This window comes from Myodes glareolus, chromosome 10 (assembly GCF_982192425.1).
Source record: "Myodes glareolus chromosome 10, mMyoGla1.1, whole genome shotgun sequence".
Taxonomy (NCBI): Eukaryota; Metazoa; Chordata; class Mammalia; order Rodentia; family Cricetidae; genus Myodes; species Myodes glareolus.
Window position 1 is genome coordinate 38047054 of NC_142035.1, and position 288358 is coordinate 38335411.

The 288358-nt window shown below is 40.0% G+C and overlaps 3 protein-coding genes across 7 annotated transcripts; 2 read left to right on the top strand and 1 right to left on the bottom strand.

Annotated features, from left to right (window-relative positions):
* Positions 1-6281: 6281 nt before the first annotated feature.
* Sel1l2 (SEL1L2 adaptor subunit of SYVN1 ubiquitin ligase) lies at positions 6282-140007 on the top strand. Of its 2 annotated transcripts, XM_085696244.2 has the most exons (20): positions 6282-6417; positions 53314-53369; positions 74141-74309; positions 92292-92394; positions 98182-98344; positions 105504-105557; positions 105983-106042; positions 106129-106210; positions 108162-108316; positions 108986-109042; positions 116787-116855; positions 118505-118582; positions 124642-124704; positions 125230-125317; positions 127912-128060; positions 129111-129276; positions 129398-129472; positions 132321-132493; positions 138943-139071; positions 139811-140007. In XM_085696244.2, the coding sequence occupies exons 1-20, from the start codon at positions 6360-6362 to the stop codon at positions 139928-139930; spliced, it is 2067 nt and encodes a 688-aa protein (XP_085552370.2). In that variant the 5' UTR covers positions 6282-6359; the 3' UTR covers positions 139931-140007. The 2 variants fall into 2 exon arrangements, with proteins under 2 accessions (XP_085552370.2, XP_048311412.3); XM_048455455.3 differs by lacking the exon at positions 53314-53369 and having other exon boundaries at positions 6293-6417.
* Positions 140008-181371: 41364 nt separating this feature from the next.
* On the bottom strand, positions 181372-215320 carry Ndufaf5 (NADH:ubiquinone oxidoreductase complex assembly factor 5). 3 transcript variants are annotated; one of them, XM_048455449.3, is made up of 11 exons: positions 215057-215319; positions 212342-212382; positions 207672-207735; positions 201324-201371; positions 199451-199554; positions 197464-197503; positions 196100-196297; positions 191991-192051; positions 182075-182158; positions 181660-181742; positions 181372-181509 (listed from the first exon to the last, which is right to left on the bottom strand). In XM_048455449.3, the coding sequence occupies exons 1-11, from the start codon at positions 215273-215275 to the stop codon at positions 181420-181422; spliced, it is 1032 nt and encodes a 343-aa protein (XP_048311406.2). In that variant the 5' UTR covers positions 215276-215319; the 3' UTR covers positions 181372-181419. The 3 variants fall into 3 exon arrangements, with proteins under 3 accessions (XP_048311406.2, XP_048311408.2, XP_048311407.2); XM_048455451.3 differs by lacking the exon at positions 191991-192051 and having other exon boundaries at positions 215057-215320; XM_048455450.3 differs by lacking the exon at positions 201324-201371 and having other exon boundaries at positions 215057-215318.
* Positions 215321-215375: 55 nt separating this feature from the next.
* On the top strand, positions 215376-271393 carry Esf1 (ESF1 nucleolar pre-rRNA processing protein). Of its 2 annotated transcripts, none has more exons than XM_048455447.3 (14): positions 215376-215531; positions 216959-217638; positions 221028-221359; positions 224426-224539; positions 225399-225499; positions 226128-226280; positions 227442-227556; positions 229589-229736; positions 235057-235215; positions 248420-248541; positions 253908-253995; positions 264593-264669; positions 266215-266361; positions 268516-271393. In XM_048455447.3, exons 2-14 carry the CDS (start codon positions 216999-217001, stop codon positions 268807-268809), a joined length of 2490 nt encoding a protein of 829 aa, XP_048311404.3. In that variant the 5' UTR covers positions 215376-215531; positions 216959-216998; the 3' UTR covers positions 268810-271393. The 2 variants fall into 2 exon arrangements, with proteins under 2 accessions (XP_048311404.3, XP_048311405.3); XM_048455448.3 differs by lacking the exon at positions 215376-215531 and adding an exon at positions 215561-215851.
* Positions 271394-288358: the final 16965 nt, after the last annotated feature.

Consider the following 288358-nt stretch of genomic DNA (forward strand, 5'->3'; position numbering starts at 1 on the left):
TGACTTCAAAATAGCTTCTGATCCAAAGGTCTAGCTTGATCCTGGGTGGTTCTGTCATGATTCAGAAAATTCAATTGCAGGAAAATCTTCTACGGGAGTACAGTAACCTAGAACATAGAACTTTTGGACCCTCTTCTACCCCAAATTTATTTTGTCTTTGTCCACAAAGCTGGCTTAGTGGATTTGGGAAAGTCACATTTATTAAATTTAGGGTTTATGTTATATGTGTCGGCAAATAACTATATTTTTTTGAGATTGGTCTCTTCGTAGCTCAGACTTGTGTAGCAGACTTTCTTTCAGACCACCAACCAGCACCCAAATCATGAGACAGAGACTTGTTATTAGTTACGAATGCTCAGACTTAGCTTTTATTTTAATCTGTTTCTTTTTATCTGCGTTTTGCCTTGGAGCTTTTTATCATTCTTTCTGTATGTCCTACTCTCATTGCTTCTCCTATCTGCCTAGCTGGCTCCTGGCCCTGAGCATGTCCCTCTCTTTCTCCCGTATTCTCTTCTCTATCCTAGATTTCTCTTCCTATTTACACTGCCTTCGAACCTACCTTTCCCCTCCCCTGCCTAGCTATTGGCCGTTCAGCTTTGTAACAAATCAGTCAGGTGTCTTAGGCAGGCAAGGTGACACAAAAATTGAAAAGAAACATCTTTACCTTGCTAACAAAGGCAGTAGAAACAAATGTAACACATCTTCACATAGTTAAAATAATTTTCCACAACAGGCTTGCCCCAATCCCGGGATTTTTTTGCTTTGACCTTAAACAAACCTCCACCAAAGAGGACTAGAATGCATTCAAAATAATAATGATGATAAAGAAAGGAAAAGAAAGGTACACTGAGAGATGTAAAGAATAGAATTTTTTGAGTAATGAAAGTTAAAATGAATTCACAACATCTTAAAACAGTAATATTTGTTTTGATATTCTCTTTGGATTTTTTCTTTAAATGCTACCATATCCATAAAACATTATCATGTTGGGAGAAGCAGAAAAGGTGCAAGGGGGAAGTAGTGTTTGAAATAATTTTTGCAATGGAACTATAAGGGCTTTGATTCATGAAGAACCAAGAGCAAATTGACAATGGGATAAACTTTTGGATAGAGAGGAGTTTAAAAAGGTGATGTCACTCTCATGGATGGTCAAAGCAATGTTGCTATTAACCAGGAGATGTCATTTGAACGTGGAGAGTGTAATGATCTCTCCTGTCCCTTTAAGAGACAAGCCACACCACTCCTGATCTTCAGCTTCCAGACTGAGTCCCTCCTTTCCAGTCTCCCTCTTGAAGAGGCAGCTTCTGTCTCTTCCTTCTCCCCACTTCTCCCATACCCCCCCCCCGTCTTTCTCTCTCTGCTCTTCTCCCCTTTTCCCTTTTGCCCTCCATAACCCACTAAATATCCAACCTCACTCTGCATGGTGTGCCTATCCATGTCTCTGTCTCTTGCCCACCATGTGGCTCTCTGCCCAGGACCAGCACCTTCAGAGATCTAAAGCATGGTCTTGTGGTGTGCTCATCTGTCTGTTTCTCATCGTGGGACTGGCTGCCCCATCGAGGTCTCTCACCCACCATGCATCTCCCTGCCTGGGACTCATAGCCTGCTGCAGCCATTCAGGGAACTGCGCCACCCCTGCCTGGGACTGGCTGCTCTCTCGGGACGCGCTGCCCACTGCCAGTTGCCACTTCAGGGACCTGCAGCATGGTCTCATGGCCCTCCCGCTGCAGCCACTTGGGGATCTGCAGCATTTTTACTTAAACCATGAGAGAGTGTACTAAAGCTTTCTCCCCAAAGTGGTACTACTCCAGGGTGGTGTAATTGGGGAATGCTGTGAAAAGGAAACATGAAACTCACGTCTCTCTGCTGTCTAGCCTAAGATCTAAGTAGGTTGTTCCACCAAACACTCCATACATAATGTGGCATTGTCATGAGAGACTCAAACCAATGTGACCTTGCAGAATTGAACTTGAACCTCCAGAACCATAAAGCCAAAAGGGGAACTTTACTTCCTAAGTAGACTGCCTTTGGTATTTCATTGTGTTATTGCAAGTTAGTTCGACAATGAAAGATCATATTTTTGGGAGGAAATTAACTTAATTAAAAGTGCTAAATGTTAGGTGTTTGCCATAAAGTACCAAGCCACTTTCCTTCAAGATGGAGGCTGCACTCCAGCCTGGGACCAATCCTTTCACCTCTGCTTTTTGATAAATCTTGCACTATTAACTATCTGTTTTCTCATGGAAGCTCAAAGAACTAGTTCTTTTATTGTATTAAGACATGGGTACTTAGGCAGTATTTAAGCCTTTGTGTTTAATAATTACAAAAATTAATATCATTCAAAAGGGTTAATCTCTCAAACCTTTCCAAAATGTTCTAGATATCAAAGGAATGTCTGGGTCCTTCCCCCATGTGTAATCTCCTTTGAGTGTTCCCTGTCTAAATAGCTTTATCACACATTCAGTTAAGCAGTGTGAAAACCTAACCACCCTAGCAGGTGCTTCTTATGCCATCATGTTCATATCAAATGAAGAACTCTACCCACTCAGTTTTACCTCTTGGGTTAGTGTAGAATTCTCTATTTTCCACCTGACATGCTGTCTGAATGTAGTTAAGCCACTGAAAACACTTCCTCACCCGCCTTCACATTCACTTCTGCCCTTCTGCCCATTCTCTACACATCTTAGCTTATCTTGTCAAATGTGATCATGGCACCTCATTGGTAGAAATTAAATAGCTCTTGTTGGCCTTTTCTACGGACTGAATTGTGTCCCACCCACCTCAACATTTATGCTTTGGAGTCTTTCCATACAATGTGGTTATATCTGGAGTTATAATTATTGTTTAGGACATTAATTTTAATAGGAGTGAAGTCTTGGTTTCCCTCCCTCCCATATTCTTTCTCAGCCATATTAAAACACAGAGAAAGTTGGTATCTTCTAGACAAGAAGAGTACTATCAGATAGAATTCTACCATGCTGGCACACTATTAAGCTCTCGGCCTCCAGAGGAGTCAGAGATTTAACTTCCTGTTACTTAAGTCCTTACCTATGGTATTTTATTTTGGCTGCCCTAAGTTAACTAGTACAGTCATCAAGAATGGAATAACCATCTCTACCAATTCAGGCTTATACCATTCTGTACCATCTCTACCAATCCAGACTTATACCATTCTGTACCTGCCCCCCCCCCCAATCTGTGGTTCTAGCTATACAAACATTTATAATTTTTAATTTTCTTGACCATACCTTATCCTCACTTCATAACCTTTTCTCATGTTGACACTATATCTGAAGCATGGTTTATGTAACTGACTTATTCTCATCCTTTAGATACCACATTAGCATTATGTTTGTGGGTCTAGCATTGGTGGTATACAGCTGTAATCCCCACACTCAGGAGACTCAGACAAAAAGACTAAGTCTTATACCATCCTAGGCTACCTACTGAAACTATCTACAAACAAGAACAACAAAAATGATCCAAATAATTTCATTCTTCATTACTCCTTCCTTGATTCACAGTTGACCTCTACTCGCAGTTTCTTATCTCTACTTTCAATGTTCCTTTATATTCATATAAAGCACTTTTATAGTTTCTCATTTTTTATTTATGATTACAGAAGGGAGACAGATCCAGCTAGTCAGTCAGTATAGATGGAAGTTTCTGTCCTGCCTAGTCCCACAGCCATTCAGTCCCCCACTCCAAAACATACACAGGCTTATATTAATTGTAAGCTGTTTGGCCTATTAGCTCAGGTTTATTATTAACCCATAATTTTTGTCTATGTTTAGCCACATGGATTGGTACCTTTTCTCAGTGAGGCATTCTCATCTTGCTTCCCCTGTGTCTGGCTGGTAACCGACTCTCTGCCTTTCCTCTTCCCAGAATTCTCCCAGTCGTTTCCCTGCTTATACTTCCTGCCTTGTCACTGGTCAATCAGCATTTTATCAAACCAATATGAGTGACAAATCTTTACAGTGTACAAGAACATTATCCCATGACAAGTCAGTGAATAATATCTTCCAACAATGAGCAAAATAGATAATGGTATTATCATAAAATAATGGATCTATAAAATTCTAATTGTCTAGTGGCATCAGAGCCATTGTAACCTCATAACACAATGCACCACTCATCTGTCTATATTGAGGCTGAGATAAATAAACCCATTGTTGTATAAAAGGACAGCACGTACAATTGTATACAGTACATATAACCTGATTAAAATACTAAGTGACTGTTACTGGTTAATGTATTAACTGTTCTACAGTGTTTAATTATTTTTACCTTTCTATTTCTCTACTTACAAAACTGAAGTTGAGAGTATGCCATGTCATGCTTCCAGCAGCTGCATACATTTTGTTTACACTGTCTGTTGGCTACATCAGGAGGTGAGGATGAGTAATTGGTTCATACTATTTATGATTGCAAAGTGCATTCTATAATGTTTGTACAGTGACAAATTTCTCATAATGTATCTCCATCATTAAGGAGCATATGACTATAAAAACAAGAAAGTAAGTGACCACTGAACAGAGGTTGAAGGAATGTAGTCCCAAGTCTCTGAGTGGTAGCAGCCACTACAAACTGAAAATTGAAGATTAAAGAATTTATTCTGGGGGTTCGGTAATTAAGAATGCTTACTACACTGGGGAGAGTAAATGGGGGGGGGGGTAGAGGTGGAGCACGCCTGTGTTTAGACAGCAACAGCCATATCAGGCAGATCAAGTGGTATACAACCACCTCTGACTCCAGTACCCAGGAGCCAATAGCCTCTGACTTTCAAAGGCACACATGCAGTGCAGATAAATGCATGCAACTAAACACCCATACACATAAATAAAAAGAACAAATAAACCTCATTTTTTAAAAAATGAGTGCATTCTGGGGTAGTTCTAGCTTAGCAGTAGAGTCCTTGCCTGACATTCCAATGACCCTGAGTTCCATTACCAGACAAGAGCAAAAAAAAAGAACAAACAAAAGAGAGGGGAGAAGTTGATTCTTCCCTGGTGCCTCCCAATGAAACTATCCCTGGCCTTGACCTCAACACACTATTATTTCAGATTTCTGGCCCCACGAACTGAAAGAGAACAAATATCATTTTAACCCTCTACAATTATGATGGTGTGTTGCTATAGCAATGGAAACTAACAAAGGGAGTAATTTAAAAACCCATTACAATGGTCTTTCTGAAGTAATTACCTGGACGTGATGTAAAAATTGTGTATCCTCTAGGTATAATTTCTCAATCTGTTCTACTTTTTAGTTATTCTTAATAGTTCTGTTCTTTTTCCTGAACACTCATTTGGGAATAAAATGTATCTGGTCCATAGTCGTCTTCTCTGCCATAGCCTAGGGGTGCCTTAGCTTGGGGGTATAATATCTAATATCAGGTCAGCTCAAGTACTTAATGGTATTTTTCTGTGATTTGGATATGGCTTGTGTGTCCCTTGCAAGGTTTCATGTGCTAAGGTCTAAGACCCATTATGAGGTATTGAAGTGTTGACCCTACTATATAGCGCTTTGGAGATGGTAAGAATTAGATATGGTCAATAGGATGAAGGCTCTGTGATTGAATGTGGTGGCGTTCTAAGAAGGGGAAGAACGGGTCAGCAAGGTGACTTTGCAGGAAGTGGTCCTGCCACGAAGCCCAACAACCTGATCTCAATCTCCCAGGAGCCTTCATACTGGAGGGAGAAAACTGGCTCTCACAAGCTGTCCTCTGACCTCCACATTGGTATCATGGCATGTGTATGCCACCTTCTACAAATTAAGCAAATAAATAAATGTAACCTAAAAAGGAAGAGAATAGAAGAAATGCGCATATACAGATGGACTCCCTGTCTTTGCTGCCATGTGGTACCCTATACTATGTTTTGACTTCACTAACCAGATGTTTGCACATCCAAGGACTGGGAACTAAAATAAACAAAATTATCCAGCCTCACACATCTCCATATAGTACAAGAAATGGGTAATATATTTTTCTAGAGGTAACATAAAAGAAAGAATCACCAGCAACCTCGAACACAGTAGATCTTAGTACAGAAACTTACATACTAGGCTTATGGTAACCCCTTCTGTATTAGGAAGTCACCTCTACTTATTTCAAGCTTAGCCTTTATCTTCAGCCAAAGGGAGGGCAGATTAGATATAGTCCCTTCCCCTAGCCTGCTCTCTCCAAGCACCCAGCTTCATTCCAACTTCAAAGGAACTACCAAGAAGCCCATTGGCCTAAGAATAAGGAAATGGTTGCTTAGCAACTGAGTCCTGAATCCCACAGACCTGAGAAGAGGAAGCTTGTGGGCCAGCCACCTAGTTCTGCCTGTGTTACAGTGAAAAGGAGCTGCTTGAAGATGAAGCCCTTGGCTTTGTTAATAGAGATATTGATCATTATTGAGGTCACAACTAAATGTAAGTGTTTCTGTCCTTACGGTTCTCTGTAAATGTCTCTTCTCTTCACTCTAATGGTGCCAAGAACTTAAGTCAGGTAGAAAATCAGAAGGAACATCACCAACTTCCCAATTAACAATTTGGAATAATAATTTACTTGGGACAATGCTGTCTGAAGAAAGGTGAGCGGGCAGATAGGGAGAGAAAGGTGGGGAAAATCCAAGGAAAGCATTACGGCAATCTTTGTAAAGTAGAGCTATTAGGGTCAGATTTTTACATCAAAACTACAATTTAAAAACTATACAATCCAAAGAGTAGAAAAGTCCTATGAGCTTTTATTCCTTTAAATACATTATACAGTGGTGATTTTATTTCCAAAGCTTCAATATCATCTACATAGCCACTACCTAAAGGAAGTTATTTTTGTCTTGCTTCTTTGTCCACTTCCTTCTTTTGTCTTGTGAAATATTAAAATAATTTAGTCATAAAAGATTAAATACAAGGAATATTTATTTGGAATTGACCCAGAAATTTAAGGTTAATTTACTTGCTGAAAATTAGCTAATAAAATAAAATCAAAGACTACATGACCATCCCAATTAATGCAAAAAAAACACCTGACAAAATAGAACACATTTGCAATTAAAAATGCTCAATAAACGAAAGTAGATTTCCCTGAACCTAATGAAAAACCCATAATCTAAACAAAAAAAATTGTCCACAGCTTATATAGTAAATGATGAAAGGTTAAAGTGTTTTCCCTGAAGTCAAAAATAAGACAAAAATGTCACTCTTGCCACTGTATTAAAAGTACTTGCCATGGACATAAGAAGGAATTTGGACCCGTCCTAATACTGTATACACAGATTTATACTGATTGGATAAAAGACATAAATAGAAGCTGAAGCTTTAAAACTCTAAACAGGGAAGTCTTCCTGACCCCAGATAAGATAATAAAAGCATATTTTTGCCAACAAAGCATAAACAAAAAGGGGGAAAGTACACAGGACATCAATTAAAAACATTCTGTTTCAAAGGAAATCATCATAGAATCAGAGAAAAAAATTATGTCACACCAAGTAAGAGTTCAGTACTTGGACAGCAGCAAAACAACAAATATGGAGATTTTTACAAACAAGATATACAAGTGGTCACACACATGAAAGATATTTCAGATTAAGGTCATTAAGGAAATGAAAATTCAAACCTTCACTACATCCCAGTCATTTAAAAGGTTATAGTAGAAAATGGACTGTTTGCCTTGTTGGACACCTGGTGAGATATGTCACTAGCAGTTCTCCTGAAGACACCTATCAAATTTCAGCCAGTATTTACACCCTTGTTACATCAGCTCAAACCCATATGGTCTGATCCAGACATAGCACCTCAACATATGGGGCCAATGTTTCCATCAATGAGCAACAGTGATAGACTGCACTGGGAAACTAGGAGAGGGGTCTCGAAGGCATGACCCCATATAGAAAAGGCTCCAACTTCCAAACATGCAAACTTATTGTAAAAAAAAAAAGTCATGAACTGAGAATCCAGCTGAGAGAGTTTTCCAATCCTCAGAAGCAGCAGGCTGGGAGAATGTTTCCCCAGGGTCAGCACCCAGAATCTGGTACAACTGTGGTTCAAGGATGACAGATTCCCTCCTGAGCTACAGAAAGACTGGCAGTGTCATCCATGTGGTATTGATTTTGAAGATAGGAAACACTCAAGAATGAGAGAGTTACAGAGTCTTTCTCCAGAGCTTCAAATAGCAGCTAAGACTAGGCAATGTGTTTCAGGGTTGGAGTCCATACAAGGAGACCTTGAGAGGCTATTGAGTAAAGCTATGAATATGAAGCTTAAGTTGCAATAGACAGGGAGTTGGAGATACCATGTCCATGGAGTGAATGTCAAGAAAAGTTGCTGGGGCTGCATGGAACTAGAGAAAGGCTATGTGTGCTGCAGGCAGAGCTAGAACCTAGCTAATTTCGTCATGTTTTCCAGATGCTAGACATGGTGCTGCAGGATTTGCTATTGTCCCTGTTGAAATTTTGTCTTGCTTTGGTCTGAGCATTCCTTGCTATGTCTTGATTCTTATCTTTTAGAAAAGAAATGTTTACTCTGTGTCATTATATGTTGGAACTATATAACTTCTTTTTTTACTTTGTAGGAATTCACAACTAAGCAATTTTGGACTTTTAAAAAGTCGGGATTGTTAAAGATGATGGGGACTTTTGAAGTTGCACTGAATACATTTTATATTATAACTTAGTCATAAGCCTATAGGGACAGGAGGTGGAAGGTTGTTGCTTTCAAAAGCAATGCATCTGAGTGTCTATCCGATGACAGGAGTGGAACTGTAATTGTGTTAATTGTCACTTCACAGAATTTAGAATCATGTAGGAGGTAGCATGTCTGGGGGAAATTACCTTGACTACACTAATTGAGGAGAGAGCCATTGCCTGACTGGGATTCTGAGCTACATAAAAATGGAAAAGAGAACTGAACTCCAGCAGGTAACCATTCCTTTCGACTTCTGACTATGGGTATAGCGTATCCAGCTGCATCAAGCCTGCAACTTTGATCTCCCTGCCATTATCAACAGGAAAAGAAACTAAGACAAACCCAAATGTGTATCAACTGAAGATCATATAAATAAAATATGTTAGATCTATGCAATAAAATATTACTCAGCAAAATAGAGCACAACGTGGATAACTGTTAAAACCATTATGCTAAGAAAAATAAACTGGGCATGGAAAATTGTATGTTTTACAATTTTATGGACCTAAAGGCTTCAAAAGAGTCAAATTCTCAGAGCCTTACCGTACATTATGACTTACCATGCATTCTGAAATACAGAGAGATTAGGAAAATCCAGTTGGAGCAACATGGTTTTATTGGGGTTAATAAAAATGCATTAAAATTAATGTGAGAAGCATATGCTTATAATCCCACCTATGCAGGGGGCTGAGGTGGGAGATTCATAAGCTAAGCACCAATCTAGGCAACATAGTGAGATGCCGTTTCAGAAGAAAGACAGACGCACAGTGAGCGGTAGCTCAGAAGCAAAGCACTTCCCTAGCATGCACAAAGCCCGAGATTCAATTCCTAGTGCCGCATATAAGGATGAAATTAAATTTGACTGCATTAACAATTACACAAAGTTCTGAGGAGCCTGAAAACTACTGAATAATAGAAGACAAAGTATTTAATTCAAGTTATGTGCCAGAAGAATGAGGTTACAGAAATATCTAATACACAAACTTTATTCTTGTGCTGCTTAGAGTCTTAAAGGAGAAAGAAAAATAAATTAACAAGCAGCAAAGTGTTGTGGATCTTACAAGTATTTACAGGGTACTGTAGTGTACAAATGTGGGAAAGGTCCTTTATGTTGGTGCATGGAGTGGTCAGGAAGGTCATAAACCACATGGCAAAAACCTAGCCTTGAAAGGTTAGTGGGTGATCAGGAAAGACAGAGCAAGAACATTTCAGGGCAGGGATAAGGGATAAGGACACAGCGAATAAAAGAGCATGGTCTATGAAGTGCATCCATTTACTCTGGTATAGGACATAAAAAGGAACACAGCAGTGGATGATGCTCCAACGATAGACAGATAATGTGACAGGCTATAAAACTGGAGCAGGATGCTGTGACCAATGGGAAGGATTTTAAATGTTTGCTCATAGAATTATTTATTTAGAAAAGCAGCCCTGGCAGTCCAGGGGTAGATGTATAACTCTGGTGACAGCGAAGGCAGGAAGAGGTTGTAGACTGAGCCAAACAAGAAACAAAATGGACTCAGGGTACTGAAGCAGCATGGGCACCGAGAAGACATGATGGTTAACGAGGGTAAGAGAGAAGAGTGGCTCAAATGCTGAGGGGGAATGACCAGCAATGACAAGTATCAGCAAGAAAATGTGGCTAAGATAGGGGATGACAAGAGACCAGTGAAATCCTTATATTACCTGGGAAATTTTAGGCAGAAGCCAGGACAGAACCAAGATTTCAGTAAGACATCTGAAAGAGAAAGAAAGTAGAGATAGCAATGGTTACAGAGGTCTTTCTGAGCTGTGACACTTTGAAGGTCAGGTGTGATGATAGTTCAATAGATCATTTATTGATTATGGATTCATAGGGGCCCGGGGAAGGGGCTAGTCTGGGAGAAGGCAGATGTTTCTCAGGCTAGTGCTAACAGGCTTGTGGTTCATACATAAAATCATTCCTTGCTCTCATTGTTTTGGTTTGGCTTTCCTGCTTCTGGTCCTCTCCTCTAGTTTACAAGGCAAAACGAACCAGTCTGGCCTTTTTCACTCACACACACGTTGCCAGCTTGTCTTTGTACACTTTTTTCCAGTTGACATTCATTGCACTTTGCTTTCACTGTGTTAAGGTGGTAGCCTACAGATAGGGTCACAACTATATGATTATCTTTGATTTTACATTCACTGAGGAAGAATTCTAGAACCATTGGTGGGATTGTTTTCCCCTTCGATTAAGCCTCAGAATAAGCTACTTTATTGTCACGGGGGAAATGGATGGTGATGCTAAGAAAGATGGGTTAGAAAAGGAAAGTAAATGAATGTTTTTCTTAAGGTTCTCTGAGGTACTAAGAGGTACCGAGGCCAAGAAGACCAGTAGTTTAGCACAGGAGCATCCAGGACCCGAGTTCCTGTTTCTTTCTAGTGGCAACACCTCACTGTCATTCATTTTTATAGTTAGAACAATGAAAAACTAACAACAGCTACCCTTAATTTTCATTATCCTAATTGAAAAGGGCAGACGTCACAGGTCTCAGAGTCCTCGGAGCTCAGCAAACAAGCAGCCTTGCTACCCAGTCTAGAAAGGGGATGCACCAATATGTCTCACACAAAGGCTAAGCTTAAACAGCACAAGGAGGCAGCATCTGCTGCTTCTTACAATTATCAGTTGAACAACTGCACATGGGAAACATGTACGAAGTTTACAAAAATGTCCCCTGATTGCTCTGCTGTTTCTTCACCCTGATGTTTCCTTTGCTGTGCGTACGATTTTTGTTTATAGTTTGACTCTGTCTCCTTTACCTATTTCACTTTCTCGGGGTCATCGCCAAGGAATCACTGCCCAGTTCCATCACTCTTGTCCTCTACGTCTTATGGTTTCTGATCTATAATTGTCTATTTGTAAGTCTTTAAAGCATTTCACTTAACTTTTATGTTACTAGATAGATTCTCTCATTCTTTTGCTTGTTTATATACAGTTTTCCCGTGCCAGTTTTTAAGGACTGTCTGACATCTCCTCATTGCATGTTCTCGCCAGCTTTGTTGAAATCAGTTGGCTGTGCTGAACATAGCATTCAATAGCAAGTGCCCATAATCTCAATAGGAGAGTTGGTAATTTGAGACCAACTTGGGCTACATATATCAAATTCAAGGCCTGTCTGGAATATACATCTAGACCTTGTCTGAAGTGGAGGTGGGGTGTTTTGGGGGTTCAGTTAAAGACACCACAAATAGCAAAAAGAGGGCTATTATCTGAGGGTCAGAAATCTGAGGGGTAAAGAAGTCTCCTCACAATGGGAATCATCTGTCTCTTTTTATTCTTCTCTCTTCAGTCCACTGCTCCACCTGTTTCTTGTTCTCCTTAGTCTACATCGTTCTTAGTTCTACATCGTTCTGGCTTGTCCTACCCATTACAAATGTTCCCAGACATATATATATATATATATATATATATATATATATATATGTCCTTAAAACCAGTAATTCCCTAGTCCTAGCAGGTTCCAGGGCCGGAATGTTTTATATAAAATCAGATAAGAGTTTCCACACATACACACAGATCCATGGGAGTGGCTAGTACATGTCCGTGAACTCCTTAATGGAGAAAGTTAGTTAAGAAAAGATTAACTCATCAAGGAACTCTAGAGGAGAAGGTTAGTGCACTACACCACATTTTAGGTGTTTAGAAAGGCTTTTTTTTTTTTTAGTAAAATTATGAATAGGGTTCAGATTGTTTAAATTAGCACACCACTTTTTTTTTCTTCCAGTATGCATAGAAGATACCAGGTAACCAGGCAACCTATGTAAACAGTCGGAGAAGCTGATGGCCCTTGATCAGATAGCACATACACCAGATGCTGCAGTTTCTGTGGCCCTAGGTCTGGAGTTAGACTTACTGCTCTAAATGGAGACCCGGGCCTCCAAATGATCAGTTCCGGGCTATGCTGTTATTGGCCATTCTTATTGTGGATGTCATGGATCTTTCTCTGGGCTGCAGTGAATTATTCCTTCTGCTGTCCTTGAGAGCCCTGAACTAAAATTATCAGTAAACTAAGGTGAAAGTGAGCATAAGGAGTTAAGAAACTTTTGAGTGAGGTAAAAACAAGAGCGCAGCTTGGGCAGGTAGTAATTCTATGTCCTTGGAGATCTGTGAATATCTTAGATGGGATGCTCTTGTCTAAAGACTGACCAATGCCTGCTGATAAAGACAGTTGCAGGAAGGCCGATCTCTGACTTTACCTAGGTGAGAGGAAAAGAGAACTGGCAGTGGGAAACTGTTTTCACAAAACAATTCTGAACTGTGGGAATTAATTCCCAAATATGTACCAGGAAGGAAGTCAGCCAGCTACAGTGAAAAACCTACAGCAGAGGACAGCCCTTTATTTCCAAAGCAATAGCACCAAAAACCTTGCCTTTTGGTTTAACCTTTACCAGATCCCGTGGTTCTGATAAGTCACCCATGAAAAGATGGCTGAGATTTACTGTATAATGTTGTTGGCTTACAGCAGGGTGTGCTCTGGAGAGATGGCTCAACCTTTCATGAGCACTTGAGGCTTTTGTAAAATAGCCAAATTCAGTTCCCAATACACACACAGTGGCTCACAGTCATCTGTAACTGCTCCAGGAAGCAGCACACATGTCGTGCATACACACACACGCAGGCAAAAACGCTTACACACATTTTTTAAAAATTAAGGAAAAACAATAGCACATACTCAAAAGCTCTTGCAAAAGTAATTGTAACTCTGAGATTTGTAAAATGCATTCACAAAACCCAAAGGAGTAAGTCAAATCAATATTTTTATTTTTCTAACTTACAGGTATTTTAGAACCTTGAAGTGTGGTGTTTATACGCCCCGATATCTTTGGTAATGGAAAACTTTGACGGTGCATCACCTGTTGGCTACCACACCTCTACATTCTCCAGAGGACTGCTCTGGGTGTTTGCCTCATTATCAGACTCATCTTAGGTTGTTTCTATATCCTACCAAAAAGTCAGATGAAAGTAAAACATTTGGTCATCCAAATACTTTAGAATATAGTGTGCTTGTACTTGCCTTCATGCAGAGCACTCAACCAAGAGAATTGTTATTTTCTTTGCAATCGGTTATTTTGGAAATATGATGATAGCATAAACCTCAAAAGTAGCATTTCCCCTTTTTAAAATTTTTTTGTTGAGCTATATATTTTTCTCCGCTCCCCTCCCTTCCTCCTTTCTCCTGTTCTACCCTCTCCCATGATGGCCGCTCTCCCAATACACTTAGGAGATCTTGTCTTTTTCTCCTTCCCATGTAGTTTAGATTCATGTATGTCTCTCATAGGGTCTTCTTTGTTGTCTACCTTCTCTGAAACTGTGAATTGTAGGCTGTTTTTTCTTTGCTAAATTTATGTCTAAATCCACTTATGAATGAGTACATATTATATTTGTCTTTCTGGGTCTGGGTCACCACACTCAATATGATATTTTCTAGATCCATCCATTTGCCCACTAATTTCAAGATGTCATTATTTTTTTCTGCAGTGTAGTACTCCATTGTGTAAATGTACCACATATTCCTTATTCATTCTTCAATTGAGGGGCATTTAGTTATTTCCAGGCTCCAGATATGACAAATAATGCTATGAACATAGTTGAGCAAATGTCCTTGTGGTATGGTTGAGCATCTTTTGGGTATATACCCTAAAGCGGTACTGTTGGGTCTTGAAGTAGGTTGTTTCCTAATTTTCTGAGAAATCACCATACTGATATTCAAAACAGCTGTATCTGTCTGTATTCCCTCCAGTAATGGAGAAGTGTTCCCTTTACCCCACATCCTCTCCAGCATAATTGTAATCAGTGTTTTTGATCTTGGCCATTTTTACAGGTGTAAGATGGAATCTCAGGGTTGTTTTGATTTGCATTTCTCTGATGGTTAAGGATGTTTGAGCATTTTCTAAAGTCTCTTTAAGCCATGTTAGATTCCTCTGTTGAGAGTACTCTGTTTAGGTCTGTACTCCATTTTTTTAAAAAATGGATCATTTGTTCTTTTGATGGCAAATTTCTTGAGTTCCTTGTATATTTTGGAGATCAGCCCTCTGTCTGATGTGGGGTTGGTGAAGACTTTTTCCCATTCTGTATGCTGTCATTTTATCTTGTTGACCGTGTCCTTTGCTTTACAGAAGCTTCTCAGTTTCCCATTTTCATTTATTAATTGTTACTCTCAGTGTCTGTGCTACTGAAGTTATATTTAGTAAGGGGTCCTTCTGTGCCAATGCATTCAAGGTTACTTCTCACTTTTTCTTCTGTGAGGTTCAGTGTGGTTGGTTTTATGTTGAGGTCTTTAATCCATTTGGACTTGAGTTTTGTGCATGGTGATAGATATGAATCTATTTGTATTCGTCTACATGTCGCTATGCAGTTATGCCAGTAAAATTTGTTAAAGGTGTTTTATTTTTCCATTTTAAAAATTTAGCTTTTTTGTCAAAAATCAGGTGTTCATAGGTGTATGAACTGATATTTGGGCCTTCAATTCGGTTCCATTGGTTCTCCTGTCTGTTTTTATGCTAAAACCATACTCTTTTCATTACTGTAGCTCTGTAGTAGAGATTGAAGTCAGAGATTGTGAGGTCCCCAAAATTTCCTTTATTGTACAGGATTGTTTTGGCTATCCTGAGTTTTTTGCTTTTCCATATGAAGTTGAGTATCATTCTTTTGAGGTTTGTGAAGAATTTTTCTGAGATTTTGATGGGCATTGCATTGAATCTGTAGATTGCTTTTGGTAAGATTGCCATTTTTACTATGTTAATTCTACCTACCCAAGAGCATGGGAAATCTTTCCATTTTCTGGTGTCTCCTTTAATTTCTTTCTTCAAAGATTTAAAGTTCTTGTCATGCAGGTCTTTCAGTTGTTTGATTAGAGTTACTACAAGATAAGTAATATTTATTCTGAAAATTGTCCATTTCCTTTAAGTTTTCCAGTTTTGTGGAGTACAGGTTTTCAAGTATGACTTGATGATTCTCTGGATTTCCTCTATGTTTGTTGTTATGTTCCCCCTTTTCATTTCTCATTTTGCTAATTTGGATATTCTCTCTCTGCCTTTTGGTTAGTTTGGATAAAAGTTTCTCTATTTTACTGATTTTCTTGAAGAACCAACTCTTTGTCTCATTGATTCTTTGTATTTTTTTTATATTTTGTTGATTTTTAGCTCTCAATTTGATTATTTCCTGCAGTCTAGTGTGTTTGTTTCTTTTTGTTCTAGAGTTTTTGTGGATGTAGCTAACTTCCTTGGGTTGGAGTTTTCCTTCTAGTACTTTGTGTAGGTCTCAGCTTGTGGCTAGGTATTGGTTTATTCTAGTTCTGTCATGGAGTATCTTGTTTTGTTCATTTGTGGTGATTGAAAGTTTTGCTGGGTATAGTAGTCTGGGCTGGCATCCATGGTCTCTTAATGTCTGCATAACACTTGACTGAGACCTTCTGTCTTTCATTGTCTCCAATGTAATTCTGATAGGTCTACCTTTATATGTTACTTGGCCTTTTTCCTTTGCAGCTTTTAATGTTTTTTCTTTATTATATATGTTTGGTGTTTTGATTATTATGTGGTGAGGAAACTTTTTTTGATCAAGTCTATTTGGTATTTTGTAAACTTCTTGTATCTTCATATGCATATCTTTCTTTTGTTTGGGAAAGGTTTTTTCCTATGATTTTGTTGAATATATTTTCTGGGCTTTTGAGTAGGACTTCTTCTCCTTCTTCTATCCCTAATATTCAAACTCAAGTACTAACAATCCAATTAAAAAATGGGGTACAGACCTAAACAGAGAACTCTCAATAGAGAAATCTCAAATGGCCAAAAAATGCACTGCATTCTTAGCCATCAAAAAAATGCAAATGCAAAGAACTCTGAAATACCATCTTATATCTGTCAGAATGGCCAAGATCAAAATACTGATGACAACTTATGCTGGAGAGAATATGGAGTAAGGGGAACGCTCTCTCATTGCTGGTGGGAGTACAAACTTGTACAACCACTTTGGATATCAGTATGGTGATTTCTCAGAAAATTAGAAAACAATCTACCTCAAGACCTAGCAATACTACTTTTGGGTATATACCTAAAGGATGCTCAATCATACCACCAGGACAAGTGTTCAACTATGTTCATAGCAGCATTATTTGTCATAGCCAGAACTTGGAAGCAACCTAAATGCCCCTTGACCAAATAATGGATAAGGAAAATGTGATACATTCATATAATGGAGTACTACACAGCAGAAAAAATGGCATCTTGAAATTTGCAGGCAAATGGATGGATCTAGAAAATAACATATTGAGTGAGGTAACCCAGACCCAGAAAGACAAAGATAACCTGTATTCACTCATATGGCTTTTAGACATAAAACAAAGAAAAACCAACCTAAAATTTACAGTTTCAGAGAACCTAGACAACAAAGAAGGACCCTAAGAGAGACGTACATGGATCCACTTATGTAGGAGTAAAAGAAAAGTTCTTCTGAGTAAATTGGTAGCATGAGGGAGAGGAGATGGTGAAAGTGGAGAGGGGAGGAAGTAAAGGGAGTGTGTAAAATGTATAGCTCAATTAAAAACAATAAATAAAGCAAATTTTTTAAAAGTATCCCCCTTGTAATTGTTTATACAAACATTATGCTGTATCTCCACTGAACTGTATCCCTGGCCACTGACTAATTTCCTGACCTCTGTGGGTATTCAAAATGGAACTCCCATATCTGCAGATTCAAAGCTAATACCTTCAAATGAGAGAAAACTTGTGGTATTTGTCTTTCTGTGTCTGGATTAACTCACTCAGAATAGTTACTTCCACCTTCATCCTGTTTACCTGTGAATTTCATAATCAGGTAGAGAAAATGCACTTAGCAACAAACTTTAAAAACATAGAAGCTACTGCACACAATTTCTTTTTTTAAGATTTATTTATTTATTATGTATGCAACATTCTACCTCCATGTATGCCTGCAGGCCAGAAGAGAGTGACAGATCCCATTACAGATGGTTGTGAGCCATCATGTGGTTGCTGGGAATTGAACTCAGGACCTTTGGAAGAGTAGCCAGTGCTCTTATCCTCTGAGCCATCTCTCCAGCCCCCTATTGCACACAATTTCAAGGAACTATAGTATAAAAATTTAAGAAAAAGTCAGAGTCCAGGAAAGGAAGCACAGAGCACCCAAGCAGACCCAGGACATGCTTTTCCCGCCTCAGCCCTGCATGTGGCCATCAAAGGGCCTCTTTTCTGTGCCAGTGTCTACTTTGGTTTTAACGATCTTATAAAGAAAAGAGCATAAATATAATATTCAAAATCTGTCCAAGGGAAAGAAGCATAACGGGAGACCCTGTCAAAGTCAGCAAATTCCCTCTTCCCAAGGCTAGGGAGTTGTCAGACTTGATACAGTCAGAGCAGGAAAAAAAAAAGAAAAGGAAAAATAACTATATCTCTAGAAACTGTTATCACAGGCCTGCCTTTCTGGAGCCCCACAGCCTAGTGCCCTCCCCAGGCACTGAATCTGGGAAGGTTAGGTCTAAGACAGAGCCATATTGCTAGTGCCGAGAGCATCAACAGGAGTAGATTCACCTGCTTTCTGTGGAAAGACAGTTTCCGCTCCAGCAGCCGCTCGCAGGCAGTTTGTAGGACACAGTAAAAATAACTACTGTAGCCAGGCTTCCATATCCACAGAAGGCTTCTGTGGACCCAGCCAACCACTCGTGGAAAATATTGGGGGAGAGGTGTATCTTTACTGAATATGCATAAGTCTTTTTTTCTTGTCAAATATTCCCTAAGCATTATGGTGTAACTATTTACATATTATTTACATTGCATTAGATATCATAAGTAATCGCAAAATGATTTAAGGAAAATGAGAAAATTGCATACCTGCTGTTACTGCTGACACTTCATGTTTATGTAAAGAATTTAAGCATTCTCAGAGTTCACTATCCCAGGGAACTCCTGGCACCACGACCCTCAGAGTGAGACAACTGAGTATAGCCCTCCTCAGTTCATAGTCGGAGCAGAAGAGTGAGCACAGAGCCAAAGATTCAGGCAACTGCTGCAAACGGTTAGCAACATTCAGGTAGGTCCTATTCCTAAAAGATTAGCTCCTGGCACACTCAGACAATACCCACTGCAGGACCCACAGAGTCAGAGTTAGAAAACCTAAGTAGTTAGGAATGCCATTCTTGACAAGGTTAGGGAAATCCAAGTCTAGAAGCATTAAAGATTTGCCAAAAATTTTAGTGAAACCAACTTCATAAAAAGAAGCATCAACCTCCACAGACTCATGCATGCACAGATATACTAAACATATATATCCACACATACATCTCAATAATATTGGAGGAAACAAAAAAAGGCATACACATTTGAAAACTTTAAAATATAAAATGAGGACTAGGGGCATACATAACTCAGCATTGCAAAAAGACAAAGAAATCTATATAAACATAAAATAATGGCATACTCTGTATTTAAAGATATTTGTATCCACAACGCAAGAGCAGGATTTAATAAAACAAAAGATGATATATGTATTTCAAAATTGAAGTGTATGGTAATAAAAGTCGAAGACTCAGGACCAAATGTTAGCACAGGCACAGCTGAAGAACAATCCAGAGGCTCCAGGACTTTGGGCTCCTCGTGTCTGGGAAACGAGAGGAAGGTTAAGAAGCTCAGAGAATGAATACAAAAGCTACAATGCCCTCTGATAGATTTCCAAGCAGAATAAGTAGAACTGAGAGGGAAAAATAAAGAAATAAAATAAAACTTCAGTGATGTGACAGTTTTACAGAAAGTCTCATTGAGTGCCAAGATTAAGACTGAGAAAAATCAAATAGCCCACTGCTAGAACACAGTGGTAAATTTTAGTACTTCATTGTTAATCAGAGATCATGAAAGCTTCTAAAGAGGCTACACTCAGTGACTCACTGGGAGCCAATACTCAGGAGGCAGAGGCAGGAGATTTTGCCCGTCTACATAGTAAGACTCTGTGAGGGGGGAAAGAGGAAGTGAAATTGTATACAGATAAAAAAGTATCACGTTGGCTTAAAGTGTATTAAGCAACATAAATATAAGAGAAAGTGGAGAAATACTCTAAGTACTGAGGCGCAAACTGTTGTGCATTTAGGATCTATCATTTGACAGACTATCAGACAAGCATAGTGACAAAGCAAAACAGTTTCTAAACTAAATGGATTCATAAAATGGATTTCCCATAAACCCTAGTGGAAATAATTGCTGGAAACTGTGCTCCTGCAAAATAAAACATGAATCCGAGAGGTAAGCAAACAAATCAATAGTTACCAAAGAAACATTTAAAACATGACAAATCTAAATAAAAGCTGGTTTTAGTTTTTAAAACTGTAACAACCCGGGGCTGGAAAGATGGCTCAGCAGTTAGAACACTGACTGCTATTCCAAAGGGTCTGGGTTCTATTCTCAGCACCCACACAACCCTCTGCAACTCCAGCTCTTGTTACTTGGGAACCAGACACGCACATGATGCAGAGTACACACAAAATAAATACATTTTTGAAAATTTAACACCCACAGCTCATTTTAAAGTCCTTCCATACAAACTATATTTTAAAAATCTCAGAATAAACTTGATGAAGATATAACAATATATGAAGAAAAATGTTTCTTTTCTGAAGGAATTGAATAGAAACTGTGAATAAATTAACACACCTTGAATGAACATAAATATAAATATGCCAGAGCTTCTCAAACTAATGTATAAATACTATATATTAGTAAAGAAAGTATCAACAGGTTTATAACTAATTTAAAATGTTTTCTCTAAAATTCACTTAGGAAATGAAATTCTTAGAATTCCGAAAAAAAAAAAAAGAGGAACAGTAAGGATGAGCGTTCATGTGTGTGCATGCACATGTGTGCATACATCTGTACATAGAAATGTTGCTTCATAAACAGATATTAAAACATGCCATTACAAAGTTACAGTGATTAGAGGACTAGCAAAATAACAAACAAATAAATCAAGAAAAATGGGACAAAGTTTACAGCAGATCAATGCATGATTAAGAAAAACTGTCTAAAATGGGTTTTCCAATTCTACAGATAAGAGACAGACAGTAATGAACGCTAGGGACTAATTTTTCATTCACTTAAGAGAAATATTCCAATTCACACCAATCACAAGAAAAATTTCAGGTGGATTAAAAATAGAAAAAGTTAAAATATAAAAGACATACACATACAAGATTTGGGGGGATTTTTTATCTGATAGATATGCGAATGATCTGTCAGTTGTTTGGGGAAGGCAAACAAAGGCTCTCCAAGTATTTGACTCCCTAAGTGAGCGGCGAGTGAAAAAGCAGAGTGGGCCGCCAGCGTGTCCACACACGGGCAACAAAGTAGAAAGTGTCATTCGAAGTAAGGAACAATGAATGTTCAAAGATTCCACCATGGAAGTAGAAATCAGAGTAGCATTTGGGGAAGGCCAACTGGGCTTTAGCCATTAATACTTAAACACACTATCAAGTGACCATTTCTGGGGCAGGGAGTTGGTTCAATGGGTAAAGGCAACTGCCAATCAACTCTGGCCAACTAAGTTAAATTCATGACGGAAGGAGAGAACAGGCTCTTTCAAGATGTTTTCTGACCTTTTCAAGTCCTTGCAAGCGCGCGCGCGCGCACACACACACACACACACACACACCAAAATCAGCAAAATGTAATAAAAGTCCCTTTATATTTTTCTATCTTTTTTCTATTTTTGCAATAGTACTTGTAAAAGCAAAGGAACTGAAGATATCACAAATTTCTGTTCACATTGACTATTAAATGGCAGCACTGCGGAGACAACTTTCTTACAAGCCTGAAATTGTGTTGTTCATTTGTTCATTGTTTATCCTGGATTATTTTTTTAAATATAACACATCAGAAGTCTTCAAGAACAACTTGATTGGCCAAGCCTTTTTGTACATAAGCACAAACTAATTTGTCTTCATATTCTGTGTATGTTAAACATTACCTCAAGCATTTATAGTACAAAGGTCACTCTATTTGTAAGAGCACATTTAATTTTATATATGTATGTAAAATATGTTAAAATATTAAACACCAAAGCTCTCAGGATTTTCCACATAGTTATTCCCTGTATTAATTTGGGAGTACTGCATGAGAAATACCTACATTTAAATTGCTGCTCTTTTAATTAACACTGCATCATTACTATCCAAGCAACACTTTCAATTACTCTAAGGTATGTTATAGCAATACCAATCATACTACACAATGCTCCAGTCATTTAGAAAACTAGAGATGCCAAGACAGGCTAGGCCTACTGCCTCACTACAACCTTTTGCAAGGAGAACTAAAGCAAGGATTGAAAAGTTCTGAATCCGCAGTCTTACTGCTCCTCCACAAAGCTTCTTCAGCATCCGAGAGTGACTTCCTGATAGTGAAAGGACACGAGTTACAGATTCAGTGGCTTCTAAACCTGCTCTGAAGCTGGTCTGGATAGTGGGGGTGTAGCTCAATGGTAGAATACACAAGATTCTGGATTCAGTCCTCAATACTATGAAAATATGAAAGGAAATTAACGAAACAAATTCTTAAATACTCAGGGAAATTCACTGACATCACATTAGCAGAAATAATTATTTCTCCTAGTGCAGTCATTAGAAATTAATCAGACAGAGTAGCTCCGAGTTCACCAATGACTTCCAGCTCTTCAGTGGTTTCCAGCTCAGGCTCCCAGTTCCTCAACTGTTCCATGCTGTCCTCCTTCCAGATCATGGCTCCTTGGCCCGAGTTGGAAGATGCCCAACCCAATCCCAATAAATTCATGGAAGGGGCCTAAGGTCCACAGTCTAACACAGCAGTCAAGGACAAGAAGAGCAGAAAAATGACAGTGGGCTCCTGTAACCACTATTGAACTGCTACCCTCCTATCCTACCGAGGTCCTAATAGAGGAGCCCACTGAGGGGACTGATCCCTGGAACCTGCCTGAACTCCAGGACATTGGGATCAAGTAGTCATAGGGAAACACCAAGGGAAGCTTCTCTACATTTTCCAGGGAATTGGGAAGTTCATTCTTCTCCTGGGTTTCCTCTTCTTGTTCATTTGCTCCTTGGATGTACTCAACAGTGCCTTCCAACTGGTTGGAGGGAAAATGGCTGGATAGTTCTTCAGCAACAACATCTCTGGAATCTTACTGTGGTGCCCAATCCCTTTCACCCGACTGCCTATCCATCTGGCCAAAGGCCTGGGCAACATCTCTGGGCTAGTTCACAGTAGTCTTCTTCTTCTTCTTCTTCTTCTTCTTCTTCTTCTTCTTCTTCTTCTTCTTCTTCTTCTTCTTCTTCTTCTTCTTCTTCTTCTTCTTCTCCTCCTCCTCCGCCTCCTCCTCCTCCTCCTCCTCCTCCTCCTCCTCTTCTTCTTCTTCTTCTTCTTCTTCTTCTTCTTCTTCTTCTTCTTCTTCTTCTTCTTTTTCTCCTGCCTGCTAACAGTGTTTGGCCTGTCTCTGGCAAGCTGGCCAGTGTTGGTTGCCGTGGGTGTGCCTATCATTCTGCTGATGCTCCTAATAATGTACATCTGGATGCTGCAGTGCCACTGCCCTTGCATACTGCCTCTGAAACCCTGGAACAACATCATCTCCCTGGCCATCACTTGCTTCCAGAGACATTGTAGCTGCTGCCACGTTTGCTATCATGTGTGCTGCATGGTGTGTGGCTGCAAGTCCTGCCGCTGCAGCAAGTGCTGCAGGGACCTGGAGGAGGAGGAAGAGGAGCAGGATGTCCCAATCAAGGCCTCGGGGTCCTTTGACAATAAAGTTATGAACAAAAAGTACCAAGATGAGGGCAAGAGTCAAGTGGAGGCCATGGACATGAAGACCATGTCAATACTACAGTGTTCTAGGGGGACCTAGTCAGGGGAGTGGTGGACCTAAATCCCATGAGATCTACCCCTTCCACATCTCTTGCCTCCTCACCAGGATTCCTGAGGAGAAGCAGAGCTGGCATCAACTCTAGCTCTCCTACCAGAGTTTTAGCCTATAGGTGAATTGAACTTATCTTGTCTCCTGCTTTTCAAGTGCATCCCCCCCAGAAGACAGTCACAGAGACTGAGACTGTGAACATGGCTTCACGAATGACAACATCTTTATCTTGCCTAGAATTTACTTTCAAAGATCATCCTCACACAAAGGACAAGAGTTAAAGAAGGCATTAAGGAAGGTTCTGGAAAGGGCCTATGTAAGTGTATATGTAAATAGATGTACAAAGCTGACCTTTCTTGGTATAAAGCGTCATTCACAAAAAAGAAAAGAAAAGAAATCAATCAGACATACACGAATACATTTAAACTTAAAAGTGCCCTAAACTTAGTAAATCCATTCCCAAAATTATGACAATCTTGTGTTGGAGCAATGTGGATGAAAAGTCCAATAGTGAAACTGGGAAGGCAAAATAAGAAATATAATACTGTACTCATTATATGGTTGGGTATTGCCATGAGTGACATACAGCTTAAATCTGAGGCTGAGCCTGGGAAGGATAATTTAAGTCAATCAAGCCCAGGAGGGAGGACAATAAATGCATTTAGTTGCTTCACAACAATGTATTAAGAGCATACTATGGAAGGGGCCCCCAGCTCCAATGTTGAAAGAGGACAGTCATGTCCTGCAAGGGTGAATAGCGTTTGCACTTCAAAAAAAGAAAGGGAAAACATTCCAAACTTAAGGAAGTTCCCAGCATAAGTGTAAGAGTGCATTCACACACAACTTTGGTGAGCACAGAATACCGTGGGAAATAACATGATTTGGAAAAATAAGATCCGTCTATATTATTGACTGCCTATCCCATTTCAAGCTCTCTGACATCCATGATTTCATTTAGTTCTCAGAAGGACTCCCTCCTCTCTGTGCACAACTGTACAGTTCAGAGAAAATAATATTTTTCTTGGCTATAGGAACGTTGATATTGAATAAATAAGATTTTATCCAGGTTGGACCAGGTGGCTCACGTCTGCCACCCCAGCACTCGGGGGCTAAGTCTGCCACAAGTTCAGAGTCAACTTGAGATACACAGTTCCAGGCCAGCCAGGATAAGACCCTGTTAAAAATTAAAAAATAAAAATAAAAAGTTTACCGAAGATTTTAAAGTTGAGTATGTGGCAATTGCATAACTAGCAGAAAATTGAGAAGGAAAGATGACTTGGGGAAAAGAATATGAGAAGTAATGATTTAGTTCGGGATCATGGATCTTACAGGTATGTGGGGTCTCCCTCTGCCTCGTAGTCCATTGGTCCCCAGGCTACATGGACAAAGGGAGCATAGGCAGCGTGCAGAGCTTTGTACAGCCTGTGTGTAAGGTGGAAATAGCCTTCTGGGTGACTGCTTCAGCTTTATTCCAAAGTGAGGGGAATATATAGGACAGGGACAGAAGCTGGGGCATCACCTAATTTGCATTTGGCAACATGGTTTTACCATATTGCCGGAACACAACACCTAATTACCGCACAGGCAGAAAGAGGAAAGCATTTGCAGGAAACTGTGTTAAAAATTCCATTTAAGAAAAGTCAGGCAGGACTGGAGATTTGGCTCAGCAGTTAAGAGCACTGTCTGCTCTTCCAGAGGCCCTGAGTTCAATTTTCAGCAACCAGAGGGTGGCTCACAACCACCTATGTTGAGATCTGGTGCCCTCTCCTAATGTACAGGCATACATGTAGGAAGAATACTGTATATATAATAAAAATAAATAATTTAAAAGAAAAGTCAGGCATCCAGGCTGAGGGACAGCTTCCAAATAAGGTCAGGCAAAGAACAGGAAGCCCTGCTGAGGCAATGGAGTCCTCTATTTGGGCCGAGCTCAGAGAGCTGTCCAGACATGGTGGACTGTGACCCTAAGTGCAGGGTACTCCAACACAGGTACTAGGAGTATGACCACACTCTCTAACTCCCTTCTAATCATACCTCTGTCATTTCTCGTTGGTGACACAGACACACAGAGATTAGGGGTTTCCATTTTTCTTTAAAACTGAAACTGTACGTTATCAACTGCAAAGTTTCACCTTTTCAAGTAAACCACCAATGTCTCCACTTCAAAGCTCTCTTGCCCCAATCCTAGAGTATGTCACAGTTTACACTCGCTATTAACAAAACCACCAGAATTGTAGAGTACAATATACTAAATAATTAGGGTGACTATCCTAAATTCTACTTTACAAACTCATCTACAACACATACGACTATCTTAAGTTTTAATAATTGAATGTCTGTTTCACCTCAATATCAGGTTATTGTAGCAGAAACATCTCTCTGCCACTGCTCCGCCTCACTCAGCTCTCCTAATTGAGCAAGTCTTTTCCCATTCGGGGACTGGCTCCCAGAAAGACTTGTCACCTTGATGAAATGTATGATGTATCCTACATCCACATCTACATCTTTCTACCGCATCAGGTTTATTTTTTAAAGCAACGAACAACTCACAGGCTGAATAGAGAAAAAGATTCAAACAGAAAGAATTATCCGGAGGAAAGTATCAGTTAACGTCTCCACCATACTTTCCCACATGTAATTTAGATTCCTACCAAGTTACCTCTCATCTAAGCAAGAATTAATAAAACTAACATTCAGTAAGCACTTCCTATATCTAAGTATACAGGCACACTGTATACACTATCCAAATATTTTTACAGGTTGACTGTTACATTCTTTACTGGCACATACAGTGAGCAAACAATCTACTGGAAAGAAAGTCTTTAGCAGTGTAGAGGGAATTATTTAGCCTTTTCTATTAAATTAAAATACATATCAATCAAAATAAATAAAAAGCACTATTCACTTATTGTTAGCCTATTCACCCAAAAACTTTATTCTAAGGAAATTTTACCATTTTTGTACTTGAAGAAAGCAGTGGAGGAGAAAAGCTTTCTAAAATATCTTTCTCAGACGCCAACACTAAATTATAGACTGTTTTGAAACACTCAGCATATTACTGAACTAATTTACATAACTCCCATCAGTAGCCCATTATCAATTCTATAGTTACTATATTAAATGTATTTATCCTTCCACAAATTTATTATGGTACTAGCATTTTCATTATCACAGTCCTTTTATTACCAGTATCAATTTCTTTAAGATCTGTTCTCATACTCACTGATTACTCCAAAGTCTGGTCTAGTTATGTGGGTGTCGTTATTACAAATCGCTCCTGTCAAGAGAGGACAAAAAGAGCCACCTCTTGAGTGAGCAACATCTGTGGCGTAGAAGCTACAGCTAGGGCACGATTGTCATGAGTACCTAGAGAGTGTATCATGGTGAAGACTGGAAAGAAGCGTCACTTCATCCTGTAAGAGACCTGAGAAAGAGAAAGGGCGCTGACCTCGTGAGCAGCAAAGTCAGAGAACTAAGTGTTTAGGAGAACCTCACTCCAGGGATGGACGGAAGATGACACTTTCTCTCACAGAAAGAGGGCAAGGAGTCTTGGGAGATTCTGCCAGGGAAGGAGTGAGTCCAGGCCACAGAGAAGGCAGTCCACGGAGAAGGCAGGTCATTAACCAGACCTCTGTTAATGATATTTTTGTTGCTGTCATTCCTTATGATTAAATTTCTATGGAAAAGGCTTGCAACTGTAGATGTGGTAAATTACTGCAGCAAAAGGCTCGAAGGGGAAAGTGGAAGCCAATGTGATCAGGGAGAATAAAGGCTGAAGCAAAAGTGAAACCCCGGGCTGCAGCCACTTCCCCTGCTAACAAAGCAAAGCTTCTTCGTTTTAAGTTAAAGGGGGAAAATGCTGTCTGTGCAGATGCTAATGCCACATGCATGTCCAGACCAGTCGTCTGGAGACTGGGTGTGTTCCTCATGGGTAGAGCACTTGCCTAGTCGGCACAAGGTAGGCTTGGATTTGATCTCCAGTGCAGGATGTTTTTTAAAGGTAGGACACTGGAAAAGGAGCAGAGAATTGATAGTTATTGTTTCGCTGCCTTAAATTCAATACTTTCCCTCAGCAAACACTCACTTCCACACTTTGATTCTGCTCTATTCTGTGAGCGTACTATAAGGGGTGGGCATAGAATTTAAAGAAGAGGCAGGAGTTCCAGGCTTGGATAGTTTAATAACCTTATCCAGGTTTCTACAGTTAAGGAGATATGAAATGCCCTTCCTAGACCTCGTTCCTGACGATACCCAAAGTGACGTGGCTCACAAGTCAAATGCATAAAAGACATAGGCACGTGGCTCTTTAAGGGAAAAATCTCAATAATTTTAGTCCATTTTCAATAGAAAATGTTATTGTATAAATGGAAGAAGAAAACTTTCAGAGGGAGAACCAGTGACTAATGAAGTGGGGATTATTTGGATTTAGACGGAGCTGTGAATGTGGGGTTAAACTTGATAATGGAGGGAGCTGGAGGTCAACCAAGGGATTCCATTTTTCTGCATCAAGGACTTAATGGGTTTTTAAGAGAATGTGCATCTGTAGAAGGGAAATTATTCCGAGGGTCCGTGTAAATTAGATTAAAATTAGATCAATCATGAGTAAATCTGTAAGGCTGCTATCGTGAACGCAGGCACAAAATGAAAAGAGGTTGATTTATGCTCTACTTTCCTCAGAAGGCTAAATTCCCATCTCCACAAAATGTCCCCTCGGGGACGTTTTCTCTGGACTCTCCCGTGGTCCATCTTCACTGGTCTCACCGCGGTGTCTCGCCAGTTAGCAGTCTGTTTCTCGTAACTTAGATTTTTCTGAATGCCTCTATTCGTTTATTTTCAGCCTGATTTGCTCTCAGCACTTTCCCCCAGATTTTAGCACTGCCATTGTTCGGCGTGTCTCTCAGCAGCCTTCACACCTTTTTGTGTCTCGTCTCCTTCAACCTTAACACCTTTCTGCACAGAGTCTTCTATAACTTTTGTTTTTCTTTTCTCATAAAAGAAATCATTTAATTGGGGCCTTGCTTACTGTTTTTGAGAGTTAATCCATGGTGGTCATGGTGAAAGCAGACAGGCATGGTGCTGGAGAGGCAGCTGAGAGTCTTACATACCAACCTGCAGACAAACAGACACACACAGGACCTGGCATCAGCTTTTGAAACCTCAAAACCCTTTCAGTGACACATCTCCAACAAGGTAACATCTCTTCTAATTTCCAAAAACAGTTCGCCAACTGGGGACTAAGCATGAAAATACATGAGCCAATGGGACCTTCCTCCTTCAAACCACCTTTTTCCATTCCATGTCCCCCAAGGACTGTAGTCATATCATAACACATCCAAATGTGTTTGGTCCCACTTCACAAGCCACCATAGTCCTTCAAAACTGTTTAAACCCCCAAAGTCTCTTCTGAGACTCAAGGCAATCTCTTAACTGCAATCCCTTTAAAAATCAAAATCAATAGACAGATCACATACTTGCAGTATACAATGGCACAGAATGTACATTATCATTTCAAAAGGGATGAAACGAAGCACAGTGAGGAAATACTGGACCAAAGAAAGACCAAATTACAGCAGGGCAAATTCCAAACTCTGCATCTCCACGTCCAATGTCAAAGCACTCCTTAGATCTCCCACTCCTTCAAGCTCTACTGCAGCACGCTTGTCTCTCTTGGGCTGGTTCCACACCCAAGGATACCTGGCATCTTCAACATCTTGGGTTCACTAGGAAACCCAGGCTTCACCTTGACAGCTTTATGCAATGGCCTCTCAGGGCCTCCATGGAGGGACTGCCTTGCCCAACACCTGACCTCAGCAGCTTTCTTTAACCTCAGGGAAGATTTCATAACCCTCCTTTCCTGCATCCTTCTTGATCCTAAATTCAAAACCACACCACTAAAGCTGTCAGGTTCTTCTGCTTGCTGGAGATGGACCATGGGCCCCTTCTTGACTTGCACTTGCTTAAACTTTGTTATGGCTTCCTTTGAACCTTAAGTTTTCCATTGATTCCTTTTTACATAACTTGGGCTTTCTGCTTTTCAGGTATTAGAGTTTGATTCACATGACATATTTTTTTTCTAGTGAAAACAGATTTTTATTGCAGTGAGGAAATACATACAAACACACACACATACATGCACACAGACATATATGCGCGCGCACGCACACACACACACACACACACACACACACACACAAATAAATACCTCTGCAAAGAAGAGTGGGTAATTTGAGAGCCTAAAAAAAAATCCATTCTTTCCTGGAGTGCTCAGGTTTCTAGGTTTTTAAAGTGTCTTCCTCCCCTAACTTAGGGTTGGTCAATTTGAACAAAGACAGAATAGTTGATTGGCACACAACTGTTGTATAAATATGTGCTGATCTGACCTTGAACTCTTAGGCCTGGTCTACCAGCAACAGAGTCCTGCTGGTAGGAAAGGGGGAAAAGTTCTCCAAGTTTTTGTTTGTAGCTGGCAGGCTTTTGTCTCAGGTAAGGAAGGTGAAGAAGAAGCCACAAGGTTGCTGACCATCTCGGAGAGAAGAGCCCAGCATTTTTATGACCTAGTCATGGTCCCTCTTCCCATCTGTTTGTCTATCAAGGATCTGTCTAACTCCTAATCCTTCATCACCTCCCCTCATTTCTCAGAGATCTCCCTAAGTGATGCTGGGGTCTGGGGGTACCAACTGCTCTAACTTGTTCCAGATAATATAGGGGTCAATGAGAGAGGGGCAGCCGTCAAAGTGTCTCAGACGCAGATCAATCTAAGGGGTCATGATAAAACTTAATCAGTGGTAAAGATCCAAATCACAAAGCAGTCATTTGATGACTGTGTGTAACCTTGGGGCATAATAAGTGAGTAAGGGAGCATTTTGTCCTCAGAGGGGGTTTTTGAGAAGAGATCCAACAAATGTTACCATCTAGAGGTCTTGATCAGGTTTGTCTCCTCTGCCAATTAAACAGTTAAAAGGCAGGTGAAATCTACAGTGAGACAGGTATAGCAGTGTGGGAATCTCAAACGCAGCAGACAGAGCAATTCTTTGAAGAAAGGCTTTCGTTGGGGGTAAGAAAACACACAGAGACAACTAGCAGAGGGTCTTTCTCTTCCAGGCAGTTTTCCTAAGTGGCTTCTGGCCCCTGGAATCAGCAGATTACCCTCTCTCCGCTCATGTTCTCTTACTTTCCTCAACTGTCTACCCTAAACTCATTCTTGGCCAAGGTAAATGCTTAGATCACACCAAAGAATGAAAGCTCAGGCTTTGAGAAAGCACAATCGTTAGAAGACAGGAAAGAGAAGAGTGAGCCTAGACGAGTGGCAAGAAACGAGGGAGAGTTCTAGGTCAGTGTGGAGGCATAAAGTCTAGGAAGAGAGATTTTAAAGCACAACAGAGATGTTGTACCACTGAATAAGGTCAGTAAAGCAGTCATTACGGACCATTGAAAAAGCAATTCTGATGTGGAAAGAGAGCGTGTCATACATTAGAAGTGTTCCTTACAAGTGGACAAACGGGTTGCAGCTAGAGCCCTATGTGGGCTCTTCTCATACTGTCAAATTCTCTCTCACAACCAAGGATTGCAAAGATTTTATGCCTGAACCTTGTTCTTCCAGGTTTTTTTTTTTTTAACAAACATGCATTAACAAGCTATGGGAATAGCAAATATACTTATTTAATTAATTATTTTCATTAACATATGTAACTATTTGATGGCATTTAAATACATGAGCACCTCCATTCATATTCCTTAGCCTTTGAGGATGTTAGGGCTGAGGAATAACAATAGGATAAAGGTGAAGAGATGGGAACTTTCATGGATTTCTTATTTTTGTTTCTGTTCAAGACTATTTACATAGAGAAAACACAAATGTTTGAAGGAAGAGTAAAACCATACAGGAGAATTAGAAAACCAATATATCAGCTACCAAGGTATATGAAAAATAGGCCTTGGAAATGAAGTAAAGTAGAAAGGTTAGATTTAGACAGTACCAGAAGGGAAAGCGAGAATGCATTTATATTGGGCAAGTAAATGGTGGACCTAGGAGATGGTGTGTGTTGAGTTTTGTGTAAATTAACTCTGTAAAACACTATGCTAAATGCTTTCATATATTATGTTGCTCAAGTCCTTTTGTCAATGCCGTTAACATGTTCTATGTGACTTATTTTGGTATCACTTATTGGTCTACCTTAGCTTCTGTGAAATGGGAGTTCAAGAGTCTCCCAAGTTGAAGAAACAATTGTTTCAATTTGAAATTGCTGCACCAACAACCCAAATCATGGTGAATTGAAACACCATGGATTGGGTTTCTCCCTGTAATTCTGTAGACTGATGGAGTGGTTTGCTACTGCTTTCAACTGGTCTTGTTGGAGTTAGCTAGAGGACAAGCCCCAGCCCCAGAGAGTCCCAACAGACCAGGCTCAGCAGCACATCCAGGAAGATGGTGGCAGTGGTGTTGAAGACAGGAGAGAGTGTTGTCAATAACAGGTCCCATCAAGAAGGTTGAACTCTGTTTTCAAAGGCAAAGATTGGGTGTTTCCATTGTTGGAGCCAAAGATTATAGGGCTCTGGTTAATCTGACCTCTGACTACTATCTTCGGATCTACTGAGGGCAACTATGTTGGTGCCACAGTCTCCCGTGGGAGTTGTTTTAATTCTTTGTCTTAAGGTCTATATTAATAATGACTGTTGTCCTGTGATCCAAGGTTAATGTAGGAAAAAAAAATCTAGGTACTCAGAAGAAAATGATGCCAAGAAAATAAGAAACAGAGTGGAGTTAGCTGAATGACTGGACACTCCTTTAAATTTTTACTGTCAGCCATAATTCCATTCTGTGACTGTGAGGCTGAAGGTAGGACTGCTTTACAATGTCTCCCTAGTTAAAACCAATCTAGGATGGATCCCTTGATAGCCTGAAGCCACTGCAGCATAGAAAGAAGGAAACATCTGGAGTCACACTTGCGTGGGAATGTCGATTTTGGACAAGTTGGTCCTTCTCACTTAGTGTCATTTTCCTATCAGTAATATATGAACACAAGTTATTTCCTGTTTACTCCTTTACCGGCTTGCTACACATATTGAAGATAAAATATGTAAAGAATCTGCCATATAATAGATTGTAGTTAGATATTCTAGTCTGAAAGAGATGATGCTTTATTTCCCTTCCAAGGCTAACTTCACATCAAACTTTTGAAGGTATATACATATATGTATGGTAGATTGCTGTTGTAAAGTATTGTGTGTTGTATAAAATATGTCTTTAAAATGGAATTTTAATAATTAAAGCCTCATGTAAGTAAAATTTCTGGTATTTTCTTCCTGTACACGGCCAATTGCATTCTTCCCATAGTGTTGGAATCTGTGGCAATGCTGGAAATCATGCAGCAAGAAGTGATGACAGAGGGCCACCAGCATCTAGCAATTTCCGTGACTTCTCACTTGACACAAACAACCATTCAAAAAGTGTGCTGTGTTGTACTCTTTGTAATAGAACGTTTTCCCTAAATAGTCAATCAAAATAGCCAAGGAAAATTGCATCACATTTTAGTAAATATTAAGCGTCCTCGTTGTCCATCTTCTGCTGCAGATAATGCCTGATTGCTTCTATTTTCTTCAGTCACTGAAGAGTTAATGCCCTCCGCTCTACTCTCCTACCTCCACCCACTCCACTCATTCACATTCACTTATCCTTCCTATGATAACTGACGTTAGCCCTGTAATCTTCATGTTACTCTTGCTACTGACAGCTTGATTTTCTGCCCCAGCGTATAGCATAAACGTTATTCCATTTAATATCCATAATTTGGTTCTCTGTCTCAAGCACACCTGACACTTTGTGCTTTGTACTCTGTGTCTGTACAATCTGTCATGCTAGGTCTAATTATATTCCATGTACTTTGCAGAAAAGGACAATGGAAATCTAGCAAATCACATTGCTTTTCCTAGCATTTTTCTCTAGCTGTAATAATGGAGTTTAAAAATTATGAGGCATTTACTGTTACTATAATATCAAGTCACAGTGTATCATTTCTAATACACAACTATAATTAGACTAAGTAATTTGAAGAAAAAAGCAGTCATTGAGAGACTAGTAATAAGCAAAACAGTAATGTCTAAAACCATAAAGTCTCTAACAAAGCTTTATTTTCCATACTCTTTTAAAACTATTAACTTACATGTATTTTTAATTAGATTTATTTTATGTATATGAGTACTTTGCCTGCTTCTATGTTTGTGCACCACAAGCATGCCTAGTACCTGTGGATTTCCTGGAACTGGAACTACAGATATTTGTGAGCCACACATGAATGCAGGATACTGAACTCAGGTCCTCTGCAAAAGCAGCCAATGCACTGTCTCTCTCTCCAACCATCTTAAATTCATTAAAGAATTAGATACCCATCCAGACCATTGTTCTTAACAATTTTAATCCCCTTTAATCTTAGCACTAGGGATAGAGGCAGGCAGATCTTTGTGAGTTCCAGACCAGACTAGTCTACAGAGCTAGCTAATTCAAGGACAGTCAAGGCTACACAAAGAGACCTTGTCTCAAACAAACAAACAAATAAAAAAGAATTAGATATCATAAAGCTGAAATTTGTTATTCACCAAATATAAAATATTCTGAAAAATACATGAGTTATCTCATTTGATTATCATAGTTAACTAATGAAAAAGACAGGAAATGAGGACTTGTTAGATTTAAAGGCGCAGTGGGGGACAATGATACCACCTCGACTTGCTAACTATTTATGGCCTCCATTAGTCACAAACTTGAGACAGAGAAAAATTCATTCATAATATTTTTATTCTTGTTTGTTTTATATTACTCCCTGAATCTAAGGACCAATCCAAATATACATAATTTTATAAACTGTATAAAAACTTTAAAATAGCAAGTTCATTAATATATTTGTCATCATGTAAAGGATAAATTTTAGGAATTTGCCAGTTCCTTATGTAGCTTGACAAGGGGCTATATATCAAATAACCTATGTTCCTATATAGTCTATCTCACAAAATAAACAGAACATGTGATCATGTGTTTGCTACCAGGATCAAAACATAGCATCTTACCTCATAAATAGATAACTATATGCCAGTAAAAAATAATTAATTTTCTCTAACCCAAGGAAGTTAGCTACACCCACAAAAACACAGATGATAGATGATCCCACACGAGCAAATCCCAAAGAAGAGAAACACACATCCCAATACCAGCAACAACAACAAAAACAAAAATAATAGGAATTAGCAATCACTGGTCATTAATATCCCTTAATATCAATGTACTCAATTGGCCAATAAAAAGATACAGACTAACAGAATGGATAGGAAAACAGAATCAATCTTTCTGTTGCATACAGGAAACACACCTCAACTACAAAGACAAACATTACCTCAGAGTAAATTGTTGGGAAAAGATTTTCCAATCAAATATACCTAAGAAACAAGTGGGTGTACCTATTCTCATATCTAGCAAAATAGACTTCAAACAAAAATTAGTCAAAAGAGATGAAAAAGGTCATTTCAAATGAACAATACTCGACTTCATATGGAAAACCAAAAAGCCTGGTATATACAAAATAATTCTGTACAATAAAGGAACTTCTAGAGCCATCACCATCCCTGACTTCAAACTCTACTACAGAGTTACAGTAATGAAAACAGCTTGGTAATGGCATAAAAACAGACAGGAGGACCAATGGAACCAAATTGAAGACCAGAATATCAATCCACACATCTATGAACACCTGATTTTTAACAAAGAAACTAAAATTATAAAAGGAAAAAAGAAAGTATCTTCAACAAATGATGCTGGTATAACTGGATATTTTGACGTGTATTAGAGTACAAATAGGCATTGCTATGCACAAAACTTAAGTCCAGATGGATCAAGAACCTTAACATAAGACCAACCACACTGAACCTCATAGAAGAGAAAGTGAGAAGTAGCCTTGAATGCATTGGCACAGGAGATCACTTCCTAAATATAATTCAAGTAGTACAGACACTGAGAGCAACAGGTAATAAATGGGACCTTCTGAAACTGAGAAGCTTCTGTAAGGCAAAGAACACTGTTAACAATATAAAATGGCAGCCTACAGGATGGAAAAAGATCTTCACAAACCTCACAATTGACAGAGGACTGATCTCCAAAATATATAAAAAACTCAAGAAATTAGTCATCAAAAGAACAAATGAGCCAATAAAAAACGGGGGTACAGATCGAAACAGAAAACTCTCAATATAGGAATCTCAAATGACCAAAAGACACTTATGGAAAAGTCCAACAATCTTAACCATCAGAGAAATGCAAATCAAAACAACTCTGAGATTCCATCTTATACCTGTAAGAATGACCAAGATCAAAAATCACTGATGACAGCTTGGGCTGGAAAGGATGTGAAGTAAGGGGAACACTCTCCCATTGCTGGTGGGAGTGCAAACTTGTACAATGGCTTTGGATATCAGTATGGTGATTTCTCAGAAAATTAGGGATCAGTCTACCTCAAGACCCAGCAATTCCACTCTTGGACATATACCCAAAGGATGCTCAATTATGCCACAAGGACATTTGTTCAACTATATTTATAGCAGCATTATTTATAATAGCCAGAACTTGGAAGCAATGCAGATGTCTCTCAACCGAAAAATGGATGAGGAAAAATGTGATACATTTCCACAATGGAGTACTACTCAGTGGAAAAAAAAAACTGACATCTTGAAATTTGCAGGCACATGGATGAAACTAGAAAAAAATATACTGAGTGAGGTAACCAAGACTCAGAAAGATAAATATATGTACTCAAGCATAACTGGCTTTTAGACCTAAAGTAAAGAATAACTAGCCTACAGTCCACAACACCAGAGAACCCAGATAACAAAGAAGACCCTAAGAGAGACGTACATGGATCCAAATAGGAAGGAAAAAAAGACAAGATCTCCTGAATAAATTGGGAGCATGGGTAGCAAGGGGTAGTGTGAAAATGAAAAGGAGAGGAAGGAAGGGGAGTGGGGAAAATGTATAGCTCAATTAAAAACAATAAAACAAAATTTAAAAGAATAATTTTAATAGTTTTGCTTCTATTGGGGGAAAATAAGTAAAGTTTGCCATTGACAGAAAGGATAAAGTATATTAGGCCAATAAATGCAAACCTAAAGATAACATAAGAAAATGTATGACCTGCTTTTAAAGTAAAACTCTCATAACCTTTGTAAATATAGAAAAATTGACTACTTAGATTTGTTCTATATCAAACCCTTACATCTCTAGAATGTGACCATATCACATGCATGTGTGTTTTATTTCATAAAACTTGTAAATGATCAATAAGCAAGCACGACATTTGAATATAATCATTTAATAATGATATATTGGCCTTGTAGTGGCCTCTTGGTCTCTTTCAAAGTTTGTAGCTTAAATTTTTTGCTGGATAAACTTTTATTATCAAGCACTTTTGTGGAATTTGCACTTGCATCGTAGAGTACAGTTTGATTTTTTTCCACATGTATTCATTTATTCTGTTATTATATATGTAATTTATTTTTGTTAATGTTTTTGGTGAGCACACAAAGCAATGAGTTTCATCACTCATTGTCAGACATGTGTGTCATGCTTTGTCCTCGCCTGCTCCCCTTTTCACTGCCTTCCTCCCCTTCACTTGGTTTCCTTTCTTCCCCTTGTTAGTCCCCTTCTGATTTCTTACTGCCTGGATGTCATCAATCCCTTCTTTTCTTCTCATTTCTCATTCTAGTTTCATGACTTAGACACACACATACATGCACACGCAGAGAGAGACAGAGAGAGATTCTATTATCAGTATTTTTAAAGAATATCTGTACTGATTCTCTCTGTTTACATTTTACCAGCAATTAATGTGGATTCTGATTTCTCAACGTTTTTGCTTGAGTTTTTTGTCATTTGTTTTCTTGATGACAGCTGTAGTGGCTGAGACAAGACAGAACCTAAAAAACATTCATTAAATTAGTGCTTCCTCCGAATAAGAATGTTGAACACATTTTCAAGTAGTTATTGATATCTGTATTTTTTATTTTGAGAATTTTCTATTTAGATCACTGGCACATTTGATCATTACCTGGTATATATGTTTTTATTAGTTTAATTTTTGCAATAAATATTTATTGCAAAATAAATAAATAAAGATATTTCCTATGTGCTAAGTCCCTGTTTGATTCTTAGATTAGACAAAGAATTTTTTCTTTTTTTTTTGTTTGTTTTGTTTTGTTTTGTTTTTTAAGTAAGTTTTATTAAATTATAAAAGTTTCCATTTCCGCCCCTCTTCCCAACACCCTCCCACTCCCCCCACTCCCTCTCCTCCTCCCTCTTCATCCCTTAGGGCAGTCAGGGTTTCCTGCCCTGTGGGAAGTTCAAGTTCCTCCCCCCCCCCTCCAGGTCCAGGAGGTGAGTGTCCAAACTGACTTGATCCCCAAAATCCAGAATATGTAGAGGAAACAGGTCCCAGTGTCATAGTCAATGGCTTTTCAGAAAGACTCCGGGCCAGCCACATTCAGAGAATCCGGTCAAATTCCGAGAATCTGGTTATATCACTTCCTCGTTCAGTCCCAGTCCAACTGGCCTTGGTAAACTCTCATTAGATCCGTTCCATTGTATCAGTGGGTGATAGCATCCCTCGCAGTACTGATTTCGTTTTTCATGTTCTTCCTCCTTCTGTTCCTCATTTGGACCTCGGGGGGCTCAGTCCGGTGCTCCAATGTGGGTTTCCGACTTTATCGCCGTCCTTCGCCAGATGAAGGATCTATGGTGACAAGCAAAATATACATCAGTATGGTTATGGGCCACGGCCGATTCAGGCACCCTCTCCTCTGTCCAGAGAACAATCTGGGGGATCTCTCCTTGGACCTGGGATCCCATATATAATCAAGTCTCCTGTAAACCCTAAAATGACTCCCTTAGTTGAAAAATATTCTTCCCTGATCCCATATTCATCCTCCCTCCCTCCCCCCCATCCCAGGCCAACGAGCTTTCCCCATTCCTCCCCTACTCCCTTCTCTCTAACCCTCTCCCCTTCCATCAACCCTCCCACCCCCCCCATGCACCCGAGGTTACCTGGGACTCTTGTCTATTTCCTACCTCCTGGTGGATAGGTAAATAATCTTCATCAGGTTCATCTTCTTATTTAGCTTCTCTAGGATCACGAATAATAGGCTCAAAGACCTTTAATTATGGTTAGAATCCACTAATGAGTGAATACATACCGTGTTCCTCTTTTTGGGTCTGGCTCACCTCACTCAGTAAAGCGTTTTCTATTTCCATCCATTTGCATGCAAAATTCAAGATGTCATTGTTTTTTACCGCTGAGTAAAACTCTAATGTGTATATGTTCCACACCTTTTTTACCCATTCTTCTATTGAGGGGCACCTAGGCTGTTTCCAGGTTCTGGCTATTACAAATAGTGCTGCTATGAACATAGTAGAACAAATGCTTTTGTAGTATGTTAGGGAATCTTTAGGGTATATTCCCAAGAGTGGAATTGCTGGGTCCTGAGGGAGGTTGACTCCCAGTTTCCTGAGAAACCGCCACACTGATTTCCACAGTGGCTGCACGAGTTTGCATTCCCACCAACAATGGATGAGTGTTCCCCTCACCCCACATCCTCTCCAGCATAGGCTATTGTTGGTGTTTTTGACTTTAGCTATTCTGACAGGTGTAAGATGGTATCTCAAAGTGGTTTTGATTTGCATTTCCCTGATCGCTAAGGAGGTTGAGCATGACCTTAAGTGTCTTCTGGCCATTCGAAGTTCATCTGTTGTGAATTCTCTGTTAAGTTCAGTACCCCATTTTTAATTGGGTTAATTAGAGATTTAGTGCCTAGTTTCTTGAGTTCTTTGTATATTTTGGAGATCAGTCCTTTGTCTGATGAGGGGTTGGTGAAGATCTTCTCCCAGTCAGAAGGCAGCCTTTTTGTCCTACTGACAGTGTCCTTTGCTTTACAGAAGCTTCTCAGTTTCAGTAGATCCCATTTATTCATTGTTTCTCTTGTTGTCTGTGCTGCTGGGGTCCTACTTAGGAAGAGGGCTCCTGTGCCTATATCTTGTAGACTACTTCCCACTTTCTCTTCTATCAGGTTCAAAGTGGACGGATTAATGTTGATGTCTTCAATCCATTTGGACTTGATTTTTGTGCATGGTGATAGATATGGATCTACTTTCATTTTTTCACAGGTTGACATCCAGTTATGCCAGCACCATTTGTTAAAGATGCTTTCCTTCTTCCATTGTATACCTTTAGCTCCCTTGTCAAAAATTAGGTGCTCATAGGTTTGTGGGTTAATATCCGGGTCTTCTATTCGATTCCAAAGGTTGATTTCTCTGTTCTTATGCCAATACCAAGCTGTTTTCAATACTGTAGCTCTATAATAGAGTTTGAAGTCAGGGATGGTAATGCCTCCTGAAGTTCCTTTATTGTATAAGATTGTTTTGGCTATCCTGGGTTTTTGTTTTGCCATATAAACTTGATTATTGTTCTCTCAAGGTCTGTGAAGAAGTTTGATGGGATTTTGATGGGGATTGCATTGAATCTATAGATTGCTTTTGGTAGAATTGCCATTTTTACTATGTTGATTCTCCCAATCCAAGAGCAGGGAAGGTCTTTCCATTTTCTGGTATCCTCCTCAATTTCTTTCTTCAAGGACTTAAAGTTTTTGTCAAATAGGTCTTTCACTTCCTTGGTTAGAGTAACCCCAAGATATTTTATGCTATTTGTGGCTATCATGAAAGGTGATGTTTCTCTGATTTCCCTCTCTGCTTCTTTATCCTTTGTGTATAGGAAGGCCACTGATTTTTTGGAGTTGATCTTGTATCCTGCCACGTTACTAAAGGTGTTTATCAGCTGTAGGAGTTCTTTGGTAGAGTTTTTGGGGTCACTTATGTAAACTATCATATCGTCAGCAAATAACGAAAGTTTGACTTCATCCTTTCCAATACGAATCCCCTTGATCTCCTTATGTTGTCTTATTGCTATTGCTAGAACTTCAAGCACTATATTGAAGAGGTATGGAGAGAGTGGACAGCCTTGTCGCGTTCCTGATTTTAGTGGAAAGGCTTTGAGTTTCTCTCCATTCAGTTTGATGTTAGCTGTCGGCTTGCTGTATATTGCTTTTATTATATTTAGGTATGATCCTTGTATCCCCAGTCTCTCCAACACCTTTATCATAAATGGGTGTTGAATTTTGTCAAATGCTTTTTCAGCATCTAGTGAGATGATCATATGGTTTTTTTCTTTCAGTTTATTTATATGATGGATTACATTGATAGATTTGCATATGTTGAACCATCCCTGCATCTCTGGAATGAAGCCGACTTGATCATAATGGATAATTTTTCTAATGTGCTCTTGGATACGGTTTGCCAGTATTTTATTGAGAATTTTCGCGTCAATGTTCATGAGTGAGATTGGCCTGTAATTCTCTTTCTTGGTTGTGTCTTTGTGTGGTTTTGGTATTAGGGTAACTGTAGCTTCATAAAAGGAGTTAGGCAATGACTCTTCTGTTTCTATATTGTGGAATACGTTAAGGAGTATAGGTATTAGCTCTTCCTGGAAGTTCTGGTAGAATTCTGCATTGAAACCATCTGGTCCTGGGCTTTTTTTGGTAGGGAGATTTTTGATAACTGCTTCTAATTCTTCGCGACTAACAGGTCTATTTAGATTGTTCACCTGTTCTTGGTTCAACTTTGGTATATGGTACTTATCTAAAAAAATGTCCATTTCTTTTACATTTTCCAACTTTGTGGCATATAAACTTTCGTAGTAAGATCTAATGATTCTCTGAATTTCCTCTGTGTCTGTGGTTATGTCCCCCTTTTCATTTCTGATCCTATTAATTTGCACGTTCTCTCTCTGCCGTTTGATTAGTTTGGATAGGGGTTTGTCAATCTTGTTGATTTTCTCCAAGAACCAGCTTTTTGATTCATTGATTCTTTGGATTGTTTTCTCTGTTTCTATTTTGTTGATTTCAGCCCTCAGTTTGATTATTTCCAGTCTTCTACTCCTCCTGGGTGAATCAGCTTCTTTTTTTTCTAGAGCTTTCAAGTGTGCTGTTAGGTCTCCAATGTGTGCTTTCTTCGTTTTCTTTATTTGGGCACCTATTGCTATGAACTTTCCTCTTAGCACTGCTTTCATAGTGTCCCATAGGTTTGAGTATGTTGTGTCTTTGTTTTCATTAAATTCAAGGAAGTCTTTAATTTCTTTCTTAATTTCGTCCTTGACCCAGGGGTGATTTAGTAGTTGACTGTTCAACTTCCATGAGTTTGTTGACTTCCTGGGGTTAGCATTGTTGTTGAATTCTAATTTTAATCCATGGTGATCTGACAAGACACAGGTGGTTACTAATATTTTTTTGTATCTGTGGAAGTTTGCTTTGTTACCGAGTATGTGGTCAATCTTCGAGAAGGTTCCATGAACTGCAGAGAAGAAGGTATATTCTTTCCTATTTGGGTGGAGTGTTCTATAGATGTCTGTTAAGTCCATTTGATTCAATACCTCCAATAAATCTCTTAATTCTCTGTTTGGTTTCTGTCTGATTGACCTGTCCATTGGTGAGAGAGGAGTGTTGAAGTCTCCTACTATTAGCGTGTGTGGTTTGATGACTGCCTTGAGTTCTAGAAGAGTTTCTTTTACATAAGTGGGTGCCTTTATATTAGGGGCATAGATATTCAGGATTGAGACTTCTTCCTGATGAGTTGTTCCTGTTATGAGTATGAAATGTCCATCTCCATCTCTTCTGATTGATTTTAGTTTGAAGTCGATTTTGTTAGATATTAGAATGGCCACACCCGCTTGTTTCTTAGGTCCATTTGCTTGGAAAACCTTTTCCCAACCCTTTACTCTGAGTAGGTGTCTGTCTTTGTGGTTGAGGTGTGTTTCTTGTAAACAGCAGAATGTTGGATCCTGTTTTCGTATCTAATCTCTAAGTCTGTGCCTCTTTATAGGTGAATTGAGTCCATTGATATTAAGAGATATTAATGACCAGTGGTTGTTGACTCAAGTCATTTTTTTTTGGGGGGGTAGTAGAGTGTATGTGTTTTCCTTCTTTGAGTTGTGCTAGTGAAGGGTCGCTAGATGTCTGAGTTATTGTAGTCAGTGTTGGCAATGTTGGATTCCTTGGGATGTAATTTTCCTTCTAATATTCTCTGTAAGGCTGGATTAGTAGTTACGTATTGTTGAAATTTGTTTTTATCCTGGAATATTTTGTTTTCTCCGTTGATAGTGAATGAAAGCTTGGCTGGGTATATTAATCTGGGCTTGCATCCATGGTCCCTTAGTTTCTGCAGTACCTCTATCCAGGACCTTCTGGCTTTCATGGTTTCTATAGAGAAGTCTGGTGTAAGTCTGATAGGTTTACCTTTATAGGTTACTTGACCTTTTTCCTTTGCAGCTCTTAATATCCTTTCTTTAATCTGAATGCTTTGTGTTTTGATTATTATATGGCGAGGGGATGTTTTTTTCTGATCCAGTCTATTCGGTGTTCTGTATGCTTCTTGCACCTTCATAGGAATATCACTCTTTAGGATGGGAAAGTTTTCTTCTATAATTTTGTTGAATATATTTTCTGGACCTTTGGTCTGCAATTCTTCTCCTTCTTCTACTCCTATTATTCTTAGATTTGGTTTTTTTATTATGTCCCATATTTCCTGAATGTTTTGTGATGAGAATTTGTTGGATTTGCTGTTTTCTTTGGTCAGGGCATTTATTTTCTCTATGGTGTCTTCATAATCTGAGATTCGTTCTTCTATCTCTTGTATTCTATTGGTTATGCTTGTTCCTGAAGTCTCTGTTTGTTTACCTAGATTTTCCATATCCAGCCGGTCCTCGGTTTGTGTTTTCTTCACTGCCTCCATTTCAGTTTTCAATTCTTGAACTGATTCCATTACCTGTTTGATTGTTTTTTCTTGGTTTCCCAGGGTATCATTTACGAATTTACTTATTTCTTCAAACTTTTTGTTATATTTGTCTTCTATTTCTTTACTCATTTCTTCCATCTTTTTGTTATATTTCTCTTCTATTTATTTAAGTGATTTATTCATACCCTGTTTAAGAGACTCTATTGCTTTTATAATGACACTGTTTTCCACTTCTTCCGGTATAGGGTGTTCAAGTCCTTCTGTCATAAGATCGCTGGGATCTGGTGTTTTCGTGTTGTTTTTCAGATTGTTGGAGGAATTCTTGCCTTGGCGCCTGCCCATCTCTTCCTTCAGATGCTCTCCAATGGCTCTTCCCTCCGCTGGGTCTTTTGCTACTGGATTAATGCCCCTTGCTACTGCCTTAGGTTGCTGCAGGCAGACTATTAGAACAAAGGGATTTCCGTCCCTTTGCACTCACCGCCTGTACGTCCCGAGGTGCCCACCCCGGCTGAGATGGAGGAATTTAAGCCCCGAAAAAAGGAGAGGGGAGGGTATGAGTTCCAGGCAGAGAGCTGGGATGGCGTTGCAAGAGAGAGGGATTTGCTGGGGAAGCTGCCCCTTTGGAGTAGTCAGGGAGATAAGGGTGGCGGGAATATTGTGTGTTCCCTAACCGGCCTTGTGTGGCGGTCAGGAACAATACACTTACCCCTCCACAGGATCAGAGCCCCTCGCTGGTCAGAGGTGCCCCTGCCTGCAGTCTTGGCTTGCTGCAGGCCGGCTTTTGGAACAAAGGGACTCCAGTCCCTTTGCACTCACCGCCTAACCTGGCCCGCGGTGCCCACCCCGGCTGAGATGGAGGAATTTAAGCCCCGAAAAAAGGAGAGGGGAGGGTATGGGTTCCAGGCAGAAAGCTGGGATGGCTTTGCAGGAGAGAGGGATTAGCTGGGAAAGCTGCCCCTTTGGAGTAGTCAGGGAGATAAGGGTGGCGGGAGTATTGTGTGTTCCCTAACCGGCCTTGTGTGGCGGTCAGGAACAATACACTTACCCCTCCACAGGATCAGAGCCCCTCGCTGGTCAGAGGTGCCCCTGCCTGCAGTCTTGGCTTGCTGCAGGCCGGCTTTTGGAACAAAGGGACTCCAGTCCCTTTGCACTCACCGCCTAACCTGGCCCGCGGTGCCCACCCCGGCTGAGATGGAGGAATTTAAGCCCCGAAAAAAGGAGAGGGGAGGGTATGGGTTCCAGGCAGAAAGCTGGGATGGCTTTGCAGGAGAGAGGGATTAGCTGGGAAAGCTGCCCCTTTGGAGTAGTCAGGGAGATAAGGGTGGCGGGAGTATTGTGTGTTCCCTAACCGGCCTTGTGTGGCGGTCAGGAACAATACACTTACCCCTCCACAGGATCAGAGCCCCTCGCTGGTCAGAGGTGCCCCTGCCTGCAGTCTTGGCTTGCTGCAGGCCGGCTTTGGAACAAAGGGACTCCAGTCCCTTTGCACTCACCGCCTAACCTGGCCCGCGGTGCCCACCCCGGCTGAGATGGAGGAATTTAAGCCCCGAAAAAAGGAGAGGGGAGGGTATGGGTTCCAGGCAGAAAGCTGGGATGGCGTTGCAGGAGAGAGGGATTAGCTGGGAAAGCTGCCCCTTTGGAGTAGTCAGGGAGATAAGGGTGGCGGGAATATTGTGTGTTCCCTAACCGGCCTTGTGTGGCGGTCAGGAACAATACACTTACCCCTCCACAGGATCAGAGCCCCTCGCTGGTCAGAGGTGCCCTGCCTGCAGTCTTGGCTTGCTGCAGGCCGGCTTTTGGAACAAAGGGACTCCAGTCCCTTTGCACTCACCGCCTAACCTGGCCCGCGGTGCCCACCCCGGCTGAGATGGAGGAATTTAAGCCCCGAAAAAAGGAGAGGGGAGGGTATGGGTTCCAGGCAGAAAGCTGGGATGGCTTTGCAGGAGAGAGGGATTAGCTGGGAAAGCTGCCCCTTTGGAGTAGTCAGGGAGATAAGGGTGGCGGGAGTATTGTGTGTTCCCTAACCGGCCTTGTGTGGCGGTCAGGAACAATACACTTACCCCTCCACAGGATCGGAGCCCCTCGCTCAAAGAATTTTTTCTTATTCTTGTTTTTATATATATGCACAGAGTCTCTTTAAGTAGCCTTGACTGTCCTGGAACTCACTATGTAAATCAGAATTCTTGTGATATTTCATATAAGATTCCTATTCATGAAATGCTTTTCTAAGCCTAAAAGTTGAAGTGTCTTGGACAAGACACTTATAAGATATGCTTCCTCTAGAAAGTCCAAAGTTTTGGGTCTTATAGTATCCATTTTGAATTGATCCATTTTGAATTGATTTTGTGTAAGACAAAATATAGATCAAATTTCATTCATTTACAGACAGAAATCCAGTTTTTCAGAAGTATTTGTTGATGAAGCTATCTTTCTCTGATGTATGCCTTCTACACGTTTGTCAAACATGAGGTGATTGTAGCTGTATGAGTTTATTTGTAGGTTCTCTACTTCATTGGTCTGTATGTCTGTGTTTAAAATTATTACCAGGCATATTGCCATAGCGAAAACTCAAGTACTATATTACATAAGAATGGAGAGAATAGGCAGCCCAGTCTTGTTCCAGATTTTAGAGGAAATGCTGTCAATTCAGTATTTTGCTAACTGTGGATTTGTTATATACAGTCTTACTGGGTTGAGACATGTTTTATACATCTTCATGGCCTTTTTTATCATGAATGGATGTCGAACTTTGGCAGAAGACTTTTGTACATCAGCTGAGATACTAATGTGCTATCTGTTCTTACACTTATTTATGTGGAAATTACACTTATTGATTTGTATGTGCTTAACCAGCCATATAGCTCTGACATTAAATAAATATGGTCCTTTCATATTATTGTTAAAACATTAAATACAGTGAACAAATAAAGTATTTCAAAAGCTGAGGGTAACATCACATATAAAATATATCTCAATAGTGGTTTTCTCAGCAAAAACTTGAAAGTCCTGAAGTGTTTGGAATGGTGTGCCCACCCTGACTGCTACACTCAGAAAAATAATCTGTCAAAATTAAAGGACAAAGAAACAATCTCCTTAAGAAAGCAGACTAAAGGAATTCATGACCAAGCCACCTCTATAGAAAATTTTTGAGAAAACGTCTTTGGGCTGATCAGAAAGATAAATCCATCCATAAGGCTACAGGATAGAGCAAACTGTGCTGGAACAAGAGTTAAGGAAATGAGTAATAGGAAACCCCTAACCACTACAAAATTAATAAAGATATGAATTAATTTATACCTCTCAATAACAATTCTAAATACCTGTAACCTCGGTTCCCTAATCAAAAGAAACAGAACAGCATACTGGATTTTAAAACAAGATCTATTTATCTGTTGCCTCCAAAAAATACCCTTTGCCATCAGAAACAGGCACAACCTTAGGATGACAGGATGGAAAAGAGTATTCTAAACAAATAGAACAACAAACAGGTGTTGTGTGCTGCTGAAAAGGTGGACTTCAAACAAAATTTTTAAAACTAGATTCCTTCCTCCTGATTAAAGAACAATGTGTTAAAAAAAGAATTACAGTTCTAAATATATACCCACTAAATCTTGTGCACATAATTTCATGAACATTACCGTATTTAAAGACACAGATTTTGCTCAGTCAAATAATAATATATGATTTAAATACCTAATTCTCATTAATGAATATGTCTTGTTAATAACAAATAAGGATAATTTTTTGATTAGATTATAATCGATCAAATTAACCTAAGAGACATCCATAGAAGGAACTTTCTACATTAAGACACAAACTAAGGCCTAAGAAATAGAAGAAAATTGAAATAATCAATTGGACTCTCTCTGATCATAGTAGAATAAAACTAAAAATAAACAGCTTATAGAGATATCTGTATTTTCTATATACACAAAACAGTCTATAATTTCTATATACACAAATTTGTGAAGATTACACTTATAGTCATTATTACCATGATCAAAAAACAGATAAAGATGTACAAAAATATATAAATCTATTTCCCTAATGAACATCGATGCAAAAATTCTCACCAAAATACTTGCAAACAGAATTCAAACACACAACAAAAGGATCATTCACCGCCATCAACTTGGCTTTATTCCGTAGATGCACGTTGGATGGTTCAACATGTGCAAAACAGTAAATATAATACATCATATAAAAGGATTCAAAAATAAGAATCACATGATCATCTCAATAAATGTTGAAAAGGTTTTTGACAAAATTTTCAATATTTCTTCACAACAAAAGCATGGGAAAGACTGAGAATAGAGGGAACATATGTCAATATAACAAAGGTTATAAATGACAACCCTTCATCCAACATTATAGCAAATAGGGAATAACTGAGGTCCTTATGTCTTGCCTGCGTTAAAGTCTATTCCAAATATATGAAAGACGTTCATATAAGACCTGAAACTCTGAAAACATTATAGGGAAAACACTCTAGATCCAGGCATAGGTCTATGTTCATCTAAGCACAAACTAGGTCTAAGCCTGCTTAGCTTCCAAATAAAGTATATTCAGGGTGGTATGTTCATGGACATGAAGGACAGGCTTAATACACTCTAGTCACTCGGAGGAGAAGACCAACAAAAAGCACATAGAACCTGTGAAATAAAAGGCTATAAGGTAAATAATCAAGTGAAGACACGGTCTACAGAATGGGAGATAATTTTATCTGCCTATACTCTGACATAGCATATTTAGAATATACAAAGAACTCAAACACCTAAGAACAACCCAATCCATAAATAGGCTAATAAAATGTTCAGACAGTTTTCAGAAGATAAAATACAAATGGCCAATGATCACATAGGAAAAAAAGTTCAGTATCCTTAGCTTTCAGGAAAAAAGCATAGAAAACTACTCAAAGATTGTACCTCACTTCAATCAGAATGACAACAGATACAGGCAAAGATATGGGGAGGAATGGGGAACCCTTGTTTGTTGCAGGAGATTTGATTACATTGTAAACCCCGAGATTACATTGTTTACTGGAGGAACCTGCTTAGAGCTGAGGTGTGGCTCAGCCCTAGCACATCCCTTTAAACTAACAGCTTTCTGCTTGAATATTGTAGACAGGATTAAATAAAACTAACCATAGGTCAAGAAGCACAACAAGCAACCATTGACAAGAAAAACACCATAGAGTGTAAGAGGAAGTCAGGAGGATGAGGGGAGACGGGGGTGGGGGGAGAGAAGAGAGGTGCACAGGAAGTAGAAGGGAGGAACAACCCAGTTGGAGGAGTTTTGTTTCAGATGGCATAAGAGAAAGCTCTTTCTAGGACATCAGCAGAGGAGGACAGTCAGTTGGGTACTTTCTCAGCCTTTCACCCCAGCATCTAGCTTCTGTGTCTTTATTGGTAAAATCAAATGATTGGGAATTCGTTAAAACCAATATTTGGCACCCAATGTGGGGTTGAACCTATGACCCTGAGATCAAGAGTCTCATGTTCTACCTACTGAGTTTTCACCCCAGCATCTGGCTCCCAAACCTTTATTGCTAAAATTGAATGATTTAGATTTAGTTAAAAACAACACTTACTCACAATAAACTAGTGCTGCCATTACAGAATTCATTGGCGGGGTCTCAAAAACTAAAAACAGAACTACTATGTGACATAGCTCTACCTTTTCTAGGCATATACCCTAAGAACTCTGTATTCTGTTTCAGAGATACTTACACATCCATGTTTATTGTTACCCTACTTGCAGTACAAAAGAAATGGAACAGCTTAGATGTTCATCAAAGATGAATGCATATATATGCATTTTATGACTGAATAATATATATATATATAATTAATTATATAATAATATATATAATTTTATTCAGTCATAAAGTATAGTGAAATTTGCAGGACAGTTTATGAAAGTAGAAATAGTATACTGTTGTTCTGGCTGTTGTTGTTTTATTTACTCACTGACTCTTTTGACTTTTTGACTCTTTAATCTTTTGGCTTTTGGGAGGCGCAACCCAGCTCCCAAATAAATCACACACAGAGACTTATTCTTAATAATGTCTGGCCTTAACTTGGCTTGTTTCTTGCCAGCTTTTGTTAATTGAAAGAATCCCAACTACGTTTTTCCTCTAGGCTTTTTCCTTTTCTTACTTCTGTATATCTTACTTTTACTCCTACTCCATGGCTAGTTGGGTGACTGGCCCCTGACCCCCTCCTCCCTTGTTCTCTTGTTGTTCCTTCCACTAATACTCTCTGCCTACCAGCCCTGCCTATCCTTTCTCCTGCCTCGCTATTTGCCCTTCAGCTCTATTAGACCTTCAGGTATTTCAGACAGGCAAAGAATCAAAGTTTCACAGAGTTAAACAAATGCACCATAAATAAAAGCAACACATTAAACAAATGTTCCATGGCATAAACCAAAATAACACACTTTAAAATAATATTCTACAATAGTATAATAAGTGAAGACTGCGGTACAGAAAGATAAATACTGCATATTGCTCTCATATGCAGAGCCTGTCTTCAGATTTGTCTGTGCAAGTGTGAGCGTGTGTGCACACAATGAAGGTTTTTCCAGTAACAAAGAAGAGTGAATAGGGTTTGCAGGGAAATTGATGTGGTTGAAAAAAAATCATATTAAGTGAGTAACCCAGTCCTAGAAAGACAAACACTGTATGTTTTCTTTGGTCTGTGGTCCCTCGACTTTATATAAATGTGCAAAATCAAATATGAATATATATATGTATACATATATATATATATGACATTAGAGCAGGAGCAAAATTGTCTAAGGGAAAAAGGGACTAAGTGGAGGGAGCAAGGTTATTAAAGGGATGGTGGTTGTAGGGAAGTAATGCATTCAATATGTAAGGTAACACAGCACTGAGTACAATGAATAAGCATAAAGGAAAGGATGTTAAGACTGACAAGATTGTTCAGTGAGGAAAGGTGCCAATGGTCTGAGTTTGAGCATCCTGTAGCTCACATGGCAGAAAGAAAGAAATGTACACATTGTGGCACATGTGTACACACGCACCCGTGCACGCATACACACACACACACACACACACACACACACACACACTTAATAAAATTTATTTAAAACTTTTAAGCCAATATGGTTAAAATACTACTAAACATAGGCAAGAAGAGGAAATACAGAGAGCAAAATAGAAAATAAGGGAGAAAAAGAACATTTTCCACAAATGAAAAAATGCTTTAACAAAATTATCCAAATGTACGAAGCTTAGTGACAAACAAAAATATAAATAAAAATTAAATACAGCACAGTTAAGATCCTTCTAAATGTATGATGGATGATCATATGAAAAAAAAAACTTGAAGAAAGGGCAGGGAACGAGGAGGCACCTTCTTCCTGTGACCTGGACAAGCGAAGATCACATTTCATGCATGGAGTGGAGGGCCCTTCAGTCTGCGGGCTCCGTGCTCTCCTTTGCTCGATGTTCTGGCTGAGTCTGCACCAGTGTCTATGCCCCCCCCCTTCCCCAGATGTCTTCACAGAGACATTTTCCTTCTTTGCCTGTCAGGGGTCTCTGCTGGATTCACTTACCTTTGTCTTTTGTGGCTGAGGATCTCACTTTCCTGAGACACTCCAGACTACACTGCCGGGTAAATAGTGTTTTAGTGGGGGCTAAGTGTGCTGTGTGTGTTGGAGGCTGTCTCCAAAATGCTTTGGGTATGGGAAGTAGCTACAGCACTGGAGAAGTAGAGGCAGAGAATCTACATTCTTCCTTCCAAAGCCTCCTGGGTATCAATCACCTTGAGTAGGTAAGAACTCAGGCCCTATATTAGTGAAGCACAGACGAGTGGATCCAGAATTTGATTTATCCACTGGCCTCAGGCTCAGAGCTATCAAATTCTCAGTTCACTCTCACTTGAAGCAATCTAATCGCAGTCACTCAGGGAGGGCTCTTTCTCTCCGCAGTCTGCATCCTGAGTCTGTCTCTGGCCAACAGCACCTTTCAGTCCATTAGTTCAGCCTTTCTGTGTGTTCAAAGTATATTTTCCTGGATCTTCACTTTCTCTGTAGCTGTGGCAGGCCCCCACTAGGTGTTCCCTGGTCTCAGGTCTTCAGGGTACCTCAGTTTTTAAGAAGAATTTCTCTCTTAAGGTGGAACAGAGCATGAAATAGTCCTGCCTTGCTGTATTAGTCAAGGTTCTCTAGAGGAACAGAACGTATAGAATGATTATATATACATGTATATAGGATTTATTTGAATAGTTCTCAGGCTGTGGTCCAGCTAGTCCAACAATGGTTGTCAATCAATGGAGGGTCCAAGAATTCAGTAGTGTTCAGTCCATGAGGCTGGATTTCTCAGCTGCTCTTCAGTATATACCAGAATTCCAAGGAAGTAGGCTGTAATTGCAGTACAGGAATGGACTTGCCACTGAGGGCAAATCGAAAGAGAAAGCTTCCTTCTTCCATGTCTTCTATATAGACTGCCGGTGGAAGGTGTGGCTCAGAAGAAAGGTGGGTCTTCCCACCTCAGAAGATCTGCAGTAAAGGTGAATCTTTCCACCTCAAAGATCTGCATTAAAGGTGGCTCTTAACACCTCAAATGATTTAATTCAAAGAAATCCCTCACAAGAGTACTGGTTTTAGGTTAATTCCAGATAGAGTCGAGTAGGCAATCGAGACTAGCCATCACAGCTGAGCTCTCAGGAGCTGAGATTATCAGTGTAAGCCTTGCCCATCAGCATTCTGTCACAGAAGAGGGAGGGGATCGTGAGATGCCCTTCCTCCATAATGGTATCAATCCAGTTAATGAGAGAGCCATGTCTTCAGTGGCATAGCACAATTTTAACTCCTGTAAATAACTCCCTAATCGACCATGCTCCTGTAAACACCATGATTAAACTCAATGGATCATTAAAAAAAAATGGGGAAAGGAGGGAGGGAGAGAGGAGAAAAGAAGAGGGAGAGGGAACGAATGAGGGGAAAGATGGGTTGAGGGAGGAAAAGGGTTGAACAGTAGCACTAGGTAGGGGACAAGAAAGGGTTGAGAGATGTGCGTGAATGGGCTCAGAATAGGGTGTGTGTGTGTGTGTGTGTGTGTGTGTGTGTGTGTGTGTGTGTGCGTGCATGCATGAACATGTCACAATGAAACACACCATTATGTATAACTAATATATGCAAGTAAAAGAGGTGGAGAAAAGGCCATGACATACCTCAAATGGTATGTCATGACAAAATGGGACCTTCCTCTCCTGCTGGCTGATCCACCAGTGCGGTCCCTGTCTCCTCTGCACTGGTCACTGGAGCTGATGTGCCTGGGAGCCTGGATTGTCCTGAGAAGGCAGGCCTGGCCTTCCATCAGGCTTCCCTTTGGAAGCAGCTTCTGGGTCCTCACAGTGACCTGCAGAGCTGAAGCTGTATTCAGCTTCTTGCTTGTCTGCATTTTGTGTTTTACGTATTTCCCCCCGGTTCTTTCTCATATCTCTTTGCTGTCTCTGTGGGTTCCCAAGGCTTTTCTACTATTTCCTTTTGCAATGAGTCATTTTGTAATTCTTTTTGATTTGCTTCCTGTAACTTACAAACAAATTAAAACAAACAACAAACCCGCTCAGAGTGTCTTTACAACTGTAACTGGTGCTATCACGTAGACCTCTTACATCTTAGCTTGGGTTCCAAACCCTCGATTGAAGTAGATTACCTCTGATGTCAAGTTACAGCTTTGGAAAGTATCAACAAAAGGATCATTTCAACACCCCATTAGTAACCCCAGACTGTAGAGCAATTTCAAGTGTTACAATAGAAGCTCTAGCTTTCCCAAGAAGTTTTCAGACAAGAAACTGCATATTTGTGAATGTTTCCAATGTCTTCAAATTTTATAGAAATGCTTTGTATATTGCAGATACTGAAGCAGAAAGATATAATAAAAAACAAAAAGAAATGAATGTCACCACACAGGTAAATATATATATTTTCAATAGAAAATTGTGGTTATAAACACTGTTAATAGTGTGTATTCAAAATGCTCAAAATTTCTCAACCAGATAATTAGCTATTGTTTCATTTTTACTTTGGAAAATTCTCACTCTGAAGTATTCCTTCCTTTGGGGAAGACTGTTCGGTGGGCTGAGTCTTCCCCCATGCTCTGGCTGACCTGCAACCCTCAGTGTTTAGACAGAAAGGGAAGGGATTGGACATGGCATCTTAGAGGAAGGGGATTCAGTTCTTCATTCTACTCTCAACCCGGCTACTAGCATACAGTGATAACTACGTCATTTTCTGTTATGCTTTTGCTTGAAATCTATTAGGTATTTCACCATTTCATGGAGTATGCAGACACCAAAGTACTTGTACTTGGGGTTCTATCCCTACTGTTTTCTCTTATATAACCTACTTATAATGTCTCCCTATCAGATACTCTGGGCTCTGTGCCATTCCTCAGAAGCCTCGGTCTTTTGCACATATTTCTGTCCTTTCTCATTAAAAAAAAATTTAGTTTTAATTACATATATATGAGTAAGTCTGTGTGTATGTGTATTGGAGGCCAGAGGTGTCAGATCTTTCCAGGAGCCAGAGTTACAGGTGATTGGAAGCTGTCTGATGTGGATGGTGGGAACCAAACTCAGGTTCTTTGCAAGAGCAGTGAGCCAACTCTCCAGCCAGTTCTATCAGTTCTATTTTTTCTTTCTTTTTTAATTATTTTGTTTTATTTTATTTAAAAGAGTACCAATCCAAATTCCCACTCCCTCCCCTCCACCCACTCTGCTCCACTCCCCCCACACAGCCTCCCACCTCACTCCCTCCAATCCTAAGAGAAGGCAAGGCACCCTGCCCTGTGGAAATTCCAAGGCCCTCCCTACTACATCTAGGTTGAGCAAGGTATACATCCAAAGAGAACAGGATCTGAAAAAAGCCAGTACATGCAGTAGAGACAAATCCCAGTGCCACTGTCAGTGGTACCTCAGTCTGCCCCAACTGTCAATCACATTCAGAGGGACTAGTTTGATCCCATGCTCATTCACTCCCAGTCCAGTTGGAGTTGGTGAGCTCCCACTGGCTCAGGCAAACTGGCTCAGTGGGTGACCCCCTCATGGTCTTGACTTCCTTGCTCATACTCTCACTCCTTCCACTCTTCAACTGGACCTTGGGAGCTCAGTCCAGCGCTCCAATGTGGTTCTCTGCCTCTGTTCCCATCTGTTGTTGGACGAAGGTTCTATGGTACTATTTAAGATAATCATCAGTCTGACTAAAGGGCAAGACCAGTTCAGGCACCCTCTCCTCTATTGCTTAGGGTCTTAGATGGGGTCATCCTTGTGGATTCCTTAGAATTTTTCTAGAGCCAGATTTCTTGCTAACCCCATAATGGCTCCCTCAATCAAAATATCTCTTTATTTGCTCTCATATCTGTCCTTCCTCCATCTCAACTATCCCATTTCCTCAAGTTCTCCTCAACCTTCCCCTTTTCCCCTTCCTTTTACTTCCCACCCCCATGCTCCCAAATTTTGTCAGGCGATCTTGTCTGTTTCCAGTTTCCAGGTGGGTCTATATATGTTTTACTTTGAGTTCACATTATTACTTAGCTTCTCTAGGATCACAAACTATAAGCTCAATGTCCTTTTATGGCTAGTATCCACTTATGAGTGAGTACATACCATATTCATCTTGGGGGGTCTGAGTTACCTCACTCAGGATAGTGTTTTCTAATTCCATCCATTTACATGCAAAATTCAAGATGTCATTGTTTTTTAAGCTGAGTAGTACTCTAATGTGTAGATGTGCCACACTTTCTTTATCCATTCTTCAGTTGAGGGGCATCTGTATTGTTTCCAGGTTCTGGCTATTACAAATAATGCTGCTATGAACATAATTGAACAAATGCTTTTGTGGTATGATTGGGCATCTTTTGGGTATATTCCCAAGAGTGGTATTTTTGGATCTCCTGAGGTAGGTTGATTCCCAGTTTTCTGAGAAACCACCACACTGATTTCCAAAGTGGTTGCACAAGTTTACATTCCCACCAGCAATGGATGAGTGTTCCCCTTACTCCACATCCTCTCCAGCATAAGTGATCATAGTGTTTTGATCTTAGCCATTCTGACAGGTGTAAGATGGTATTTCAGAGTTGTTTTGATTTGCATTTCCCTGATTGCTAAGGAAGCTAAACATGTCCTTAAGTGTCTTTTGGCCATTTGAAATTTTTCTGTTGAGAATTCTCTGTTTACTTCACTACACCATTTTTTAATTGGGTTATTTAGAATTTTAATGTCTAATTTCTTGAGTTCTTTATATATTTTGGAGATCAGTCCTTTGTCTGTGTGGGGTTGGTGAAGATCTTTTCCCATTTAGTAGGCTGTCTTTTTGTCTTATTGACTGTGTTCTTTACTTTACAGAAGCTTCTCAGTTTCAGGAGGTCTCATTTATTTACTGTTGCTCTTATTGTCTGTGCTACTGGGGTTACATTTAGGAAGTGGTCTCCTGTGTCCATGCATTAAAGGCTACCTCCCACTTTCTCCTCTATCAGGTTTGGGCTATTTTTCCTTGATAATGACCACTAATGTTATAACAACAAAAAACAGCAAAATTACACTGTTCTTTCCCTAGTTTTCCTCTTTCTGACTTTTCTTTTTTTATTGATTTTTATTGAGCTTTACATTTTTCTCTGCTTCCCTCCCTGACTCTTCCCTCCCCTTCAACCCTCTCCCAAGGTCCCAAGCTCCCAATTTACTCAGATCTTGTCTTTTTCTACTTTCTACTTCCTATGTAGATTAGACCTATGTATGTCTCTCTTAGGGTCCTCGTTGTTGTCTAAGTTCTCTGTGATAGTGATTTGTGGGCTGGTTTTCTTTGCTTTATGTTTAAGAACCACTTATGAGTGAGTACATGTGATAATTGTCTTTCTGATTCTGGGTTACCTCACTCAAATTGATGTTTTCTAGCTCCATCCATTTGCCTGCAAAACCAAGATGTCGGGGGGTTTCTTTGGGGGGGGTTGTTTATTTATTTGTTTGTTTGTTTGGGGTTTTGCTGTTTTGTTTTGGGGGTGGAGCTTTTTGTTTGTTTGTTTTTCTGTGTTTACCCCATTGTGTAAATGTACTACATTTTCCTTAACCATTCTTTGGTCAAAGGGCATTTAGGTTGTTTCCAGGTTCTGGCTATGACAAACAATGCTGCTATGAACATAGTTGAGCACATGTCCTTGTGGCACGATTGAGCATCCTTTGGATATATACCCAAAAGTGGTATTACTGGGTCTTTAGGAAGGTTGTTTCCTAATTTTCTGAGAAATCACCACATTGATATCCAAAGGGACTGTCCCAGCTCACATTACCATCAGCAATGCAGGAGTGTTCCCTTTACCCCACAACCTCTCCAGCATAAGTTGTCATCAGTGTTTTTGATCTTGGCCATTCTTACAGGAGTAAGATGAAATCTCGGAGTTGTTTTGGGTTTGCATTTCTCTGATGACTAAGGATGTTGAACATCTCCTTAAGTATCCTTCAGCCATTTTAGATTCCTCTGTTGAATGTTCTCTGTTTAGGTCTGTACTCCATCTTTTATTGGATTATTTTTTCTTTTAATGACCAATTTCTTGAGTTCTTTGTATATTTTGGAGATTAGACATCTTTTCCCATTCTATAGGCTGCTCTTTCTGACTTTTCTAACTTTAATGTTACAGTTCACAAAAGTCATCTACTCTCCTTCAAAACATTCACATATTCTCTCTCTCTCTCTCTCTCTCTCTCTCTCTCTCTCTCTCTCTCTCTCCTTAAAGCAGTGATCCTCAACCTTCCTAATGTTGAAACCCTTTAATACAGCTCCTCATTTTGTAGTGACTCCCTAACCATAAAATTATTTTCATTGTCACTTCATAACTGCTGTTTACTACTGTTATGAATTGTAATATAAATACACAGTATGTAGATGGTATTAGGTGACCCCCGTGAAAGGATCCCTAGACCTTTGATGGGATCACGAGCCCCAGGTTGAGAGCCATTGGCCTGAAGTTAATGATTCCTGTGTTAATGATTCAGTACTTTCATGAACTCTGTATACTATTCTCTTCAATATTAAAAACTAACCAGCACAGGCATGATGGCACATGCCTATGATCCCAGCACTCAGTAGGTAGTAGCAGGAGCATTGTCACAAGTTCAAGACCAGCCTGATCTACGGAGCAAGTTCCAGGCCAGCTAGGGCTAAACAGTGTAAATTTGTCTCTAAGATACAAAAAAAAAGTAATAAAATCACTGTGATGACAGAGGTAGTAAACTCTCAGGCATTTGACAGAAGAGTAGCATGAAGGGATCACTAAGGCCGACTCAAGGAACAACTCAAGTGCACGATTGAGGGCCACTGTGACAACAGTGGCAACCAACCAAACTGCACAGAAGAGGGAGCAGCTGTAACACGAGGGGCCTGTTTGTTGGGGTTTTCTGTCCTGCCCAATTCCCACAGCTATTTGCCCCAAAGAAAATCACGCAGAGGTCTCCATAAGTTATAAACTGATTGGCCCATTAATAAGAAGTTCAGGCTTCTTATTAGCTCTTACGACTTATATTAACCCACTATTCTGATCTATTTTAGCAATATGGCTCAGTACCTTTTTCAGCTGGCAGGTCACAGCCTGTTTCCCCGGTGGTCTGTGCAGTACTGGGAGGAATCAGCTTCCTTCTTCCCAGAATTCTCCTGTTCTCATTGCATCACCTCTACTTCCTGTCTGGTTTTCCCACCTATACTTCCTGCTTGGCCAATCAGCATTTATTTAAAACATGATTGACAGAATACAGACAATTCTCCTGGACCTAGCAGCAGTGCTGCCCTCAGCATGGACTGGTTTCCTTCTCAGTTCACCTAATGTCATATGTTTTTATCGAGAGATTAGCATTGCAGTCCAACAATTAGTTTCACATTTTAGAAAGGCAAAATTCCAGTACCGTGATTTATGATGTGATCAGAGTGTGTATTTGGACCCGTGCCTTCATATGCATACAATATTTTAAACTTCATAAGATCCTTCACATGTGCTATTCACTCTTCTCAACACCTTTGTGCAGAATAATTTGGGTTTTTCGAATGCTCATCCACACTTGAAGGTGAGAATAGGCTAGCCCATTGAAAATGTAAGAGTCTTGGGATTATGAGACTTCAGTGTATGCATTCATTAGACACAATGTATTGTGTACCTCACAGTTGCTCTATTTCAGAATGGTCAAAAGGTTCTAAATGTTATTCTATGTTCCTGCAGTCCTCTATTTGATAAAGTTTCTTTGAGCTTGTGGTGTGTAACACAGTATCTTTTTCAGCTGCTCTCCTTCCCTGGGTCACAGTCTAGGATTCCAGTTTCTGATGACCGCCGGCATCATTTTGAGTTGTTCCACAAATGCTCCCGCCTCACCAGAACCTCAAGTCCTCTGTCCTTTAATTTACTCATCACTGCCTTGTGCCGTCAGTCCCTTCTGTCCTTGCCTTCTCATTGCTCCATCATCACAGTGCACTTTCCAAAACCTGTGATGGCAGCTGTATTTCAGGTGGCTTTTGGATTATAGTAATATATACCTCACATAGCACTTGTCAGTCACCAGCTTTAAGTGAACAATTCACTATAGATAGTTGCATTTTTTTCAGTACGGACCTAATTAAACAGAATCTCTAACAGCTGACTAATAACTCCCCATATTTTTCTCTCTTGCAGCCCCTGGCAACCAACCTTGTACTCACTGTTTCTAGGAAGTGAAGTAGGGTATTTCATGGAAGTGGAAACGTACAGCTCTTTTCATTCAGTGGCTGATTTATTTTGCTTATCATAATTTCTTCCAGTTCATACATGTGTCAGGATACTGAGCTAAATTGCATGTACTTGTCTACCACTTGTACTCTGGAGAAATGTGTTTTCAAGACTCTTGCTTAGCTTCCAGTCAGGCCATTTGTGAGGATTTTTGTTGTTGTTTTTGTTCTTGTAGTAGCTCTTTATATATTCCAGTCACTAACTTTTTATCTGATTTGGAAACACTGTTTCCCACCCCATGTGTGGCCTCCCCACTCTTCTAGTGTCCTGCTTCCATGCACGGCAGTTTGTAAGGTTCCTATTGTCTAATTAATCTCTATTTACATCTACTGACTCTAAGTTTGGGATCCTACCCAAGGCATTCTTACTAAACCAATGTCATGAAACTCTCCCCCTACTGTTTCCTCCAAGACTCTGGTGGTCCTAGATCTTACATTTAGCTCTTTGGACATTTCAGTTTTATTTATGGTGAAAACTAAGATCCTTTTGTACTGTTTATGCATGTGGAAATGATTTTGCCAACAAAGTTGTTGAAATGGCCATCTTCTCCCATGAAATGGCTTTGATTCCCTTGTCAAAAGACATTCAACCATAGAAGGGAAAGTTTGTTTCCAGCCTCTCATATTCTACTATTATATGTATCTGTCTCTATTGTCAGTTCCCCACAAGGCTTATTTGTTCATTTCTTGCAGTGTGTGTGTGTGTGTGTGCGTGTGTGTGTGTGTGTGTGTGTGTGTGTGTGTGTGCACATGCACCCATTTTCAGCAGTCTGGAGACTGAACCTAGGGCCTTATGCATGTTAGGCAACTATGACAATATTTTCCCTACTATAATTTGCTATAAATTTTAGTATGAGAAAATATGAGATCTCCAAGTTTTCAAGATCATTTTGACTATTCAGAATTCTTTGAGATTTGTATTTTAGGATGAATTTTCTATTTCTGCAAAAACTATTCTATTGGGATTTTTACAAAAGTGGCATTAGATATGTTGAGATAGTATGGATATCTCAACAATATTAAAATTTCTGTCCATAAACATAGTCTGTATCTCTATATATTTGTTTATTCTTTAATTTATTGCAGCAACATTCTGTAGTCTTTGTTGTCTGTGTCTTTGCCTTTTTGCCTCAGTTTTCTAAATTCTTTGTTCCTTTTGATAATACTTTCAATTAATTGCTTTCTTAACTTCCTTTTTGAGTTATTCCAACTGCCTTGTGTGTTGATTTTGTATTCTGCAAGTTGGCTGAATCTATTTTGCTGGGGGAAGTGTGGGTTGGTTGGATTGGCTGGTTGGCTGGTTAATTGGTTGATTGGTTGTTTTAAGAAAATGGGGTCTCTGGTAGCACAAATTTATTTCAAATTCAATGTTGTAGCCAAAATTGACCTTGAATTCCTGATCTTCCTATCTCCACCTTCCATGCACTGAGATTACAGGCATGATCCAGCATGACTAGTGTCTGGGGTGATTTTTTTTTAATGTAATAGCAGTTTTGTGAAGAATCTGTAAGGTTTTCTACACATATGATCAGGTTTTCTGTTGATAGATAACTCCATCTTCTCCAAGCTGAATGGATTTTTTCTTGTCTAATCCTCTGGGTGGAAATGTCAATGCCACATGAAATATAAGCAACAAAACTGGGTGTCCTTGCCTTGATCTTAATCTTAAAGGAGAACTTCCCAGTCTTATACAAATGAGTGTGGTGTCAGATAAGCAGTGTTAGCATATAGTCTTTATTATGTTGAGATAATTCTCTTTAATTTCTCATTTGTTGATTTTTATTCTCAAAAAGTATTGACTTTGTCAAATACTTTTTCTGCATATTGGACATCGTTGAGTACTCAATGTGATATATTACTTTTATTAATTTTCAAGGAAATTAAGCTATCCTTACATACCAAGAATGACTTCCATTTCTTTGCAGTATTTAATCAGTTTAATACAGTACTGAACTCAATTTTCTGGTATCTTGGTGAAAGTTTTTGTATCAGTTTCATCAGAGATATTGGTCTGTAGTTTTTTCCTTGTGCTATCCTTGTCTCAGTTTATTATCTGGGTAACACTGGCCTCAAAGACTGAGTTTGAAAGTTTTCCTCCTGTTAAAATATTTTAGGAGATTCTGAAAAGTTTGGGTTCTTTCTTATAATTTCAGAAAATATATATATTATTTATAATTTGAAACAAGATACACATACAAATAATATAAAATATGAAAGCTATAAGACAAAAAAATTAGAAAAGATACATACACATATATCTCATATATTATAGGATATCCCAGAAGAAACTAGAAAACTATGTTTTCAAACACATTTATAATTTGGAAATACATGGATATTCACATAAATTGGAATGAATAAAGTGTCTTGGTGACTTTTCTATCATTGACAAAACATCATGATCAAGAACACTTGTAAATGAAAGCATTTATTTGGACTTATGGTTCGAGATGGTTAGAGTCCACAATAGCAGAGCAAAGTCATGTCAGCAGGAACAGCTGAGAGCTCACATTTTAATCTGCAACCAGGAGACAAAAGAGAGAACATTGGGAATGGCATACATCTTTTGGGGCCTCAAAGCCTGCACCCCACACCGAAACACGCCTCTTCCAATGAAACTGCATCTTCTAAATCCTTTCCGACCAGTTTCACCAACTGGGGACTAAGTGTTCAACCATATGGGACTATTGGGACCATTATTCTATTCAGACTACCACATAAAGAAACGAATGACCTCACCAGAAGTTAGATAAAGTTTCCCCACCAAAAATTTTGGCCCCAAATTCACAGAAAAAGCTGGTGTCTCTTCTGAATGAGAGAACTGTAGTTAAAGTTCTGATTGAAAACACAGCTTCTTAAAATAGTAGGTTTCAAACACTACAGGTCCTGTACTGAATATAGAGACTGCAAAAAGTTGAGCAATAATGAAACATTTCTAAATGCACAATACCTAAAGGTTAATTCAGACTTAAACATGTAATGAATGTGGCATTTCTGCCAGCACTCATAGCACATTGCACAACCTCATGTAAACATAGCACAAGCACACTTCGCACTTCACATGACATCATGTCATGCATAGCCATAAATATCACTCTGAAACACCACAGTTCAGATCCAGACATATCGTAAATGATGAATTTCAGTGTTCGTACTTAGTATCCAAAATTGCTTTAATTGAAACATACAATTTAATTATGAAAACAAAAATGTTGACTATTTTCCAGCCATCATTATATAACACATTAGTATAAAGTTAGTATAAATTTGGGTTGTATTGTGTTAGAATACTTGATGCTAATAATTATTATTGTGGTTGTTGGTTGAGTTTTAATTTGAAAAAATTAATTTGATGAATGTTGGCTTAGAATTAGGACAGAATTCCAAAATTTATTTAACAACATAAGCAAACTCTTGCTATTTTAAACGTCATACTTAAACCAAGAGTCATTCTTGGCATTGATGATTCCACCATGTTCTACTTTAAAATCTCAGCCATATAAAACACTGTCCTCTGTGTACTCAATTCCCACATGTAAGTAGGTGAAATGATCAGAAATGAATAAGAAAACCAGGTTTGTTTTCATTTCAGGATCACCAGCCTCAAGTAGGTCATTGGTGTCCCCCAGTAAACCCTAACATCTTCCTAGTCAAATTTATTGTAGCTCTTTCTTCTCAGACTTCTAATACATTCACTTTTCATTTTTAACTGATGAGCATATTTTCCTTATTGAAAAAAACTTATAAAAACAACAATGTAAAATGCAATTGTGCAGCTATTTACCCACAACTCTCTCAACCTAGCATCATCTATTGTGTGTGTCAGACAATCCCAGACACAAACTACATAAGGCTCCCTATGAGAACATCTAAAAGGCATTGGAAACATGGTGTGCTTATTGTTGAACTCTTGACTTTCCTTAACCCTGAGCCTGTTCCTCCTCCAGTGTCTCCCATGTTAGTTATTGGCTCCTCTGTCTACCATATGCTTAGATGCAGGAGTTCCTAAAGTCATGTATACATCTTTCTCCCATACCCAGCACCCAGTTCTCTTAGTCCTTAAGATATATTTTGTGTCAAATCATTTCAACAGTTCCACTAAAACCATGAAGATCACCTGCTATCTTCCAGATATCCAGCCTTCATTTTTGTCTATTGTATTCTATTATCTTACAGTATGCATTCCATAAAACTTAAAGAAGAATCAAACTCTTCCCAAAGGACATACAATAACCTAGTATTTGAAGACAATATAAGGTACCATGAAAATATGCAATACAATAATCAACAAATGCTTTGCCAAAAGGAAAAGATTTTGTCTTTTTTATTAAAATTGTGTTAGGTACAAAACAATAGCTTTCATTACATAATTGCAATATTGCAGAATTACATAACTATAATTGTCATTACAGGTTTTTCTAACATGTCCTCATTGACCTCCCTATCTCTTATAGACCCTCCTTTATGGTTTCTTTCATTGCACACCAAATGTCCCCCACTTCTGCCGTCATCCCATAAGTATTCTATTAATACCCTGGAAGAAACTTTAAAAGTCTGACGTTTTCGAACACATTAATTTCAAACACATTAGTTCAACAATATATAAATATTCACATAAAGGAAGATAAATAAAGAATAGGAGTAACATCATAGGAAGTTCAATATGATTTTCCCATCTTTAGTTTTCCTCAACCCCTTCTTCCATCATGTAGATTCTTAGGTTTAGTCTCTGACCATATCTCAGACTTCTGGGATGCTATGATCTTGCTTTCTTTTCCTTTGTTGATCTTTGAATGTAGTTCTTCCTAAATCTTGTCTTTCAACCTCTGATAGTCTTCCAACCGACTGATCTAGTAGTGATGTTTTCCACTGTATTTTTGGTTGAATAATTGATTTAAAAAAAAAACACGAAGTGTTGAAACAGCTCCTTCTGGGAGCCGTCAGAACTGGGGGATGGTTAGTTTTACGCACAGGAGTGAGGACACAACATTCAAATTCATGACTCTTATGCTTCCCTTCTAAGATTCCTCAAACTGGACCACATGTGGTAGCTATTGTTGTAATTGGGGGGTGCATAGCACTGAAATCTGTACATTAGCATACATGTCTTCATAGTTCTATACCCTTCTATGTATGATTCATCTAACTAGAGGGATACAACTATGGATATTCAGAATTCAGCTTGATCTTCAAAGTCTGGGGCTCTGTATCAGGGAATGACAGATAGGTGGCTCCAGAGTTTGTTTGTTTGTTTGTTTGTTTGTTTTTGCCTGTTGTTCTCTAATTCAGGACTATCAAACTCCAGGATTAGTGGCAGTTGGTGGGATCTGCTCTTGGCCCCTGAGGTAAAGCTACCTATCCTTGTGTCAGTTGCTGTTAAAGATGAGCCTCTTTTGCTGCATCCTCTTCTCTGGACAGTGCTCCACCCTCCAGCTTCCCACAGCTGCCTCGAAAGGGACTCTCATCCTGGGACTGTGGTAGGCTCACTGCTTTGTGGTTGTTCCCTGTCCTCAGGCCTCCAGAGTGGCTCCATCTGAGATAGTACATTCCCACCCCAGATAGCATTCAGTCACTCCCTCTGAGTCATGCAGAGTGACAAAATGCTGACCCATTGGCTAGTGGAGTTACTGTCTCAGATACCTACAAGGTACACGGCATGATGGCACACACCTATTATCTGAGAACTTGGGAGACAGAGGCAGGAAAATCAAGGCCAGACTGGTCTACATAGGAAGTTCCAGGACAACTAGAACTGCCTGGCAAGATCTTCTCTTAAGCAAAAGAGACAAGAAAAATAAAACAAGCAAACAAAAACCCTCCTACTGGATCGCATTTGAGAGTCGTGAGACTGTCCAAAGGCTAGGACACCAGCCTCTTCTCAGTGGGGCTCCACGTTTTATCTTCTGAATGAGACTCCCCCTCCCACTTCCAGGGAACCACTGAATTGAAGCCGTTAGCTCACCTAACACTTGAGCATCACCCATCTTATTCTCTGTAGTTTTCAGGTAGCCTATCACTACCTTTGTGATTTTTCCAAAGTTCTCCTTTTCTTTCTCTCTTTGGAGCAGAGCCATCTTTTTCCTATTTTGCCTCTTCTCCTGGGTCACACAGAGGCGGCTTTCTGTCTGCCATCAGTCCCACAAGTCTAAGATGATGACATGTTTTAATGACAGGTTATTTCTTCTCTATTGGGAGCAGGCATGTTTTTAACATAGCAGTACTCTCTGTATTTAATATATTTGCCTTGCTAAAATAAAATCCTTAGTCATGTTAGGCATCATATCCTGAGACTATTTTCTAGTCCTAATTGAAAATAGTCTAGAGAAATGAAGAACACTAAGATGATTACTAAAAGCCCCTTTGCTTCAATTTAAGCAAGTCAAAGACAAAAATCTTAAAGAGAGAGGAGCTGCTAAAATAGAGTCTAATGTTCAGAATTGCCCATCTTCTCTTCCTGCCAAACACATGCTGTATACACTTATTTCAGACTTAGAGAAAGGGTGATCTGATACAGTGTAAATTCTTGATTGAAAGCCCTAACAGAAACAGCATCTGCTCCCTGCACATTCTGGCGCTGAGCTGTGTGTGTGCATATCTTCACTGTTTGGTGAGTGACACACATTTCCATGTGTCTTTATGCACTTGCTTTTATCCACTCTCATCCACTTTCAATCTTCCTCCACTGCTGCCCAGAGCAGAGGCTCTGAATCTTTAGCAGGCAATCGATTCCCACGGAAGATGTGTCAGACCACAGGAGAGTTTCTGCTTCTGGACACCTAAGGTGGAGCCAAGAAACTGCATCCCTTACTCCCAGGTGATGCTGAGGCAGCTGTTAGGACCACATTTTGAGAATCAGTGATTTAGAGAAATCAAGTGCTTTTATAGAAAATGCCACTTTCTTCTCCTTTATTTCTGACTCTTACATAAACTGGCCTTTTTTGAGGATGTCTGGACCATAAATGCTTTAGAAATACGATGGCTTACATACGCATATGCAATCTCCATCTACACATACTAGGAAGTAGAAATTCACTGTCGCGTTCTTATGAAACCAGGGGCAGCAGCTTGTGTTCTTTCTGCCATCTCATGCATCCACCTAAACCGGGGAGCACTTGGGAGGAAGATTGATCTAGTCTTGCTGTGTTACTCCAGGTGCTCTCATGAATGACTTCAGTAAACCCTTATTTAGCGTCCACTCTTTCCCGGGAAGTTTTTGTGAAGCGTAATGTAGTGTGTCAGAGTCAAGGAGTGGTGATTACTCTGAGGGTGAGAGCTGGAAACGCCGGGACATAGTGAAGGACATAGTGAAGGAAAGTCAATGCAGATCAAGAATCTTCACTGTGCAACTCTTTAACCTTTCACCTATCTCTCCCTTGCAAACAACCAGGCTCCTGTCCCATCTCATTGCTGGTATCATTCATCTTAGAGAAACAGTTTCTGTTCTCCGGTTCTCAACCTGTGTTCTCATGACCCGCTTTGGGTCTAATGACCCTTTCACGTAAAACCATCAGAAAACACAGATATTTACATTACGATACATAACAGTAGCAAAATTACAATTATGATAAAGCAACAAAAATAATTTTAGGGTTGGGGATCACTGCAACATGAACTGTGTTTAAGGGTCGCGGCATTAGACAGGTGGAAAACCGCTGCCTCGGGTGCACTACAAGCACGCAGAGGACGACGACAGGGAGAGTCTGTGTTCCCCAGGAATGCAGCCCCGCCTCCACTCTTCTCCATTCTCTATACCTTGATTCTTCATCCACTCAGCTGGCTAAACAAATTGCAAGAGATTATCTTTGACCCTGTGGTTCCTCGTCTGCATCCAGTCCCTCTCCGCGTCACTTCTGCAGCATCCTTCGTTTGCCCGTGCACCGTCTCTCCGCTGTTTCTGCACTCATCTGTGTCGTAGCGTTTCTCGCCAGCCTACCGCTCCCACATTCTTCTCCCTGCTCCCTCTTTTGATGCTCTGCAGCCTGTTGCTCACTCCCATCAGAATGCTCAAGTGTAAACAGTGAGTCACTGTTAACCCTGCAGAGGCAGCTACCTGCAGGAGTGAAACCTTACTCTCCCTGTAGAGAAGCCCCTGCTGCTCTGGGTGACCGTGCTCCATAATCCTCTCCTTAGCTCACACCTATTCAGAACCCTATTCCCAATCCTAACACAGAACTGATTGGTCCCACATGGGGTACTGTCATTTGCTTTTCCGTCTGCTGGGAAGGCTCTGCTCTGCGCCTGTTCAGTACTATGTGTTTATTAACTTGCTGGCTACAAAGTCACCTCTACCGCAGGGCACCCTGTCTAATCTAGCTGTGACCAATCCCTCCTTGCCTTTCTGTCTCATTTCGTTCCCTTCATAGCATGCATTGATCTCTGAAACTAACTTGATCATTTTTTTTTACTGATTATGCTATTGTTTGTCTTCTCACGGCTATTGGATAGTCTCATATAACAGCAAGTATCTCAGCTTTCCTTAACATTCTCTTCAATTCTTAGAGAACAGCAAATGTGAACTAAGGAATCGATCCTAGAGTACTGTGTTGCTTGATTGCCTCAAATTCATAGACTTGCAAAAGCTATACAGGGAGGCCCTTCGGTCATTAGTCATGTTTTTTCTTTATGAAATTCTATTTAAATATAAATGTGGGATTTGAGGACCAACTTACATTTTCAGCATCAAATAAACACAACCCAGACATCAACAGTAGCCTGGGAAATGCTAAAATTATCATTTAATGTTATCGGCTAAAATTAGTGCAATTACTACCAAAAAGAATTTTAGATGTTCTATTTAAGATATTAAGAAAAATGTGTGTGGAAGGTGGTAATGGGGTTTGGTTTTTTTGTTTTGTTTTGTTTTTTGTTGTTTTTGTTTTGTTTTGTTTTTGCTTTGGGGTTGTTTGGTTAGTTTTGATCTTTTGAGATAGGCTCCCTGGTACACAGTCCTGGCTGTCCTGGAACCCGCCACATAGATCAGGCCGACCTTGAACTCACAGAGATCTGTCTGCCTCTGCCTCCCAAGTGCTGGGATTAAAGGTAACACCATGCCCTGCTCTGTTTTGGGGAGACTTTCTGTTCTTGTTGTTGTTGTTTGTTTTGTTTTTTAATCAAATAACATACACTGATTTCTCTGGCTCAAGACATAGTTCACTGATGAACAGAATAAATTAAACAACTGTAAGACCTGCATTCTGGAAGTTTAGAAACATAGAAGCTTTTATTTAAAAAGAAATAAATGGTCAACAAAATATTGATAACAGTCGATACTGGGCTATTATCATATACAAAGTTCTTCCCAGACATTAACTTATTTGCCCCTTAAAACACCTACTGAAGTGGACAGTATTATTATACCCATTTTACAGAGTGGGTAAACTGAGATAATTAACATAAAATATTATATATAACATCTATTATGTATAGCATCTATGTGAAAAATCTATAGCACCTTTACCTTGAGGTAAGGACAGTTAGGATGCGTAATCTGCGTTAGTAAAATTTTGTGTGCTTTTCAGAGTAAAGTCAATTATCATCCAGATACAACATGAAAATATGTCAATTCTAGTGGCCAGATTCTCAAAATCGAAGCTTTTGGAGAATGTTAGGATTGTTTCTGTGTATTTTGTTTGCCTTTATTCAAGTATAGAAGACAGGATTCTGCTTTGGAAACAACCATAGGCACAAAACAACAACAACAATAACAAACAGATTTAGCTACAGATTAGAATTGAATGTGGAACAAGATAAATTCTTCCTCAGAGTCTATTAGTATTTTAGCCTCTCGCGTAAAAAGATGCTCTACTACGGCTGTGCTTTAAGGGAAGAGGGATTACTGTGAAATCTATAGATCCATGCATTTATTCGGCTCCCCTCTGCTCAATATAATATATTTTAAATAAAAAATACACAAAGACGGTTACAAAATGTGTATAGTGAACTCAGTAAATAAAGCACACAATGTATGGTATAAAATGATGTCGCTTTAGGGACAAGAACAGTGAATCAGGACTATCCAAGACGGAAGCAACTGCAAGTCAGAGTCAGGGCGCTGTGGACCACAGGGCCATGAGACTGGCCCTGGGGAGGAGCTAGGGCAGCGTCTTGGGACAGGATAATGGTACCAAGGAACAATGAAAGAACAAGGAGGTAGGGACAGACCTGTTATTTAGGGACTGCCCAGGATGTCTGCAGATGTGTGGGAGGAGGAGACAAAGAGGAAGACTTGGGAGACTATTAGCATTTACGCAAAGGAGCTTCATTTTATCCTGTTCTGGCTATGGGCTAAGGGCTTCTAAACTGGGTAGGATGTGTCCATGGGATATTTCAGAAGAACTTCCGCATCACGAATCTTCCAGATGCAGAAGAGTGAAGAGGGGGTGGAAAAGAAGAGAAGAAAGAAAACCTTTTGACACAACTTCCATCTCTGATTAAATCACCCCTTGGCAGTTTAAAAACAAACTTGCTAAAAACTTCCTCCCTTCAGTTTTGCTGTTTGCAAAGTACACATTACTAGCTCTTCAACAGAAAATCCTACATGCAAACACGTCTGCCTGCCCAGATGCCTGCCTCTGTCACTGCTCCCTGTATCATGTGCTGACAGCACATCCCCATCTTAGGTTCCCGCCTGGCTAGCCCCACTGACCTTCTCTTTATCCCAGACTCTCTCCAACACAGAATATTCTCCCCCACAGCAGTCAGGGACTCTTGGAAATTAAAGTCAATCAGTGATGATCACTCCCGGCTCACAACTCTCCCCAAGTCTCCTCTGGTCCTAGCTTCAGAGCTGCCTGCCCCTCTGCCTCATTGCCCACCACTCTTCACCCATCCTTCTCTCCACTACACCGTTAGCTTCACCATCTTCCTGGCACACCTGTGTGCGCCCGGCTTTGCTATATCGCTGCCGGAAGTCTCCTTCATGAGATGTTTGTATAACCAGCTCCCTCTCCTCCCACAGGGGGTGCACTCATTGGAAAATGTGTCCCTAGGCACCCTGGATCCAATAACACTAACTTTTAAATCCTCATTCTGTCAGTTGGCTGTTATCATCCCAACCAGAAAACAACGCTGTAAAGGTAGAGACGTTTTAAGCACAGCTGTAGCTCCAGCTTTGATGTCTTGGAGAATCGTAGACAGGCTTTCTAATGCTTGTCCCAGCTGACTGTTCTACTTGATGAGAGGGACTGAGAGAGGAAACCGCTCAGAAAACACGGTAGAAAAGTGAGATCGAGACATCAGGTCACTAGAGATGTTAACAGACTTTAGTCAAACTCACACTGTCTCCTCAACTACTTTTATTTATTTGTTTATTTATTTATTTATTTATTTATTTATTTATTTATTCATTCATTCATTCATTTTGGTTTGCCAAGACAGGGTTTTTCTGAGTCGGGCGATGGTGGCACACACCCTTAATCCTAGCACTTGGGAGGCAGAGGCAGGTGGATCTCTGTGAGTTTGAAGCCAGCCTGGTCTACAAGAACTAGTTCCAGAACAGCTCCAAAGCTACAGAGAAACCCTGTCTCAAAATAAACAAACAAACAACAAAAAAGACAGGGTTTTATGTATAGCTTTGGCTATCCTGAAATTTGCTCCATAGACCAGGCTGGCCTCAAACTCAGAAATCCTGCTACCTCTGTTCCCTCTTTTCCCCAGAGCTGGGAGTAAAGGAGCCACCACTGCCTAACACCAACTGTTTTGCATTGATGTTTTAAATACTATCTTTTAGTAGCAAGGCCTTTTGCCTGTCAGTGGCAGTTCTCCAGGTAGGGATCGCAGCCCCATGCAACATCCTGAAGACTTCTATTTAGAGACTTCCATTCAGGTAAAGTCAGTTCCTTAACTTCACCAGACTTCCATTCAGGTAAAGCCAGTTCCTTAACTTCACCATGGAAAGGAATTTCAGGATGAGCCAGCAGGAAGCAGAGTCACAGTTTATTAGAAGAGTTTTAAACATAGTTCTATGCACAGGAGTTAATACAAAGACACTCGGGGTGGGGCGGTGGGGAGATGCAACCTTAAGCTACTTATGGGTATGGGCTTTTAAAAGAAGAACCAACCTTCGCTGTCTTTACTATATATATATATATATATATATATATATATATATATATATATATATATATATAATTTTTGTGGGCTCTGAAATTACCTTTAGAGGTTGCTAAGAAAATCAATTTAGATTATGGGATGGTTCCTGGACACAATATAGAGGATTATAGCTTATAAAATAAACCCTAGAATATGGGGGTACAGAAAGTTAAGATATTTTCATTGTAAACACAGGTTAATAATTTTGTTTCCAAGTTTTCCAGGAAATAGCTGGGAGAGAAGTAAGGCCATATTCAAGGTTCTAAGCCTGGTTTATTGCTATTTTTAGCATTCCTAATTGAAAATAATTTTGTAATAAATGTAAAAATGTCTTATAGAAAGATTTTTTTCTCTGTGTCAAAACACTTTATAGAAAATGTTGATTATGTGCATATCTCGTGTGTGTGTACATGTGTTGTTGCATGTGTGTGTGTGTGTGTGTGTATTGCAGAGGTCAAAGGACAACCTGAGAGAATTGTTCTCTCTTTCCACCATGAGATATGGGTTCTAGGGACTGAATTCAGGTCATCAGGCTCAAAGGCAAGCAGCTCTCTATACTGACCAATGTTTCCAGCTAGAATACTGGAATACTTCATGGAATGTGCTGGAATACCTGACCCTCAGTTAGAAATCAAGTGATGCCATAGACTCTGGAATAAGAGACTCCTTCCCATGCCCCCCAAATTTTCCTGTTCTTCTTTTCTGCCTCAAGACGATAATCTCATGACACCAAAGCATGCAGGAAGCTCGTTAAAGTGCCAGTTTCCCAGTGCCAGGATACCACTTCCCAGCCTCTTATATTTTCATTGACTGGAAATTGGCTTAGGTCTGACCTACTAAGAAAGGAAGGAAAGGAGGGAAGGAGGGAGGGATGAAGGGAGGGAAAGAGGGAGGGAAAAAGGAAGGAAAAATTGAACACGGTTTCCTGCTTGTGATGGTTTGTGTTGACTGCAAATTTGACAGGATCTACAATCGTCCAGTGGACAAGCCTCTGAGCACATCTGGGAGGATGTGGTTAGCCTCTCAACAGGCTGGGGGTATTATCTTTATGAGATTAAATAGGAAGTGGGGAGCAGGGAGCATGGTGGTTTGAAAGAGAATACCCTCAATAGGCTCGAATTGGCTCCATCACCATGCTTGCTGCTTGATGCCAATCCGCCCCCACCGTGGCAGATTCTTATTCCTGTGGAACGGGACATCCAAATAAATCCATCCTTCTCTAGGCCGCCTTGGTCATGGTGTTTTGTCATGGCAATAGAGAAGCATCTACCATAAGTACTTACACTAAACATGGTAGCACCGTCCTGTGGGCTGGGACCCCAGACTGAACAGAAAGGAGGAAAGGAGCTGAATAAGAGCACTCATCTCCTTCCAATTCCTGACTAGGGAAAGCAGTTGTCTCCCCAAGGCGCCACCACCAGGAATTTCTCACCATGATGAACTGGCCCCTGGAACGATATGCCAAAATAAACCTTCCCAATCCTTTCTTCCCTAAGGTGCTTCCTTAAGTGGGAGTATTTTATCACACGGCAACAGAAAATTTAATATACCCATATGTGGTTTATTATTTGACTGTGAAAAGGAATGAAATGTTGATACAAGCTAGAATGAAGTTGAGCTTAGGAAAGAATCATCCTACAAGGAAACCAGCATACAAGAAAGAAAAATATCACTAAGTGATAAGGTGCATATGAAGAGTGAAAATATGGAGACTATGGGAACAGAAGGCAGATGAGTAGTTAGGAGAAACAGTGGGACAGATATGAAAATAAGATGGTGACCGCTAAAAACTGTGTAGTTCCCTCTTGAGGTGAGAAAATGTTCTAAAACTGACTGTTGTACATGCTTTGTGAATATTTTAAAAAATGAGTTCAACATGTTAAATGGTTAAATTATGGTAAGTTGATTGTATATCAACAAAGCTGAAGTTGTTGTTTTGATTGGGGACAAGGTCTCACATAGCCTAGCCTTGAACTCACTATGTAAAGGGAGGCAACCTTGAACTTCATATTCGCCTACTGGGTTTATAGGCATCCACCATTATGCCCCATTAAATGTGGAGCTAGGGTTCAAACCTAGGGCTTTGAACACGGAAGGCAAGCCCTCTACCAACTGAGCTACATCCACAGCCCAACAAAGCTGTCTTTTAAAAAGCTTCTGCCTGGCAACTTGCCTTTGCATACCCTGGGATTAAGCATTTCAGACAGCAGGAGTTTAAACTTCTTTTATAACAGAAAAATAAAAAACCTGACCCTTTGTAAAAGTACTAACTGACAAAAGATTCTCATATAATTTGTCCTGAAAAAGTATGGATGTAAATTTTCTCCATAAACCTTTTAAATTCTTTTTTAATCTTTATTTTTTATACAATTCAAAACAAACCGCACATACATATACCAAAAAACATGCAACTTCATTCAAGTAGGTTAATTAGATAATTTCTGGAAAATACAGATGTTTTTACATTTTTAAAAGCAACATTTCATTACATATTTGTTGTAACATGTGAGACAGGATCATCTCCATCTATTTAGCTCACATAATTGATATCACCATGACAACTTACCAGGGGAAGAGTAGACTGGTTACATTCTCCCTCTATTTTATTTATAACATTTAGCTTTTAGTATTTGGCTCCATGGTTCAGATAATAAAATAGATTTGAAAGGATTTATTTTATACAACATGATTCTTTAAGTGTAGCAAGCCATATGTCATTTTGATGTTAAGAAAGCAAGAATTAGAATAACTGCACTAAACTCGTATTTATTTTAGAAATGGGAAATTTTCAACTTTCTTTCCCCATTTAAAAAGTCCCACAGGAGTGATGTGAACCAAAATCCTTTTCTTTGTAGGTATCAGTGAGCAAAATCAAGCAGTTTCTAAGGCATCTACTGGAACAAGGAAAATCAAGTAAAATAACCAATAAAAGAGAAAACCCCTTAGAAAAAAAGAAGACTCAACATAAATTAAAAATAAAAGGAATTCAAAATAAGGATCTCCTGAAGAGAAATCAAAACTATTGTAAGTAGAGCACTCTCCCACATATCAGTCTGAAATGACTAACCAAAGTTCACATTTTAGGGCTGCTTCTGAGAAAACATAGGCTCTGGTTATAAATATTTATATGCACAATAGCATTATGTTCTGTCAGCTTCTGTTCCAGGATTTTAACTCAGAATTCAGAATAATGATAACAAGCAAGGTTGATAATTATATCTCATGGGAGAAAATCTCCGAAAATTATACAGGTCTTCCTCATCTACTCTTATAAGAGAAAATCTCTTGTGCTAAGGGAAACCAAATTGAATGTAGCACCCCTTTCGTTCTGTGCTGGTAATCTAAGTCCCCATAACTGAAGCACGCAAGCTAAACACTTAGATTTCTTAACATTAAAGAAGATTCTAGAAAAATACGATCTTAAATTCTGCACACAGACTCTTTGAAGTGGTTCTCAGTCATTTTTACATTTTTATTCTCTGAAGATGTCAAAGAACATGGTGTAAGAAATGTTGATCACATTCATCCTATAGTCCCCTCTATCATGCCTCCCTTGCTCCTCTAGAACCAGTATCTTCCCAACATGGCCCCTTCTCCTACTTTAGTGTTGATGCTTAAGTGTAAAGTTTAAAAATTATTTTCAACATTTTATTTAATTCCAGTGCATGCTCTTATGTAATAGATGCATATGAATTTCTACTTTACTAGCATGTTATTTAAATAGATGCTTGAGAGTTAGAATCAAGGAGGAAGTCAAGAATATCAGTTTTCAGTGATACAATAAAATAAGCACATGTCTAAATTTAGATAAAATGTATATCATACTCACTGTAGTATTTATCTGTCAAGTTTTTTTTCTTTGATTTTTTTGAGATAGGGTTTCTCACTAGCTTTGGAGTCTGTCCTGGAACTAGCTCTTGTAGACCAGGCTGACCTTGAACAGAGATCTGCCTGCCTCTGCCTCCTGAGTGCTGGGATTAAAAGCATGCACCACCACCACCCGGCCTTATCTGTTGGTTTTTTAATGGAGAAATCTGGTCTGCATTAGCTTATACTGACCTTCCTAGTATAAATCATCCCCAAACTACTACTCATGAGTTCTCCCAACAGGAACTTTCTTGTACAATAGAGAACTACAGACACATGGAGCATCTATGTTAGTCCAAGTCTAGGGAACAGAACCCAGAGAATGAGTATGTATTAAAGGTGAATTTATTAAATCGACTTACACCATTGTTCTGGGTGTCCAACCTGGAGGCTGGAAACTTGGGGCTACTTGGTCTATGAGGCTAGATGCCTCAGCAGTCTCAACAGTACTGACGTTTTGGAGGATTCGTAGAGAACCTTTGGCACTCAGTCTGTACTCAAAGGCTGTGATGGGTAGTTTTATACAAACTTGACACAAGCTAACATAATCTGAGAGAAGGAAAGTCAAGAAAATGCCCCCATACAGGCTATAGGTGGGCCTGTAAAGCATTTTGCTAGTGATTGATGAGGGAGGACCCAACATTATGTGGGTGGTGCCATTCCTGGGGTTGGAGGTTTTGGATTCTATAAGGGAACAGGCTGAACCAGCCATGGGTAGCAAGACAGTAAACTTCACCCCTCCATGGACTTCCATCAGCTCCTGCCTCCAGGTTCCTGTCCTGTTTGAGTTCCTGCCCTGACTTCCTCTGATGATGAATTGTGATGTGGAAGCATAGGCCGAATAAACCCTTTCCTCTTCAAGTTGCTTTGGTCATGATCTTTCATTCCAACAATAATGACCTTCTAGAGCAAAGGCTGAAGAAGCTGAGTTGTGATATTGATGAAGGATGGCAACAGAGGTGGAGGCAACAGTGTCGATGAACTCACAAATCAGAAACATAAACTTGTCAGCCAAAAGCTGAAAGCAGACAAGCAAAAACAAAAGCTTATCCCTTAAAGTCTTATCTCCACTGTTACTCTCTATCCCGTCAAGTTGACAATATTTACCATCACTACAATCTTATTCAGAATTCTTCCAGATATCTGCAGAGTTCCCTACCCCCTGATTCTCTTAAGATACTTCATTATAATTAATTATAATTGGGTGACTTTTAGGGAAACTCCACTATCAAAATTTTCCATAGCATTTAAATATTTTCCATGCATATATTCTTTTTGTAATTTTATTTCATCAATTTATGTATTGTTCTATCAGTATATCTATAGTTATAATGGCAATACAGCTGGCGCAGACTTAGGAACAGTTACTTCTGGATTTCTTTGTCTTAAATGTATATGTGCATGTGATATGTACATGCATGCATGCATGTGATGTATGCAAACTCACCACTATGCTTGCATTCGCTAGCCAACCCCCTACCCCGGTGGATCTCCAGTCTCTATTTTCAACACACTGTAATTATACTTGGGTTGCAACATCTACCCTGCAGTCATGTGGGTTCTGGGGACCCAAACTTATATTTTCTTATATTTATGCAGCATGAGCTTTATCATCAAATCATATCCTTAGCCCTCCACCCCCATGACTTTTTGTAAGATACAAGGGCTATGTCTTAGCTGTGTGATAAAATTCCATGGCAAAGCCAATTTAAGGCAGGAGGAGTTGTTTCAGTTAATAGTTCAAGGGCAGAGTCCATCATGATGGAGAAATCAGGCAGCAGGAGCCTGAGGCAGCTGGTCACACTGCATCCACAGGCGTGGAAGCAGAGTGCAATGATTCTTGTGCTCAGCTGGCCTCTTCCTTCTGAAGGAGTCCACGATTCAAGCCCAGGAAAGAGTATTGCCCACATTCAGGCTGGGTCTTTCCTGCTAAATTAACCTAGTCTAGGTAATCTCTCAAGTGCATGCCCAGAGGCTGGGGGACTCTAGATCCTGTCAAGTTAACAATGGATAACAGCCATCATATCTTAACACACAAAGCTGTTTCATAAAGTGAAATTTGAGCCTAAATGGTTGAATGATGAAGTCCTCTGCTTCTTAGCCATTAAGTTATTATGCGCTCATGAAAGATGGCTGACAACGACAAGAATGTTTGCCAGGTGTAGAGGCACATTCCTGAAACCTAGCACTCAGAGGGTTTGGCAGGAGAGTTACATATTTGAGGCAGCCTGGGCTATGCAAACACTCTCTAAAAATTTTCCATTACATGCTTTTCAAATGACTTTGGGGCGATGCAGAACTATCTCATAAACAAGTTGCAATTTTCTAAGCACAAAATTCATTTGAAAGTTGTAAAGGAGAACAAACAATGAGAAATATTTATACTCTACCAAGACAAGCTACTATGTATGCCTTAGACTTAAAATTTCACATTTTGAATAGTCAAACTTGGCCTCAAAGAAACATATTGTCCTCAGGACCTCCAGGATGTATGCATACATTCATCACCAGTGCCTGGTCAAAGTACTGCCAAGTGCACATGAGAAGCCCCATTTTTTAAGCCACACTATCCCTTCATCAAGATTTACAGAAATGAGAGATATACCCTTCTTCTAGAAGTAAATACAGAAAAGTAGTCACTGCTAATAATAGCAAGAGGCAGAAACTGAAAATAGTGGAATTCCAGGGGGAGCTATCTATTTCGAGGCTGGAAGGTTTCTTATTGAACCAGGCTCAGCTTCTTCTGAAAGTCCTGCCTTAACAAAGTTACCTAAAGATTTTTCAATCATAGCATGTCAAGAGTATTTCACCCCATATTTACCCACAGAAACCTGGTTTGCTGCTTAGATAGGAGACAGTTCTAGATAGAACCTAAGAATATCAATATACTTGCTTTGGCAAGAAATAAATGACACCTTCCCATGGAGTCATTTGAGAGAAGTTTAAACCAGGGGCCTTTTCTAAGGGTTTAAACTGGATACAGTGAAACCACAAGGCTCTGCCAGACTAATAGCAGGAGCAGCATTATCATCTCAAGGTTCCAAAGGACCTCTCCAAGCAAAAGACTCATGGAGAAGGTTCTGTGACAGAACTGTGACCCTAGGTCAAGAGAAAATGTCACAGATGTCTCTAGAGTCACAGATGGGCAAGCCAGAGAGCAAATACCCTTATCTCACTCTTTATATTCCCCATGGTCACCTTTTGAACTAACCTATCCAGAAACTGTAGAAAGGAGCTCACAAGAAGGGCAATCATGAAACAGCCAGCCCACTGGCTTTTCAGGCAGGCAAATTACAGTCATGAACTAGAAGTGTCGTGGTATATTTGTATTTTGATGAATGAATCTTGCATGAAGACCAGAGGCAAAGCTAAAGCCACTAGATGTGTGACAATGGTGACAAACACCCTTAATCTCAGGATTTGAGAGACAGAGTCAGATAGATCTCTGTGAGTTCAAGGCTACCCTGGGCTATATAAGATCAATGCAGAAACAAATCCTGGTGGTGGTGGCTCAGAGCTTTAATCCCAGTCCTAGATACTCACATGCCTTTAAGTCCAGCACTACAGGGAATATAAAATGGAAGGAGAGAGAAGCTTAGTCTGCATAGTTTGCAGTCACCCAGCCTTGGTAAAAGTAATACTTTGCTGTAGGAACTCCTTCAGCCAATAGTCTTTAAAATACCAGCCCACTAGGGGCATGGTCTTGTATAAGACAGAAAAGGGGAGATGATATGGGATGTCCTTCTGTATATGTGTTGCTCTTATTGGATAAAGAATAAAGTTCTTTTGGCCAATGACTTAATAGAGTAGAGTCAGGCAAGAAATCCAAACAGAGATATATAGAGAGAGTAGGCAGAATCAAGGAGACGCCATGTAGCTGCCAAAGGAGAAAAGTACCAGAACAGAACTTTACCCAGTAAGCCATAGCTTCATGGTGATACACGGATTAATAGAAATAGGTTAATTCAAAATATGAGAAGTAGCTAGAAATATGCATGAACCATTGACCAAACAGTGTTGGAATTAATATAGTTTCTGTGTGATTATTTGGGCCTGGGTAGCCAGGAAACGAATGAGCAGTCTCTATTTGCAAGACTTCTCTAATGGCTTGGCTGCTTCCCTTTTATGGTCTTCAGGCAAGATTTATTTGTCAGGGTACAAACAATATACCACTACATAGAAGGATCAGAACTTTCATTGACATACAGTCCATTAAAACTGAAATTACAACGCCTTAAAGAGGGAATGCCAGAGGTCATCTAGTCTCCCATCTTGTTCAGTAATCCTAGAAGATGACCTGCACTCCTATCTAAGTACATGAGCTAAGCCACTGGGTCATTCAAGGCCCTTGCTATTCTTTTATATATCTCTTTTTTCTAAAGTCTTTAACTTACATGGAACCCACAATGACCTTAGTCAATGTCAACTGGTGGTGGGTGAAGCTGGATTTAAAAACCATGATATCCTGTATTCTGAAGAACACACTATTGCTATATCTGACATCAGAACACAGTGATGAGACATAAAGGACTCATGGCAAATTCACTTAAGAGTAAGCCAAGCTAGCTGTGGTGGTCCACACTTGTCATTCAAGACCTCAGGAGGCCGAGGCAGGAAAACCAGGAGTTTAAGGTAAACCTGGGCTATATGTAGAAATTTTGTCTCCAGAAAAGAAGAGGAAAAGAGAAATTGCCAACAGAGAAAGGATGAAAGGGGAAAGAGAGACTAAGCCATATGTTAGAAAGAACTAAGCAATACATGTTTAGGCATCAACCAGGAAAAATACCCATAGGAGAAGCAGACATGTGTCAAAGGATTTATTGTGAGGAGTTACTTCACATGACAATGGGGGTTAGCTGGGCAAACCCAAAGTCTATAGAAGAGGCTGTCAGTACTGGAACTCTTAGACACAAACTAAAGCCATGATCTGACAGAGACATTTAACCTTTTGATATTGTAACATGACAGAGTCATCTACTAATGTGTTGGCTTGCATGCATAGCCACCCTGGGACACATGCAGTCCACAAGCTTCAGGTCTGACATCCCTAGAGCAGTCCAATGGCTCTTTTTGTTTATTGTTTACTTAGGGTTGTTGTTTTGTGGCCTTTTCTTTTTCTTTTCTTTTCTTTTTAAATATTTTTAAATTACATATATGTGTATGTATCTGAGTGGAGGTGTCCACAGAAGCCAGGGAGGAGCACTGGATATCCTGAAGCTAGAGTTACAGGTGGTAACTGTAACTGTTACCTAGTATGGGTCCTGGAAACTAAGCTGGCATAGAATTTAAGAATAGTCCACACTCTTAACCATCTCTTCAGCCTCTGTTTTTGTTTTTCATTAGGAAAGCCTTGGTCTCACTCTTACTGTGCTCAAATGTATTGAATTAGGCCAAGCCAGATAGATCATCTAGGAAAATCCTTTGATTATGGGTTTTAGTCACTTCTACAAAATCCCTTCACAGCCAAAACTAGGTTAGTGTTTGAACAGCTGGGGACTGTAGCCAAGGCAAGATGACATGTAAGTTGACCATCAAGCCATGGATCACCGACTATTTATACATCCAGAGTTTGTTGGTTTTCAATGCTGACGATCAATCACAAAGTAGTGAGCTACTACAAAATCATACCTCAAGCCTCCATGAAGTTTTTGAATGTAAGTCTACGAGTTGGTCAGTGAGATGTCTCGAAGGGTGGAGCCACTGACCACCTGAATTCAATCCCTGGAACTCATATGGTGAAAGAAGAGAACAGACGCCTAGAAGTAGAGCTAGGGTCCGCAGGCATCCTCTTTTGTATGCACGGGCACACAGGGGCACATACACTAAAGAATTAAATGTAAAACTATTAAATGTAAGATTTATGCCTACTAAATTTTACTGTAAGGGGCAGTATAGCTCAATGGGAGAGCAGATCCTGATCACACTCAAGGATCTGGGTTCAATCTCCCAATCACACACACACACACACAAAAAGTCACTGTGGTCAGTTTTAACTATTAGTCCAAACTCCACATTACATGTTTTACCCAAGCTCTTGTGATCAGCCAGATAGAATTTTAAACGTGATGAGGTTGAGAAATTTCTATTTGCTGAAATATGTTGAACGGCATGTGTGTCTTTGTTTGTGACACTGCCCTAACAAGTGTTTATGGATAGGAAGTGGGCGAGCATCTGCTCCTGTTTCTGCTCCCACCCCACACAGGAATCTGCTGTCAGCTGATGCCAGTTCTTCAAGGAGAGACCCTTTCCTGCAGACCCGGGGAGAGGATTGGGAGGTTTTGCTAGTTTACCTTTGGTTTCCTTGTTTATGCTTTAATTTTTTGAGATTATAATATCATTTTCCTCTTCTCTTTCCTCCCTCCAAACCTTCTCTTTCAATTTCATGGCCTCTTTTTAGTATCATTTAATTATTGCTACGTGTGTGTGTGTGTGTGTATGTGTGTGTGTGTGTGGAGAGAGAGAGAGAGAGAGAGACAGAGAGAGAGAGAGAAGTATATAAGCACAGCCTGCACAGTCTTGGTAATGTTACTTGTACATATATGTTTTCAGGGCTGACCAGTTGGTATTATATGAGCATTTGGTATGCTGTTCCCTGGGAAAGATGGTTTCCACTACTCTCAGAATACTTTAATAGCCTACAGTTCTTTGTGTAGGGTTGAGGCCTCTTGACTTTCTCCTTTTCACGTTAGCAGGTTCACTGGTGTCATCCTTGTTCAGCTCATACATAGGCAGTCATGCTGATGAGACGCCATGTTTGTTTGTTTTGGTAGGGTCTCGGGTATCCCAGACTGGCCTAGAATGTTCTATATAGAAAGCATAAAAGAGTGATCGTGGACTCTCCATCCTCCTGCCTCTACCTCCTGAGTGATGGCATTACAGATATATGATACCACACCCAGCTTCCATGCTCTCTTTGTGAAATTACACAGAAAAATATGGGGAAATATTTGGATCCAGGAATATGGTAGTTGTGCTAAGTTAGGGTGTCAATAAACCCTAAAATTGGGAGAGTCACATCATGTTTGTAAAACATCCCTGTCTGAGATGACCAAAGAAACTATCCTAATCCCCAGCACGTATCAGCTTCTTTTTCTGTTCTGCAAAATCTTAAGTCTGCATTCTCAGACTTACTTCAAAAAGAGAAAATTCTTTTAGAACAATTCAAAATGGTGTTACATTTGCCTGTGTGATAATGAGTGAGAGGTAATGCCAGGAAAGGAGGAAGGTCACTGCAGACCATGGGAGGAGGGGCATAGAAGGGATTTTGAGAAGTCAGAAAGATAAAACATACTTATTTATTTTGAGAAAAACTCAGCACACAGAACACCAGGTCCCCAGGCACACACCATCACACACAGGCTGGTACAGACCCACACAGACAGGCACCTTGGCCTCTTGGAGATACAGGCCTATAGACAAGGCATCCAAAGTCAGGCACTTTGTGATAATTAATACCCCATCCTTCCCATGTGCATCATTAGCCATCTTGGCTGGTGCCCGATGTCTACAGCACCAGTCTATAAACTGACTTTGTGTTTCCTACAACTGTATACAGCATAAGAACAGTACTTGAAGCATCAGGAGTTAAGAGAGAGCAAGCCATGGAGGCAAGATCTTCTCTGAAGGGAAACTTGAACTTGACAAGCTGTGAAAATAATGCAATCACCTGGGGGTTGGACACGATCACAGGCTCACTGTAAACCTTGCTGAACTCTGATCTTATTCAGTCCATGCTTTAACATTACCAAGGTCAAAATCCAATCTTCACAATGAGATGTAGGTGTTTTGGGCAAGTGCTATTTCCCAGACCACTGGGTCCATCAAAGAAGAGAAACAAAACTCAGCCTAACTGCCTCAAAATACTTCTGTTCTGGAAATGGGGATGATTAGCATCTAACTGAAGTCTCTAGAACAGGGATACGGTTTTCCATGATTCGAAAATGGAGCAATGACTCATTTTCAATCTTGCCAATTGTTCTTTAACTCAGTTTCTCAAATATAGCAAAGAGTAGTTGTATTCCCATTACTTAAAAGCAAGATGTGTTCCTGGCACGGTGTTTGCCATACTCAGAATGAATAAATACTTGATGAATTAAATTGAATCAAAACTTGACTCTGTACAGTTAGGACATGATCTCAGAACTGAGTTCAAATTCAGAATTTTCTTTGAAGCATGCTATCTTCTAGGTGATACTCAAAGGTTAAAAAAAATAGACTTGTAAAGCAAACTTGGGTGGTGTTTTACAGTTGAACGTGATATTCCCACAGTCATTACCTTTCCAAAAATGGTGCAGTTTCCCTCAGAGTACCTTAACATTGTGACTTCATCAGCTAATTCTTTCTTCTGAGATAAAATTAAGTCTAAAAAGAGTAGTAAACCTTATTAAATTGCTAGCAAGACAAATCAATAGCCAGCCCGAGCACTGGAGTGGTGGCGTCTGCTCCTGCAGGCTCTTGTGTTCCTTCCTGCCTCCTGCGGGATTAATCAACATTCATTTCAGTCATCAGACTCAGTTACTACCATGTCCTTGGGTAGAGGAGGGCATTTTCCAACTCATATGAAACCATTTGGGCATTGTTTTTCTCTTTTCTGTCATCTAAAACAGCAAGGCTAAGTTGATCGTTTGCATTCTATTTTATTGACTTTTTGATTATTTGCAACAGACCCTAAAATGTGCCAGGTGAACAGCCCTTAAATGAAGGACATGTCCCCAGTTGCTGAGGCGACAGTTTCCTTACAGCCTGCAGTAGCCAGTTCTGAATGAGACTGTATTCCAGCCAGGCAGGTGTGTATAGATGACTGCCCACTTCCACTGGTCGCCACTGCTGATGGCCATCAGACTTATCAGCTCACCTTTCTTGGGACAGTCCTAAGGCTATTCTTGCTCCCAAACACCCTGTGGGGTACCTACACAGTGGTTTTTTTTTTTTCCAATCAAGCCTGCTTCAGGATCTTCTTCTGACCAATCCAGCTTCTCCTCAGATGAGGGTCCAAAGACACTTCACAGCAGGGAGTGGTTGGGAGTGAAAGAATGAACATGTCTTGGATCTCTTCATAAAAAGACCTTTATTCTCTTTTGATCTCGAGGGATCAGTCTCAAAGACTGGCTCGGGTTTAAGTACTGTTTATTAGAGATCACTCACGTATGTCTTGAAGGGCTTATGTCAATCTTATGTGGTGGGGGAGAAGGAGGAGGAAACACCCAACTTAAGGGAGCTTGGTCACAAGTTTCTAAATTCTCCTTCTCCTGACAGAGTTAATTTCAAGCTGCTAAGCTGGGGATCCGGGCTTGGTTTTGAGAGAGAGAAGTAGGCAAGACTCAACCACCCAATAGTGCTTCTTAAACACAACTCTCACTTTCTGCTTCCCAGACAACTCAACAGACACACCTTCCTATCTCTCCTGCTGACGGCCGAAAGGCCTTTTCAAGTCAACACCGTTACCTGCAAATGAGCTTAGTTTGTTCTTGCAAACGGCTGGCTGAATCAGTTTGAAGCCCCACCCCTATTTTAGATACTGAGAAATAATGCCCACGGTATTTCAAAACTTTTGTTTTTAAAAGGAGTAATGGCTACATAAGCACAGACTTGAACCACACCGCCTAGAACTGAGTCATCTACTAAATACCGAGTGACCTTGGTCAAGTTGTCTGACTTCTTTGTAGCCACACCACCTCAGCATTAACATGAAAATGATAATAGTGTTTCTGATAGTCAGTGAAAAAAAGTAGTAAATATAAGCTATGAGTACTGTCTGGTACTAACTGCTTTATAAGGAGTAATACCTGCTATTATATATATATATATGTATGTATGTATGTATTGATTTGATTTCTCAACAATTATATCTTGTCAGAATCCCTGCTCTCAATTTTTATTTCCATAGAAGCTTTTGAAGAGAGGAAGTATTTTCCGCTACAGTTAGCACTGTCTAAGAGTTCCTCCAGCACCCCCGGGGGGCCCTGGTGTTTGATAACAATGAACAGAACATAATCAAGTATATTATTGCAGTAGTATTATTCTTATTCAAGTATTTTTGAGTTAATGCATCTTCATCTGCTCGACCCTGTGCTGAGTCATTTTTTTCTTGGGTGGGATGCTATTTTTAGCAACAGATCATTATTCTCTCTCCTTTGACAATATTCTATCTTCTTGGCACACATAATGGTGAATGTGAAGAGTTTTCCTGATGTGAATCCTGAAAAATCAGAGGCTGTAGCTGTTCTATATTAAATGCAACTGCGGTTGGAGAGGACACAGCAGTCGGTGTTAGCGAGTTCTGCTGCTGTGGGAAAGAACCTTCCATTTTTATCTGTCGTTTTGTGAAGACACCCGACTGGTGGTCAGACTCAGTGGCTCCTGGCTCGTCCATCAGTTCCTTTAATTCTTGATGATCCTTTGCATAATGCATGATGGAAATATAAGTTGAAATGTGAAATAATTTATTATCTCCTTTCTGTATGTTTTCTAAGTAACTTAAAGAGTATTTATTTACTTGTAATCTGAAGGTTAAGATTTTAGAGTCTGGTTAAACATAAAAAAGAAGGAAGAATGTAGCAAAGGGCAAAGGGAAGAGCAGCACAGGTGGACCTTTGAAGGGAGACATGGATAAAGGCATTACAGGACAGGAGTGGATACAGGTGACCCGAGAGATAGGCACACAGCTAAGTGTCTTTACAAAGGATACCTTTACGTAGACCTGATTCTTGAACATACTTAATTAGGAAAGTTGGCAATTGAAGGGTCAGCAATTTAAGTCAAAGATTACCAGTGCTTCCATCATCCATGGAAAGGTGATCTGGGTCCAGGAACTGGCAAACAGAGGGACATTTACCGGCAATGCTGCCTCCTTATAATCTCAAAATGCAAATCTTGCTAGAAGTTAAGGACCAGGAAATCCAGGTGTCTAACAAAGACAGAGGTCCAGGTGGAGACCTAGAGAGACCACAGAAAGCTATAGTCCCTCCTGCCTTTGGCAGGTAGTCTTTGCTTTGATTTGGATGTGTCTCTTGCTACAGGGAACAAGAAGTTTGTTTCCATGCAATCCGGGGTGAGCATTACAATTTCCTATTATAAGAAATTCCTGTTATAAAAAAACACCATGTACCAAGTGGCTTAAACAACAGCAATAGCTGTTTCCTTGCAGTTCAGTGGACCCAGACTCTAAAGCCAAGGTGCTGGCAGGTTTGGCTTCATTTGAAGGCGCCTGTCCCAAAAGGTCATCTTCTCACTAATTCCTTGTAACCCAACGCAATGGTCAAGCATATTGGCAAGTACCGAGCCAAACTAAGCATCGCTAGAACATGAGGAGTGGAGAGTTATTCCCGCAGCAGCTAGGAGTTAATAGGAGTTTTACAAAGCAAGAAAAAAAAAGAAGGAAAAAAAACTATAGAAAATTTATTAGTGAGATTGTGCATACTCATAGCGGGGGCAGTTCCATCCCTGAGCATGCTCAGTTTAAAGACAGGATTTAAGAAATAAAGATAATAGACACATTTGGGGTTGCTTAGCTCAAGGTTAATGAGTGTAGGTTTAAAAGATTAAAGTGGTGGACAGCAATGCCTTAAGGCATGTGCAGCTTACACCATAGTTTTAGCTGATAAGAAACGACAGGGCACTTTGGGTTCTGTTTGAAGACTCTTCCCTTGAGGTTTCCACCTCACTGAAAGCCTCACACTCTGACATGTCTCTTCTCTACACGTGTGCAACCTGGAGCCTCTTCCTTTTCTCATTAGAACACCAGTCATCCTGGATTGGAAACAATGACTCATCTTAATCATCTCTTCAAAGACCCTATCTCCAAATGAAGTTGCATTGGGGAAGGGGTTTGGTCCTCTAATCATCTAAGACATAGATTAATGAAAACAAGGAAAAGGAAGTCACGAAACATCAAAACTCTTTCAGCACATAATGTCTCTGACACGTGTTGAAACATAAAACTCATTTCATTTTCCATGCACACTGCCATCTTAAGTAGACCTCTGGTATACCTACTTCTGTCGTGGGGTAATCTTTTTGTACATTGTGAAGATGTGCCACTCTGATTGGTTTAATAAAAATTTGAATAGCCCACAGCTAGGCAGGATTTCCAGGCAGAGAGAATGCTGGGAAGAAGAAGGGTAGGGACTCCAAGACATACAGAGGAAGCAGCATGGGTGGTACAGAGTAAAGGTAATGGGGCCACATAAAAGAACATAGATTAAAAGATATAGGTTAATTTAAGTTATAAGAGCTAGTTAAAAATGAGTCTAAGCCTAAATACCAGCCGAGCTTTCATAATTAATAATAAGTCTCCATGTCATTATTGGGGAGCCAACAGTCCTGATGGAAAAAATTCAACTACATACTTCTTTCACTCAGTCTCTTTCTGTCTGTCTTTTCCTGTCTCTCTGTCTCTGTCTCTGTCTCTGTCTCTCTCTCTCTCTCTCTCTCTTGGTTTTTCAAAAGAAAGTTTCTCTTAACTTTAGAGCTTTCCCTAGAACTTGCTCCGTAAACCAGGCTGGCCTCAAACTCACAGAGATTTGCCTACCTCTGCCTCCTGGGATTAAAGGTGTATGCCACCACCACCTGCTACTTTTATCTTTTTTAATTTTCAATTTTTATTTTCTACTTTGTGTATGTGTGTTTTGATTTTGTGTGCATCTCTGCACCATGTGTGTGTCTGCTGGCCATGAAGGCCAGAAAAGGGCGTCACAAGTAGATCCCTTGGGACTAGAGTTACAACCCTGCTATAACTCTTTCTCACCCCTTACTTTGCAAGAACCATTCCCCAATACCTTTTGTTTTAGTTAGCCTTAACTATCAAAGTAACACTGACTAGCATCAATCAGGAAGAAAGTCTCAACTGAGGGATTACCTAGATAAAATAAGTTGTGCACATGTCTGAAGGGGACTATCTTTGGTTTTGGGTTTTGTTCTTGAGAAAAAGAGAGTGTGCCTGTCTCTATGTAGTTCTAACTTTTCTGGAGCTTGTTATGTAGACCATGCTGGCCTTGAACTCCCAGAAATCTGCCCGCCTCTGTTTCCTGAGTGCAAGAATTAAAGGCATATGTGGCCAGGCATGGGGGATTATCTTGATTGCCTTAATAGATATAGGAGGGCCCAGTCAACTCTGGGTGGTACCACGCCCTGAACAGGTGGTCCTCAGGTATATAAGAAACCTAGCAAAAGTCTAGGAAGATGACCTAGCAGTTAAGAACATTTGTTCTTGCAGGGGACCCAGGTACAAATTCCAGTACCTGCATAGCAGCTCACAACCATCTGTAACCCCAGCTCTAAAGGACCTGACACCCTCTTCTGACCTCTGCAACCACTAGGCATACACCCAGTATACATTCACACATGCAGGCAAGACACTTATATACATAAAATAAAAATAAAATCTAAAACAAGAGAAAGCTAACTAAGGATGGAACTGGGAGTGAGTCAGCAGCAGCGGTCCTCCGTGGTTTCTGCTAAAAGTTCCAGCCCTGACTTCCCTCAACTTATAAGCTGAAATCCACCTTTTCCTCTCTGAGTGGTCAGAGTGTTTTTGTCGCCACAGCAGAAGGAAGCTAGAACACCTATCAGGAGTAAGCCTGTTTTTTTTTTCCTCAGAGCAGAACAGGGACCTATGGGCTGGCCATTCAGAGAACCCAAACTCAAGGAGGCCTTTTAAATCTGTTGCTGGCAGCGTGTAATGAAGTATTAAAGACTAAAAGACCAAACAGAGTCATTTATCTGGTGTCTCTCTAGATTCTTATCACTGTCAGAGGAAGAATGAAAAACAAGACAAAGTGGAGAATGTGGGTGGGAGTTTTGATTAGAGCATCTTAGTTAGGGTTTCTATTGCTGTGAAGAGACACCAGGGCCACAGCAACTCTTATAAAGGAAAATATTAAATTGGGACTGATGTATAGTTTTAGAGGTTTAATCCATTGTCATCATGGTGCAAAGCATGGTTGTACACAGGCAAACAGTGCTGGAGAAGGAGCCATGAGTTCAGCATCTGAATACAGCAGAGAGAGAGAGAGAGAGAGAGAGAGAGAGAGAGAGAGAGAGAGAGAGAGCTTGGCTTGAGCATTTGAAACATAAAAGCCCTTCCCCAGTGACACACTCCCTCCAACAAATCTATGCCTCCTAGTAGTGCCACACCCTATGTATCTATGGAGGTCATTTTCATTCAAACCACCACCTTCCACTCCCTGGCCCCCATAGGCTTGTAGCCATATCATGATGTAAATATGCATTCAGTCCAACTTCAAAAGGCCCCATGGCCTATAACATTCTCAACCCTGTTTAAAAGTTCAACGTCTCTTCCGAGACTCATGGCAATCTCCTAACTGCAATCTTCCCACAAAATCAAAATTAAAAAGCAGATCACATACTTCCAACAAATAATGGCACAGGATACACATTCCCATTCTAAAAGGAAACATAGTGAGGAAAAACTAGACCAAAGCAAGATCAAAAACCAGCTGGGCAAACTCCAAACTCTGCATCTCCATGTCTGATGTCCAAACACTCTTCAGATCTCCAACTCTGCTCAACTTTGTTGACTGCAGCACATCTCTCTCTCCTGGGCTGGTTCCACACCCTGTGAGTAGCTCTCCTCGGAAGACATCCTACGACTCTCACATCTCCATCATCTTGGTGTCTCCAATGAAACTGAGGCTTCAATCTCACAGCTTCACAAAAGGGCCTCTCTAGGCCTCCATGCAGGGACACAGCTGATACTAGCCTGGCCTCCGCGGCTTTCCTTAGTCGCAGAGGGAGATTCTGTAACCCTTTTCTTATATCCTTGCCTCTAAAGCCATCACAATGTAGCAAAAGTTGCCAAGTTCTACAACTTTCTGAAGCTGGAACGGGCCTATGGGAGCCATTTTCACTCAGACCACCACGGAGAGTGGAAGGCAGCAACAGCAGTGGGGTACAGGCCGGAGACAGAGCTCCACGCTACAGTGACCCACAGTAGTATGAGCTCTCTTCAGAGACCTCTCTCAAGTAAAGCTGGGATTTTTACTTCATAGCAGAAAAGAACTTCAGCATGAACCAGAGTATGATGCAGAGTTCAAGGTTGTGGAGAAGATATTTTAACATAGATTTAAGCAAGGGAGAGAGAAGCTTGGGGAAAGGAGGCCTCACACCTGATTATGAGTGTGACCTTCTCAAGAGGGAATCACACTCAGTGTCTCTGCAATAGCCACAATACCATTATTGGTGGCATCTACAGTTACATCTCAAAGGATTGTTCCAGAACCTTTCCTTTCTAGGTAATGAGCTCATGATGTGGCCCCAGAAGTGTACTGGATGGGGTTACAACTGATAAAGTAAGACTCAAGATCACCAGCGTTGCACACAAATAGAATGTATTCACTGCAAACCAGAATTATAAGATTCCCAGAAAATGTCTACCTGATGTTGAGTAGCTTGTCCTTATGGGAAAACTTCAATGGCAAAGAGGAATACTGAGAAATTAAGGTGTATTATGTTCAGGGGCAACAAGAAATTTCAGGAATGGGTCATGATTTTCCAGAAATGAGGTTCACTGCTCCTCCTCCCCTTTGCTGTTCTTTTATGAGATTTTTGGATGTGTCATTACATCAGACGCATGCTGGGAGCAGGCAAATTTGCAGCGTTGACGATATGGATAGAGATGTTGATATTTTGTAATAACGAAGCAAAGGACTGTGAGCAGTTGTCCTGGCCCACCATGCTGACCTCAGCTACTCTCTCTCCTCCCCCACCTCTGTTTTTGTCCTGTGTCTACTGAGTCTGCCTCACATCAAATTCAGAAAGCCTCCTGCAGTCATTTCCTTACTGTGCTTCCCCAAATCTGGAAACCTCCAAATCATAAGAACAAAATTAGAGCCTCAAGAAGATAACTTTATCTGGAAATTGAATCCTGCTATAGAAGTGATTTGGGAAAGTAAAAAATACATTTGGGAAAGCAAAAAACAAAAAACAAAAAAAACCAGCCCTGGGGGAGGAATTTGATCATGGTAAATCGTTCCTTGTAGTCACTCTTCCGGAATGTATGCTCATGCTTTGAAAGCGTGCTAATGTCAATAATTGCTATTCCATACACAGATTAATCAGTTCTTTTCTCCATCACTTTTCCCTTTTAATCACGAGTAGAGATAACATACAACTCAAAGCAGAAATTAGATGCTAAAATGCCTGGTGTTTCTGATTTGATTGAAGAACTTGAAGCTTTCAAAATAATTTAAAATTTACTTCTTGATAATTTTTTTCTACTTTTTAAAATAGACATCTCTTGTTATCTTGTCTGGGAGAAGAAAAAGAGCCACTTAAAGTTCCTTGTGATCTTGTTAATGAGGCTTCAAATCCCAAAAGCCTTTCCTTTGAAAGGGCTTCGGGCACTATTTTTTTTTCTAATCAGGTTCCACTGTGTATTGTAATGGATTTGGAAACAGAGGAGGAGAGAACAGAGAGAAAGGAGAGAGAATGATAGTTGAAGAATGGGGAATTAGAAGTCTGATCAGTTAACTTTCCTTATCAAAAAAGCAAGTAGTAATAGTGTTTTTTTTTTAAAAAAAATAGTGTTGCATAAATGTTAGAAAAATATCATTTCTTTATTTTCCTTAAGTCTCATAAGGCGCATTGATGCTGAGTACCCACCTAAACAAGGCAAATTATTATTGATAGTACATGTATATTCCCCAGCATCTCAGGGAGGTCTTAAGGAATGCCAGAAGCCTTACACAAAGAAAAATTCTCAAGAAAATTGTTTCTTCAGCTCCTATGCCTATTCTGGTCATCCTGGAGATAACTGTCCCACGTACTTATAAAATCTCAGGGCCCTAAGTATATAGACCAAGTGGCACAGGCAAGTGAGGCATTGACAGCCAGGACTAAGAACACAGCACCTAAGGTCACAGCTCTGCCTAAGGTGTACGAGGAGACTGGTGACCTTCTGCTTGCAGAGATCCTTTTATGAGGCTGGAAACACCTCTCTTTCCAGGGAAGCATCCCTTCCCTCTACCTCCCAGGTCCCTGAGCTAGGAATGGTGCCAAATGATCTGCTTGAAATGCAAATACTTGACAAGTAAGTAGCAAAACTCAAAACAAAGCTCAGCACAGCAGCGGCGCATTTAAAAATAGAAATAATATTGGTTTTTCTCTTATTCCCTCATATAGTCAAAAAGCAAGCCAAGGAAAGTATCACAGACAAAGGAGATGAGCTATTTCAGATGGGCAACAAGATGCTCCAGGAGTCTAAAAGCCAAAAACAGAAAACAGAGTAAGTATCTCGCTCCTTTAAGCAAGTTAAACTTCCAGGTGGGAAAAAAAAAAAATAGACAGTCAGAAAATCTAGTTTATTACTAAACCTTATTGGAATAATAAATAAGTTTATTTTGTTATCAGTTTTTGCTTAAAAGGGTTCAGTGGTTACTTAAGGATTCCCAAGTTTATCACCCTTAGTGAGGAAGAGGGTTGTATGCGAATTGGGATTCCTTTCCATGAAGCAAAATGCAGACCTAAGTGACTGATAGGCACGTTCAGCAGAAATACTTTTCTTACTCTGATTTGTGAGGCATTTCAAATGAAATAAAATGATTTGTGTTTTAGCATGCTTCATTCTACCAGAGTCTTTGTGCAGACCTTATGGCTTTCAAAGCCCTTTAGTGTAGTGATGTCTTGTTCACAAGAGGAGTTTCACAAGGTAAGCGGCACTTTCGTTTCTCCTTAAAGCCCTGGGAGGAAGCTAGGGAGACAGCAGTCTGTGGAATGCCTGTCACATAAGCCCAAGACCTTGAGTCTGAATCCTAAACACCTATGTAAAAGCCAGGCACAGTGTTCCACACCTATCACCCCAGTACTAGGAGCGGGGACAAGCAGATCCCCAAGGTCCCTGGTTCCAGCCTAGTTGAGTGGCTCTGAGAGCTCAGCAAGAGACCTTGTTTCAAACAATATGTGGACGAGAACAAAGGAAGACACCCAATGTCAACGTCTGGCCTCAACATGTACGCAAACGTGTGTACATATAATATATAACACTATATACAGACATACACAATTTAACAAAAAACAAACAAACCCTGGGGGTAGGTGTCTCAGCCTGTAGCAGGAGAGTGCCCAGAGATAAAAAGCCCTCTAGGTATTCCCTCTCAAGCCCAGGGGTATTCTAAATTTGGTTTGATAATGCAAAAACACTCCGAGAAGGTCCCATGGAACTGTTCCACTTAACATTGGAAGGATCCTTCCTCTTGGGTAGAAGTAGAAGGGAGAAACGCAGCCCTGAAAGCAAATCTCACATCAGCAGAGGAGCTTTTATGCTGGGCTACTCCTGCCCAGGCTATCCTGACCCAGTCCCTGCCCCAAAGGCGACAGAAGAGCAGCTTGTTTTCACGGCAGCAGAGGTGCAACAATGGGTTGAGTCTCTGACCCTTCTGAGCAATGGAAGACAGAAAACCAGAGATGCGCCCAGCAAGACATCCCAGCAGTTTATAGGAACGCTAAGCAAAGGTTCCTCTGCTGTTAGGATAACACATTCTGCCCTTAAGTCAAGCAAACCTGTGTATTCATAGCCAAGATGCAGAAAGGTGAGAATTACTGGGTATCCCACCAAAGAAAGGAATCATTTCATTTCTCCAGCCCACTTCCTTGTTTGTCACTTCCCAGGACAAGGATGGCATAGTTTGAAATGGCCCTAAGCTTTTGGCTTGTCTACATCTACATTCTGAATACATTCTTTCTAGGGGTGGTGCTAGGTGTCAGAGCTACTCTCTGACAGAAAGAAGGGATAAAGATGAGATGCCCCCCACAGCAAGTTATTGCTGACCCTGAAGGATTTAGACACTCCTGCACTAGCGTCCACCCCATTAGCCAGTGTCAGAACCTTTACAACGGATGCCAGCTGCTCGGTCCATTCTGTCTGTCTGTCCGTGTTACCCAGATTCTCCTACCTTTTTTCCTCTTGGAAACTGCATCCCAGTTCTTACTCTTTCCTAGCTGGAAGCAACTCTCTGGTCATGGGTTCTGCTTCTAGTATCTCCTTTACAACTTCAGACTTTCCTAATAAGAAAGCCATCATGTCCACTCTGATCACGGAATTAAATATTTGTTCCATAGGCTGCTGCTGCCTCTTGGTGCTAGACTGAGTCAAACAGGGAATGCCCCATTTGAGGGGTTTTTTTTTTCCTGGTCTCTGCTGGTACCCTTCTCAGTCCAGTAGTCTATAGGGGGTTTTTTGTTTGTTTGTTTGTTTGTTTGTTTTAGCAGCAGGTGAGGTTCTGGTCAAATGTGACAAAGAAAAAGCAATTTAAGAAAGGGTTTATTTGGAGTCATAGTTCAAGGGTACAGTCCACACTGACAAAGACACCTGTTCACCAATCAGGAGCCAGAGAGAGATGAATGCTGATCAGCGGTTGGCCTTCCCACTTTAATTAAGCACAGGAGGCCAGACCATGTGATGGTTCCACCCATACTCAGGGTGGATCTTCAGTCCTCAATTAAGCCTTTCTGGAAACACCTTGAAAGACACACCAGAGGTGTTTGCCTTGTATCAGTCTGACAGAACTGTCACATGTCCACCCTGTGTCAATTTGTCACCACTTTTAAAGAATAACATTCTATCCCTGCTCCCTAAAGTCTTATGATTATCTCATAATGAAAAAATGCTATGCAAAAATCCGAACTCTAAAGTCTCTTCTGAAACTCAACAGAAAACTCTTAACTATGAGTCACTGTAAAATCAAATATCACACTGTATGCTCATAATATACAATGGTATGATGTAGATATTTCATTCCAAAAGGGAGAGATGAGGGCATATGAAGAGAAGATCAGATAGAAGCAAGACTGAAAGCCAACAGGGCAAGCCACAAACCCTGCATCCAGCGCTCTGTCCAGCACTTGGGCTTGGGACTGAGTAACGTGAGGTCCAGTGATACTGGGCAGTCCTGCCTTTCCAGCGTAACCACCTGCAGTGGACGTAGTCTCTTAGACTCTATTTCATGTCTGCAGCTCTTCTCAGAGGACATTCTACATTCATAGCACCTCCATCATCTTAGGGTCTCCACTACAGTATAGGCTTCATCTGCCCAGCTTCCTGCCTTAACAATCCTTTCCTTACCAAGCTCTTCACTTTTCATATTTTTCTGTTTTCTCTCTCATTGTTCATCTAAATAAGAGAATCGAGATGTAGTCATATATTTTTTATAGGAAACCTGACGCTGCAACACATTGCCTAGCCTCAATCCCTACCCTTAGCAAAAGCCTCTACAATTCCTTCACTCTTGCATCTTTTATGCCTGCAAAATAAGTATTACATAAACAGCATTGCCAAGTCTGCTGATGGTTTGAGATACAGGTTGGTCCTCTTGGACACAGTGAGTGTGGCCTCCGTGTGCTGCCCCAGGCAAACAGTTCTCATAGGTGGTTATTTTCTTTTTCTTTTTTTTTAAATTTCTTTATTTATTATGTATACAACATACCTTCCATGTATGCATGCATGCCAGAAGAGGGCACCACATCTCATTATAGATGGTTCTGAGCCACCATGTGGTTGCTGGGAACTGAACTCAGGACCTCTGGAAGAGCAGTCAGTGCTCTTAACCTCTGAGCCATCTCTCCAGGCCTAGGTGGTTATTTTCTAGCAAGGAATCCCTTTAGTGACATTTTCAGTTCAAGCTCTCTCCCTCTACTTATTAATCAAGAATTCTATTCCTTTCTCACTTAGTGCGTGTGTCATAGCACTTGTGTAGAGGTCAGTTCTCTCTTTCCACCATGACAGTCTTGTGGATTGAACTCCAGTCATCAGGTTTAAGGCTAAGCACTTACCTGTTGATATCACCCAGGCATTCTTTTTCCAAATGAATTTCCACTTCCACAAGTTAAATTCTTCACTGAGTGGCAACTTGCCCTCAGGGACCTCTTTTATGATCCCATTGAAGAATGTGAGATTTCTCTCTAACAATACTAATCTCTTTAATACTTTCAGATGATTTGTCCAAACCACCTTTGTTCACAAATCTTTTGCTCCCAAACCTTTCCTTACCAAGCCACTTGCTTTTCTATTTTTCTGCTTTCTCTCTCATTGTTCATCTAAATAAGAGAACTGAGATGTAGCCATACCACAGCCTAAACGTGATCCTGACATAGAATTCCATCAACCAAACAAAGTAGTTTCTTATATTTTAATTCACTGTCACCCAAGTTAAGAACGTGGGCAAAATGAAGCCTTAATATGACATGAATGCTCTTTTATCTATAAGAGAATGCACTTAGCATCACGGTCTTCCACCCTCCCACCACAATGACTCATTAAGCTCTGCTTATAGCATTCCAGGGCTTCTCTAGTACATATTTCTCAACGCTTCCACGTTCCTCCCACAAACAATTTCTAAAAGACCACAAGTCGCATAGTCAGCTTTACACATTAGTACACATTTTTATATTAGTGATTTTTTTTCATTCTGACAAAAAAAACAACTTAAAAACAACTTAATGACACAGCAGGGCCATTAGACAACTGCTCACGATGTGTTCACAGTCAAGAAACAAAGAGATGAATGCTGATTTTCAGCTTGCATTTTCCTTTTTATTCAGTCCAGAACCCTAGCCCATGGGATGGTACCACTCACATTCAGGATGGGGCTTCACCCTTTAGTGAAACCTTTCAGAATGCACTCTCACAGAGACTCCCAGAAATATGTTTTCATGGTGATTCTAAATCTAGTCAAGTTGAAAATCAAGATTAAGTCATCCCATTGACCTTTGAGACCTCTTTCCCAGTTCTTCACTTTCCAGAATCTTCCCTTCCTTTGACTATAATCAATTTCTTTTTTGACATTCTGGCTTCCAGCTTGTTCCACTACTTTGACAGTCAGAACTCCAATGCATATCTGGATGTCTCTCTGCCTGAGGTTCTTTTTCCTTAGCCTACTCTACTCTAGTCAACTAGCACCAGTATACATGGGTTGGGTATAAAATAAAGTCTCTTGGGTCTTTTAAATTGGAATCAAAGACTGGTGTGTGTGTGTGTGTGTGTGTGTGTGTGTGTGTGTGTGTGTGTTCCTAGATTTGAACCAATATCATAAATTGTGGATAATACTTTTTGGTCTTGCACAACCAAAAATTGTTATAAAAGTAAGAACAAACCCCCAAACATTTTCTGTCTCTGATATGTGTTTGGAACTTGTTATATCCTCTAGCACTGAATGCAATACAGATCAGGTGACTTTTAGTAGGAAATGCAATGTGAAGCAATCTTATAAAGTCTATATTTTAACCACGGAAATTTCACACCATTTACCACCTAATTACAGAACAATTATTACGATATAAAATTTTAATCAAAGGGATCATCCTTACAGTACCACCTAAATAAGGCACTATGCCAAGTATGTTATAGGGTCATCTCACAGCAGCCTTGAGTAGATGCTACAACCATTGCAGTGTTACGGCTGTAGAGTGACGGAGAAGATAGATTGAAGCTTTTCAACCAGTCATTGGTGGAGACAGGACTTGAACCGAAGCACTTAGATGCTAAAGTCCCACCCATTAAAGTTTGTTTGGATTGTTATTTTTCTATACACTCTGGTTTTGTTGTATTGAAGAATTAATTCTGCTTTTGAAGACTATTTTAGAATATAGACTTATCAACATTCTTGTGATACAGATTTCCTAGATGTGACATTTCAATTATGATCATTCTTGTATCTTTTGAAATTTTTTTTATAAAACAAATGCTTATTAATAATTGAAGAGACCATGGAAGAGCTCACTGCTTTACGATGTCTTTAATTTTTCACTTTAGTTGACATATAGGTGTGACAGGTGGTAAATATTATATAAATACCTCATTTTTAGTGACTTCATAATTTGTCAGACATCTTTGAAATTCAAATCCTTGATTCATATAGAAGTGAAAGAATTGTTTGTCTAGAGGTATAATGGATTTCAGCAAAACTGCATCTTGACTAACAACAATTGCAAATTACCTGCTAGTAAGGCATATGAAGGAAGAAGCAGAAATTTCCATTGTTTTGTGAATCAATTTCCTGACTTTACATTTTCAAAACAGAGCCTACATACTCTTTGCCAGAGCAGCTGACATGGGAAATTTAAAAGCTATGGAAAAAATGGCTGACGCTTTGCTATTTGGAAGTTTTGGCACACAAAACATAACAGCAGCCATCCGGCTGTATGAGTCCTTGGCTAAAGAAGGATCACACAAGGCCCAAAACGTGAGTTTTGAAAGACAATGAAATTTTTGCAATAGCTACATCCTCAGTTGACACAAACATATGGAAGGGGAGAAGAAATAATGCCCCCACCCTACTGCTGGATACAGACCAGACCTAAAAATCCCATTTCTTGGAGATGGAGTCTGGACTGTTGGACTGTGGTAGCTCACAGGGAAGGAGACTTGGAACTTTCCACCAAATATTCCAGACTCCTTGTATATATGAATGCTAGGGGGGCTGGGGTGATGCTTCCAACCAAACAGTTTTGTCTCACAAACAAAATTCATGACCATTAATCAAACAATAAAGATGTGAGAATTCAGAACATATGAAGACAAAAGTAAGGTCACCTAAAAGATGTACAGTAGAGACCTTTTGTAGTCTCATCCAATGCAACACAGGAACCAGGCATGGAATTTGAAAACACTATTATGCTTGCTTAGTGAATAAGCTACTTATTGAACAAAAACCCTTTCCCCTTCTTCTGCATGAGAATTTGACCTTTGGTTCACACTTCAGTTCTGTTTCCCAGGCAACCTGATAAGAATAAAATTTTAACTATGTCTTTACCTAGCATGACTTAGGATGGAAATGGCCTCTGACTGACAAACTGCCTTTGGAGGGGGAAAAACCACAGTGAACTATTGAACCTGATGATGGCGAACAGTTTCATGGGAACCCTGCACTTATTGAGTTATTATATGAAGGTTGAAGCATTTGCACCAAGATGGTTTCTACATCCTCCCATGTAGGTCTCATTTCCTTGCCTCTGGGTCACCTTCTGAGGCATCTGGGATGACCACTTCTAGAAGACTGTATACACTGCTAAGGAAGGCTTGACATTTCCTACTGGCACACTGTGGTTCATTTGTTCTGTTCTTTCCAGAACAAGACTGGTGACAAGTGAGGTTAATGGGAGTTCTCTGGGTCCATATGCTTAGCTGAGCCAGAAGAAGTTGAACCAAATGCCAATGATGGATAGGACAATCTCTCTAAATCTGCACCTATAAAGTTAAGATAATTACAAAACATTGGACACTGCAACTTGTTCAATAGTGCATCTCTGACATTTAGCTAAGTGTCTGAGACAAAAAGTATAAAGTTGAATGAATTATTAATTAGTTATGAATGGTTTTATGGAGTTATTGTAGGGCATTCAATTCCATGCCTGGAACATCATAATCATTTATTATAAGACAGACAAGGGGGTAGAGAGGGAGGGCACAATGACTGCTAAAAGCCAAAGTTTCAATTAGGCAGAAGGAAGCTATAAAAATTATTGTTCCCACTATTACACTTCTAGACCTGTTATACTATGTAGAGTATTTTATTTTTATATGAGACCACATCTATTTGTCTCTCCCTAGCCAGCTTTTTATTCACTTAACACCATGGATACCTTTCTATGTAAATACATACAGGTCAATATCATTATTTAAAGTTCCATATAATCTTAATTTATATTGGTGGATACTCTAACTCTACAGAATTCTTGTAATTATATATAAAAGAGCACAGTGCACAGATCTGTGAATGTTAATAAAATACAAAAATTGCTAAATCTCAGAGTTTGGTTAACCAAAACTAAAGCTTTGGATGTCCCCATCATTTATTATCACATAATTATTTTCATTATTTTCAATGCACATAAAAATTAAGTCAACCAGACTACACTCTGATCAAATTGTTTGCCATTGGCTTTTAAGTTAATCAGAAAAATAGTTTTCTAGGACAAACATAGTAGCAGAGGTTTACAGCTCTAAACTATAACCACTGGCCATGAATTGCCATAATTAGCTCTATATAGAGATGAAGGCACTCGTGGGAAACTCTAGAAAATGCAGTTACGGGCTTCACGATGCTATAGTGAGGTAGCGAAGCAGGAGTTTCCAGACCATGTCTGAGCATACGTGGCACTGGATTCTGCATCCTAATAGCTTTTCCATCTCGTACTCTCTTTGGGTATCTCTAAAGAAGTTATGTCGTAAAACCTGTTTTCTTAAACCCAAAAAGATTGGTAATAATTTGTGTGTGCTTCACAAAGCTGCTGGAAGAAGTTATTGATATCTGCAAGAATCTTCAGCAAATGTTTTAAAGGACATTAAAGCACACTGGTGTGTGACAATGTTCACTTCACCAGCTCTGTCTTTTAGGTCAGCCAGTCCTTGTTTTATATGTTGGTTCCCACACTGCCCCCACCCTGTGATGTATCCTTTCTGAGTCTCAGTTTTCTCATATATAAAATGGAGTTATCTGTCCAGTATGTGTGTGTGTTTGGTCTCATGGAAGACTAGAAGAGAGAATGTGACTGTGAACCAACTTAACCAAAGAAGGTTGACATTGACCTCATATGCGCATTTCAGTCATACTGTTGAAATGTGGCAAGTTATGATATTGTTTGGTAAAAGTCCTCTGTTAAACCCACTTCCCCTTCTCTGACATCCTGGGCTCCTGTAATCTTCAGGCTGACTGTATAGGGATGAGCAAACAAATCATTTGCATATGGATTAGCTGAAAGTCTCCAAGATTACAACTGGACTTGATGCTGAACTAAGGCTATCAATCATTGTTACCTCTAGCAACTTCCCTAGGAATTGATTTACTCATTCATTCATTTATTGTACAAAGAACAGCCAGTTGAGGAGATTTTGTACCACAGGCCATCCTGATAACTGGCCAGGAGCATCTTTGTTGGCCTGCTGTTTGAACTAGCCTAACCTAGGAATACTGTTTGGATTGTCAGAAATGTTTCTGGTAACTGGGAGGACAATGTCACACAGAAATGCACCTTAAAAAGGCTGGAAATATGACCAAATAATAATATTCTTGTATATATATATAATGCTATTATATATACTGTGTATATGTGTATGCATTATATAGAGAGTGAATAATACACGCACGCATGTGCACAGAGAGTGAATAATGGATATTTATGACATCCGAAGGAGAGGGAAAACAGTCAGAAAATCCTGAAAACAGTAGAGAAACTGGGAGTGTAAGAGATCTGGAAAAGACCCGAATTTAAAAAATCCAAATTAACTGAAGGAAATTCTTCAAAGGGCAACACAAGTGATTAAGACTGTAAAGCCAGCCTGCTGTAACATTTTACAAAGTGTCCGTCCGTACCTTCCAAAAGATAAGAGCTGTAGTGTAGTCTCCAAAAAAATGACTCAGCAGGAAAAGGTGCTTATCTGTAGCCTGAAACCTGAGTTTGATCCCCCCCCCCATCCACCTGGTGAAAGGAGATGACTGGTTTCCAGGAGTTGTCCTTTGGACACCACATTCTTATTGTCACAAACACACATAAATGTGATCTTTTGTTATTGAAGTTAAATGTATATACTTCTTTGCCTATAAATCCAAAGCAGTTTTGTTACAGATTATATGAAAATCCTATCATATAAAATTAAACTGCAATTGATGCACAAAAGAGAAATATGTGAGTGATGCTTTATTGTGTTCTGAGATTTGAAATAATTATATCTCAATGGCAACAGCTCCACATAGTCTTCATTTATTTCTAATTTGAACTATTAAAGTGTTTCCTGGAAGAAATATAGTCATTAGCACCATGATATGGCTGAAAACATCATCTCCAGTATCAATCTAATAACCACTTTGATGATTCGAGGCTTCTGTTAGTTGTTTTTCATGTTAATGGCCTTGTATTAAGAGTGTCTGAGTTACTCATTAGAACTGATTCACACTTTGCTTTGGCATGTGGTTTGAGCCAAAAGTAATGCTCACAATTCTCTCCAGCTTCGTGTGATAATTAGAGGGAAATTGCCTAATCTTTCTCCTTCTTTAATAATTCCTTAGAAAAAACAAACAAAAAAATATTTGATTTTTAAATTGTTACTACAGACCCCAAGTGATTTACTTTAAAATATGGTAAAATGCCCACTATGCTAAAGCCTTTGCAATAAATGCCAGGCATTTAACCAGGCATTAAGCTCCACAAGGCAAAGCAGCAGACTTCAGAATCAAGTCTTATGAGCCAGCCTATGTATAGAATTTGACCTTCAAAACTGTTCAAGTGTCACGATGTCACCGCTCTTCCCTTAACTCACAACACATTTCTTTCCTGTGTTAAGATTTAATCATTTTACAATCCACCTAGTTTTATCATATCCTTATCTCAAAAAAGAAAAGACAGAAACCACTAATAGCTGATGGTTGTGAAGTTGTTAGGTGGCAATGCCCAAGAACAAAGGAAAGGCCGGGTACTCAGCACATCCCAGTAAGTGACAACCCTTAAGGCCTCTCAACCTCTTCCAAAATGATATAAGCAGCATAAGAACAATAAAAATGAGATGAAAGTAGAGCCTTTTATTCATTGTTATTATTCTGCTAAAGAGGAAGGAAGCATGACCCTGGATTGATTACACAAGGGTGGTACTATCATGGTCCAGTCCTTTTGTTTTTAGTGAGCTTTATATAGAGAAATACTCCTTACCCATCACAGGGTACAAATCTAATACCAGTTTTACTTCACAACTTCACCATTTTATACAGTTTCCCCAAAGGATCAGACCAACATGTTTGCTGAGCTCTGCCCACAAACAATGTACTCTCAGTAGAGAGTCTTCAAATATAAGACCAAATGATACCTTCTCTTTAAAGGTCAGTGTGTTTGTTTACTGTCAGAGTTTCTGCATAATTGAATCGGATTCTAAACCTAGCAGAATCGAGAATTGCCAGGAGTTGCAAGAAAATTTTTTAATCTAAAATTGGCTAGAGGCATCCTTAAAAGAGCTAATTTAGTCCTTTCAAATACACATTGCAAAGTGTAGAGGAGTCGCAGGGTCTTCCACTTATAATGAATGTGTGAGGTGCATTGTGCAGGGTCTGCCACTTGTAATGAACATGTGAGGTGCACCATGTAGGGTCTTCCACTTGTAAAGAATGTGTGAGGTGCACCGTGCAGGGTCTTCCACTTGTAATGAATATGCAAGGTGCACCATGTTTAAAAGAAAACTTTCTAGGCCTAAAGAAGAACATGAAGATTTTCAGAGGTAAAGGCTTTTATTGGTATACAGATTATATAAAGCACAGAAGTTACACCAATGTGGTAGAATTACTGTACTTTTGAAAAAAATCATTTCTACAGTCAGTTTCATAATCACCAAAGCAACGCCAGACTCGGGTTGGGGCTCAGTTCAAAGTGCTTGCTCTGTAAACATTAGGATCCAGGTTCTAAGCTCCAGAACCCATATAAAAGCCAGGGGCAATGACATGAACCTGCGACCCCAACACTAGGAAGGCAAAGACAGGTAGGTGATCCATGTAGCTTGCTGGCCAGCCATTCTAGTGTCACTGAGCCTAGTGAGTTCCAAGTCAGTAAGAGATCCTGCCTCAAAAAAAAGTGGATAGTATCTGAGGAACTCTGTTCTCTGGCCAACACACACACACACACACACACACACACACATATAGAAACACACAGACACACACATACGTACATACACACACACACATACATATAATACATACACACATCTACATATACACACATACATACACACACATATACACATAAATGTACACACACATAAATAAAAAGTAATAAGGTTCTTTATCCTTTAGAGTATAATACAGTTACTCATTTCCTGAGAAGATTGAATTATTGGATGAATTCAATCTTCATGAAAATGCTAGACATCTGAGAGTATTCTTATAAACTCTGAGAAATATAAATTTCACAAAATGAGCTTGTTAATGCTAGATGGGGGTGATGATAGTAATGGCAGATGAGGAACGGACAAGAGGAGCTAGGCCTGGAGACTACTGGGGTGACCCAATAAGAACTGAGAAGAGTTCACCGAGAGCTGCTGGAAGAAATAAATCTGCAAGAGCCAATTGAAAATGGAAAATATCACAAGTTGAAATGTACTTAAAACATTTCACCTTCCAAGCACTATAGCTTACCAACACATACATCACAGAGTGGTCCACCCTTGTGCTCACATTCTACCAGGAACTGCAACTCGCTGCCACTGCCCAGCATCCTAGGAGTATAACATCTCGTGCCACTAGCCAAGGAAATAACACAATCCAGATTTGAAACAGTTTCTACAGAGTGCATATTGCTTTCACACCATCACAAATGTGGAAAATCATAGGTCAAACCATCTGGGAGCTGCGTATGTGGGCCTTGAATCGCATTTTCCAATTGGTGCATCACACTGATGTACTGATTTAACTTGCTTCTGTGGTTTCTATAAAAGCTTTTTGGATGGCATACTGTGTTGTACGCAGGCGGGAGCTTCCACTACTTCCATCTCCTCTGTGATCAAATTTTCACTCTTTATTCAGTAGATTTTTAAATAAATATTTTCTTATGTCAGTCTTGTTTTATTTTTAAAATATGAATAAAAGTACTCAAATTAGGTGTGGGGAAAATAGCTCAGGAATAGAGCATTGCCTTGCACATGTGAGGCCCTGGGCTCAGTCCTCAAAAGCAAGAAGACAGAAAACTTAAAGATTTAACATGTCAAAGGAAAATGTTGTTAACAGCAAAGGGAAACATATGTCAACCACAAGTTTATAGTATTTTTTAGTTTGCTTGTTTTCATTTTGGTTTTTTTTGAGACAAGGTCTTTCCATGTAGCCCAGGATAGCCTAGATGCCATGATCCTCCTACCTCAGCTTCCTGGGATTACAGATGTGCACCACCATGTCTGACTTTAGTATTTTATTATTGTCTTATTCTAAGGTACAAGAATTATCAAAGATACACATATAATCCTCCTGATATAAAAGCACTTTTATAGTATTATAAATAACAGTATAAATTATAATTCAAATAATAAATTAAAAATATTATTAAAAACATAAAGATATCCATTATCAATATAAACAAAAAACTATGGGGTTGTTGAGATGTCTCAGTGGTTAAGAGCCCTTGTTGCTCTTGCAGAGAACCAGGATTCGATTCCCAAAACCCACATGGTGGTTCATAGTCGTCTATAACTCCAACTCTAGGGAATCCAAGGATTCTATTTTGACTTCTGAGGGCACCAGGCACACACATGATGCACACAGATACATTCAGGCAAAATACTTACACAATAAAATCAAATAAAAATCTAAAAACTAAATATATGTTAAATGATGACAAATCGACTGACTCAGTTTGTTTTCTTTTGCCCTTTAGGCATTAGGGTTTTTATCCTCTTATGGAATAGGAATGGAATATGATCAAGCCAAGGTAAAGTCAACTCTATTTTTTTTCAGGAACAAAATGTATTTACTTAAAAGGAACACTGAATAGAATTTATTCTTATAGATGCTCATTCTACTGTGTATTAAAGGTATCCACTAAACAGAGAAATTTAGCAATCTGCCACAAATGTCTTAAATTCTCATATATCAGGTTCATTACTAAAGGTAAATACTATCTACTTCATAGGATTTTAGGATGATAAAATGAAATACCATATGTCCTGCCTTTATCACAGACTCGAAGCCCCGGTAACCCCCAATAAATGGAAAACAAATTAACAGAACAGATTGAGACTTGGAGCATATTTTGGAATGGCTTTCAGTTCATTACTGGGATAGGAATAAAGAAACAATGTTTGGCTTGAGTTCCAATTTAAAGAAACCAATATAATTGTATTTCTTTTACCTTAGGCACTGATATATTATACCTTTGGAAGTGCTGGAGGAAGTATGATGTCCCAGATGATTCTGGTTTGTAAATATTCTTAGAACAAAATAGATGTATTATAACTATAGCATTATCTGAACACTAACACATATCTATGCTTGTGTTTTAGGGGTACAGATATTTGTCAGGAATCAATGTTTTACAAAATTGTGAAGTTGCCCTAAGTCATTACAAGAAAGTGGCAGATTATAGTGAGTAATTCTCATAAGTCTTTGAGATGGGTTTTTGGTTGGTTGGTTGACTGGGGTTTTTTAAGACAAGGTTTCATTGTATATAGCCTTGGCTCATAAGTCTTAGAGATGGGCTATTGGTTGGTTGTTTGGTTGGTTGACTGGGGTTTTTTGAGACAAGATTTCATTGTATATAGCCTTGGCTGACCCAGAATTCCCTATGTAGGACCAGGCTGACCTTGAACTCACAGAGCTCCATCCATCTCTGTTTCCTGAGTGCTGGAATTAAAACTGTGCACCACTATGCCTTGCTATACTATTTGTTTCTTAAACATAAATGTTAAGTGAACTTCCCTAAGTCTAACCTATATAATGTTGAATAGTTTGTTAAAAAGTTCCTAGTGGGGGCATGGTGGTATGGGCCAGTGTCTTAGTTAGCATTTCTATTGCTGTAAAGAGACACCATGACCACCTCAACTCTTAAAATGGAAGACATTAAATTGGGGCTGGCTTACACTTTTAGAGGCTTAGTCCATTATCATCATGACGAGCAGCATGCTGGCATGCAGAAAGACATGGTGCTGAAGAAGGCGTTGAGAGTTCTACGTCTTGATCCACAGGCAACAGGAGTCTCTGTGTCCACATTGAGTGTAAGTTGAGCATAGGAAACCTCAAGGCCACCCACACAGTGACACACTTTCTCCAGCAAAGCCACACCTACTCTAACAAAGCCACACCTACTCTAACAAGGCCACACCTACTCTAACAAGGCCACACCTACTCTAACAAGGTCACACCTACTCTAACAAGGCCACACCTACTCTAACAAGGTCACACCTACTCTAACAAAGCCACACCTACTCTAACAAGGCCACACCTACTCTAACAAGGCCACACCTACTCTAACAAAGCCACACCTACTCTAACAAGGCCACACCTACTCTAACAAGGCCACACCTACTCTAACAAGGTCACACCTACTCTAACAAAGCCACACCTACTCTAACAAGGCCACACCTTCTAACAGTGCCACTCCCTATAGGATCCATTTTCCTTCAAACCATTGCAGCCTATAAACTCTGTTCTTGGAACACAGAAACAGAGAACAGTCACTTCAATTTTGAGGCTAGCCAGAGCTATATAAACAGACCCTGTCTCAAAAAATATCTAAGTGAAAATGAAAAAATAATTCTAATGAAACAAATAGAAGACACACACAGGAGGGGTCATTCCACAGTTTAGTCACTGTTCTATCACCCAAGTTCTAGCTACAGAAATAGAGCATGAAGGAGTCTGCGCTCCTAGAGGTTCTTCAGAGTTGTCTGTCGTACTCCATCTTGCAATATCACTCAGAGAGATTACAGACACTTCGAAATCAAAGTCTCCCTAGATGTGGGTTAGGTTAACTTCCATATTCAGAAGAACATCTAAATGTTTATCTTAGACATCTGGGGAAAATAGGGGTGGGGGGCTTGAAAAAAATGCTGTTGGATTTCAGAGGCTATTTATGACAAAATCATTTTATATGCTTAATGATAATGGAATTGTTATGTGCATATTTCAAACTGTACATTTTGTTAGGAATATTCGAGCACATATATCTTCATATTTATTCTCAGACTATCTATAGAGAATAATTGAGTGGCCCTATTCTTATATTACAATGCCCATTCCAGAAAAAGTTAGCACAGAGAGACTAATGGGTATCTCTTTAAAGCCCCAGCTCGAGTCCCTTTGCTCATAACCTCATGAGAGTCTATGCTGGTAATATTTAGATGAGTTCCAAAAGCAAGTACTGTTTTTCAGATCCAAATAAACAAAACCCCACAAGTCCCTATTTCCTATGTCTCTCCTGTCAGCAGCCCAGATTCCTGCACAATTTAAGCAGAATGGGTCTAACCATGACTCTTCAAGTTAACTGTTACTTCTTTCAGTCTGAGTGTTCTATTTTCTGATGTGCTTCCATTCACAGTTGCTGACAAATTGGAAAAAAGTGAAGGTATTCCAGTGGAAAAAGTGAGACTAACCGAGAGACCTGAAAATCTGAGTTCCAACAGTGAGATTTTGGATTGGGACATATACCAGTACTATAAGTTCTTGGCAGAAAGAGGAGATGTTCAGATACAAGTAATGCACAGAGAAAAGACCACGTTCTTAGGACATGCCAATCACCAGAGAGTTGCCCCCTTTTGAGTGCCAGGGGGATCAACAACACCTGACTTTGAATGCGGAGGGGAAGAGATAACCTCCCCTCTCTGACTCTTTCTATCTGTAGTTTGGGGGGGGGGGTCTTATTCAAGAAGTAGTTGCCATAGTGATAGTAAGATGCTGGTGGTAGTGATGGTGGTGGTAGTGATGGTGGTGTTGGTGATGGTTGTCGTGATGGTGGTGGTGGTGGTTTTGCATTTCTTCCTGCAGATTTCACTTTTAAAAAACCTTTACGGGAAAATAGTAGCTCCAATGTTGGCATTCCTGTAGATGGACTCCCAAGGATCCAGAGTGGAATAGGACAGCACCTATGTGACCTTAGTGAGACAGAGACTATGGCCCCTCCATCCATGAACCTGGTCTTTACCATAGGTCAGCCGGTGAATTTGTACCATTAAGGAAGTCATATGCCTGGTAGCAACTGATTATGTGATCAAAGACATAGACTGGAATGTTCCCCACTCCTTCCAAAGCAAGCCAATAACATCAAGCTGAAGCAGTGCACTATAGAAAAATCAACAAATAAATGCTACTTTATTTAAGTTAATATTACTGCTAAACTCTTTTTCAAAAAATCATCATTTCCAGGTATCTCTTGGACAATTACATCTAATTGGGAGAAAAGGTCTAGATCAGGATTACTATGTAAGTTGATCTCACACTTCAGTCCTATATGGGAGCGAGTATGGCAGTGGGGAGGGAAGGTAAGGGTCCAGTGAAAAGCAAAAGAGCCGGAGGTGGGCAAGCTGGGGGAACCCACAGCTGCTGCTCCGGTCAGGTCCGAATGCCAGCCCCTGAGGGAAAGCAGAGTGCACCGGCAGGTGCATTTTCCTAACCTGTCTTCAGGCACAGAGCAACTTCTGAGGAGCAACCAAGGCAAAGAATGCCCCACGCCTGTGCAGACCCTGAACATTTCCTACTCCCGACGTTCTCTCAGAATGGAGTTGAGCGTGAGAACTTCACTGGCCTTGAACTCTCATCTTCCCCTAAAGTCCTCCTGGGAAATTTCTGTTAAGGTGCCTGAGGACCTGATTCATCAGGTTTGGCTAGGTCAAGAATCAGACTCCTTTTAACTGTAACTCAAGGATCTTTGTAATTCTGTGAAACATTTAATCACTGTGTTTGACCTTGCCTCATTGTGGAGAGTTAGAGGCCTAATCAACTCTCCAAATATATAGTGGAGGAAAAATAAATAAATAAGCCCAACCTATATAGGTAAGATGCCACATTGCAGGCTATGTTCTGCCCTAGATTATGATTGTTGTTTCAAGGTGCCAATCACCACAGACCTGGAGAAACAAGGGATTCCTTCTAAAAGATGATGTTGCACTTACTATTATTTTCTAGGATCCACCTGCTCATTTTCTTAAGGGAATAAAAACCTCTGTCTCAGTATAAATCCAACAGCCTAAGGGGCAGAAACTACCCTCCCCTTATAAGGTGGCTACATTAAAAGGGAAATCTGTTACTACTTTTCATTTCACTTAATACTGTTATTTCATGTATGGCTTTGGTGCTCTTACTTTCTCTTTTATATGAGAGATGGTAAACATTAGAAAAAATGTAAAAGTTAATTTCATAAAGTAGGTAGCAATTTCCATAAGCATGTGCATCCCAGAGTAACTGAAGCAGAGGTTTCTGGGGCTTTTAAAACCTATTTGTGAGTGCTGTGTTAGCTCCTTAGCTGGGAGGTCTACATTCATAAGACTGCGCCGGAGTCCACTTTTAGATTAGAGTAGATGTTAGTCATTGGGTACTTAAGCAGGAACATTTCCCCATTTGTTATAAACAGGAACTTTTACTAGCTTAAGGATGACAACAGCCTTTTTACAGAACACTCTCCAACTCTCTCTCTCTCTCTCTCTCTCTCTCTCTCACACACACACACACACACACACACAGACACACACACACACACACACACACACACACACACACACAATGTGAACACTTTAAGGGAGCTGGAGCCACCTCAACTCGGGTTAAGTACAGGTTCTCCTGAGTGGCACTGAAGATCCCAGGGCCAGAGTGGCAGCAGCCAGGAACCAGGCGTCATGAGGACCCGTCCCAGACTGTCCAGAGCACTATTGTAGAGACTTTTAAAAAGTGTGTTTTATAAATGAAAAGCCTGCTCTGTAGAGATAAAGCAAATCCTTTCAGGTTTCAGAGCTGGGAAGTAAGTACAGTTAAGAGGAAGAATTGGGGGGGGGAGCCAGTGTAATGGCTCCACAGTTAAGAGAAAGGAGGACCCAGGTTCAGTTCCCAGCCCTCACATGGTTGCTCACAACTGTCTATATCTCCCAAAAGATCTGACACACTCTTCTGGCCTCCGTATGTGTCTGGCGACACAGACACATGTGCAGGCCCTCATCATTGAAAACCTGTGTTTTTTTTTTGTAAATGGCATTTATTTTTGCACCACTTCCACAATGTAGCCTCTAAATCTGCTTCCTCGTTTTTAGAGTGAGACTACAGAAAGGCATGGCTGCTCAGGGTCTCCATCTCTGACTTTCTAGTTTTTTGTTTTGGTTTGGTTTTTGGTTTGGGGGATTTTTTTTCCCCAAAGACAGGGTTTCTCTGTATCTTTGGAGCCTGTCCTGGCACTAACTCTTGTAGACTAGGCTGGCCTCAAACTCACAGAGATCTGTAGTAGGGAGGCCACTTGTTTATTTCCCAGCTGCCCAGACTCCCAAGATAACCACACAGAAACTGTATTAATTAAATCACTGCTTGACCAATTACTTAGGCGTATGGCTAGCTAGCTCTTACATCTAATATTAACCCATTTCCATTATTTTATATTTTACCACGAGGCCCATGGCCTACTGGCAAGGTTTCAGCGTGTGAGGGCGGCTCCATGGCTTCTCTCTGACTCCTGCCTCTGCCTCCTGAGTGATGAGATTAAAGGTGTGCACCACCACCACTCGGCCATCTCCAACCTTCCAATAATTGTCTTGGGCCTCATTTTTCTCATCCAGAGACCGCAAGATTGTGAATTTAATTCCAGAACTGTTCCAGTAGTCAGGCACTCTCTGGGACAGGTTCAGGCTGGTTCTTCCTACTCTTCAGTCTGATGAACCTGAATATACGTGGAAGTTCCTCCAAAAATCTCAAGTTGAAGTCTGACTGCCTTATGCACAGTTAGCTAGCCACAGGGAAGAGGGGAATATGAAAGAGAAAAAGAAAACCTCTGAGAGGCTGCTAAGGAGCTCCTCCCATATTTGGCTTCATATCCTTTGAGTCTCACCTCCTTGCAGAGAATTGTCTTGATAACTCTAGTTATCTATTATCTATTACCCACTTACACTCCCAGTTGTTTTCCGCATAGCACATATAACTCCCTTCATTATAATGGTCTTTATTGCTGTCTGTGCCCACAATGGGACTTATGTGCTTGTTCATCTTGCTCTCTGGTTTGTCTTCTACTCAGAATAGCGCACTCCATAAATGCATATTCAATAAATGGATGCTTGTAACCTACACACTGGATGATGCCCTCAGCCAGTCTGATGTTTCAGGCCACTGAAGAAATTATTACTACAAGACTCATTTTAAGTGTGCTGCTCCTGTTTGCTGATCAGCAAGTTAAATATCAAAGTGCCCAGGAATAACTATCCTGCCTTTCCCCGTCACGGCTCACTATCAAAATGAATTAATTTTCTCCAGAATTTGTTATCATAGGGAACAATTTGGCTCTTCTCTGACCAAATCTGGAATTATTAAAAATTGTGTATATGAGATTCTTGATTACATTATCTTGAATTTTTCTATACACACATTTTAATTTCATTTGCATTCTTAAAATACAAATGCTCAGAATGAATTTGATTGGGAAAGCTGGGTGCTTGGGTGCATATTATTAACATGGATGCCGCATAATTAAATTAAAACTGGCAAAGGAATAATATCAACCCTAAAAGCAACTGCATTATCCTCTCTATTACCCGCTATAAGGAAAGAGCTAATGCTCCTTTCCAGGATGATCTTCAGAGCCTTGGATAAAGGAAATGTTCGTAAATGTTTTCAGAGTAATGCATTTCCTTCACATTTCATTCTAGAGAAAATCTTACAAACTGATTAAATTAGGGATTTTCTTAGAGTCAATAAAAAACCACATTTACAAGATGGGGGAAGTTTAAACAACGAAACTTTACCTAACACAATGCCTTTGACATTCTAGTTTTCATAATAACAGACCATTAGTTGTGACAAATCATTATTCTACTGAGAAAGAAAGTAGCTGTCGCTATAACTTTAGACTGTAATCTGCCATTGGCAGTAAGATCTATCCTGGTTAAAATGTACAGTGTAAAATGAGCAATTGATGAGTGCTCAATGATTTTCTTCAAGGCAAGGTCTCACATACCTCAGACTGGCCTCAAACTTACTACATAGCTGAGGATGACTTTGAACTTCTTATCCTCCTCCTACCACCTCCTGAGTGCTGGGGTTACAGGCATGAATACCATGCCCAGTTTACATGACACTGGGCATTGAATCCAAGGCCTTGGGGATACCAAGCAGGCACTCTACCAAAAGAGTTATATCTTTGGCTCTGCTCAGTGAATAATTAAAGGCGACATGGATGCCTGGGTAGATAATGACTCTGTTTTGTTTGTTTTCTGGCATGATCTCATATAGTCAAGGCTGGCCTCAAAATCATTATGTAACTGAGGATGACCCTGATCTTCTGAGTCTCCTGCCTCCCTCTCCCAAATGCGTCCATCTCCCACCTCACTCAGCTTATGCAGTACTGGAGATCAAACCAGGGTTTGGGGCAAGCTAGGCAAGCGCAAGCACTTGATGATTATACCTCCAAACCGTCAAAGTTGTTGAGAGCAATAACTTGGTTTTACATATGTATGCCCACCAAAGTGACTTGCATGACAATTTCAAGTGATGTTTTAAATATATTTTACAGCTAGGCATGGTGGTACATACCTTTAATCCCAGTGCTAGGAAAGCAAATGTAGGTGGATCTCTGAGTTTGAGACCAGCTTAGTCTAAAGCTCAGTACAATCAGGCTGCACAGAGAAACACTGTCCCTAAGGGAAAAGAATTAGAATAGAAGCAATCACAATCACACAGTAGAAGCAACCACATCAGAACTGGCAAATTTAAAAAGGAGAACTGAATCTCCAAGTAAGAAAAGACAGCAACATAAGGAAAACCTCAACATTGGAGCAGAGTAAGCTGCCACACTGGGGTGAAGTAAGCCATGAGCGTCACGGCAGTGGGCTAGAGTAAGCCATGAGCCTCACGGCAGTGGGCTAGAGTAAGCCACGGCACTAGAGCAGAGTAGGCCATATCACTAAGTGCCATGTGAGAAGCTGCCAAGTCTCATGAACCTTATGGGATCACATCGTTCAGGGGTTGGGAACATTAGGACTTTATTTGCCTCTGAGTAGATTATTTCCTTTTAAAAGTTCAAATTATCTTTTTTTCCCAGAATGAAACTCTTTTTTCCAGAACTTTCTATTGCAAATTAATTGAGTGCCAAATTACTAAACTGGACTTTGAAATGATTTTAGAACCATTATGCTTAGGCCTTCAAGATATCCCGTGAAGATTAAAGTCCAGGTCCCTTGTTTTAAAGATTCATAAATATTCATTCGTTCATTTTTAAAATGTTTTATGTATGCTTAATATATGGAAGACACTATGCTAAGTCCAGAAGATCCAACACTGAAGGAGACAAATAGATAAATTGGTGGGTGAAATACATTCTAGGGACAGAGAAGGGTACCTGGAGATCACAGAGGAGGAGAAGCTACACGAGGAAATCAAACTAAGAGATAATGTGACATGCACAAATGACAACCTTATTGGGTGTATACTTAGCTCTGGCCCACAGAGTCTGTGACATATCAACGTGAATGTACCCAATCTCCCCGGGTCTCAGCACCCAAGCAGGGCCAGGCCTGGTTAGTATTTGGATAGGAAGGAATATCTATACAAAAGTGCCCTTTTTTTCAAAACCAGTGATTTTTTTTCAATTTGACAAATCATACGTAGTTTTAATTTTCTCCTAACATTTAGATTAGTCCAGAGATTTTAGTTTCAAGATTTCCAAAAGATTACAAATCTCTAATGATGTTTACTTTCTACCAAAATTAAATTCTTAGTTAAATTCTTAGCTTGCGTTTACTTTCACAAGCCCTAGTTTTGGGGTATTCTAGTCTGGCCACACTGGAACAATGATGATTTTTTAGATAACTTGGACATTCTCAAAGGAGTGAAGAGTCCCTTTCTCTTGACACTCCTCTGGCTTCTGATGGCCTCGATACAGTAATGCTCCTATTACCTTGGCCTTCCCCTTACACCATGAAGGCAGAGTTCCAAGGACATAGAACTGTTTTCAGTCCTCTTATGGAGTATATACTGAGTGCATGGCCTTAGATGTCATTAAATAGAAAAAAATATTGACAGTGTCTTCCTTATAATGATATTATGAGAATATAGAGAGAAAAGCCATATAACTATTTGTTAGGAAACAGTACAACCTATATTCTTTTCTCTTTTCTACCCATCTAATTATTTGAGGACATTTCTTTTATCTCTTTACGTACTCAATGCTTTTAACACGTGTTCATTTTTTTTTCTCAGCACCATTATCGGGTAGCAAATGTAGGAACCATGTTTTATTTTAAAATAATTTTATTTATTCCTTGATATTTTCACACATGTAGTCAATATATCTTCAACATATCTACTTCACTCCCCACTTATCCTCCAGACCTCTTCCCCTAATAAATCCCCTCACCTCACAATCTCTTTATATTTACATATATAGATATAGTTATAAATTCTTCTATAAATAAATAGAATTATGTATAAATTAGTGCTACTTACATTCGTATGGCTGGGAGCTATCTACTGGGGTATTAGCAACCTACCAGTGGCCAAACCCTCAAAGAAACTTGATTCTGTATTCCCCAATACTTTCAACTACCAACAGCTCCTAAATGAGGAACGGGGCCATAGAAGGCCCTGTGCCATCTGTGCTGAAATGTTGACTGTTTTGATATTGGACAGTTCTTCTGCAGGTGACTACAGTCATTGTGAGCGCCTGAGTGAGACAGCCATGCCATGTCCAGATGACAGCATTTCACAACGATCCCTCCCCATTCTTAAGGCTCATCCTTTTTTCTGACTTCTTTTCCATAGTGTTCCTTGAGCCCGTGGGGGTGGGGATGGGAAATGACAGAGAGGCTCCTTTTAGGGCTGCGCATTTGAAAATGACTTATTCGCATGCTTTTGGCAACCATGAGTCTCTGTGTTAACTGTTACTCACTGCAAAAAGAAGCTTCTCTGACCAAGACTGAGCAGCACTAAGCTATGGGCAGATAAACATAAATATTTAGAAGACAGTTTGATAATATGGGCAAATAGCAAAATGAAAGAAACAAGTTCTCTCTTTGTGCCTATGACTTCTCTGGCTGTGGGCTTTCGGTTAAGTTAACAGTGTCAGCCATGAACTTTCTCCTGTAGATCTGGCCTTCTATCCAATCATAAATGTGTTGGTTACCACCACCAGTCATGCCACAATCTCACCCTCTTCAGGAAGGAGCAGCTCATTGCACATTCACCTAGTCAAGTCCCTGTAAAGAACAGACTCGTTGTGCACAAACAGACGCACTGAGTGCAAATCTGACACCCAAGAGTTAAGGGTCTCATCCTTGGGGTTGGTTACTTTTATTTCTCAGGAGTTTTCTAGAAAGTCAAGTTGAGGCCTAGAGAATGTAACAATAAGAGTTAAGATTATCCTAGAATGTTTAATCTTATTACTTAGAGAAATCAGAGGCTCTGTTGATCTCCTTCATTTTGATTCAGAAGTTATCTTGGAGCAGGAGCAGACCGCTACACAACGGTATGGTCTCAGCAAGCAGCTGGGTGTGTTGGGCCTTATAAACGTTAGGATTCTGCCAACTACATTACAAGTTGTTTCAAAATAAGTACATAGAAACCTACTTTTCCAAATACTGGACTATTTATTTAAATCTGTAGCTGAGAGTCATCTTCCACTATGAAGCCACATGCCTATCCAGCTTTTCTAAATATGAGAAGAAAAAAGTCTTTACATTTTAAATTTTATATATATATAATTTAAAATGTAAAGACATATATATGTGAATATATATTTATAAATTTTATATTTTATATATATGAATATATATGATATATATATTCACCCTATTTCAGAACACACACACACATTCTCCTACTCCCCAGGTTTATGGTTGAAATAACACTTGGAAGAGTGACTTAAACAAAGTGGTTATTTCATAGATATTTTTAAATGCATATTGAATGAATAAAATCTGGTTCAAAATGCCATTTTGTAGAATGTATTTGTGGCTGGCAATAATACTGTTCCTTTTCTCTCCAGAAGGCACTATACTACTTTTTAAAGGCAGCCAAGGCTGGGAGTGCGAACGCCATGGCATTTATAGGAAAGGTACATGCTTCTAGTTCATCAGCCCTTGTTGTTTCTTTAAAAGTTAAGAAACGCGGGGCTGGGAGATGTCTCAGTGCATAGCATGTCTGCGGTCAAGCATGAAGACCTAGACTTCAATCTCTGCCTCCCCTCAAAGAAAGCCTATCATGTTTGTGCAGGTCCATAACCCCAGTTTGAATGAGTAGAGGCAAGCAGATCTTCAGAGCTCACTGACCAGCTAGTCTAGCTCAATCAGTGAGTCCCAGGTTTAGTGAGAGACCAGGTAGAGGGGCTAGTAAGGTCACTCAACAGGAAAGACACCTGCTGGGGAACCCTGGTGATCTGAATTCAATAATCAGAAACCACATGAAGGTGGAAGGAAAGAACCAACTCAACGAAATTGTCCTGCTGTGGTATGCATGCTAGCAATACACCCCTGCACCAACAGACACACACACACACACACACACACACACACACACACACACACACACACACACAATGTAGCCCTGACTGACCCGTAACTTCCTACAAAGACCAGATGCTGGCCTCGAACTCACAGAGGTCGATCTCCCTGGGCCCTTTGAGTGCTGAGATTCAAAGCATATACCACCACTCCTGGCTGAAAAAAAAAAAGTATATAAAGTAGAGATCCATCAAGGAAGACATTCAATGTGGTTTCTGACCTACACATGCACATCACACACACACAGGCACACACACACTCGAAGAAATGGACTTGATGTAGCTCGGTGGCAAAGTGCTTTCCTGGTACATACAAGGACCTAGGTTCAATCACTAGCACTACAAATAAATAAATGAATGAAACACACACACACACGCATGCACGCACGTGTATGAGCTTACACTCTAAGGACTGATCAGCACAACTAGTTGAATGCAGAGTAACATGTGACCACACTTGAATACCCCTTTTCTAACAGCAACTGAAGAGGCACTCAGCTCCAGACAGTGTAGAAGGGTACTCTTGAGGTGACAGGAAGCAGCCTGCTAAGACTTCAGCCTTTATCTGAGGCACTCACAAAGCCTTGAAATACAGCCCATCTGGACTCAGCTACGGAGAGTAGCTATGAGCCCATGAGCTTCCTTTAGGCCCAACAGGTAACAGACTAGATGTCATCGGAGACCGGTACAGGCCCTGGCCCAGTCAGGTAGGTGTCTCTTTCCTCCACCCGTAGAATGAGAAACAGTTCTTGCCCAACCAAAGCCAAAATCTTGTGCCTCCTGTGATGGGCTATTCTCTCCCATAAAGAGACTGCTTTCTTCACCTCCCCCCTCCCCGCCCCAGTCTGCTTTGGCTCCCTGTAGCCGATTGTCATTAGTTACCATGGGAATGAGTACCCTGCTTCTAGAAACGTTACTCACATACTGTAATTCCAATGCAAGGAACATGAGAAAACACAAGTAGGGTCCATTTCTTCTTCCTGGGGCAGCATCTCTCTAGTGTGTGTGTGTAGTAGGCGACATTAGCTTCTTCTGCTTTCTTACTTGAAGTAAAATTAAGACAATGTCTATTATTTTAAAATGTACAATTCAGTGGTATTTATTATATGCACAGTGCTCTGGCAACCATTGTGGCTATTTAGGTTTAAAATATTTGTATCACTTTTAAAGGCTTTTACTATTTGCATCCTCTTTTTCACCCATAGATGTATTTAGAAGGGAATATTGCTGCACCACAAAATAACGCCACTGCCTTCAAATACTTCTCCATGGCGGCCAGCAAGGTATACACCCAGTCCCCTGCAGTAAACATGTAAGAAAATTGGCTTCTATTTCAAGCAGACTGATGCCCAAGAATTGACTTTAAAGTCCTAAGCTCATATGATAAATATATAAAGTGAGGACAGGAACACTCCAAGGTATGATAGAGGGGAAGATTTTTATTGCAGACATGAGGATGGGTACAGCTATAGACTTCTAGAGAAGTTCAGAGCAGGGACTAAATAGAGCCAGTAGATTAAAGGAGAGATAAGAGAACCAGCAGATAGAGGAAAGGAAGGAAGACAAAAGAACAAGGGAGCAAGCATATGGCCAAAATGGTAGAGTTGTATTGTATGGGAATAAAAAGTTAGAGAAAGGGAAGCCCATGAGCTAGAGAAGTCTAGGGTAGGGGGTGGGGTCAAGAGCTGGGAGGAGTCGGGATGCCAACACGGACTCTGTCACAGGTATTTCCTATGCTGAGAGAACCTGGAGGCCAACAAGCGCTTTGGTACGCTAACGGGCACCACAGTCAGCCACTTGTCCAGAGTTTCTTTTGGACCTGACAGTAGCCTAGAAAGGACTTTTGTGTCCGAGAGAAGTTGATCATCAGCAATAGAGCACTGAGCTAAAGCATGGAGGGATGCGACCTGTCCTCTGTCTTTTTGGTAAATGAAAAGGGCAGTGACTCATGCCGCCCTTGCTGGAGCCAGCAGGAAGCTAGACAGATGTGCAGATTCCCTCGCCTCCAAGGAGCAGACAAAGCCATGTCTTAGGGACAGGAAATGAAGGGGTAAGGGTGGAGAGGACACATTAATCATTAACCGCAGCAAGTTTAAGACAAAGAGAATCGCCATCCTGCTTGCCTCAGTGACAGGTTATCTAACGGCTAGAGCAGCCCTTGTGGAAGGTTGTTGGGGCGGTAGACAAGGTAGACAAGAAAAGGCAATGAAGACCGTGATTTTCTGACTTGAGTATCATTCCTGCAACTCACTCCCAGTGTGGCCGCGGATAAGCGATGTAACGTTCTGTGCCTCACTTTCCCTATCAGTGAGTTGAGAATTGAAGACTTGCCTGGTGGTGTCATATTACAAACCATGAGAGCATTGCCTGGCATATAATAGTTGCTGGATATGGACTGTTGTCCTTTGTAATCTGGAACTAGTCAGGTAAAGAGAATCTCAAAGCACAGCCAAAACAGAAGAACTTGCAGCTATGAGGGCGCACAGAAAGGCTGTGACAGTTGGCCCCCGGTATACCATGTTCCACATGCATGCATTCAGCTAATCGGGAATCCAAAAATAGTAACTAAATACATAACAGACATTTTCTGGCCTAACTAGTATCACAGCCGTGTCTATCATCTTGAGGATGTATTTGTTCTGCTACATCGAGATGATTCTAAGCCCAGGGAATGTGTCCTGGCTGTATACTATACTACGTGATCACACACAAGAGGCCAGATCTAAGGACGTTTGTATCTTCGGAGGTCCTGAAGCCCATCTCTCCCAGCCACATCCATGATCTGTCTCCTCCTGAGCATGACTTTAATCCTAGCACTCGGGAAGCTGAGACAGGCAGATCACTGTGAGTTCAAGGCCATACAGGACTACATAATGAGACCCTGTGTCAAAGAAAAAAAAATAAACAAAATTCAAGAGAATATCTCGGCAGTAGTCTTAGTGAAGCTGGTGTCTCTCAGTTCAAACTTAGTAGACTACTCTGAATCCCTTCTCTACACAAAGAATGACCTCATCCCATACCCATTGGCCTAGTCTTGGGAAATGACCCGATTAATTCTCTGGCACCCACAATAGGAAGCATTTTTTTTCTGTATTACAATTTTATTCTATAGACTGGCAAAACCAAGATGCATTTGGATCAAGAATATTTTCAACTGTTCTGTTTTTACAAGCTGTACACTGTCTTAGGAGCCTGTTTAGAAATGAAAAGCAGCCTATGGCTGTTGCTATTGTGGTAAAATATTCCTGAAAGGTTGGTCCTTGGTCCCCTCCCTTGTAATTTGTGTGAAATTGTCGCTCAGCGCAGCAGCTATCTGGAATACTGTTAGATTAGACACCCAAAGGAGGGCAGACTTAAAGGAGGTAAGGACAATCTTTCATAAGCTGGCAAATAACACTGATTTGTCACCCCAGAGGGACAATGCCAGGAAGCCAGGTATATAAAGTAACTCTGCTCTCCAGATAGTAGAGGACTGGTAACTAGCAGTAAGCCAGTGACCCAGCCTAGTTATGTTTTAACCTTAGCTTTTCTTCTTTATAACGGAAGTCTAAAGCCATATTTAAAGTAATTCTTCTCAACGGCATTAGGTGGGCACAGCCACACACTCCACAGTCACTGCCTGAACAATGTGGTAGAGATTTCATACAAATTTTTGTTTTGTAACTAAAACAATAAAATGCTGCTCTTGGGATTTCGCTCCAGCTCAGTCAGTAGACTGCTTGTCCAGTATGTACAAAATCCTAGGTTTAATCTTTCCATCAAATAAAGCAGATGTGGTGATGCCTATAATCCTAGCACTCCAGAGATGGAGGCAGGAGGATCAAGAGTTACATACCAAGTTCAAAGCTAACCTGAGCAACATGTCTCCAAAATAATGAGAGAGAGAGAAAGAGAGAGAGAGAGACAGAGACAGAGACAGAGAGACAGAGAGAGAGATATGTTAAATTTTCTTTAAAGTTCTATCAGCACCAGGACATAAAAGTACTATGTATAAACTCTCTGGTCTCAGTTGTATCCCAAAGGACATAGCTGGCCCAACCCCATCTGGGTACATTTACCACACCCTTCTGTCCCATGTTCCTCATTCTAAGCCCTTCTTATCCTGAGCAGGACTCAATCATTGTACCTGCTACAAAGCCTCCCTATATCCTTTTGCTCACAAAATCCTTTCCTTCTTTTGAGTTGGTGCCTTACTCTCTACTCTAGGACTGTAGAGCTTTGTTGGAAGGAGGTTGCTTGTTGGTTCCCAGCAGCTCAGCCCTGAAATAATCACACAGAAACTCTATTAATTAAATCACTGCTTGGCCCATTATCTCTAGCTTCTTATTAGCTAAACTCTTACATCATAATTTAACCTATCTCCAGTAATCTGTGTGTGGCCATGTGACCGTGGCTTACCAGCTAAAGTTCTGGCGTCTGTCTCTAGCAGGGCTACATGGCTTCTCTCTTAACTCCACTTTCTTTCTCCCAGCATTCAGTTTAGTTTTCCCTGCCTACCTAACTTCTGCCCTGCTATAGGTTCAAAGCAGTTTCTTTATTAATCATTGGTATTCACAACATATGGAAGGGAATCCCACATCAGAGCTTTCTGCCCTCTGACTTCTTTTCTACTGTCTGGAATCTATGTCCCCTCAACTTGAGGAGGACAAGGTCCTAGCCTCTTGCTAAGATTTATTAAATGTCAGATAAATGACTACCTGTTCCATATGTTCATGACCCTTAATTAATCAAGAACATTAAGCCCTAACATGGAAGTTATTGGGAAGTTGGCTACACATATATCTTGTTCAGCCCATAACAAGTGCTTTTAAAATCACTGTTACATCAAACCATGAACAATCATATCCTTCTATGGTTCGTGATTGTGATAATACATGTGAGTTATACCTCCCTTAAACCTTGGTACCATGTGGCAAATGATCCATCTGAAGTAGGAAAATATAATTCGAATTTTCTTTAAAAATGGCAAGAGCTGAGCAGGATTACTGTTCTATGTGGCAGCAACTGGAGCAGAGACGCTAATCAGCTGCTGCTACCCCAGACAAGGAAGATACCCTCTGGTTTGCCCCACTCTCCTGTATTCTACCACTTGTCCAATCAAGTTACCTTAGAGAGGACTCAAGGACAGATCAAAGTTTGTTTCCACCCAAATCCAACTTGGCAAAACAGTGAGTTTATTGGCTTCCTTACAGAGTGTGAGCAAGGGTGATTTAGAGCAGTGGTTCTCAATCTTCCTAATGTGTGACTCTTTAATATAGCTCCTCATGCTGTGGTGACCCCCCCCAACCATAAAATTATTTCATTGCTACGTCATAACTGTAACTTTGCTACTGTTATGAGTCGTAATGTAAATATCTGACGTACAGGTTGGCTTGAGGCGACCCCTGTGAAAGGGTTGCTCAACCCCCAATGGGATCATGACCCACAGGTTGAGAAGCATGGACTTAGAGGAACATGGAGGACTACAGAAAAGCCACCCCACTGGAGAGCCTGAGGACAGTACAGACAATGGCTCCATCATAGCTACATATTCTGTACACTCCAGTGAGTCCCCAAACCACAAAATCATGTGCAAATAAAGCTGAGTTCCATACATCGAGGAGAAGGGTGTAAAAGGGAGCAGCTGCAATCTCCCCCATCTTCTATGAGGAAACAGCCATAGCCGTTCTAATGATGATAGTCATGGCTGTCACACTCAGAGGACAGCATTCTACAACAGCCCCTTACATCACCAGCCCAGAGCATGGAGATGACAGAGTAGGCCACTTCCATCCCAATATTCTAAACAGGTTCTCTGAGCTTACCACCACTGAGTTACCAGTAAAAGAAGGAAAGCAGTTTGTTCCAGTTGTTATAATCCTCTCCCTTTCAGTTTTTCAACATTTAAATGATGTTTCTTAGATAATCGACTCACTACACTTTGCCACATCCTTTGCAATAGGTCTTATTGTTCCTAGAGCGCAGAACGGTGGTGGCTAGAAACCGCAGGTGGACGGAAGAGAAAAGAGAAGAAAGGGCTGGGGTGTGGTCTAACTACTGAATGCTTGTGTAGTTCCCGGCCTCGGGATTAACACCCAGCACAAAACAAGCAGGGAGGGCCTTTATGCCACTTAGTTAATATTGATGGAATATCCTAAGGATTTTTATAATATTTGTTCCTTTGAAATGCACAGGCTCACAGCTGGGATTCTTGAGAGAGTGTTTCAAATATGCCTTCTCTGCTTCTGTGCTATTCCCAGGTCATGGGGCCATGCTCTGGCTGCATCCAAAGAACTAAATTTAGGTTGTTAGGAGACACTGGAGAGCTTTCTATCAGAATTTAACTTCCTGAGGAAACTCTGTAAGCCTATAAAAGAGATCGATGGGCAGATTTGCTGAACAAAAGCCAAGTGGCCAAGCCCTGGCTTCTTACACAGCCACCAGAGGGCAAAAGTCATGATGGAGAAAAGAAAAAGGGGAACCTCTCCATTGGAAAATCACTGTGTGTGTGTGTGTGTGTGTGTGTGTGTGTGTGTGTGTGTGTATGTGCATGCCACAATATATGGAGATCAGAGACTAACTTTCAGGAAACCATGGCTTCCATAGGTTGCAGGGCTGCAGCTCAGGTTGTTATACTTGCAGCACACCAAAGAATTTTACCATGAGCCATATGGCCTGTCATTTTAAGGCTCACTCTTCACCCAGTGCTGACACACTAAATACCAATATGTCAGAACATGTGCAAGTGGAGGCACAGCCCTCCCGTTTTGAAAGCACTTCATTTTTAGAGTGCTAAGTATAGATGAGAAAATAAATGGTAATTTAACACCAGGTAGACATTGATGTTGTTATGAACAGCTAAATTTGAATAAACATATACCACATGATATGATATATAGTATATACAAATAATAATAAATTATTAACTGTGAGCAGTGGTGGCACTGAAATCCAATGTCCCGAAATGTTATTTGGCTATTGATGTCAACTCTCTTTGGCCAAACTAGGTAACATTTGTTTGAATAGACCTTTCTGTTTTGGAAAAAAAAATCCATCCTTCAAGTCACGGCTCAAATGTCACTACCATGATAAAACTCAATTCTCCCAAGTTCCTAGTCTCAACCAAACAGTCAAGTACCTCCTTTTATCTGCCCACAGTGTTCTCACCTTGTTTAATTTGAACACTTAAAACGTTTAGTCAGAAGGGGTGACTAGAATAAAAATATGAAGGGTACTAGACAAGACCGAATGACTCACCATCCTCCTAATTGGTGGCCTTGGCCATTTCTTACTGAGTGCATTTGAAATACTTGAATTGATTTTGCAGTAATTTTCCTTTACACAATTTTTTTAATTATTCTAGGGCAATGCAATTGGTCTTCATGGGCTTGGTCTCCTTTACTTTCATGGAAAAGGTGTTCCTGTGGTAAGTTCAATAACCCTGCCATCCCTTCGACATATTTCTAGCATTTTTGCCGTTAGCATTAATGTGTAAGCATTAGTTTTAATTGCTTGGTTAGCCAAACTAGCAAATCCGACAGAGGATGAAATGATTCGGTGAAATCTTTCCAAAGAGACAGAGACACAAACCTGCGACAAGAATAGCATCCAGAGTTGTGTCTGAGACTCACAGGGTCAAACCAGCTTTTGAAACAGCTGCCTCCTGAGGATTTTAGAGATAGACAAATTTATCTTCTTAGCTTAATATGTCTTTTGAGTGACCTTCCCTCATCTAAAAAGAAACAACTACTAATACAGAAAAAAATCAATCTATAATGAAATAATATAATTATTTCTATATACAATCTAATATAATAATGAAAATGAATTCTATTTCTGGTGCTATGTTAACTAGCCTATAGGACGCTGACAGTACGCTTAAGCTGGAAAGTGGTTGTTACCATGGAGTTACGCATATAGCATTGAGTAATACAGTGTGATTATCTTGCAGAATTATGGTGAAGCACTTAAATACTTCCAGAAAGCTGCAGAGAAGGGATGGCCTAACGCACAGTTCCAGCTAGGCTTCATGTACTACTGTAGGTACCTCAAATATGGCTACCTTATTTAGAATGATGTAGGCATTAGTCAACCTCCTCCTCATGTAACAAGCATCAAAGGGTTGCTGTGAGTGACTTGCGAAGAACATTAAGGCATCAGTTTACAATATCTTTAAAGAAATGTAACGTCTTGGACATTAGTTGAAAAAAAGGGTAAGGAGATAGAGAGGTGGGATGCCCACCTTTGACTAAGCTAACCTTGAGGTTCCTGTGAGAGCCAGTGCACACATGCAGAAGTAACAATGGCACTTAAGAGAGAGGACAAGGCTGAGGAGAAAGATCTGAGACATGAATGTACTGATATAAGCCAAGAATAGTCGTGCTTGCAAAGGAGAAAGAAAGAATGTGAGAAAAGAGGAGATGGGGCTGTGCTCATAAATCTGGTGATCCTTTCTGGCATCTTGAAATGTTAAGCCAAAGAAGAGTGGCTATCAAAAAAAGAACAAAAGCCTGGAAGTGGGGAGGAGAGGTTGAAAGGAATCCAAAAGGGCAAAAAGGTGGAACTTTCCAGATGCCATGGTCATGTCACTGATAATGTGCAATGACAAGGTAGCAGAGTGTCTGGTAATAGAGTAGTGGAGGAGGAAGACTGTTGTGGAAAGGGCAGAGAGAAGGGGAGGACAAGTGAAAAGGAAGGAGGGAGAAAAGAAAAGGAAGAGGGGAATGAGGAGGGAAGGAAAGAGAAATGAAAAAAGAAAAAAATAAATAAATAAAAAGAAAGAAAAATGAATTGGTATCCTTATCACTTAGTCAATATGGAGAATTGCTGTGTTGATTGGTGAGATTATTGTATTTATTTGTATGAGCACCAGTTGACAGTGGGTCAGGATGTGTATGCAAAATGAGAAAAAGAGAAAAAGAATATTTCTAAAATAAATCTTTGAGAGGAAAAAAGGAACTGTAGGGTACAATATCCGAGAAGGAATTGGTATTAAATGATGAGACATGAACATAATTATAACTAATAGAAGGAGGTTCTCGGAAAAGTTGGTGGCATTAAGATCTGATTGATTCCAGGTAGGCGGAGGCCTCGTGGTCTTGATAGAGAAGTGCTGTTTCTCAGCCTGCAGCACTGGAGAGCGGAAGCACAGACCCACAAACTGGGGTGAGATGGTGAGCGGGAGGTCAGTGAGGAAAGACAAGATGAAGTTGTCCTTAATTACTTCATCAGCAAAAATACTGCCTTCTTAGAGCAATAAATAGCAAGGTAGTTACAGTAAGGGGCTTCAGACAGAGAGGAGATTTGTAATAATTTCTGTGGGAGCTGAAAGCGTGAGAAGTCAGGACAAACTCCAGATATCTGAACATGCCCTCACCAAGTCCTTCATGCCAGAGAAAGAACCAGGGCAACAGCCAGCTCTCTCTAGTAGGTCACATCTAGTCAAGAAGTCTACTGATGTCTGCCACTTTGGTTCAGCTAAAGTGATGTTTGCCACTGTGGTTCAGCTAAGCTGATGTTTGGCACTATGGTCCAATTAGACAGCCTATTTTGTACCATGTTTGATATCGTGTTTTCCTGATTCACTCCAGATCCTCAGCTTGCAATCTGTCCAATTCCTCAAGCTTCTAGGAGAGAATAATAGTAATGGCTTTGCATGTTCCGGTTCATTTTACTCTCTCAACATATGGACACCCCACAGCTTACAGCTGAGCAGACTGAGTGATATCAAGGCCACACATCTTACTCAAGATGACACAGTCGAGCTGGGATTCAATGCCAAGCAATCTGTCACCAGACTTCTAGCTCTTTTTAATTTTTTTCAAATTTTACTTATTTACTTATCTATCTGTTTAGACATAGAGTCTCACTATGTAGTCTGAGCTGGCTTTAGACTTGCCACCCTCTTGCCATAGTCTCTGGAGTGTTAGGGTTGCAGGCAAGGGCCAGCATGCCAGGCTGGCTCTAGCTTAATTCCTGTGTGACATCGCTTTTAAAAACCATGAAACTTTTGAGCTGGGAGGGAATGTGAAGCCAATCCAGGGAAAGCGCCTTTGTTTTTTTGCAAGTGGAGTCCCTAGATGGGAATGACTCAGAAAGAGGAATAACAGTTAACAAGAGAGCTGAGCCAAGAATCTCACCTGCTAGAGATGTACCAACTCTGCCCAGCACCAAATGCCTCTGCCTCTCCTCCCATCATGAGCTCAGACAGAGCTGCCCTTCCCGCACCTGGGATTCGTCTGCTCTGTGTTTGTGGCTGGTTGAGAACTACTACAGAGAGAGAGAGAGAGAGAGAGAGAGAGAGAGAGAGAGAGAGAGAGAGAGAAGAGAGAGAGAGAGAGAGAGAGAATATGACGGTAAGATCGCAGAAGAACTCCCGTGATCACACATTTCTTTGTCTTCTTATGTACATGAAACTGAACAGCACTTGTTTCTTAATTTTTCTGAATATGTAAAGATCATAGACTAACTCAGCCACTTGCCCCCCAAAATAGTGAATCTCAAGTAGTTTTACTTATGGTTTTAGGTCTTTTGCCATCCTGTTTAGACTTGTTGGATATCACTATGACCATTATAGCCATAAAAATGTTTCTCCAAAAATAAATGAGTAGCTTAAAAGAATTTTCATTTTCAGCTGGCTCTGGAGTGTGGAAGGATTATAAACTCGCCTTCAAATACTTCTACTTGGCATCTCAGAGCGGTCAGCCTCTCGCCATTTACTATCTAGCTGAGATGTACGCAACTGGAACCGGGGTGCTAAGATCATGCAGAACTGCCGTGGAGGTAAACTTGAGGTCAAACAGAGTGGGAAGACTGCCTTTGTTTCATAGATCTTTTCTTGCTCTTGGCAATGAACACCACCATTTGACAGGAGGAGAAATGATAGTGTAACTTAAATTGGGGGAGAGAAGGCGAACAATGAGCCCTTCCTTTCTGGAGTCTGGCTCCTCATTGCAGTCACAATCTACCTCTGGAATTTAGAAGGGCTTCAGCCTTCAGTCAAACCACCAGAGCAACCTGGCACTCTCAGTGAGATGGGAGTCACTCCTCAGGAAAGGCAGGCTTGATTTAGTCTAGAAAAGGCAGCCTGCTCCTTCCCAGAAAACAGGGTCCTTAGATTTTAGATGACTCGGGTGACAATAGAGAAAGTAGGATCTTTCAGCCTGAGCCAGTAATGTACTTTTCAAAAGCATGCTTTCCGGACCTTAGTGCCCTTCATTGATTTATTAAATACGTCCGCTGCATCAGTACAAACACCTCCACGTTGCAATCTGGTCCCTCCGAAAGTCATTTCAAAAGCTCCCAGCTAATAATCTATCTTTAGATTTGTTCCTTTGCCAACTTCCTAATGAATTATGTATGGCTAACCTCTTTTGGTTACATAAGGGCTATTCAGCTAAGTTGACATTTGTCCCCATGGAGCTCTGCACACCTCCCTCCCAGTCATGTCACCTGTACCCTCAGGCGCTGCCTTCCCTTCCTCCTCATTCCCACATCAGCTGTAGCCTCATCCACGCAGAGCACCGGGGCCTGGAATATGACACTATCAACAACAAAACCCTCCAAATTGATATTCTTATCCTCTCGAATAGCCTCCAAGCCAGGAAAGTTTATTACACAAATTAAAAGGAGCCAGAGAACCATTCGCTAGAGACAAAGCTACCCTGAGATTCTGTGTGCTGATACACGTATTAGTTCTTCACCCTCAGAGATTTTCAAAAGCCAGGCAATTTTAGGAAAAAAGTTCTTGTCTGCTCAGCCATCAGCAGTTGAAGACGAGGACCAGATCACTGTGTGGGCTGAAGCTAACCCGACTCCTTTTCCCATCTTCAGCTTTACAAAGGTGTCTGCGAACTGGGCCACTGGGCTGAGAAATTCCTGACAGCCTACTTTGCCTATAAGGATGGTGATGTAGACTCTTCTCTCATTCAGTACGCACTGCTTGCAGAAATGGGATACGAAGTCGCTCAAAGCAATTCAGCATTCATCTTGGAAACTAGTAAGATAAGATCTTCACAATTCCCCAACCATGCATATGCAGAAATGGCTTACTATGTCCTCATTTAAGCCTTTTTAATGAAACAGTTCCTCCTTTTTTTTTTTTTTCCTTTTTCTTTTAGAAAAGGCTAAAATTCTGGGGAAAGAGAAGATGTATCCAATGGCGCTTCTGCTATGGAACCGAGCCGCCATCCAAGGTATGAAACAGATCAAAATAGGCACATAGCTGGACCACATCGATGGCTATTCCTCTGATTTGCTTCAGTTGTGTGGTTGGGAACAGAGGCACAGCGGTACAGGGTGTCAAGCAGCGGGCACTTCAAATTGCTCTACTGTGAGAGGTCATTTCTGAGCATTTATTTTCTTCATTATTCTCCAAGTCTCTCAGTTTAGCAAGCCCTCGGAGTTTGTCTCTGTCTCCATGGTACCAGAACTGTTGTTCAAAACAGGATAATTTTACTCAAGAAAACAATTATCTGGGTCTGGCTTTAGCCATTCATTTGCTGAGCTGTTTGCTGAGCCGATCTGAGATGTGACCTATGTCTCCGAGTCTGTAGGCAAAAGTAATTTTATGTGCCGACTACATCTGACTTCTCTTCTAAAATGAGACATTGATGATGACAACACACATCAGATATTTAACTGTCAATATGTTAGAATTTAAAAAAAAAAAAGTGGGAAGATCCTTTCTTGGCACCCTCCAGGCCTTCCTACTTACTGGTTTCACACGTGGTGAGGAATGTAAACTATCATTGCTCAGAACAGCACTGGCAGGTGGCATTTGAATCACCATGTCCCTTCCAATTCTCCCCCCACCCCAGAATTATAGTATTAAAATCAGAGCGATGTGGCACAGCTGTCACGGTTGGCATTTGGATGTGTGAGGAACTCTGGCAATAAGAGAGCAATTTTATTTCCAATTAGGTTTCTTGAAAATCATCTCCTGTTAAGGCTGAATCATCCCTTTTAACAGGAAGTAATAGGATAAAAAAAATGATTCTCAGCCAATGCTAATATGAAGCAGAGGAGGAAAAAAAAACCCAGTGGTGCCTTCGCAGACCCAGCTGAGCTGGTAACTCAGCAGCGAGCCATCAATGCGATTTTAGTGAGAAATTCTATGTTTTGTAAAATGCAATAAAGACCTTATTTGGAGCGAGAAAACAACGCCAGCAATCTCTCAGCCATAGCAAATCAGCTCGGTTGCAACAGATACATGTTTATTTCAAGCCAGGAAATGGTGTAGAAATTGAACCAAAGAACACAGAAGCTGAAAATGAAGAGACATTAATATTAAATAGAACACGCACATACACACACACACACACACACACACTTGCCAGTTTGCTCAAAATAACCCTGTGTTAAAAGGTCAGACATACCCATCTCAAAGTTATGGCTGCTGAGTGGCCCACAAAAGGTAGGAATTCTAATAATGAAAACTTCTAATTAATGCTTCTTTTAGCCACTGCTTCATATGAAGAGCGGACTGAGACACCAGGGCCCGGGAACCACCTTGCAGCTGTGGGATTGAAGTAGACAGACATCTCTAGTCAACAGATCTACCCAGGAGCCTGTCAGAATTGCCACATGTACTCATTCGGGTACTGTGGCACTGCGCATGGGCTTGGTCACTGTCCTCCATTCTCAGAGACTTGGGGGATCCTGTTCTCAACTGCAAAGCTTAATATTACACAAGTGTCCCATCCCTTTGTGACTGTGGCCAAACAGTAACCTTGAGAGTCAGCATGACAGATTGAAACAAAACTAGAGATGGAATGGGTTTTTCTTTGGGGCCTCATGTCTCTCCTGGCCTCTGTAGTCACCCTTGCTTGGGTGACATCCCTATCGACCCTCGCTCCCATTTGCCTGTACATTTTGTGTGAATCATGTAGGAAGTGAAATCTGAAACCCAATGTCTTCATCAGCTTATGAGTTTTAAAATGTTGGCTCTTCTCAGAGGGAAACAAAGATGGCTCATGGTGTCACATATCTTTCAAGTGTCTGAGCTTGAACTGGAAGTTTAGAGGAATTTTGTTAACCAAAGGTAGAACTCTAAAAGAAATCCACAGCACTGGGCCAAACTGAGAAAGAATTTTGGAAGGGAGTCCTATATATCAAGACATACCTCAGACCCTAATACACTGGTTCCCATTTTCCAAGAAAGCCTGGATTTTGTGAAGGGTTGGCCACAGCTGAGACAAATGGCCACCATAAATTCTCCCTCATCCTCTCAACCCACATTCTTTTAGGGAACGGAAGCATGGCCATCTCCTGAGATACATGCATACCCTCAAAAGCCATTTCTAAGTGACCACAAATCTTTGAAAGTAATATGATTTCCTCCCTCCATGATATATCCGTGTTTATTAGAAAGTAATATCCTAAATTAGCTCTGGGGAAGGATTTTCTAAAAATATCCTAACACGATCATTCTATAAATATTTATCAAGTACCTTATGAGCTCCAGAACAATTTTAGTAATTAAGAACCTTAGGGTTCTTGCTTTGCCCTTATGGGGCTAGATGAGAGTAGAGTTTTAGAAAGGAATTCTAGGGGCAGGAAAGATGGGATCCAGTTCTCCAATAACTGTTGTCCTATATCCAAATATGAATTTATGTGTAGTTTATTATTTCTTTCAGAACATCATAATCATGAATATTATCCTGCAATGAACATGACTAGCATCGTATTTGTGTCTTGTCTTTCATATAGTATATGTAATCTTACCTGTGAGATTTCGACTTTCTCATGTGTACATATGCATGTAAGAGTATGTATTTGGTGGGTTTTGTTTTTGTTTTAGAAGACAAATTAAAATTCCCTCACAGTGGGAATTTTTTTTAGATCTATTTATTTATTATGTATGGTATGTATACAGTGTTCTACCTACATACCAGAAGAGGGCACCAGATCTCATTATAGATGGTTGTGAGCCACCATGTGGTTGCTGAGAATTGAACTCAGGACCTCTGAAACAGCAGTCAAAGCTCTTAACCTCTGAGCCATCCCTGTGTTACTATTCTCTCTTTCTGGTTTTCTTCTCAGGGAATGCCTTCGCTAGAGTGAAAATTGGAGATTACCATTACTATGGCTATGGGACGAAGAAAGACTACGAAACAGCAGCCACACACTACAGCATCGCAGCAGACAAGCATCACAGTGCGCAAGCCATGTTCAATCTGGCCTATATGTATGAGCACGGCTTGGGTATCGCAAAGGTAATTGCATTTTTCAAAGCTGGAAATTACAGCTGTGTAAGAAGAAAAAAATTATAAATGTTTGGAATTTCATCGATGTCCTTAATGTAGAAGAAAGAAAAGAGTCCCTCTCCCTTGTGCTAACACATATAACTACACTATTGCCTTCGTGTCCTCCAAGTAAACAATTAATGAGTAGAAGAAATCTAAATTAGGCCAACCTGACTGATGCATTCCTTCTTTTCCCAACACATACTGTTGTGGTGAGCCCTGCCTCCACCTCATTCTTGATGTGACTTATGCATTGACATCTGCACCATCTCTTAAATGGTCAGTAATAACAAGGAGGTGGAACGAGGCCTGGGCTATAGAGTAGGGTGGCGTGCATTCCTCTTGCAAAGCAGTCTTCATCTCCATGACACCATGCTGGGCACTGTAAAGACACCTAAGAGGTTATAGAGCCCAAGTCTGGCTTGAGGCATGCTCACTAATGAAAGAGCGCCCTAACAGTGCAAGTTAGTGGGAAAAATCCCTTAGGCAGCAGGTTTGATTAGGCAGAGATGTATTATGAGTATGAAAGGAGGAGGCAGGTATGTTAAATATTAATATTAACCAGTTTGGGTTACATGTGATATACATGTACATATATACATACATATCTATATTGAGGTAAGCACTCTGTCCTTGTGTGCATCAGGATCCGCACTGCAGATGTAAAGTCATTTGGCTAATTTTACAGAGTTTCCTTAGTGGTGGATCCAGAATTTTATGCAAGGCATGTCTGATCCCAAACATCTTCAGGAAAAAAAAAAACGGGACCGACAATGAGTCATTCTTAGCAACAAAGCATGTTTCTCTCCACGGCGCTTATGTGCCTAAATAGTTCGAGAGTGAAGCACCACCGTGGAGCCTCCTCACTCTCTGTGCTCTCTTCTTCCGTCCAGGAGGACTGGCGGTTGAGGATTGTTGGTAGGGAGTTTCCCAAGAACCGCTGAACCAGCACTCTCTACAGCCAAAGGCTTCTTATTCCGGCCCTGACTGCTGGGTCATGCAGACACCACTGTCTTGTCCTCGCTGCAGCCTGCCTTTGCCCGATCATTTTCCAACAGTCAGCCCTGAGCAATAACATGTCAACTCCAAATCCAACCCATTTTCCCACTCCTAGCAGAGGTGAGCTACCTCTGTTTGTAAAATGGACAGGACTGAATGCTAAACTGGATATTTCTCTGAATGTTATTTGTTGACTCTCCACCTCCCACCGCCATCCACATCACTGAAACAGAGCTAATGATACCTGGCCTACCCTCCGGCTTAGAGGATTAAATGAACAAGCCTGTGTGAAAAGGCTTTGGAGTTATACACTATGTGGAATGACGGTCACTTGATCAGAAGGGAATTGGAACAGTTGCTAAGGTTTCAATAAGATCAAGGTGTTTATTCATTAAGTCCTCATATAAAACACCAAAACCCAAGAAAAGCATTGTTTACAGAACGTGTACAAATGACTCCACCCAGTGTGTTCACTAAGTCAGCCCTCCTGCCCAGGGTGATTCAAAACAGGACTCACTCACTCCTAACAGCCACATCCTCACCACAGTGAGACCATTTCCTCCTGTGTACCCAGAGGCCCAATGGCGCATCCTCTCATGACACGTGGCCAAGACTGCGGGAGAGGACTGTCAAGGGCCCAGCATTGGACCATACCGGTGGCTTAGGTTTTCTTTCCTCCATACCCATCAGGGAGCCTCTCTTCTGGGCACTTTCTTCACTATTCAGATAGCAGCTGTTGGGACATCCATTCCACATTCAGAAAAAAATAGTCACAGGTTCTTCTCTCTGAACCTTTTCTCGTCTTTCCTGTCAGGTTTCCTCTTAACTCACAAGTCGTTCACTGTGATCAAACTGATCCATTTTCCTTAATGGAGGTCTCATGGGTTTTTGTTTGGTTGGTTGGTTGTTTTGAAGAAAACATCTATATTAAACCAAAGAGAGAGAAAAAGAAAGAAAGAGAGAGAAGAAAAGAATCCGGGGGCTGCTCTCCGACCTCTATCAGGACTTTGGATTTAGCTGGTGAGAGATCACTATGCTTTGTCCTTACTAAGCTCCTCGTTTAGCAATTAGAAAAATAATTACCAAGCGTTCGGGGCAAACTTTCTTAATTTCATCATCTCAGACAAATTAATAAAGTGACTCTAATTTTCAAAAATAAGCTTTCTGATGAGTTCAACCCTCAAACTTATTCCAAAGAGATTAGGAGAACGGTCTTTCTAGCATTTGTCCACTTTGTAGCAGTTCATCAGTGTGGCACGCCACAGTTCTTGTTACTATAAATCCTCGTACAAACCAGTGAGACAAAATGAGGGTAATGTCATTTCCAGAGAGTCTCTGAGAATGTAAGAAGGTTGGTGGAAATATGATTGGTAAACTCTTGAATTTAAGGAGGAAAGTGAGGTATAAATCAACCCTTGGGGAGTTGGTGTAAAAATATGAGCCTCTGTGTGCTCTTTTGTCTTTGGGAACAGATGGTGGGCCTAAGGTAACGCAGACGCCTTATCCTAATAGCTTCACTGAGAAGCACCTCAGCGCAGTGGGCGGCTTGATCTAAACACAGGGTTGGGGCAGACAGTGTCACTGTAGGAACATAAAACACCTTGTTTCTCAAATCCCTCTTCTGCCGGAGATGTGAACAGAACCCCCACCGCACACCACACACACCTTCTTCTAAACTCCCTAGGACAAAACAAAGAATGGCTCCTCTAGAGTTCACCCCAGTGGGGGGGCTAATGAGTTGGGGTGAGGGGTGTAGTGCTTTACTTACAGAGCACGGGTCAGGAGTTGCTGACAGGACAGAGGGTGATCCCAAAGCAACCACATGGGCAAGTTTTCATCAAGCGTGGACGTTGGCTTCTCCATAGCCGAAAAGATGGACCCCTCCCCCTGAGCTTCCCAAGCCTATATACTCTAGCACCTCCCTAAGGCCACATACAAATAAGACAAACTTACCAACAGAGCTGTAAGAAGTAGCTAGAACAGGAACTGAAGACCCAGTGACCTTCCCCAACTCCTCCTGCTGTCGGGAAGTATCAACTCTCTACAGGCCCATCTGTAAGGATCCTCTGCAAGCAGACTCGACTCACCTGATGAAGATGGTGGTTGTCTTGCTGTAAGGATAGAGCTGTCCCACACGCCTGAAGGAAAATTAACTGAGGGTAGGAACTTAAAAACACAAGCATTCAGCTCGCAAATTATTATGAAACTCTCTTGCAGTTTATATTTTTTAATTACTTCGGAAGTTATGCTATGAACAAACCCTGCTATCCATTCTCCTGGCCATTCCAATTCTGTCTCTACTCTGGATCAGTTCTAAATTGTTTTTTCACATTGGTCTGTGGCAAAGGCTAACTGGTACCTTCAGTTCTGCTATTCTCCCATTACATTTATACCAGAAATACCCCTGCCCACTAGAGACTTATAATTGCTAGTCTTTAGAACATTTATGGAAGGATGCCTGTCTACTTGGACTACATTTCCCAACATCCTTTGCATCCATGTGCCTGCCCCCCCCCCAACTGCTAGGTGCCATTTGTTCTAAGGCAGCCAGTACATAAAAACAGTTTCTCCCTCGTCACTTTGCACTTTGTTGATGGAACACAGCAGAAAGCAGAGGCTCTGGGGAAATGCAGAACCACTTAATGGAAAAGAGCTGAGTCCCTTAATTACCAGTGGAAAAAAATCATCTACCACCCAGGAACATCCATGTTAAATGTTGATTAAAGGTAAAAACAAACCTTTCAGTGTTATGTGCCTGAATTCGGAGTTTATTTGTTACGAGTGTTAGCATTACCTTAAGGAATGCTCAATTCATCTACCACTACTATGATATTGTGCATAAAGTTTAACTCCTTCACACTGTTACTTCCCTTACTGGCCCCAACAGCAATGCAGACAAACACACAAACTGAAAATACCTTCCTGGCATAATAATTCCTCGACTTCTTTCCTGAAATTCAGAGCTTTCTTGGACTTAACTGTTCTTGATAACAACAGCCTCATAGACCACTTTTCTTCTAAATATGTTCAAGGCTATGTATTCTTTCCCCACAAATCCTTCAGTATATCTCCGGGTTTAAGATTCCTAATTCTAGAACGCCCTGTTGTTACGGTCTGACTTTCCTTCACTCGTCTGTATGTTTATCACATACACCTGGTAAGGTGATTGCTCACATTATGAAGCTCATTCATATCACATGTGCTCAACTATGTTCAGCTGAAACTAAGACACAGCCTAGGCCTTATAGCATCTGTTTTCTTTCATGCTGGGAAGATTTGTCCCAATCTTCTGAATTTTAAGTACTCCAGGTGAGAATGTTCTTTTTTTTGGTTCCAACAAATTTATTTAGCAGACTTTGAAGCTTTAGAAGTCTTTAAGAAATGAGCCAGCACATATCTTGTGATATGAATGAGCATCCCTTGGGTATATACCCAACAGTGGTATTGCTGGGTCTTGAGGTAGATTGTTTCCTAATTTTCTGAGAAGTTGCCATACTGATTTCCAAAGCAACTATGTAAGTTTGCACTCCCACCAGCAATGCAGGAGTGCTCCCCTTACCCCACATCTTCTCTAGCATAAGCTGTCATCATTGGTTTTGATCTTGGCCATTCTGACAGTTGTAAGATGGAATCTCAGGGTTATCTTGATTTGCATTTCTCTTATAGCTAAAGATGTTGAGCATTTCCTTAGATGTCTTTCAGTCATTTGAGATTCATTTGTTGAGAGTTCTCTGTTTAGGTCTGTACCCCATTTTTGTTGGATTATTTGTTCTTTTGATGTCAAGTTTCTTGAGTTCTTTGTATATTTTGGAGATCAGCATGTGCTCAACTATGTTCATAACAGCATTATTTGTAATAGCCAGAACCTGGAAACAATCTAGATGCCCCTCAACTGAAGAATGGATAAAGAAAATGTGGTACATTTACACAATAGAGTAATACTCAGCAGATAATAATAATAATAATAACATCTTGAAATTTTGGGGCAAATGGATGAATCTAGGAAAAAATGTTGAGTGAGGTAACCCAGACCCAAAAAGATAAATATAATATGTACTCACTCATAAGTGGCTTTTAGACATAAAGTAAAAAAAAAAAAAAAAAACAGCCTACAATCTACAACCCCAGAGAACCTAGAAAACAAAAAGAATCCAAAGAGAGACATACATGAATCTAAATAGGAAAGAGAAAAGACAAGGTCTCCTGAGTAAATTGGGAGCATGGGGGTCACAGGAAAGGGTAGAAGAAGAGAGGGGAGAAAGGGCGAGGAGAGAATAAAAATATATGGTTCATTTTTTTTTCATTGTAAACTGGTTGGCCTAGTAGCTCAGGCTTTTATTAACTAATTCTTACATGGTATTAGCCCATTATTCTTGTTTATGTTAGCCACGTGACTCAGTACCAAATTCGGCCAAGCAGTTACAGCTCGGTTGCTCTGTATGTGCTTCCTCTGAGTCTGGGTGACCACTGCAGAATAAAAGTTTCCTTCTCCCACATTTCTTGTTGGCAGACCTCTACTTCCTGCCTGGTCACCCCATCTTTATTTCCTGCCTGGCTACTGGCCAATCAGTGTTTATTTAAAATACAAGTGACAGGGTACAGATCATTGTCTCACAGCAATGCACTTAATTAATAAGATCATTATTATTCTTTTTTATTTATTTATTAAAAATTTCCACCTCCTCCCATTTCCCTCCCACTCCCCTACTCCTCCTCCCCCTCCCTCTCCAATCCTAAGAGCAGTCAGGGTTAGACATTTATTTATTTGACCTAAACAGATTCATTTGTTGAGAGTTCTCTGTTAGACAAATAAAAAAATTCTATGATACATACTACAGAGATTGTAGGATTATTATTAGCTATCTACACATAGGGATCTGTACTCGTGGTACCTCAAGTTCTTTGTTCTCAAGTAGGAGCTAACTAATCCCGGATGATATAGGAACAGTGTTCGAGGCCTGTGTTAGTTTTCCGTCACAGATGCCATTCACAGCATGCTGATTTTCTCGTGGTCTCTGTAGGTCAAGAGTCTAAATGGCCTGACTCTGCTTATGATCTCAGATGACTAAAATCAAGGCTAATTCTGTCCTGGAGGCAGTGGGAAAGAATGTGTTTTCAATCTGATTCAGGTTGTTAGTGAGCTAAGTTCCCTGACGATGTTAAGACCAAGCCCCTGTTTCCTGGCTGGCTCTTTGAGTTGCTTCTGATTCTTTCCCTGTTATCCCCCCCCCCACCCCATCACCCAGTATAACGAGTTCCTCTCATACTTTCCATCTCCCTCTCCTGCCCCAGGCATGATGAAGTCATGGACAATTCTGCGGGCCCATTCTACCTACCAAATAGAAACTGTGATATTTCTAACAACGGTTTCTGTTTCTCAAGAATCTGTGCCTGATCGAGACGGGATGCTTTCTTTCCAGGACCTTCATCTGGCCAGAAGATTGTACGACATGGCTGCTCAGACAAGCCCAGATGCTCACATACCTGTGTTCTTTGCCCTTGTCAAACTGGAAACTGTGCACTTGCTCCGAGATATCCTGTTTTTTAACGTAAGTTTGTCTCAAATCGATTCTAAAATCTCTAAGAAACTCTGGGACAAAGTGATGAGGCTTACGAAGGGAGTGATTCTTTTTTTTTAGCTAACTTTTCTTTGATAAGTGGAATGCAAAGTCTTATACTTAGCACACAGCAACTCTGCTTGTTGAGCATGTGTTGACACTGTGTAGTACAACCAGTGAATTAATTCAGCAGATATTCTTTCCGCATACGCTGTGTTCAAAGCCTTAAGTAGAAATGTGCTATATATACTTGTTCAAAACACAGCTCCTGCCATGGGAATCTGAGACGGGAGAGCAGATGGCAGGTGGCAAGTGATACCACAAAGAGCTGTATTTCTTAAGCGTAGACATTAATTTTTTTGAGACAGGGCCTTATGACATAATCGAGGCTGGCCTGGAAGTCACTGTGTAACCCAGGCTGACCTCAAATTTGAGAGCCTTCTGCTTCAGGCTTCCCAGCGCAGGGATGACAGGCAAGTACCACCTTGTCCAACTAAATTTTATACAACTCTGTGGTTATTTTAGTGGCAGTAATGAAGCCCACGTATGGGCTCTACCCTGAAATAGATCTCATCTTCTAAGATGGAAGGGAGCAGGGGGCGAGCTGGGGGCTGGGGTGGCAGTGGCAGGCTTGTGAAAAGAGCTGGTTCTGACTACAGTCAGGCGCTGGGACTGTTTATTTGCTTGTTTGTTTTTGTTTTGTTTTTGACTGAATGCCTCTTGCCAGCAGTTTACCATGAGATGGAAATGGCTGAAAATGGACAGCACCGTTGGACCATACTGGGATTTATTTGTGATTGGCCTAATTGTTGCCATGCTGATCTTCTTGCTTACAAATCGCCATAGGTAGGCTCTGGACCATCAGGAAACCTACCCACAGGTTCATGCCAAGCTATCCTCAGCAAATAAAGAGTTTCCTCATCCAAATCAAGAGCCAATGCAGATTTCCCACACGGCTGTGATCAAAAAAGGACAAAGCTTAAGAACTGCCCTAGAGAAACAACTCCAGACTTTCTGCTTAGTCAGGGGAACCTTACTGGGATGCTGAGGACAGGTCATCTAAGACTACGCCACAAATTTATCATCTTGGTGATCTAGTGCTGGCCTCGATAAAGGTCACCATCTTTGTGTTTTAGCAAAGGTGTCCTTCCCTTTTGAGAGAACAAGCTGGGTGTCTTGGCTCTAGAACACATGCTGAAGTGTATGGTAGTTTCAGGGGAGGTAGGAATACAGATGCCTGAGAAGATGACCAATTTCCTAAACAAATAGATTCCATAAGGATGATCTTGGGGGCAAACTGAAGTCCTGATGAACAACAGGACTGCTTCTTCACAGCAGGTCATGCCTGGATAAAGGGGGGCAGGGTGGCAAAAGTAGAAGCTGGTATCAGCTTCATGGCACAAATGAAAAGATCTAGCTTTTCTTGATCCCAGCAGGCAAGTCAGGGGCCTAAGACTATGCAGGGGGATTCATGGATGAGGAGAAACCAATAGACCCATGACCTCTATTGTAGGCGAGGCTTGACCCCTCGCTTTATTCCTTTTTAGCTGTTTTTGAAATCTTTTCGCTTCAGTTTCCTGATGTCCAAGACAAGAGGGAAAAATACCTATCTTAGATAGTTGGCACGAGACTTAAATGAAATAGGAATGCAAACAAAGCAGCAAAAGTCTTGCACTTAGCGGGTACGTCATAAATGAAGCGGGGGGGGGGGAGTTCAGCAATTAAGAGCACTCGCGTGCTCTTTTGGAGAACCCTGGTTCGATTTCCAGCACCTACATGGCAGCTCATAATTATCTGTAACTGCAGTCCCAGGGGCTGTGACACCCTCTCTTGGCCTCCATGGGCACTGCTTGCACACAATGCACAGACATACATGCAGGCAAAACACCCACATACTTAAAAATAAAGGTAATTTTAAAAAGCAAACAAGTAAGTGATAGCTTTGAATATCCTTTTGAAACTCAAAGTGAAGAAGCAAGGCACAGTGTATGCACCCGTGGTCACAGCAACTTGGGAAGCCGAGGCATTGAAGTTGTGGCCAATCTGGTATGAATAGTGAGAGCAAGGCCATCATAGACAACATAAAGGGAGCCTATTTCAAAACACAGAAGCAAACACAAACAAAACTTGAGATGACTTGGAAAGGGGTGAGGGAAGCTGAGTTGATAATTACCATGGCCTCTGTGCCCTGTGACTGTCCAAAGTGCTGAGAACCAGTGAGAAAAGATCCATTTTGGTCCTTTATAATTCAAGATAGTCCACGAGTTTGTTGTTGTAAATGATGTGGAGAAAAATACAGATAAGAAAACATAGGAAAACATGAAAAGCAGGCTTAAAAACTAGTAGTTTACAAGTCATCAAAATGACCATTTCTGGGCCTCTTCTGTGGTTCTACCACTGGAGATGGGGCAGCTTCAAGATGACCAACCAAGGGAGAAAGAGCCTCCCTCTGGAAAGCCACTGACATTTCCCCACCATGGCAAAGTAGCATTTTGTACTCTTCAGTACATTATTTAGCAGAGAGCATACAGACCCACAAGCAAGTATACAGAGACTCTTAATAGAATCCAAGAGAAATGTAACAACGTTTAGTCACTGTCTTCTTGACAGCAGGCAAATAGGATCAGGATGATAAGCCCTGAGCAAGTCGAGGTCATCCTAGAGCCAAGAAAAGCCAAGATTTGCTTAGCCACATCAGTCACAGGACTGCTATGGGGCCTGGAAATCAGTCAGCTAAAATAGATGCCACCACAGCCAGCACGAAGGCAGCTGAGACTTGGCAGATGTGCTGGCCTAGGGTGAATGAGAGTAAAGACAAGCAGCTTATACAAAGATCCCAAACCAGGTGAGAGAAGGGATGGATTGCTGAGAGGGGATTGGCCTCACTTCTGAGAGCCTCCCGTGGCACAAACATTTCAAATTTATTGAGTCTCCCGTCGTTTAGCTTCCATGACGAGTGGTCCAGGGATTTCAGTGTAAGTAGTTTATCTGGAGGGGATCTCAAGAGAAACAGGCAAGAAGGAAACACCAGAGTGGGTATCAAAGGGACCACATCTGGCCACTGGAGTTCAGGGCAGCTTTCTGCTAGGTTGGGTAGAGCATGTACTTTCTAGCTATTCTGCCAAAGGAGCAAGGAAGATAAGTTTTTACAGACAAGATGTCATTATTTATGGGTTTTTTGGAGGACAATAATTGCCTGGACTCCCACATGGACGGTAGTGCCCTAGACAAAGCTCTTGGGTTAGTGGTTCTCAACCTTCCAGTGCTGCAACTCTTTAGCACAGTTCCTCATGCTGCGGTGACCACCAACCATAAAATTATTTTGTTGCTACTTCATGACTGTGATTTTGCTACTGTGATGAATCATAATGTAAATCTCTGATATGCAGGGTATCTGATAGGTGACCCCTGTGAAGGGGTCATTCTACCCCTCCCCCAGAAGGTCTTGACCCGCAGGTGGAGAATCACTGCCTTGGACCAACAGGATGCAAGTAGTCAAATACCAGTTTCACTTTCGAAGCACTGTGAAGCCTGGGAGGATGGAGGCGGGACAACTGCTTTCTACTCTTCTCACTCCTCCAATCCAATGAGCCACTGAGCATTTCCTGTGTCCCAGATTCCCTGCCAAGAACTTGAGAAATTGGTATGAGTCCTATCTGGTCTTCATCCTCGGGAAGCTTGCAATGCATGTTGTAGGAGAGAGAGAACCCAACGGTCAGCACATCCACCATGCGACAAGCATTTTCTCGAATTAGTTGCCCTCATCCTTCCGGACAGTCTGTGAAGTGAGCTTTTTTCTTCCTGTTCTACGGACACGTGGAATGAGCGTCAGCTTTCTGTTTTCAGATAGCGCGAATCAGGTCAGCAGCTGTAGGGCCTGGGCCACAGCTCTATGCTGCTGCCACCTGCAGCCTGGGGAGTTATTTTAAGATGCTGTCAGGATTCCCAACTTCATAAAAAAGAATTTCAGGGGGAGTCAGTATGAAGCAGAGTTAGATCTTATTCAAATAGATTTTTAACATAGATTTAAGTTCAAGAGTTAAGATGTGAGCTTCCTCTGGGGTTGCCTCTTGTTGTTTTTATATAGCCACATATGTGATTTTGGTGGATTCTGAATTCCTGTCTTCAAAGGGTAACTAAGGTCTTGAATGGGGTCATGGGGTCCTTGTTGGGGTGTGCTGGATAGGATCAGAGCTGATAAGGATATCATAGATCACTGGGTTCATAGGAAAAGGTGTTTTTTATTGTAAACAAAAGTCTTATGAGATCCCTTGAAAATATCAGAAAAAGGAAAAAAATGTCACACACACTAAGGCCTTAGCATGGTTTACTGCTATTTTAACATTATCAACTTGAAATTATCTCTGTATAAGAATAATATCATCCACACACAGGAAACCTTCAGAGAAAATGCTACTAATTGTGCTGACATGCTTGATTTTCAGCTGAGAGCTCTCCTCTCCCTTCCTGTGATCCCTTAGTTTCCCCTCTTTCTATCCTCACAGCCATTAGCAAGGGTGTTTAAAGCAGAATTCTTGTATTCCAGTGCTAACCAGTGAACAAGTCCTGCCCCTGGGAGAAACGCAGGGCCCAGCAGAATGGACTGACCAACGTGAACAAGATGTCTGGAGCAAAACACAGCTAGTCGTTTGTAGCCTCGAACCTTGACAGAGGGGGACAGGGGTGTGACGAATAGCCAGTCCTACCCTGTTAGCTTCCATTTCCCCATTTCTCCCACCCCTAGCTCTTTCATGATTGAAGGGGACAGGGACAGAGACAGGATGGTCTAAGGACAGGAACTATTTTCCTAAACTGACACAGGAACTTCTAAGCATAGAAAGTCACCATGTTTGCTCTCATGATTCTCCACTGGGAGCCTAGTGTCTTTAGGATTTTCCCAAAGCAAAGACCAAGGCAAGGATTTGACTAATAGAGGTCTTACACCCCCATAGTTAGGCTTAGTCCTGTTTTAATCATTTATGGACACTGTGAATGGAAGTGTCTTCCAAATTTCTTTCTTAGCACAATTGTTACTAGTATTTAGAAAAAAAAATACTGACCTTTTCTTGTTGTTATCCATCCTGCTTCTCTGCTGAAAGGAGAAGTTTGCATCCTTACCCTGGTGCTGGTAGAAAGGCATCTGGCTCCACGGGCAGTCTGGTCTCTCTCTTGCTTTCATTTGCTTTTGTTCTGTCCTCTGGCACACGGCCTCACCTCTCCCTGCTATTAGGCTGTGCCACGTGCAAATCCATAATGACCTCTGCTCCAAATGTTGTATTGCAGATCCAGATCCCCCACCACCTCATGAAAGCCTCTTCCACAGGGGAACTCTGTCGGCTCCTTTCTACAGACTGCTAAGCAGTCTTCTTTCTTGTATTTGTTTTCTAACAGAAAGGTGGCAGATTAAGCATCCTCAGTTGCTCCCTTAGAACCTTTCTTAGACCCTTCAGGGTAGAGTTGTCTGTTTTTTCACAGTGGAAAATGCAACAGTGATCAGAAACTTCTAAAAACATTTGTGGGCACCCTCCCACTTCAGGACTTCACACCCTGTCACTCAGCAGCAGCTCTAGCCCAGGACACCCAGACTCCCAGATTATAAAGAAGGGATGTCTGGCTCAGTTCCTTAACTCTGACTTAGGTCTTAACCAAACCAAGACTTGGTTGTCCTGTTGAATTGCCCAGAAGTCCTTAACAGCTTCGGATTGAGGTGTGAGCTGTGGCTGAGCAGCACTGAATGACTTTGACTTTAGAAACAAGAGCAGCTCTATGGCTTTGGTCTCTTAACCGCTCCATTTTCCAGTTTGCTTGGGAAGTTGAGAGTGTTGGATGAGTTTACAAAGCCAGGAACACTGTGCAAGTGCACAGCTTCACCTCTGAATGAAGAAGGGCCTCCCTACTCAAAGTAGGCTGGAGAGAAAATTCTGTTGGAGCCCAAAAAACTTGTGTTTATGTCCCAACTGAAAACCTAACTGTAGGTTTATAGTGGCTCACAAATATAGAACTAGACTACTTCATTCACAAAAGGAATGTAAGGTATCTGAGATTTTTTTTTTTTGTAATTTAGAAGTAACCCGCTAGAAATGGGGAGAGGTCAGAAATAAAATGGAGGCAGAGTGAGGGAGGGACGCTTGGGTATCATGCTGAGTTTTGCTTCCTGAGGAGTCATAAGTTTCCCTGCCAATTGTATTCCCTTCAATCCTTGCTTGACCAGAATAAATTATTTTTCCCACTGAGTTATTTTACTTATACATGATTGACACAGGAAAATTATCCACCTCCTCTAGATACATCTTTTTTGAAGTAAAAGTATCAACCCACGTTAAAAATAAATGTGCCGTTCTAACAATAGTAGGCTACTAACGAGAAAAAGCATGAAACTAAAAATAACGATTCCAGCAGAGGCAACAAGAGAAACAGGTGGTGCTGGCTGGCCTTTCTAGAAGCAAAACACACCTGAAGCCTCCAGGTTCCAGATTTTGAGCTTCAATAGCTTCTCTGGAGAAACCAGAATTAAGCAACATGAACATCCTCCAGTTAAGGACTCCATAGCTCAGAGAGTAGATAAGCAACCTTACCACCAGCCTTTCTCATTCTTTTTTGTCTTTATTTTTTCCCTTTTTAAGATAGGATATAACTTTGGATCCAAAGTTGTCCTAGTATTCTATGCCTCAGGCTCTGAAGGGCTGGGTTTACAGGAATACGTATGTCACCGTTTTCTGCTCTTCGTCTATCCTGCTATCAAGTTACCATCAAAAATAATTTTCACTGTTATTGCCTCTGTTTTCACTTTTGCACGTTTTGTTTGTTTGTTTGTTTGTTTGTTTTGTTTTGTTTTTAGAGACAGGCTTTCTCTGTGTTGCTTTGGAGACTGAAACTCGATCTATAGACCAAGCTGGCCTTGACATACAGAGATCCACCTGCCTCTGCTTCCCAGTGCTAGGATTAAAGGTGTGTTCCACCACTGCCTGGCTCATTTTTGCACTTTCAAAAGTATTAAAATGAGCAAAAATTAAGCTTTACAATTTTCTTTAGAAAAATCCTTTTCTTAAAAAAATCACATTTTGAGTCACTGTGATATAAATAACTAAATACAAAAGAAGAAAAATAAAGAGAGGAAGGAAGGGAGAAAGAAAGGCATCATTTTTCCACTTTATTTGTTCATAATTTAGAATGGAATGTGCATTCTTGATTGTGATCTGTAAGCAGAATTTTCCTGTCCCAGCTGTCACCCGCAAATAACAGACATGGAGACTTAATATGAATTATAAATGCTCAGCCAATAGCTCAGACTTGTTACTAGCTAACTCTTTCATTGACATTAACCCACAAATCTTATTTATGCTTTGTCACATAGATTGATACCTTTTCTCAATACAGCTTGTCCATCTTGCTTCTCTTGGCATCTGCTTACTACTCCTCTGACTCCACCTTTCTTCCCAGCATTCTGTTTGGCTCCCCCCCCAACCTTATCCTGCCCAGCTATTCTTCAGTCTTTATTAAACCAATCATAGTGACATATATTCACACAGTGTATATATTTCCCCATTTTGTCTAATTAAAAAGAAAGGTTTTAACATTAGCATAATAATATTATATACCAAAAAACAGCTATCAAGTAATAATTACAGTAACAATATCCAGACCATTTGAATTTGTGAAATTTAGAGAAAATACTCTATTACTTATATCACCTTTGTGATTCTAAATGGTTTCTTTTTTGTTTTTTGTTTGTTTGTTTGTTTTGGTATTGGTTTTTTGAGACAGGGTTTCTCTGTGAAGCAGTCCTTGCTGTCCTGGAACTCACTCTGTAGACCAGGCCGGCCTCAAACTCAGAGATTCGCCTGTCTCTGCCTCTTGAGGTCTGGGATTAAAAGCATGTGCCACCACCACCCAGCGACTCTAAAGTTTTATACCTAATTTACCTTTGATCATAACTATCATAACTAAGTAAAACTTTAAGTATGTTTGGGGATGTTGGAATCTTGAGAGAATCAAGATTGTTGTGGAATATTATTTTAAGGTGTGTTACATTTCTTCCTACTGCTTTTGTTTACAATGCAAAAACATGTTTCATTTATTTGATTAAATAAATTAACCTGTGGTCAGGAGGCTGAGTTGGCAACTAGTTGACTGAAATAATAGGGAGGAACCAAGTGTAGTCAATGTTTCTGAAATGGAAGCTGGGCAGAAACTCTTGTGGGTTTTTGGGAAACACAAGCAAGAAGTTAGCTATTTGCAATTCAGCTTCTCTGAGTGAGCAGAATTTCACCTCAACCTTTAAGGCCTGGTTTCTATAGAGGAGTAGAGATCTAGATCAATGGTCAGTATGTTGATTTGCAAAGACAGTGTATGTTGAATATTAGCACCCTGACTAAATGCTGCACAACAACTTTGAATGCTTGGGACAGGGTTGAAGAATCAAAAAAGAGGGCTGAATCATTTACTAAAATTATATAAGGCCCCGAAAAAGCCTTCACTATTTTTTTTACAAAGATTAATATCAGGTGTAAGTAGAATGATATCTAATCCAGATATTAGATAAATATTAAGTGATTCTTTGGCTTTTGAAAATGCTAATGCAGAATGCAAAAGGGTGATTAGGCTTTCAAAGACAAGATTGGCACCAATAGAAGAATGGATCAAAAATACAGTTGATATTGGTCCCCCCTACTTGGGATGATACTTGGATAGTAGCACTGCTTTCTAAAAATGTGAAGAAAAATCAAAATATTAGGTAATTTAATTGTTGTAGAAAAGGTCATATGAAAAGGGAGTGTAGGCAAGGTGTTTCTAGAAACAATATTTATTCTAGAAATAATTCAAACAGTAGGCCCCAGCCTTCTGAGGTATGCAGAGGGTGTGGAAAAGGCCAGCATTGGACAAACAAATGCAAATCAATAATGGACAGGCAAGGTAACCCTTTGTCATTGAAAAATACCCTACAGGTGTTTTTGACTTTAACTAATCTGACCAGTGTAAAATGGTATCTCATAGTTGTTTTGATTTGCATTTCCCTGATCGCTAAGGATGTTGAGCATGACCTTAAGTGTCTTTTGGCCTTTCAAAGTTCTTCTGTTGAGAATTCTCTGTTCAGATCAGCACCCCATTTTTTAATTGGGTTAATTAGAGTTTTAGTGTCTAGTTTCTTGAGTTCTTTGTATATATTTGGAGATCAGGCCTTTGTCTGATGAGGGGTTGGTGAAGATCTTCTCCCAGTCAGAAGGTAGCCTTTTTGTCTTACTGACAGTGTCCTTTGCTTTACAGAAGCTTCTCAGTTTCAGGAGGTCCCATTTATTCATTGATTCTCTTATTGTCTGTGCTACTGGGGTTCTACTTAGGAAGTGGTCTCCTGTGCCCATGTCTTGTAGATTACTTCCCACTTTCTCTTCTATCTGGTTCAAAGTGGTCAGATTAATGTTGAGGTCTTTAATCCATTTGGACTTGATTTTTGTGCATGGTGATAGATATGGATCTACTTTCATTCTTCTACAGGTTGACATCCAGTTATGCCAGCACCATTTGTTAAAGATGCTTTCCTTCTTCCATTGCATACCTTTAGCTCCCTTGTCGAAAATCAAGTGTTCATAGGTTTGTGGGTTAATATCTGGGTCTTCTATTCGATTCCATAGGTCGACTTCTCTGTTCTTATGCCAGTACCAAGCTGTTTTCAATACTGTAGCTGTGTAATAGAGTTTGAAGTCAGGGATGGTTATACCTCCAGAAGTTCCTTTATTATATAAGATTGTTTTGGCTGACATGGGGGGGGTTAACTGAGAAGCCATTGACGTTGGCACTGGGTCTTGTTTTGTCTGCATATACTGGATTTTTGGGATCCAGTCTGTTTGGATGCTCACCTTCCTGGACCTGGAGGGAGGGGGGAGGAACTTGAACTTTTATAAATTAATAAACTTAAAAAAAAAAGAAAAATACCCTACAGGGCCTCTTGCAGGCCCCAATATCAAATGTAGTTCAATCATTTCCTTAACCACAAAAGGATTAAGTGATATAATGCCTATTGTTAAAAACCATGTGGCTCTGGATGCCAGAACAGCTTTAAAAAATAAAACAATATTTTCAGGAGAAACCATAAAGCAAATATTTTGGAAAACTTTCATAAAATATCAAAGACCAAAGATAAAAATATAAATAAACAGGCCCAAGCCAGCAACCTCTACCAGAGCAGGCCTGAACCAGCAACCTGTACAAGACCAGGCCCAAGAAAAGGATCTCTGTGGGACCAGTCCCAAGCCAGTGACCTCCACTAGAGCAGACCCACACCAATGACCTCTGCAGGAGCAAGCTCAAGCCAGAGCCCTCTGCTGAGGCAGACCTGAGTCAGCAAACTCCACAGAGACAAGCCCAAGCCAGGGACCTCCATGGGATCAGGTCCAAGCCAGCAACATCTGCGGGAGAAGACCCAAGTCAGCCATCTCCACAGAAGCAGGTACAAGTGACCTCCAACATCCCAGGAAACAGGCCCAAGCCAGCTACCTCTGTGGGACCAGGCCCAAGCCAGTGACCTCCACGAAGTAGTCCCAAGCCTGCAATTTCTGTGGGAACAGGCCCAACCCAGAGACCTCTGTGAGAAGAGGCCTGAACAACATCTGGCATTGCAGAGTGACCTCCTGGAACTCAAGAGTGACTGAAACCATGGCCACGACTCCACCACAAAGAGCAACCATCTGAGTCTTGGATCGACTGGCACCTGGAAGAGTGATCACCAGAGACATGGCCCCAACTACACCAATCAGAAGAAAAAATGGATAGACAAGGTAAGAACACACTCAACACCATAAAGAGAAACACGACACCACAAAACTAGTGGCCATACAACAGCAAGACTTGAACAACCAAATATAAATGAAGCAGAAAAAATAACTTTAGGTGAATGTTTGAGGCCCTTAAAGAGGAAATGAAAATTCTCTCAAAGAAATGGAGAAAAAGACAAACAAAACATTTGAAGAAATCAACAAATCCCTTAAAGAATACCAAGAAAAAGCAAACAGATGAAAGAAACAATTCAAGACTTGAAAACCCAAATAGAGGCAATAAAACACAAACTGCAGGAATTCTGAAAATGGAAAATATGGGAAAATGATCAGGAACCACAAAATAAACAGCAGAATACAAGATATGGAAGAGAGACTCTCAAACATTGAAGATACGATAGAGAAAATAAACTCATCAGTCAAAGAAAACATTAAATCTAACAAGCTTAACACAAAATATCCAGAAAATATAGACACTATGAAAAGATCAAACCTAAGAATAATAGGGATAGAAGAAGTCCAACTCAAAATCACAGAAAATATATTCAACAAAATCATAGAAGAAAACTTTCCCAACCTAAAGAAAGATATGCCTATGAAGATACAAGAAGCTTTAAGAACACCAAATAGGTTGGACCAAAAAAAAATAGTCCCCTGTTCATATAACAATCAAAACACTAAACATATAGAATAAAGAAATAATATTAAGTGCTGAAAAGAAAAAAAGTCAAGTAACATATAAAGGCAAACCTATCAGAATTACACCCAACTTCTCAATGAAAACAATAAAAGCCAGAAGGTCCTGGTCAAGCATTATGCAGACATTAAGAAACCACAGATGCCAGCCCAGATTACTATGCCCAGCAAAACTTTCAATCACCATAGATGGAGAAAACAAGATATTCTATGACAACCAGATTCAACCAATACCTAATCACAAACCCAGTCCTACACAAAATACTAAAAGAAAAACTCCAACCAAAGGAAATTAGCTACATCCACAAAAACACATGCAATAGATGATCTCACAGCAGCAAATCCCAAAGAAGGTGAAAACAACACAATAACATCACCAACAATGAAAACTAAAGTAACAAGAACTAGTAAACACTTATCATTAATATACCTTAATATAAATGCACTCAGCTCACCTATAAAAAGACACAGGCTAACATATTGGAGAAAAGCAGAACCCATCCTGCTGCTACATAGAAGAAACACACCTCAACTACAAAGACAGACATTGCCTCAGAGTAAAGAGTTAGAAAAAGATTTTCCAATCAAATGGATTTAAGAAACAAGCTGTTGTATAACAGCTAATCCTAATACCTAACAAAATAGTCTTCAAACGAAAATCAATAAAAAGAGACAAAGAAGGATTTTGTCACAGAAAAAAAACCATCAAGAGGAAATCTCAATACTGAACATCTATGCCCCAAATACAAGGGCACCCTCATATGTTAAAGAAACACTACTAAAGCTTAAGTTAAAATTTAAACTGCACACACTAATAATGGGAGACTTCAACACCCCACTCTCACTACTGGATGGTGCTACCAGACAGAAGCTTAACAGATAAATAAGGAAACTAACAGATGTTATGACACAAATTGCCTAAACAGACATCTATAGAACATTCTATCCAAATGTAAAAGAATATAACCTCTTCTCAGCACCTCATGGAACCTTCTTGAAAACTGGTCACATACTAGGTAACAAAGCAAACCTCAACAGATACGAAAAGAAAAAGGAATGACCCCATGTATCTTATCAGATTACTATGGCTTAAAATTAGAATTCAACAGCAACACTAATTCCAGAAAGCCCACAAACACATGGAAATTAAACAATGTTCATCTGAATTATCAAAAGGAAGAAATTAAAGACTTCCTAAAATTTAATGAGATTGACCACACAACATAACCTAATTTGAGGACACAAAGGATATGCTTAATAAACAGGAGTAATAAAGACACCCAGAGATAAATTACTTAATGCTATATTGACTTTAAATGTCTTAAATTCTAATGAAAAAGGAATAACAGCTACAGAAAGACATTGGATAATAGAAAAAAACTGATTAATTAAATCAACCTATATATTTTAAAGATGTGTTAAACTCAGAATAGAAACCAAGATATGTGTTATGTTGGAGAAGAAGGTTTTGATTTTGTTTCTACAGGAGAAGAAAAACTGTGGATATCATCAAGATTGATAATGAACATATTTAAACAAGAGAGCCTTCCTGATGAAGAGAGGAGATAGTTTGAGCCAAATTGGCCCAATGTTATAGCATACTTCTATCAGGATAAAATTTCATAAGTCTTTCTAAATATTTGTTTTTGTTGTCCTTTACAACTATAAAAGGCAAATGGTCTTTTTTTAGTCCCAGTTCAATTAATATTTGAAGCTGGCTTTGGAGTTGCAGAATGACTCTTTCCTTCTCTAAACCCAAGCATGCTTCTTAAAGGAAAATCCAAACTCTGTCTCATGTCAGAGGAGCTACCTGGTGTGGGACAGAAGAAAATCAAAATTAAGGGACTTTCCTATTGCCACTAATTTCATAATCCTTTGATTTTATGTGAAACTTTTCATAGGTATAAATATTAGCTCTAAATTTATAAGACTATTCTGCATATGACATTTAAAATGTTTTAGTTTTTAGCATTGAACCATAACCATTTGTAATGGCAGCTTTTGAAGTATCTAATAGATAATAGAGCCCTACAATAACAATTCCATAGGAATTGTGGTAATGCTATTTAGGGGAAAAATACCACCTGAAGATCAGTATCTGACTACAAACTGTTTGAGACAACTCCCAAGTTGCTTGCTGAGAGGGTCCAGTCTCACAGAATACTTTAGCCAGGATTTCAGATATGCTCTGCCCTTTCCCATTACACAGAAACTAGACAACAAATGTTACAGCTAGTTTCTCAAGACTTAACCAGTATTTCAATTTTCTCAAGGCTCCCTAAAGATATTACCATCCCTAGAAAGCAGGAAGTAATTTTAAGAACATGATGCACACATTCCCAGGAAGCAGGGAAAATGGTATTTGGTCATTTGGTGTGTTATGGATGATTGTCATCATTTACAAAGGTTGTTTATTAATTATTACTGGTTTTGGTTAGGGAGGAAACTATACAAATGGGATTACATTTAGAACTCTCTTTGAGAGGAAGGATCTAGGAATAATAAAAGGTTAGATTATTGAATCTACTATTAACTAAAAAACAACTATAATCTCAAACATTTTGTATATTGATACAAATTTAAGATAATTTTTATATCAACACACTGTATATATGTTTCTACTCTTGTTTAAAGGATTTTTGTATATTGATACAAATTTAAGGTAATTTTTTACAACCTATTACATGCATGTTTCTATTTTTGTTTAAGGTATTGTACCTATACAGTTCATGTAAAAATATAAGGTAAAATTTTATTTTTCTGAAAGTTATTATTATAAACTATTTAGGATAATCAAGAAACATAGGTAAGTAGTTAGTCATTTATAACAGTCAAATTGGTAGATATGCTAGGCATATTTTCTAGATTATACAGAGATATATTTTAGATAGATAAATGGTCTTCAAATACTTCAAAGACCTATAGAGTATGGCATTTAAAATGTCTTGTCAACTTACGGATTTTCATGACAATGAGACACATCTGCTCCTAGAAGCATCAACTTGCTTCTTAAAAGGATGATCCATCAAAGAAACTCCATAGGAGTTTGCTTTCACTCTGGCAAGATTAGCCATTTAGGCATGAGAAATAGCTTTTGCCTTTACTGTTGACAGTATGCTTTATAAACTGCATATTCAGGACCCACAGGAAAGTGACTGCTGAACTTTGCCAAAAGAAGGTGGAATGGTCCTTCAGGGTTCCTGCTTTACATAAGAGTCTGAAAAAGATTCTGTAGGACGCAGAAGAAAACAACTGACAAACTTTTTATGATACAAGGCAGAATAGTCCTTCATCTTTCTTACTTCACTGAAAAGTTTGCCAGATACTCTTGGCCTGTAGAATGAAGATAGATGCCCCAATGTTGCAGAAAAACTTTGGGTGACAATCTAGGCAGCCAGATGCCTCTTTCATTTCTAGAGTCTTGGAAGTTGCTTGCAATGCACTTTCTATTTACTTAGGTAATATTAATTCCTTCTGGGGTATTAGATGGAGTTGAAGACTAGATAGTTATAGTTTTCTTTAATTATGAAAGAAAGTTAGGTATATAACTTTGGAGTCACTAAGTTAAGATAGGTAATGTATTTTCTCTGAATTTGCTAATTGCAAGTGGACTGAATATTGTAAATTAATTCTTGATAACCATTTTTGTTGTATATAGTTTTACTATGTTAAAGTTAAAACCATTCATTTTTATTTAGGCAAAGGGGAAAATATGGACTTTTTTTAAGGTGTGTTACGTTTCTTCATATTGCTTTTGTTTACAATGCAAAAACATGTTCCATTTGTTTGATTAAATAAAATTAACCTGTGGTCAGGAGGCTGGGTCAGAAACTAACTGACAGGAAACTGTAGCAAATGTTCTTGAGTGGGAGCTGGGCAGAAGGTCTCATGGGATTTTGGGAGACATGAGCAAGGTAAAGGTTGGCTACTTGCTATATTCAACCTCTCTGAGTGAGCAGAATTTCACTACAACCTTTGAAGCCTGGTTTTTATAGAGGGTTAGAGATCTAGATAAAGTTTCCCTCAATGACTTTGAGAAAGCTGGTGTTTGAGGGAACAGAATTCCCACCAGCTGTGGCCCTTGCAGCTCACCCACTGCTGGTAGCAGCAGAGTCGCTGTTGCTGATTAGGGCAGCAATTGCTTAAGGGGCAGCTACAGAATTGGGTGAAAAACAGCACAGGATCAATTGTTAAGTCTTGGCAGGAATATTCTGTGAAACTGATGTAATCCCAGCCGCCCAGCCTCCATCTTTGGAAGCCCCTCCCCTGAACCCATCAAACTTTGACCCCTCCCCAGGAAAGGTCAAGACCACTCCCACAGGCTATTTAAACTGCTCCCCAGAAAATAAACACATAGTCTTCCCTCTTCCTCTTTGGTGGTCATGTCAGCTTTCCATTCCCCTCTCAGGCCACCTGAGAGCGCAGACGTCTAATTAAACCTGGATATCTTTCAATTTGGTCTGATTAGGTCTGATTGGGATTATTTGCATCAGCGAAGAGGCTCATTTTTTAGGAATATTCTAACATTTTGAAGGTCCCACCGAGGGGGTTGTTTTTCTCACGGGCTCTCCGCCAGGCTAAAATTGGCTTTCAGGCTAGATTGGCTTCATCTCCGTTGAGTTCCCCTTTTTTGCTTATGCTAGTAGGGTGTGGGGGGACCCATTCATGTTTACTTTTGTCAATTTTCAGGCTTTTTGTTGAAGTTACGATTGCGCTGTGCAAGTCCAATCCAAGCAGCTGAGCCAGGCTTAGCAGAGGTGAAATTGCATGGCCAGGGATGCCTACCATTCAATTTCTGCAACCCCGTTTTTGGTTCAAGGGTTGTCCCAGTGGACACACTGTGATAGACTTGAGCCCCACAGTTGGGCATAGGCTTACAAATGGGTTCTTGCAATTCGAAGCCAGATCCGTTATCGCCTCTGGGCTGCTTCCTACAAATCTTTATAAATTGGGACTGTCCCATACAATCTGTCTCAAATGTCTAATTTCTCTATGCACTAAGATTTGACATCAATATGACCTTGACAATGGGACGCGATGGCCACCAGAGGGAACTCTTGAGTTTTCTGTCCTCCAAGACCTAGAACATTTTTGGTTGGGTTCCTTCTCTGTTAATCCTTCTATTTATTTTAAGGAGTTTCACTGTCTGTCCCAGGCCTATGATTTAACCTGACATGACTTCTTCTATGTCATCCAGGCTTCCACTCTCACTCCTGAAGAGTGAAGTAGAATTCAGGCAGCAGCTAGACGGTACACAGATCAGACTCACCTAGTAGACAGTACAGTCCCAATGGGGGAAGTGGCCATGCCAGCCACAGAACCATACTGGGATTATCAGCCTGGCCAGAACAGCTGACAGAAGTGAGACATCATGGCTTGATGCCTCCTTAAGGGTATGGAGATGGTCTCATAAAAAGTAGTTAATCATCTCAGTCAGCAGTCTTGAAGCTCTTCTGGATGCTGGATCACCTGGGTGATCTGTTTTTATTGGTGTCTGATCCTCTTGTTGTGAAAATAAATAAACTTTTAAAGGTAATGTACATTTCTGTATTAATACAAGTGTAGACTGTGCATTGTACACACGTCAGCCAAAGATGGTTTGTGTTTATTTTTGAGCAGGGAAAATATGCATCATGTGTCTTGTACTTTTTGGGGGGTTATTTCTTTATGTTTTTGGAAAGCATTTTCAGGTAGTCTTCCTTGATCAAATCTAATCCATATCAACCTGAAACAAATTCACAGCCTCTCTTCTCCTGTGGAAATAGAAGCATAACCTCTTTCCCAAAGTAGTATATCTTTTCATTTCCATTTTGAAGACAAGACATTTTAAAAATATATATGATGGTTTAATCCAGAAGTTTTCACAACTAATAAGTCTCAGCAGCTGTCATTTCTTCATTAGCAATCAAAAAATCTAAACACAACACAAAAACATACAGAATCCAGACTCTCAGTGTATTTTTCACCTTTATGTGATACTACACACGCACACACACATATGTAACTTTATTTCATTTTAAGAACTTTTTTATTTTAAAACTATATTTTTTTTAATCTGAGTCTTCCTCTTCTCTCTCCCAAGATATTTTTAAACGCACAATAACCCATTCAGAGGCTTTCTTCTGTTTGGATCTTCTTTTACTGAGCATCTGTATTGCTTTTGATCACATGAAACAAATCTTTTTTTTTTTTTTTTTGATTTTTTGAGACAGGATTTCTCTGTGCAGCATTGGTGCTTGTCTTGGTAAGATCAGGCTGACCTGGAACTCACAGAGATCCAGTTGCCTCTCCTGAGTGCTGGTATTAAAGGTGTGCACCACCACCCAGCTTTGAAACAAATCTTAAACTAATATGTCAGCTGCCACCAGCTTAGTATACTAGTGGTAGTGCATGGAGGTTGGTTCTTCCCTGAGGCAACTGCCGAAAGATGCCTCTCTGTACTGCAGCCTGCATGAGACTACAGGGACCTGCCAAGTGACTCAGCTCATGGTGTGCTTTCAGGGCTCAGGCTAGCAGCTCAAGACCACAGGCGACAGCTGGGAGAAATATCTCTGAATTGTGACCGCCATGAGACATGAGACTAGAAAGCCATGCCTGGCTCCATTTCTGTGTGTCTAGAACCCTTTCCCATGTCCTCTCATGTTTTATGTAGACGTAGGTGCCCTACATTGGGCACCGTTTATAAGCGGAAGTTTGGGAGCAGCTTGTGGGACAGAAACTTCCTCAACTTACAATGATCAAATACTGTTGTGATCTGTGAGCTACACAGGCTTCCCATGCCAACTTCCTCTCCCGTTTCCTCCTCTGTCGCTACTCTGTAACTGTGCTTCCTCTTGCAGATGGATGGTGTCTGAAGCACCTCTACCCTGGGCACAGCTCAGCATCATCGGGGGGCAGCTCTAGCCATCCTGGGCTTCTTCTCTTCCCTGTGCTCATGTTCCTTTCTGCTTAGAGCAGCACAGGTGGTCACAAGAAGAGCAGATCAGAGTGTCATGGAGTTGGCATGAAACAACCCCCACCAAGGGAGGGACAGGAACTCAGCACTTTCTTGTCACTCAGTGGGCAGTCACAGAGTATCTCTATAGAACATCTACTAAGGTGACAAACATGAAGGAGCTCCATTTATCCACATGCCGGTCTTATCATTAACATTGTTATTGGCTTCCTTCCCTTCTTCTCCCTCACCTGCTTACTCTCTCTCTCTCTCCAAATTAACCACTGGCCTTCAAATCCTTGTCCCAGGCTGTGGTATGTGAAAAAACATAAAACATAAACATATCTTAAGGAAGAATATGTCAAACAGCTCAGAAGACATAGAGACAATGCTGAGTTGGAAAGAAGAGGAAGGTATGTTTATATATGCAACAGACACTCTTGTGGGAGCATAGAACAGTTTTGACTGGCTCACTATTGTATTTGCAGTACCCATGAGTGTGCCTGCATATTGCTTTAAAAAAATGTAAATAGGATTCCTAGCTGGTTTCTAAAATCTTTCAAACATTAAAATAACAGTTATCCCAAATACCAAAGAAAATAACTGGGAATATGAAAGAGGAACATGGAATAAAATAAGGAAAATAAGCTCTGTTTTTCTTTACCCACAAGACACTCCTGACAGCAATTGTGTGGGAGGTTTTTCCATAGCAACGAATTCTTCAACTCTGGGTGCTCTACAATTCCATTCAGTTCTGGCACCATCTATCCACAGTTAACTTAATGCTCTATAAATTGAAGGACTCAGTCCCACAGGACTGCTCTGCCCACCACATCTGACACCAGTCAGGTTACCCATACTTTTGTTCAATCTGACTATAAATCTTTATGCAAGTGCTGTTAAATGGCTTACAAAAGTAAATGGTTTACAAACACCTTAACATAAAGGATAGACACCACTTCTGGGTACAAGGATGAAAAAGATATTACAAGCAAATGAACCTAAGATACAGTAAAATTAAAATGACAACCTATATCCTAGCTGACCACCACAGATTAAAACTCGATACCAAAAACAGACAGCTTGCAAACCCATGGAAACTGAACAACTAACTCACTACTGAATCAAAAATGGTAAAGACAGAAATTAAGAAATTTAAAACTATTGAGAATTGAATAAAAATTAATACACAATATATCCAAACTTATGGGACAAAATGAAGGTGGTTCAAAAGGCAAGTTCATAGCACTAACTGCCTATATTTAAAAAACTGGAACTATCTCATACTAGTAACAAATAGGATAGCTAAATTAATCCTGAATAATAAAAGAATTATTGGAGGTATCACCATCCCCAATCTCGAGTTGTACTACACAGATAAAAGCAGCATGGTATTGTCATAAAAATAGATATGTCAATAAATAAAATCAAATTGAAGACCCAGATATGAATTCACACTCCTATGGATGCCTGATTTTTGATAATGAAGTCATAAGTACATATTGGGAAAAAAATCTTCAACAAATGGTGCTAGTCAAACTGGAGGACTGCATGTGGTAGAATGCAAATCGATCCATACTTATCACCCTTCACAAAACTCAACTCTAAATGAATCAAAGGCCTCAACATAAGCTCAGATACACTTATTTTGTTAGAAGAGGGAATGGTAAATAACCTTAAACCAATTGGCACAAGAAAAGACTTTCTGAACAGATCACTTATATCCTAGGCATTAAGATCAACAATTAATAAATGGGACCTCATGAAACTGAAAATCTTCTGCACAGCAAAGGACACCATCGATCAGATAAAATGGTCAGCTATAGAACGGGAAAATACATCTGATAGAGGACTAATATCCAAAATAAATAAAGAACTAAAGAACTAGATATCAAGAAACCAAATAATCCAATTTAAAAATTGGGTACAGACCTAAACAGAATTTTCAAATGACTGAGAAGCATTCAAAGAAATATTCAACAATCCTTAGACATCAGGGGAATGTAAATCCAAACTACTTTTAGATTTCATCTTATACCTTTCAAAATGGCCGAGATCAAAAAAATAAAAGACAGCTCATGCTGACAAGGATATGGAGTAAGAGAAACATCCATTCACTGAAAATGGAAGTGCAAACTTGTATAGTCACTGTGGAAATCAGTGTGACTGTTCCTCAAAAAAATAGAAATAAGTCTACCTCAAGATCCAGCTGAAGCACTCTTGGGCCCATACCCAAAGGATGCTTCATCCTACCACAGAGACAGTTTCTCAACCATTGCTGCTCTATTCATAACAGTCAGAAAGTAAAACAATCTAGATGTCAGTCAATGGATGAATGGATAAAGAAAATATGATATGTTTACAAAATGGAATATTTCTCAATCATTAACAAAAACTAAACCATTAATTTCATAGGTAAATTGATGGAATGAGAAAAAGTTATCCTGAGGAAGGTAACCCAGGCCCAGAAAGACAAATATGGTATATATTTGCTTATATGAGTATGTTAGTTGTTTAAGTCAAAAATAAGCAAGCTACAATCCACAAAATCACAGAGGTTAGGTATAGAGGAAGATACTGAGGGAAGGGACAGGTATCCCTAGGGAAAGCAAATAGAGATAACTCTGGATGGATGTTGGGGACACTGGAGCAAGAGGATCAAACAAGAAGGGAGGAAGATGAGGAGGGTAACAAGAGAAGGGAAAGCTAAAATTAAGTGCCATTTGAAGGGTGATATGGAAACTTAAAACACTAGAAGCTTCCTATAATATATACACATTTTAGGTGCTCTAAATGAAATTGCCAAATAACAGGGGAGACAGAGCTCCAACTGTACACCTCTCATCACCAAATGAAGCTTCAGTACCAGGAATGGATTACATCTAACCGAGTTATTGGACAAAGGGGTCCCATAGGAACCTCCAAACAACACAGGCTATTTCAAAGGTTGCTCTCAATAAACTGCTAGTGTTGGGGGAGGTTGCTAGTTTGTTTCCCGACTACCCTGACTAGAAATAATCGCTCAGAAACCATATTATTTGCAATACTGTTTGGCCAATAGCTTAAGCACATTTCTAACTAGCTCTTTTTTCCTAAACTAACCCATTTTTATTAATCTGTGTATTGCCATGTGGCTGTGGATTACCTGCAAGATTCTCATGTATCTGTCTTGGTGGCAGGCTACATGTTTCTCGCTGACTCCGCCTACTCTCTCTATATATCTCTTTCAGCCTGGCTTTACTCTGTTAAGCCATTGGCTGAAAGCAGCTTCCTTATTAAGCAATGGCAATAAAACAAATCACAGCATGCATCACCTCCCACGTCATGACAGTAAGGCCCTACCATTGAAAATAACATTGACACAGCTCATCAGACACAAAGAAGTTGAGTCAGTGCCTACATAAAGCCCTCACCCCTCCTGGCTAGTGTTTTTAGTTCCAGCAGGCATTCTACCAAAGGAGAAATGTAAGCACCAACCCTGCTACAAATCCTTCAGTCTACAATAGTGCCCTGCATGCAAGATACACTAGTGCAATGGTGGAATAAAACTTGTAGGAGTAACCAATCAATATCTTAAATCTTCGATTTAAGGCCTACTCCATGAGATGGAACCCATACCCAATGCTGCTTAGGTGACCAAGAACCTCAGACTAGATATCCCAGAGACCTAGGGGAAACCCAATACTATTGTTTTACGAAAGAAACATAGAAATAAAAGGACTCCTAATGACATTCTGAGTCAGAATAGTGTCTGACTCGGCCATCATTAGAGAAGTTTCTTCCTGCAAGCAGATGGGAAGAAATGTAGAGACCCACAGCCAGGCAATACACAGAGAGTGAGACCTTGGAACACTCAGCCCTACATGGATGTCTCCATCAAATCCCTCCTCTCAGGACTCAGGGAACCCTGGTGAAGAGCCAGAGGAGATAGAAGACACTAAGAAAATAAGGTCTACAAAACACAGGACAGATGTACATAGGAACTCACAGAGACTGAGGCAGCACGCACAGGGCCTGTACTGGTCTATACCAGATAGGGTGTTAGAGCTGAAAGAAGTGGACTACACACGCTCCTAATGGCAGGCTGCATGCCCAGCCGAAGATAGACAACAGAAAAACAAACTCAACAACATCCTTGGAGGCTCCTTATCTCATAGTTTCTTGTCAGGGTTGTCTTGTTTGATTATTTAAATTTGTTTTTACTTTTATTTCATTTATTTATTTATTTACTTTATAACCCTTCTTCTTTGCATATGCATTATGGTTTCCAGTTTTATATTTTCTGTGGGATTCCTGAATGTTTCTTGTACCTTGGCTCATGAGGGGCAGGGGTTGAAAGAGGTTGTCTTTTCCTTCTGTTTGTTTTGTTCTATTTCAATGTATTTGCTTTAGCTTTATCTCATTACATTTTGTTATCATCCCTTAGATTTTTGTTTGCTTTCTAATAAAAAACAGAAAGAGGGTGGATTCAGATGGGAAGGGAAGTGGGGAGGAACTGGGAGGAGTCGAGGGAGGAAAATTGTAATGAGAATATACTGCATGAAAAAAAAACCTATTTCAATTTCTGGGAAAGGAAGACAATAGCGAGGAAATAAACAAACTGATAGAAATATAAGTCTATAGATAACTAAACCATTTACATAAGTTATAACAGAATAAACCCTCTAAAGACCCAATATATACTGTATAACTGGTGCTTCAAATCAATGCAGAATTAGGGTTTTTTTTTTCTGATTGTATTGCGTAGCCTGCTAGGGAAAAAAATCAAAAATCAAAGCTTTACCTCATAAACTACATTAAATTCTAGAGAGGCAAAGATTTAAACATGATAAACTTTAGCAAAGAGACATACATTAAGTTCAAAGATACACACAGGTTTAAAGACAAAATATTAAAAGAAAATATGATCATTCTAACAGTAACCAAAGCAGCAAAAAATAGTGGTACAGATACCAGGCAAAATATTTTACATTAAGAGAAAGGAATAGAGGTATAGTTCAGGGGTAGAGCAATTGTCCAGCACATACAAGGTCCTGGCTTGACCCCAGCACTGAACAAAAAGTGATACAGAGAAAGAAGGGCTTTTAGAGTGAAAGGAACAACTCCTTAGGAAGCTAAGATTATAACATCCAATACCAAATACATGAAGGAACAGCTGGCAGGATTAAAGGGAGAGACAATCCACCAATAATGACCACTCAATGCTCCACTTTCAGTAGCTGATCATAAGGAAACAGACTAACACTATAAACCAACTAGACACAGCAGGTATCTATTAGGACATCCCTCCCAACAATAGAACTCTGTGGGAAATGCTCTGTCAATTCCTCAAAATATTTAAGAATATTTTATATGTATAGGCATTGTGAGGCCATAAAATACTCTAATATTTCATATTATTAATGGTTCCACAGCTCTGTGAATATATTAAAATCCACTCAATCTTTTCTTCCAAAGGGAAAATTTATGTTATGGAAATTATAGCTCCATTCAAGTTGTTATAAAAATAAACAGATGGAGACAATATGACAGTCCTCACATTTGTTAGGGCTGGTGGAATATGACTGTTACTTTATTGTTAAACATTAATGTTTAGATTATAGTCAAAGTAAAGGGATGCTGAGACAACATGGAAGGAACACGCTACCTCCTTATTCTCTGTAGTACAGATTAATGGTGTTCAATAAAACATTCCCCATGCTCCCTTAAGCTTCTCCTTGATGAGTGTATTGATCTCATGTGACTAGTTAAGGCCAATGAACTGTGAAAGTGATTTCTGGCACTTCTAGAAGGCCAAGGCGATCCAAAGCTGTTTATGGTTCCTTAGCCTTCCTTTCCCTGACAAGAAGGCTTTAGAAACCAAAGAGAAAGATGGCTATAGTACTGGACAGAGGGAGTGAGGCACCAAACGAAAAAAACAATACTAATTACCCTAATTAGATAGAATGTGTTGGCATAGAACTATCAAGAATAGCCAGTGGGCTGGCTTGTTGGCACACACCTACACTCTCAGCACACTCACTGTGGAGGAAGGGCATGGTCAGATTTAAGATCAGCTTGGGCTACACAAGAATTCAAGGCCTGCCTGAGCTAGCTAGCATGTTCCTGTCTAAAGAAAACCTAAAGGCTGACGATTTCCTCATCCAGCATGTGCTAGATTCTGGCTTTCAAACCTGAGCATGGGGTAGGGGTAAAAAAAACTGGGGAAAAAATTTCAAAATAACGTTTAAGATCCTAGAATGGGGTAATGATTTGTAAGTACAAATCAGTAGAAGTCATAGCTAAGAAAAAGTGGGTAGCAACAAAGTGAAGAAAGCTACAAAAAAAAAAAAAGCTACAAAAAAGAAACGAGGAGGGAAACATCTGGAATAGATGTGCCCAACACTTAAGGTCTATTCTACCTTAAATCACCACAAAAAAAAAAAGGCATAGAATCTACTTAAAACCTAGCCAACAGTTATTTATTCTACACTATGTATAGGCCCTGTGCGAATCCCACTCATCCTCACCATGACCATGCAAGTGACATCATGTTTCTTTGTAAAGGGGGCAGGTGGCGGAGGGTTGGAGTGAAAGAGACATCTGGACAACTGCTACAACCATGAGTTCGCGGCAACCGTGACGCGACAGTCCAGCACCTGAGCCGCCACCCTTAGCTGGGGGACTACTGACAGAGCGGAGAGCAAACGTCCATTTTCTTTAGGATCTGGACCCTGGTTGGGTGACCACGCTCTAGTGGATGGTCCCACACCCATGCACTAATAGGAAACAGTGGTTAATAGATAAACAAAACAAAACAAAGGACATGAAGCTGGGAGGGAAACATAATGAGGAGAGCTGGGGAAAGCTGGAGGGAAAACAGGGATAAGCATGATCAAAGGACATTTATATGCATGTCCTAGTTAGGGTTTCTAGTGCAATGGAACACCAGGACCAAAGCAAGTTCATCACTGAAGGAAGCTAGAACAGGGATCTGGAGGCAGCAGCTGATACAGAGGCCAGGGAGAGGTGCTGCTCATTGGTTTGTTCATCATGAATTGCTCAACCTGCTTTCTTATAGAATTACTCAGGCTATCAAGAGACTTGATGCCCACCACAGACCTGAAACTATTTAGTAATGGAATGATAAAATCACAACTCCCTTGAGCCAGTTTTCTTACAAATTAGGAATACCATGTCTCACCTTCACCACAGATCCAAACGGGGTACACCTTAGTGTCACTTCCGTGGAGACACAGCAATTCAAGATGCTGCAGAGAGGCCCATGATTTGATAGGTGGCTGTGTCCCACTGCAGGAGGAGCAGAGTCTGCATGTCTGACTAACATCCTGACACTAGCTAGAATCTCGCTTTCTCATAATAGTCAATAATACACCACAAAGACCATTTATTTTAGCAAAGACTCCCAATAGCTTCATATTTGCTGTAAACTCAACCTCACAGTTGTGCAAAACTAAGCTAACTATGCCCAGAGGCTTCCAGGACAACTGTCTCTTCCAAGTAGCTCCACTAAAAAGCTGTTTTGTTTAGGACATCTACAGCCTATTTTCTTCCTCTCAAAAATGAAAATCTTTGTGGGGGATGACTCAGCAGGCAAAGTGCTTACCACACAATGGTGGGGATCCAAGTTTGGATCCCTGGAACCTCTGAAAGTTGAGTGAGTGTGTAGCCCTCCTCAGCACACTGGGAGGTGGACATGGGATCCTCAGGAAGCTGGCTGGTTAGACAAATCAGCAAGCCCTCGCACCAGGAAGACACCTCGCCTTAATATATGAAGTGGAGAGAGATGGAGGAGATCCAGAGTCAACCCCTTGCCTCCACATGCATACATACACAGCTGTACACACATACGCCAACAGAAACAGAATCAAAGCTGGCTAGTGGTGGTGCAAGCCTTTAATCCCAGCACTTGGGAGGCTGAGACTGGTAGATCTCTGAGTTCGAGGTCCTTCTGGTCTCCTAAACTAGTTGTAGGACAACCAGGGCTACACAGAGAAACCTTGTCTTGAAAAATCAAAACAAAACAAACAAGAAGAAACAAACATATGTGAGTACACCCCAGACACATGCCAATTTAATCTCTGTATGTATTTATCACCTTTTGTTCCTGTGACCAAAAACAAAACAAAACTAAAACACAAGACAACAAAAAAACTTGAGTAAAGCGATAGAGAAAATGATGATTTTTCTCACACAGTTTCAGTTTCTGTGTGAAGCAGAGAGCAGAGCACAGCAACATGTGACAGAGGAAAAGGAGGAAGAGGCCAAGGACAAGGTTCATCTCAACCCCCTCCCTCTCTAGTTAGGCCCTACATCTCACAGCCTCCACTCCTCCCACCCAGCCAGTCAGGATCCAGTCACTTCCCCCAAAGACCCATTACTGACAGTCAGGCCTTCTGGAGACAGCACATTTCAGATTCAAATCATAACATAAAACTTTAATGTCAATTAACCTGACGACCCGTCAGTAGCAAGTCACACTTTGAGCAGAAATGGGCAGAAATTCATGACTTCAGGGAGAGGTCCAAAGCACACCAAACTCCCCTAACATGGGGTGGGGGGGGGAGGATGAGGGCGGGGTCTAATGGCTTGGGGAAAGCTCTGAAACTGGGAGGTTCCAACAAGGAAAGAAAAGCACAGGACACTGTTCACACTCCAGCAATATCCCAAGCAGACAGAACAGTATTGCTGCACTCAAAATGCAGAGAAATGAATAGGGCTTGGGAAGCCCCTGTGGGCTGGAGATGTGCTCAACTGGCAGAGTGTTTGCCTAGCATGTTGGGAGTCCTGAACCCTTATCCTCAACCAGGTGTCGTACCACATGCCTGTAATACCAACACTCACGAAGCCAGAGGATCCGAAACTCAGAGTCATTCTCAGCTGCCTATTGAGTTTGACACTCGTGTTCCACAAACACATAACAGTGTGGACTCCCCATGTCTGGGTGGGTCCTTCCCTGCTCATCTGATAAAGTACAAGGAGGGAAAACTAGACATTCTTTGGTCCCCAATAACTTTTTCAAGGAGTTGTCCCATAAAGCAATGATAGGCACCCTTTCCAGAAGGATCAAGATCATCTATGATGATTCGTGGGGATTAGTAGGAAATGGTACAAAGCAGAACTCATGCCATATACTCCCAAATCAGTAACTGAGATGGATACCAGAAAGACAACCCCCGCCAACTCTCTTTGGTTTTCTGAAATAGGGTTTCTCTGTGTACCGGTCCTGGCTGTCCTGTGTGGTGAGCCCACAAGTATTATACAGCCAGTGTACAGCTCACCGACCAATAGGCAGATCCACGAGATGTGCATATGTACACATTCACATGGAGAACCCGTTCAGCGGAGCTGCGGTAACACTTGTCTTTTGGATAAGTCACTGTCAATTCTATAGAAATCTTGTGAAATCATGACATTTCTCCCTTCTATAAATAATATCTCAGCAGTGTAAGCCTGACTTTTTCTGTAGGGCGACCGGATACCTTTCCCCACACCATGAGGCCTGGTGTGAAAGCATTCACTCAGTCAAATCTTTATTCTCATAGCCAAAATCTACATAAATCTAATCCCCCACAACTTTCTTTATTGACAGGACTCAAACAGCAGACTCAGGAAGGTATAATCTACTGGTCTTCTGCTCTGACTTAACAAACTGATAATATTATGTATTTACCCTTAGTTTCAATTAGCATAGGATCATAGCCCAGGAAATGAACTGTTTATACAGGAAAAAGGCCTGAGTCACTAAAACTAGTTTCAGAGAGAAAAATTCTCACTTGGGCACCCTGCTGGAGTCAAAAGCAAAGTCCCCAATAGAGATTCCTTTTAATTCAATCAGTTAGACGCTAATGCAAATCAAGCCCTCAAGTTGCTATGGCTACCAAAGCTGTGTTTCCATCTGCCAGGGAGCTTCACAGCCACGCCTCTCTGAAACGTAAGGCGCCTCCTTGCGGTTTTTTTTTTCTTGTGATTCTGTGAAATGTGTCTGATATTATCGTGTCTATGGGATTGCTAACTTGTCTGCATGCCTATATAACCTGAAAGCTTTGTGGAGAACGGCCCTTCTTTTTTCCTTCCCTTTCCCATTTTTCTTCATCGCCCAAGGAATAACGAAACATACAGGAAGAACGTCAGTAGGTTTGTTCTACTCCTCAGATCCCTTTCCCCAACCAGTTTTCGTCTGCCATAGAGAATCTTAGCTGGACCCCGAGGGGTAGCTGAGGCTGGTACTCAAGGCCCTGGAACTTGCTTTGTAGACCACGCTGGTCTTGAACTCACAGAGATCCTCCTGCTGTTGCATCCCAAGTGCTGCAATTAAAGTCGTGGGCCCAGCTAAAAGACAACTTCTTAAGAAAGAGAAGCTGGGTTTGGGGTTCACACATGTAAACAGGAGTCTGGGTTCTTTTCCAAATCAATCAATAAAAGGCAACCTCAATGATACCCAAAGGTTTCTTGACTCTAAGTCTATTTTGGGGAGTGAGTATATTTCTTTGCAACAAGAAAAGTTTAGAACTAGTCACAGGGAAATGTTAAGCACCATGGAAGCTTCTCAGCATTTTTTCCTGTGGAGATCACCAATCCCCTATACCACTCTTTCTTCCCTACCCTGGCAACCAGAATATGATGACACAGATCACCCAGGTCTCAACAAGAGCTCGCTGTTACTCTGTTGAGAAGGAATGCAGGACCAACAACTTTCAACTTTTTTGTTGTTGTTGTTGTTTGATGCAGGGTCTCTTTGTAGCTTTGGTGCCTGTCCTGGACAGGCATGGACAAAGCGTGGACAGTTTACTGAGGGCGGAGGGTCGGGGGGGTGGACCGATGCTCCTCCACATCTCAGGAAAATAGGTGTCCCAGGTCCAGAGAAACTGGGACCACCCTGAATGTCCCAGAGCCAGGGCAGGACTGTGATGGATTAAGGACTCCTGCAACCCTGAACAGGGAGGCGACCAGAGAGGAGGGGTCTTGAGGTCTCAGATACCCCACTGAGCTGTCAGTCACATCCCAGCTGAGGGGATGAGGGATGGGACCTTCCCAGCAGGTGGAGATATGGATCCAGCACCTAGCTCCACTTAGGGACAGACACCTGTGGTAGTCAAGACAGATTTTAGTTTTGTTTTGTTTTGATACAGGATCTCAATGCAGTATAGCCCAGGCTGCTCTAGAATCCACTATGTAGCAGCACTGAACTCATGGCATGCCTCCTGCCTTAGCTTCCTTGGTGCTGGAATAGCTGATACCTGGCTTGAACTTGGTTCTTAATCAAATGTCAAGCTACTGTTCCATAGGAAAACAGGTGAGTTTATTTTTTTTATAATCAAAGATATTAAAACAGCAATAGTATGTTCATGGTTCATGTAGGACTGTGTGTGTGTGTGTGTGTGTACGTGCATGCGTGCATGCGCACATGCATATGTGCATATGTGTCCATGTATGTGCCAGAGGAGTTCATTGAGTCTGATAGGCTGGCTGGCCAGCAAGCCTCAGTGACCTCCTGTCTCCATGCTTCTCCCCCAGTGCTGGGTTACAGAAGACTTGAGTACTAGGGATCCGAACACAGGTCTTTGTATTAGCATACTGACTGTCAAGAAGCCATCTCCTCAAGCCCTGTTCAGTTTTTTGAACACTCAGCAGTTACTAAACACAAGCCAGCTTTTCACCACTGTGCTAAGGTAGGTGAGATAAGCAACTTATGGGGTAGATTTGTTGGCTCACCTTTTTGGAAGTTTCAGACTACGGTTGGTTGGTATTATTGTTTGGGGGTCTATGGTAAGACAGCATCACATTGAGGCATTTGCAGTGAAGACAGATGTTCATTTCACAGCAACCAGGAAGCAAATGACAGAGGGCCCAGTATGTACTTACAGACATGTCCCAAGTGACCTCAATTCCTTATATTAAATTCTGATTCCTAAAGGTTACATACCACTCAAGAGTGCCATTAACTGGAGATCAAGCTTTCAACCCAAAAGCCTCTGGGACACATTTAAGATCAATCCTTGCTCTCCTTTACGTTGCAGTTGGGAATTTAATCAATTACTAAATGACAAACTTGTCCATACCCACTTTTCCTCTCTCAAGCCAGTCTAAAAGCCTCTTTCACATAGTAAGCCCCCTCACATAATACACATCACAGAGCACGCAGTTCATTTCACTGATTGCTATGCGTTTACCACACAAACATGGCAATGTTAGAGGACAGCTTTGTAGAGTCGGTTCTCCTTCCACCTTTCTGTGCTGTGAGGCTCCAACCCAGGCTTTCATAGCACAAAGGGCCATCTCGCCAGCACAACACACACACCTTATTACCAACCCAGCAGCAGCTAGTCCTTCAAGACTCCCAGATGTAGGCTGTGGGGACAGCCAGTGATAGAGTGCTTGCCAAGCAGGAGAACTGGGGTTCCAACCCCAGCACTGTTTTACCAAGTAACTGATTGATTTAAGTTTCTAACTCCTTAAATAAAGGAGTCAAAACTGGATTTTTATGGTTCAGTTTCTCTCCTCAAAGAAACCTTATTCTTCTGTAAGGTCTATATCTTTTAAATTCCCTGAAAGCAAAGGTAACCAATATTTCTGGGCATAGGTGACAGGCAAAAATTTTGGTTTTGGGTTATGTCCTTTGCAACACACACCAGCCTATCATAACCTGCAACATGAACACTTGAATGAACACAGGCAGGGTGAGAGCTGACCCTGGGTTTGTGAACTCCATCCTGAGAGGACTGAAATGAGCACTCCCTGGGGACCCCAACAAAGGTCATTTACCATCCCTTTCCCCGAACTCTGCCGTTGAACTGCGTAGGTGTGCCGGGGTTGTGCCAAGGGAGCTAAAGCACCTGCCTTTCCACTTCTGTAAAACCAGCTCAGTACTGCCAGCAGCAAGTCCCTTTCTGGAGGACGTGGTTTTCTCAACTGCAAAGCAAAACTGCTCTAGTATCTTATTACTCAAATTTCAAATTCTTGCAGGGTAGCTTCTCAAATAAGAAATTAAGGTCTACAAAATACAGGAAAAATAGTTTTAAGACCCTCTTGTGGCAAGAATAGCACTGTTTGAATTCTTACCTTTTTTTTCTCTTTGGTACTCAGTGAATTTCATCTAACATGTATGCCTGTTTTGATACAATATCTGCTTCCTATTTTGTGTGTTGGGTGTGTGCTTATGTGAAATAGACTATTCTAATTTTTATTAATCAGAAAATATTTGCTAAAGATGAAAATGATTCATCATCACCTTATTAAAGCATTTCTGCAGTGCTCCTATATGCAAGCCTTGTTTAGATTTTGCAGAGAAGCAAAAGAACTGTCTGAGGTCATGTGATTTAGTCTTCTAATAAAAGAAAGCAAGAAAGGGAAGTGTGTATCTGGTGAGAATTGTGTATCTGCAGGTAGGTGACCTTGCAGCCAAACCCAGCAAACCACATAAGGTGGCAGGAAAAAAACAACTTCCAAAAGCTGTCCTCTGAGCACTAACCACACCTGTGCCCCAGCACGTACACACTTGCATGACTTTTATATAAAAATGAAGTCAGGTAGAATGGTGTAAGACTCTAATCCAAGCACCAGAGGTATAGGCAGGAGGATCAAGAGTTTAAGGCTTTCCTTAGCCCCACAGTGAGATGATGGCTAGCCTGGGCTATATCGCACAATATCTCAAAAATAAATAAGACAGTGATTCACGTAGTACCTAACTATTTATTAACCGGGCATCTAGCATGAACAGGAAGCAATTTCATGGAAGACCAATTTAATAAATAAGAACAATTTATTTTTGAAAATATCTTTAAAACTTTCTAGATGAGAGCTAACATGGCACAATTACTACATGCCAGGCACTGTTCTAAGTAGACAAACTCACTCATTTGATCCTCAAAAGTCCTCCTGGGAGAACACCATGTCACCATCATGATTTTACAGAAGAGGAAACTGAGGTCAGGTCACTCACTCAAGACCCAGGTCTTAGCTATTGTGCCGTCTCAAGGGAGAATCAAGTCTGTAGGTGGAGACTCTAACAACTGAACATTGAATCTCCCAGAACGATTCAAATTATTTAACAAACCTCTACAACACCCGACACCACTGTGCTGAGTGAGGATTTCCTAAAGCAAATTTATGGTTTTGATAAGAGTATGGAAGACTGGGGGGGGGGGCTTTCTTGAGACTTAGAGGTTCTGTGAAATAGTCACAGGTAAGATAGCCACTAAATTTTGCTTAACTCAAATGTGCCAGCCATACTTAGCTCTGAGAATCCTCTTACCGTCATGCAAATCCAGACCTTTCTTTATAGTGCCTGTTACCAGCCTATGTTAAGGCAGGCAGAACATTTAGTGAGCCTGGGCTTTCTAGACTAGAAATGACAAGCATCATTCTATTCTCTGCTATGCTGTGCACTAACATTTCTAAAGTTTGTTTCAGTGTCAACTAGAGAATGATAGAAGGGAATTCAGTGGGAAGGCCTGACTTCAGAAGTCAGGCTAATCTTAACTGCCACTCTGCAAGGGCGTTTTGGTGTAGAATGACAGCTAGATACCTTCCTGGACTTGAGATGTACTCTATCCTATAATGTTTGCCTACAGATTTTGCTTTGACCTCAAATTTCAAAAGTGCCCTCACCCCAGCATACATCTCCTCCTACTCCCAACAACTAACTGTGTTGTAACCACACACATTCAACTACTGTTTTCCTCGGTACTCAGATTTCTGAGGTAACAGTCCATCTTTAATTCCAACTGAGTGGCTGATCTTAGAACTCACAGCTAAATGTGCCTGATACTGTTGTGCTCTTTGAATTCCAGTGTTCGTATTCATTCTGTCTCTGTGCTACTAGAACTATGGGTGTGATAGCAGTGTCAGTGTAGGAGGTGAACATTTAGCTGAAGATGTCAGACTAACTTTACATACAGGAAACGACATAGCAAGGGCAAAGTAACACAAGTTCAAATCAGGGTAGGAAAATTGAAAAGAAATTGGTTTGGATTGAAAAGACAGTTGAGCTGAGAGCACATGGGACCTAGAAAGTGACAGGCAGGAAAATATGCAGGGACCAAGATTCTGAAACAGGATGGCCAGGTGTATGCTAAGGACACAATTCTCTCTCTAGTTCTTAACTCATAACTGGCTAGGGTGCACAGAGTCTTTGCCACCAAGACCTAAACCAAATAAAAACCAGGAGAAAAATGAACTTATCACAACAGTTTTATTTTGGCCTGTGGTTTTAGAGGCTTTAGTTCCATGAATGCATGGTCCTGCTGCTTTTGGCAGCCTCACATGGAAAAGACAATCGGAAACAAAAGGTTGTTCACCTTATGTTGCAAAGGGTCGCTTGTTTGTCCTGGCTGCCCAGTCCCAAAATAATCACACAGAAACTGTATTCATTAAATCGCTGCTTGGCCCATTAGCTCTAGCTTATTGGCTAACTTTTACATCTTAATTTAACCCATTTCTATTAATCTGTATATCACCACGAGGCCGTGGTCAACCAGCAAAGTTTCAGCACATCTACCTCCGGCCATGGATCCATGGTGTCAAGGAGGCCTTTCTCCTAGCATTCCATTTAGTTTTCCCCACCTAGTTCTGTTCCCCTATAGTTCTGCCATAGGTCCAAAGCAGTTCCTTTATTAACCAATGAAAGCAACACAGACAGAAGGACCTCCTACACCAACCTTATGCTACCAGAAACTGAAAAGGTTCCAATGTGCTTTTCAAAGCCACACCCTTAATGAACACACCTTTAATGTTCTTTCCACAAGGCCTCACATTTTAAATGTCCCATCACCAACTAAGAGAATCATAAATAGGACTACACCTTCAACATATTTACCTGTAGAGGTCATTCAAGATCCAAACTGTAGCAGGTGGGGAGGAAGCTATAGAGACTGGAGGTTCATGTTCTTGTCCTCCAAAAGGTGGTAGACGTGACTTATTGTCAACTTGACTAGATTTAGAATCATCTAGGAGACATAATTCTAGGCATGTGTATGTTGGGTAGGACAAGACCCACTGGTTAGTTAAGGTTTCTCTTGCTGGGAAGAGACACCATAGCCACAACTATTCTTATAAAAAAAAACCATTTAATTAGGATGATGGCCAATTATCATTATGGCAGGGAACATGGTGGTGTGCACAGTGATATACTTCCTCCAACAAAGTCACACCTCCTCATAGTACCATTTCCTCTGAGGGCCATTTTCTTTCAAACTACCATACCCACCCTTAACATAGGCTGGGTTCCCACACTGCATTAAAAAACAAAAACAAAACCAGGGCAAGAGGGCATGGTGTGCAGCAACATTCATCCTTGCTTCTAAACTGTACATGCCTCTCTCACCGAAAAAAGGAAGCCCTTCTGGAAGTTACTTTTGTCAAGTATTTTGTTATTAGCAATAAGAAAAGTAACGAATGCTATGAGGTAATTAACACACCCCACCCCAACCCTATTCAAATAAAACTCAGGAAACATCATTCATACCTGGTAGGCAAATGCTCTACCATCAAACTATACCCTTAGCATTAAAACTGCTTTGTTCTGCCTCATCACACACAACAATGAGAACTACTGGTTCTGCTATTTATGTGAACTTGCAAAACTCACAATCTCCACACCCGTTTCCTCACCTGAAAAGTGGGATAATGGTACTAGTATTTCATAGGTGCTACAGATAATTATGATGTTTACCAGCAGACTATCTGGCAAGAGAATAATTCTCAGAGCTTTTTGCTGTTATTTGAGATGGGACTTCTCTGTGTAGTTCTGGCACTCACTCTGTAGACCAGACTGGCCTCGAATTCAGAGATCTGCCTGCCTCTGCCTCCTGAGTTCAGGATCAAAGGTGTGTGACACCACCGCCCATCAATATTGAGAGCTTTATCAACCCATGGCACTGTGTAGGTTAAAGGAAGTTACTCTGAACCATGTTTAGCTGGCTTTTCAAGAAGTCAACAATCTGGCCTGACTACAGATGTTTCCAGTTGGTCCTACACAGAACTGCCACCCGAGACCCAAACATCTTCAGTGCTTGTGTAATTTGTAGCTATGACTTAGTCATCTGGGTAAGAAACTGGGAATTTGTGTAGCGTCCAGGGCACTTTCCAAAAGTTTACTTCTTTAGGACTAGAGAAAATGTCTTCTGCAGAAAATACAGGACATCCATACTGAGTGCAAGAGACTGAAACTCTCCTTTACAGCTCAGAAAATTGTTCAAAAAATGCATTTTCTGACTGGAGATGTAGGTCATTTGTTAAGAGTGCTTGTCTAGCATGCAGCCCTGGGTCCAATCCACAGTACCACGTGAAACTACTGGATCGTATCTGTAATCATAGCATTTGGGAAGTTGAGGCAGGAGGATCAGAGGTTCAAGGTCATTCTCAATTACATAGCAAGTTACACGTTTGAGGCCAAACTGGGATACATGGGACACCGTCAAGATATAAAAAGGAAAAGGAGGAGAAAAGGGAAAACGGAAGAACCTAAGGTAATCACAAAGTATTTCTTTACTTCTTTCCCAGTTTATCATCAGATAAAAATCAAACTTAACTTTAAAGGGAAAAGGACTACCCAAGTTAGAGGAAGATCTGCGTGATGTAGGAAAATGTGAACCAAGTCAGTGATACAGATCTGTGAAAATACCAGACTGCAACCCATTAAACAGGGCATCACCAACAAAAATGTCAAGTAAACAAAGGTCCAAGAAAATGTAAGCGTAGGAAGACATCCCTGGTCAGTTTGTCTCAGGTTACAGGCCCTGGGGTCAGACTGAATGTTCTTCTCATTTCAGTCTGCCCAATGGCTCATAACCACTTCCTTACCTCAGTGATGGGTTTGCTTAGATCATGATTCTCAACAAAAGGGAAGTATTAGAAATGCTTGGAAAAGTCAGTGTTGTAGAAAGCCATCGTGGGAGCTCAACAGGCATTACTATCTTCATCAGAATTGCTAAGGCTACTTGAAAGTGACCTTCATCTGAGAGTCTAGTCATTCCTTCCTATACCTTTCTCCCAGTTGTAATTCTATACCAAGGAGCTATATTCTCCTGGCTAGGCTTATGCCATAGAGTATATATAGTGTGGAAGTTGTCTTCTATGCTGAGACTTTCTGGTTCTGGGAGTGTGGCAGCTTTCAGTCACCCACAAACCTTTGAGTAAGCCCAATAAACTCATTGGCTCATCAAGCTTGACTTTGGGGCTGAATCATTTCTTCGGTCCATTGCTGGTGCCTTTTCCAGGGTGAGATGACTTTCACATCTCTACAGTAAAAGTTCACTCGACACTCAGAAACTTGCAAGGTAGGCTGGGAGTTTCTCCTGAGACTGAACAAACATGTAGGATCTTCATCATGTATGAAGATCCTGAGGCTAGACAAAATTGCTAGAAACGGGGCTAGGGCTAACTACAGGTCACCTGATTCCCAGGCCCCTTTCTTGTATTTCTAGTCTTTAGCTACAAAGGCTGCCATGTTCTCACATGGAATTTCTTTCTTTCCATTCTCCCATTTATAGGTAGATTTGGTAACAGCTCTTGACTCTCTGCCAAGATGATTCTGACATCCTGAAAACATAATCCCCATACTTACAGACTAGAAACAGGCTGGGTTAAACATGCTACTTTGGAAGAGTATTTAAGGTGCTGGTGAAATGACTCACCCCAGTACCTGTGAAGGAAAGGTTACACTCACCTGTAATTGCAGCTCCAGGGAATCCAATGCTCTCTTCTAGATTCCATAGGCACCTGCGCTCTTGTGCATATATTTACACAATATACACATAACTACAAAAATAAATCTTAATGAGAGGGTAGAGCAGACTCACAGAACATGATCAAATCTGGGTTTTAAAAAGCACATACAGTTGTTTTGTCTTATCCTATTTTATTTTGTTAAAAAGAAAACCCTTACTATTTCCATACACTCTGTTCCATTGAGAGCCTGATAAGTGTGGGGTACCATTTCGCCATCTTAATAACAAGCTGTCAGCAACTCAACAGACAATCAAAAGGGAACCAACTAAAGAGTTCATGAATGTACGCATAGCTCACTGAATTGTCAAGGTCAGTTTTCACAAATTCTCCCATTTCACTTTGGAAACTGCCCCAATCACACTTCCAGAAAACTCTCTAATACTTCTAGGAAACGAAATTTGAGTCTCAGTAAATGAACCCTAGGAGGCTTACTTGTTTTCCGAGATACCATGAAATCAAATCTACAGGCAAAATTATCTTTGGCATTGTGATCTCTGAGAACAAATGCAATGGTACTTCATATGACTTTTACCTAATTTTAATAACAGGATGTTTACCCTAGGTACCTAACTTTTCCCAAAGAGAGTATATTAGTTACTACTTTGTAAAAATTACTAGAAGGCACAGTGCTTAAATGACAAACATTTATGGTCCCAGTTTCTGTGACTCTGTCGGATAATTTTAACTCAGGGTCTCATGAGGTTGTAATCAATGTTAGCAAGGGTTGCAGTCATTTAAGATGCCCCTAGTACTGGAGGACCTGCTTCCAGGCAGGTTCCCTAACATATCAGTTGGCAGGCACCTTCTGCTTCTGACCCCTATATCCTCTCCATGGAACTGCCTGGGAAGCCTCAAAATTCAATAGCTGGCTTGCCTCAAAATGAGTGACTGAGGAGAGACAGAAAAGAGCAATGCCTTTCAATACCCCTGAATGTCTTTATTCGTCCAATGTCTCAGATTCAGGGTACTCAGGGAGGAAACTGAAGCTCCATGTCTTCAAGAGAAATGTATCAAAGACCATGTATAGAAATGCGAAACCACCAGCTAGCAAGAGCATTAGCTTTTCATTTGCTACAATGCACCAGGGCCCAATGTACTATCTTCTTCTCCTGCCTTTTTCCCTCTCTCCCACACCAAATATCTACCCCACCCCCAGAGGTGTACTCCTATTTCTTTCTTTCCTAGACAAAGGCCAATCTAAGGCAAAATAATATTTACTATTCTATCCCCACCTAAGAACTGTATAATCAGAATAAAAATTGTAACATGTCTGCAATATGTATATATAATACATATACAATGTGTATATATATATATATACACATATATAATACACATATACAATAATAGTCTTTATTATTGGTGTTTCCACCTAGTGGATGAAAATGTTTTGAAAGGGGATTAAAAAAAAAATGTTTACTTCAAAGCTTAGAGAGATGGCTCAGTAGGTAAAAGTGCTTGCACCAAGCCTGACAACCTTAGTTGGATCCCAGAAACCCATATGTTAAAAAGAAAGAACCAACTCCTGCAAGTTGTTTTCTGACTACAACAGCTGTGCACCCCCTTCAACACAAAAAGAATAAATAAGTAAGTATAAATAATAAATTTTTAAAAAATGTTTATTTTAGGCTGGAAAGCTGGCTTAGTGGTTAGGAGTACTTATTACTCTTATAGAGGGCCTAGGTTCTGTTCCCAGCACTCATGTGGCTGCTCACAACTACTTGTAACTCGAGTTCCACATACACGTGTGCACGCGCACACACATGTGGCCCTTATCGTCCACTTCCTCTACATAGGCCTAATCTCGTAAGGTTCTACAAACTCCCTAAACAGGAGCAGTAGTAAGACACCAAATGCTCCAACACCAAACCCTGTGGACACATTTCACTGCTTCCAAATTTTCTGATCCTGAGATGATGAGACAGTGGACTTGGATTAGGATAGCAACAGATCTAAAATTAACAAGGAAAGTCTGACTGTAAACAGTTTGTTTAATCACTACACCAGAATGTTTACATGAGATTTTGCCTCTGCAATTCTTTAAAATGTTCCTTCTCTTAAGATAAAGTAGTGTAGAAATCATGGTAATCCTATCTAGACCATAGAAGTAAAAAAAAAAAGGAGCAGAATTCAGATGCTCTTATAATAAGAGAAGAGGAACTGGGGAGATGGCTCAATGTTTAGAGCACTGGCAGCTCTTGCAGAGGATCCAGGTTTGGTTCCCAGCACTCACGTGGTGGCTCACAATCACCCTCAACATCGTTCCCGAGGATCCAACACCCTCTTCTGGTCTCTGAAGGTACCAAGCATACACATGGTACAAACATGCAGGCAAAATACACATACATGCTGTGGGAGTTCCTTCAGCTCCTTCAGCCAATCGCCGCTGAGTTACCAGCCCATTGGGGCGTGGTCTCTCTCCCTTTAAAAAAACCAGCGGCTGTCCTCCACTCTGTCTTTGTCCTCCGGCTCCGTTTCCGGCCCCTGGACTCCTTTCCTGTTCGCGCGGAGGGGCTGTTGTCTGAGACGGTAATCTGTAAGTTTTTTCCCCTTTGAATAAATAACCATTCTATTAATCATAATTCCAAACTGGTGTGGGATTGTCTGTGACTTACGCCTTCATCTGGAGCCCAACGTTATATACAATAACCTACGAAATTATATACAATAAATACAAATATCCTATTCTAACTAGCTTAAGTCTTGTATAACAAATAACTTGGCCAAGTCATGAAAGGAAAGTAATTTTAAAAGACATTGATCTTGAAATTTAACCATCCTTTTACTTTCACAGGATCCCCCAGAAAGAACGTCGCCCCCATGACAGCTGGAAGTAATTCTAGAGAACGACGTCCCCTCTCCCAATAATGTTTGTCCTTGGGTTTAGGGACATCATTTAGGGGTTGGTTATAATTAGTATACGGTTGAGGGTTGGGGGAGGAATTTTATAAGCACAGGAATCTTAAAAAAAAAAAAAGAGGGATAATTGGATTATGGGATAAATAGATTTGTACTTGTGAATTATTGCTTTTAGACAAACATATTGGTATCGATTCTTATATATTGATACAAAGTTAAATTATGTTGACTATTTTATGCATGCATGCTTCATGCTTCTACCTCTGTTTAAAACATTTTTATGTATTTGTATATATATATTGTATTGATATATGTATATTTACCATATTGCATTGTACACTTCTACCTCTGATTAAGATACTTATATATTGTTTATATATTGATATATATATTTACCATATTGCAATGTATACTTGCACATTGTTTATATTTGGAGGTCTCATTGTCCTCATTTATTGCACAGTTGTTTATTATCTCAGTCTTTAAGTTAGATATTGAGAATTATATAGATCAACAGTCATCTAAGTTTGTTATTTATAATTAGACTAATCAGGTTCTTTAGATATATAGAGATTATGTTCAATATAGATAGATAATCTTCAACCTCTTCAAAGAGCTGTAAAAAATGGCCTTTAATCTAATTCAGAGTTCTATGATAGGGAGACACAATCGCTCCTGACAACACTGATCTATGCCCGAGAGAATGTTGAGCACCAAAGACACTCCACCTGGAGCCTTTCTTCTTGGCAGAACTGGCCTTTGGGTAAAGAAATGCTCATACCTCAACTACTGACAGAGTTACAGAATATCCGTAAATGGATAAAACAAAACTGTCATATCCTGCCAAGACAGGGTAAGATAATTTTGAAGTTTCTTGCCTTTGAAAATGGTATGTCAGTTACATCAGGCCTTAGCCAAAGTTGGTTGCTTCAACGCTGCAAATGTGACTTTGGGTGTTTGTCCAGGTAGCCAGTTGTCTCTGCGATTTGTTACATGTTCTGGAAGTTGTTTGATTGCACTTCCTAATTACTCAGATAACATTATTTCCCTTCTCAGATCTTCGATGGGATTGAAGATTATATAAATGTAGTTACTTTCCTTTCATGACTTGGCCAAGTTATTTGTTATACAAGACTTAAGCTAGTTAGAATAGGATATTTGTATTTATTGTATATAATTTCGTAGGTTTATACTTATTGTATATAATTGCGTAGTAGGCTTAGAACTCTCTTACTTAAACAAAAGGGGGAGATGCTGTGGGAGTTCCTTCAGCTCCTTCAGCCAATCGCCGCTGAGTTACCAGCCCATTGGGGCGTGGTCTCTCTCCCTTTAAAAAAAGCAGCGGCTGTCCTCCACTCTGTCTTTGTCTTCCGGCTCCGTTTCCGGCCCCTGGACTCCTTTCCTGTTCGCGCGGAGGGGCTGTTGTCTGAGACGGTAATCTGTAAGTTTTTTCCCCTTTGAATAAATAACCATTCTATTAATCATAATTCCAAACTGGTGTGGGATTGTCTGTGACTTACGCCTTCACATACACATAAAATAAAACTTTAAAAACCTTAAAACAATATCAAAACTAACAGCAACAAAAATAACACACTCAGGGAAAGGAGGTGAGTCTGGTAAAGAGATGTTCTTTCAAAATCCATAATCATATAGTAGCTTTGCAGAATGTACAGAATCCTCTGGCCATCTAGACAAGACAAATGTGTTACAAACACCTACATGTGGTAGCGCATGCCTGTAATCTAAACACTAAAGGCAGATGGATATCTGTGTTTGAGTCCAGCCTAGTTTTCACAGTGAGTTCCAGACCAGCTAAGGTTACACAGTAAGACCAGTCTCCAAAATCAAATAAACAAAAAAAGTGTAAGAAATAATTTTGCCTTCAGTGCCTACGCCAGTCACTATGAAAAGTGCTTTCATTGCACCACACAAGAACTCTCCAGAACCTAGCAATTTGCCCCTCCTCTCACCTTTAGAGCTGTGATCCGCCCACAGAAATAACAAAAGACCAGAAGGCAGAAAGGTACAGAATGCTAGTATGAGTAATGTTTTCCTAGCAAATGCACATATTTCTAGTTTTACCTCAAACCACTCCCTCCCCTCCACCACAGGAAAACATTTCCTTTGCTTTCAGGCTGAATCTGCAAAGGTGCCCAAAACACTAGGTAATGACATCCTCACATAAATAGAAACAATGAGAACCTGGAATAGTTACTAAGTATGGATCAGTATTAGGTTGCTAGGAAATAGCTTCATACATTGCTTCTTGCTTCAAATTGCAATAATTTAGATGTGAAAGTATTCATTTCTGATGAAAATTCTAAAATTTATTATAATTGAATGAATTATTTATTCCTTTTTTCCCTGTGACACGACATCATTTAGTTTTGCTAGTTCTCCAAATGACACAGTTGCAGAACCTCTTTCAGCTGGCCTTGCCTGAAAACAATAAAAATGAAAGATATTAGATATAGCCCAGAGTAACTCCAATCATGTTATGCATAATAAAACATACCCTAAGTCAATCAACAATGGAGAACAAAGAGAAACACAAACCCTCTAAGAAAAGATACACCTTAATAATGTTACCTGAGAGTCATGGTATTTCCATCCTATCATGTGGTAGATTTGGTAAGTGGCAGGTATGGAACCATCCTCATTTCTGTACATTTCTAAAAAGACACACATGGTTAAATTCTGGAAACAATCAGGTGAGAAAAAGTGTCTGCTCAGTAAAATGAAATCATGTATTTTAAAGAGAAGCAGGCACTAAGACAACTGCAGGGCTGAGAACGAATGCCTCACAGAAGTCTTAACACAGAGGAGCTGACACTTGGGAAACAAGAGTTGTTTGGAAATAGATACAGAGCCAGGATCTGTGTTTAGAGAGAATAAAACCCATGAAGTCTGACAATATCTTACAAGAAGAAAACAGCACTGTGGAGCCAACAGCACACAGCACAAACCCCTCCGTGAGTGCAGGTAGAAAGGGTGGGCAGCTTACCTCTGTAAACAGCTGCAGCTGCCAGCATCGTGTCTCGGTGCAGCAAGGCTTTTCTGTTCCAAGAACAGTTGCTCTCACCCATACCTAAAAATAGACTACAGTTTGAGAAAATACTGCAAATACCCTCGCAGCTCAGGATAAAGACATGATCCATCTTATCCAACAGCGTAGCTATCAACAGTCTCATCCACCTTCAGATGATAGCTAGCCTGCTTTCTGGCTGGAGCAAACCTGCTTGAAGCCTCTTCATTATTAAGTCGGGTAAGAAACTCTCAGGAGGGAAGACCCAGGATGCTTCTTCCCACAACAGCCACCGTCTATTGTAAGACAGCTCTAGTCTCCAGATGGGTCACAAGCATTGACAAGTGCCTTTCAAAGAAAACCACATCTTACACCACTTGTGATGCTGTGACAATGCCCTCCTCCTTCTAAGCAGCATATATAATTACAAGTCAAAGCTTGGAAAAGGGCTATAGGACTCATAAGACAGGACCAACACCATGTCTTCAAATTTTGTGATATTTTACTAACACTAGATATAAAAATTATGTGCATTCCCTACAGAGGCACTATCTTAGCATTTTAAAATTAATCTTCGGACCTCTTTTCTTATTTTAAAATTTCAAACTGTTTCCCTAAGTTGACGGTAAGAAGCCACTTTTACTGACAATTATTATTGTAGAGCTAGAGAGATAGCTAGGTGGTATAGTGGTTGCCTAACCTGTATTCAAAAGGCTGAGGATATGAGGTAACGAGTAACGTGCTTGCTGTATAACTATGATCTCCAGCATCTAACTAAAAAGCTAGGTGTGCCAGGCAGTAGTGGCACAAGCCTTTAATCCCAGCTTGAGGCAGAGACAGAAGGCAGAGGCAGGAAGATCTCTGTGAGTTTTAGGCCACCTTGTTCTACAGAGTGAGTTCCAGGGCAGCCAGGGCTACACAGAGAAATCCTGAGTTGAAAAAAAAAAAGAAAAAAGAAAAAAAGAAAAAGCTAGGTGTGGTGTTGCCTGCCTGTGATCACAGTGCTGGAAAGGGAGACAAGGGAATCCTTGAGGCAGCTTGTCCTAAAAATTAGTGGGCTCCAGGTTCATTGAAAGAGAGAGCAACAGAGGACACTGACAAAAACCTCTTGACAATCACATGCGTACACATATGGAAGCTGCACACACACTCATATGCACACATAAGCATATCACACACACACACATACACACACACACACACACAACCCTGGGAAGTACCGCAAAAAATAATATAATATCAAATTAATGTTATAGATCTTCCTTTACGTATACATTCATTCGTTTGTTTATCTATTGGTTTTTCGAGGCACAGTTTCTCTGTGTGACAGCCCTAGCTGTCGTGGAACTCACAGAGATCCACCTGCATCTGCCTGCATCTGCCTCCTGAGTGCAGGGATTAAAGGCGAGCGCTATCACCACCTGGTTCTTTATGTATACATATAAATTTAAAGTTATTTGGAAAGGTCATGTTTAAGATCATTCTACAAAATAAGGAACTTTAAAATGTTATAATTATTAATACTAAAATTTATTACATGTCGGGCAGTGGTGGCACATGCCTTTAATCCCAGCACTCCAGAGGCAAAGATAGGCAGATCTCTGAGGTCAGCCTGATCTACATAGCGAGTTCTAGGACAGTCAGGGCTTCACAGAGAAACCCTATCTCAAAAAAAAAAAAAAAAAAAAAAGCAAAACAAAACAAAAAGAAAACCAAAAAACAAAAAACCTGAGCAGTGTCTGCTTACTGTCACTAATCAAGAAGTGATTCATCTTCTTCAAGAGTTAAAAATAACTGATTTTAAAATTTTATTTAAAAAAATTTTTGTAATAAATGTAATTGTAAATTTTATTTCAATGGACTTTAAGAAGTAGTCCACAGGGAGACTGGAGAGGCGGCTCAGTTAAGTGCACACACTGCTTTTGCAAAGGGCCTGAGCTTGGTCTCCAGCACACAGCAGGCAGCACACAGCCCAGAACCCCAGCCCCACAGGTCTGACGGCCTCTTCTGCCTTCTGAGGCCACGGCTGCAATAAGTAATGACATTGATTGTACTAATATAATGTCTTGTGTTTATGAGTTTAATGGCCCAATTCATAAAGATTTTATTATTAGCTACAAACTAGTAAGTTAATGAAAAATGTGACTGGGTGTAAACTGTAAACACACGTTTACAATCCCAACACTTAGGGTACAGAGGTAGGAAGACCATGATTAGAGGGTCATCCTCAGCTGTGTGAGACCCTTTTTCAAGAACACAAACAAACAACCTCCAACCAAAACAGAAAACACTGGGGGCTGAAGAGGTGGCTCAGTGGTTAAAAGCACATACTGCTCTTCCAGAGGACCTGAGTTCAATTCCCAGTACCTACACATCAGAGGCTCATAATGTCCAGTAACTCCAGTTTTAGAGGATCCACTGTCCTTTTCTGGCCTCTACGGGCATCCACACGTGTGGCATATGTTCAGAGACACACTCATACACATAAAAAAAAAGAAAAAAAATCTTAAAAAAATATTTTAGACCCACTCTATATTCATCATAAAAATATTCTTCCACATAGTGAATATCCATCACAGTGACCAAAAGTAAACTAGGGGTCAAGCTGCAACAGTCCACTACCTATGAGGGACACAGCTACCTCAGTTTCTGTTCAGCTTTCCATGGCCCTGGCTTCCTCACAGGCAGTAAGTACACATACAGTACAGAATGGACTACTAGATGTTCTAAAATGCGGTTCAAACCATCACTGCTTGCATATTCTAAATAAGATCATTAGGAACATACCACCTCTGTGGGTCTGACCCAGCGCAGTTACAGAAGATTCACGAGCACTCTCCACAGCATCAGCAACAACTCCATTGCCTCAGGAGTCTACTCTTCCTCGGGGACGCGCACTGCCTCACTAAACACCCCTCCCCCCGAAGAGAACCTGAACCCTGGGAGTACAACTTTATGTAAACTAGGACATGAATGGTTCTACCTTTAGTAAATCCAGTTTTTCATCTCTAATATGGAGTATCTTATAGTACACTGTGGGGAAGCTTGACTGACGACCACCTAGAAAGTCATCTATGACGGCAGACTCGACCTGAGCTTGGGATAAGACCAGACAGCAGGGAACTGCTTACGATTCTTAGTGTTTTCACATTTGATCTTGGCCAAAAGGTTGAGGTTTCTCACAGTGTTTTTAAGGTTAAGTTAAACTGCTTATTAAAAACAAACTTTAATATGTTATTACTGGAACAATGATAAATATTGCCTTAAAAAAACTAAACTTACCTTAAAACCACTGTGAAAGCCTTGAAAATTTCTCATGTATTCATCAGTTGGTAATGCAACTTGTTTGTAAAATTAGGTCAATATTCTGGACATTTTTCTGTGAATTAATAATAATGCAGCTAAAATGAGACATGCCTCAACTACTGGGAAAACAATCACAACACAGATGTAGAATACAAAAGCCAACTGGGGAGATAACCATCTTCCAGTCAGCACAGCAGCACCCCTACAAGCACCCAAGGTCATGCAAGTCCCATCACCCTTGGCCTTTTCCTACAGAGTAAATAGCTGTGATTTCAGGCTATGAGTGAATTAAGCTGTCTGGCTCCACTAACTTGGTTCCTCATGTATCAGGACAGACTGATCACGCTAGTTCCAGTCTTACCCTCCTAGAAGCCATACCTTATAAGCATGCAAACCGTGTGCTTCTACTATTCCAAAATCTGACTCATCTCTGCAGGAAATTCTCAAGACAACCTGCTTCTTCTATACACTTAAGCAATTATTACCGTAGTTGCCCCAACAGAAGCTTAGGATACACATGGCCTTTTCTATCTCTCCACCCATGCTTTATACACACCGTTCTCTGTGTCCTCATGGACAACTAACTTTAGCTTAGGTTCAGCCTTTTCTACAAAAGACTCCCGCACATCATGAGCAGATTTAAGGCCAAATCCCTTTTGTTTCTCTCATTTTACAGGTTTGTCTGGCTATCTTGGGAGTTCTTTTATCTAAAATATTAGCAACTAGAGATCAGAAACTATGTATCTCTCCCACTGGCTGAGGAGTTGGCACACAGCAACTGCTCAATAAATAGTAAGTGAAAAAATATAAAATCCAGCAGTTAACATTTTTGTCTAGTTTCTCAAATAGCATGTTTACCCATATAACTCTTCTTAATCCACCGACAGATAAAAACATCAGAGACATGTGACTTTTGTAGAAGGCCTCACAGTAGAGATACAGTATCAATGGCAAGGGTAAGTGTAAGGAACACATCCTCAAAATGTAAGACAACTTACGACCCCCATGGAACAGGCATCACCAACTGGGAAGGGGCTGAGGCACCACCCTTCTGAGGGACCAGAAAGGTTTTTAAACTTGGTCTAGAAGGTGGTTAAAAATGCAAACAGTGACCCGCCTGAAGATCATGTATGGTGATTTAAAGAGAATAGCCCTTGAATGAGAATGATCCCCATAGCGGTATCTGAATGTTTAGTCCCCAGTTACTGAAACTGTTAAGTAAGGATTAGGAGGTATGGCCTTGTTGGAGTAGGTGTGGGCTGTGCTGGAGGAGGTGTGTCTTTCCATGCCTGCCTGCCTACTACCAAATTCCTGACATGATGATAATGAACTAAGCCTCTGAAATCATAACCAAATCTCTAATTAAATGCTTTCTTTTACAGAAGTTGCCTTGGTCATAGTGTCTCTTCACAGCATTAGAAATGAAATTAAGACACCATGTGTCCTACACCTGCCTTCCTGCACCTCTTCTGGACCTCCCTTTCAGGTTAAGGCCTCTCTCAACCCTCACCAGAGAAGCTTCTGTTTGCAGTAGATAATAACACAGAGACCCACAATCGGCCATGGTGCAGAGAACTAGACACTGCAGAATGTTCAGTTCTAAATGGAACACATATACCAAGCTTCCTTCTCCAAAGACTTCAGGATCACTGAGGAAGAGGAGGCGGAAGAGCCAGGCAGCTGACAACAAGAAGGAAACAGAAGACTCTGGACACAGCAGGGCAACTGCACATTTGAACTAGTGTAGCAGCACGTACCAGACTTGGCAAGCCCAAGCCAAATCAAGTCCCGGCTCGGAGGTGGAGCTGGATACACGGCTCTGCCTCTATCTGAAGAGCTATTAGCCATGGTTAGCTGCTGGGAGAGGAAGGCTCAGTTTTTTCCCAAGAGTGTAGCCACTGATAAGCTAACCACAATCCAGCAAAAGGCCACAGATCCAAGTAGTGCAAACTGGCCTTGATTGAAGCGTGTGGGGGAGGGAGAACAGGGACACAAAACTGGGAGGCAAGGGAAGATGGGTGAATCTTAAAAAGAGTTTGGGGAGAGTGAATATGACCAAAATATATTGTATGAAAATCTCAAATAATAAAAATATGTATAACAAGTAGCTATACCTTAAGGCTATGGCACTTAACAGAACAAAATGGCTAATTTCACTGTTTTAAAGATTTATCTGTATTTAGTATATAGTATATAGATTCAAGCAACTAATTCTAGGTTTAGCATGACTACAGACAAAGTACTTATGCCTTGATGTGTTCAACTATAAATCAGTGTATTAGAAAATACAGATACAATGGTACATACGTATACTCCAGCACTCAGGAGGTAGAGGCAGGCAGACAGGGAGTCTGGGTCAGTCTGTGATCCAAAGCGAGATCAAGGTTAGCCTGAGGTACATAACCAGACCATCTCAAATCATCAGAGGCTGGAGATACAGCACTTTCTTTATATGTACAAGGCTAACGGTTTTCGATCCTTAGAAACACACAGTCGTGTGGGGCAGGGCAGCACCCACACATGGAAAGAAAAAGCCTCAGAGAACTGCAGAATAATTACTGTATTTTTAAATCAGTGGGGAGTAACCTTTCCCAACTGATAGGTCTAATTTCTTGTCTCTTTCTATTTTCTTTCTTGAAATGAATCATGAGCATAGCCTTTATTATAGATAAGTACAAAATAAACACTCTATTTGAAGAATTATCATTGGAGCCTAAATGAGAAATAAGTTCATTACCACGTCTCAAGCTTTTAGATAAAAGGGCTCCATGATCATATCAGTGTGTTTGGTAATTGGGGAAGTGTTCAAAAATGGTTGCTGTCATTATTATCTTTATCATCTTGAGTATACATCTAGAGCCTACCAACCCTATATTTCATAATGAAAAGGAACCATAATGGTTAAGTTTTTGGCTATGTGTATTTCCCTGTGTTAATATGGCAGTGTAACTCCACACTCAGAAGTGTTCTAAACATGTGAAATGGGCCTTGTGACAACGGAAAAGTAATGGAAGCAAACATGCCAGAACCTTATCACTAATAAGCAACTACAACAAGCAACAGGGGTCAGTTAGAAGCCAGGGCAGGAGACAACAGTCTGGTAACTAATTCTGCCACTTAGATTCAAGTGTTCTCTTTAGCCCTAATATTTATCATTTAACATAGGGGCAACACAATTACCAAGAGGACTACTGAAATAAGCAAGTGCAACACTGTTTGTAAAAACCATAAATCTATAAATAAAAGTACAGGCAAGCAATTTTATCAATTTCATTATTTCAAAACATATTACAACTTTCAGAACCACATGAAGGCTTCTTTAGGTAACCATAAGTCTATCTCACAGACCCCAACTTTAACTCCACCAGCAATCAAAACTGTCTGTGCCACTAATGAAATGTGGTGTGTGTGTGTAAGAGAGAAAGAGAGAGAGAGAGAGAGAGAGAGAGAGAGAGAGAGAGAAAGAGAGAGAGAGAGAGAAAGTATGTGTGTGAGAGAGAGAGCGAAGGAGGAACATGATCAAGTAGTTCATCACAAAGGAGAACAGTTGGAAATCTCCCGATAGAAGGTATCTATTTACAGTTTATAAGTCACATCCTTCTTACGTTGGGAGGTAGGGTCCGTGTCACTGTTGTTCCTCAGTGTCTTCCCAGCTATTACTTCCTCCACCTGTATAAACCCTCACTCTGTAAGAGCTTGTCCACTGAGCCATAATCTCCTCCTGCTTCTGTTTGCTGGGAGATTAGTTTTCCTGTGTGCCTCTGCTCATGCCACCATTCTGAGAGGAAGGGTTTTCAAAGTTAGTGTCCATCAAATTCCATTCTCTCTACCTCATATCCAATGAGCTTCGTCTCTCTGCCTCATCTGTGAGCTATGCCCCAGAAGGAGTTATCACCTTCCATCATTCACCTGGCATCTCATTTTATGACTTCATCATTCTACCCTTTCAGCATGATTATGTACTTTAGCCATAACAATTTTCTGACTACTCTGAGATGCTTAGCTACAGCATCTTTCACCCAACTTCCCAGCTTACTTTTGCCTTCTACTTCCTTTTCTTCCAGGCCACTCTTTCAGTTATATTTATGGAGTTACCTTTCACTTTTGGATTTCTGCCTGTAAACAACAAAACCCCACCCCAAGCTTACCCAAATACCTTTCTATATGCAGCCAACCACATTGATAAGTCTGATTGACTTTAAATGGGCCCTTTCAACTCTAACTTTTTCCTAGCCAGTTCATCTTTCTCTTCAATGACTATTTCCCAGTGCTTCAACCTAATTCTCAAGCTTTGCACCTCTATATTATATTACTTTCTCTGTAACAAGAAAAACAGCTTCATTAGCTGGGAACACGCCTCACCATCCCCTAATCAGTTCTGCTGCAGTGATACAGGAGACTCAAGTTACTACAGCGGGTAAGAGGCTCATCAGCAAAGACACACAGATAATCCAAATTTGTAAGACTGCATCTACTCTTCACAAATGCCACATTTGACCTACCTAAAACTGTCAATTTCCCTCCTAAATATCTGAAATACACTTACACAAATCCAAAACACCATCTCTTAGCAAACTTTATTGCAGGAAGCTTCTTTTGCTAATTTACTCTTAAATATATGAATCTTGAACTGGAGAGATGTGTGGTTTGGAACACTTGTTGTGTTAGCAGAGGACCAGAGTTTGATCCCAGGAACCACATTCACAAGCTTAAATTCAAGGGATCCAACATCCTCTTCTAGCCTCCTCTGGACCAGGCACACAGACGGCACACATACATACATGCAGGCAAAAACACATACATATAAAATAAATTTTTAAAAAAATTTAAGATATTAATGATATTTTAACTTCCCCTCAATTAAAATGTTTGATAAGAACAATCTTTGCTTTTTTAATTAATTATTTAATGAAGATTTGCAGTGATGTGGGATACTCAAATTACTACAGGGGTAAGAGGATGATCAGCAAAGACACACAGATAACCAAAATTTATAAGACTGCATTCACCAAATACTTATTTCACAAAGGCCGCATCAGGTTGGGGATAAAAAAGTGAAAAAGAAAAACCAAACCCTTGAGGACCTTTGTCTGATGAAGCAGACTAAGACTAAGGAATTTAGCCTCAACATGGGCATGACCATGAGTAGAGAAAAATCAAGAGCTCTCTATTGACAGTTGGACCACTTTGCAGGTGTGGTATATACCAGGATGCTACAAATGAACCTTGAAAAAAGCAATTATAGAGACTTTTGAAGGTCTAAGTGACAAGCCTGGTTCAGCTACATTTGTGCAACTTTCAAAGCCACACCAAAGCTCTGGATCTGAACTAATGGTAAGACCATTCTGAGGAGACAAACACACGTAGGAAAAAATGCATTACAACACATTAATTTGGGTAGCCCATGCCTGTAAACCAAGCTGAAACAACACAGCCCTGTGTTCGAGGTCAGCCTGGGGCCAAACCATGAGACACAGTCTCACAAAACCAAACCCACCCCAAATTTCAAGAATTTGGGAAGCCAAATTGTCAATTTATTTTGGGTACTGCAATCAAACCCAGGGAAGGAAAAACAATGTTAAGAAGGTCTGCTACTGTTTAAACATGGAACCCCACCAATACCACCACTGCCAAAAAGCCTGTGTTTGAAATCTCAGTTCCCAGCTGGTGGCACCATTCTGGAAAACTGTAGAAGAGGGAAGGTCTAGCTGAGGAAAGTGAGCAACTGGGACGCTAAGCCTTGAGGACGATAGGCTGGTTCTATGTCACTTCTGGCCTCCTGCGGTGGTATTTCAGCTGCCTCTTTCTCCCAGAACAAAGCCTTCCCTACTATGACAGACTGCATACCCTGAGCCAACACAAACTTCTCCCTTAAGCTGCCTCTGTCAGGTATTCGGTCATAAAGACAAAAGTAAGTACTTCAGGGACTGTAAGGTTTTGTGTAGGACTTGATCCTCGCTTGCTAACAATCCCATCATTCAACACTCCATCTCACTGTCCTCTGCCAAATGCCATTTACCCAGTTCCAGCTATGTTCTCTTGCAAAAGGCTTTTGAATATGCTATTCTTTGTGCCTGCGACACACTTCTCTCACCTTTTCATCCAGTTAACTCATCTTTATCTCTCTAGAACATGGCTCAAATGCCAGCTTCTCAAACAAACTTTCTTTAATCTCCCAGACCAGGATCTATTCTCAACTAAACTCTCAATCTTAAACTCATTAAACTATCTAAGGTGAAATGTGTTTAAATGTGTGTGTGTGTGTGTGTGTGTGTGTGTGTGTGTGTAGACATGCATGTGTGTACGCTTAGACCTGAGATATGACAGCTGCTAATGGAAGTCACTAGAGAATTTTATCACAAGTGTTAAAAAGTTCTTCAACAAATTCCTCCTATGTTATTCCAGAAGCAGCCGCAGTGCTGCAAGCCTCAGTTTCACAGCACTGACCACAACTGTTATTTAACTCTTCTTTGTGACATGCCTGCTGTCTGCCTCCTCCATTTTAGACCATAGTGTGCTTTCTCTACAAGAATGGATTCCAAATGCCTAGAGTACAGTGTTAAATGGAGTCTACAAATGCTTTCCTTACCTTTTAAGTCTTCCATCAATTCAAACATTCCAGGATAGTTAACTTGAATTTCATCAGTATCCTATTTTTAAAAGAAATCCATAATATTCATATGACTATCAGAAACAAACAAATAAGAATAAAGCTTTGGAAAGGAGTTATAACTACTTCCCAGACCATCTCTCAAGGTAGGCAGGAAATGTCTCTTACCAGAGACTCAAGAGTACAAAGTAAATGTCCACCACCGAGCTCTATCTCCACCAAGAATTGTCTTGTTTTTAATATTCTTTGCAATGTTATATTACCAAAACTCTAACAACTGTGCCAGTTTTTTCTTCGAAAGCAAAATGAAGTCACTTTACTTTATATTGTGATGGTCACTTTCATCTATTTTTTGAGACAGGGTCTTATTATGTAGCCTAGACTGTTCTGGATTTTACTATGTAGACCATGCTGGCCTCAAACTCAATGATCTGCCTACCCCTGCCTCTATGGAGATTAAAGGACTTTGCCACCATGTGCAGCTTCTTCTTGTTTTTTTTTTGTTTTGTTTTGTTTTGTTTGTAAAATAATTCCCCAAAAGGGTGTGCCATTCTTGGTACTACAAGACCAAGCTAGGCATGGAATGGACAGAGCAAGCTCCTATTCAATCTCCTAACTCCAAACATTCATTTAACATACTGTGTTCAGATAAAGGATACATTAGATATTATACTGAAAAGAAAAAATGTGTCACCGTAACACAATGGAGAACTGTGTGGGAAGAGAGCATCAGTGAGGGATTGTCTGTATCAGGTTTGCCTATGGGGCTATCTTGATAGGGGAAGACCTGGCCCACTGTACTATTCCCTGGGGCTTGGGAATGGATTGCAAAAGAGTGGGAAAAGTTTTAAAAACATTTAAAAAGTGGAAAATGTTAGCTTAGTAAGAAGCATTCATGGATTTATTCTCTTTCTGTATGAGTGTATTACTTCAAGTTCCTGTCTTGGGTAGAAGAATGAAGTACCAGATATCAGAGGAGACTTCTTTATACTTCAAAACTTGTTCTATCTTGTCTTGCTACATATACATTGCATTATTCCTTCCTAGTATTTTAAATATGTATGGGTCTGTGTGTGTGTGTGTGTGTGTGTGTGTGTGTGTGTGTGTGTGTTTGAGAGACAGAGAGAGAGAGGGAGAGAGATCATTTTTCATAATAGTACTGGAAACTGCACTCAGAGTCTTATACCAGCTAGGTGAAGCGTTCTACCAATGAGCAGACATGGAACCTAACCCTCCTTTACTAAGTACACACGAAGGCAATTTAGAAAACCGTCAAGTGTGACACTGCACTCTGGAAACACGGTTCTTCAACCTAGTCTGGCCTCATGACCCCTTTGCCTTTGCGTGCCAAGTGCTGAGATTACACACGTCACCACAGCTGGCTGTCTAGTGGTAGTAGAGACAGAATCTAGGTAAGAACTCTTCACTGGGATATATCCTCAGTCCAGTGTAGTTCTTTTTTATAAAAATGCAGAGCTTTTATTAACAAGTAGTATATTATCTTTAGTCCTAAAAGAGTAAGTTCTGGGGTTGCAGATGGCTCAGCAGTTAGGAGCACTGACTGCTCTTTCAGAGAACTTGAGTTTAATTCCCTGCACCCCACACGGTGGCTCTATAACACCAGTTCCAGGGGGCCTGACATCCTCACACAGATATATATGCAGCAAAACACCAACATACATAAAATAAAAATAAATTGTTAAAAAGGATAACAACAAAAAGAATGAGTTCTAAAAAATTAAGATTTTCTTCCTTTTTTTCTTTTCTTCTCTTTTTTTTTTTTTCCTTTTCTTTCTTTTCAAGACAGGGTTTCCCTGTGTAGCTATGACTGTCCAGGAACTTACTCTGTAGACCAGGCTAGCCTTGAACTCAGAGATCCATCAGCCTCTGCCTCCCAAGTGCTGAGATTAAACCAAAGTCTAAAATTCTGAAAACCAGTCTAAAATTTTGAGAAATGTTGTTCTCAGGAAAGAGCTAAGATTTGAAGAATTAAGGTCAAATGACAGATTTTTCAGTTTATTTGTAGTTTTAAATTTGTAAGAATTTAAATTTAATTTGTGAATTACTTATATAATTTTTAAAAATCTTAAAAAATATAATAACCCCTCAATGCATAACTTCTTATATCAATTAATGCTGGTTCTTCAACATGAAGCTATGCTTTCCAATTTTCAGATGTTCAACATCTCAAAACCACTTTTTATTGACTTAGGCAATTTAAAAATTTAAAGACGTTAACCCAGACACAGGCAAGACATATCAGGGTTGCTTTCGGCTCAACAAAGCCTTGCCTGTTCTCCCAGCCTGTTGTTTTTATTCCCTTTCCCCTCTGGAAACATACATACATACATACATACATACATACATACATACATTTATTTATTTATTTATTTAAGATGCGGTTTCTGCACGTTCATCCCTCTTGCTTTCTACCAATACACAGGTGGGTATGATGTATTAAAATGGATGATCTTATGAAATGCATTTATAATGAGTTAACTCCAAATCTCTAGTTGTGCAACTGGAGGTTTTTTCAACAAGAAATTTCAATCACCTCCAATCACATTTAGTTATGTTTCTATGTCAGAAGGATTTGGGAATCATAGTAAATCTATTCAACTCATCTCAAGAGAGAATAAGTCCTGGAGAGCAACTGTGACTGCACAGGTGGAAGAGAGACCCCTATCTTCTGGAAATTTACTCTTGGAAGTTCTAGGAGTAGAAGGAAAGGGTGAGAGAAAGTAGTAGGTATTTCATACCAACAGTCAGGGTACCTCATGCTCTCTGACCACTAAATATCAGGGGCCTCTCGAGGGGAAAATCATTTATATATTTTTAAGAAATGCTGAGAAACTGAAGCACCTCTCCTAAATTCCCTTGAGTAGTACAGAGATAGTACAGTCACAGAAGTCAGGTGTGTACCTGTGATCTAAGTACACTGGGGTGGAGGCAGAAGGATCAGTTCAAAGTCACAGTGACTTCCTTATCAACTTGGGGTATAACAGACCCACTCTCAAAAACACCTCCCCAAAATAAATTAAGTTATATCCAGTGCACTATCCCATCAGTCTATGTAGAATCTGTGTTTATTCTGCACTTCCTGATTATGGATCCTCTCTGTAAAACTCTCCACCCTGACTTGTAGTGGCATTTCAATTGTATCTTAACAAATAAAGCTTGCCTGAAGATGAGAGGGTAAAACAGCCCCACTGGTCAGCCTTACAGACCAGGTAATGGCAACACACACTTTTCATCCCAGTAGCCACACTAGTTTGCTACACAAACCGGGTGTTGCATGACTTTAATCCCAGTGGTGCACCCCTTTAAGCACAGCCCCAGAAAAAACTGTAAGACGAGAGGAGACAGCTCTCAGTCACTCTCATTCTGAGGTTTTCTGGAAGCAGGATCGCCACTGCAGACTGAGGTGGAGGTGGAGGTAAGAGCCAGTGGCTGGCTGCTTCTTCATCTTTTGGATCTTCAAGTTGAACCCCAATTTCTCTCTCTGAGTTTTTATTAATTATGCAACACTGATGGAAATAGAGCTTGTTCTAACTCAACTAAGCCTAGACTTAAGAGAATATAGGCATTTGTGCATGCTTGAATTAAGAGCTGGTGGTAGGGACGGTAACACAGATGCCCCTATAATGGATACCCAGTATCACATTTGTAGTGGTCTCATCCCATATTACACCCTAACTTCAATTTGAAGATTCTAATGAAGTAGTATTTTTAAGTCTCTCTCAAAGGGATTGGCAAGTTGACTCAGCAGACAAAGCAGAGTTCAGTCCTGAAGCCCACAGCAGAACTGACTCCCAAACATTGTCCTCTGACCATGCCATACCTTCCTCCCTTACAAGATAAATACTTATTATTTAGAGAGAATTCTCTTCATAAACTGTGGTATATTTTTTGGAGCTACCTATCCTGAAATCTAAATACTAAAGAGTTTCTATTGCTGACACTTCAATCAGGCTGTGTTTATGCACACTAAAGACAGTAAGGACACACCCTCCCCAAAAGAAGGTAAAACAAGGAGAATTGTCTCAAGCAATACGATTAACGGGTTACTCGGTTCTCTGGCTACTCACCACAGTCAGGGTATTGAAACCCGCTCTCCCAAGCAGATGTCCTAGGTCATTGACAGCAGTGAAGGGAGAAATGTGTGGGGAAAACCCTCCTTCCCGTTCTGTTTCTGCTAACTGCAACGAACACCGAAGTTCATAGAGCGTGTCACCGCCAAACATCGCACCAACAAACACCCCATCTGGTTTTAAGACATAATGAATCTGTAATAAATATAACAAAACTATTCAAATTTTACAGACAGCAGTATCAAAGCAAATGCATCCAAGTTAGTACTTATGACTACCAACCTTATTTTGCCAAATAAATCAGAAAGTAAATAACATCGGACAAGAACCCCAGATTCACTGCTGTATGGTGTGTAGTAATGTTGTATCGTAATGACAAAGACAGTCAATACACTAACTAATACTAGTATCCATAAGATATCTTACGTTTTCAAATTTTATAGATACAACTTGCTTTTTACAGTAACAGAAGACTGTAAGAAAAAAACATTTAAAGAATGACACCTCACCAAAATTATAATTCTTCCTGTTCATGTTCTCTGAAAAGCAATTCTGTAAGATGTCCCACCAACGGATGTCATTTATTTCCCAATTCTTTAATCTGGGCTGGATTTGTGGTTTATTCTGACTAAAGAAATGCAATACAAGTGACAGCTCATGACTTTCAGCCTAGTGGAGGTCAGTTCTCACACAGCCCTGTATGCTTCCTTCTAACTGTCCTCTTGGAACACCCCACTCGACTTGACCACACCATCATCTACCCACCACCCTCTGTTCACTGACAAACACCAATCTACAGGCATTTATCTAACACTTCCTGAGAGTAATGAGAGATACACAAACATAAACAAGTTCCTATGCAGAAAAAGTTCACAGGTAATAAAGGAAGAGAAGAAATTTTAATATAGAATATGCTCTGTAGCCAGGCAGTGGTGGTGCACACCTTTAATCCTAGCACTCAGGAGGCCAAGGCAGGCAGATCTCTGAGCTTGAGGCAGGCCTGGTCTACAAAGTGAGTTCTGAGATAGTCAGGACTACACAGAGAAACCCTGTCTCAAAAAACAAAAACAAACAAAAGAACATGCCTTGTGATCCCAATATTATTTTACACAGTAATTAATTAAATCTTTTATAAATATAAACATCTCTACAACCGACTATTCTTCAGGTTCTCAAGGAAGGCCACCTAACGTATATATTTGTGGGTCAAAGAGAGTACCGAGCATACCCAGCCCACAGAACATTATAAACACTTGGTTTCATTCCACTCTGTCAGACTTCTGAATGTGAAAACAGCAACATTTGTCCATCTGTGATGATAATAAGCTAACACAGAACTGAGTCAACACAAGTTTTCTCACCTGTTCAAGTGCTCTAGGAAGGTCATTCACCCAGTGCAAACTAAAATAGAAACACATAGTTGCTTAACCTTAATTAACATAATTATCACTAGGCTGAAATCACAAAAAGGAACTGAAATTAAATTGTTTTCTACACGTCCACAACTCTGACTTTTTAACTGTCTCCACACTTTCGTCCTTTCCAGAATGTCATACAGTTGGAACCAGCATGCACAGCTTTTTGAATAACCTTTCATTTGGTAACATGTCTTTAAGTTTCCTGCATTCTTTTCATGTTTTGACAGCTGATTTCTTTTTAGTGCTAAATAATTCCATTGTCGAGATGTACAATTCAACCACTTAGTACTGAAGGGCATCTGTGCTGGATAGTTTTAACTTGACACAAGCTAAAATCATCTGAGTGGAAAAAAACCAATTAAGAAAATGGCTGGAGGAAATAAGACTGGGCTGTAGGCAAGTCTGTAGAGCATTTTCTTAATTAGTGATCAGTGGGAGAGTGTCCAGCACACTGTGGATGGTACCACCTCTGGGCAGGTGGTCCTGAGTTCTGTAAGACAGCAGGCTGAGCAAGGCAGGGGAGGAAAGGCAGGAAGCAGCACTCCTCCATAGCCCCTGCATCAGCTCCTGCCTCCAGCTTCCTGCCCTCACTGCCTTTGATGATGAACTTTATAAGAACTGTGAGTGAATAAACCCTTTCCTTCTTAAGTTGCTTTGATCAAGATTTTTCATCACAGTAACAGTAATCCTAACTAAGACAACATCTTAGTTAATTCCAAGTTCTAGCAATTAATAACATAGCTGCAGTGGTAGAAAGTACTTGCTAATCTTGTAGAAGACCGAGTTCAGTATTTAACACCCAAACGGTGGCTCACAACTATCTGTAACTCCAGTTCCAGAAGACTCTACATCCAATTCTGGCCTCCACAACTACCAGACATGCATGTAGTGCACATACATACACGCAGTTAAAATACTCACATGCATAAAATAAAATCTAAAACTTTTTAAAAGAACAATATATTATGTATGTATGTATATAAGTTTCATTTCTTTGGGAAAATACCAAGGAGTATAAATGCTGGAACCTAACAAAGTATGTTCAAGTTTCAGGAAATCATCAAACAGTCTTTCAAAGTGTCTCTATCATTTTGCATTCCCACCAGAGTTCCTGTTGCTCTACACCCTTGCCAGAAGCTGGAGCAGCAAGTGTCTGGATTTTTTCTATTTTAAAAGGTAAATAGTACATCCATCACCTTAAGGCGATGGAAATCAAAGCAAAGTATTCTAAACTTATACATAAGAAACTTTTTAAATCTCATGTTTATTCTCTCATGTGTGACATGGAAAGAGTGTTAGCAAGCTGTATGTAGAAACTTGGGAATAAAAATAAATTTAAGACACCACATCATATTTCCACTAGGATGTCCTGAATCCTTCATTGTTAAGATAACCAGTTTGTAACTAAAAAGAATTTATTCTATCACGGTGAAGATTATATAGCTCAGTAACAGAGTGCTTGTCTTTAACCCAAGGCCTTAGGTTTAATTCCAGGTGGGGCGGGGGTAGGGAGTTATATTAATCCATTATCCATTGCTACCCTAAAAGTAAATATTACAATGTAAATTAGGCCTATTTATAACACACACACACATAAACACATGGGTACACACCTGCACATGTGTACACATGGAGGTCAGAGGCTAACCTCATGCTTGCTTCTCGGGTTCTGACCATACTGTTGTTTAGAGTCTCTCACTGGTCTGGAACTCATCAAGTAAGACGGAGCTGCTGCTGGCCATGGAGCCCCAGGGAGCTGCTGTCACCGCCTCTCCAGAGCTGGAACTACAAGTTTGTGCCACCATGCCTGCCTTTATGTGGGTTTTGTAACTCAAACTTGTGTCATGCTTATGCAGCAAGCACTTTACCAAATAAGGTATCTCTCCAGCCTCTTTAACATACTTTTTAAAAGTTCAAAAGGATTACTAACCTTAAGCTGCTAACCACCAGGTCAAATGTGTTTTCTTGAAAGGGAAGGAATTCTTCATCAGCTAAAATATTCACAGTAGGTATATCTGTTTCTGAGGAAATTTTCTAATAGTAAAAAAACAAGTTCAACATATTTAAATAGAGTTTTGATTACTAAGACAATCACTGTTAAATACCGTAACGTTATATTCATTTAGTGGTGTCTATCAAAAAACAAAATAGCACAAAATGTGGCACACAAAAGGCACTCAAGAATTAAGTAACACCTAGCTGCTCCAAAAATGTAAGAAATACATCCATTCACACTAAAACAAATCTCAGCAACTGAACATTTCAGGGCAACAAATGAAGCCACAAAGTACTAGATGTAAATCTGGGTGACCCTTTATACTCAAGATTTTTTTAAAACCTACATAAACATGACTAAAATGTTAGAAACTGTAAATGAAACTATTGATGTTTTATGACAAAACATTTTTAAAAGCTTCTAAAAAGCAATAAACAATGTGAAAGTGGGTGTATATTATAAATTATGAAGAGCTGACATCTCTAAAATATAAACTCTTACAAATAATCTAGAAAAAAAAACATGTAGAAGCTCAAGTCAATGAAGGTGAGAGGAAAAGCACGTCAAAAAGTTATTTTTAAATTCAACGTCAAGGAATACCAATGAGCGTCAGGTGTGGTGTTGCACGCCCTTAATCCCAGCACTTGGTGGCAGAGGCAGGAAAACCTCTGTGAGTTCAAGAAAGCCTAGTCTACACAGCTGTTTCAGGACAGCCAGAGCTGTTATACACAGAGAAACCCTGTCTTAAAAAACAAAAAGAGAAAGAAAGAAAAGAAGGAAGGAAGGGAGGGAGGCAGGCAGGTAAGCAAGCAGGCCGGCAGATAGTTGATGTTCTTTGTAGAGGACCCAGGTTGAATTTTTCCAGCACCTATAACTCTAATTTCAAGGCACCTGATGCCCCCTCTTGTTTTCACAATGCACAAGATGCATATACATGTAACCAGGAAAACACTCACAAATACAACCTAAAAATAGATTTTGAAAAAGAAACACACCTATGCCCACAGAGAGAGAGAGAGAGAGAGAGAGAGAGAGAGAGAGAGAGAAAGAGACAAAGACAGACAGAAAGACTGACTGATAAATGGCCGAAATCCAATAATCAAGCTATCTATCCAGTTATTTTACTGAACTAGTAATCAAAGACAGAAAAAATTATAAAAGCAGTTTTAAGCTTTTACTTGTCTGAGTAACAAAAACAAAAGGGGTTGGTCCAGGGTTGACAACGAAAAGAAGAAAAAAAAAAGCACTTTCATGGAAACTCCTCATTCATCTTTCTAGGGACAATCTGGAGACATATACTGAACAAGAAAAATAAATGAATAAATGACTTTTACCAAGAATTGATCTACAGGCAAAAGTAAATAACCAAACACACAGTCACTTTCCAGGTGATGTTAACAGCAGGGTGCTACTGAGAAACCAGAACTGCAGCAGGCTTCTAGACCTGCTCAGATAAACCTGCTATGTGATGCTCACATACTGGCAGGCTATGCGGTCATTTTAAAAAGAGGTACACACACATAAACAATATTCAAACAGAATAACATTCCATAAAAACCATGAAACATTAATGTACTACCGTCCACGTGAACTTGGGCAATGTAGGTAGTTACACGTTTATAAAGGCACCAACAGCTGTCTCTGGGAAGTAAGATTAGAAATCTCTTTCCTTACTGTATTCCCTGCACTGTTTGAGTCTTCCTCATGTGCACATATTTATAATTACACTTATTACACTGTGAAAGAAATAAAGAACAAAAAACTAAGCCAGGTGGTCAGAAACAAAGAGTATTAAAAAGCTACCTACCAAAGCATGTTCTGCAATGTCTGTTTGGAAAATCTTTCCCACAGTCTCCTGCAATGGGATAATCAGAGCAAAACAATTACCAAAATTTCCAAAGGAGTAATTATAATTTTCAGTTTTGTAATGTTATTTTCTGATCAATTCCAGTATAATATGCAAGTTTAGAAGACATAATGAATACCACAGATTTAAATACATGAAATTAATTATATTATTACATTTAACTTATTTAAGAAAATAAGAGAATACATCCTACTCTACTCAACTACTTGAACTTTTCTTGGTTTAAGACGCTACAAGCTAGACTGCACACTGGCGCCCACGTGGATAGCTGCATCCACAGAAAGCCTGAGAAAGCTTTGGAAAGAATAGAGTAAAGCATGTTTTCTTGGTAGCAGCAATTTTTCGGGTCTGCTCTGCTTGCCAGAGGCAAACAAGCGCTCTCATTTAAGAGAGGCTTCCTGACTCAGCTATAGCTGCAAAACCTTGCAGCTGTTTTAAGAGGTCCTGCCACGAAACACTTAAACGGTGTTGATAAAAGCTGACCGCATGCTTTTTGGTTTTCAGCCATAGCAGGAATAAAGCTGTGCCATTTTAAAAAGGTGGCTTTCTGGGCCGTCCAGCCAGAGCAAACTCTGACTCTTTCAGGCAGGCGGTTCGACTATGGATGATTTGAGTGTGGTTTGTGAGCACACTGCTGCAGCTTGCTTGCTGACAGGGACCTTGAAACGCCACAGAGTTGTGGCAATAAACATGGCTACAGCCAGTACCTCCGCCATGAGGCTGGAATCACAGAAAGCTGAGGAATGGGCTGGATTCAGCCATCAAAGCCACGGCTTTAATCCTACCTATATTGCTTGAAAAAGAGAGATAAACAGTAAAGAGAGATTCAAAGACGATAAAAACCTCTAAATGGTTTACTATGTGTTAAAAATATATGCAGGCTAAAGGTTAAAGTTCTTAAAAGAAAAAAAGAATATTTGGGTGTGGTGGTACACACCTTTAATCCCAATGCCTGGGAGGCAGAGGCTGACAGACCTCTGTGAGTTCAAGATGTGGTAGCACACACATTTAATCCCGATGCCTGGGAAGCAGAGGCAGACAGATCTCTGTGAGTTCAAGGTGTGATAGCACACACCTTTAATCTCAGCACTGGGGAGGCAGAGATCTCTGTGAGTTCAAGGACAAAGATACACGAGAATCTGCCTCAAAAAGCCAAAAGTTAAAAGCAAAAATAAAAGGAAAAGGTTAAAATAAAGCCACGTAAAGATGAAAAATACAGAGAGAATCTTACTGTTACTATGTTACTATACATGTTACTATGTTCTCTTTAAATTGTTTGAATGCTGAGGAAGGAGCAACAGCTGCTAAAAGATATTTGCTTATAAATGCTGCTAAATTAATCCCAGATAGGTATTTTGAAAATACCTTGACTTCAAAACTGAAGTCAGAAGGTATGTTTCTTTGAAGAAGAGATTTTGCTTTTGTTTCCACGGGAAATGAGAGGCTGTGGAATTCATTCTGAGTTAAGAAAAATCAGGTTTGATCAAGGAAGACCACCTGAGAAATCTCCGTTAGGAACAGATGGCCCAGATGTCTGAGTTCTACATCCAGAACAGATTTAAGACTGCTGCCTGAGATGATCAAGCCTCACAAGATACTCCAGTCAGAAGTAGCCTGGAATACTACACCTACATTCCTAAAAAATGGACTATGGATATTTTTCTGTCTAAAAAGGGGGGGGGTGGGGTGGGATAATTGTATTCTGTCAATCATGTTTTAAATAAAAGCTGATTGGTCAGGCAGGAAGTATAGGTGGGTCAACCAGACAGGAAGTAGAGGTGGGGCGATGAGAATAGGAGAATTCTAGGAAGGAGAAAACCCATTCCTCCCAGTCCTGCCCAGTCACCGAAAAAGCAGGATGTGACCTGCTCCACTGAAAAAGGTACTAAGTCACATGGCTAACATAGATGAGAATAATGTGTTAATATAAGCTACAAGAGATAATAAGATGCCTGAGCTAATGGGCCAATAAGTTTATAATCTTATGGAGATCTGTGCGATTTTCTTTGGAACTTGCCCGCTGTGGGAACTGGGCAGGACAGAAACCATGACAAGCAACCCCTCCTGTTACAGCACACTCCTGTGATAAAAGGACTTGGAACAGATTCCTGCTTTCAGTCTCCATTCAAAGAGTTTACAGAGAAAGCAAGAAAACACTTCACAGGAGCTAAGGGGCTCATTTTCTGTTTCTTCTTTCCAAGAGTAAAAGGGTTCAGACGACTTCTGTCCCATATTAAATTCCCCATGTTGCTCTTTTCTCCAGGACCCTGATCCCTCCATCATTACCTCCTCTAATCTTTAAATCTGTCTTCTGGTCGCTTCCTCTCACCTAACAACAAGCATTATCTTCCCAGTCTTGAGAAAATTCTTACCTCTAAGCACCTTTTTGGTTTTATCCAGTTTTATTTGTGTATTAGAAATATACACTTGATAGTTTTTTGCTTATAATTAAGGACTCTATTCATGAGGTCCACAATTCTTGGTGCCTACCATGTCACTGTTCACTAAATCGCCCCCTAGTGGCGGCTCATGGTCTAAGCATGAGCACAGCAGTCTGTTCTCACTGGGTCAGTCCTGGTCACTCTATCTCTTCATCCATAGCACCATGAGACCTCCATGAAACATCTTCAGTGATTGCTATTGTGGCTTCACAGCTGTTAGAGAAACCGCTACTTTTCGGCTCACAGCACATTCACTTTTTTGGCTCACTGCTTAGCAAGTGTATACCCTACCAATACTTTGTTAGGCAGCGGGAAAGAGAAAGAGGGCACTGTAAGTTGAACTGTTTGCTGATTTCCATGGCATAGCTACTCTGACAAGGTAGATTACATCCTACTGGATACAAACTTGGTAAGGGAGGTGCAGAACTGGTTTTCAGATGCCAGTTCCAAGACACTACTGTGGAGAGCAAAGAGATAAGCTAATCTGATTATCAGTCTGTCTCTTGAAAGTCTGAACAAAGATACATACAGACAGGAGCAAAGGTCTCTGAGCGAGAGAGCACATACACTTAAGGTTAGAGCAGTGGCTGCTAAAATCTAACTCTTAGCAGGGTGCTATTTTGTAGCACTTGACAGTTTGCATGGTGTGACTATTTCTGCCATAGCTGATTTCAAGTTATCAACATAATGCCATTAAAGAGTTGGAGATAACAATTAGCTCTTATGAGCTAGAAAAAGCTAGACTGGAACCACATACATCAAGAGTACTAGGGATAGTCTACAAGAGAGAAAGACAGAAGATAACATGCAGCATCCATGTAACCCTAGAAAGCATGTAAACGGGGGTACACTTCATATTTAGGTTTCTAAGTCCCAATACCTTGTGAGAGACAGCTCTACTTCCAAATCTGAGTTGCATAAGAACTTCCAACAAATACCTCTGTATTTAAATTGACTTCTGCTTCTTAAAAATCAAAAGATGGGCCAGAGACACAGCTTAGTAGTAGAGTTCACATTAGGCAAGTGTTCTATCAGAGTTATACACCTACTGAGTTGAAGTTACCTTAACATTCATGCATTCATGATGTCAAGATTATTCATTGAGGGTTATAGGAACTACAATTTTGGTAATGAACAAAAATTAGCAAGTCTAGTACAAGAAGAAAGACACTAAAGAAACAAACATACATTATGGACTAATAAGAGGTATGGAACTTAGGGTCGGCAAACGTGGGGCACTATTTTAGAAAGTAATCGTAAGACTGTTGAGATGGCTCAATGAGTAAAGATGCCAGGCACCAGCCAATCTGACATGGTAGATGGATATAATCAGTTTTCTATATCCTCTGATCTCTGTATGTGTGGTGTGACAGGCACGTGTTTGCACACATACAAACATACACATGAGATACATGATTATGACTAAGTTAGAAGAGAATCCAACAATTCTGAGAAGATGGAGTATGACTTGGCTTCTACTTTAAAAGAATCACCCTGAAGTGAGAACAGATTGTTGGGGCCAAAGATAGAAGCAGGGAGACCAATGTGGAAGCGACTGCAGTTTAGGCAAGAGGTGCAGACAGCTAGGGTCAATGTGGTGAGACCAAGGCAGAAAGGAGTGAGCTGCAGATATATATGAAATCCAAAAGAGAATTCCAGGCCCAATCACTCATCAAGTTCTGCTGGGTTTATTAGGTTTTTCATACATTACAGCTTTTAAATCTGCTTCATCTCCCAAGACTGCACTGCCTTTAACACTGCCTCCTAATGAATCTGTCTTTCTCCTTTACTAATTCTTACATGACATGCCAAATTAATAGTCCCTAAGCATCACTATATAATACTCCACAGCACTCTCACTGACCTTCTGCCATGCTGACTTTCAATGCTATGAACCACCGACCCAGATCCTGTGCCTCTATGGCCACATCAAAGAAATTCTTAAGTTTCTCCTAGCCTTTAACTTTCACTGCACTTCAGCGAATGTTTTATTTCCTACGGCATTTCTTATTGTCAGTAGCAGCGTTTGGGGAGTCTCACAATTCCCCTGCACCCCAGCCCAAATATATGCTTTATCAAAGTAGATTTTTCTTAAGATGTTTCAGGAGCTTTGAAATGGCTCAGAAGTTAAAGAGTATCTTCTGCTCTTTCAGGGGATTCAAGTTCATTTCCTACCCATGTCAGGTGGCTCACAGCCCCAGGGGATCCAATGTCTCTCATCCCTGTGGGCACCTGCACTCAGGTGCACATATCCACATGCCAACATATCTGCTCATAACTAAAAATAAGACAAATATTTTTTAAATCCCATTTTCATCTTTGTGTCTAGCAGTGTCTTATGCATAAAAGACTAAGTGAATAAATGAATTTATTTATGATTTTTGGGGAGACGACTAAGAATGGCCCCAGAGGCTCACAGATTTGAATGTTTGGTCATTGGGGAATGCCCCTACTTAGGGATTAGGAGGTATGGCCTTGTTGCAGGAAGTGTGCCACTGGGGGGTAAGCTTTAGGGTTTCAAATGCTCAAGTCAGGCCCAGTGTCTCTTCCTGCTGTCTGCAGATCCAGATGTAGAACTCATTCTCTAGCACCATGTCTGCCTGCATGCCACTATACTTTCCGTGATGACAACAACGGACCAAACCTGTAAGTCAGCCCCAATTAGATGTTTTCCTTTATAAGAGACACTGAGGTCAGAGGCTGGAGATGGTTCAGGAGTTAGGAGCACTGGCTTCTTCTAAAGGTTCTAAATTCAATTCCCAGTAACCACATGGTGGTTCAAAATCATCTGGCACCCTCTTCTGGCATGCAGGCAGAACAGTATATACAATAAATTAAGAAAAAAAAAAAAGGCGTCTTCTCACAATAGAAATCCTAAGACATGGCTTGCGTTACAAAATGTGAAATAAAATATTGTGAGTACTATTAAATGCTATCTATATTTTATACAGTTTCTAACTAATAAAATTTTTCTTGATTATGAATGTATGTATTCTGCACTGCCAAGAATCAAATCCAGAGCTTCACATATGATGAGCAAGTGTTCTGCCACTGCACTACACACCAGCTTTTATTATTAAAATAAATTATCAAAAATGAATGCTTAAACAAATAAAAACAAGAGAAAAATATATAGGTTTAAAGAAATTAGTGAATTTCTTTAGAATTCTCAAATTCCTTAAAAATTATTGTATTAGAAGCACTGAATAAATGTTTAGCAATTTTAACACAATCGAAATCTAAATATTCAACTAATGTGATCAGAGAAGTCTTTTCTCTCTCTCTCTCTTTTTTTTTTTTTTTTTTTTTTTTTTTTTTGGTTTTTCAAGACAAGGTTTTGCTGTAGTTTTAGAGTCTGTCCTGGAACTAGTTCTTATAGATCAGGCTAGCCTCGAACTCACAGAGATCCGCCTGCCTCTGCCTCCTAAGTGCTGGGATTAAAGGCGTGCGCCACCACTGCTCGGCGAGAAGTCTTTTCTTATAATAAACTAAATTAGGGGCTGAGGAGATAAATTAGTTGCCTTCAAAGTACTGTGAGTTCAATTCCCTGAACCCACATTTAAAAAGCTGATCACAGTGGTTCCTGTAATGCTTGGAAAGGGGTAGAAGAGACAGGCAGCTCCTAAGGCTTCCTGGCCCCCTAGTAGAGCCTACTTGGCAAGAAGCAGGCCTACAAGAGACTTGTCTCAAAAACCACAAAGATAGATGGCACCTCAGAGAGCACCTGAGGAATGACACCAAGGCACACATGTACCTGCACACACAAACCAAGGCTCTAGGCATGCTTATGTATGTGCACACACACAATTTTATTTTTCAAAGTTGATTAAGCCCGTGTATAAAATACCTTATTCAAATGTTGTGCTATGTAGCCTCTTCCACATCCCACGTCCAGTGCAAGGGGAAAATCTCTGAAAAAACAGACATAAAAGCTAAGTTTTGCAATACAGTCCATAAAATAATCAAGAACTAATCTTAAGTAAAAACATTTTACTAACTACACCTTTCAGAAGCCTTGATGCACCAGCTGTATCTAGAAGAAGATATAATATACAGATCAAGTCTCTTTGAACTAGTCACTAATCCACAGGTCCTAATACTCAACCATGAAGACCCAGCCTTAGGCAGGGGATGTTGGTCAGCAGCACAGCACCTACCTAGCATGTGTGAGTTCAAGTTCTGGCAGCACAAATAAACAAAGAAAAAAGTTTAGACATGACTTTGAAGAACACATTTAACAAAGGTATCTGAGTTTAATCATCCAAATATTGAAAACAAGCTAAATGTAAATTAACATGGGGAAAAAAATGGCACATTTAACTGAGGATCAATCATTAGCTCTACTTCTCAAACACTTTGAGGCAGGAGAACACTTAGAAATGTGTTCAGCTTTCCATATGAAATGTCATCAAGCATTTTTAAACTTGGGCTGGGGATACAGCTCAGTGGTAGAGTTCTTGCTTAGCATGTGCAAGACACTCAATTCAACCTCCAGCACCAAGGGAAAAAAACAACTAAAAACACGCCCTTCTTAAAAACTCCAAAAATTATTGAAAACTTAGGAGTATAGTAAGTTCCTAGTGTCCAGGGCTACATAAGTCAATTCAAATATCTTCTTTTCTTTAAATACATATTTTTTAATTCTTATTTTATATATCTGAGTGTTTTGATGGCAATGTATTGTATGTATATCATATTCACGCCTGGTGACCACAGAAACCAAAAGTGGGCATCCGATCCCTTAGAACTGAAGTTACAGATGGCTGTGAACCTCCATGTGGGTACTGAGTACAGAACCCAAGTCCTCTGGAAGCACAACCAGTTCTCTTAACTACTGAGCTATCTTCCAGGTCCCAACTCAAACATCTCATATAAGCAGCAATCAACACTTGAATCCAGTCAATCTGAATCTAGAGCCAGAGAGTAAAGCTCCACATTAGACTAGCTCCTCTAAATTGGGACAAATATCAACTGTTTCTATAAATAAAAGAACAGAAAAAACTGCAGTTTAATTTTTCTTAAGAATGGCTGCCAAGGGAGATGAGCAGGGGAGAACTGTGGTTGGAATGTAAAATGAAATCTTAAAAACTAAATTAATTAAAAAGAATGATTGCCAAAACTGGGCTAAGGAGATGGCCCAGTTAATAAAATGCTTTCCGTGCAAGCATGATGACTTCCAAGCACCAGCATTCACATAAAAGTGAAGCTTCAGTGTGGCAGCATGTGCCTATAATCCCAGCACTGGAAAGGAAGAGACAGATGGATCTCTGGGGCTTGCTAGACAGCCAGCTGTGGAAGCAGGAAAGAAACTGGCCCCCAAAGGGAGTGGCACTACTAGGAAGTGTAGCCTTTTTAGAGGAAGTGTGTCGCTGTGGGGGCAGGCTGAGATTTCTTATGCTCAGGATACCACCCAGTGCCTCAGTTAACTTCCTGTTGCCTGCAAGATGTAGGATTCCCAGCTACTTCTTCAGCACCATGTCTGCCTGAATACTGCCATGTTCTATACCATAATGATAATGGGTTGAACCTCTGAACTGAAAAATGTAGTGGCATTTCATTTGTATTTTAATAAATAAAGCTTGCCTGAAATCAGAAAAGTAAAACTGTCACATTGGCCAGCCTTACAGACCAGGCAGTAATGGCACACACCTGTAATCCCTATAGCCACAATAACACACACCTTTAATCTCAGTAGCTTGCCATAGAAACCAGGCCGTAGTGGTGCACGCCTTTAATCCCAGCCCTACAGAAGATTATAAAATAGGAGGAGACAGCTCTCGGTTTCAGTCTAATTCTGAGGTTTCCTGGAGGCAGGATCACCATTTTCGAACTGAGGTTAATGTAAGAGCCAGTAGCTGGCTGCTTTGCTTTTCTGGCCTTCCAGATGAACCCCAATATATGTCTCTGAGTTTTTATTGATTGTATAACCATAAGCAGGCCATCCCAATTAACTGTTTTCCTTTATAAGAGTTGCCCTGGTCATCGTGTATCTACACAGCATTAGAAACCCTATCTGAGACACCAGTCTAGCATAATCAGCAAGCTCCAGGCAAGACTCCATCTCAAAAAAAATATGGTAAAAAGTGACAAGGAAGACACCCAACATCAACTTCTGGTTTCAATATGCGTAAGTACATATGCACACACATACCTGTAACACACGTATGCACACATGTTGATGCATACACATAAAAAATAATAAAAAGATGCATGTCAAATTATAAAATACCAGGTGGAAAACCACTACTGACGATTTATTTTACTTAATTATGTTACTTAATTATTTTAATTAATTATTAAGTAATTATTTTACTTAATTATGACTGGATTATGAAGGAGCAATAAATACGTACATAACTTTTAGAATTAGAAAAACATGCATTCAAATTTTGGACCTGCACATGTGACTAAACGTGATTTAGCCTGGCTACATCTGTTTCCTCATAAATAAAATGAAAAAGTGTGGGGCCAAGGAGAAAGCTCCATGAATAAGAGCACTTGCTGCATTTGCAGAGGACCCAGATCAGCTTCCAACACTCATATCAGGTGGCTAACGACTACCTGTAACCCTAGTTCCAGGGTCTCTGATGCCGTCTTCCAGACTCTGTAGGTACCTGCATTTACACAGATTCAGGTGCACATATATACAGATAAAATTACAAACAAAGTCTTCAGAAAACAAAAAAAGATTACTGCTTTTACTATGTATAAAATATTCAGCTCAGTTTAACTGTTTAAGAAAAATAAGCTATCTCACTGTTTAATTTACATAGATTCAGGTGCACATATATACAGATAAAATTACAAACAAAGTCTTCAGAAAAAAAGAGATTACTGCTTTTACTATGTATAAAATATTCAGCTCAGTTTAACTGTTTAAGAAAAATGAGATATCTCACTGTTTAACAGTATTAAATAGGCATCAACTCTCAAAAATTGTAACAAAAATCTGTGTAGTTTTAAAAATTAATAAAACAGAGCACTGATAATACAAACTTCTCAGCTGTTTGTTTCTCCTTATGACACAAAGGATGGAAACTGTAGGCTTATGCATGGTAAGCACAAATCCAGGCCTGCTAAGTATTCTAATAATGGACAGGATGTCAACACAAGGACATTTACAAGTATTTTAAAGAATTTAATTCCAAAAATTTAATGTTTAAATTAAAATTTCAGTCACAATCACAACAATCTTTGTGGATTTAGCTTTATTAACCTTATAGCTGGGGCACAGTTTGTGAACTCCGAACTGAAAAGCAAAACTTAATGTTTCATTCATTAAATCACAAACAGAGTATAATTCAGGGAAATGATAACAGTAAGCTATTTTTGTCTTTAAAATAGTCACAAAAATGAAAGGAGGGGGCATTTTGCCATAAGGAAGTATTTTCTACCTTACAAAATTACAGACTCCTTCTCATTTGTAAAGGTGTATCCAAAATACAGCCAAAGAGCCTGTGATTTTATAAAACTCTCCCTGCTTTTAACAGAAAACTATAATATTTTTATCCCATGTTGGTATAATTCAATGAAGGTCACTTAAAGAAAAGTCAACAAAAAGGAGTGATTTGCTAAGGTCAGAGAGTGATTCTAGTATAAAGCTATTACTTGGCTGCAGTTCCACTATATGGTGACAAGCCTGAATCAATAAAGCTTTCATTATGCCCAGAGCACAGAGCAACAGATGCAGCAAGATTTTTATACTACTTAATGAAAGTGCTCTTTCTCAAGTCATTCCCCAGAGAACTGTCATAAAATCTGTACTACCATTAGCAATGTGTAAGATAAAACGGGCAAGGCCTCACCAACATAAACTGGGAAACAAATCTAGCTACACTTTCTCCCTCATTCATATGGCAAAAGATTCTATTGCTCATTTCAGCAAAACCTAAACATAGGTTTAATAAATCTTAAGATTTCACATGTAGTCAACATTTTAGTTCCATATTTTGAGCAATCTCTCTATTACTAAATCTGGGCTAAACCAATAGATCAGCCATTCAGTCTTGAAGAAAGGCAAAAGTTTTACATCCATACTATTTTTTAAAAAAGAAAGCAACAATGAAGAAAATGTCATTTGCTTTCCCAGACAAGAAAAAGGGCAGCCAGGTGGGGCTATGCATGCTCATTATCTCAGCACTCAGGAGGCAGAGGCAAGAGTGGTGCCATGAGCCGGAAGCCAGGCAGCCTGGGCTACATCATGAGACCCTATCCCAAGCATCTGAAAAGGAAAGAAGATGTTTAGAGTGATTTATATCACCAATTCTGGTAATAAAATTCTCACATGTCAAGTTATCATCATTTAGTTTCAAGTCTCCACTCAAGGGCAGATTTTGTTGCTCACCAGGAGTGGTGGAGCATGTCTGTATTCCCAGATGCTTAGTTCAAAGCCAGGCCTAGGAGTTAGAGCAAGACACTATTTAGGAAAAGAGAGACAGAGAGACTAAGAGAAGAAAGACAAGCGGGGAGAGAAGGAGAAGGAGAGGGATTGCATCTCATTATAACATCATCTCCTACCTGGCTATGTCATATACACGGTCTGCAATCCGACTGCCAACCTGAAAAATGTCAAGTCAGTGGGTTAAATACACGGAGAAGGTTTAACAGAGAAGTAACATTCTTTTTTTCCTAAGAGTCAACTTACGTTTCAAAATGATAAGTACTTTGTAATCCCATTTTCTATTTTCCCACAGCAACTTTCTTTACAAATCCTGGATATAGATAAAATACTATAAAACATAATATCCCTGGAAACAAACTGAAGCAAATTACTTTAGAGCCAATTTAATAAAATCAAGATTAAATAATCTGCTAAGTGTAGCAGCTATATGTCTATAGATGTTTATAGACCTGGCAGGCAGGAGGACTGCCACAAGTCTGAGGCTAGTCTGTAATAAATGGTGATCATGGTGAGTTCCAAGCTAGCATATACTATAAAGACCCTTGTCTCAAAACCACAAAAACAACATAAAAACAAGGAGGCTGAGGCAGATGGATCTCTTATGAGTTTGAGGCCAAACTGGTCTACATTCCATAGTGAATTCCAGGACAACCAGACCTACAGTGAGATTCTGCCTCAAAACAAACAAATCAAAAAGCTGCTCTAAACAACTAAACAATCTTTAAAAATGGTATACATACTTGGCCTTTGTATTCCTTGTGATACAAGATAAGAATAAAAAGGAAAGAAACATTATCCTAATTGGTTTTTGTCAACTCAACACAAATCCAGACACATCTGGAAGAGGGAATTCTTTCTTTCCTTCTTTTTTTTTTTTTTTTTAAGTTTCTCAAGACAGGATTTCTCTGTGTAACAGCCTCCGCTGTCCTGGAACTTGTTTTGTAGACCATGCTGGCCTCAAACTCACAGATTGTACCTCTGCCTCCTGAATGCTGGGATTAAAAGTACGGGCCAAAAAGGTGTGGGCTGACCACTGCCCACATGAAAGAGGGAAATCTTAGTTGAGAAAATGTTTCCATAAGATTAGTCTTGGATGGTATAAGAAAGCAGGATGAGCAAGGCATCAGGAGCAGACCAGCAAGAAGCATGACTCCATAGCCTTTGCTTCAGTTCCTGCCTCCAGGTTCCTGGCCTGACTTCCCTCAGAAATGAAGTGTAATTTGGGAGTTTTAAGATAAATCCTTTCTTCCTCAAGTTGTTTTTAATCATAGCATTTTATCACAACAATAGAAACCCCAACTAAGACCAACACAACTGTAACATTAAGTTGGGGGCGTCACTCCAGCCCCTGGCATCATCCATGCCAGCCCCCTGGCCTGGGAGTTGCATTGGTGTAGACTCCAAATCCCAGAGCATGCCAGGTCCTGACCCCTCCCACAGGGTATTTAATTGGGAGCCCAGAGGAGGAATACATGGTCCTGGGTTTTGCATATGCTCCCCGGTTTTCTATCTCCCCTGCCAAGCTCTAGGCCAATCGAGAGTGCTGCATTTAATAAAACACGGGCATTTTAATTCGGTTTGATTTGGCCTGATTGGATTTCCTTGAGCCGGCGAAGTGGCTTGTCTTAGGATTTTTCTTAACAATAAATGATATATTAGTGCTCACAGACATTGACATGAGATACATTAAGCTAAAAATTATTCACCTTGGCTAAGGATTATAAATCAGTATATAAATGATCACTTAATTAAAAACTTAGTACAAACTTTGTATAGCTCCTAAATGAATTAACTATGTTTTTGTTTTGGCTGTGAAAGGGCACCCAGGCTGGCTCTGAACTCCTAACAATCCTCTAATCCCCCAGCTTCAGCCTCCTGAATGCCAGGATCACAGACATGTGTTACCATACTTACCCAATCTACATTAACAGCTTTTTTTTTTTCCTTTTAGTAACGTCTGCAAATTAGTAAACATCAAGTCTGGAAAAATACAGTTGACCAGTTCCCCCAGCACAATATAAAAGAAACTGAATGGCAAGTAGCACCCTGCACTGGGCTAGTGACATCTGGAGTGAAGTCTACTATTCCACACGTATCACTCAGCCTCCTATAAACATTCTGGAGCTGTGACTGCTATTTGAAAACTCGAAATATAGTTTTGTTTGTTTGTTTTGAAAGGGTGGTGGGCAAGGGATTAGGCACATTGAAGTCTTTTCCCTGAGCAGCCCACTTTGTACATCATTCAAAAATGATCTTCATATACTTTACTGAATATATTCTAGTTCTGCATTCACGCGGCTTCAATCGGGCTGTAATCCGGGTGCTTTTCTTCCAGAAAGAGGTGCTTATTGAAGGGCCCTTACAGGTCCTTTCCGCCTCAGGAGTTCTGGACTTATCTCTTCCTTTTCCTAGGTGACTCATCCGATCTCCCATCTCAGCTCGACTGATTTTTCACATCTTTCTCCAAAGCAGCCGCTCTTGACCATCCGTGCCATCAATCAGGTCATTTCACTTCTTCTTCACCTCATTTAGCTGAAATTACATTCCTTGTCTATGCGTGTCTCGCGCTCTCTCCTTAATGCTATCCTGCAAAAGCGGGGGTCTGGAGTGTGTGTGTTTTGAGGGGGGGGGGGTATTGTTTTGCTCTGGAACTCAAGCAGAAGCAGTACTTGCTAAGCGAATGAGTGACTGCCGCGCACACTACCCGAGCCCCGGACTTTGAGAAGACAAAGGCCCAGAAAGGTGAAATTTCTCAAGGTCACAGGGCCGGGTGGCTCTGCCCGCCCTCTCGGGCTCCGCGCCTCCCTCCGCCGCAGTTCCCGTGGTCTCACCTCCTCCTTCAGGTAGTCAAATTTCATGGGCTCAGGCTGTCGGGCTGCCCAGTTTTTCTGCTTCCTCTTCAATTCCCGGTCGAAGATGTTTAGGGCTCTGGGCGAGGTGCTGCCAGAAGGAGGGACACCTGAAGCTACCTCCCTGCGACCACCGCTCCCTGTAGAGACCGCCGGGCCCCCAAGCCGCGTTAGGCGCCAAAGAACGACCGGTCGCAGCATCTCCAGCCACGGCGCCACTACAGGGCATGGTTTTCGATTGTGCGCATGCGCCGGTGGGACTACGGCTAGCACAACGATACAAAATTGTTCCATGAGGGAAAAGGCAAAGTTGAACTAGTTTGGCCTAGCTCGCCTGCCGTTACGACCGAGCTTCACGCAAAGGATTGTAGGAGTGTGCTCCATGTGAACTCAGACCGGGATCCGAAAAGACGAGTGAGAAGTTGTGTGGGTCTCCGACGGGATCGCCTTGGGGTTTGTGAGTAGTGCGCCTATTATTTGGTCTCTTTATGGCCTCGTTGTTCTCTTCAAGGCTGCTCTCGGAGCGACCTCAGCTGAGGAAATTTCCCCGAAAGTTTCTGAGGCGAGAGGATCGTTCCGGAACCAACCAACCTGGAGCTCCCAGGCCAGAGGATGGGTGGACCTGTAGGGGTGAGAGGAAGCGTTTGCAGTGAGGTCGAGTTGCTTTCGCTCCTCTGAACATCCCACGTCTGTCGCGGGCTTCAGTCTGCAACATTGACAAGCATTACCTCCGATTGCTGGGTGTGGTGGTCGTCTCTATCGTAAAGCTATCCGAAGGTTAATACATCTGGAATTTTTCAGCGCATCCGTGACGTTTTATGTTTTTCCCGTTAGAATGTAAAGGGTTTTGAAGTACAGCAGCTCAGTTGAGAATATGAAGATTAACAAAGAGAATGGGACCAGAGTATAAACAAATGAGACCAGCTGAGATTTGAGAATCTTGTTCTTTTCTCTGTGTTGCATATACAGATGGTCACATCAGGCCACATGTCCAGCACTTGTGTGCTCATATGTTGGGAGGGGTGCTTGCTTATGGGGGCCAAAGGTGGAGGCTAAACGTGTCTTCCTCAATTGCCCTCCGCCTTATTTTTTGAGAGAGGAGCTCTCATTGAAACCTGAAGCTCCTCAAATAAGCTAAGTTGGATGACCAGGATCCTCCGCAGGAGTGGGTTCTTGTTTTTTTTCCAAACAGGGTTTCTCTGTGTAGCCCTGCCTGCCCTGGAACTCACTTTGTAGACCAGGCTGGCCTCGAACTGACCGAGATCCGCCTGCTGCCTCTGCCTCCCAAGTGCTGGGATTAAAGGTGTGTGCCACCACACTGCCCAGCTTTATGCTTTTTTTCTAGAGGATCAAATCCGTGTCATACTTAAGCAGGAAGCACTTCATTGACTGGGCCTTCTCCCAAGCATCAGGCTTTGGTTTCTTGAAGCAGTCTCACTGTGTAGCCAAGGCTGACCACCAGTTCCCTCTGTAACTATATAAGGTCTAGCCTCAAACTCTTGATAATCATGTCTCTGCCTTCAATACCCTGGTTTTGCATGTATGTGACTCTGTGCCCTAGTAATCTTTTAATTGATGACAAATACAGCCTAGAAATACAGAAATAATGAGGGCAATCAGCTACAAAACATTGCCCTAGGATTCTGTTTGCTTTGTCTTAAACTCATTTCAAGTAAGCTGTAATGTAATGATTATATTTTACTATGTTTTTCTTTTTTTATGTTTGACCCAGAATAGGTTGTGTAGCTGAAATTAAGTTTAAGCTGTCTTAATTTTGGTACAGTTAGAGAGAGAGAGAGAACACAGTGAACAAATGTGGGTTTTTTTCTCTATATTTTAATTGTGTTGACCATTTATCATTGTAATATTTATTTTATTTTCCAGTGTTTGGTTTTTCTGGATATTTCTTCAGTAAGACGTAAAAATGTCATCGAAACAAGAAATAATGAATGATCAGCGGTTTAGGCGGGTTTCAAAGGATCCCAGATTTTGGGAAATGCCAGAGAAGGACCGAAAAGTCAAAATTGACAAGAGATTTCGAGCCATGTTTCATGACAAAAAGTTTAAATTGAACTATGCTGTTGATAAAAGAGGGCGCCCTATCACCCACAGCACTACGGAAGACTTGAAACGCTTCTATGACCTTTCAGACTCTGATTCTGATCTCTCTGATGAAGAAAGCAAAGTACTGGACCAAAAGAAACTAAAGCAGAAAAAGAAACAGGCCGAAAAAGAAGAGAAGTCAAAAATGCTGATTGAGGAGAAAAAGGAAAAAACCAAAAAAATTGATCAGAAGGATCTTATAAATAAAAATGATTTAGATAATTCTGAAAGAATTCAAAAAATGAAAAACTTGTGTAAATCTCAAAAGATAAATTCAGAAATAAGTCCCAAAAAGAATAGTGAAGAATTTCCACAAAATACCAAAAAGAAAAGGAACATCACCGATCACAATACAGATTCTTTGCCCAAAGAAAAACCAAGGACCAAAGATTCCAGTACCTCTGAAACTGTGAAATCTCCAACAATCACTTGTTCTAAGGCAAAAAGAGAAAAGCAATCAGGTTGGTTGGGAGTACTGATTCTTCTGTATTACACTATTTTGCTGTGCTCTTTTAAACATGTAAACAGTAATTATTTTTGTAGTATGATGAGAACAGACAAGTGTTTTATTTTAAAATATATAACTATGAAAGAAACAATATGCAATGATTTCTGCTTGTTTTGATACCAGAAGACAAGCAGGAAAACTTGGGTAAGTGATATTGGTTTCTAGTGAACAATGCTGAGAGCTGCTGTATGTTGTTACATAGGAAGAGATGTGCTTGAAGACGGTAAGTAGAATTGGGTACTCTTCATTTAGTTTATTCAGCTAAGTGACAGCTACTGTAAGGCATGGTCCCCTCCTTTAGGGCTATCGCAAGCCTGTATGCTGTCTTTTTCATTTAGAAAACGGCATATCCTGCGACCACACAGACACAGTGCTCTGGGGTTCATAGTTTGGTGAGAGGATGACAGTTTTGACTGAAGCAACGTGTTGATTTCCCTTGAGCAAAAGCAGCATCTGCAGAGTGCATGACTTGTATGGAGAATAGATTTGGTCTTAGCTCTTCTTTCCTTTTCGTAGATGCTTTTAGGCAGATAACGGCCTGCTTAACTCTGTATGAATACCCTGGTCTACTGGCACCGTCCACTAGAAATACATTGTAATGTATTTCCTAATAGTGGCATTAAAAAGAAAAAATAAAGAGATGAAATATTTTATTTATTTCTATCCAGTAAATCAAAATTTCTTTTTTATGTAATTAATGATAACAAATTTGTACTTTTACATTCTTGTTTAGTATTAATCTCAAATTGACAGAGTCATATTTCAAATACTAAATTGTCTCTTTTGATTGTTACCTTCCATATTGGACAGCATAGAACTAAAGTAGAATTGTCAAACCTGTAATACAAAATATTGTAGCAGGAAGGGCCATAAGTGAGATTGAAAAATGTCAAAAGTGGCTAATCAAAATATAACCAGAGAAAAATTCATAAGAGATACATTATTTGTATTAGATTTTGGGGATGGTAGCAGTTGGGATTAAGTTTGAGGCCCAAAGAACTTGTTGAGCAAATTTAGGATTGGATGTATGTAGATCAGTAGTCCCATTCTGTTAGGCAGTAAAATCTTAAAGACTTTAGTAGTTTTCGCCAAATAATATCTGCAAAATCTTCTTACTTTAAATACCTTCCTGTATTCTGACATGCTGATAATGCCTGTAAGCCTGACAATTGTTAAGATAAGTCACAAGGATCAGTTCTAGGCCATCCTCATCTTCATGGTGATTTTGAGGCTAGTGTGGACTACATGACACCCTGTTTTAAATTTAAAACAGGCAAGATGGCTCAGCAGGTAAAGGTGCTTGCTACTCAAGCCCTGCAGCCTGAGTTTCGTCTTCAGTATCCATGTAAAGGAGAAAGTAGAGAACCAACTGCACAAAATTGTGCTGACCCCCACATATGACATGTGCCTCCTTCCCACCCCTCATGCACAAGCATATCATACACAGATATGCAAACAAAAATATTTTTTGAAGTTCTGTACATATGTATATGTTCTATGGAGGTCAAAGAAGAGGGCATTGGATCTGAAGTTACCCTGGAATTGAAGTTACAGGTGGCTGTGAACCACCATATGGATGTTGGGAACCAAACCAGATCTTCTACATGGTCATAACCATTGAACCATCCCTCTAACTCACCTGTAGACAAATTTTAATGCCTCAATATAATGCATTAATTAATAGATTCGTTAATTAAATGAATGAGAGTGTATAAATTTTCTGTTTACTTTCTCCTAATTCAATATTTTGTATATTGTAGGCAATAAATGTTGGATTAATGAATCAATATTATAAAAATGTAGACTTAAGAACAAATTTCATTCTTCGTCTTAAGTTTTTTTTAATATTTATTTATTTATTATACATTCTGTCTGCATGTATGCCTGCAGGCCAGAAGAGGGCACCAGACCTCATTCCAGATGGTTGTGAGCCACCATGTGGTTGCCGGGAATTGAACTCAGGACCTTTGGAAGAGCAGGCAATGCTCTTAACCACTGAGCCATCTCTCCAGCCCCTCTTCATCTTAAGTTTTAAAATTTACTTTTCATTCTCCAAACTTAGAGCCTTTTGAGTAAGTGGAAACAAATACCAGCTTAAATGCAGTACATAAGATACTCACACATGCAGAGGTGATTGCGTTCAGAAGTAGAGTACGAACTCCTTCAGAGGTGTGAAAGAAAAATGAAATCCTATTTAAGCAAAACATCTTGGTATGTGGGTAACTAAGAGATATAAAATGTGAGCAGAAAATTTTTAGTTACTATTGCTGTTTGGTAATCTCATTCATAATGCAACTTTTGTCAGTTATGTATGAATGGGTTATAAATTTAATCACCAGCTCACACTTGGCATACTTCTTAGAGTAAACAGCTCTATTGATGCTACATGACTCAAAGGCGCTTTATTTTATTCCAAGGATCAAACCTAGTGTTTTGGGCATGCTAGGCAAGCATGCTGCTATTAACCTTGAAGATTCTTTGAATTCAAATATCCAGAACTCAACTAAAATAAGATCTCATCAAATTAATTATTTTCCAGTGTTTCATGTTTACATGTCTAGCAGCTAGGTGGCCATGTCTGTAAGTTAGGAAGGCAGGACACTGTGTTTAGAAGACACTTCTAAAACTCTTGTTCCTGTATCGAATATCCCTGTCAGTGTACTGTCTGGTTTTACCAAAACTTTTCACTTTGCCATCAGCTTTATACTGCCTTCTTTTATTTTGTCCCTCCATTTATAACTCATACCCGCTCTACCCCCCAGTTTTCTGTAGTGTAGTTGAGATGACATCCTCAATGTGCAAATCTAATAGATCTGTTTGTTTCTTGACTCCTTGCTAGCGACAAACCACACATGATTGCTACTTCTCTGTCATTGACAGCTCTTTACAGATGCTTTCCTTACTGTTCAAAACTAATTTCCTTCATCAGTTTTCTCGCTGTGATTACTTAATTCCTCTTCATCCTTTATTTAGCTGTTGAGTAACCACACCCTTGGAAACTTAATGCTTGTAATTTCATTATATATGTGTGCATATTGATTTGATTGTTTATTTTAATGCTTGTCACTTATTCAACTGGAAATTGATAACTTTTTGCCAGTGGTTGTGTACCGAACACAACCACTAAGCAGGTATTCCACAAATACTAAATAAATATATAAATACAGTTACTTCATCTTATAAATGTTATGATTTCACTTAAACAATTTGATATAGCATGAATTTTACTGAACTTATGTTCCTTTTGTTTTGTAGAAGTTATACTGGATCTAATATCAATAATTTGTATTTAATTTAATTCAGTGTACACATCTCCTTTCTCCCTCCCCCAATATGCTGTAGTGCTTCCAGTCATAATGGCAAGAGACAAAGATGCCCTGGAGGAAGATTCCGACAGTGCTGGTGAAATAGGAAGTGATGAGGACTCTGAAGATGAAGTCACAAGTGATGATAGAACTTCAGCTGATGATGATGAAGAGGAAGAAGAGGAGGAGGAAGATAGTGAGGAAGAGGAGGAGGATGAAAGTGACAGTGGTCCTGATCTGGCAAGGGGTAAAGGAAATATAGAAACTAGTTCTGAAGATGAAGACGATTTTGCAGATCTATTTCCAGAAGAACCTGGTTTTGAACATGCTTGGAGAGAATTAGATAAAGATGCTCCTCGGGCTGATGAGGTAACATTTTCAGTAAATTATTTATGAATAACATGACAGTTAGCTTTTATGGGTGATTGGTTGATGTTATTAAATTAAGTAGGAAGGAACTGGACACCTAATTCAGTGATGGAATTCTTGACCAGCATTTGTAGGCTAAATAAAGGAGAGCATGGTGGTGCGCACCTGTAGTAGCATCACTTAGGAAGCAGGAAAATCATTGTAAGTTTAAGATCAGCCTGGAATGCATAGTGAGTTCTAAGCTAACTTGGATTATAGGCCTGCTCAGTAAAATCCTGTCTCTTTTCAGAAAAGAAAACTAAACAAAAGAAAGCATTAAAAATAAATTAAGTGAGAAAAGTTTTACTGGTAAAATGTAGGGCTTGTTTGTTTTTGATTGAACCCAGGGCCTCCTGTCTGCCAGGTAGGATACTACCTGTAAATCACATCTCTAGACCCTGGTGGTATTAATGATGATTAAATTTTGTCTTCAGGACTGGAGGTGAACTCAGTGTTAACAGTACTTACCTAGCATATGCAAGCCTCTAAGTTCAGTCCCAACATTAGAAAGAGTAAACACCTTGAAATGGAGCCACTGTATATGATTAGATGTGTGTCCAAGCACATGAAATGGGAAAATTTTTTTTCTTCCTTTTATTTTTTGTTGTTGTTGCTTGAGGCAATATTTCTTTTGTAAAATGTTGTTTTTAATTAATTTTTAAAGATAGAATGAAAAGTAACATACTTTGCTGTGGTGTTTTTGTACATTTATGCCAGTATACTTTGTTCCTGCCCAGCTTCCTTCCGTCCTGCCCTCTGCATCCTTTCTGCCCTGCTCTTGCTCATTGCTCATCCCTTTCTTCACCCCAAATAGTTCCCTCTTCTGTTTTTATATAACATGTATTCCTTCATTCTCTCTTCCCCAGCTCCCTAAAGATCTCTTCCTCTACTATTATGGACCCTTTCTAATTTCATGATGTATATACATGCAAATTTCAATCTGGATTTAGCAGGGTGGGGAGATGGTTCCATCCATAAAGTGCTTGCTATACAAACATAAGGACCTGAGTTTCGGTGAGACAAAAGTAGTAGGATCCTAAAGGCTCATTGCCAACCAATCTAGCCAAACAGTAAGCTCCAGATTTGGTGAGAGACTAGGTGTAGTGGCACACAATTTAATCCCAGCACTTGGGAGACAGAGGCAGGTGAATCTCTATGAGTTTAAGGCCAACCTGGTCTACATAGTTTCAGGATAGCCAGAGATACAGAGTGAGACCTGTCTTTAAAAATACTGCTGCTACTACTACTACCACTGTCACTACACTAACACTACCAATACACTACCACTACAACTACCAATAATAATAATAATAATAGTAATAATAATAAAAATACGTAGTGATTGAAGGCACAATAGTGTCGACCTCTGACTTCTGCATGTAAGTGCGCAAACACATATAGCAAAAATTTTAAAAAATTTTAAAACCCAGCAAAAAAGAAAACAAAGAATTTGTTTTCTGAGACTGGCATATCTCATTTAACAGTTTTTAATATCTTTTTTCTGCAAAGGTCATAATTTTTTTATTTCATTTGTATTGTGTGTGGGTACATAGCCGTCTTGCTCAATTATTCTCTACCTTCTTTGGTTGGTTTGGTTTGATTTGGTTCTAGGTGAATTTTTTTCCTTTGTATTTTTGTTTTTGAGACCATGGTTAACATCCCTGTCTGTCTTGAAACTTACTCTGTAGACCAAGTTAACCTTTAATTCATAGAGATTCCTGCCTCTGTCTCCCAAGTACTGGATTAAAGGCTATGCGCCTCCCTTTCCAGCTCCACCTTATTTCTAAGTCAGGGTCTCCTCACTGGAGCCAAAGCTCACTGATTAAGCTGAACTGGCTGGTCAGAGAGCCTGAGGGATACTCCTGCTTGCGTGTGCCCTCACACCCTCCAAGTATGGGAGAACATTCTAAGAGACAGGGTGGAAGGTCCCAAGAGTTTCCAGGTAGAGCCTTTTGAAAGTTTAAGTGTGTGGTCGTGTTGAAAATAGGGGTGTTTGATTTCTTCCTTTCCTGTATGTATCCCTTAAGTCAGTGGTTTTTAACTTTCCAAGTACTGTGACACTTTGCTAAAGTTCCTCATGTTGTGGTGACCCCCCCAACCTTAAAGTTATTTTCATTGCAACTTCATAACTATAATTTTGCTACTATTATGAATCATAATATAAATATTTTTGGAAATAGAGAGTTGCCAAAGGGGTAGTGACTCACAGGTTGGGAACCTCTGGCTTAAATACTATTTTGAATCAGAGTAGAGAAACTGGACACTATTATCTCCTTCCTGATTTTAGAGGAAATGCTTTTAATTTTTCCCTATTTAGTATAATACTGGGTATACATTTGTCTTATATAGGCTTTATTATGTTGAGAAATGTTCCTCCTATTCCTAGTTTGTTTAGAAATTTTATCTTGAATTTGTGTTGATCTTTCTACAAATATTTCACTGGCCTTGAGCTTGCAGTGGTCCTTCTGCCTATCTGGAATGCTGGGGTTTAAAGTATGTGTCATTGTGCTCAGCAAGAATTTCTACATAAGTAATTTAAGCTTTATGCTTGTTTATGCTAGCAATTTGTATTTATGTTCTTACTGCACCAGAAGTACATGCTTTGGGGTAGCCCATTTCCTTACTCCCTATCTTTAAAACTGCTGTGGTTAAAACATCAGTTTGTGATCACATCCTGGTTCAATAACTCTAAAAATCAATTTATAGATAGTGCTTATCTCTTGTGGTTCTAGTATTGTTTGCCCATCATGAAGCTCTCTCTGCATGTTAAATCAGTTAAATAACAGGTGATTTCAGAACTAGAGAAAGACTATACTACATTGTTTATCTTTCTGTTTTCAAGCGTTGAAAATGATACAGATCCCAGCAGCACTTGGGAGGCAGAAGCAGGTGGATCTCTGTGAGATAAAGGCCAGCCTAGACTGTATAATGAATTCCAGGACAGCCCTGGACTACATAGTGAGACTCTGTCACAAAAAAAAAAAAAAGATTCTATAATAATTAATAATAGTACTTTAATGTTCTCAGATTACACGCCGACTAGCAGTTTGCAACATGGACTGGGATAGATTAAAGGCAAAAGATTTGCTGGCTCTGTTCAATTCTTTTAAGCCCAAAGGAGGAGTTGTATTTTCTGTAAAGGTGAGAATTGATTTCATTTAAAGTAAATATTTCTAGATGTTTTAACTTAAATCTGACTTTGTTTCTAATTAAACTGACTTAATTTTTCTCTTCAAAAAAAATATTTTAGTGGTCTGGAAATTGTTCAATACATTCGAGTATAAAAATGATGTAACAAGTATTTAAAGGGGGGAAGCAAATTATTTTTTTTTGCTTTATATTTTAGTTTTATGTATATGCACAGATGTGTGTATGGAAGTTAGAGGATCCCTTTCAAAAGTAGGTTATTTCCATTTGACGTGGGCTCTAGAGACGGAGTGCAGGTCGCTGTCCACCTTCCCACATGGTTTCTAGAGACAGAGTGCAGGTTAATGTCCACTTTCCCACATGGTTTCTAGAGACAGAGTGCAGGTTGATGTCCACCTTCCCACGTGGTTTCTAGAGATGGAGTGCAGGTTGATGTCCACCTTCCCACATGGTTTCTAGAGATGGAGTACAGGTTGATGTCCACCTTCCCACGTGGTTTCTAGAGACGGAGTGCAGGTCGATGTCCACCTTCCCACACGGGTTCTGGAGACGGAGTGCAGGTGTTTATGATGCTTTGTTTTTATCCCCATTTATTATATTCTGGCCAAAATTACTAAAGAAAATTCTTTAATATCATTAATCTTTATGTAGTTAGAAATGAGTTTTCTTTTTTGCAGTGAGTTTGAAATGAGTTGTTTTTATTGAGCTGAGTCACGACTATTTTAACAGCTTTTCATATTATATATAAAAGAATGTATGAATTATATCAGTCCTATATGACTATTTTAACAGCTTTTCATATTACATATAAAAGAATGTATGAATTATATCAGTCCTATTTTTTTGTGTTCAGATATATCCTTCGGAGTTTGGAAAGGAGAGGATGAAGGAAGAACAAGTTCAAGGACCAGTAGAGTTACTGAGTATTCCTGAGGATGCCCCCGAAAAAGACTGGTACTGAGTCACTCCAGAATATAAAACTAACCCTAGTAAAGTCGTGTACTTCACTCAGACTAACACTTAGGATTCAGACAACTTGATGACTGATTATAGTTGACAGCACATTATGACAGCATTTTGTGTGTATGCTTGGAAATGATGATCGCAGTATTTGAAAAAAAAGCTCATAATTATCTTCATTGCTGTCAATTAGTTTTGTTTTTACCTTCATATTATATTTTTTGAGTGTTAAATAGAAAAATAAAGGAAGAAAAAATGGTTTTATGTTATAGAAAACAACTTAAGTAGTTTTAAACCACTAGGTGGAGCTGCATGTGCATTTAATAAGAATGTTGGTTACCTGGATGGTAACAAAAGTAACAGGGGAAGACCTTCAAAGAACAGAGTATAGTTAAGTAAAATTAAGCTTATAAAGTTCAGGTCTTGGCCAGCAAGATAGCTTAGTGGGTGAAAGTACTTGTCATCTAGTCTGACAAACTAAGGAGCTGAATTCAACCCCCAGAATCTACCCACATGGTAGAAAGAGAAAACTAACTCTTGAAAAAAGTTGTTTTCTGACCTTTTAATGGAGAAGTTTCTATGTTTTTGTATACATATGTTCAACTTAGTTTTCCCCCATTAGGGCCTCTAGAGAGAAGCTAAGAGACTATCAGTTCAAACGACTGAAATATTATTATGCAGTAGTGGATTGCGATTCTCCTGAAACAGCAAGTAAGATTTATGAAGATTGTGATGGCCTGGAATTTGAAAGCAGTTGTTCTTTTATAGATCTAAGGTAATTCAACTCGTATCTTAACAGGTGAATTTTACAATATAGCAAGATCATATGTAGCAAAATATTTGAATGAGTAGTACATTCTTACATTCTAGAAAATGAACAAGAAAAAGCTAATATAATGAAGGAAAAGTAATTTATGAACCATTTCATTATTTATATCCTTGAAATAATTCCTTCAAAAAATATTTTTAAGGTTTATTTATTTTTACTTCATGTGCTGAGATCCCCTGAAATTGAAGTTGCAGATGGTTGTGAGCCACTAGGTAGGAGGTGCTAGGATTCAAACCTAGACCTTCTGCATGAGCCAAGAGGTGCTCTTAACTGCTAAGCCGTGTCTCTACCACCTCTCCCAGTAGTTCTTGATACAATATATAGCAGTGTATTTTATATGTGTGAGAAGAATCTCCTGTGTAAATTATAAAAGCCTGATTATAATAATCATAAATTATTAACTTTTCATCCCACATTCCCTAGCCTGATGCCTAAAATTAGTCACTTTGACTGATTTACATTTAAAGATTAATTACTTGTGAAAAGAAGGTTTTGACTGACATTATTCTTAATCAGCCTTAACTTTTCTTTATTTTTATTTTTTAAAATTTATTTATTTATTTATTATGTATACAATATTTTGTCTGTGTGTATGGCTGCAGGCCAGAAGAGGGCACCAGACCTCATTACAGATGGTTGTGAGCCACCATGTGGTTGCTGGGAATTGAACTCAGGACCTTTGGAAGAGCAGGCAATGCTCTTAACCTCTGAGCCATCTCTCCAGCCCCCCTTTTCTTTATTTTTAGTGAATTTTCCTGATTGTGGTACTCTATATTGAGACTACTTACCTAGTAGTAATTCTATTTGATCTTTGGACTCTAAAATGAGTTAATGACTATGTTTTTGCATCTGGGTCTTTGGAAGATTAACTAGTTCTTAATGCATTCTCTCTCTATATATAAAATTCTCTCAAATTTAATGATATTTCAGATGTATAGTGTACAAATTTCAGAGATATGCCAAGGTTTTTTCCAACTTTTTAGAAATTTTTATATTTGTGTTGTATGGAAACTATTATGTAGTGTATAAACTATAACTAATTAGTAGAAAATCTAAAACTCTAGTAATATCACTACATTTTTTTAAAATAAATTTTACTTTTTTTAGGTTTATACCAGATGATATTACTTTTGATGATGAGCCCAAGGATGTGGCCTCAGAAGTTGATCTAACAGCATATAAACCAAAATATTTCACATCCGCTGCAATGGGAACATCAACGGTATTTCTTAACTCTTAAAAGTATATAGATGGGCCAAGCATGGTAGCACATGGCTGTAATCCCAGCACTTGGGAAGTTGGCCAGGGGTACCCAGAGCTTAAGAGTCAGCATGCAATACATGAAACCCTGTATTTAAAAAAAAAATTAAAGGTATAGTTAGACTCTTGTTTTTAGCAGTTTTAGATAGTATTTTTGGTGTGCATTGGATACTATACTGTTTGAACATAATTTTCAGTGTGTCTTTAAGACCGAGTTAGTTACCTTGCTAATGTTTGTGGGGCTTTTGCTTTGTTTTGTTTTTTGGGTTTTTGTTGTTGTTATTTTCCCTCCATTTATCCGTATACTTTAAACTAGAGTCTTAAGACCTGAGAATGTATTTCAGTGGTAGAACATTTGTCTAGCACATTTGGAAGCCCTGGGTTTTATCTTATATTCTTTTAATAGGCATTGTGTCAGTTATTAAATTTCTAGGGAATAGGAAGGACATAGATTTACCGCAAATGACAGCTACACAGAGTTATTAACCATTTGAAATAGGAGCACATTTTTCTGCAGATGTGATTTTAAAAGTTTTGTCAACAACAGAAATAGACTAATTCAGTACTACTAGTTTTCATATTACTAAGAAGTAGATTTCTGTATGTCACAGTAGTTTGTTACATAGCTAAATGGTTTTCTCTCACCCTACGTCTTGGCCTGTAGCAGTACTCGCTGTGTAATAGACTGTTGTGCTCTTCCATGAAAATTGGTGTCATATCTGCTTGCTCCTTGCTGTGGAAGGGTATTCTGGTATTGATTAGTTACAAATTATAGTAAAACCCCAGAGGAAGTGAATTCTAAAATTCACTTTTAAAAAAAAACAGCCACATCATGTTATTTTCAACACTTAAAATAGGCAGCATGTCTAGCCAGCTAGTCTGGAGATTCTGCATCCTGATATGTATCACCAATATCTGTTCTTGCTGCAACCATTTGAGATCATTATAAACACACACTTACCAGAGTAGGGGTAGCTGAGTCCTGTGGCTGGCTAGAACTTCCAAGAGAGTGGCAAGGATTTTTTTAAGGATCTCATGATAAATTAGTTCCTGTCCTAGCTTGTTGTCCTACTATGGAGAAATTGGACTTGAGCTTATATAAAACCCTTTCCCCAGATACTGAATAAAGCAGTGCTTCTCAACCTGTGGGTCACAACCCCTTTATAGTTGAACAACTCTTTACCAGTTTGCCTAAGGCCATCGGAAAACACAGATATGTATATTATAATTCATAACATTAGCAAAATTGCAGTTATGAAGTGGCAGTGAAAATAATTTCATGGTGGGGGAGGTCAGCACAACATCAGGAGCTGTATTAAAGGGCCGCAGCAGTGGTTAGGAGCCACTGGAATCTAGGATAGGAGCCAGTCTCCCTCGATTATATTCTCGATGAACTTACTTCCTATAGAGCTTTGCTGTACTTATGATCATGGAACCCTTTGTCATTGGTGACTCTACTGTCACTTTAGTTCTCTAGAAGAGAATCATGGTCTCACTGGTTCATAATGGTATTAGCTTTTTCTGGCCGGTTTTTTTTCACCAGTGTAATCTGTTTGTTCAGTAATGTATTCAGTAATGGAATAGCATTCATATAGCTGAGGATAAGGGGGAAGGTAAAAGTGGACACATGTGATTCTCTGTCCACACATAGGATGTCATTTATTAATCATGCCATTCATGTATTTTTTTTTTTTTTAAGAAAAACATGACCATGGTTGATCTTTGTATGTGCATTGTGACTTTTTGGAGGCGGGAGACAACATCTCACTGTATGTTTAGCCGGCCAGGAACTCTTATGTAGACCTGGCTGGCCTCAAACTCACAGAGATCCTCCTCTGCTTCCAAAGTGCTAGGATTAAAGGCGTGCATGCTCCACCTTGCCTAACATGCATTTTAACTAAATACTAAATATCAAAGTTAACAATGTGCTTTAGTAAGTATGAGTTTACCTTTGTGCTTTTGTGTGTTGTTTTATTTTCACTCTTTGGTTCAAGGTGGAGATCACATGGGATGAGACTGATCATGAAAGAATCACAACACTTAACAGAAAGTTTAAAAAGGAGGAGCTTTTGGACATGGACTTCCAGGCCTACTTAGCTTCCTCTAGTGAGGATGAAGAGGAAGAGGAAGAAGCACCACATGGTACTTGCTAATCCTTTTACTGGGTGGTTAATGGAATTATGTCTTCGACAAAACTTAAAAAGATCTCCAAACTGTATAGCATACTTTTGCATAGAGTTATATGCATATACATGTTTGAAGGATCAGCAAGATACTCATTGGATGAGAGCCCTTGTACACACCTAATGACCTGACTGTGATTCCCCAGAACCTATGATAGAGGAGAACTGGCCACCACGTGCATGCTTTGGTATAGTCATGTCCACCTACTTACACGTGCGCACACGTGCATACACATATACAATAATGGTTAGAACAAATAAAAATGTTTTTAAATCCTAAATACTTTGCCAGGCTAATTTTCTATAGCCACAAAATTTAAGCCCTGACATAATAAAAGTTAGACTTGTAAATATATGAAATGCTGTTATGCTCCTCCCACACCTTATTTAGTTTTGAGACGATCTCTCTGTGTAGACTAGGCTCACTTTGAAGTCACAGATCACAAAGATCCGCCTACCTCTGCTTCCCAAGGTCTGTGATTCATTTATAGGCATAGCCCATCACATTCAGTTTTTTCTCTGCTGGGAACTGAACTCAGGTTATTGTAAATGCTAGGCAAGGCCTCTGCTAACTGAGATACATTCCCAACCCCACTATAGTAATCCTAGATAACTTTTATACTTTTTGTGTAACACTATCTTATACTGCCCTTATTTTACATTTCCCTGGCTTTCATGGCTCTTTTTTTCTAAATCTCTTTCCTTCAGCTTTAAGTATTTATTAAGAAATTCCTTTACTAAGAACTAGCTACTGTCAAAACTCTCTTGATCTTTATTTTGTCTGAAAATGCCAGAAATTTTTGCTTTTGCTTGCAAAGGATTCTAAAATTGAATTTGTAAACACTTCTCTGTACCCACACTAATAATAACATCCCACTGACTTCTGACTTGATTGATGTTTATGAAGGTTGTCTGGAGATTTTCTTTATTCTGAGAGTAGATGTGTATGTGTGGGTGGGGGTGGGTGGGTGGATGTGTGTTGAACTTGGGGTTTTTTGGGTCCATTCAATTCACAGTGGTATCTTTTTTTTTCAGTATTGATGTTCTCAGTCATTTGATTTTCCTCCTGCACTTCTAGAACTCTAAATATGCATTAAATCTTTCCATTGTATCTTCTCTCTTTAGATGTTTTTAGTTTGGGGCTTTATGTGTACTAGGCAAGCAGTCTACGACTGAGATAAATCCCTAATACATTTCTGTTCTTATACATTTTCCCCTGTACTTCATTGTTCGTGTCTGTGTGTGTGTGTGTGTGTGTGTGTGTGTGTGTGTGTGTGTGTGTGTGTTGAGAGTGTCATTTCAGCAGTCTATCTTACCCGCTTAATTCTTTATCTTGATTGTTATCTATTTTACTTCTAGAATTCCTCTGTGCCTATTTGTCAGGACAGTAATGCACTTTTTGGTAGTTTGGTCTCTTAAGTTTGATATTTGTCTGATACTTTCTCTGAACTTATGCTTAATTCCAGAGGACTAGTTGAACTTCCTCCTCCTGTGAATTTTCGTTTGTGTCCTTTGAATTCTTAATAGTCTTCTGTTGAGTTCACAGCTATGGATCAGTAAATAGGAATTTCTCAGAAATAATGTAGATCTCAAAATACTTGGATAATCCTTGTGATATTCCATTCTCTATTTTTTTATTTTGACATAGTAATTCTTCATTAACTTTTCAGTTCTTTCAAGCTTCAATTTCATTTTGTAATCCCTTTGAAATTTTTAGAAAAACTTTAAAAATGCTGTATCTAGCTGGGTGGTGGTGGCGCACGCCTTTAATCCAGTACTAGAGAGACAGAGACAAGGCAGGTGGATCTCTGTGAGTTCAAGGCCGGCCTGGTCTATAAAGCAAGTTCCAGGACACCCAGAGCTGTTACAGAGAAACCCTGTCTTGAAAAAAATGAGAAAGACAGAGACAGAGAAAGATTGTATCTAACTAAACAGTAATTGTCAGGTCTGTCTTTGTTTAAAAATTTTTGATGACTGTGTGTTTGTTAAATTGATAATGCTAGAAAGAACTAGTTTTATAAAATACAATACCAACTTTTTTCTTCACCATTTAGTTGTTTGGTTGTAATTTCTTTTGAGTCTGTTTCTCTCTCTCTCTCTCTCTCTCTCTCTCTCTCTCTCTCTCTCTCCCTCTGTGTGTGTGTGTGTGTGTGTGTGTGTGTGTGTATGTGCATATTCCTCAAGTGCTGGGGTTGGAGTCTTGCCTAGCTCTTACTGAAGTGCTGGGGACTCACACTCGGGCCTTTGTACTTGCGTAACAGGCAGTCCACTGACTGAGCCATCTCCTCAGCCCAGTAAAGTATTCTCTGTGCAACTTGAGATTTTTCCATTTATTTGTTTGTTTGTTTTGGTGATTCAAGGGATTCACCTGAGCTGTACCTAGCTATAGCCCTTGAGCTTTTTAATGATGATATCTGCTGTTGCATCTTTGCTCTTCTCATCTAATAGAATTACTAAACAGTAAAAATTATGAGTTTGGTGCTGACAGAAAATGAAAAACCAGAAATGTTTAACATAAGTATAAATATTTTAAATCAATAAGAAAGAATATAATTTATAGTTTAACATTTTTCTTTTTTGTTATTTTTTGTTTGTTTTTTGTTTTTCGAGATGGGGTTTCACTGTGTAGCTGTGGCTATCCTGGAACTTGTCTTGTAGACCAGGTTGACCTCAAACTGACAGAGATCTGCCTGCCTCTGCCTCCCATTGCTGAGCTTAAAGATGTGCACCACCAGCACCTAGCAGTTTAACATTTTCCTTTATGTTATAAGTGTATTATTTCTATAAGGGCATATGAAATAATAGATACTTTCCTAGTTTAAACTTAGGGTTATTCAGCCTTGACTGTCTTAGTTTCTGAATGGTCTGTTGTTTGTTTTTATGTCACTGAAAGTAGTGTTTTATCCTTATAAGTTTGCCATAAAATAAATGTAAGGTAAAGAAAATTGTGTTTTATAGCTTCTGTTGATAAAGTCATGTAATTCTTTAAATATTCATAGCTTTTGTAAATGAATAGTTTTCAGGCTGGTGAGATGGTTCAGTGGGTAAAGGCTCCTGTTACCAAGCCTAATGGTCTGAATTTGATCCATGGAACCCACCCACATAGCAGAAGGAGAGAACAACTCCTGAAGTTCTTGTGGCACATGCATACACACAATAAATAAGTGTAATGAAAGCTTAATAAAGAACTTATGTAATTTGCTGTAGTACTTATTGGATATTGCATTTTAAGGTCTTGGTGACTGGTGCTTGTTAATCTTTTTCATGAATTTGAATGTTTTATTTCTTAATGTATATAGCATAGCCTTCTCACAGACCTCTATCTATAACCTTTCTGTTGTAAATAAGAAGGATGAAGTCTCTTCATCTACTATAGACTTGGAAAAGGTAAATTTATTTGCCTATGTGGACATTTTGTGCTTTTCTGATAAGCATTAATTTTCCAATATATTTTATATCTTGGACTCTTTGGTGATATAACTCAATGGTAGAGTGCTAAGCTTCATAAAATCCAGTGTTCAACCTTCAGTATTGTAAAATAGGAAATAAGGCAAACTTAGACCCTGCTGGTTTCAGAACTGGACTTAGGCACAGTGAAAACAAAATCAAGTTTTCTTAGCACCTGGTTCCTTCCTTCTGTGGTTGTGAAACAAGAATTATAATGATACCTGGCTCATAGACTGAAATGATGTCTATAAAGTATTTAGCATAGTATTTTATATCAGCTATTTTAATTTTAACTCTTAAAACTAGACATTAATATCTTTCAGTTTGAAATATACTAATTGTTTTTCCAAAAACATCCCTTTTCTTCAGTATTTAAATTGATTACAAGCCCACTTTAATCTGTAACTTAGTGCCTCTGACTAGTAAATTTGGACACTAACTGTTCCTGATAGTTGTTTGTCTAAGTAGCTCACTGTTTGAATTTAGTTCTTTTAAATCTTATGTACTGTTAAGGTGCTCATAAAATATTGTCCTTGAGTTAGGAAAGTGGAGCTGCATGAATTACCCACACTTTAGAGCTTCAGAAAGTACAGTTTTAGTACTGGAGAAAATCAATTTAAAGTGAGCATCAGAGACTCACCACTAAAATTCCAACCTGGAAGGAGCTTGCTTCTAATTATGTTTTCAGAAGTAAGTTTTTAATAGAATGAAATGCATTGCCATTTTGTTAATGTGTTCCTCATGTTTTATCCATTGAATACATGACAAAATTCCATCCACCATTATTATTGTGGCACAAACAGCAAAAAATGAGCTTCAGCTGTTTGAGTGAAAATATGAAAGTGTGATAGGATGACGGAAAGAAAGCCCGCAGCCGTTCGTTCGCTTAGAGAGAAAAGTACTTTTAAATGTTTACTTAGTCAACTTTTGGTTTTCCTTTGAAAATCATCTTTTTGAAGATGTAAAAGCAAGGTGTTCACACTGCTCCGTGCGTATATCGCAGTTTTGGTGACCAGAGGTACAAAGACAGGAACGTCACTGTTTCGCTTCCAAACTTCCCTCTACTGGTGATGTTTAATGAATTTGATAAGTTTATGTGTTTTATATTAAAAACCCGAATTTCTAATTTATGTTACTGACTTGAAGAATTTGCAATGAAACTGTAGAAAAACAAATTTTATGGTTTGATTTTTCTGATGTTTGTTACCCATGAATTTTACCATGACTGTTTCTTCACATTTTAATTTTTATGAAACTAGAATTCATAAATATCAATTGTCTTTCCACATGGTGAAAGTAGTTGAATTAGCTACTAGTGTTTTTGTCTTTATCATTGGTTGTTGAGCAACAGTCTAAGAGTAAATGTGCTTATTCACAATCAAATGGAAAGGACTTTGTAGTCTCAGGTTTATGCTCTAAACGACTCCCTAACCTCTGTACAGCCTGAGAAATTCAGCCTGTCTGCCGGGCTCACTCCAGCAACACTCAGGCTCCTCTGCTGAACAGAGCCTTTTTAAAGCCGCTGTGCTGAAGGCAAATGACAGAGGGACTGAGATGTCACTCTTAATGCTCTTACAGTTTGCATCGAAGGAAATATTGTATAGTACTCTACAGTGCTATTACTAACTTCACTGCCTCTGGGTTTTACTGAGTACAAGACTGAAGTCCTTTTCGTTTTCACAAGTTGAAGTCTGATTTTATGTTCTGTGGTTGCAGGGTTTCTTTGACAACACTTTTTAGCTGTATCCTGAAGAGACCATGAGACCTAAACACTAAAGTTGGAAGATACATATTTCTCCTTTTTTAAATAAGATTAATTTTGTTTTATTTAGGTGAGAATGGAGTCAGTGTAGAAGATGGGAATACAAAGAAATATCAGAAGGATGATGAAGAACAAATTGCTAAATATAGACAGCTCTTGCAAGTTATTAAAGAGAAAGAAAAGAAAGGAAAAGAAAATGATATGGAAATGGAGATCAAGTGGGTTCCAGGTGAGATTCAATTTTAAGTAAAAGTTTTCTTCTGAGTACATTTAGATGTAATCATAAAGACGCTAACACCTCTTCAGATACATGCTTTTTTAAAAGTTCTGTTTTCCAAAATGTTTTGGTAAGGAAATGGTATTTAATTCACCTCATAATTAATGTTTTGTGTTCTTTTTCCATTTTTATCCGAAATTTTTCTCATATTTTGATTATATTCTTTCTTCTCTCCCTACTCCTCCCAAGTTCTCCCCACCTCCCTACCCACTCAACTTCATGTTCTTTTTCCGAAAAAAGAAAGAAAAAAATTATTTTAAAAAAGATAAAAATCAAAACAAACTAAAAAGAAAATATATAAGACAAAAAAAAAACCCAAAATGACAAAATGCACACATAAACACACACACAAAAAAAAATGGCATCTGTTTTATATTGGCCTACCGCTTCTGAGCATGGGGCCTACACTAGCATGTGGTTGATAGGCCCAGTGTCATTCCATTACAGAAGACTGATTTTTCCCTTTCCTAGTAGGTGTCAATTGCAAATATCTTCATGGTTAGGGCTAGGGCTGTGTCTGCTTCCCTGTCTCAGTGATGGGATTCTGTCTGACATGAACCTGTTCAGGTATTATCCATGCCAGTACAGTCTCTGTGAGCTCCCGAGTATGTTAGTCCTCTTGTGCCTGGGAATGCTGTTTCCCTGGAGTCGTCCTCTCTGCTGCTTAGAATTGTTCTACCTCCTCTTCCCAGAGGTCCTTGGGGGGGGGGGGGGAGGCACTGTATATTCTTTCCAGCTTACATTTGTCTAGTTTAATGGTTCTACTAACTACAAATCATTCTTGTCCAATTATAAAAATGGACCTTTCCTAAGTTTGCTTCCTCAATTTAGAATATAGGAAATTGAAATCAAGTACCATATTTTCTAGTTATTATGATTCCTTATTCTCTCTGTTTCTTCCTTCTTTCCTTCCTTCCTAACTTCCTACCTTCCCTTACCACTTTCCTACCTTCCCTTTCCTTCCCCTTCCTTTCTTCCTTCCTTTATTTATTTTGAGGGGTTTCCCTCTCCTCTGCCTCCCCCCATAAGAAGGGTTTTCTCTGTGTAACAGCTCTGACTGTTCTGGAGCTAGCTTTGTGGATCAGGCTGGCCTCAAATTCCCAGAGATCCACCTACCTCTGCTTCCTGAGCGCTGAGTGTAACATGAGGGGCCGGTTTGTTGGAGTTTCTGTCCCGCCCAGTACCCCACAGCCGGCAAACCCCAAAGAAAAATCACACACAGGACTCCATAAGATTATAAACTGATTGACCCATTAGGTCAGACTTCTTGTTAACTCTTATAACTTATGTTACCCCATTATCCTTATCTACATTAGCCACATGGCTCCGTACCTTTCTCAGCTGGGCAAGTTACATGCTGCCTCTTTGGTGGTCTGCGCAGGAGTCGTGGAGGGAGCTTCTTGCTTCCCAGAATATTTCCAGTCTCTTTGCTCCACCCCTACTTCCTGTCTGGCTTTCCCGCCTATACTGCCTGCCTGGCCAATCAGCGTTTTATTAAAATACATGATTGACAGAATACAGATAATTCTCCCGCACCATTTCCCTCTTTTTTTTTCTTTAAACAAAGGAAAATACACATAGTCCATTTGTTGGGAATGTGGGCGTAGTATTTCAGGCTACTTCCTGCTGGTTGGGGGCGCTGATGATCTTATAGGGACCTAAAGAAAATTTAGAGTTATAATCAAGTCCTGACTGGAGTATCCTGTGAGTCTTGATCATCTCAGGCAGCAGACTTGAATCTGTTCTGGATGTAGAACTCTGTCATCTGGGCCATCAGTTCCTATCGGAGATTTCTCAGGTGGTCTTCCTTTCTCGAACCTGATTTTTCTTAACTCAGAATGAATCTACAGCCCCTCATTTTCTGTGGAAACAAATGCAAAATCTCTTCTCCAAAGTAACATACCTGTTGACTTCAGTTTTGAAGCCAAGGTATTTTCAAAATACCTATCTTGGGTTAGTTCAGCAACATTTATAAACAAGAGTCTTTTAGCAGCTGTTGCTCCTTCCTCAGCCTTAAAACAATTCAAACAGAGAATAATAACATACAGTATCAGGATTCTCTGTGTATTTTCCATCTTTATGAGGCTTTATTTTAACCTCTATTTCTTTTATTTTTACTTTTACTTTTTGAGACAGGTTCTCTATATATCTTTGTCCTGGAATAACTCTGTAGACCAGGCTGTCCTTGACCTCACAGAGATCTGCCTCCCCAGTGCTGGAATTAAAGGCACGTGCTACCACACCTTGAACTCACAGAGATCTGTCTCTGCCTCCCAGGCATTGGGATTAAAGGCGTGTACTACCACACCTTGAGGTCACAGAGGTCAATCTACTTCTGCCCCTTGAAGTCACAGAGGTCAATGTACCTCTACCTCCCAAGTGTTGGGATTAAAGGTGTGCACCACCACACCCAACTACTCTCTTTCTTTTTACTTTAAGAACTTTAACTTTTATCCTGCATATATTTTTAACACACTGTAAACCATTTAGACGTTTTCTTTCTCTTTGAGCTGAGATTAAAGGTGTACCACCACCATTGCCTGGCCCTGACTGTTTCCTAATTCATGAAGTTTCACTAACACAAAATAAATGTTATTCAGTGTTCTATCTCAGTTCTGCTAAAGAAATGTGGCCTAGTAGATTAGTACAATGCAGATTTTTATTTTAAAAAAATATTTATTTATTTATTTATGTGTGTATGTATGTATACAATATTATGTCTGCGTGTACGCCTACAGGCCAGAAGAGGACACCAGACCTCATTATAGATGGTTGTGAGCCACCATGTGGTTGCTGAGAATTGAACTCAGGACCTTTGGAAGAGCAGGCAATGCTCTTAATCGCTGAGCCATCTCTCCAGCCCTCACAATGCAGATTTTAAAATGTAAAACGTAAAGATAGATCAAAACTAGCATAAACAGGAATTGTCATATATACAGTACATATTTACACATACACAAACCACGCACACACACATGCGCTCACGCGTATCCCAATAGTTATAAATATGCATGTACTTTAACTAGGGTATGTAAAAGCATTAATTAGAAGATTCTTGGAAAAGCTATAATTCCTTATTTTTGTGTTTGTGAAGTAGTATCTTCAACTAGATAGTATTCCTAAAGTTCCTGTCAGACTCTCTAAAATTTGTAGATAAGGTGATGCATGAAATTAGGATTATCTAATGATCCAATTAATGAATATGCCTCATTAGACAATTTATAATAAACAGATAAATTAAGTGTATCTTTTATAACTTTTCATGTATTAGTAGTTCTGTTAATTTGCATGCTGCTTAGAATAAGTAGTACATAGTAGGTAGTAAGGGTTGTTAATATGCGTATTCAGAGTTGAAAGTATTCAGATCAAGAGCCTGTCGAGCAAAGAGAGAGAGCAGGGGGAGCAGGAGAGGGAGATCGATTTTTTATTTATTTATTTATTTATTATGTATACAATATTCTGTCTGTCTATATGCCTGCAGACCAGAAAAGGGCACCAGACCCCATTACAGATGGTTGTGAGCCACCATGTGATTGCTGGGAATTGAACTCAGGACCTTTGGAAGAACAGGCAGTGCTCTTAACCTCTGAGCCATCTCTCCAGCCCCGGGAGATCGATTTTGTAAACAAAGTTGAGGACATTGAGGAGGAGATCATCTCATGAGCTGGACTTGTCAGTGGGTATGAAGAAGGCTACACTGTGGGGAGAGAAGTTCACTATTATACTTCTTAAAGGCCACCATGTATCGGGGACTCACATAAGTGCCAGTAGAGACAAAGAGGTTTTTGTTAATGGCTGAGTGTGATTGCTAATGAGCAAAAGCCAGACTCTGAGGAAGACTGGAAAGTGAGTGTTCATTGCTGGGGTTTGGTTTGGTTTGGTTTGGTTTAGTTTTTTCATGTTTTAGGCATTGGCCTAGATATCAATATTTTTTGGTTGTGAGTCTAGCCTTTAATGGCTGAGCCATCTCTCCAGCCCGATATCAATATTTTTAATGTACTTTTTTATTTAAAAACAATCTTTTTTCACCTTATTTACCAATCCCAGTTCCCCTTCCCGTTCCCACTACCTTCCTTCTACTCCAGTCCCCATCCACTCCTCAGAGAAGGTAAGGCCTTCCATGGGGAGCCAACTGAGTCTGGCACATCAAATTGAGACAGGACTAAGGTCCTCCCCCCTGAGCAAGATATCCTTCCATAGGGAAGGAGCTCCAAAAAGCCAGATCATGCACTAGGGATAAATACTGGTCCCACTACTAATGGCCCCACAAACTGCTCAAGCCACACAACTGTCACTCACATGCACACGGCCTAGTTCAGGCCTATGCAGATTCCCCAGCTGTCAGTCCAGAGTCAGTGAGTTCCCACCAGCTCAGGTCCACTGTTTCTGTGGGTTTTGCCATCATGATCTTGACCCCTTTGCTCTTATAATCCCTCCTTACTCTTTTCAACTTTTCATTGCTGTTTTGGTTGATAATTATGAAACTGGAGATGATCTGTGAGAGATTTCAGTATTAATATGAGGTGTAGGTGATTCCTTCTGAAGACTACACCAGTGGTAAAGCTGTGAATGTCATAGGCCTTTCTTGTTACAGATACTTGGATTGTAATTCTTACTCTTTTTTTTAAGTTTGTTTGTTTGTTTATGCAGTATTCTCAGTATTCTGTCTGTGGGTATGCCTGCAGGCCAGAAGGGGGGCACCAGATCTCATTACAGATGGTTGTGAGCCACCATGTGGTTTCTGGGAACTGAACTCAGGACCTTCAGAAGGGCAGGCAATGCTCTTAACTGCTGAGCCATCTCTCTAGCTCCCCGTGATCCTTACTCTTGAGAAGGAGGAATGGGGTCCAGAGAAGCATCAACAAGAGCAGAGTACAGGGGTCCATCTTTTTCTCCACGTGTCTTCCCTCCACATTTAAAACAGTGTTACCATTTTATTCTAGCGTCTGCTCTTTAGCCTTGTCCTCTTCCCTGTCTTTCTTTGATCTCTGTACTTTTCATGTCTTCCACTGGGAAGCATACACAGGAAGCAGGGACAAGTATATATGACTATTGAATTATTCATTCTTTATTCAGAAACAGAATGTTTTGAATCAGTTGTTGGGCATTCATTTTATTAGGTATCCTTATCCAAACATTTCATTTTCAAACATCTTAATTTTTTATTTTTGGCTATTTCTTTATTTCCACTTATTGCCAATGTATTCATTATTTGAAATATATTCACAAAATGGTTTTTGTTCATAACTTTTTTAAAAGCCAGCTGTTTTAAATTTTGAGTTGAAGGCCAGGGATATGACTCAGTAGTAGCGTACTTTTCCAGCAAGACCCTGGGTTAAGTCCCTAGTGCCGCAGTGGGGTTGTAGGGTGGTTAAAGGATGGGGTGTAACTCAGTGGCTGAGTACTTGTCTAACTTGAATGAGTTCCCAATTTGATCTTTAGAACCACAAACCCAAAGAAACTCTCCAAATGCCACACCCGAAACAGCTAGCCTTGGCTGAAAGAGTTGAGAGGAGAGCATCAAACGGAAAGCCTGAGCTTAGAGAGGAGCTAGAAGATTTGCAGTTCGCCTCCTAGTGCGGTGATGGAAAAGAAAGTTTGTATGGTAGCTGCAGATTCTCACAGCTGTTAGGTGCTTAGAATTTTAAAGCTTAATCATCCGTGATTCATCCAGTTAACGGGTTGGCTAAGGAAGCTTTGTAAGATAATAAGCTGAATACTGTGTAAATATCATTTGAATCGTTTGTGAATTGTATAATAAAAAAGAGAAGCAGGAGCTAGAGAGAGAAGGTTCAGCAGGTAAGAGCATTCACTCTTCTTGCAGAGGACCTGGGTTTGCTTTTCAGCACCCATGTGATGGCTCACAGCTTTCTCTAACTCCAGTTCCTGTGGCCTTGACACCCTTTTCTGTCCTCCAGGGGCTTTTACCTAAATGTCATGCAAGCACACACACATGCATAAAAATAAATAACTTAATAAATAAATTTTAATGATAAGTTTAATAAAAAATAATTTTAAAAATGAGAAGCTGCTCAAGTTATCTGAAAGTGTTCCTAGCACATTTTCTCTGTAGCATTACTAGTCACTTGCTGGGTTTCCTGGATTATTGAAAGACAATTTTCTCCCTTAATAATATTAAAAGTAGGGCTGGAAAGATGACTCAGTGGTTAAGAGCATTGCCTGCTCTTCCAAAGGTCCTGAGTTCAATTCCCGGCAACCACATGGTGGTTCACAACCATCTGTAATGAGGTGCCCTCTTCTGACCTGCAGACATACACACAGACAGAATATTGTATACATAATTAATTAATAAATAAATATAAAAAATATTAAAAACTAGGAATGCTTTCTATGCTGATTATATTGCATTTTGGTTTTGTTTCATTTATAGTTTTATATTTTTCTAGTGTTTATAATAAGACCTGGAGTTGGGTTTTTTAAGATTTTTAATTTTTTTTTATTTCTTGAGATTATAATACAGTTGCATAACTTTCCTCATCCCTTTCCTCCTTCCCACATATGCTGCCTTGCTCTCTTTCAAATTCATGTCCTGTTTTCACATCAATTGTTGTTGCATAAATGTGTGTATGTACATAATTTTTAAATACAAAAATACAGTCTGTTCATTCTGTAGGATGTTACTTGTATGTGCATGTTTTCTTCTGGGCTGACCATTTAGTTTTACATAACCAATCGGTGTGCTTTTCCTTGGGGAAGACTGTTTCTACTGCTCTTAGCATTCCTTAGTTGCCTCTACTTTCTTTGTGAACTTGAGGCCTTGTGAGCTTTGATGTCACCCTTGTTTAGGCAGTCGTATTGATAAGACATTCTGGATATAGCTTCTGACATTCCTAGGAGACATAATGTCACAGTAAATCCCAGTTCCTCTGGCACTTGACAGCCTTTCTGTCCCTCTTCCACAATGATCCTTGATCCTTAGGCCTGGGAGTTGTACTGTAGATGTATCCTTTGGGACTAGGCTCTGCAACTGCATTTTGATTGGTTGTGGTTTTCTGTGATGGCCTCCATGCGTTGCAACAAGAAGTTTCCTTGATGAGAGGTGAGGACTACACTTATTTGTGGGTGTGATGACTAATATTCAGAATATAGTTAGGGATTCTGCTGCCTTAGGTTCTCCTAAGATACATGATTCACTATGTAGTTGCCTAGATTTCTAGTACCAGATATAATTTCCCTCTTGTTGAGTTAATTTTTTTGGATGTTTTTAAAGATTTTTATTTATTTTTATTTTATGTATTTTTTTGTGATAACCAAAATGAATTGTGAAAAAAAAAAAAGATACAGTTTCTGATGGGTCTATCCTCAGAGCTAACTATGCTGGTTAGACTGTGAGTGTTGCAGGTTAGAGTAGGGAGAACACTGGCTGTTGTGGATAGGCTAGGTCAGTCTACATCTTAACCCCTTCCCAGAAGAAGAAAATGTATCAGTGTATTGAGGAAGCGAGTTCAGAAAGTGTTGTATTGGGTTCCTGCATTTTAAAGTGTGTTTACCCTCTTTGCCATATTAGACTTTAGTATGGTATGGTTGTTTTGCTTATTTTTAACTCTTGCTTGTAATTAATTGAATACCATAGTCCTGAATAATATCTTTCATCAGCTGAAAATTACTCTGCCATTTTCCTCTTAAAGTCCTAAGTTTTCTTCTTTGATTTCTCTTGTAGAAATCATGTTTGATGTATATCTGATAACTCTTGGCTTCCATGCCTTTGGATCTACACGACTTCTTTAGTTCTGTTTTCATTTCATTAATTCTCTTTGTAATATAGATGTATTTTAACTTGGACACTGACTTGATGTTTTTATCTCTGGGAGTTGCTTTTTTTCTTTTTTCCTATAAACTTGTCTCATCCTTTTAATAATCCTTTTTTTTTTTTAATTTTCTCTTTTGCTTTTTTAAGTGCTGATTTGTACTTTGTAGTCTCAGTTTCCAAATCCATAGTCTATGGTTCTGTCTTACTGGTTTTTATTTCTACCCTTTAGCTCATGGGGAATTTTAATTGGAATCTTCCTGTCTCAGATCTTTCTCTTTTTACAGGAAGTCTGTATCAGAAGGTCTACTTTTAGAGAGTATTTGTCAGGTGCCTGGAGGCATTTCTAATCCAAGACCTATCAAATTTTTGAGTTGGTGTATTTGGGACCACACAAGTAGTGTGACTTCCAACCACAAGTCCATGGGTTTGTGGGCTGTGGTTACAGAGTCTCTAAGGGGAACTGTATTTTTACTCCCCCTGATCTCCATGTACTCCCCCTGAACTGTAGGGGGAGGGTCATCATCTACTGGGGGCACATTTAAGGATCCTGGGACCTCCCACTATGATCAGACTCCAAACGATGTCCTCTGCCTTCTTGGCTAGCAGCCCATAACGACCCCAAATCCATACTAGACCATATTAGCTTAGTTTGTATCCCCAAGGAAAACTCCCTGCTTCTGAACTAGTTTAATATTTCTATTTGAGCTTTTTTTGTTGAGACTTGACTCAGGAATTATTTTTCTTTGTATCTTAGGCATTCATGTAAAAGATTTCATTCATTTCCTACCTGGCCTATAAATGTATAAAAGTAACAATAGTCCATATAATTTCTCAGTCTTTGCTGTAAGTTCCCAAACTTGACCAGATGTCAGTCTGCTAATATGAGGTTATCATGGTAGTATGTTACGGTGCTTACAAACTGCTCGAGAGGCAAAGAAAACATACAGATAAACTTGAGAGAAATACAAGAAACAATAGCTCCCTAATGAGGCCCACATGTCTTGTATTTGAAGTCAGTGTTTTAGGAACACTGAACTTTAAGAAGCAGGCATTGGGGACAGTTTGATGTGTAGTAAAAGTAATGCTCTTGAAAGTGGAAACCATAATTGTTTCAAGGGAGACTGGAAGGGGATTTAGAAGAATTAGAGACAAATAACTGAAGTTCTAGACAAACAGAAAGCATTTACTTCCAGTGAAATAACTTTAGGCAATAACAACAAAAAGTAGCACCTATTCAGTGAGTACTTACGGCACATTTTCCGTGGGTATTTATTAAATGTTTGGGGAGATACATGATTAGGTATGTGAGTAGAAATTCCCAGTCTGAGCATCTTTCTTAGACTTATTATTCTCATTTTAACTCTTGTTTTCACATGGTAAATGTAACAGGATTCTCATAGTATTGAGTGCAACATTTGTTGACTTGACTGACTGACAGCTTTAGCTATTTGCTGTTGTTGCAGCAACTAGTTTTTATTTTTCTTTCCAATTCCATGTGTTGTTGCTCCCAGTCAGTGGGGTGGAACAGATTTAAGTCACTTTTCCTTTCACTTGCTTTCTTATTCTATAGCCATTTATAAGATGTGCACTGTAGGACCCTCACTGCCACTAATTTGGACCAAGTGTCCCTTTGACAGTCGTCATGTGGGTAAATGTATCCTTCCTTGTCCTCACACCTTCAGGAGTAATACGCTGTTTTAAAGAGGTGCCTTGAAGGCAGTGCTCCTCAGGACGTGACTGGTGGTTTTCCTCTATAAAACCTAGGACCCACAATGGATTCCACATTTGGAGTTTTGGTGTTAGTGATGGTGGTTGGTAACATTTTTAAAGTGTTTGAAATTGAGTGCTACATAGTCTAATTTTTAACACACACAAAAATTTTAAGAGATTGATATGTAAGTGTTCACAAAGCCCTTATTTTTGATTAAAAAAATGTGGCAGTTTTGACCTATATGAAAATTTTTAAAACATGCATTTTGTTTTTATAAACAAAGCCTGTAATAGTATCTAGTTGAGTTATTTTAAATCATCCATACTCTATCCTTTGAAGACTTTTCAAATATTTCATGTGGATAAGGTTAGAAGGAATGTATATTCTTGTAGATTTCATAGGAATATTTGAGCTTTTATATGCACTTTTTATATGCCTAGAAACTGCCAAAATCATTCTGAATGGGTTGTACTTGTTAAATTATTATTGTCATCTTGAGTCATCTGCACTCATGGCTCACTTTAGAAGGAACTGTACCCTTAGTTGTGGTATTATTGATATCGTTAATTTATCAGTCCATGGATATTTGCATAAATATTTTTTTAAACCAATTTGTGCAAAACTAAAAGCAGTAAAATGAAGTTGTTTTTCAGTCACAAAGTGGCTTCTCTTAAGTGAGGCTAAACTGGCTCCCAAGAATGTTCTTGTGCATTTGCCAAGAGACTTCTGGGATGGGCATATTTTTCAGAACTCAGAACATAAACAACTGTGATCTGTGGCAAGAAATTTCAGTGACCTCATGATGACAACGAGAACAAAGCATTTTTAAGTATTGTGGTGGTGTTAACTCATTGCAATGTGTTTGTCCTTCTATTTTGGTATATTAGTGAGAGCCAGGCAAAGAGAGCTACAGACTGACTTGAACTTAAGATACTTTTTCTTTATTACTAAAAACAGACTAAGTTCCAGAGAAGTATTATTTCCTAAGGATAAATATTACATGCATGAACCAGTTAGAGACAGAAGCCATTTAGACCTTTAAGTTTTGATTCATTTTTTGTTGGAAATAATATGTTCTAAACATCAAAGATCAAACACTTGGCAGGAAATAAGAATCCTTCCTTCAAATGGATCAAGACAGACATGTTTATTAAGTACTTACTGTGTGTTTGGGACCATACTAAATATTATGGACTCTGAAAGAAAGTGAGTCCACACTGTTTTTAGTATACAGAACTGACATATGCAGGTGGGACTTAGAAAGCAGAGCTGAAGAATCGAGTACCATAAATAAAATGACATCTCACTTACATAATGCAAAAATAATCACATAATCCCTTTTTAGAAATTACCTCTACCCGAACGTGGTGGCACATGCCTTTATTCCTAACTCTTGGGAGGCAAAGGCAAGTAGATCTTTGTGAGTTCACATTGTAAGTTCTTGACCAAACCTTGTCTCAAAAAACTAAAACATAAAGATTTTAAAGATTTAACTATCATCTAATAATAGTATGTTTTTGAAAGTTGAGATTAGACTGATTATATGCTGAACTGTATGCATTATATATGCCACTCTATCTTGTTATGTGAAATCAACTTGTTTTTTCAGAATTTAGTGTCTTCTTCTATGTGAGGATCTCACCTTACATTCCCTAGGTACATAACTGGTTCACTTGAGTATTTGTATATGATGTTGTATCACTGACATACCTCCTGAAAACTATGTACTAATATGAAATGTTTTTCTCATAAAGAATGGGTTTTATTGATTTATTTTATGCGCTTGTATATTAACCACTCGGTGGCATGCTTGGTGCCTTCAGAGGACAGAAGAGGGCTTTGGATCCCTAGAACTGGAGTCACAGGTGGTTTTGAGCCACCATGTAGGTGCTGGGAATCAAACCTGGGGCCCTTAAAAGAGCAATCAGTGCTGTTAACTTCTGAGCTATCTCTCCAACCCCAGATATATTTTCTTAATTGAAGATTGTATTTCTACTTTGGTATATAACAAATCAGAGTTCCTACCATCTTTTTATGTATTTTATAAAAAGAAATTTGCGAATACATGTAATTTAATACTTTTCAAGGTCCTAGGAATTTGGAGACTAAGTCTTTGCCTTACAGCCAGGAAATAGACCTTAGAACTTAGCTGTTTCAACCTGGATTTTAGTCCCCACAGCCTAAAAGCACTATTGTTAGTAGTTTTGTATATTTGTACATCTACCAAGTATTTTAAAGTTGAAAGCTGGTGAAGTGCATGTGGGAGGGAGGGTTTGCATACATCTAATCTCTGCCCAGTTTGTTTGGTTTGCATCCTGAGATCAAAGGTAAAGTTGAGTGAGTAGGCAGAGGAGAGGGTTAAGCCTAAGCTGACCAGGTCATCACTACGACTAGAGTAAGAAATAAATTTTTGGTTGTGACCCTAGCCTTTAATGGCTGAGCCATCTCTCCAGCCCAGCCAGAGTAAGAAATATATAACTACTTTTCTGTCTTCTTTGAAGATGATGGTATTTATTTATTCATCTATCTTTGTTAGAAATTTTTGAAGGACTTAGTTGGATATATAATTTTAAATATTTATGTGACACAAAATCCATCTTTTAAAAATAGCAAATGGCTTGGCATGGTGGTACACACTTATAATCCAGTCTGTCAGTAGACAGGGCCAAGAGGATCACCACAAGTTCAAGGCCTGTCTAACGTACATAGTAAGTTGGGAACCAGCCCAGTCTGCAAGGTCTGCATGGTGCGACCCTGTCTCCATACAAACAAAATAAAACGTGACAGTGAATGGAATGGTCAAAATGGTCCTTTGAGAAAAGAGCAGGCTGATCTAATTCATCTTCCCAAACACATTCAAAATGCTGTAAGTGCAAAAACAGTCCTTGAAATGATTCTGTCTTACTGGTAAATACATTAAAAATGTATTTTAATTTAATTCTAATTTCAATGGCTAAAGAATACTTGAGTCTAGAGTAGTCTAGGAATAAAAGCTTTAGAGACGAACCATGAAAACAAACAGCATCCGTATAGAATAGAGTGAAGCTGGTGGCCTCTGCATCTGAGCTCCATAGCCTTGGAGAGTGCTTGATCGGTGACTCAAGGATTTGTTCTCAGAGACAGGAAAAGCTGAAGATGATTTTGCTTAATTAGCTATTAGTTGTAGTTTAAGTTTTTACTCTAGAGTTTCTCTTCACTCAGTATTCACCAAAAAGCCAAGAATCAGTAATTATCCTTGGAAACTCAAAGCAAACATAGAGAGGAAGGGTTAGACCCAAGTAAATATTTGGGTTTTTTATCCCTTTATTTTTTAAGTTTTGTTTGTTTTGAGACAATATTTCTATTGTATAGCCCGATTGAACTTAAACTTAACTTTGAAGTACTGGGATTGTAGGTAAACAACATGTCTGACTAATGATAAGTTTTTCATTAATGTTCGTATTTCATATGATCATATATCAAATTTGTTGATTTTTTTTTTTATTTCCTTTGGCTGGCTTGATCTTTCTCTCGCTCTCTCACTCTCTCTCTCTCTCTGGAAATAGGATTTATTTTGTGGTCTTGATTGTTAGATATACCTTCGTACTTAAACTGTGCTTGTTTTCTTTTGCTTTTGTAACCCTTTAACTGAGTGAAGATACACTATTTTAAGCTAAACTATTTTTTCTTTGTAGGCCTTAAGGAGAGTGCAGAAGAAATGGTCAAAAACAAGTTGGAGGGAAAGGATAAGCTGACCCCTTGGGAACAATTTTTAGAGAAGAAGAAGGAGAAGAAAAGACTGAAAAAGAAACAGAAGGTATCCATGTTAATTGGCCAGGTGTTTATTGAATGCCATTTGTGTGCCTCACACCCCACCTGTTATTTGGAAATGCATGTCTCTGTGACAGACTCTTACTGTTTGGCCCACACAAGCCTGGAACTGTAGGTGTGGACCACCACACCCATCTACAAGGAAATAATTTTTGGATCTTTATTGTAATAAAGTGGCAAAGTAGGATAAAAGCCCTACCCCCTTGATATGGTACCTCCTTTTACTAAGCTTTCTTCAAAACTTAAACAGGCAGTTAAATGCCATTTGTAGAATGATTCCACAAGTAATAAAGCCAGCAGTTGGGGGAAGATTTTCTAAGTGAGTCTTGATGGAGTCAATAAATACTCACTCTGAGACTTTCCACTACACTTGTACTTTTTCCTTTTTCTGATTTTGTTTGTTTGTTTGTTTGTTGTTTTTCAAGACAGGGTTTCTCTGAGTAGCTCTGGCTGTTGTGGAGCTTACTTTGTAGACCAGGCTGGTTGCAAACTCTGAGATCCACCTGGCTCTGCCTCCTGAATGCTGGGATTAAAGACAAGCACCACCCCTACCACACTAATGTTCTCCTTTTCTTATTTGTATCCCTTTAATTTCCTTCTCTTGCCTTATTGCTCCAGGTAATGGATGAATCAAGCTCAATATTGAAAAAACGTAGGAATAATGGACAGACTTGTCTTGTTTCTTATTTCAATAGAATTGTTTCAAGTTTTTCTCCATTTAGGATGGTGTTGCCTGTGTGTTTGTGACATAGAGCTTTTATTATATTGAGATATTTCCCTCTAGTGCCACTCATTTTTATCATGATGGCATGTAGGATTTTTGTTGAAGGCTTTCCTGTATTTACTTAATCATATGATTTTTCTTTTTAAGTATAATTATGTTATTTATTACATTATTGGCTTACATATGTTGAACCATCCCTGCATCTAGGATAAAACCAACTTGGTAATAGTGGATAATCTTTTGATATATGTCTGTCTTCAGCTTGTAAATATTTTGAGTATTTTTTTAATCTATGCTCATCAGTGATATTGGCCTGTAAATTTTTTTTTTATGTTGTATCTTTACGTGGCATTGGGATTAGAGTAATACCGGCATGCATCGTAGTATGAGTTTGGGGTACTCCTGTTGCTGTTATTCTTTTAAAAAAGCTTTTTTCAAGATTTAAAGTGTTCTGCCTGCCTGTACACCTCCATGCCAGAAGAGGGCACTAGATCTCATTATAGATGATTGTGAGCCACCTTTTGGTTGCTGGAAATTGAACTCAGGACCTCTGGAAGAGCAGCCAGTGCTTAACCACTGAGTCGTCTCATTCTTTAAAATTTGAAGAAGACTGGCTCAGATCTTTGAAAGTGGTAAAATTCTTCTGGGCTTTTTTTTTCCCAACAGAATCCTTATTGCTTTTTCAATCTCATTTGTTATGTGTCTGTTGAGATTATTATAACTTTCATAGTCTAGGTAAATCTACAAATTCAACTTCCTCTTTTTTTTTCTATTGTCCAATTTAATAGCATCGAGGTGTTTTAATTATTCCCTTATCTGAATTTCTTTTATGTCTATTGTAATGTTTCCCTGTTTATTTCTGATTTTGTTATTTGGGTTCTCTATCATTCTTTGGGTTAGTTAGGCCAGGGGATCTGCCAACTTGTTTATCTTCTCATAGAACCAGCTCTTAGATTGTTGATTCTTCATATTGGTTTCTTTATTTTAGTTTCATTGGTTTCTGCTCTGGTTTTTATTATGTCTTGCCATCCACTGGATTTGTTATCGTTTTGTCCAAAATTTAAGTCATTTATTTGTGCTCTTTATAATTTTGTTATGTAGGCACTTAGGGCTATAAATCTCCATTGCAGGACTGTTTTTAATGTCTCCCAAAGATTTTGTTGCATTGTGGTTTTATTTTCTTTTAGTTTCAGAAAAATTTTTTTTCTTCATTTCTTCTTTGACTCATTAATCATTCCAATAATGATTTATTTACTTTCCTTGAGTTTGTATACTTGAGGTTTATTTGGTATTGATTTTAGCTTTTATTTAACTATGGTCAGGTAAGATACATGGAATTATTTGATTTTAATTGTTTTGTGTCCCATGATACATTCTATTATAGAGAAGCTTCCATGGGCTGCTGAGTAAAATGCGTATTCTTTGATGTTTGGGTGGAATAGGTTCATTGGATGTATAATATCATTTGTTTCTGATGTTTCCCTGTTTATCTTTTGTCCAAATGATCTTTCTACTGGAGGAAGCTGGGTATTGAAATCACCTACTTTTAGTGGGTTGATATTGATCTATGTTTTTATTTGTAGTAGTACACATGAAATTAGGTGACCCATTTCAGCACATATATGTTAAGATAGTAGTATCTTCTTAGTTAACTATACCCTTGATTTAAATGAAATGCCTTAAGTAGTTTGAATGTAATTGACCCCTATAAACTCATTGGGAGTGGCACTATTAGGAGTTGTGGCTTTGTTGAAGTAGGTGTGACCTTGTTTTCAGAATTTTGTCACTGTGCTTTGAGATCTTCTGTGCTCAAGATACCCACTGTGTCTCAGTTCACTTCCTGTTGCCTGTGGGTCACAGACTCTTAGCTTCTCCAGTACCATGTTTGCTTGCATGTAACTGTGTTGCATTATGATGATAAGGGGCTAAATTTCTGAAAATGTAAGTCACTTCAGTTAAATGTTTTCTTTTACAAGAGTTGCTGTGGTAATGGTGTCTCTTTACTGCAATAGAAACCCTAACTAAGACAGTGCCCTTTATCTCTTTTGATTAGTTTCTGTTTGAGATTTGTCTGTCAGATGTTAGGACAGTAACACCTACTTGCTTCCTGTCCCTGTTGCTTGGAATACTTCTTTTCATCCTTTCTGTTTAAGATGGTGCCTATCTTTGAAGCTGAGTTTCTTGTAGAGAACAAAGAGATTAACTTTGTATCTTAATTCATTCAATCAGCCTGTGTCTTTTAATTGGAGAGTTGAGGCTATTATATATTTAAATTATTGAAAGGTGTGTGTTGATTGCTGACATTTTTATTGGGTTTTTGTTGTTGTTTGGTTGGTTGTTTTTGTTTGATTTGGTATTTATGTTTTTAGTTATATTAGTATTCATTAATTACATCTTCATTTGTCTTCTTTCTAGGGTCTTTTGGCTATGATTATTCTTCACTAAGTACTGTTTCCAGTATTCTCTTTAGGCTTGGTTTTTCTGGACATGAACACTTTTAGCCTATTTGTGTCATGGAAAGTTTTTCTTTCTCCTTCAACTATAGCACATGACTTTGCTTGGTACAGTAGCCTACATAGGTGGTATTGTAGAACTTGGAGTGCCTTGTGCTTCTGGTTTTCAAAGTTTCCATTGTGAAATCAACTGTTATTCTGATGGATTTTCCTGTTTATGTGACTTAGGATTTTCCTCTTAGAGCTTTCAGTATTTTCTTTGTTCTTTTTAAGTATTTTTATGTTGTGGGAAGTTTTGCGTATGGTATTATCTTTTTGATATTAACAACTGTGCTTCTTAAATCATCTGGGTATGTCTTGCCTTAGCTTGAAAGGTTTTTTCCTATGGCCTTTGCCATTGATCTGGGATCATCTATGCCTGTAATTAAAGATTTGGTCTTCCCATGAAATCCCCATTTCTATACTGTTTTGTTTTGTGTTTCTGCTTTTTTTTCATATTTTTCTTGTCTTATTTCCATAGTTTGTCTTAAGATTCTGATAGTATATCTTATAGTTGATCAATTTTACTTATAAGATTTTTCCTCTTGAGTTTTCTGATTGTGCTAAGTTTTTCAATTCCATCTTCATTTTAACTTAGGATCTCTTCACTATCCCTATGCCTGTTGAATTCCTTTCTCAAATCTTATATTGTCTTTGTTTTGATATTTCAGCCTTGTTTGTGTTTTCTTGGGCACCACTCTTTGAGATCATTGAGCTATTCAGTTATGTCTTTAAATTCTGAATCCTTTGATTAATTGTATGATTGTTCTGTTCTGTGTCGTGGGGTTCATCTTGGTAATACTTGCTGGAGAACATTTCTATAGAACTGGTGGATTTGGGAGGACATGCTGTCTGGTCTTTCATAGTTTTTGTGCAGTGAGACCTGGAAGTGTGGGCTTCTTGTGTTGGTCATGTATTTGATGTGAGCACAGCAGGCTCGTGTGATGCCTGGAGGTTAGGACAGACATGAGTGGGGTAAGCCTGGGAATCAGGAAGGGTGCAGTCATGGTAGGGTCAGGTGGAGTCACCAGACTGAGCCAGAGCACGTGATGTACGGGCTTAGCTGGGCCTTGAAGCTAGATCTGGCACAAGCCCTCCAGGGCCAGAGTTGGGAGGAATTGTACCATGCACCAGTGTCTCACCACCTGGGCTTGGCTAGAGGGTCACTTTGAATGAAGGCTCCCAAGTTTGGCAAGTGCCAGAGGGAGGAAAAGCAGCAAAGAGGAGATCTGGACTTGTTAACATTTAAAATACATACAGTAAATAATCAATGTCATGGTGCCTGCACCAGTCTTGATGACAGCCTTCTGACTCCTCGGTGCCTTTAAAGCTTAGGGGATCATTTTGCATCCAGGATAAATAGATTCTAAGCATATTTAGTAAAATGACAGGGATGTTTTAGATTCCTAGAAAAAAACTCAGTCTGGTTAGTCTTAATCTCAGTTTACTTTATGGTTTTATTTGTTAGTTAAATAGACCAATACAATGTAGGAAGTCTGTTCAGATTATATTAGGGAAATGTCTATGAGTCCTACTTTGGTTTCTGTTGCTATGATAAAATATTCTGATCTGCAGTAACTTGGGGAAAGAAAGGGTTTATTTCATCTTACACTTCCAGGTCATATGCTGTCTGTGGGAAAGGTCAGTGTAAGAGTTTAAACAGGAACGCTGCTTTCTGACATGCTTCCTCTGGATTTTTAGGCTACATTCTTTATACAGCCCAGGACTAAAGATGGCATCATCCACAGTGGACTAGGCCCAACTTCATCAATTAGTAGTTTAATTAGTGCCCCCCACAGACATGCCCACAGGCCAGTCTAATGGAGGCAGTTCTTCAAGTTTCTGTCAAGAGTACAAAAACTGAACAGCATAGTATGTGCCTTCCTACTTTCTGAGGACAGGGATCCCATATTTGATAATATTTTTTTTTACAAAAATCATAGTTTTCTTTTATTATTTTCCATGCATATGTAAACAAACAGTTTGAGCTGCCATGTAGGTGGTACTCTTAACCTCTAAGCCATCTCTTCAGCCTCTATATTGAATTTCTTGACTTCAAAAATGTTTGTCATTTTCTTCATATTCACATACTGCAGTCTTTATAATGTTGCAATTCTCTTTACATTCATCTTTAAGGCTCTTGCTGAAGAAGACAGTGAAGATGAGCTTCCCTCTGATGTTGATTTGAATGATCCCTACTTTGCTGAAGAAGTTAAAAAAATAGGTAAGCCAGCCTGTACTTGTGATTTTTCAGTTGGAATCCGAAGAAAAGGATGATATGGGTTGAAAAAAATAGTTGAAACTAGCCATTCTCTCAAATATGGTAGAATTTGGATACTTAATTAATGGTTTGTAACATGTCTGTCCTATAGAGTTCAATCATAAGTCATATTGAGAAGAACCAACATGCCCCCGTATATAGAAGGTATAAAGTAATTCCATTATAAAAGACTTTTTTAAAAAGACTTCTTTATTTTTATGTTCTATGTATGACTCTTGCCTGCATGTATGTGGACTACATGCATGCAATGTTCAAAGAGGCCAGAAGAGGATGTCAAAACACCTGAAACTAGAGTTGCAGATGGTTGTGAGCTGCAGTGTAGTCTGAAAACCTAACCTGAGTCCTCTACAAGAGCAGGTCTCTGCAAAGGCAGTGAAGAATTTGTCTAGCATGTATATAGTTTTTAAATGTATGCATAAAATGATAGTATAATAGCCTTTCCTATTCAAATATACAAAGGCTTATATCTGTGCTTAATATTTCATTTACCCTTGTTAAATGCAGTTTAAAAGCCAGCTTTACTCATAGCTCCCGTTTTCTTCAAATCCCTAAGCTAAGATGACTTAGCGGTTTCCTATGTCTAAAGAGTCTTGTCTCCATGGTTTTTATACCACTTATGCTTCCCAGATACTTTCATTTGTATCTTTTGGGTATATGTGTTTGGTAAGGTTATGGCCATGCTTGGCAAGTTTATGCAGAAACCATTGTACGTATTCATTGTTCCTGTGTGCTTTGCCTTCCCCTCATCCTTATTTCACACACACATAAACTCCCAGTACTTATTCATGGAGAGCTCCAAGCTGGCATTGTAAAGAGAAGTAGTTTATGAGATCTCCCTGCTTCTTGTCCCTCTTGACCAATGGGCCAGAACAGTTCTCAACAGGAAAAGTCAAAATGCTTAAAATTCTTTCCTGGTTTTTACAGCCTTTTAGCCCTGACATTTTATTGGTGAAAGGAGATTAAGTTGAATAAATTCTATTATATATTATGAAATTCTTAGGAATTGAAAAGGAAAATGGAAACCTAGCATATTCTGCTTTTTCTCATACCTTTGTGATCATTTCTAAAAGATGATAAATTTTAGCCTTGTCCCTCGACTGAAACAAAGTTTATCATTGAGAACTGTGAAGCATTAAAGTTTCCTTTGTTCTGTGTCCAAAGTGCTTCATTTGACATATATAATCTAGTCAGATTGCAGAGCTCAGAGCTCTGCAGCATTCAAAGAATAACCTAAATAGTTCATTGATGTATGGTAGCAGCCAAATTGCATGTAAGCTTTCCCTAGCATTAGTGTCAAACATTCTGAGTAAGTGGACAATATAGGCAAATTTTGTTTTCAATGTGTTTTTTATTTCAGAATGCTCCATAAGAATTGTTTCTATCATCTGGTTTTGTTTGTTTGTTTGTTTGTTTGTTTTTCAAGGCAGGGTTTCTCTGTGTAGCTTTGGAGCCTGTCCTGGAACTCACTCTGTAGACCAGACTGGCCTAGAACTCATAGAGATCCATCTGCCTCTACCTTCTGAGTGCTGGAATTAAAGGCGTGCACTACCAACAACAACTTCTATCTTGTTTTAAAGGTTAGTGGTACTTTGTTGTTTTAAAGGAAAATAGACTGAGAACTTTTTACATGAAATGTATGACTAAAGTGGGTGTCTTGCCAAGTTTGTTCACTATCATTAAATATTGTGATTGTCAGTTGCAGTGCAGTCTGATAAGCTAGAGCTATAGCAGTAACAATAAAGACAAGACGATATCTTTTGTACAGTCTGGTTTCAGGGAAGATGTAGTAAAAGTAGAAGTAAGATTATATGAGTGTGGTGTTTAAATGAGTGGTGCAGAGACGATAACAAGGGAGAGAAAGAGAAAACGGTGGGTCCTGTAAGTAGAATAGGCAAAGAAGGCTCCCTTGAGGTGTTGAGATTTGAGTTGGGACCGTGGGCACAGACGGCCAGAGGAAGAGCATTGCACAGGAAGGAAAAGGGTGTAAAGTGAGAAAGGACATTTTGTTCATTGTTGAAGGATTGAAGGGCATTGTATGGCTGGGGCACTGTCAGAGAGGGAGTTCTATGTGGAGTTAGGGTAGATTTCTAATAGGAAGTGACCTGCAGAGTTTTGTTGTCATGACAGAAAGTTAGAATTTTATTGTTGACCATAGAAAACCACCAAATAGCTTTAAAGCAGGAAAGTGACGTCATCTGGTGTGTCTCTTAACATATTGCTGGTTCGGGGCTAGTTTGGAGCTCTAAGTTTGGAGAATGAAAAGTCAATTTTAAAACTTAAGATGAAGAGGGGCTGGAGAGATGGCTCAGCGGTTAAGAGCATTGCCTGCTCTTCCAAAGGTCCTGAGTTCAGTTCCTAGCAACCACATGGTGGCTCACAACCATCTGTAATGAAGCCTGGTGTCCTCTTCTGGCCTGCAGACAGAATACTGTATACATAATAAATAAATAAATATTTTTTTAAAAAAAACATATTGCTGGTTCATGCAAAGAAAATATGTTGAAAAAGACACTAGTGAGAGCTAGACAACTCAATTTTCACAGAAAAAAAGTCCATTGTTGACCAAAAAGAGATCATTTTGAGGAGAGTTATTGCCGAAGGAAATCGATTAAATGAGTTCTCAAGTTTAAAGAAGCTGCTTTGGCCAGGATAACAGAGATTGGATAAAGACAAAACATAAATCTGAAGGCCAGAAAAGAGGCAAAGTATAGAATGTGCAGCAAGGACCACAGGAAAGGAGACCAAGACAGGAGAGAACCAGCTGAACCTCACAGGGTGGTTCACAAAAAGAACCTGCCCCTTTTAAGTAGTACTGTAAGCAGAGTGCAAAGCCATTTGCCCTTCTTCACCTAGTATCCATTCAGTGAGCAAGCACTCATTGTCAGAGACTTTCAGCACTTGTTAGAAGGTACTTCCATAAAGCCACACACCATATAACAATACAGACTACATATGTGACAGATGGTGGTGCAGTAACCTGATATCTAGAGACCAAGGCAACTTAGCTTGGATAAGAATACTCTGTAATGTTCACATAGTGGCAGAATTTACTAATGGCATGTTTCTTAGACCACAATTCAACTTACTAAATGACCCATGACTTCTGTCACCATGATGTCTTTTCCCATACTTCATCCATCAGTACAATTACTTACAGTACAACTGGACTTTGAAAGGAATGTTTGATATATATTGTATATATGCACAAACAGATTGATTTCATGAATAATTTTCAGTTAATTTCTGTAGTCGGAGACTACTCTTTTCATTTCCCGGCTGTCCAGACCCAAATAATCACAGAAACTGTGTTAATTACAATACTGCTTGGACAATAGCGTAGGTGTATTCCTACCTAGCTCTTACATCATAAATTAACCCATTTCTATTGATCTGTGTACCACAAGGCTGTGGTCTATCAATAAGTTCTGGCGTCTGTCTCCTTGACTCTGCCTACTCTCCATATCTCTGTTTGGATTTCCCGACTGTCTTTATTCTGCCCTGCCATAGGCTGAAGCAGTTTTTTTTTTTTAATTAACCAGTGATGTGGGATTCCCCTCTGTATGCTGTGAATATGTCTTATTACCGTTAGTTAATAAAGAAGCTATTTCCACCAGTGACCTAGCAGAGTAAAGTCAGGCGGAAAATGAGAACAGAGAGAGAGAGTGTGTGAGTAGGTGGAGTTAAGGAGACATCATGTAGCGCTGAAGGAGAAAGACAGATGCAAGAACAGATGTCAGAACCTTACCCCATAAGCCACACTTCTTAACGATACACAGAATAATAGAAATGGGTTAATTTAAGATATAAGTACTAGCTAGGAATATGCCTAAGTCATTGGTCAAACTGTGTTGTAATTAATATAGTTATTGGGTGCTTATTCGAGTCTGAGCAGTTGGGAAACCAACAAGCAGTCTCTGTTTACAAACCAATTGGTAATAAAACATATTCACAACATACAGAGGGGAATCCCATATCAAATTTCAAATTTGTTCTTTCCAGGATAAACGGCTTTTTCTTTACCAGTGTATATACACAATATAGCAAAGAACAAAGATTGATGTTGATGTTCTGTGCTCATGATCCAACAGGGTGTAGGAAGATAGTGTCCTAGTTTGGTTTTTCTTGCTGTGATAAAACACTGACTAATACTGACTTGTCAAAGGAAGGACATATGTCTTAGTTTGGATTTTTTATTGTTGTGAAGGGACAACGTGACCACAGCAACTTTTAATAAGGAAAACATTTAATTGAGGCCGGATTCTGGTGTCAGAGGTTTAGTCCATTATCATAATGGCAAGTATAGCAGCAACCAGGTCCATGTGGTGCTGGCGAAGGAGTTGAGAGTTCTGATCTTGATCTACAGGTAGCAGCAGGAAACTGCCACACTAGGACTAGCTTGAGCTTATGAGACCACAAAGCCCACTTCCATAGTGACACACTTCCTCCAACAAGGCCACACCTCCTAGTAGTGCCACTCTAGGCATTCAAACACGTAAGTCTATGGGGGCCATTCCTATTCAAACCACTTGTCTGATATTTCCACAACCGTCCATCATCTCAAGGTGATATCCCTTCCTAGAGGAAGAGGTTTGTCCTAGAGGAAAGGACAGACTGGAGCAGAGACTGTAGAAGAGCACAGCTTCCTTTGTTATACCACCCAGAATCATTTGCCCAAGGGTGGCATGGACCACAGTGGCTGGATCCTCCCACATTAACCTTTAATTGAGAAAATGCTCCACAGACATGCCCACAGGACACTCTGATGAAAGCGGTTCCTCAATTACGGTTTCCTTTTCCCAAATATGTCTCAGTTTCTGTCAAGTTGATAAAACCAACTAGCATATATGGAAGCCTACTTGTAGCCTTAGAGAAATCAGTTCCTGTACGGAAGTCAAAAAGAGCTTTTGTCTTTTTGTATATGCCTCCAGGTGTAAGGCTTGATGGTGGGTTTGTTTTTTTTTTTTTTCCTCCAGTAGTGGTTAGACAATAGGTATTCTTGGATGGAGCTGGTGTTAGCCCAAAATTCATTGTCTTGGGTTTTTCTGTTTGTTTTGTTTTGTTTTGTCTTTACTCAGGTGGCCTAAATTGATATATGAATGTATTGCCACAATATTGCCTTCATTGTTAATTTGTTAAGATAAATCTTAGAGATTAGTACTAGAGAAGTAAAATGCAGTCATTACTTAAGGATATATACCTAGTTTCCAAAAATATTCAAGACATAATGATTAGCAGTATGATATGCCATGTTTTGTTGATAATCATGGGAGCCCTTCTCTTTCCTAAATAGAAACTGAGGGGGGAATGGATGTGGGGATGGGAACAGAGCAGGCCTTAGAGGGAGGAACTAGGAAGAAAGGAGAGAGGAGAAAGTGCAGCCAGGACGTAAAATAAATAAGTAAATAAGTTTTCTTTTAAAAAAAATTATGTAGTTAAGAGTTCTGTACATAACCAGAACAGTAGTATAAGAAGGTGAACTTGAGTATATTTATAACATACTTGCCCTTGGGCATCCTGTAGAACTAAGCTTTACACCTTGTAAAATTGCATAAACTTCCAATATGTGAAAGAATTGATTTTGATTGATGCCAGATGTGGTATTTGGGTTGGGTTAGGAGCCAGTATGAGCACCAGAGATTTGTTAGTTTTCCCCCTGAACTGCAATTTGTTACCAAAAGAGTTAGGAGAATTTTGAAAATAACTTCTAAGATGAAGGTTAATTTTTTTTCTTTTGGAAATGAAATATTTTAAATGATGTTTTGTTTGTGTTTTAACAAATAAAACTCATCTGAAGATCAGAGTGCAGAGTTAAGCCGCTAGAAGCCAGGGAGTGGTGGCACACACCTTTAGTCCCAGGACAGAGGGCTCCCTGTTGGTTCTAGGCCACCCTGGGCTATACAAGATTGAATCTGTCTAAAAGAACCAGGTGATCCCAGCACTAGGGAGGTGGAGACAGGAGCTCAGTGCAGTCTGAGGTTTTTTGGAGACAAATGCAGTCTGAGGATGGATCGTCCCTTCTGTCTGATCAATGATAGAAGTAAAAGGAACTCTAGTGGCTGGTCACTCTGCTTCTGTGATTTTCAGCATTAACCCCAATATCTGACTCTAGATTTTTATTATTGATACCAACTAGAATTTGTGCTGCAAACATTGGAATTTTTTTCTTATTGCCAATTTGTAACTTTCCTTTTAGTGCTAAGGATAGACGGAAGGCCTCATGCATATGAGGCAAGCACTTGACCTCTAAGCTACACTAAGCCCTAATTGTATAAACTCTATAAAGATTTTGCTTTTGAAAAAGTAGGACTAAAGTGTACAGTACATCCCTTTAAAAAATGTATGTGTCCTTTGTCTTGCTATCTTTAAGTATTTTATAAACCACTGTGAAATTCAGCCATATTTTACTATTGGACTCACTCAGCTGTGTCACATGTTTGCTGCACTACAGTTTACAGTGATTCTGCACCCTCTCCTCGAATCCCTTTCAGCTCACTTTAGAGTTGAATATACTGAAGGTAATAGATTGCCAGGAGCAGTTGGTAGCTGATAGAGTCTGAATCCTAATGTTTTTCTGCAAGGACATTGTAAAGATTAGAGACAGAGCCAGGATCTGCGTGAATATAAGCTCGGTGTTTAAACAACACTGGTTTTTGGGGTTTGTTTGTTTGTTTGTTTGTTGCAAAACCACAGTGTATCACCATAAAGAAAGGGTAAGTGATCTTGGATGCAGAAATTTGCATCAAAGAAAAAAAGGGAGTCAGTGGAGGGCATTCCCATTCCCCTTCAGCTCAGTACTGAGACTTACCTACATCTAGGGAGGGCCCTTAATGTCTGTCCCACATGAAGCACTCAACTGAACTAGAAGCTTTTCTCAGACACTGGAAGTGATACAGAATTTCCTTATAGAAAGTTCTCTTATAGACTTTGTTTTATAACACATCATTTTTTATAGATACATCATTAAGCCTTTGTTTAAACAAGTTTACTGATGGAGTTTTCCTGCCCTGCCAGCAGCTCCCAAATAAACACACTGAGGCTTAATAAATTGTAAATTCTTTTTTTTCTTTTTTCTTTTTTCTTTTTTTTTTTTTTTTTGGGTTTTTTTGAGACAGGGTTTCTCTGTAGCTTTGGAGCCTGTCCTCAAACTCACAGAGATCCGCCTGCCTCTGCCTCCTGAGTGCCAGGATTAAAGGCGTGCACCACCACCACCCAGCATAATTATAAATTCTTGTCCAGTAGTTCATGCTTGTTTTTAACTAACTCTTGTATTTAATTAACCCATATTTCTTTGCCACATGGCTTGGTTCTTTTTCTCAATACTGCATGTCCATCTTGCTTCTCTCTGCATCTACTCATGACTCCTCTGACTCCACCCTTCTTCCTCTCAACATTCTCAGTTTGGCTCTACTGCCTGGCATTATCCTGTTCAGCTATTGGCCAGTCAGCTTCTTTATTAAACAAATCTCAGTAACATAAATTCAGATAGTGTTAAAGAATATTCCACAGCAGTTTACATCTTGACAAGTTTAAAGGCACAAATAAAAATCGCCAAGACATAAACGAATGGAGAGAGATTTATTACCTGCAACATTGTATTGCTACAGAGGATTTTCTAAAGCAGTGCTCTCTTCGGGATGAGGATGTTGCTCAGGGAGCCTACATATTCATGGAGGTCGGCATATTCCTAAGCACGCTCAGTTAAGGAATACACTACGGAATATACCCAGTATAAAGTCAGTTTGAGGACAAAATGGACAGTTTTTGAGGCATGCTTAGCTCAAGACTATAGACTTGTTTAAAAGTTAAACTAGAAGCTGACAAAATGGCTCTGAAGGTAGAAGTGTTTGTCATGCGTACCTGAAGGACCTGAGTTTCATCCCCAGAAACTCAGAGTGGCTGGGGAGAACCTGTCTCAAAAGGTGTCTTCTGACTGCACAGACTGAACTGTGGCGTGCTTGTGTGTATCTGTGTCCCTGCACATGAGCACAAAAGGAGGTTTTAAAAGGGTCGAAATAGTAGGTGGGAATATTTTTTGATAAATTCAATCAGCATTATGAAGTTGGTGGACAGGAATATTTCTGGGCATGATCAGTTTTCTCCATGATGTTTTAACTAAAAAAAAAAAAAGATACTTTGAAAGTTTATTACTATAGATATAATATAATATTATTTCAATTTATCTTCTGTAACTATAAAATTCTAACACCTGATTCAGAGTCTTTGTTTTTATGTAAGTCAATAGGTTTGATCCTTATGTACTTCTTGCAATATTCCCAAGAGATTAAAAACAAAACTTTGTTTATTTTGCTTTGTTCTGTTTTTGAGACAGGATCTCACTATGTACCCAGGCATGTTCTGATACTGACACCTCAGTCATGCACGACCAGGACTGTCTTAAGAGATGTTTACGACTTGCAGTGAGGTTCCCTGATAAGATAATGTTTCAGAACACGAACTTTTCATTTCTCTGGTATCTTGCATATAACCTGCATCAAAAAAAAATTTTAAAAAATGTATACTTGCTGGGTGGTGGTGACACACCTTTAATCCCAACACTCAGAAGGCAGAGGCAAGTGGATCTCTTGAGTTCTAGACCAGCGTGGTGTACAGAGTGAGTTCCAGAACAACCACGACTGTTTCACAAAAAAGCCTTGTCTCAAACAAACAAAAGTACCGTCTTCCTGATCTTTACATGGTGCTGTGAACTGAATTCAGGGGTTCTTCAGGAATAAGTGCTTTCAACCAATAAACCATCTTTCCAACATCTCAATTTGTTGTTACTATAGCAAACATTGGTGGTGGTGGGACGGTTAGTTACATTTCTGTTGTGATAAAACACTATATCCAAGGCAGCTACTAGAACTAAGAATTTAGTTTGGTTGATGGTTTCAGAAGGTTAGAGCCCATAATTTCAGGGTGGAGGCAGCAAGCATGGTAGCAGGAGCAGGAAGCTGAGGGCTCACATCTTGACCCACAGTCACAAACCAGAGATAGTGTACTGGAAATGAGGTGAGATTAAAACACTCAAAGCCTTTTCTCAGTGTAATGCTATACCTAACAAACCTCCTCAGACATCACCGCCAACTGGGGAGCAAGTATTCAAATGCCTAAGACTGTGGGGAGCATTTCTCATTCATACCACTGCATTGGGTTATTTTTGTTTTTTCATTTGGATGCGGGTTCTCATGGCGCTCAAGTTAGCTTCTTATTCCTTGTGTAGCTAAGGGTAATCTCTTACTTCCACTTCCCAAGTGCTTCTTACTCCTTGTGTAGCTAAGGGTAATCTCTTACCTCCACTTCCCAAGTGCTTCAGTTGCAGGCATGAGTTGAACCACTATACCTGGTTCTCTGTTGTGTTGAGGAGCAAATCCAGAACCTCATGCATGCTAGGCAAGCGCTCTACCAACTGAACTATATCCCCAGCCCAAGGCTGTTGGTTTTTATTCAGTAGGAGAAAAAGCAGTTTCTCAAAAGAAGACGGTGTCCCATGATCCCCAGAGAAACATTGCTGCAGTAACATTCTAACAGAGCGTGCAAACTATCTTTTATACTTTATCACCCTGACTCCATCTGGCTTTGCAGTCCTCACATTCAGACTCACAAAAGAAAGAAAAAGTCATAGCACCAGCACGACTACTAAGGAACTTAAAACATATGTGTAATCAGACAATAGTTGCAGGTACCATATGTGCCAAACAGTAACTATATTCTTACAGTTTACTAATCCATGGAGTCCCTAGACTAACTCTACCGGTAGTTGCCTTTATTTAACTCCATGTTTGGGGCTGGAGAGATGGCTCAGTAACTAAAAGCACCTACTTCTTTTACAGAGAATGCCATTTCAGTTCCCAGCACCCACATGGTAGTTCCATTGTAACTGTAATTCCAAGGGATCTGATACCCTCTTCTGACCTCCATGGGTACCAGGCATGCACTTGGTACACACACATACATGCAGGATACAGCCCATGTCCAAGACCTCAGATTCCCAGGACCCACATGGTAGAAAGGGAAAACCAACTCCCACAAGTTGTCCTTTGGCCTTCACACTTGATGTGTTGCATGCATAGCTAGCTGTGTACAGGCACTCCAAAATAAATTTAAAAATAAAAAAACAAACCTATTTTACAGATAAAGGCATAACCAATTCTTTTTTTTTCTAGGATGAAGCAAATTGTTCATCCTTTTAAATGACCTGTGTGGTATTTTTTTTTCATTCCAAAAGATCTAAGCCATTTTGTTCAGTACCTGGTCTAATGATTCTCTTTATTAATTACTAGTGTTTTGCTTTGGTTTTGAGGTGGTCTCACTATATATCAGACTCTGAACTCACAACCCTTCTCCTCTGGTGAGTGCTAGAGTTATATAAATGTGCCACCACACCAACAGAAATACCTTCCTTTCAGTACTTAGTCACCTTCCAGAAGGCTTGTGTATGCTGTTTATGCCCATGGCCTTCTTCCATTTTGTTCATAGTATAAACAGATTTTGGCTGTTAATCTTGTCATTTTAACCCTCGTCTGTTGGTTTGTTGTACTAGGTATAAAGAAAAAATCAACGAAATCTGCAAAGGGCAGCACATCTTCAGAAGAAGAAACTGAACTAGAAAAACAAAAGGTAGAAAGTGGTCGTTTTTGAATGTTTATCAATGCTTGGTCTGAGGAGTTGGGGTGATGTGATTCATGTGGGTTTTCAGTTTCTCTAATTTTAAAACTGATTTTTCCAGTGGGTTTTGTAAATATATTATAAGATACATAAATATTTTAGTCACATATTTTTAAATGTTACCTTTAACCAAACACTATTTTTCCAGCTAATATGAAGTAAAAGTTTCTCAAGCCCTTTATGAATAAGGAGATATTCTCATTGTCGCCCTTTAATATGACTGAAACAGAAAATGTTGTTGGAACATAAAGTAGTATTTCCATATCCTTTGATTCTATTGATCCTATTACAGTTTCTGTTATATTGTCAAATGCTAATTTCTCTTTTATTAGTAGTAACTACAAGTTTAATGTACAATGCTAAATCTTCATTAGAAATACTGTGATGCTTATGCATAACACAGTAGCTCTGGCTTTGGGCCTTGACTGATCGCCTAAACTGTTCTGTTGTACAAGGAGGGATCCCTTTGTTTGTCCCAGCTGCCCGACTAACTTACACCCGAAATAATCACACAGAAACTGTATTCATTTAAACACTGCCTGACCCATTAGCTCTAACTTTTTATTGGCTAACTCTTACATTTTAGTTTAACCCATCTCCATTAATGTGTATCACCACGTGACTGTGGCTTACCGGCAAGATTCTAACCAGCGTCCATCTCAGGCAGGAGAACCAGGGCGTCTGCCACTCTGCCCTTCTTCCCAGCATTCAGTTCTGTCTACTCCACCTACCTAAGTTCTGCCCTTTTAAAAGGTCAAGGCAGTTTCTTTATTTAATCAATGAAAGCAACACATGAACAAAAGGGCCTCCCTCCTACACCACTGTTCAGTTTAATACATTCTTCTATTCTCTCTTCATTGCATGTTAAATAGTCCTCATAAGACTTGGGATGGGATTCAGTAAGGAAGTTGAATATGAGTGCCAGGGATGAAAGGAAAGGAAATTAAAGTGTTCATATGTGTAAGGGTCACAAAGCATGGGCCTGTGTGTTTTCTCTAGTGCTTGTGGTTGTTTGCTTGACTCGTGAGGTGTCTCTCTAATGTCATGATCAGTAGAAACAGAATACTTGGTCTCAGAAGCAAATGCTGAGTCTAGCTCATGAAAGTATATCAGTATTGAAAGAGATAAGAAAAAAAAAACAAGCAAAAGAATTTTCCTAGTTGCTAAAGTACACATCTGGAAACTAATTTGAATCACAAAGTAAATTTCCTGTCATTACTTAGAGAGAATAAGGTGAAAATGAAATGTATTTGAAAGACCCATTCCCTTGCTTGTGAATCAGATTACTCTACAGGGATGGACATCTGTCCTTTGCATGAAGACTTTTCCTTTCCTCCTTTCTTGTAGCTAATCCTCACATCACTGCCTCGAATGGACCTACACTGAGTATCTTGGGCCTCTTTCTACTCTCCACTCATCGACTATAAGCAATTCTCACAGTAGCAGTGCAGGAAAACTCTGCTGTACATTTGAAGTTTTGTCTGTTTCTTTCCATAGGCTGAAATGGCCTTGCTTGTAATGGATGAGGAAGAAGACAGCAAGAAACACTTCAATTATGACAAGATTGTGGAGCACCAAAATCTGAGCAAAAAGAAGAAGAAAAAGCTTCTGAAAAAGAAGGAGCTGCTTGAGGATGACTTTGAGGTAACTGGCAGCACCAGTCATTCTTGGAGGTGGAATTAAATCTAAAGGCGGTTCTAGATATAGAAATTAGACATGAAGTTATCCTTGAAAAACCCTTATCAAGGTCCCTTAATGGTGATAGAGCAACTGTTCTTTAACACAGTTCATCCCAGAGTGGATCGCATTGCTGGTTGAGCTCTAAGTGAAATTGTTACCCTTAATTTGGCAACTATGCTCAACAAAAATCTGTGGCCTTTAAATGTTAAAACCAGAAGCAGTGATATTCATGCTTTGAGAGGTAGCTGAGCGTGGAGGGTTCGCATGACATTGGACTCACTCTCGCCGTGTACAGTAGCCAACATAGTGAGCAGTGCTTTTTTAATTTCTTTGTATCACATTTCTGTTCCTCTTCAGTTTTCTTCTTATGGTAAGTGCCTAGTCCTAATGGCCATATTTCACTAGGAGTTACTTAACATTTTCCACTAGTGAACTTGGAAGAAGAGACGGTTGAATTTTGAATTTGGTCAAAGTGGAGGGAAGGACAACTTCATAGTATGTAGAAAGATCACAAGGCCACTGTTGCTCTACCTGTCCTTATATGCTTCTGTTCCCATGAAGCTTCTTATGAATTGGTTTTTTCTAATTAAAAAGCAAAGAATAATTTCTTATTATGAGTTCTGCCTTCATACATAATTATGTATAAAATATTTTTCATGGAGCTGTGGTATGGTCCAGCAGGTAGTAGCACTTGCCACTGAGACTGACAGCCCGAGTTCAGGCCCTATCTTCTACCCAGTGCCAGAAGAGAACTGACACCCTCATGTTGTCCTCTAACTTCTACACACCACACAAACTTTTTTTTTTTCATGAGGGCTGTAGAGATGGTTTAGTGGGTAAAGAACTTGCTGGACCATCATGAGACCTGAGTTTGGATCCCAGAACCCACATAAAAGCTAGGAGCAGTAGCATATGTGTATAATCCAGGGCTGTAGGGATAGAGACAGACTGATCTGGGGCCTGCTGACAGCCAGCCTGCCCAGGTGATAAAGCTCCGGCTTCACTGAGAGAAACTATCTTAAAATATAAAGCAGACAGCGTTAAAGGGAGACACCTGTCATCAACCTCTTGTCTCTGCATGCAGGCACAGACACCTGTACACACATAAGAGTTCCTTTGCTATTCTTGGTATCATGTCTGTCGTCTTCACTATAACTAAGTAAAGCTGTGATCCACCTCCAGTACACTCGGGTTTTTCCTTTGTTGTTTGCTGCTGGATTGGCAGGTATACTTTTCAAGGTACGACCATAATGCTTTTTGTAGAAACATCTAGAGGAAAAGTTTGGGGTTTATAGTTTACAAATCTTGGACTGGAGAATGGATTTTTTTTTGCCCCCAACCAATAACTGCTTGTAATTCCAGGGTAATTAAACCTAGCACTTCACACAGGTTTAGGTTAGCACTATCATTGAGCAACATCTGCAGCTACCATTTTGCATTATATTTTCAGTGTTTTGCTAAGATGCCCAAGGTAGCCTTAAATCTGTAGTTAGCCTCCTGAGTAGCTGGGATTACTGCCCCATACTACCTGGCCTAGCTAGTAACTACTTTTGCTTAACACCAAGTTTGAAATTTCTTAAAATTACACATAAAGCAGTGACTGCTTAAACTCCAAGCAGTTAAGCAGTGTCCTAACTGACTTATTTATGATGGACAGAAGTCAGTATTATGCTAAACAAGGAGTAGAAGCCCTGCCTTGGGAACTATTTCCCTAGTCAGTGAAAGTAATGATCCAAGTTACATACCACTATATACATGGGCCACTATTCTTCCCACTCAAGTAGATTGGTTTTGGGGGAAGAGAACAACATATCCTTCACATTATGGTTGAAGGGCAGGCCTTAAGAGTCCATTGAGTCTACCCTGGTCACGGTGGCACATGTCTGTAATCCCAGTTCTCAGGACACCAAGACCTGGAGGATCCTGTGTTCAAGAGCAGCAAGGTATAGTCCAGCCTAGACTTAAAAATCTAGACCTTGTCTCAGATAACAAAGTAAAAGACTTTTTTTGATTGTAGGAAATGGTTCTGATGCCTCATCGCGCAGTGTGCACACTTGTGTGCTGACAGCCAGCAGCTCTTTGCCTCTATTTGCTTATTTGTTCTCTTTGAATTTATAGGTAAATGTCAGCGACGCACGGTTTCAGGCAATGTACACTTCCCACTTATTCAATTTGGATCCCTCTGATCCTAATTTCAAGAAGACAAAAGCTATGGAAAAAATTCTTGAAGAGAAAGCTCGGCAGCGAGAACGGAAAGAAGAACTACTTACCCAAGCAGTGGAGCGAGCTCAGCAGGACGCGGGAAAGGCGGCGCGGAAGCAGCACTCAGATCCTGCCTTGTCTTTGCTAATTAAATCCGTGAAAAACAAAACAGAGCAATTCCAAGCCAGAAAAAAACAGAGAGTCAAATAACTGGGCACTGTCTCTGTGGTATCAAGTACACAGAAATAGTTTAAGGGATAATGGGACTGTAGCTGGCTTAATCCCAGCACTCGGGAGGCAGAGGCAGGAGGATCTCTGAGTTTGAGGCCAGCATGGTCTACAAAACGAGATCCAGGACAGGCTCCAAAGCCACACAGAGAAACCCTGTCTCAAAAATTAAAAAAAAACAAACAAACAAAAATATATGTAAAAAATAGTGTCCATTTTTTGTGTACAGATTAAAAACAAATTTTTAAAAAGTATATATGTATATATACATATATATGTGTGTATATATGTTTATATAGTACCTTAATCTCTCAAAACTCAAGAAGCGGAGCTAAATAGCTATTAAGATAATTTATTTTCCTAGCATAAAGGATGAAGCTGTGAACTTTTTTCCATGCTTAGTAATTTGCATGTAGAGCTATTTATGAGAAGAAGTGCACAGTGTCTCTACTAGTTTGCATTTTTATTAGTTTTTATAGTGTCGGTTTGCTTCATACATGCTCTTCAAGCGGACTATTGTAGAAAAATAACTGAAATAAGGCTTTAACTCATGAAAGAAACAGTTCCTTGGAAAGACAGCTTCATTTTTATATTGTGCATAATTTCATTTGAAAGGTTCATGGACTCTGCAGTCATGTTTCTATTTGTAGCAACAACAAAAATCCTTCTGTTCTTTAGATTTTTTTTAGAATGTTTTGGAACGGTAAGTATACTAGTATAAAGGGAATCCCACTTCTTTGTAAAATTAAAGCACATCTTCAAGACTAATACCCTTTGATTTTTCTGGTATAGATTTTAGAGCTATTAGCTGACCACTCACACAGGAAAACTGGATGTGCTGCATATAAGTAAAAGGAAATAAAACCAAAATGGACTGTAGCAATTCACGATACAGCCTTCTTTGGAAAAACAGTACAAATTCTGTAGGTTTATGTTTCATATTAAAGTTACCATCTTAGGATAAAAACCTGCTTACTAAGAAAGCATATTTATTAAAGATGAAAATCTCAGAGCAGTATCGAAATCCTAGCAGTTTCTATAAAAGGGAAGTAAAAAATTAACGTCTGTTGAATAGATTTCTCATTACAATGAAGAACAACAGAGCCTCTACACAAGACTTTGTTATAAAGCCCCCCGTTGGGCTGTTCATCCAGATAATGCTCCTAAGATATGTCTGTGAACATCCCAACATTGACCAGTCAGTGAGAATGATGTCAGATCAAGTAGGGATTCAATTTATTTGGTTTGATTTTTTTTTTTTCAGTACTAGGAATAAAACCCAGCCCATACGCACTAGGCTAGTGTTCTCCCACCAAGCCACATGCCAGCCCTTGGTTTGCCACATGGTCTTGCTATATAGCTCAGACTAGCTTCAAACTCACATCTTCCTTTGGCTCTGAGTTATGACTGAGATTACAGACTAAAACCACTCTTTGATTTCAGGGTTCCTGAAAAACTAGTTCATTAGGAGATTTGATACCAAAAAAGTTAGGTATCTTAAGTTCCAGGAACTTCCCTCTTGTTTCAAGTGGTCTTCTGGGGGATGGAGGCCTCGGGGTCATATAAAGCTCTGACCAAGTCAGTGGCCTCCAAGTTATCCTGTTATGAATTCAAAGAATGAAGTTCGCAGAACACAGAGGATGATTTAAAAGTTTGTTGTAGATTCGTAGATGGGAATGAGGTACCGTTGAGCTCCTACTCTGGGGTCTTTTTAGAGGGTTGCTTGCAGACACTGGGATGAGGCATGGGAAGGTAGCCTGTTCTCAAGGTGTCTGGATAGCCTCTGAGTTGTTAGAGCCTCACTTTTGCATCTGGGCAGGGTTGGGAGGCTACGAGGAACCAAGGGTCAGAACTCCCTTTGAGCATTCCTGGCCGTAGACAAAGACTGAGCTCCTATTTGGGATCCCTGCACTACCTGACAAGCTTCTACCTCAAGTTCTCAGCAGTTTTATTACTTTTGTTGTTTTTTTTTTTTCTTTCTTTCTTTTAGAACCTTTGTTTCTAAGTAGTAGCTTAAATTGTAAAGTCTCCTTTTACTAGTGAAGTAAATAGTTGAGCACACTGGTTCCTTTTCTAATTTGTTTTATTTCATTTTTTGAAACGGTATCTCTTTGTAGCCTAGGCTATTCTGTAGCTAGCCCCGGCTGTTCTGTAGCTAGCCCCAATAAACCTTGTTACCCTTGTAGTACTTAAGTTCTGTCATGTAACTGTGCTTTTGCTTACAGTTACTATGTCTTCCTATAAAATTATTACAGTGTTATATATAGGTGAAATCTATTAAATTAATTTCTGTGGAATGTGGGAGGATTTAATTGATATCTCCCTTTATTTTTTTTAAAATCTCTTCTAAAATTAAGAAAGAATACATCTCAACTTATATAAGACCAGAATATCCATGATACTTGTGGTAGTGTGAATGTAATTGGCTCCCTAATCTCATAGAGAGTGACACTCTTAGGAGATGTGGACTTGTTAGAAGAAGTATGTCACTGTGGGGGCAAGCTTTGAGGTCTCTTTTGCTCTCTCCACGCTGAATAAATGAGTTTGCTGTTTGCCTTTTACCTGACTCCCAGGGTCTGTGCCATTGACTCAGTGCCTTCTCTTCCCCCTCACCTGAGGGAGCCGTTGGGACCCAGCAACAATGACCTCATTTCAGGATGCCACCCAGCTAAATTTCAGCTTTTGGAAAGAAACTAAAAAAAACTCTGAACTGGGTGTGGTGGAGCACACTTTTAATCCTACTTCTAGGAAGGCAGAGACTGGAATATCTGTGCTTGAGACCAGCCTGGTCTACAGAGCAAGTTTCTGGACAGCTAAGTTTAGGTAGGGAAAGGAAAAAAGCTGGTGAAGATCTAATTGAACAAGGTCATGTTCTACTCCCCGCAAGCAGCAGAACTTGGCAGCTTCAACACGTGGTTCTGGGTTTAGAGTTAAGAATAGAAGTTAGGGAATAAAGCTGCTAGGGCCTGTCCTGTCATGTGTCAGGGACATTCAGGGATGTCCCTGAATGGAGGCCTAATTGAGAGGCCATTGTGTAAAGCTGTGAAACTGAAGCCTGGATTGCCTTGGAGACCCTAAAATGTTAGAGCTGCCAGAGTTGTGGATTCCCCTGCCAAGAAGAGATGCTAAGGGAATGAAGAGTGTTTCAACATCAGACATGAAGATGAAGAGTTTGGATTTGGCCCAGCTGTGTTTTTCTCTAGCTTTGGTCCAGTATGTCCTCACTATGCTCCCTTTGCCACATTTTGGAATGGCAGTGTATATCCTGTGCGTGTGTGTGTGTGTGTGTGTGTGTGTGTGTGTGAAGTATGTGATTCTTTTTAATTTAATAGTGGATTACAGTTAAGAGATTGCATGAATCTCAGAAGAGACAGAACTTTGGACTTTTAAATATTTTTGAGACTATTGTAGACTATGGGGATTTTTGAAGTTGGACTAAATGAATTTTACTTTATAATATTGCTGTAAGCTTATGGGGATCAGGGACTGCAGTGTAGTAGTTTGAAATTAATTGGGCCCCATAATCTCATAGGGCCCAATTAATCTCATTATTAGGAGGTGAGACTTTGTTGAAATGTGTAAGGTCTTGTTGGGAGGAAGGTTGTCACTGTAGGGGCGGGCTCTGAGATTTCCTATACATAGGAATTATGGAATAAGGTCATAACTTTATTCCCAGTGGCATAGTCAGCTTCCTGTTGCCTATAGGATGTAGGACTCTCAGCTCTCTAGAACCACATCTGCCTGCTTACTGTCATGCTCCATGCCATGATAATAATCGACTGAACCTCTGAAACTGTAAACGAGCTGCTAGAAAGTTCATTTTCACCCTCAGATCCTTCCCAGTCCTACACTTACTGTAATTACTCTCAACCCTGAGGGGACACTGAGGTCCCCGATAGATGCTGTGGTCACGGTGTCTTTTCATAGCGATAGAAACCTTCAGACAATACCAAAACCAGCCAAAGAACAAATGCAAATCACATGATAGTCTTGTTAGTATATTACAATGTAGCTAGATTCTGAAGATCTGTTTTTGAAACCTAGGCTTAAAAATATTGAACAAAACCTTAGCAAGTGAAATCAAGAAATGCATGAGAAGAATACCAGGCCCCTGCTAGAGTAGAAAAGATTCCTGGTCAAGGGGGTTGAGTCTTTGTTCTGGGTCTGACCTGACATCTGGTTGTGGTGGTTCAATTACTTTGACTAAGAGATGAGCATTAGTTCTTTTTTTTTTTTTTTAAATTGGTTTTTTGAGACAGGGTTTCTCTGTCCTGGAACTAGCTCTTGTAGACCAGGCTGGCCTCGAGCTCACAGAGATCCGCCTACCTCTGCCTCCCGAGTGCTGGGATTAAAGGCATGTGCCACCACCGCCCAGTCGAGCATTAGTTTTTTTTTTTTTTTTTTTTGAAAGTAAATTTTATTAAATTATAAAAGTCTCCATTTCCGCCCCTCTTCCCAACACCCTCCCACTACCCCCACTCCCTCTCCTCCTCCCTCTTCGTCCCTTAGGGCAGTAAGGGTTTCCTGCCCTGTGGGAAGTTCAAGTTCCTCCCCCCTCCCTCCAGGTCCAGGAAGGTGAGTATCCAAACAGACTGGATCCCCAAAATCCAGTATATGCAGAGGAAACAGGTCCCAGTATCATAGTCAATGGCTTTTCAGAAAGACTTCGGGCCAGCCACATTCAGAGAATCCGGCCAAATTCCGAGAATCTGGTTAGATCACGTCCTCGTTCAGTCCCAGTCCAACTGGCCTTGGTAAACTCTCATTAGATCCGTTCCCTTGTATCAGTGGATGATAGCATCCCTCGCAGTCCTGATTTCGTTATTCATGTTCGTCCTCCTTCTGCTCCTCATTTGGACCTTGGGGGGCTCAGTCCGGTGCTCCAATGTGGGTCTCCGTCTGTATCGCCGTCCTTCGCCAGATGAAGGATCTATGGTGATAAGCAAAATATACATCAGTATGGTTATGGGCCACGGCCGATTCAGGCACCCTCTCCTCTGTCCAGAGAACAATCTGGGGGATCTCTCCTTGGACCTGGGATCCCATATATAATCAAGTCTCCTGTAAACCCTAAAATGACTCCCTTAGTTGAAATATATTCTTCCCTGATCCCATATTCATCCTTCCTCCCTCCCCCCCCCATCCCAGGCCACCGAGCTTTCCCCATTCCTCCCCTACTCCCTTCTCTCTAACCCTCTCCCCTTCCATCAACCCTCCCACCCCCCCCCCCCATGCACCCGAGATTACCTGGGACTCTTGTCTATTTCCTACCTCCTGGCAGATAGCTAAATAATCTTCATCAGGTTCATCTTCTTATTTAGCTTCTCTAGGATCACGAATAATAGGATCAAAGACCTTTAATTATGGTTAGAATCCACTTATGAGTGAATACATACCGTGTTCCTCTTTTTGGGTCTGGCTTACCTCACTCAGTAAAGCGTTTTCTATTTCCATCCATTTGCATGCAAAATTCAAGATGTCATTGTTTTTTACCGCTGAGTAAAACTCTAATGTGTATATGTTCCACACCTTTTTTAACCATTCTTCTATTGAGGGGCACCTAGGCTGTTTCCAGGTTCTGGCTATTACAAATAGTGCTGCTATGAACATAGTAGAACAAATGCTTTTGTAGTATGTTAGGGAACTTCTAGGGTATATTCATTCCCAAGAGTGGAATTGCTGGGTCCTGAGGGAGGTTGACTCCCAGTTTCCTGAGAAACCGCCACACTGATTTCCACAGTGGCTGCACGAGTTTGCATTCCCACCAACAATGGATGAGTGTTCCCCTCACCCCACATCCTCTCCAGCATAGGCTATCGTTGGTGTTTTTGACTTTAGCTATTCTGACAGGTGTAAGATGGTATCTCAAAGTGGTTTTTTTTTTTTTACAGACAAAACAGGTTTATTTTTTTTTATTTTTTTTGAAAGTAATTTTATTAAATTATAAAAAGTTTCCATTTACGCCCCTCCTCCCAACACCCTCCCACTCCCCCCCTCCCTCTTCTCCTCCCTCTTTGTCCCCAAGGGCAGTCAGGGTCTCCTGCCCTGTGGGAAGTCCAAGCTCCTCCCCCCTCCCTCCAGGTCCAGGAAGGTGAGCATCCAAACAGACTGGATCCCAAAAATCCAGTATATGCAGAGGAAACCAGTCCCAGTGTCATTGTCAATGGCCTCTCAGTAAGACTGCAGGCCAGCCACATTCAGAAAATACGGCCACATTCAGAGAATCTGGTTGGATCACATGCTCGTTCAGTCACGGTCCATCTGGCCTTGGTAAACTCTCATTAGATCCGACCCCTTGTATCAGTGGGTGATAGTATCCCTCGCAGTCCTTCGTCATTTTCTTCCTCCTTCTGCTCCTCATTTGGATCTTGGGGGGGCTCAGTTCGGTGCTCCAACGCGGGCCTCCATCTGTATCGCCATCCAACGCCAGATGAAGGATCTATGGTGATAAGCAAAATATTCATCAGTATAGTCGCGGGCCAAGGCCGGTTCAGGCAACCCCTCCTCTGTCCAGAGAACAATCTGGGGATCTCTCCTTGGACCTGAGATCCCATATATAATCAAGTTTCCTGTAAACTCTAATATGACTCCCTTAGTTGAAATATATTCTTCCCTGATCCCACATTCATCCTTCCTCCCTTCCCCCCATCCCGGTCAACCGAGCTTTCTCCATTCCTCCCCTACTCCCTTCTCTCTAACTCTCTCCCCTTCCAACAACCCTCCCACCCCCTCCCCCATGCACCCAAGGTTACCTGGGACTCTTGACTATTTCCTACCTCCTGGCAGATAGCTAAATAATCTTCATCAGGTTCGTCTTCTTATTTAGCTTCTCTAGGATCACGAATAATAGGCTCAAAGACCTTTAAATATGGTTAGAATCCACTTATGAGTGAATACATACTGTGTTCCTCTTTTTGGGTCTGGCTTACCTCACTCAGTAAAGCGTTTTCTATGTCCATCCATTTGCATGCAAAATTCAAGATGTCATTATTTTTTACCGCTGAGTAAAACTCTAATGTGTATATGTTCCACACCTTTTTTAACCATTCTTCTATTGAGGGGCACCTAGGCTGTTTCCAGGTTCTGGCTATTACAAATAGTGCTGCTATGAACATAGTTGAACAAACGCTTTTGTAGTATGTTTGGGCATCTCTAGGGTATATTCCCAAGAGAGGAATTGCTGGGTCCTGAGGGAGGTTGACTCCCAGTTTCCTGAGAAACCGCCACACTGATTTCCAAAGTGGCTGCACAAGTTTGCATTCCCACCAACAATGGATGAGTGTTCCCCTCATTCCACATCCTCTCCAGCATAGGCTATCATTGGTGTTTTTAACTTTAGCTATTCTGACAGGTGTAAGATGGTATCTCAAAGTGGTTTTGATTTGCATTTCCCTGATCGCTAAGGAGGTTGAGCATGACCTTAAGTGTCTTCTGGCCATTCGAAGTTCATCTGTTGTGAATTCTCTGTTCAGATCAGTACCCCATTTTTTAATTGGGTTATTTAGAGATTTAGTGCCTAGTTTCTTGAGTTCTTTGTATATTTTGGAGATCAGACCTTTGTCTGATGAGAGGTTGGTGAAGATCTTCTCCCAGTCAGAAGGCAGCCTTTTTGTCTTACTGACAGTGTCCTTTGCTTTACAGAAGCTTCTCAGTTTCAGCAGGTCCCATTTATTCATTGTTACTCTTATTGTCTGTGCTACTGGGGTCCTACTTAGGAAGTGGACTCCTGTGCCTATATCTTGTAGACTACTTCCCAATTTCTCTTCTATCAGGTTCAAAGTGGACAGATTGATGTTGATGTCTTTAATCCATTTGGACTTGAGTTTTGTGCATGGTGATAGATATGGATCTATTTTCATTCTTCTACAGGTTGACATCCAGTTATGCCAGCACCATTTGTTAAAGACGCTTTCCTTCTTCCATTGTATACCTTTAGCTCCCTTGTCAAAAATTAGGTGTTCATAGGTTTGAGGGTTAGTATCTGGGTCTTCTATTCGATTCCATAGGTCGACTTCTCTGTTCTTATGCCAATACCAAGCTGCTTTCAATACTGTAGCTGTGTAATAGAGTTTGAAGTCAGGGATGGTAATGCCTCCAGAAGTTCTTTTATTGTATAAGATTGTTTTGGCTATCCTGGGTTTTTTGTTTTGCCATATAAACTTGATTATTGTTCTCTCAAGGTCTGTGAAGAAGTTTGATGGGATTTTGATGGGGATTACATTGAATCTATAGATTGCTTTTGGTAGAATTGCCATTTTTACTATGTTGATTCTCCCAATCCAAGAGCAGGGGAGGTCTTTCCATTTTCTGGTGTCCTCCTCAATTTCTTTCTTCAAAGACTTAAAGTTCTTAAATGAAACAATATACTGTTTCTTTTCAGAATCCCTGCACCTGGTTCAGTAGTTTATAGGCTGCAGCCAAAGTGGGTTGTAAGTAAACCTCTTTTCTGAATTATTCAGAATAGCATAACTTGTCTTTTTCCTCTGTAATATAAATCTCTATTCATGCCTTATGAAAGGATGGCTTGTAAAAATAAGTCATGAAGACTGTAGCCAACAAAATTTATTATATAGCTTCAGCCTCAGAGCTGTTCCTATAGTAGAGGGATCAACATATACATCATGTGTCCTGTAGTCTTTCTTGGTTTCTTCCTTTATATTTGTTGCAAAGATTTTCAGGAGATCTCCCCCAATCAGATATGATCTTCATCTATTTTGAATAGAATCATAACTTTTTGTTTCCTGTGGAAACCTTTCCCCCCAATGAAACACATTTCCTGACTTCCATTTTGAAGCTAAGATATTTCTTTTTTCTTTCTTTCTTTCTTTTTTTTTTTTTTTTTTTGGTTTTTTGTTTGTTTGTTTGTTTTTGTTTTTCGAGACAGGGTTCCTCTGTAGCTTTGAGGCCTGTCCTGGAACTCACCCTGTAGACCAGACTGGCCTTGAACTCACAGATGCCCACCTGCCTCTGCCTCCCAAGTGCTGGAATTAAAGGTGTATGTCACTACTGCCTGGCAAAGCCAAGACATTTCTAAAGAATATAGGCTAGGGGCTGGAGAGATGACTCAGTGGTTAAGAGCATTGCCTGCTCTTCCAAAGGTCCTGAGTTCAATTCCCACAATCATCCGTAATGAGGTCTGGTGCCCTCTTCTGGCCTGCAGGCATACACGCAGACAGAATATTATATACATAATGAATAAATAAATATTAAAGAAAAAATATAGGCTGGTTTAATTTAACAGTCCCTTACATAATTCATTGTCTCTCAGCACTTGCCATTCGCTCATCAGCATTTTAAAAAATTCAAAGTCAACCAAGCATCATACGAGATCCCGATGCCATTTGTATTTTCCATCCTTACATCGGTTCTTTTTTATTACTCTACTCTTTCTTTAAAAACTTTATTAAACTATTTTTATGACTATATCCATTTTCTTTTCTTTAGCATCTAAGCACATTTTTAAGCATATTATATCTGTTGAGAGGTTTCCTTGGTCTGGATCTGACTTTCTGCATGACTGCAGCCTCCTCTGTACATGTGAGCCAAATCTTAAACTGCTAGGCTACTGCCACGTGGTTCTGCTTAGCACAGGACAGACTGGTTGGCTCCAACCCCTCGGTTCTGTGAGAGCCTGGCCTCATACAGCAAGAACCAGCCCTGGAGCTGCATTTACCCATCCCAGCTCTGCGAATGTTGCATCCACCTGAGGCAGGTGTTTGTACCTGCTGGCGGCTTACATGCTCAGCTGAATATCAGGTCCTCTTAAAGGAGCCACACCTCTTTATGCTGAGCCTACCTGAGAGACTGTGGTCACTAGGAACCTGGGCCAGGAAGTCGCATCCTCTGTGTTTGGACATTTTTGGTTTTTGTATTTTGTTTCTCAGACCTTATGTGAATATAAATGGCCCATATATTATATGGTCACTATTTGTAGTAATTCTTTCTCTGTACTGCCAACTCCTAAATAACAACACAGGACTTATTGTGAAAGCACAGCCTTTAGCTTAGGCTTGTCTCAACTAGCTCTTATAACTTAAATCAACCCATATTAATCTATGTTCTGTCATGTGGCATTACCACTCTTCCATCTTACACCTGTTTCCTCTCCATGTCTCCTGGCATCTCCTACATGCCTTGGTTATCTCCTCCTACTTCCTTTCTTTGCCCAAAAGTTCCACATATATCTCTGACCTAGCTATTGGCTGTTCAGCTCTTTATTAAATCAATGATCGCAATATATCTTCACACAGTGTACAAATATCCCACAACATTCCACAGTTAATAGAACCACTTAATTAAACACAGGGCTCTGCACCCTTCTCCTCCTAATTCCCCTCCTCATTATTTAAACATGCTTTACTAGGTAGCCCAGCCTCGCAGGCTGACCTCCAACTTGCAGATATTCTTCAACCTCTGCCTTGGTGTAGTGTTTTCCATAAATGAATATTTGTTTACCTATTCTCCTCCTTAATTTGGTATAGAAAGAAATCTCAGAATCTTTCCGGTCAGCTCACTGGTTAATTTTGTCTCTTGCCTCCTTCCTTCCTGGCAGCCCATTGTGTGGAATACAAGCATAATAACTACAACTTCTGTAGCTATCTTGGATCCTGAAGACAAAATCAATTTTTATTGTCTAATGGTAAGAAAGTAGCAAACTGGAAGTAGCTGAGAATGTGGAGGGCATTGTACAGCATAGCCGCCATTTCATCTACAGGCTGGCTCTTTCCAAAACCTTCACAGTTGAGCACTTTTCAAAGTTTAACATTAAAGAAAATCAAAGTCAGGTGTGGTGGTACATACACCGTTCTTTCTTTTGTCTTTTTCCTGAAGAAGGCTTTCTTTGTGTAGCCTTGACTGTCCTGGAATTAGCTCTGTAGACCAGGCTCGCCTTGAATTCACAGAGATCTGCCTGCCTCCCAAGTGCTGGGTTTCAAAGTGCATGAGTGCACATGCACACACACACACACACACACACACACACACACACACACACACACACAGCTTTAATCCAACACTTAGGAAGCAATGGGAAACAGATCCATCAGGTAGAGGCCAGCCTGGTATAGAAAGTAAGTTCCAGGTCAGCTGGGGCTACACCATGAGACTCTGTCTAAAACAAAACAAAACAAAAATAGCAGCTAAAAATCATCATGTCCCTTAGGTCACTATTGCTTGATCTCTCATCTTTAGCTCATTTAATACAAATACTAGTATAGTGACATTCAAAACTTTGTGGCTCATATTGCGCCCCACCCCTTTCTTGAGGCAGGGCTTCACATAGTCCAGGCTTTAAAACCTTGAGCCTCTGATCCTCCTGCCTCCGACCTTTCAACTCCTGGAATTATACTCGTGACCCGTCATGTACAGGACACGCAGCACTAATAAATCAAACTCCAGGCCTCCTGCATGCTAGGCAAACACTCTGCTAATTGAGCTACATCCCCAACCCCATTTCTCCATATTATCAAAGCAACTGTTTCTAATTACATTGCGATCAAATTGTCTGCAACTTGCTGGAGCAGGATGCTTAGAAACTGTGGGGTTTCCAGATTTCTGCGTGTGGACACAAGTCAAGGAAAATGAGATAAACTCCCCTAGAAAGCAACTGAGCCTCTGTTGTGCTGGTGTCCCTAGCCGGTGTCCAAGCTGTTCTCAACATCTCTGTGTTCACATCATCACCTTCCTTCACACATTTGTACAGAAGCAGTGCCAGACTCAGGCACATGGGAAAATGGAGTCATGTGTGAGAGAGTCTATGCCAAGCCTTAAATGTGAGTTCTATGGTACCCCAAATCTGCCAAGTTGCAGAGACAACATCTCTACATGGTGTGGCAGTGCCAAAGCAAACAGACTATCTTGGAAGTGTGTACTAGGGAAGCTGAGAGCAGTGTCTGCTTGGGGCTTATGAAGTGTTTTCATTCATTTTTAAAATTTAAAATAAAATTTCCCTATCACTTATGTCTTGACAACATGTCATATTTTTTTTCTTGAAAAAAAATCTTAATTATCATTATCTTTTTTCCTGGGTCAGTAATAAAAAATGCAACTTGTCATATTGCAAAGAGTTCATCTGAGGGCTGTGGTGATTCATGCCTGTGATCTCAGATCTCAGAAGGCTCAGGCAGCAGGATTGCCATGAGTTCCATCTAAGTCAAGCCTTGGTAACAGAGTGAGACCTTGTCTCAAAAAAAAAAATGTACATTACATTTTGGGGGGAAACTATCGAATTAAGAAGGAAAAGTGCTTTCTTCATAAATGTATTTTAAAATGTATTTTAAGTGATTTAAGGAAGAATCACTATTTTCTTAGACTGGTCTTGAATTCTTGCTAACAAACCTGCTTCAGCAGCCTGAATGTTGTGGCCACAGGTGTGTGTGACTATGCCTGGCTGAAAGCAAACTTATTCCAAGCCAGGCGGTGGTGGCACGCGCCTTTAATCCCAGCACTCAGGAGGCACGGGCGGGCAGACATCTGTGAGTTCAAAGCCAGCCTAGTCTATAAGAGCTTATTTCAAGACAGGCACCAAAGAGAAACCCTGTCTCCAAAAACAAAAACAAAAATAAAACCAAACCAAAACAAACAAAAGAGGGCTTATTTCAACAGTAACTCATTAATAAGTAAGTATAAACTCTGACAATAATTGTTGATTCCTTATGTTCCTCCGTTTGAATGAATAACCTAGACTTTACTTTCTGCAACAATTATGGGGTTCTACTGGGAAACTCCAAAAAATTATCTGAGACCACACAGGAATTGCACTCCAGATTTCTTTGTATGCCAGTGCACCTCAGTTTCCCTATCTATTTCATTAGGAATGTAGCACATTAAACAAACCAACAATACTAGTTTGTTTCCTATTCTTAGAATACTTGAAGCCAAGTACTTTATAAAGTTAAAAAAAATAAGTATGTTAATCACAGATTTGGAGACTGAACATATAAGATCATAGGCAGGTAGCTCACTCAGGTATGTGATCTCAGTACTTGGGAGGTGGAGGCAAGGGGATCAAGAGTTCAAAGTCAGCCTCACCTATATAGCAATTTCAAGGCCAGCCTGAGGTACAGGAGAACCTGTCTGAAAAATAAAAGGAGTCCAAAGTAAAGTGACCTTGTTCACTCAGCATTGAGGGACCTTTTGCTTGGGTCACAACATAATGGAGAAAAACAAATACCAGAAGGTTAATTATACTTACAGATAAAGTATATTACATGAGGTGGCTTTATTTCCAGAAGAGCCACATAAACTCTGAAGACCAACTAACCTTTTTAGATAGTGATGCCTCATTGACTTAATTACTTCCAGTATTGGCTCCCCTCTTTTTTAATATATATATATATATGTGTGTGTGTGTGTGTGTGTGTGTGTGTGTGTAGACAGTGTTCTATATATATTAAATGTTATATATATATATAGACAGTGTTCTGGCATGTATGCCCACACATCAGAAGAGGGCACCAAATCTTGTTATAGATGCTTGTGAACCACCACATGGGTGCTGGGAATTGAACTCAGGGCTTCTGGAAGAGCAATCAGTGCTCTTAACTTCTGAGCCATCTCTCCAGCCCATTGGTCCACCTCTTTAAGGTCCTCCTAGGTGAAAAATGTCAGACTGGGAATCAAGTTGCCAGGGTGTGATCCTCCATGGGATACAGCCAAACCATGTACAAACCAAGGAACCAACTCAAACTATCTTAAGTAAAAGTCACAAGAACCAGGTATGGTGACATATGCTTTTAGTGTCAGTACTTGGGAGTCAGAGGCAGGTGGATATCTGTAAATTTCAAGACCAGCCTGGTTTACATAGTTAAGTTCTAGCCAGGGCTACATAGTGAGACCCTGTCTGAAAAGAAACAAAAAAGAAAATGTCACAAAAGTGAGAATACTAGAGTCTTATTGCCAAGAATCCAAAGGCAGAAATAAAGCATTCTCTGGAAAGGACAGTGGTCACCCAAGGAATGGATCCTCATTTAGCCTGCTTTGCTTATATCATGGTCTTCTTAGCCTGATGTGGGATTCCCCTCTGCATGCTGTGAATATGTTTTATTACCATTGGTTAATAAAGAAGCTGCTTTGGGATTCCAGTCCCAGCCTTTATCCAGAACCCTCATCTGGCGATGGATGGAGATGGAGGCGGAGAACCACGTTGGAACACAGGACCTAGCTCCCTAGGTCCAAATAAGAGGCAGAAGGAAAGAGAACGTGAACAAAGAAGACAAGGGCAGAGGAAACCTTCATCCAACGTTGGATGGCGATACAGATGGAGACCCATATTGGAACACCGAACTGAGCACTCCACGGTCCAAATGAGGAACAGAAAGATGAAGAAAATAAAAAAAGTTACCAGGACTGCGAGGGATGCGAGCACCCACTGATACAAGGGAACTGATATAATGAGAGTTCACCAAAGCCTGTTGGACTGGGACTGAACAAGGTTGTGATCCAACCAGATTCTCTGAATGTGGCTGGCCCGGAGCCTTTTTGAAAAGCCATTGACAATGACACTGGGACTTGCTTCCTCTGCATATACTGGATTTTGGCGCTCCAGTCTGTTTGGACTCTCACCTTTCCTGGACCTGGAGGGAGGGGGGAGGAACTTGAACTTCCCACAGGGCAGGAAACCCTGACTGCTCTAGGGGATGGAGAGGGAGGAGGAGAGGGAGTGGGGGGAGTGGGAGGGTGTTGGGAGGAGGGGCTGAAATGGAAACTTTTATAATTTAATAAAAAAAAAATCAAAAAAAAAAGAAGCTGCTTTGGTCCATGGCAGGGGGGAATAAAGCCAGGCAGAAAATCTGAACAGAGATATAGAGAGAAAGTAGGAAGAATCAAAGAGATACCATGTAGCTGCCAAAGGAGACAGATGCCGGAACTTTACCCGGTAAACCACAGTCTTGTGGTGATGCACAGAATAATAGAAATGGGTTAATTTAAGCTGTAAGAGTTAGTTAATAAAAAGTCTGAGCTAATAGGCCAAGCAGTGTTGTAACTAATGTAGTTTCTGTGTGATTAATTCGGGTCTGGGCAGGCAGGAACAAACAAGCCGTGACATTTGGGAGCTGGTGGTCCAAAGAGAGACCTATTGCTTTTGGCATACAACATGAAGGCCTGTATATTCCAAACATAGTGCCTAGGCACAGTTTATGCACTCCTCTGTCAGAGACTAGGTAGGAATGCCCATTGAAGCTCAGTCCAGCAATTTTTCAGAGCTAGAGTGGGTAGACGTGGCTCCTGGCTGGTGCCTACAGGTATGAGGCTTGGCTCTCACGAGAGGTCAAGCAGAGGCTGCAGCTAAAAATCAGTAGGGTAGCCTGGTGGATTAACCCAAGCAAGTCAGAGCAAGCTGCCAACACCATGTGTTAAGCAAAGCTACAAGAGTAGCCTGCAGATACACAGAAGAACAAAGGGAGAACATATTCCTGGAGCCACAGTGTACAGATGCTGCAGTCTCTCAGGCAAGCTTGTAAGTGCTGGCTATGTGAAAGTACCCTTTCCTGTCAGGTCCTGGCCCTTCAAGGCTTGGTTCATGTTGTGGGCACACAAAAAGCCAGGTCCAGACTGAGAAAACCTCTGAAAACATACAGTATGCTCGAAAATGTGCTTAGATACTGAAGAAAGGAAAGAAAATGAGTAAAGACAGAGGAAAAATAAGTAAATAGTTTGATAATAATAAAGTGACATCTTTAGAGAGAGAGAGTAAAGTAATATAAGAAGAATAAGGATGGGAAATGTAACAGAAAATTTTTAACTCTATCTAGCTCTTAATTAACTTTAAATTTTTTAAATGCTAATGAACAAAAATTGACAGCTGCTGAGAGTCATGGGATTATGGAAAGCCTGTTGAATTTAAACAAGTCTATATATTTTAAGGATGTCTTAACTTCAGATTGAAAGTCAGAAAATGTGTTGTATTGGAGGTAAGGTTATGCTTTTGTTTTTACAGGAAATTAAAAGCTATAGATTCCTTCAAAAATGAATAAAGATCAGTTTTAACTAGGGAAGACTTCCTGAGGATCTTAGTTACACACATGAAGGAAACCAAGAAAAACTATAAGACAGATGATGAATATGCTGATCCCTCTATATGAGTAGTTCTGAGACTGGATGAGACATGATAAATCTTGTTGTCTGCAGAGTCCTCATGACTTATTATTACATGCCATCTTTCATGTGGCATGGTTGGAAATTTATATTAGTTTGGCTATATAGTCCAAGTAGATTTATGAAGTTGACAGATGTCTTTTGTCTGTTGAAACATAGAACAGAAAATCATCTTTAGCTAAGTTGTACACACCACACATTCCATACTTGTGTTAATGCAGATATGTATGTTACCAATAATAGTTTGTGTGTTTTCAGGACAAAAGAATGAGACACTAATGAATAGAAGACAAGTAGCTCAGGTGATCCAGCCTCCCAGAATGTCTTCACTGTCATTTTCTCAAAAATCTGTATCCACTTTTTTTTGCTGTTGTTGTTAACATCATAGTGGGTAACTAAGAAGGTCCAGCCTCACAGACAACTCCAGGCAAGATTTCAGCTATGCCCTGCACTTTCTCATCACACAGAGAATGGGCAACAAATCATACAGCTTACTTCCCAGGAACTTGACTGTATCCCTATTTTCTCACCTTTTTCTAAATATGCCATCACCCCCTGACAGCAGGCAGTAATTTTAAGAACATGATACCCACATTCCCAAGAGATGGGGTGGGTGGTTTTTTGGACATTTGATGGTTGTGGATGTTTGTCATCATTTTGGGGGGTTGATTGCAAGTTCTTATTGATCATGGTCAGGGAGGAAATATAGCAAAGGAGGTTAGATTCAGGGATATGTTTCTGAAAAGGAAAAAGTTGGTGGGGGGGATATAGGTATAAAAGGATAAAAAGGTACATTATTAAATCTGCTTTAAACTAAAAAATAACTACTAACCTCAAATATTTTACACTGGTATGGATTTTATTTATTAATACAAATTTAAGGTTATTTTTATTATAACATACTTTGTGCAGGTTTCTACTCCTGTTTAAGGTATTGTACCCATGCTGCTCATTTAAAATTTAAAGTTCTAGTCCTTGACAGCTTTATTACAAACTGGTTTTGATAATTAAGAAATGTATGTTAGTAGTTAGTTATCTATATCAACCAAGCTTGTAGTCCTATTAGGTATGATTTCAAGGCTAAAAAGAAATATATTTTAGATAAATAGGTGGTTCTCAAACACTTCAGAGATCTACAGATTATGGTATTTAAGATTTTTTTAAAAACAAAAAGCTTTTCATGACAGTACAACATGTCTGCTCATGGCAGTACCAATTTACTTCAGAGAAGATGATGGGCATCAAAGAACCTCCATATGAAGTTTTGCTTTCAACGTTTCAAAGCTAGTCACTAGAAAATCAATGACTCTTGCCTTGACTGTTAATAGCATACTGTCCAAATTGGATAAGCAGGACACAAAAGAAGTCAATTGCTAAACTTTGCCAAGAGAAGGTAGGGCTGTCCTTCAAAATTCCTGTTTCACAGAAAGTCTATCAAATATTTCAAGCCTGTAGGCAGAAGACATGTGCCCCAACATTGTAGAGGAAACTTAGGTGACTGTCCAGGCAGTCAGATGTCTTTGCATTTCTCTAGCTTTGGAAGTTACTTGCTCTGCATTTCCTGTTCACTCAGGTAATATTTTATCCTTCTTGGGTCTCTGATGGGGTTGAAGACTAGATACATACAGTTTTACAGTATTCCTTGTTAACAAATTCAGAAAAGAAACTCACAAAAGAAATGTAAAGCTTATAAAGGTTAAGAGATATAAAAGCTTTAGTTGTTTATCTAAGAAAATGTTTTAAGGTTTAAAAAACATTTTTAGGTTGGTAATACAAGTAATGATAGAAAGTGATTTAGGAAGAAAACTTTGGACTCACCAAGACAGGAGAGATAATAGAGTACTGTCTCCAAAGTTGCCAAAGGCAAATAGACAGGGCAATGTGAATGTAATTTTTACCTAATAATTATTCTTCCTGTGTTAGAGTTATGATCTTTCCTTTTTATTTAGGCAAAAAGGGGAAAAAGTTGTGGGATATTTGATCATACTGTGTGAAGATGTGTCTCTGTCATTCATTGCTTGCCTAAGGCACCTTCTGATTGGTTTAACAAAAATCTAGACAGACAATAGTGGGCAGGCAGGAGAGGATGGGGAGCTTCTGAACAGAGATAGAAACTCTGGGAAAGAATCAGTGAAGTAGAGATTCACCAATGATATGCAAAGGAAGTTGGTACTGAGGAGAGGTAATAGCCATGTGGTAGAACATAGATTAATATGAATAGGTTAATTTAAGTTTTCAGAGTTAGTTGGAGCCAGGCAGTGGTGGCACACACCTTTAATCCCAGCACTTGGGAGTCAGAGGCAGGTGGATCCCAGTGAGTTCAAGGCTAGTCTGGTCTTCAAAGTGAGTTCCAGGACAGTCAGGACTGTTACACAGGTAAACCCTATCTTCAAAAACCAAAAAGAAAAAAAAAATGAGTTGGCAACAAGTTTAAGCTAAGGTCAAGCTTTCATATCTAATAAGAAGTTTCTGGGAGCTGGTGGTCCTTAAGAAAGTTCAATATCACCGGACAATCAACAGTCACTTTCTTAGATTCAGGGAAGCATTTACACTGACCAAGGGGAAACTAACCTAATTGCCGCTGGTGGATGGGGTGCTGATTGATCAGTGAACTGGAAGGTGAGTCTGTTTCTGGTGTACTAGAATGAGGGATCGTGTCCCAGTGCAGCTTAGACTCAGAGGGGGAGCACAGGTACCAGAAGAGTCTAGGCCAATCAGGGTAAACGTGAGTGTTACAACTCTGAGGGGATAGTCTTCCCCAGTGGAATATGACAGCTCTGATGGTGGCGGGGAGGTTTCCCCAGTGAAGGGGGTTTCCTATTGTGAGTGTTACAGCTCTGTTGGGGTGGGGGAAGGTGGTAGGGGAGTGGGGAGGGGAGCAGGAAGGAGAAAATGAGGGATTGGGAAGGTCGGGTTGGGTGAAGGACAGAGAAAGAGAGTAAGGAAAGAGACAACTTTAAAGAGGGAGCCATTATGGAATTAGCAAGAAACCAGACAGTAGGGAAATTCTCAGGAATTCTCAAGGATGACCCCAGCAATCTAAGCAATAGTGGAGAGGGTACCTTAACTACACTTCCCCTGTGATCAGATTGATGACTACCTAAATTATCATCATAGAACCTTCATCCAGTAACTGATGGAAGCAGATTCAGAAATCCACAGCTAAACACTGGGCCGAACTCCTGAAGTCCAGTCATAGAGAGGAAGGGGCGATATTATGAACAAAGGGACCAAGATCGTGATGAGGATACTCACAGAAACAGCTGACTCGTGCAAGTGGGTGCTTGCTGACTCCTGACTGACAGCTGGGGAACCTGCATTAGACAGAACTAGACCCTCTAAATGTGGGTGATATCTGTGTGGCTTGGGCAGTTTTGGGGGCCACTGGCAGTTGATCCAATATTTATTCCTAGTTCATGAACTGGCTCTTTGGAGC

Coding starts and splice junctions, on each gene's coding strand:
- Sel1l2 (XM_085696244.2), top strand. CDS start 6,360: ATGAAGCCCTTGGCTTTGTTAATAGAGATATTGATCATTATTGAGGTC. Junction 98,345..105,503: donor GATCACACAAGGCCCAAAAC/GTGAGTTTTGAA, acceptor TTTGCCCTTTAG/GCATTAGGGTTTTTATCCTC. Junction 106,043..106,128: donor TGATGTCCCAGATGATTCTG/GTTTGTAAATAT, acceptor CTTGTGTTTTAG/GGGTACAGATATTTGTCAGG.
- Ndufaf5 (XM_048455449.3), bottom strand. CDS start 215,275: ATGCTGCGACCGGTCGTTCTTTGGCGCCTAACGCGGCTTGGGGGCCCG. Junction 197,504..199,450: donor CTGGTGGTTAGCAGCTTAAG/GTTAGTAATCCT, acceptor TTTCTATTTTAG/TTTGCACTGGGTGAATGACC. Junction 192,052..196,099: donor GTTTCAATACCCTGACTGTG/GTGAGTAGCCAG, acceptor TTTTAAAAATAG/GATACTGATGAAATTCAAGT.
- Esf1 (XM_048455447.3), top strand. CDS start 216,999: ATGTCATCGAAACAAGAAATAATGAATGATCAGCGGTTTAGGCGGGTT. Junction 229,737..235,056: donor AGAGGAAGAAGCACCACATG/GTACTTGCTAAT, acceptor TGTTTTATTTAG/GTGAGAATGGAGTCAGTGTA. Junction 248,542..253,907: donor GACTGAAAAAGAAACAGAAG/GTATCCATGTTA, acceptor TTCATCTTTAAG/GCTCTTGCTGAAGAAGACAG.